This window comes from Chelonia mydas, chromosome 1, assembly GCF_015237465.2.
Source record: "Chelonia mydas isolate rCheMyd1 chromosome 1, rCheMyd1.pri.v2, whole genome shotgun sequence".
NCBI lineage: Eukaryota > Metazoa > Chordata > Testudines > Cheloniidae > Chelonia > Chelonia mydas.
Genome location: NC_057849.1, coordinates 2,578,205 through 2,866,562, shown reverse-complemented (window position 1 = coordinate 2,866,562; position 288,358 = coordinate 2,578,205). Strand labels below are relative to the sequence as shown.

The 288,358-nt window shown below is 45.6% G+C and overlaps 12 protein-coding genes and 1 pseudogene across 12 annotated transcripts; all 13 read right to left on the bottom strand.

The window, feature by feature from the left end:
- Positions 1 to 14,606: 14,606 nt before the first annotated feature.
- LOC102938446 (olfactory receptor 52E4) lies at positions 14,607 to 15,554 on the bottom strand. Its single transcript, XM_007053289.3, has one exon. It carries the CDS (start codon positions 15,552 to 15,554, stop codon positions 14,607 to 14,609), a length of 948 nt encoding a protein of 315 aa, XP_007053351.2.
- A 13,700-nt stretch (positions 15,555 to 29,254) lies between these two features.
- Positions 29,255 to 40,049, bottom strand: LOC102939330 (olfactory receptor 52R1). The gene is made up of 2 exons (XM_037889680.1): positions 39,072 to 40,049; positions 29,255 to 29,482 (listed from the first exon to the last, which is right to left on the bottom strand). The coding sequence occupies exons 1-2, from the start codon at positions 40,047 to 40,049 to the stop codon at positions 29,255 to 29,257; spliced, it is 1,206 nt and encodes a 401-aa protein (XP_037745608.1).
- Positions 40,050 to 58,189: 18,140 nt separating this feature from the next.
- LOC102939550 (olfactory receptor 52R1-like) lies at positions 58,190 to 59,140 on the bottom strand. Its single transcript, XM_043525381.1, is given in 1 exon segment — positions 58,190 to 59,140. A coding segment is annotated over 1 exon segment (951 nt).
- Positions 59,141 to 77,084: 17,944 nt separating this feature from the next.
- Positions 77,085 to 78,011, bottom strand: LOC102936702 (annotated as a pseudogene).
- Positions 78,012 to 103,630: 25,619 nt separating this feature from the next.
- On the bottom strand, positions 103,631 to 104,578 carry LOC102941689 (olfactory receptor 52R1). The gene has a single exon (XM_007053902.2). The coding sequence runs from the start codon at positions 104,576 to 104,578 to the stop codon at positions 103,631 to 103,633; it is 948 nt and encodes a 315-aa protein (XP_007053964.2).
- A 20,416-nt stretch (positions 104,579 to 124,994) lies between these two features.
- On the bottom strand, positions 124,995 to 125,942 carry LOC102942134 (olfactory receptor 52R1-like). Its single transcript, XM_027828677.2, has one exon. The coding sequence runs from the start codon at positions 125,940 to 125,942 to the stop codon at positions 124,995 to 124,997; it is 948 nt and encodes a 315-aa protein (XP_027684478.2).
- Positions 125,943 to 154,088: 28,146 nt separating this feature from the next.
- On the bottom strand, positions 154,089 to 155,150 carry LOC102946835 (olfactory receptor 52E4-like). The gene has a single exon (XM_037889586.2). It carries the CDS (start codon positions 155,085 to 155,087, stop codon positions 154,089 to 154,091), a length of 999 nt encoding a protein of 332 aa, XP_037745514.2. The 5' UTR covers positions 155,088 to 155,150.
- Positions 155,151 to 179,646: 24,496 nt separating this feature from the next.
- LOC119565151 (olfactory receptor 52E8-like) lies at positions 179,647 to 180,600 on the bottom strand. The gene has a single exon (XM_037889585.1). The coding sequence runs from the start codon at positions 180,592 to 180,594 to the stop codon at positions 179,647 to 179,649; it is 948 nt and encodes a 315-aa protein (XP_037745513.1). The 5' UTR covers positions 180,595 to 180,600.
- Positions 180,601 to 199,628: 19,028 nt separating this feature from the next.
- On the bottom strand, positions 199,629 to 200,576 carry LOC119565150 (olfactory receptor 52E4-like). Its single transcript, XM_037889584.1, has one exon. It carries the CDS (start codon positions 200,574 to 200,576, stop codon positions 199,629 to 199,631), a length of 948 nt encoding a protein of 315 aa, XP_037745512.1.
- Positions 200,577 to 218,189: 17,613 nt separating this feature from the next.
- LOC119565149 (olfactory receptor 52E4-like) lies at positions 218,190 to 219,143 on the bottom strand. Its single transcript, XM_037889583.1, has one exon. It carries the CDS (start codon positions 219,135 to 219,137, stop codon positions 218,190 to 218,192), a length of 948 nt encoding a protein of 315 aa, XP_037745511.1. The 5' UTR covers positions 219,138 to 219,143.
- Positions 219,144 to 235,920: 16,777 nt separating this feature from the next.
- On the bottom strand, positions 235,921 to 236,868 carry LOC119565148 (olfactory receptor 52E4-like). Its single transcript, XM_037889582.1, has one exon. It carries the CDS (start codon positions 236,866 to 236,868, stop codon positions 235,921 to 235,923), a length of 948 nt encoding a protein of 315 aa, XP_037745510.1.
- Positions 236,869 to 255,642: 18,774 nt separating this feature from the next.
- Positions 255,643 to 256,596, bottom strand: LOC119565147 (olfactory receptor 52E4-like). The gene has a single exon (XM_037889580.1). It carries the CDS (start codon positions 256,588 to 256,590, stop codon positions 255,643 to 255,645), a length of 948 nt encoding a protein of 315 aa, XP_037745508.1. The 5' UTR covers positions 256,591 to 256,596.
- A 19,592-nt stretch (positions 256,597 to 276,188) lies between these two features.
- Positions 276,189 to 277,136, bottom strand: LOC119565146 (olfactory receptor 52E2-like). Its single transcript, XM_037889579.1, has one exon. The coding sequence runs from the start codon at positions 277,134 to 277,136 to the stop codon at positions 276,189 to 276,191; it is 948 nt and encodes a 315-aa protein (XP_037745507.1).
- Positions 277,137 to 288,358: the final 11,222 nt, after the last annotated feature.

Here is a 288,358-nt window from a genome sequence, read left to right as displayed (position 1 = left end):
ATTCCATACCAAGTGGTTAAGTTGTTTTGAATAATAACCAATTCTCTGTAAACATTCAATAAACTTATAATATTTAAAAAAGCACGCAAAACCTGCAGGGGCAGCTTGTTGCAACTGGACACGTTGAAATCTTAACTCTGTCGAAGGAGAAGAGGCAGTTTTTTAGTGGTGACTCGAATGTGGGACCATACTGCAGTGGTCAGAACTCTCGGTGTTGCTGTAAATTATTATAGTGGCTGGTGTATTGTTAAGTATATTTATGTTACATTGCATATGAAGATAACCTATAAGTAATGGAATGGGTTACCTAGGGAGGTGGTGGAATCTCCTTCCTTAGAGGTTTTTAAGGTCAGGCTTGACAGAACCCTGGCTGGGATGATTTAGATGGGGATTGGTCCTGCTTTGAGCAGGAGGTTGGACTAGATGACCTCCTGAGGTCCCTTCCAACGTGATATTCTATGATCTCCATCCCCTTCTGCATGATGTACACCATAGCCGTGTTGGGAAACTTCAGCATCCTGTTCATTGTGAAGATGGAGACGAGCCTCCATGTGCCCATGTTCTATTTCCTCTGCATGCTGGCTGTCACCGACCTGGGCCTGTCCACATCCATCCTGCCCCAAAATCTGTCAATCTTCTGGTTCAGTTCAAGGGAGATAGATTTCAGTGCCTGCCTCATCCAGATGTACTTCATTCACTGCTTCTTAGAGATGGAGTCAGGGATCTTCGTGGCCATGGCTGTGGATCACTACGTGGCCATCTGCCATCCCCTGAGACATTCCACCATCCTGACTAACCCTGTGGTGGCCAAGATCAGCCTGGTTGTGGTTCTGCGCAGAAGCATATTTGTACTGCCATATCCCTTGCTGGCGAGTCAGTGGCCATATTGCAGAACCAACATAATCCCCCACATGTACTTTGAGTACATGGCTGTGATGAATCTGGCCTGCACCAACATCCACGTCAGTCGTTACTATGGTCTCTTTGTGCTATTGTCTGTGATTGGTGTCCTATGTCCAGATCCTCAGGGCCATCTTCAGCCTTTCCACAAAGGACACCCAGCTCAAGACTTTTGGGACCTGCAGCTCCCACCTCTGTGCCATCTTAGCCTTTTACATCCCAGCTCTCCTTTCCTCCCTCATGTACCAGTTTGGCCACACAGTGTCCTTGCATTTCCATATTCTCATTGCCGAAGTGCACCTCCAATGCTAAACCCCATCATCTACAGGGTTAGCACCAAACAGATTTGGGGCAGGCTGCTCCAGCCCTTTACTCATAAAGGCAACTAAAGTTGCACCTAAAGCTTCTTGCCTCCATGCCCCATCCCTTCCCCTGCCTATTGCCCTGGGCCAGCCCCTATTGGTCCCTCCTCTCCTCCCGCATCGGTCCCCTCTGGTCTGGTCTGGGACGAGCCCTTCTGCAGCCTGACAAGGAGCCTACTGTAAGTGTAGTGAGGATGCAGCACTGGGACTGACTGGCCAGTCAGGAACAGAGAAGGAAGCCAAGAAACAGTATAAAATCAGCTGAGGGTTGAGAGCAGGGTTGTGTGTGACAGGCAGGGGAGATTTGCATCATATAGCTTGTGGTCCCTAAAGTGTGACCATTGTGTAGCTTATTTCTGTAGCTTTCAGCTCCCTTTTATTCCTAATTGTCTTTTAATGCATGGAACGGATGTGCCCATGGTCACCCAGCAAACCCGTTGCGGAGCTGGGACTCGCCACTCCCAGCTCACAGGTCTTTGCTGATGGTATAGCTCTAATTAAATGACCAAGGCCAAATCCTCAGATAGTGTAAGTGGGTGCAGTCCCGCTGAAATCAGAAGAGATCTCCTCATTAGAGAAACCAATGGAGAGAGAGAGCACCAGGCCTCTGTGCTGCTGCATGGACCATATGAGCCAGGTCTGAGAGAAACTAAGCCCTTTCTGCTGCATCAGTTTCCCCATCTGTAAAAGGGGGATACCGACTGGGACTCATGAGCAACAGTGCGTGAAGCACTTATCGGTGTTGAGGTCTCAGTGATCCAATACAGCCAAGGATGCCGAATTCAGGACAGGTTTCAGAGTAACAGCCGTGTTAGTCTGTATTCGCAAAAAGAAAAGGAGGACTTGTGGCACCTTAGAGACTAACCAATTTATTTGAGCATGAGCTTTCGTGAGCTACAGCTCACTTCATCGGATGCATACTGTGGAAACTGCAGAAGACATTATATACACAGAGACCATGAAACAATACCTCCTCCCACCCCACTCTCCTGCTGGTAATAGCTTATCTAAAGTGATCACTCTCCTTACAATGTGTATGATAATCAAGTTGGGCCATTTCCAGCACAAATCCAGCACAAATTCAGGACAAAGTGCTGAGAAATCGGGCAGACTCACCCCTGGCTGGTGGTTGTGGACGAGAAGCTGGATATGAGTCAACAGTGTGCCCTTGTTGCCAAGAAGGCCAATGGCATTTTGGGATGTATATGTAGGGCATTGCCAGCAGATCGAGGGACGTGATCGTCCCCCTCTATTCGACATTGGTGAGGCCTCATCTGGAGTACTGTGTCCAGTTTTGGGCCCCACACTACAAGAAGGATGTGGATAAATTGGAAAATGTCCAGCGGAGGGCAACACAAATGATTAGGGGACTGGAACACATGAGTTATGAGGAGAGGCTGAGGGAACTGGGATTGTTTAGTCTGCAGAAGAGAAGAATGAGGGGGGATTTGATAGCTGCTTTCAACTACCTGAAGGGGGTTCCAAAGAGGATGGATCTAGACTGTTCTCAGTGGTAGCTGATGACAGAACAAAGAGTAATGGTCTCAAGTTGCAGTGGGGGAGGTTTAGGTTGGATATTAGGAAAACCTTTTTCACTAGGAGGGTGGTGAAACACTGGAATGCGTTACCTAGGGAGGTGGTGGAATCTCCTTCCTTAGATATGTTTAAGGTCAGGCTTGACAAATCCCTGGCTGGGATGATTTAGTCGGGGATCGGTCCTGCTTTGAGCAGGGGGTTGGACTAGATGACCTTCTGGGGTCCCTTCCAACCCTGATATTCTATGATTCTATGTTGTTCTATCATTAGACTATACCATGCCCGTAACAAACATAAACTTCTGTCTCACTGTGACATTGCACCCCATAATCTTTGATGGGAATATGCTTATGAATGTATATATGGCATAACTGGAATATGTTCTATGCTGCATATGCCATGTAACATAGCTCTGTAAAGGTTATGATCTACTGAATATATTCATCCTATTTGTATGCCTGTGTCTTTTTGTACTCGAAGTTCTGAATATTGGCTGTGTACTTGCTTGATTTTAAGTAGCCTTGGTAAAGCATTTGATCAGCTTCTTAAGAAAGGAATGTGCAAATTAAGTGGCCAATCAAGAAACAAACTAGATGACCTCCTGAAGTCCCTTCCAACCCTGATATTCTAGGATTCTAAGAATGGATCTTGGAAGACTCCAATCCACATAAGAAGTCTTCCTGGAGACATTCAAGATAGCGTGTGGGCTATGCTGCTGCCTGTAAAAACTTAGTCATGCATGGACATGTGACTTGCCTATGTGACTCCAGAACTCCATCTTGGAGCTGGACTTTGCATAGGAGAGGGTCTCCACCCACAAGAGAAAGTCTATTTAACCCCTTGGGAGACTCCTCCATTTTGTCTTCAGCTGACTCAAGAGATAGCCCCCACCCCCAAAGGATATCTGAAATAAACTGGAACAAAGGACAGTAATCACGGGGGGTGTGACTGATTGCTGGACCCAGACTAGAAGAGGGCTAGTCTGTAAAAGAGGCTTATTGGAACATCTCTGAGGGTGAGATTTTGTCTGTATTCAGCTTCTTACTTGTATTAGTTTTAGACTTGTGTGTTTTATTTTATTTTGCTTGGCAATTCACTTTGTTCTGTCTCTTACTACTTGGAACCACTTAAATCCTACTTTTTGTATTTAATAAAATCACTTTTTACTTATTAATTCACCCAGCGTATGTATTAATACCTGGGGTGGGGAGGCAAACAGCTGTGCATATCTCTCTATTCATTTTATAGAGGGTGAACAATTTATGAGATTACCCATTGATGGACCTATCCTCCATGAATTCATCTAGTTCTTTTTTAACCCTGTTATGGTCTTGGCATTCACAACATCCTCTGGCAAGGAGTTCCACAGGTTGACTGTACATTGTGTGAAGAAATACTTCCTTTTATTGGTTTTAAACCTGCTGCCAATTAATTTCATTTAGTAACCCCTAGATCTTGTTTCAGAGTAACGGCCGTGTTAGTCTGTATTCGTAAAAAGAAAAGGAGTACTTGTGGCACCTTAGAGACTAACCAGTTTATTTGAGCATGAGCTTTCGTGAGCTACAGCTCACTTCATCGGATGCATAGCATATCGTGGAAACTGCAGAAGACATTATATACACACAGAGACCTATAATGTCTTCTGCAGTTTCCACGATATGCTATGCATCCGATGAAGTGAGCTGTAGCTCACGAAAGCTCATGCTCAAATAAACTGGTTAGTCTCTAAGGTGCCACAAGTACTCCTAGATCTTGTGTTATGAGAAGTAGTAAACAGCACTTCTATATCTACTTTCTCTATACCAGTCATGACTGTATAGACCTCAATTATATCTCCCCTTAGCCATCTGTTTTCCAAGCTAAAATGTCCCAGTGTTATTAATCTCTCCTCATACGAAACCCATTCTATACCCCTAATAATTTTTGTTGCCATTTTCTGAAGCTTTTCCAATTCCAATATATCTTTTTTGAGATGGGGAGACCACATCTGCACACAGTATTCAAGATGTGGGCATACCCTGGATTTATATAGAGGCAATATGATATTTTTTTTCTTATTATCTATCCCTTTCTTAATTATTACCAGCATTCTGTTCACTTTTTTGACTGCTGCTGCACAGTGGGTGGGTGTTTTCAGAGAATGATCAACAATGATTCCAAGATCTTTTTCTTGAGTGGTAACAGCTAATTTAGACCTGTCAAGGTTCCTCCCCCACTCTGAACTCTAGGGTACAGATGTGGGGACCTGCATGAAAACCTCCTAAGCTTACTTTCACCAGCTTAAGTTAAAACTTCCCCAAGGTACAAATTAATTTTATCCTTTTTCCTGGATCTCCATTGCCACCACCAAACTGTAACTGGGTTTACTGGGAAATGTAGTTTGGACACGTCTTTCCCCCCAAAATCCTCCCAACCCTTGCACCCCACTTCCTGGGGAAGGTTTGGTAAAAATCCTCACCAATTTGCATAGGTGACCACAGACCCAAACCCTTGGATCTGAGAACAATGAAAAAGCATTCAGTTTTCTTACAAGAAGACTTTTAATAGAAGTAAAGAATTCACCTTTGTAAAATCAGGATGGTAGATACCTTACAGGGTAATCAGATTCAAAACATAGAGAATCCCTCTAGGCAAAACCTTAAGTTACAAAAAAGACACACAGACAGGGATAGTCAGTCTATTCAGCACAGTTCTTTTCTCAGCCATTTAAAGAAATCATAATCTAACACGTACCTAGCTAGATTACTTACTAAAGTTCTAAGACTCCATTCCTGGTCTATCCCCGGCAAAAGCAGCGTACAGACAGACACAGACCCTTTGTTTCTCTCCCTCCTCCCAGCTTTTGAAAGTACCTTGTCTCCTCATTGGTCATTTTGGTCAGGTGCCAGCGAGGTTACATTTAGCTTCTTAACCCTTTACAGGTGAGAGGAGTTTTCCTCTGGCCAGGAGGGATTTTAAAGGGGTTTACCCTTCCCTTTATATTTATGACAAGACCCCATCATTTTATATGTATAGTTGGGATTATGCTTTCCAATGTGAGTTTCTTTGCATTTATCAACGTTAAATTTCATCTGCCATTTTGTTGCCCAGTCACCCAGTTTTGAGAGATCCTTTTGTAGCTCTTCACAGTCAGCCTGGGTCTTGACTATCTCCAAATTTTGCCAGCTCACTGTTTACCCCTTTTTTCAGATCATTTATGAATATACTGAATAGAACTGGTCCCAGAACATACTTCAGGGGGACACCACTATTTACCTCTCTCCATTCTGAAAACTGACCATTTATACCTTCCCTTTGTTTCCTATCTTTTAACCAATTACCGATCCATGAGAGCACCTTCCCTCCTATCCTGTGGCAGCTCACTTTGCGTAAGAGCCTTTGTTGAGGGATCTTGTCAAAGGCTTTCTGAACTGGAAGATGTGAAAATTGATGAGGGATGTTAAAGACATCAAGAACAAAAATCCATGGTTGGCAAGGCTAAGAGTTAAAAAAGGAGGTTATCAAGTATATTAAAAACAAAAGAAATCCTAGAAAAGGTTTAGGCCAATTTCTACACCAAGAAAGGAAACTTGTTAAAGTTTTCTTCTGTATTCAGAAAGAAGCAGTATGAACATAAGAATGGTGATCCTGGGTTGGACCAAAGGTCCATCTAACCCAGTATCCTGTCTGCCGACAGTGGCCAATGCCAGGTGTTTCAGAGGGAATGAACAGAACAGGTCATCACCAAGTGATCCATCCTCTGTCATTCATTCCCAGCTTCTGGCAAAAATGAAAATATCACATGAGGTGATGAAATACTTTCCAGTCCATTAGCAGTCAAGAAGGGTGTTAAACAGCATCCACAGTAGAAGCTCAGATTTACAAATCAGAATTACAAACTGACACATAACCACACACCTCATTCAGAACAAGAAGTATTTAATTAGGAAGAAGCAGAGCAAAAAAAAATTTAAAAAAAAGAATAAAAAGGGAAATACTGTGTTAAACATAAACTATTAAAAATAAACAGAAAAAAAAGTTTGGACACGGTTAGGAAACAACCAAACACCTGCTATGGGATAGTCCAAAAAAAAAAAAAAGAAGAAGAAGAGGAAAGTTAGTCTAGGAATATAATAAATGCCAGTCAACAACATGGTTTATGGAAAACTGGTCTTGTGAAATTATCCCAATTGCATTATTTTATGGCAGTACATGTTTAGTTAATCAAGGGAACCACACAGATGCAATTATCTTTGACCGCTCTGAAGCATTTGATTTAGTAGGGGGAAACATTCACACTGAAAAATGAACACTCTACAATATCAGTAGAACACACATTAAATGGATGAAGAACTAGCTAACTGACAGATCTCAGAAAGCTGTGGTCAATTTACGATGGTCAGCAATATTGGTGTTTCTAGTGGGGTTCTGCTGGGATCAGTTCTAGGCCTGATGCTAGTGCATATTTTTGTGAATGATCTGGAAGCAAATAGAAAAAAAATCACTGCAGATAAAATGTGTGGATGTCCAAAGACTGGCAGAGTGGTTATAAGGAGGAGGCCAGGGAGGCATATCGATTGATCTGGAGGGTTTGGTGAGCTGGGCCCATGCCAACAAAATGTTTTAATACAGTCACATGTAAAGTGATCCTCTCGGAACAGGGAATGCAGGCCCGACCCACAGACTAGGGCACTGTATTATGGAACACAGAAACGGTCTGACGTAAATAGGATGAAAATCAATAAGAACAAATTTAAAGTATTCCACTTAGGAAGGAACAATCAGTTACACACATACACAGCAGGAAATGACTGCCTAGGAAGGAGTGCGGCGGAAAGAGATCTAGGGGTCATAGTGGACCACAAGCTAAATATGAGTCAATAATGTAACACTGTTGCAAATAAAGTAAACATAATTCTGAGATGTATTAGCAGAAGTGGTTGAAGCAATACATGAGAAGTAATACTTCCACTCTAGTCTGTGCTGATTAGGCTTCAGCTGGAGTATTTTGTCCAGTTCTGGAAACCACATTTCAGGAAAGATGTGGACAAATTGAAAAAAATCGAGAGAAGAGTAACAAAAATGATTAAAGGTCTAGAAAACGTGACCTATGAGGGAAGATTGAAAGAATTGGGTTTGCTTGTCAGGAAAAGAGAAGACTGAGAGGGGACATGATTAAAGTTTTCAAGTACCTAAAAGGCAGTTACAAGGAAGAGGGAGAAAAAATATTTTCCTTAAACTTTGAGGATAGAACAAGAACCAATGGGCTTAAATTGCAGCATGAAAGGTTTAGGTTGAATCTCCATCATTGGAGATTTTTAAGAGCAGGTTAGACAAACACCTGTCAGGGATGGTTTACCTGGTGCTTGGCCCTGCCATGAGTGCAGGGGACTGGATTTGATAACCTCTCGAGGTCCCTTTCAGTTCTATGATTCTATGATTGAGTGGTCACTGTGCAATGCTCCCAGTTCAATGCTGTGGCCAAAAGGCTGATGGGGGCCTTGGATGCATAAACAGGGGAGTGGTAAATTGGAGTAGGAGAACTATTTTACCTGTGCACATGTCATTGGTGAAACCAACTGCATGCTGTCCCAGGGTCCACATTTCAAAAAAAGGATGTTTAAAACTTAGAGAGGTGTAGGAAATAGCCAGAAAAATTATTGGAGGCTGGAGAAAATGTCAGACAATAAGGGAAATTTAAAGAGCTTCATCTATTTATCTTATCACAAAGATGATCAAGCCAGACTTTCATGGGGAGAAAACTATGGGTAATAGACTCTGTAATCTAGCAGAGAAAGTCAGAGCAAGGCCCATTGTATGGAATCTGAATCCCTAAAATTCCAGTTGAAAATAAGGGCCAAATATTTAGTAGTTAGGGTGATTAACTAGTGGAACAAACTGCAGTAATGGATTCTCCAACTCCCCGTGTCTGCACATCCAGACTGGATGATTTTCTGGAAGATCTGCTTGAGGACTTGTGTACACATAAAATGCCACAGCTGTGCTGCGGTATAGACACTAGTTACACTGATGGCAGGAGTTCTCTCATCAGCACTGGTAATCCAATTCCCCGAGATGTGGTACCTGCAAATGTACCCGAGCATCATATCGATGTTTGTTGCTGTCTGCGTTCTTCCAAGCCGCAAATGTAGCTAAGTGATAAGCATCCCGCAGCTGTTCCCTTAGTAGGGATAGATATTGCTGATGAGTTTCATAGCTATCTCCATCCTCTGATACAACAAAGCACAAGTCTATGGGTAATATTGGTTCTCGCCCAATCATCAAGAGATATGGGGTGACTCCCCTAGCATCGTTCTTTGTGGCGTTGTAGGCATGCACCAGAAATGCAACATGCTGGCTCCAGGTTACCTTCTGCTCTGGTCGCAAAGTCCCCAACATATCTAACAGGGTTCGACTGAACCTCTCTGGATGAGGGTCACCTTGTGGGTGATAAGGCGTTGTCCTAGACTTTTTAATTCCCGCTATCCTCAGCACCTCCTTCAGAAGATGACTCTCAAAGTCCCACCTCTGATCCGAGTGTATCCGGACTAGGAATCCATAAAGTGAGAAATATTTTTCCCACAATACTCGAGCCTCAGTGGTGACCCTCTGATCACTTGTGGAATATGCCTGCGGATACCACGTAAAATGGTCAGTCACTACTAGAATGTTCCCAACATTCCTCTTGTCTACTTCTAAAGACAAGAAACCAATGTATACCAGCTCCAAAGATTTGTTGCTGGTGATGTTCTTGAGATAGGCAGCCCTCGCGAGCAGAGTGTTCCTTTGAACACATTGAACGCAAGTCTCACATTTTCTGCGAACATCTTCAGCCATCTGGGGCCAATAGAACCAACTATGAATAAGTTCCAGGGTCCTCTCCACCCCTAGATGTCCAAAGTCATCATGCAGGGACCTCATGGCCAGGGCTCTGTACTCTTTTGGAAATGTTAGCTGTGCTCGTTGCTTTTGTAAAGGGTCGGTGGTCATTCGGTGTAGCACTCCTTGAATCAGTTTTAGTTTGGTTCATTCTCTCAATAGTAGTTTACCCTCCGGGTTAGGTGGGACAAGCACAGTTGGGCTTCGCCCTTCCCTTTTGGCAAGTAGTGTATCATGAATGTCAATATCTTGCAGCTGAGCTTCTTGCCAATCAGCCACATTGAGCTTGGGCAAGGGAGATTGGTCCAATACAATATAGTTCACTGAAGCAGAAGGCACACTTTCAGGGGGCAGGCCCAGAGCTTCTGCAACACATCCATGAAGGCTCTCACAGGCCTCTGGCTCTCGGCGACTCACACTGCAAATAGCTCTCATTCCATGCATGGGTATAATAGCAACTTCTGGTGACTGCAGACTCCTGGACAATGCATCTGCATCTACATTGCTTCTCCCTGATTGGTATTGGATGCTGAACTCATAGCTAGCCAAGGCGGCCACCCATCTCTGCCCTGTAGAGCTTAGCACTTGTTAACACATAAGTTAGTGGGTTGTTGTCTGTCCACACCTGGAACTGAGCACCATACAAGTAGTCTCAAAATTTCTCAGTGATGGCCCATTTTAAGGCCAAGAACTCCAGCTTATGGATGGGATAGCGAGTTTCACTATCAGACAGTCCTCGGCTGGCAAAGGCTACAGATTTACGTTTGCCTTCCACTTCCTGATACAGGACTGCTCCCAGACCCTCCAAACTGGCATCAGTATGCAGGATAAATGGTTTGCTAGGGTCAGCAAAGACTAGGACTGGAGCATGAGTTAGGCAAGTAATGATTTCTTGAAATTGCCTCTCACATTTCTCATCCCACCGTGGCCCAAACGGTTCAAAGGGGCGGAGTGTAAAGCAGTGCTCGACACTGGATCTCAAGTGACTATTATATTTCAGTCATTCTACCAACACATGCTTAGGCACCTGCCTATACAGCCAATGACTGGCCTTGGTCTGTGTGGCCTCCGCATGGATGAATACCCCTACCAAGGGTATGTCATGGTGCACCTGGAATTCCCAGAGGAGATGTTGAAAAGTCCCAGAGAGAGAATTGAACCTGGGACCCCACCAGGGAGGGGCTTAGTGTTGGAGGTGCAGTTTTCCATCACTGCTACTTGGTGCATCCTGCCAAGGAGGTTTGAGACCAGTTTAGTACATCCCTCTGGACTCCTGCTGCCTCCTAAGTGAGAAAGCAGTATCTCATTGACAATAGGCTCAAATAATGAAGAGATCCAGAAGGCTGAGTATGGAAGTCTGCCCACCATACACTGACAGGAGAAGATGCTCCATCGGTGCCTCTAAAGCAGTGGAAGAGGATAGCAATTGATAGAAATGAGAAGTTATGAAGTATCAAAAATGGATGAAGGTCACAAAAGACACCAGAGACAAATCCATGGCTATCAGGTTAAGGAAAATAAGAAGATTTTTAAGTATATTGGAAAGAAAGGAAATCCTGAGCTTAGTATATGCCTTTATTAGATGGAGATGGTTGTGACAGGTTGTCACCCAGGGTTAAGTCTGGGAGCCATTGGAATAGCAGTGCCCCCTAACACTTCAGCTGGGTTGGCCTTTCTCATGCTGCTCTGCTGATGATGCACAGCCAGCCTCTCCAGGGACTGTTAACACCCAACATAACAGCAGGTGGCACCACACACCCAAGCGAGTTACCGGAATGCTTTATCTAAGCCACTCGTCGATTTACAGTGGAGCACCAGCCAATTTCCCAGCTCCCCAGCCTTGCACCCCTGCTGCAGTAGAACCCCAGAATTAGACTATCTTGAACTGCACAGAGATCAGTACTGGGCAAGTTCATTAATCATAGAATCATAGAATATCAGGGTTGGAAGGGACCTCAGGAGGTCATCTAGTCCAACCCCCTGCTCAAAGCAGGACCAATCACCATCTAAATCATCCCAGCCAGGGCTTTGTCAATGCAGTTTGCTTCCCCCGCCCCCCTCGATGTGGGGAAGAGATGAAACAGCCTTTGTTTACCAAGCTGAGATTTTCCCAGACGCTTCACTCAAAAATCAGGTTAGGATAAATCATAAAACAAATTTATTAATGACAGAAAGATTGATTTTAAGTGATTATAAGTGACAGCAAACAGATCAAAGCATATTACTTAGGAAATAACCAAAAAAGCTAACTAAACCTCATTTACAAGATATATTGGTAATTCAAATCCCATCTCTCAACCTGACCGATGATACAAGCAGATCACCAAGCTTTCATAAACAGCCTAGAAATGCCTTTAGCCTGGAACCAGCACTTCCTCCAGTTTAATCTTTGTTCCCCCTTCATTTCCAGGTGTTCTCTTGAGTGGGGAGTGAAGACAAGTGGTGATGGTACTCCCCATCCTTTATAGTCTTTCGTATGGTGGGAAATCTTTCTTCCCAACTAAGTTCCCAGCCGAGTTTGTGGAAAAATACAGGTTCTGAAATGGAGTTCAGTGTCATGTGGTCTGGTCACATGACCTTGCATGCCATAGTGAGTCATCACAGCCATAACTCATACACTGGCTGAAACACTGTGTCCATTGTCTCTGCTGATGGGCCACTAGCACGATCTAGCCTCTTCACTGTTGTGCCCAGAAGGCTAGCTGTGGGTGTTTTCAACTTCACAACATCTTTCAGTAACACATACATAGCAAAACTTTATAACTTCACATACAATGATCATGTTCGAGATGGAAAGAAGGAACAGGAGGACCCAAAGGCGGATTGAGTAAACGGACTCCTTTATTGCAGTACTTGTTGTCCTCCACACAATCATCAAGTGAGCACCAGGTTAATCACAATACACTCTTTTATCTAAGTTAATATGTAAATACACACATTATGTAGTTGGGAAAAAGAAGGGAGAGGAGGGATACACACAAAAGGTATTCTTTAGAAAACTACATTTATTATGCAGCTGCAACACTTATCTATCCTTAACAAGCAAAAAGGGAGTGGAGACAGGTAGCAAACTTCACTTATCAAGCAAGGGATAGTGCTCGCCTGTGCCATACTCCCCTATTACTATATTAACGGTTACCCAGGTCTTTACTTAACCCTTACATAGCCCAACACTCCCCAACTCTCTTCAAAGAAGGGCCCAGGCACCCCTCTTTCCCTTACAGTGGCCAGCAGGGCACTCATGTTAGAGGCTCTTGCTCCAGTTAGCTTGATACATTGGTCCACCGGTCATGCTACGTGGAGACAGGAAAGTTGGGCCATTGGAATGGGTATGCTGCAGAATTTACATGTATGGTTTACGGGGAGAGGCTAGGGTGGCACATAACTATAAACATTCCATGAATACAACTAATAGAAATAATATCCCTGCAGTATAGGTAATTTGACTGAGAAGCGAGTGAGTGTTCATTAGGCCTGTTTGAAGGGGACAGGCTACATCAGTCCAGGTACAACCGGCAGGCAGCTTAGTTGCTGGTTAGAATGCGTTCATGCCTTGGAGGGCTTGGGCTTTTAAAACCTGCCTTTGGCGTTGGTTGACCTAGAGCTGCCGTAGCAACTGTGTTAAAAAGTCCCAGTTTATCCAGGTGGCTTACGGCATTGCCTTAGTCAAGTTAAATTTCTTTATAAGTTTATGGAATGTCCACCGAGAAATTGGCTATTGTCAAAACCAACTTAACCACTTGGTATGGAATCAGGCAGTAGGCACTCATTTGATTATTTAGAGGAAACATTTTTACAGACTCATTTGTGCACCAAAGTTCGGACAGCAAAGAGCTCCAAGCCCAAAACCATTGTAGGCACCCTGCTTGTTACAGGGCCCCAAAAGGGAGGAATGTTGGGGAGCTGAAAACAAAAGAAATTAGCCAGACAAAGGTCTCTGCCCTCAGGAATTTGTAGTTGAGGTTTAGGGCTCACAAACTATGACAGGTTTCAGAGTATCAGACGTGTGAGTCTGTATCTGCAAAAAGAACAGGAGAACTTGTGGCACCTTAGAGACTAACAAATTTATCTGAGCATAAGCTTTCATGAGCTACAGCTCACTTTGTTGGATGCATAGAATGGAACATATAGTAAGAAGATATTATATATAGATACACACACACACACACACACACACACACAGAACATGAAAAGGTGGAGTCAGAGGCTAATTAATTAAGATGAGCTGTTATCGGCAGGAAAAAAACTGGAGAAAAAAAAAACTTTTGTAGTAATAATCAAGATGGCCCTTTTAGACAGTTGACAAGAAGGTGTGAGGATACTTAACATGGGGAAATAGATTCAATATGTGTAATGACCCAGCCACTCCCAGTCTCTATTCAAACCCAAGGTTGATGCAAATCCAAGCTGTATGATTCGCAGCCTTACCTGCCTGACTCACAGCTCTGCTCCCAACCTTCAGCTATTTCTGTGTGGCTTCCTGGCTGCCCTCTCTGCTCCTGAGTGGCCTGTGGGCCCCAGACCTGCATCCTCACTGTACTCACTGCAAGCTCCTTGTCAGGCTGTAGCAGATCCTGTGCCAGCCCAGAGCAAAGGGAGCCCAGTTGGGGGGATGGAGGCAGAGCTGATCCAGTGACTGATGGAGGAAGGGAAACAGAGAAGTGAGCAGAAACTTGGGGAAATAGGTGTGGCAGGGGTAGGGGACTTGGGGAAAAAAGGTGGGGCAAGGGACAGCACCTTGAGGGAATAGTAAGAGAGGGAGCAGGACCCTCAGGGATCCAGTTATCAGAAATTAGAAAGGTGGAAAACCCTATGAGTTAATGAGTTGTACCAGGACCAATTCCCCCGCTGACATTGCACAGTCAGTGATTCAGCAAAGAGCACCAGCACCATGTCACCAGCCAGCTCTTCATGGACTCGGTCAGAGAGTCAGAGGATCAGGAGAAAACTTTAGGTCCCTTTATGAGTAAAGAGCCGGAGCAGCCTGCCCCGGATCTGTTTGGTCCTCACCCCATAGATGATGGGGTTTAGCATGGGGGTCATCAAGAGGTACATGTTGGTAATGAGAACATGGAAATGCAGGGGCACATTCTGATGAAACCGGTAAGTGAGAGAGAAGAAGAGACCTGGAGTGTAAAAGGCTAAGATGGCACAGAGGTGGGAGCCGCAGGTCCCAAAAGTCTTGAGCCGGGCGTCCTTTGTGGGGAGGCAGAAAATGGCCCTGAGCAGCAGGGTATAGGATATGAAAATAAAAATCACATCCAGACCAATGACACAGAATTGCACAAAGAGACCATAGTAACTACTGACACGGATGTCAGCACAGGCAAGATTCGCCACTGCTATGTGTGCGCAGTACGGCTGGGGGATGATGTTGGTTCTGCAATATGGCCACTGCCTCAACAGGACGGGATAGGGCAATATGAATATGGCACTGCGCAGCACTACGGTCAGGCCAATTTTGGCCACCATGGGGTGTGTCAGGATGGTGGAATGTCTCAGGGGATGGCAGATGGCCACGTAGCGATCAAGTGCCATGGCCACAAAGATCCCAGACTCCATCACTGAGAAGCAGTGAAGGAAGTACAGCTGAGTGAGGCAGGCACTGAAATCGATCTCCCGGGAATTGAACCAGAAGATGGTCAGCATTCTGGGCAGGATGGACGTGGACAGGACCAGGTCGGTGACAGCCAGCATGCAGAGGAAATAGTACATGGGCTGATGGAGGCTCAGTTCCATCTTCACGATGAACAGGATGGTAAAGTTCCCCAAGATGGCTATGGCATACATGGTGCAGAAGGGGATGGAGATCCAGACATGGGCTGCCTCCAGGCCAGGGATGCCCATCAGGATGAAGGTGGAGGGGTTGGTGAAGTCGGTTGTGTTGGAATCTGACATGGAGTAGAGAGGAAGTGTCGAAAACTGAGGCACGACAGTGTCTTCTGCATGTACCGTATGTTTCATTGAATTCCTGTATTTGCCCAGAGTCAAGGGAGATGGTCACAGTACAAATGCCTGGATGGAGAGACAATGATAATATGAGATACTACGTGCCCTACTGGAGGCTGTTCTCATGGGGGAAGCAGATTGGTTGTTCTTCCCACACTGAAAAATGACATGTTCATTATTCAGAGATATGAACTATGAACAAATTACCCTACTAATGCCAATTCCATATTTTATGTTGCTCCATGAGTCAATAATGTGTTGTGATGTGGGAAACATTAATAGGCACCAGCAGAAAAAAAAATTAGTGTGGCTATTGGTTATCCATTATTATCCCTTAATGCAATAAAAGCCAGGCTAGAAAGTGCGTGCTGTAGGGAGTTCCACATTCACCCGGTGGCTCAAAATCCGAGTGTAGACAAAAAACAAACCTTTGCCAAGAATGTGCCCAGGGACACATCCCAATGAGAATAGACCACAGGGAAAAGACCACAGTGTCATATAGTTCCATGGAAACACCTCCTCATTTGCAACAGTGGCCAAAACAAAGACAATCTTGGGATACATAAGGAATGGGATGGAGAATAACCTACTCTGAACATGCCTTCAGTTTTGGTCACCCAGTGTCCATAAAGGATACAGCTGACATAAAAGGGGTTTCTGAGACAGGCTATCAGAATAGGGTAGCCTGTCCTTTGTGGACAGACTGAAAAGTCGAGAACTGTTTACTTCAGAGAAGAGCCAAAGAAGGGAGATATGATAGAGGAGACATTATTAAAGAACAGAAATTATTACACTGAAATGGACAAAGAGAGAAAGTTCCCTACAGGTAATATCTAAAGACACTTTGTGCTTCAAAAGGGCTAAATCCAGAAAGCCAAGGCAAATTATCAGCAGACTTGATTGGGAGGAAAAATTGATACCGAAAAATGTGAATGAAAATTGGGAATTCTTTAAGAAGAGTTTAATAAATAGAAGGCAGAAATTGGGCAGGGGAAGTAATATATAACAAATGGAAAAAGGGAAAATAATACAAATGGGAAATGATGAAAATTACTGCGGGATGTTAAAAATATCATGGGAATATCGATGATTGTAGCACTTAAGGATCAGAAAAAGGAGGTTATTAAGTATATTATGAATGAAGGAGGTTATTAATCATAGAATCATAGAATATCAGGGTTGGAAGGGACCTCAGGAGGTCATCTAGTCCAACCCCCTGCTCAAAGCAGGACCAATCCCCAATCAATATATTAAGTATATTAGTTCCAAAAAAGTTTGGAATATAATGAATGTCAGTCAACAACATGACGGATGGAAAACTGGTCTTGTCAAATAAATCTGATTTCATCCCTGAATGAGAGTTCACATTTGGCTGATCAAGGGAGCCATGCAGATGCCATAGAATTGAGCCATTTGATTTTGTAGGGGAAAATAATGAACACTCTACAATATCAGAGGAGCTCAAGTTAAATGGACTAAAAGCTGGCTAACTGACAAATCTCACAAAGCAGATGTCAATGGGCCATTGTCAGTGAATGGAAGTGTTTCTAGTGGGGTTCTGCAGGGATAAGTTCTAGGCCTGATGCTATATAACATTTTAATCAGTGATCTGGAAGCAAATAGAAAATCACTTCAGATAAAATTGTGGATGACCCAAAGATTGGCAGAATGGTTACAATGAGGAGGCTAAAGCAGGAATACCAATTGGTCTTTAGCATTTGGTGAGCTGTGCCCATGCAAACAAAATGTTCTAATACGGTCACATGCAAAGTTAGCGTCTCATAACAAGGAATGTGGGCCTGACGCTCAGACTAGGGCACTATGTTATGGAATGCAGTGACCCGGAAAGAACTGGCGCTCCCAGTGTGAGGCTGTGGCCAAAAGGGCTGATGCGATCCTTGGATGCTCTCAAGGCTACATCTCCAGTCAGTCACTTTGACTGTCAAAGGCAGAGGGCTGAAAGGATTCTAAAAATTAATGTGTGTCACTCCAGGCTTGTATTAAACTCCCAAGGTTACAGTTTTTCTCTGACCTTGGGTTGGTAAACACTGCCACCAACCAAATGCAAACAAACAAAACAACAAAAAAAACCCACCTTGAACCCAGCAAGGAACTCTTGGGGGTACTCTCAAGCCCTTTCACTCCCTCTCTGGGGAAGATTTGAGAAACAAAACAAAGGAAATTAGCGGTGCTACCATCTAATCAAACAACATTCACAAACCTCTCAAGACACCAAATATCCAATCCTGTTTTTAAAAAGGGGAAATTTTATTAAAAACAAAAAGGAGAAAAATACAGCTGGAGCTTTGGGTTTTCCTAGATTTTAAAATTAAGCATCCAAAATAGCTTTCTTGGGGGTTCAGCGTAAAGGTTTCAAGCAAAGAAAAGCATCTGGGATTAGCACAGAGGTGATCCACAAGCTAAAATAAAATAAATAAATAAACCTAATCACAGCTATTTAAACATGCCCTGTCTAATAATTTCTTCCGGGTATGGAAGATAAAGTTTTATACCTGGTTCAAGCCTTACCCAGCATTCCTGCTGGCGTCTGTTCCCCTTTTTCCCCAGAGAAAGACAACACACAAACAAAAGGAAGTCCCCCCCCGGCGTTTTAAAAATTTCTAGCCCCCCAATTCTCTCTTTTGGTCAGGTGCCCACTCCTTTTCCTTTACCAGGGGAACTTGGTTAACCATTTACAGGTAAAGCAAGCAGAGAACTGCCACCAAGAGGGACTTTATAGCTAACTGGCTGGCTCAGTGTTCATAAAAGGAAGCCACCCCCCCACCCCCTTCATTTATCACAGATGTATAAACAGGGGGTTGGTTAGTTGGAGCAGTGGAAGGCTTTTACCTCTGCATGTGGCATTAGTTAAAACTGACTCTGTCCAAAAGGATGTTGAAAAATTGGAGAAGGTGCAGGAAAGAGCGACATAAATGATTGGAAGCTGCAGAAAATGCTGGAGAATGAGACATGCAAGGAGCTTCATCTATTCATCTTAAATAGTAATAACCGACTCTAATCTAGTGGAGAATGGCAGAGAAACACCCAATGGCTAAAAGCTGAAGCCAGACAAATTCCATTTGGAAAGAAGAGCCAATTTTTTTCACTCACGGTGATTAACCATTAACCATTAACCATTTGGACAAAATGCAAAGGGAAGTGGTGAATTCTACGAGTCCCCATGTCTCGTAGAATTCTGTCTAAGGAATTCATGTCTAAGGGAGTTTTGCCTTAGCAGGACCTGAGCAAAGTATGGGACACGGCCTAAGAATTTGGCCTTGTATTGTACATCTTCTAACACCTTTCATCCTGAAAGATCCCCTGTGCCACTGAAATGCAGCCACCTCAGGGCTGGGAGCAATCAGCTGGGGGAAGTGGAGGTGCACAAAAAAGAATAACATTTGGATCCACCACACTGGCCAGGGCCCTGGGATATTTAATGGCTGTACAGTGCGAAAAGGACAATAGACTTACTCTCTGTCCCATCACACCCATGTTGCACTCGGTTTGTTCAGTAGCTGAGCTCCTCAGCAAGGGATGGGTACCTGTGATTTCTGAGACAGAAGCATCTTCCCTGGGATCCTTCTAATGTAGTCATGGCCCACACCTCTCTCACTCCAGCATCTGCAGCAGCATCCCATGCCGAGAGCCAACACTGTGGTAAGAACTGTTTATAATATAGCTCTTTGCAATCCCACTGGGCTGAACTCCGCCTCTAGGGGAGAAGTGTCATCTGGATGTAAACAGGCTGGAGACTGGAGACACTCTAGCCAATGTCTCTATTTCCATGTCTGCGCTTCTGTGCTCTTTATCCAGGTTTAGGAGTAAACAGTAATTAAGGGACCTTCCCAAAGGGAGATGAGACCATTCAGGCTCTGTGCTCAGTGAGAGAGGAACTGGCTGCTCGTTTATTTGTTTATATTTTAAAATTATCATTGATTAGGAAGAAAACTCGGGATAATGAGTAGATCACTATGCCCTGTAAATGCCCAGGATGGCTGGCGCGACAGTAGACAGACAGACCTGGAGAAAGGTGACTGAGGGGAGAGATGAGCATTTTCTGCTGGCACACATGGCTCATACTGTGCAGAACCTCTCACTGAAGAGTCTTCAAAACACCTAGCAAATGAAAGTGACTCTGATCATATCCTCATTATACAGATAGGTAAACTGAGGCAAGGGGTGACATGACTTGGTGAAGGTCACACAGAGAACGACAAACTGACCCCAGGAGTCCTGATTTTCCTGCCTTAACCATGGACTCTCTGTCACACTATTGATAAAGAAAATAGATCAGGCATTTATATTGACTGTGTCTCACAACACATGAACAAGGGAAGATTCAATTCCATAGAAAGTCTGAACATAAAACACCGATAAAAGGAAACTGCTTACATAATCCATATTTTTCCTGTGCAGCTCCTTGCCACAGACATTATGGGAGCAAAGAGCTTAGCTGACTGCGATTCACAAATGGATTGGCCATTTGTAGGTGGTGCTGGTGGCACCAACTTTTGCCAAATTACACAATGAAGCTAGGAGAAAATATGTCTTGCCTATATTTAACAATTGTTAGAATTGTTCCAGTGAGGAGCCCTAGCACCTCCATGTTTTCCAGCAGATAAAACTCAGTTAACAGCCAGCATCCTAAAATGCAAGAGTAGGGGGTGACAGTATCTGTGCATTAACTCACAACTGCCTCCCAAAGGGAGATGAGAACTCTTGGGCTCTGTGCTGATTCAGAGAGGAATTGGCTGCCTTGAGTATTTGTGTACATTTAAAAATTATAGCTGATTAGTAAGAGAATTATGGATGATGCCTAGTTCTCTATACATTCTGAAACCCTTTAGATGCTAAGGATGGATGGGTAGGTTGTACACAGACAGGTCTGGAGACAGATGACTGAGAGGAGACATGAGCAGTTTCTGCAGGCACACGGGGCAGTCACCAGAGATCAGTAATCCTCATCAATAACTATTATCATACAGATAAACTGTGGCACAGGGAGAAGGTCACACAGAGAACAACAGAGAGCCAGGAGTCCTGACATCCCTGCCATAACCAGGGTCTCTCTGTCAGCAACTGAGTGCATGACAAGAGGGAAATGGACTCTCAGTCTAGCAGGGCCTGTTCGTTCTCTGGCTTTGACACACTTCCCTGGTGTTCAACCTGCAACTAGGTTACTTCTAAGCCCTCTGGGCCCCACTCACACTGTGAGGCTGTGACAAGCTGCAATCCTCTCCAGGTCATGCACTTACACAGACATACACAGACAGGGACACACTCAGCGCAGTTACATGAATGCTTTCAATAGCCAATTCTGAACCAAAAATTGAGAAGTTCCAGCTAGTTCCCTCACAGATTCCTAGCCTAATGTAAGCGGGGGAATAGTCCCACTCTTGTGGGGAACTTTCCTGGCTTCTGCACTACCCCGGTGAAGTGGGCTAGCGAAAGGATCTGAGTCCTCGCTCCCTCTTCCTTTACCCAGTGGCCTCCCTGCCCTTGAGGACTCCCCTTCCACTCTCCTTTCTGGCAGAGTCCTTGTAACCCCAACGAGGCTGGGCCCAGGATTCCTGGGGGGCTCGAGCCCCAACCCTGCTGTGGTCACCTAGGACAGGGGCTAGGGTGTCCCCACTCCGGTGTACTCTCTCTGCACTGGACACTTCTCTGACCCACTGACCATTACATACAAGTTAAAGCAAATGCAAGTTATTTAATCAACAATTAATGTTAAAAAGAATAAGGGGAAATGGGAAAGGTTAAAGGAAACACATCACCCCGCTCTGTGGCAGGGAACATCACAAACAGCGTCTCTGGAACGTCAGGGCCGTTCACAGTCTGCTCCTTGTGAGTCCCAGGCCCCTTCTCAGGCCCTGGCCGTGCTGCAGGGATGCTGCGGGTTGGACACTCGCTCTGGTGGTGGCCACACGCTCTCAGGCTCTAAGTGGTAGGACCCTTCTTCCCCGCCCTGTCGGGGTTATGATCCAAGCCTGGCCTGCAGAGCCTCTTGACAGAGGCGTCTCCCTGTGCTGGGCCCGCTGCCCAGGGTCCCCCGCGGTCTCCCCAGCTGTTCACCGTACCCGGCTCCGGACTGCTCCAGCCCCAGCTCCACCACTCGGTCTCAGCACTGCTCCTGCTGCCTCCAGCTCCCTGGGCTGCTTCTCTGGCCCCTCTGGCTCTGGTTACTGCAGCTCTGCTCCCAGGACAGGTCTGCTCTGCAGGCTGCTTCTGTGACTCTGCCCCCAGCACTGACCTGCTTCCTGGGCTGCTTTTCTGGCCCCTCTGGCTCCGGTTGCTGCAGCTCTGCTCCCAGGGCCAGTCTGCTCTCCCTGGTCTGGGCCTCTGGCTTTGGGGCTACAGCTCTGCTCCCAGGACAGGGTCTGCTCTCTCTGGGCTGCTTCTCTGGATCTGGCCCAGCTCTGCTCCCCAGCTTAGCTTGAGCCCCTGCCTTCTCCTTAGCCCTGCCCCACTCTGTCTGACCCAGGCAAATCCAGCTCACAGGGAGGACAGGACCTCCCTGGCCTCCTGACTCTCTGATTAGCCTGCCCGTCCTGTCATTCAGGCTGACCTGGAGCATTGGCCTCTCCCCATTGTTCCTGGGGGCTGTCAGTCTCAGGGTCCTGATTCCCCATTGACCCTTCCCCCTTTTTAGTACTGGGACCTAGCCAACCAAAACACCCCCACTGAATGTTAGTAAGGGGGCAACAGTCCCTTTTACACTAATACCCCAGAGCTGAACCCCAGAAACCTGATCAATGCCAGTTTATTACCAAGTCCCTCCCCCCCGCATCCCTCAATGTGAAGAGGACAATCCACCAGCCCCTGTTCCTGAGCAGAAAACCCTTATGAATTAGTTTTAGGAAAAATATAAAACTGATTTATTAAATAAATGCCTATGAGTAATAACAAATAGATCAAAGTTGGTTACCTAAAAATAAACAGAACCTCAATCTAAATTCTATGCAATAGACAGGATTTGCGTCTCACTCTCATAGTACAAACAGGTTTCAGAGTAACAGCCGTGTTAGTCTGTATTCGTAAAAAGAAAAGGAGTACCTGTGGCACCTTAGAGACTAACCAGTTTATTTGAGCATGAGCTTTCGTGAGCTACAGCTCACTTCATCGGATGCATAGCATATCGTGGAAACTGCAGAAGACCAGTACAAACAGTTCACCAATCTTCCATAGACAGGCTAGAAATCCCTTCAGCCAGGGAACAAAGCCCCCGCCCGGTCCTGGTTCCTTAGGTGTTTCCATGAGTTGAGCTGTGGGTGGAGTAAGGCCAAGTGATGATGTCACTTCCCCTTCTAACTAGTTCTACGATGGGGAAGGACCGTCATTTTTCCAAGCAAAAGGCCCCAGCACAGTTAGTGGGAAAGTACAGGCACAAGATGGAGTCCAGTGTCACGTGAGCTGGTCGCATGATCTTGTATGCTTCGATGATTCACAGCAGGGACAATTGCCCATATCTTGGGTATTATGGTCACAGGACTCTCCATCAGGTGGGGATAACCTTCTTCTAAGACTTCTCATATTCTTAACGGACCTTGAATGTTTCATCAACAATGTGCTGGCTAGACTGGATGCAAACTACATTCTTGGTGTTATCCAGGAGCAAACACATTTGAAATACAGGTATATGGTCAATATTCATAACTTTAGCTACAAAAATGATACATGCACACAAATAGGGTAAAGATATTCAGCAAATCGTAACTTTTCCATTGATACCTTATGTCAAGATTCCTTCCCCACTCTGAACTCTAAGTTACAGATGTGGGGACCTACATGAAAGACCCCCGTAAGCTTATTCTTACCAGCTGAGGTTAAAACTTCCCCAAGGCACAGCTTTCTTTCTTGCCTTGGGAACCAGCTTAGGTTAAAAACCTGATATGATGCCACCACCAAGCGATTGAAACAAAGAACAGGGAAAGAGCCTACTTGGAGACGTCTTCCCCCACAATATCCCCCCAAGCCCTGCACCCCCTGTCCTGGGGAAGGTTTGAGAATAATATCCTCACCAGCTGGTACAGGTGAACACAGACCCAAACCCTTGGATCTTAAGAACAATGAAAAATCAAATCAGGTTCTTAAAAGAAGAATGTTATTTAAACAAAAGGTAAAAGAATCACCTCTGTAAAAGCAGGATGGTAAATACCTTACAGGGTAATCAGATTCAAAACATAGAGAATCCCTCTAGGCTAAACCTCAAGTTACAAAAAGACACAAAACCAGGAATACACATTCCCTCCAGCACACTGAATTTCACAAGCCAAAAAAACAAAGAAAACTTAACATATTTTCTGGCTAGATTACTTACTAACTTTACAGGAGTTGGAGAGCTTGCATCCTTGATCTGTTCCTGGCAAAGGTATCACACAGACAGACAAAAGCCTTCTTCCCCCCTCCCCAGTTTTGAAAGTATCTTGTCCCCTCATTGGTCATTTTGGGACAGGCACCAGCGACCTTAGCTTCTTAACCCTTTACAGGTGAAAGGATTTTGCCTCTGGCCAGGAGGGATTTTATAGCACTGTATACAGAAAGGTGGTTACCCTTCCCTTTATATTTATGAAACCTTACATGACAAACTTTGTAGAAAGCACATAATAATCATATCACTATGGCAAATATGAGGTTGCCAGGGTCTTGCTTTGGAGTGCAGGGTATAACACCTCCCCTCCTAATTTACTGCAGGAGTCTTAATCACTGACTAAGGCAGAGACAGTGTGTAAAAAGCCATCTTTACGTTTTCATCAGACAACTCTCAAGTATTGCAATTGTAGTGTTATCCATATGTGTTCTTGCAGAGTTCTGTGCATAGTTTAACACTTTGCACATGAGCCTAGTGATCTCAAAAGTCAGGAAGTGTACCTTTTCTGGGTCAATAGAAAACCTTTTGTATATGTTTTTCCAAGTAGTGAAAACTCAATACAGATATTCATGAATGCCATGAGGAGGTGTGCCTCAGCTTCCCCTTGCACACAGCAGACCATGTTAATTATGGTTTCTCTGCTGTGACAAGCTTTGAGCCTTTGTACAGGAGTTTCCTTTGGTTGTGGGGTCGGAACTGCTCTCAACCACTCCCACCCTTGGAAGCATTCAGCTTCTCCCTGCTGCAGGGGAATCAAGGAGACTCTCATTCCTTCAGCAGTTCCTGTGATGTTACCCTTTCCCTCTAAGGTCCCAGCAGAACGTTCCTTCTTGCTGCAGGTGGACCTTTAACATGGAGCTACATGGAAGAAATCATTACCAATTAGTGTATCAAGAGGGTTAGTGTCTAGTACCCCCACCGATATTACAGCTTCCAAACCCTCAGTTTTTATGTGCACTTTAGTCAAAGGCACAAGGATTTTGTGACCTCCTAGTAATAAAAAACTCTGCCATCCGTCCTGGCGATGTGTCACCTTCTTGCACTATATGCTTTGTAACTACAGAAATGTAGGCCCCTGTATCTTCCCAGCCAATCTTTTCCCTGACATTAATGCTGACAGCCTTGATGTGCTTCATGCCTAGTTGTGCAGAGACTAATTTTACAAACCCTGTATGAGAAGTGACAGATGCCTGCAGGGTTTCTGTGCTCAGGGTCACAGCATTCGCATGAGCTACCTGCTGCCTGCTTCCTCCCAGAACAGGGCGTTTATTCTTCAGGTGATCAGTAAAATTTCAAATTTGGATTGAGGGTTAGAGGAAAAGGTTAAATTGGAACCCTGCTTCCCACCAGGTTTAAACCCCTCTGTCTGTGCTTTATACACAATAGATGCTTGTGTTTGCTCAAAATCATCAGCTAGAAAGAGGCCATCTCATCCACAGTTTTCACTTTTTTTCCCCACAGACATGGTTTTACCTCATTGTTAAATCTGTTTAAGAAATGCTCCTGAGCATCAAGGGCAAACATTTCTTCAAAGTGTGTAACACCTTTGCTCCTTACCAACTTGCCTATGAAATCTTTCATTTTGTTTGCAAATTCTATATTACCCCCTTAAGACTTCTTGTAGTGGATTAGCAGTGGTGTCTCCCTCTCTGAGTCAGTGGGAAACCACTTTGGCTTCAATACATGGTTGGGCATTGCCCACAGATAGGGAGATAATTAGGCAAGCCACAGCCTATGGCTCTAGATGGCACTCTAGTCAAAGTGGTAGTCAGTGTCTTTAGCTTGTAATCATGGCAAAGGAGCAAACAGGTATGGGTCCAAGCCCTTCATAAGGGCAGGGCAGCAATGAGTCTGTGGCTAGGGCCTGAGTTCAGGGCCAAGCAGCAAACAATTAGTTGCCCCAAATTCTTAGTCCGGGTGGGACACCAAATAATCTGTGTCTCAGGGCTAAGCAGCAAGACAGTCAGGCACCCTAGCTCCATTGGATGGTCAACAATAGTAGGTTCCTTGGCCTAGAGAGGGGGGATGACCACCCTTGAGGTGAGGTGGTGGGGGTATGGGGAAGCAGGCCCTCCCGACTCCACCACGTCCCAGCCGAGGACACTAAAAGAATTCTGCACTGGGTCAGCAGGGAATCCAGCCAAAATATGCTGATAGGGTCTCTGACCACAACATAGAATCGTAGAATATCAAAGTTGGAAGAGACTTCTGGAGGTCATCTAGTCCAACCCCCTGCTCAAAGCAGGACCAACACCCACTAAATCATCCCAGCCAGGGCTTTGTCAAGCCAGGCCTTAAAAACCTCTAAGGATGGAGATTCCACCACCTCCCTTGGTAACCCATTCCAGTGCTTCACCACCCTCCTACTGAAATAGTTTTTCCTGATATCCAACCTAGACCTCGCCCAGTTCAACTTGAGACCATTGCTCCTTGTTCTGTCATCAGCCACCACTGAGAACAGCCGAGCTCCATCCTCTTTGGAGCCCCCCTTCAGGTAGTTGAAGGCTGCTATCAAATCCCCCCTAATTCCCTCAGCCTCTCCTCATAAGTCATGTGCCCCAGCCCCCTAATCATTTTTGTTGCCTTCCCCTGGACTGTCTCCAATTTGTCCACATCCTTTCTGTGGTGGGGGGACCAAAACTGGAGGCAATACTCCAGATCTAGCCTCACCAGTGCCGAATAGAGGGGAATAATCACTTCCCTCGATCTGCTGGCAATGCTCCTACTAATGCAGCCCAAAATGCCATTGGCCTTCTTGGCAACGAGGGCACACTGCTGACTCATATCCAGCTTCTTGTCCACTGTAACCCCCAGGTCCTTTCCTGCAGAACTGCTGCTTAGCCATTCGGTCCCTAGTCTGTAGCGGTGCATGGGATTCTTCCATCCTTAGTGCAGGACTCCACACTTGTCCTTGTTGAACCTCATCAGATTTCTTTTGGCCCAATCCTCCAATTTGTCTAGGTCACTCTGGACCATGTCCCTACTCTCCAGCCAGTCTAGGGTTGACTGTCCCTGGGTCACTTCCTCCCCTCCTTTTGGTGGGTTCATGAATCTGTAGGGGATTCTCTAATTCATCCGGGTACTCCCAACTCCTTGTTGCCTCTGTCAGTTGGTGGCTCCCACAGCTCTGGCCAGTCCTCAGCTCAGTTAGGAACCGCTGCAGTCTCCCAGCTCAGGACTGAGCAGGAGGTGTCTGTCTCCTTCGGCAGTTGCAGCCCAACTGAGCCCCAGGACCCATCCTTTATACTTCTGGTTCCACTCTCTAACTTTTGGTGGGGTAGTGGGGGGTGAGCATGGCCTGGCCTGGGGTCCATATGACTCAGTGGGTGGCTAATCTGCCTCTCTATAGCCTCCCCAATGTCCAGTCTTCTGGGCTGGTATCTTGACACACGCTTCCAGGTGAGGCAGAAAATCTGTGATGGCAGTATCCACACGTGTCCTGTGTCGGACGGCAATGACATATTGCTGGAGCGTGAAATACCATCTCCTCAACCTAGCACTGGTATTTTTCATCCTATTGAGCCATTATAAATGTGCATGGTTGGTGACCAGTATGATTGGGAGCCCGAGAAGATAGCATCTGAAGCCTTCAATAGCCCATTTAATGGCCAGGATCTCCTTCTCTATAACTGAATAGTTACATAGATTCATAGACACTAAGGTCAGAAGGGACCATTATGATCATCTAGTCTGACCTCCTGCACAACGCAGGCCACAGAATTTCAGCCACCCACTCCTGCGAAAAACCTCTCACCGATGTCTGAGCTATTGAAGTCCTCAAATCATGGTTTAAAGACTTCAAGGAGCAGAGAATCCTCCAGCAAGTGACCCGTGCCCCATGCTATAGAGGAAGGAGAAAAACCTCCAGGGCATCTTCCAATCTGCCCTGGAGGAAAATTCCTTCCCGGCCCCAAATATGATGATCAGCTAAACCCAGAGCACACGGGCAAGATTCATCAGCCAGATACTACAGAAAATTCTAGGGGGGAGAGCTTCCAACTGATATAAAGGTTCAGAAACTCTTCCCCATCTCCAAAGTGTCCATTTGTACCAAGAACCCATGGTTGAAGTTGGGGCTGAAGAGTATGGGTTCCCAACACAGGCTCTTCTTGAGGGCTCAGAACATGTGATCACACTCCATTGACCAGTGTGCCTGGCATGGGCTGTCCTCGGTTCAGAATGCTGTGGGAGGTGCTGCACTGGATGCAGATTGGGCACAAAGCATCGGTAATACCCAACTAAGCCCAGAAACAGTTGTACTGTCACTTCATAGTAGGTGCTGGAGAGGCTCGCAGACCCTTGACCTTTCCCACCAGGGGACGCAGGAGGCCTCGCTGTGTTTGTCCCAGATACATAGTCTCCTTTCACCCAATCTGGCATTATTTTGGTTGGCAGCAAGCTCAGCATTCCATAGGGCCCAAAGGACAGCAGCCACCTGGTTTAAACAATCTTCCCAGAGATGGCTGTAGATCACTACATCATCTAAGTAGGCTGTAGCATGTATGGGGATTTAGAAGGCAGTCAAGTACCACCCAGAGGAGTATTTTGTAAGGGCCCTGTCAGCAGGTGAAGATCTTTGACTCCTCCGAGGGAAGAGGCAAGAGCACCCTGTCCCTGGGTTCAAACATGTGGGCCTGGGTCGCTCCTTGACTCCTTGAGTCACTTGCCAATTTTCTTTTGCAAGGGCTCCGGCCTGAGCCATGTGTCCCCTGCAACTGCATGACATACTGCTAGAGTCTCTGCATGGTTGACGGGGTGTGTTACCAAGGCTCTTTCATTAGATCCAACAGGCCATGGGGCTACCTGCCATACAAGAGCTCAAAGGGGGAGAATTTGGTGGATGATTGGGGCACTTTCCTGATAGCAAGAAATAGAGGTGGGATCAACTGGTCCCACTGGTGTAATTCTTGTGGCGGAAACTTTTATACCATGTCTCTTAGAGATTGGGAGCCCCCAATAAATCGTCTGGGCTGCCCCCATAAGGCCAAGAGGGTGTTCGACTGCTACGGGGGCCACCCAGCAACCACTGTTACCTGCTCAAAAGGTTACAAGAAATGCTTTGGAGTCATCAAGAGATCCCAACCCGGAAAAGCGTATCGGCAACGGGGATGTGGGGGTATTCACCAGGCCGCTGGGGGTTGGCCCGCTCAGTCCAGCCAGAAGTCCACAAGCTATTGGAGACAGTATTGCTGCTGCTCTCAGAGTTGTGCCCCCATGTCCTGCAGCAGTTGCAGTTGTGGGGGCCTCAGCTTCTGCACTAGTTGTTTTGTTGCTGAAGTTAAGACACCTGCTGATGTTGCTGGCTCTCGGCCAGATACTTAATGAGATTGTCCAGCTCCATCTCTCCCACTAGGGCCCTGGTATTCACACGGCAGCCCGTTAGCCGCATGCGACTCATCAGGGTAAGCTGCTGGCAGGCGGCTGGAGTCTGTTGACATGGAGCGTCAGCAGGCACGGCGTCCTGCAGCTCCCACTGGCTGTGGTTCACTGTTCCCCGCCAATGGGGCTACAGGGAGCAGCAACCAGCACATCCATGCAGCCCGCACTGCTCCCCACAGCCCAGTCGCTGCTTCTCACAGCTTCCATGCAATAGGTCCCATGGCCCACCACTGGCTTAGGCTGATGAGTCGCATGCAGCCCGCGGGCCTCCATGTGAATACCAGGGCACCAGGGATATCTTAAGTGTGGCATTCACAGGACCCCTTACTGCCAGGGTCGGGTCGCTGCCGGCATTATCCACCAAATATAGTGGATTAAAGTTAGTCCCTCCCCCTCTGCGTAAGTGGGAAGCCACTCCAGCTCATTACATTACTGGGCATCACCCACAGTTTGGGAAATAGCCAGACAACCCACAGCCTTTGGCTCTGGGCAGAAGTCTGGGCAGAGCAGAAATCAGTTAGGGTCTCTAGCCTCCAATCGGGGCAAACGGTTATGAGTCCAAGCCCTTTGTCAGGGCTCAGTAGCTGTCAGTTGTAAGCCCCAAGCCTTCAGTCTGGACAGGCAGTATAGGGTGTATGGCTTGGGCCTGTACTCAGGGTTGAGGAGCAAACAAACAGTTAGTAGCCCCAAGTCCTTAATCAGGAATGGTCAGCAAAAATTCTATGGGCCAGGCCTGTATTCGGGGCCAAAAAAACAAGAGAGTCGGGCATCCTAGTGCTGGCAGATGGCTGACAATCTCAGCCTCCTTGGCCTAGAGTGGGAGGAAGGTAGGGGTAGGAGGACGTGGGCCCTCCAGACTCCACTGCATCCCAGCCCAGGGACCTAATAGTGGAGGAGAAGTCCGCCCCCTGGTCAGCAGGGAATCCAGGCAAAATATGCTGACAGCGTCTCTGGCTGCAATACAACCAGTCTAGAGTTGGCTGCCATGGGCCACTTCTTCCCCTTCTGTCAGTGGGTTCCTGGATCTGTAGGCGGTCCTCTGGTTCATCTGGGTAGAAGGCCAGAGACAGTCCCAGCAAATTCTCGGTGTCTCTGTCAGTGGGTGGATCCCGCAGGTCAGGCCAGTCCTTAGCTCAGAGAGTGTAACCTGCAATATCCCAGATAGGGAGCTGGCAGGCAGTGTCTGTTTCCTTCGGCAGCTGCCGCCCAACTGAGCTTCAGAACCCATCATTTATACTTCCTGTTCTGCCCCTCTTACTGTGGGGGGGGGGGGCGAACATGGCCTGGCTCCATCAGCCATAGTTCACAGATGTGTCCCTCCCCCTCTGGCTCAGTGGGAAGACACTATGTTTCACTCTAAATATATCAGGGGTAATCTGAAATTGTTTCAAAACTATTTCTTTGAATGTACCATAATCTAAAGCACACTCAATTGGCATTTTATTGAATATATCCAGAGCTTTACCAGTTAAGTTTGCAACTAAAGGGGGGCATCTTCTGGTCATCAGGAATCTTATGAATATCACACAGACTCTCAAAGGCAGTGAAGTATTCAGCAATATCACCTGCCTCATTGTATGCAGGACACAGCTGCTCTTATTTGTGGATTTTGGGAGAGGTGGAAATCAGTGGAGTGGGAAGTTTCTGATTCTGCATTTCCAGATTTTCCAATTGGTGTTTCCTCTCTCCCTTTTTCTCCTTAATTTATTGTTGTTCTAGTTCCATAACCCTCCTGTGTTCAGCGTCCTCTCTGGCAGCCTCTGCCTGCTTTAGCTCCAAACTTCTCCTATTTTTCATTTTCTTTTTCTGCTGCCTGCAATCTGAACAGTTCCAATTTTACAGTTGTTTTACTGTTTTCACTCATCTTGCTGCTTTCCACCCCCCCCGACCCCCATCCCTTCCCCAAAATAAGCAAAGAGAAAATGGCAAACTGGTAACCTCTTTGACTGATCTCGAGGCAGCACACATTAAGTCTCACTTAAAATCTCTGCACCAGTGTATGAAGTGGAAATCTCACTCAGGGCAAGAAGCTGTGCATTTCACCCTGCATGTTGTGCCCCTGTGACAGTATTCCTGGGGTGCAAGCTGGTACTCGGGTACTGCTGAGCTCTCTGGCATACAAAGCATCCCCTCTCACACTGTGATAATGTGACATGCTGAAGACCCCTCCAGGTCCTGCACTCACACAGACATTCATAGGTAGGGACAAACTCAGCTGAGCTACCTGAGTGCTTTCTCTAACCACTCATGAATCCATAATAGAGAGGCTCCAGGCAATTCTCCCCAGCTCGCCAGCCTCAGACCCCGGAGATGTACTGTGTTGCTCTGGACAGAAGGATGACCAGGGTAAGTATATAACCCAGTCTTCCAGTCCCTCAATGTGGATAGAAGAATGTATTAGCCCTGTTCCTTAGGAGATTTCCCTTTACATTTCAAACAACATACCATTTTAAGTAAAAAATATAAGAGATTTATTAACTAGAGAAAGATGGATTTTAAGTGATTAGTATGACCTCAGGAAAATCCATTAGGTGGGAATAAACTTATTCCATAGTCCATTGTATTCATCCACCTTATTTTTTTCACTGAAAACTCTAAGTTTCCCACTAACAGCTCACATGGCATATTTTGTAGAAGCTTTGCTGCAATTATATAACAGTGGTGACTCTGAGGGAGCCAGGGGGTTGCTTTGGGCTACAGATTGTCACATCAATCGATGTACACAACGAGACAGCGGCAGCGGCACAGGAGCCGACATACAGAGCTGGAAACAGGGGCGTTTGAATGGGAGTTTGCGAGGGGAGTTTGGGGGGAAGACTAGGAGAACCAGGCAGAGGAACAGACAGGCTGGTGAAGGGAGTGGGTGGTGGTCTGGCAGTGTTGTGGTGCTCGCTGGGGGGTTTGTGTTGCTTTGGGTGGTGGTGTTTGGTGTGGTTTGTGTTTCCCGGGCTAACAGGACTTAGGTGGGAAGGCGATGACAGACACAGAGGCAGCAGTGGGCGTGACCCAAGCAGTGGAAGACACAATGAGGATGACTGGATGTGGAAGCTGTGGCATGTACATGATCCTGGAGTGGGGACCTGAAACGTGTTTCGTCTGCATGAAGTGCCGCCTGATAGAGCAGATGGAAGGAAAGATCCGAGGATTGGAGATGCAGGTGGAAAGTCTGGTTGAGTTTAGAAGGGGGTTCGAGCAGATGATGGAGCAAAGGCATGAGAAGGCTGAGAGGAAAAGCTCAGACTTGCAGGTGGAAGCAGGACCAGAGAACTCTGAGGGGAGACTGCTGGGTGAGGAAAGTGGACAGTGGAAGCGTGTGACTAAGAGAACCAGGCAGAGGAAAAGACAGGCCAGTGAAGGAGAAACAGAGCTCAGGAACAGGTTTGCGGAGTTGGAAAATGAAGAAGGGGCACAGCAGGTGGTCACTGAAGGTGAGAGGGCAAGGAAGAAGAGCAGCTAGTCCTATAGGAAGAGGGGAAGAGTCATTGGAGATAACAACACCAAATATGAGCCCAGGAGGATATGGGATGGGTAGCGGAGGATTGCAAGGGAAAATAGGAATTGAGAGGACTTGCAGCCAGAGGGAACAGGGGATAGACTGTAGAATTGCACCATCACCAGGAAAAGGCAGGTCTACATGATTGGGGACTCATTACTGAGAAGAATAGACAGGCCTGTAACCAGAGCTGATCCAGAGAACAGAAGGGTGTGCTGTCTGCCGGGTGCTAAGATATGGGATGTGAACCTGAGGCTGAAGAGGATCCTAAGGGGAGAGGGAAAGAATCCACTGATCATCCTTCCTGGGAACAAATGATGCGGCTAGATTCTCACTGGAATGTACCAAGGGAGACTATGCTAGGCTGGTGAAGATGCTTTAGGAAATTGAGGCTCAGGTGATCTTCATTAGGATTCTGCCTGTTCCTAGAGAAGGGCAACAAAGGTGTGACAAGATTATGATGCTCAACAGATGGCTCAGGCAGTGTTGCTATAAGGAGGGCTTTGGGATGTATGGCCACTGGGAGGCATTCATGGACAGAGGACTGTTCTCTCAGGATGGACTTCACCTGAGTAGGGAGGGAAATAGACTTCTAGGATGGAGGCCTGCACAACTGATTAAGAGAGCTTTAAACTAGGAATTTGGAGGAGATGGTTGGGAGATGTCGAGGTAATCCCCACGCCGGATTTTAACATTGAGAGGGAAGAAAATGAAGTAAGAAAGGATACAGCTGTGGGTAGGAGAATGGACATAAGGAGGAAGGGCAGTGTGGATACCAGTCTAATAGGTTATACTGGCTGTAGAATGACCGTGCCTAATTGGGTAAAGAATGTGAGTGAAGCCAAACAGCAAAAATTAAGATGTTTGTACACCAGTGCGAGGAGCCTAGGTAACAAAATAGAGGAACTAGAGCTACTGGTGCAGAAAGTGAAACCAGGTATTATAAGGATAATAGAAACATGGTGGAATAGTAATCATGACTGGAGTTGAGGTATTGAAGGGTATGTGCTGTTTAGGAAAGACAGAAATAAAGGCAAAGGTGGTGGAGTAGCATTGTCTATCAATGGGGAGGTAGACTGTAAAGAAATAAGAAGCGATGGAATGGATAAGACAGAGTCCGTCTGGGCAAAAACCACATTGGGGAAGAAAGCTACTAGAGCCGCCCCTGCGATAGTGCTTGGGGTCTGCTGTAGACCGCCGGGATACGATCTGGATATGGATAGAGACCTCTTTAAGTGTTTTAATGAAGTAAATACTAATGGGAATTGTGTGATCATGGGAGACTTTAACTTCCCAGGTACAGACTGGAGGACAAGTGCTAGTAATAATAATAGGGCTCAGATTTTCCTGGATACGGTAGCTGATGGATTCCTTCACCAAGTAGTTGCTGAATCGACTAGATGGGATGCCATTTTAGATTTGGTTTTGGTGAGTAGTGAGGACCTCATAGAAGAAATGCTTGTAGGGGACAACCTTGGTTCGAGCGATCATGAGCTAATTCAGTTCAAACTAAATGGAACGATAAACAAACATAGATCTGTGACTAGGGTTTTTGATTTCAAAGGGGCTAACTTTAAAAAATTAAGGAAATTAGTTCGGAAAGTGGATTGGACTGAAGAACTTGTGGATCTAAAGGCAGAGGAGGCCTGGAATTACTTCAAGTCAAAGTTGCAGAAGCTATCGGAAGCCTGCATCCCAAGAAAGGGGAAAAAATTCATAGGCAGGCATTGTAGACCAAGGTGGATGAGCAAGCATCTCAGAGAGGTGATGAAGAAAAAGCAGAAAGCCTAGAAGGAGTGGAAGATGGGAGGGATCAGCAAGGAAAGCTACCTTATTGAGGTCAGAACATGTAGGGATAAAGTGAAAAAGGCTAAAAGCCATGTAGAGTTGGACTTGCAAAGGGAAGAAAACAAGGAAAGAAGTGGGACCGCTAAACACTGAGGATGGAGTGGAGGTTAAGGATAATCTAGGCATGGCCCAATATCTAAACAAATACAAGGCACTGGTGAGACCTCTTCTGGAATACTGTGTGCAGTTCTGGTCTCCCATGTTTAAGAAGGATGAATTCAAACTGGAACGGGTACAGAGAAGGGCTACTATGATGATCCGAGGAATTGAAAACCTGTCTTATGAAAGGAGACTCAAAGAGCTTGGCTTGTTTTGCCTAACTAAAGGAAGGTTGAGGAGAGATACGATTGCTCTGTATAAATATATCAGAGGGATAAATACCGGAGAGGGACAGGAATTATTTAAGCTCAGTACCAATGTGGACACAAGAACAAATGGATATAAACTGGCCATCAGGAAGTTTAGTCTTGAAATTAGACAAAGGTTTCTAACCTTCGGAGGAGTGAAGCTCTGGAACAGCCTTCCAAGGGGAGCTGTGGGGGCAAAAGACATATCTGGCTTCAAGACTAAGCTTGATAAGTTTATGGAGGTGATGATATGATGGGATAGCCTAATTTTGGCAATTAATTGATCTTTGACTATTAGCGGTAAATATGTGGTAAATATGACCAATGACCTGTGATGGGATGTTAGATGGGGTGGGATCTGAGTTACTACAGAGAATTCTTTCCTGGGTGTCTGGCTGGTGAATCTTGCCCATATGCTCAGGGTTTGGCTGACCGCCATATTTGGGTCAAGAAGGAGTTTTCCTCCAGGACAGATTGGCAGAGTCCCTGGGTTTTTTTCGCCTTCCTCTGCAGCGTGGGGCATGGGTCACTTGCTGGAGGACTCTCTGCACCTTGAAGTCTTTAAACCATGATTTGAGGACTTCAGTAGCTCAGACATAGGTTAGGGGTTTGTTACAGGAACAGAGTGGGTGGGCGGGATTCTGTGGCCTATGTTGTGCAGGAGGTCAGATGAGATGATCATAATGCTTCGTTCTCACCTTAAAGTCTATGATTCTATCTCTCTGAGACCTAATGTTGTATTTTTATATCAGACAAACATCCATGTCCTGAAAAAGACTCGGTGCTGGTCTGTACCACAGGGGAAAAGCAAGCCAAGGTACAGAGCAAAGGAAAATGAAATAGTGTTTTCCCCATTACCCATCAAACATGCAATATGTGACCCCTGAAAATGTCCCTCTGTAATGGGTTGTGGACTCACCACCATGACACCTCCTGCTGGCCATTCTGGGAATTAGCACCTGAGGAAGGTGCACTGTTGGAAGGAGCTATCTCGCCCGCCAACACTTCCTCCCTCTCTGTCACTCTTGGATGTGTGTCACTCCGTGGACCATTGCATATGTTTCTGGGCATGGTCCTCCAGCTGTGCCCTGCTCCGCTGTTTCCCCCCTTCCAGGGGTGACCCACCAGTCTTCAGACCCACTATCTGTCAGTGGGAAACTACAGTCTTAGGTTTATCCACATTCTGCAGTGGCCAGCTGCAGTCCCTAGTGGCCACTCCCCTCAGTGGCAGGTGGAGGCAAGGGGGAGACCCGGGCCATCCCACTACTCCTGGTCCTGACCCAGGAACCCTCGAGGCGGAAAAACATGTCTCCTTCAACCACCATCACCCATTTCCCTGGGCCACTTCTCCGTAGCCCTAGCACCTTTTCTGCCCCTCTTTCAAGGCTTCAGTCTGTCAACCAGTCAGGATGGAGCTCCCTCTTGCTCTCCTGACCCTGCCTAGCATGGGTCTGTCTGAGGTGCTCCTCTTGGCACCCAGTCCTTCTCCCTTGCGCTCCAGGGAGCGACTGCCTCTGCTCTGTAGAGCAGCCCTTCATATATGGTCCTCCCTAGCCCTGATTGGCTGCCCTAACAACCTTCCCCTGTTACCTGGGGTTCTTTCAACCCAAAGCTCTTGGTAACTTTTACTCTTTGTGAGGTGGTGTCAGGAAATAAATCAGGGGAGACACGGCCGTCCAATCAATAGATAGCTGGCACAAACAGGACAACACAAGAGTGCTTTCACTTAAAGCTAAACTTTATTTAGTCTCAAGAACTTACACACATCCGCAACAAGTTAGTAAAACACCCCCAATCCTCGATAATTGCCGAAGCTGAGTGTGGCTCTCGAGTGTCACAGTGACAGGATTCTGGTGGCCAAACTTCCATCTCCCGTTGGGGAACACAAGATGCATCCAGAGGGAGAGTCCCACTACCTCAAACTTTCCCCTCCTTATTTATAGATTAGTAATACAATGATGTCACTTAAAGAAAACTTGTTAAGCAAGCAGTTTCAACAGTCAAACAGGAGGTTTCCTTCTGATTATTGATTAACCATGTGTGTTTTTTTCCCCAGAGTTTGCAGCCTTGGACAGACACATTCTCGAGGGCACATCCTGTTCTTTTAAAATGCATGTATCACCAACTTCAACAAAATTCTTATCAGGAAGAATGTGGGGTCAAGCTGCCCTTTCTGTGGTACCCTAAGCCCCCTCCCCTCCTGCCTTTGTTCAGTTTTATGGCCTGCTCACTTGGCTGCTTTTAGCAATAAGCCATAGTGGTTTCAGGCACTTTACTGGTTTACCAAAATCTCACCATACAACCCCCTCTGGTTGACTGAAAAAGCCCTCTTCTGATTGTCTGGGTTCTGTACAGCCTCCCTGTCATAAATACAAAGGGAAGGGTGACCACCTTTCTTTATACAGTGCTATAAAATCCCTCCTGGCCAGAGGCAAAATCCTTTTACCTGTAAAGGGTTAAGAAGCTCAGGTAACCTGGCTGGCACCTGACCCAAAATGACCAATGAGGGATCAAGATACTTTCAAATCTGGAGGGGGGAACAGACTTTTGTCTGCCTGTGGGATACCTTTGCTGGGAACAGATCGAGGATGCAAGCCCTCCAACTCCTGTAAAGTTAGTAAGTAATCTAGCGAGAAAATGCGTTAGGTTTTCTTTGTTTTGGCTTGTGAAATTCGCTGTGCTGGAGGGAATGTGTATTCCTGTTTTTGTGTCTTTTTGAAACTTAAGGTTTTGCCTACAGGGATTCTCTATATTTTGAATCTGACAACCTGTAAGATTATCTTCCATTCTGATCTTACAGAGTTGTTCTCTTATCTTTTTTTGTTCTTCTAATAAAGTTCTGTTTTTTAAGAATCTGATTGTGGTTTTAGGGTCTTAAAAATCCAAGGCTGGTCTGTGCTCATCTTGTGTATTGTTAAGCCTCCCCAGGAAAGGTGGTGTCAGGGCTTGAGGGGATATTTTAGGGAAATAGGAACTCCAGGTGGTCCTTTCCCTGTTCTTTGTCTAATTCACTTGGTGGTGGCACCATTTTACCTAATCCAAGGGCAAAGACTTTGTTCCTTGGGGAAGTTTTAACCTAAGATGGTAGAAATAAGCTTAGGGGGTCTTTCATGTGGGTCCCCACATATGTACCCTAGAGTTCAGAGTGAGGAAGGAACCCTGACACTCCCTAAGGCTGTTTTCACCCTTCTTCTAACCGTGTGGGGCAGCCACCTCACCACACCCTCTCATTTTCATTGTTCCTTGTTTCCTGCTGCCATGAAATACATGCTCACAAAGACTGTGGAAGGCAACAGGGCAGCAGCTGCTGCTATATAAGTGCTCACATCTTTCAAGCAGCCGCCAAGCAGCAATCCCTCCAGACAGGTCCATACTGAGCTGGTTGCAATTTGTAGCTTCAGGCTGCTTGATGGCAATGGCCAATGACTTACTTTTACCTGGATTCATAACCACACTAATGCACACTGCTTCTTGCCCAGTGGGAGGTGTATATGTGGGGCAGTTCATTTATAAAGGAAAGGCAGAAATGAACCTAAATGCATGGAATGAAGGGAAGGTTTGTGATTTTCTCTTTTCTGAGAGGAAGGTGTATTCCTGTTTTTTCTTTTTGTAACTTTAAAGTTTGGCTGAGAGGAAAATCCTCTGTGTTTTTGAATCTGATTGCCCTGTTACATTATCCCGCATTCTAATTTTACATAGGTGTTTCTTTTACTTTTCTTTTTAATAAAGTTCTGTTTTCTTTAAAAATCTGATTGGGGTTTTTTAGTGTCCTAAAAAACCCAAGGTTGGTCTGTGCTCATCTTGTTTATTCTCAAGCCTCCCCAGGAAAGGGGGTGTAGGGCTTGGGGGATATTAGGGAGGAGTAGGGACTCCAAGTGGTCCTTTCCCTGAGTTTTGTCTAATCACTTGGTGGTGGCAGCATTACCAATTCCAAGGCACAAGGGAGAAGTTGTGCCTTGGGGAGTTTATAACCTAAGCTGGTAGAAATAAGCTTAGGGGGTCTTTCATGCATGTCCCCACATCTGTACCCTAGAGTTCAGAGTGTGGAGAGAACCCTGACTGGTCCTGTTTTGAGTGAAGAGCCGGAGCAGCCTGTCCCGGATCTGTTTGGTCCTCACCCCATAGATGATGGGGTTTAGCATGGGGGGCATCAAGAGGTACACATTGGCAATGAGAACATGGAAATGCAGGGGCACATGCTGGTAAAACCGGTAAGTGAGAGAGAAGAAGAGACCTGGGATGTAAAAGACTAAGGTGGCACAGAGGTGGGAGATGCAGGTCCCAAAAGTCTTGAGACGGGCATCCTTTGTGGGCAGGCTGAAGATGGCCCTGAGGAGCAGGATATAGGATATGACAATAAAAATCACATCCAGACCCATCACACAGAATTGCACAAAGAGGCCATAGTAACTACTGACTTGGGTGTCGGCGCAGGCCAGCTTCGCCACGGCCATGTGGGCGCAGTACGGCTGGGGGATGATGCTGGTTCTGCAATATGGCCACTGCCTCAACAGGAAGGGATAGGGCAGTATGAATATGTCACTGCGCAGCACGACGATCAGGCCAATCTTGGTCACCCTGGGGTTTGTCAGGATGGTGGAATGTCTCAGGGGATGGCAGATGGCCACGTAACGATCCAGAGCCATGGCCACGAAGATCCCAGACTCCATCACTGAGAAGCAGTGAAGAAAGTACAGCTGAGTAAGGCAGGCACTGAAACTGATCTCCCTGGAATTGAACCAGAAGTTTGACAGCATTTTGGGCAGGATGGACGTGGACAGGACCAGGTCACTGACGGCTAGCATGCAGAGGAAATAGTACATGGGCCTATGGAGGCTCGGCTCCGTCTTCACAATGAACAGGATGGTGAAGTTCCCCAGGATGGCTATTACATACATGGCACAGAAGGGGATGGAGATCCAGACATGGGCTGCCTCCAGGCCAGGGATGCCCATTAGGATGAAGGTGGAGGGGTTGGTGAAGTCGGTTGTGTTGGAATCTGACATGGAGTAGAGAGGAAGTGTCGAACACTGAGGCACGACAGTGTCTCCTGCATGTACCGTATGTTTCACTGAATTCCTGTATTTGCCCAGAGTCAAGGGAGATGGTCACAGTACAAATGCCTGGATGGAGAGACAATGTTAATATGAGACACTACATGCACTACTGGAGGCTGTTCTCATGGGGGAAGCAGATTGGTCGCTCTTCCCACACTGAAAAATGATATTTTCATTATTTAGAGATATGAATTATGAACAAATGACCCTACTTATGCCAATTCCATATTTTATGTTGCTCCATGAGTCAATAATGTGTTGTGATGTGGGAAACATTAATAGGCACCAGCAGGAAGTAAATGTGTGTGGCTATTGGTTATCCATTATTGTTCCTTAATGCAATGAAAGCCAGGCTAGAAAGCGCATGCTGTAGGGAGTTCCACATTCACCCGGTGGCTCGAAATCTGAGTGTAGACAAAAAGCAAACCTTTGTTAAGGCATGTCCCCGGGGACGCTTCCCAACTAGAATAGACCTCAGGGAAAAGACCACAGTGTCAGTTAGAGCTGTTCCATGGCTGCACCTCCTCATTTGCAACAGTGGCCAAAACAAAGACTATCTTGGGATACATAAGGAATGGGATGGAGAATAACCTGCTCTGGACACGCCCTCAGTTTTTGTCACCCAGTGTCCATAAAGGATATAGCTGATATAAAAGGGGTCCTTTGTGGACAGACTGAAAAGTCGAGAACTGTTTACTTTAGAGAAGAGCCAAAGAAGGGAGATATGATAGAGGAGAGGATAATAAAGAATTGAAATTATTACACTGAAATGGACAAAGAGAGAAAGTTCCATTCTGGTACTATCTATCGACACTTTGTGCTTCAAAAGGGCTAATTCCAGGAAGCCAAGGCAAATTATCAGCAGAATTGATTGGGAGGACAAATTTAGTCAGGAAAATATGAATGAAAATTGGGAGCTCTTTAAGAAGAGTTTATTACATAGACAGCAGAAATTGGGCTGGGGGGATTAATATATAACAAGTGGGAAAAGGGAAAATAGAGAAGAAATAATACTAATTGGAGGTTATGTAAATTAATCAGGGATGTTAAAAATATCATGGAAATATCAATGAGTGGTGGAGCTAACGATCAGAAAAAGGAGGTTATTAACTATATTATGAATGAAAGAAATCCCAGAAAATGTTTAGGAATATTCTTGCAGGAGAATATTAATCCTAGAAAAAGTTTAGGCCAATTCCGAGAGAGAGGAAGGAAACTTGTTTATGTTGGAGAGAAGGGAGATGTGTTCAAGAAATAGATTTGTTCTGCATTTGGAAAGAACCTCACAATAGGAGATGAAATACTTTCCAGTCCATTAGCATCAACTGTCAAACACCAGATTTATGAACTGACCTATCAATCACACATCTCATTCTGAACCAGAACTCCGCAGTCAGGCAGCAAAGGCAGCAAAAAGAAAGAAAGAAAGAAACAAAGAAAGAAAGTCCTCTGTTAAATGTAAATAATAAAAAATTAAGTCATGTTGAAAAAAAAGCTTTGATAAGGTAAGGAAATAATGGAAAATCTGATAATCCGATTAGTTCAAAAAAAGGTTGGAATATAATTAATGCCAATCAACAACATAGTGTATGGAAAACTGGTCTTGACAAATAAATCTGATTTCATCCCTTAATGAGCAGTCACATTTGGCTGATCAAGGGAGTCATGCAGATGAAATAGACTTTGATTTCACCGAGGCATTTGATTTTGTAGGGGAAAACACTCTACAATACCAGTGGAGCACACGTTAAATGGACTAAAAGCTGGCTAACTGACAGATCTCACAAAGCAGATGTCAATGGACCATTGTCAGTGAATGGGGCTGTTTAATCAAACAACATGCACAAACCTCTCAGGACACCAAATATCCAATCCTGTTCTTAAAAAAGGGAAATTTTATTAAAAACCAAAAAGGAAAAAATGCATCTGGAACTTCGGGTTTTGCTAGATTTTAAAAGAAACTATTACAAAAATTAAGCACCCAAAATAGCTTTCTTGGGGGTTCAGCTTAAAGGTTTCAAGCAAAGAAAAGCATCTGGGGTTAGCACAGAGGTGATCCACAAGCTAAAATAAAATAAATAAATAAACCTAATCACAGCTATTTAAACATGCCCTGTCCAATAATTTCTTATAGATATGGAAGATAAATTTTTATACCTGGTTCAAGCCTTACACAGCATTCCTGCTGGCATCTGTTCCCCTTTTTCCCGGAGAAAAACAACACACAAACAACGGGAAGTTCCCCCCATTAGGATATAGATATTCAGGCCTGTCTGCAAAGGCCTAGACTTTAAGAATTTAGGTATATGCTTATCACTTAGCTAGTTATAGAAAGAAAAGAATCAAAAGAAAGAAAGAATCAAAATCACTGTCTGCCGGTGTAAGGGCCTTCTCTCACTGTGACAGTCTGAGGCCCTGTGCTTAGGCTAAGGCCTTTGGCTAAGCAGCAGAGGCAGCGATAAGCTGGGAAGTATATGGTCACCTCCTCACATTGCCTTATTTCAGTATGACTAGTTTGCCATCTGGGGCTGTTAGAAAGGTGATCTGATCTATCACCTCCAGAGAAAGGGAAGAGCCTAGAGGATGTAAAAGGAAGTTTAGTTTGATAGTTTTCTGTTAGTTAAGAACTCACTTATCAGTAGACACAGCTGGGAAACGCTTATGTCTTTATAGATGTAGTTGTGAAATCCTCACTTCTGAATTGTTTTGTCATTAGAGTTCCCACTTTGTTATTCTTTATTTGCATGGTCTCTGTCTGGTTCTGTGATTGTTTCTGTCTGCTGTAAAATTAATTTTGCTGGGTGTAAACTAATTAAGGTGCTGGGATATAATTGGTTAGCTAATCATGTTACAATATGTCAGGATTGGTTAGTTAAATTTCAGTAAAATGATAGGTTATGGTATAGCTAAGCAGAACTCGAGTTTTACTGTATAGTTTGCAGTCAATCAGGAAGTGGGGGGGGGATGGGAACAGGGAATGGGGCTGGGGAAATTGGAATCATGTTTTGCTAAGGGGGGGAATAGGAAAAGGGACACAGGTAAGGCTCTGTGGTGTCAGAGCTGGGAAGGGGGACACTAAGGAAGGAAACTGGAATTATGCTTGCTGGAAGTTCACCCCAATAAATATCAAAATGTTTGCATCTTTGGACTTCGGGTATTGTTGCTTTCTGTTCATGCGAGAAGGTCCAGGGAAGTGAGTGGGTGAAGGAATAAGTGCTCTAACACCCCCCCATTTTAAAAAGTTCTAGCTCTCCTATTCTCTCTTTTGGTCAGGTGCCCGCTCCTTTTCCTTTACCAGGGGAAATTTGTTAACCCTTTACAGGTAAAGCAAGCAGAGAACAGCCACCAAGAGGGACTTTATAGCTAATTGGCTGGCTCAGTGTTCATAAAAGGAAACTACCACCCTTCATTTATCACAGATGCATAAACAGAGGGTTGGTGAGTTGGAGCAGTGGAAGGATTTTACCCACTGTGAGAGCATGCCAGGATGCCTGGGTTCTGCTGGGAGGGAAATGGGGTCTATGGGACGGACAGGGAACGAGGACACCTGGGTTGTGCTGGGAGGGAAGTGGGGTATGTGGGAGGGGCAAGGAGCCAGTCTCTCAAAACTGAGTGACTGGGCAACCAAATGGCAGATGAAATTTAATGTTGATAAATGCAATATAATGCACATTGGAAAGCATATTCCCAACTATACAATTAAAATGATGGTGTCTAAATTAGCTGTTACCACTCACGAAAGAGATGTTGGAGTCATTGTGGATAGTTCTCTGAAAAGATCCACTCAATGTGCAGCGGCAGCCAAAAAAGTGAACAGAATGCTGGGATTAATTAAGAAAGGGATAGATAATAAGACAGAAAATATCATTTTGCCTTTATATAAATCCATGGTATGCCCACCCCTTGAATGCTGTGTGCAGATGTGGTCACCCCATTTCAAGATATATTGGAATTGGAAAAGGTTCAGAAAAGGGCAATAAAAATGATTAGGGGTATGGAACGGCTTCCGTATGAGCAAAAGATTAATAAAACTGGGATTTTCAGATTGGAAAAGAGATGAGTAAGGGGAGATATAATTGAGGTCTATAAAATCATGACTGGTGTAGAGAAAGTAGATAAGGAAGTGTTGTTTACTCCTTCTCATAACACAAGAACTAGGGGTCACCAAATGAAATGAATAGGCAGCAGGTTTAAAACAAATAAAAGGAAGCATTTCTTCAAACAATGCACAGTCAACGTGGGGAACTCCTTCCCAGAGGATGTTGTGAAGGCCAAGACTATAACAGAGTTCCAAAAAGAACTAGAAAAATACACAGAGGTTAGGTCCATCAATGGCTATTAGCCAGGATGGGCAGGGATGGTGCCCCTAGCATCTGTTTGCCAGAAGCTGGGAACAAGAGACAGGGAATGGATCACTTGGTGATTCCCTGTTCTGTTCATTACCTCTGGGGCACCTCGCCCTGGCCACTGTAAGAAGACAGGATACTGGGCGATATGGGCCTGTCGTTTGACCCAGTATGGCCATTCTTATGTTCTTATGTAAACAACCAGAGCCCTGAAATGGCAGAGGAGGAAATTACAGTCTCTGTGCATTAACACACACCTGGCTCTTGAGGTCTTTATGCAACTTACTCCAAGAGGAGTTTTGCCTAAGCAGAACTTGAGCAAAGTATGGGCCATGGCCTAAGAATTTGGCCTTGTATTGTACATCTTCTAACAGCTTTCATCCTGAAAGATCCCCTGTGCCACTGAAATGCAGCCACCTCAGGGCTGGGAGCAATCAGCTGGGGGAAGTGGAGGTGCACAAAAAAGAATAACATTTGGATCCACCACACTGGCCAGGGCCCTGGGATATTTAATGGCTGTACAGTGCGAAAAGGACAATAGACTTACTCTCTATCCCATCACACCCATGTTGCACTAGGTTTGTTCAGTAGCTGAGCTCCTCAGCAAGGGATAGGTACCTGTGATTTCTGAGACAGAAGCATCTTCCCTGGGATCCTTCTAATGTAGTCATGGCCCACACCTCTCTCACTCCAGCATCTGCAGCAGCATCCCACACCGAGAGCCAACTGTGTGATATGAACTGTTTATAATATAGCTCTTTGCAATCCCATTGGGCTGAACTCAGCCTCTAGAGGAGACGTGTCATCTGGATGTAAACAGGCTGGAGACTGGAGACACTCTAGCCAATGTCTCTATTTCCATTTCTGTGCTTCTGGGCTCTTTATCCACGTTTAGGAGTAAACAGTAATTAAGGGACCTTCCCAAAGGGAGATGAGACCATTCAGGCTCTGTGCTGAGTGAGAGAGGAACTGGCTGCTACGTTTATTTGTTTCTATTTTAAAATTATCATTGATTAGGAAGAAAACTCGGGATAATGAGTAGATCTCTATACCCTGTAAATGCCCAGGATGGCTGGCGTGACAGTAGACAGACAGACCTGGAGAAAGGTGACTGAGGGGAGACATGAGCATTTTCTGCAGGCACATAGGTCTGTCACTAAGGGATCAGAAATCAATAATTCTCATCAGTAACTATCATCATCAGTAACAGTCAGACAGTCCCTTTCCTATTCAAATCTCCAGCACATCGTTCCAATAGCAGGTGTCAGGATTTCTCTGGGGCATGGAAACTTTCCATGGGGTTGGTGCATGAACTCAGCCTTGCATTCCATCCTTGGTGTTTTATGGACTAACAGCAGCAGCATAAAGAAAGAGCATAGGCAATATCTCCCTGTCAGGGAGGCAGGTGGCCACGTCCCCTCTGTCTGACCATTGCCATTGCAGGAGAGAAGGGTTCATTGGAGTTGAATGCCCTGGTGCAGACAAGAGACAAAGGGAGGTGTCAAGGTTCCTTCCCCACTCTGAACACTAGGGTACAGATGTGGGGACCTGCATGAAAACCTCCTAAGCTTACTTTCACCAGCTTAGGTTCCTCAAGGTACAAATTAATTTTATCCTTTGCCCCTGGATCCACTGCCACCACCAAACTTTAACTGGGTTTAATGGGAAACATAGTTTGGACACATCTTTCCCCCCAAAATCCTCCCAACCCTTACACCCCACTTCCTGGGGATGGTTTGGTAAAAATCCTCACCAATTTGCATAGGTGACCACAGACCCAAACCCTTGGATCTTAGAACAATGAAAAAACATTCAGTTTTCTTACAAGAAGACTTTTAATAGAAGTAAAGGAATCATCTCTGTAAAATCAGGATGGTAGATACCTTACAGGGTAATTCGATTCAAAACATAGAGAATCCCTCTAGGCAAAACCTTAAGTTACAAAAAAGACACACAGACAGGAATAGTCATTCTATTCAGCACAGTTCTTTTCTCAGCCATTTAAAGAAATCATAATCTAACACATACCTAGCTAGATTACTTATTAAAAGTTCTAAGACTCCATTCCTGTTCTATCCCCGGCAAAAGCAGCATACAGACAGACACACAGACCCTTTGTTTCTCTCCCTCCTGCCAGCTTTTGAAAGTATCTTGTCTCCTCATTGGTCATTTTGGTCAGGTGCCAGCGAGGTTACCTTCAGCTTCTTAATCCTTTACAGGTGAGAGGATTTTTCCTCTGGCCAGGAGGGATTTTAAAGGGGTTTATCCTTCCCTTTATATTTATGACAGGAGGTTTTGCTGTTCATGGATCTGTGCAAAGGAAATTGTGTCCGTCAAGGTTCCTTCCCCACTCTGCACTCTAGGGTACACATGTGGGGACCTGCATGAAAGACCCCCTAAGCTTATTCTTACCAGCTTAGGTTAAAAGCTACCACCACTAAAGTGTTATCCAAAGAACAGGGGAAGTGCCCACTTGGAAACATCTCTCCTCCAAAATATCCCTCCAAGTCATACACCCCGTTTCCTGGGGAAGGCTTGATAAAAATCCTCACCAATTTGCATAGGTGAACACAGAACCAAACCCTTGGATCTTAAGAACAATGAAAAATCAATCAGGTTCTTAAAAGAAGAATTTTAATTAAAGAAAAAGTAAAAGAATCACCTCTGTAAAATCAGGATGGTAAATACCTTACAGGGTAATCAGATTCAAACACAGAGAATCCTTCTAGGAAAAACCTTAAGTTACAAAAAGACACAAAAATCAGGAATATACATTCCATTCAGTACAACTTATTTTATCAGCCATTTAAACAAAAGGAAATTAACACATTTCTAGTTAGATTACTTACTAACTTTTTACAGGAGTTCTGAAGAGCATTCCTGATCTGTTCCCAGCAAAAGATCACACAGACAGACAGACCCCTTGTTCCCCCTGCCCCTCCAGCTTTGAAAGTATCTTGTCCCTTCATTGGTCATTTTGGTCAGGTGCCAGTGAGGTTATCTTAGCTTCTTAACCATTTACAGGTGAAAAGCTTTTTCCTCTGGCCAGGAAGGATTTAAAGGTGTTTACCCTTCCGTTTATATTTATGACAGAGGAGGGTGACATTGACGAGGGAATTTAGTCAGCTGCAAACCAGCTGAGTGACAAACAGCAGAGAGGCTACAGAGGGAGTTTACCTGAGATCTGTCCGGGGAGGAGGTACGCTAAGGGCTGCATTAGGGAGGCTGTGTTGGTGAGTATCTGAGTGTCTGTTGTGGGGACAGTTTGACAGTTTGACCCTATGTTTGATTGGTTGTTTGAAAAGTGTGAATTGGGAGTGCTTTGTTTCAGGTGAGCCTTGAGTGGGCCTGACTGTTATAAAAAGCCAGTCAGCTGCAAACCAGCTGAGTGGCAAACAGTATAGAGGCTAACAGAGAGAGTTTGCCTTGGGACAGCTGACTGAGGCTTCCATCTTGCTGGCTTCTCTGAGTAGTTACTACAACTTCTGAGGAAGCTCGTAGAAGGAAGGTAATATGGATGTGGAGTGTTCAGCTGTTGTGACTTGCACTGGATGTGCCATGTTTGTCTTTCTTCCACAGGACAGAAGCGACTTTGTCTGTTCAAAGTGCAAGCTGGTCTCCATATTGGAAGAGAAGGTTCAAGATCTGGAGAAACAAGTATCAACCCTGCGTTGCATAAGAGAAACTGAAGATTTCCTGGACAGACGTCAGGATATGTTTCTATGGGCACAACGTTCTGAAGATTCAGAGCAGGCTGCGCAGCGGGGACAGGAGGACGGTGATGAAATTTGGCAGCATGTGATCCCCAGAAGAAGAAGGGGAGCGTCCATGTACCAGCAACGCAGATACAGGTAAGTAACCATTTTCATGTTCTTTCCACAGGTACTAATGCGGAGAGTGGACTAGATGATACATCTGAGGGAAGGGAACAGAAGGAGACTCCGCCGATTGGAAGGCATGAGATGCACTGCCCTAGGGATGGGGGGTCCATGACCACTTCTCCCAAGAGAAGGAGGCGAGTGGAGGTTCTCGAGGACTGTCTCCTCAGGGGGACTGAGTCATCTATCTGCCGCCCCGACCAGGAAAACCGAGACATCTGCTGCTTGCTAGGAGCTAGGATTCACGATGTGACGGAGAGACTGCCGAGATTCATCAAGCCCTCGGATCGCTACCCTTTTCTGCTTCTCCACGTGGGCACCAATGACACTGCCAAGAATGACCTTGAGCAGATCACTGCAGACTACGTGGCTCCGGGAAGAAGGAAAAGGAGTTTGAGGTGCAAGTGGTGTTCTCGTCCGTCCTCCTCGTAGTTGGGTGATTGCATTAGGTTAGAATAGATCTCTGAAATGCAAGCCTGCATTGTTAGAGATAGAAGAGTAGATGTTTGCTGAGGTCTTGTGATGCGAGTGAACAATTCTTGACTGTTACTATAGCTTTGATTCAAAGATCAACAAAGGAATATTAACATTTGTGATAACACTTGAGTGAAATAGTATTGTTGTCTATGTTTCTTTGACGGTTTTGGTAACCTGTATATGAACTGTTTAATGGATAAATTACCCTATGATAATTGTCATGATGTTTGGGAGACAAAGTTAAGCCTATTGTTCTCTCAGGCCAAGAGGCTGCTGGAAATGTATAGAGACCCTGAGATACGATCCTTATTCATCTCAGATCTGCTTAGGGTTTCAAAAGGGGGAAACCCTAAGCCATAAGATTTGAGACCTCCAGTCTTTGGCTGGAGTCACCCTGAAAATGGACATTGGACTATAACCAACACCAACTAAATCATCCCAGCCAAGGCTTTGTCAAGCCAGGCCTTAAAAACCTCTAAGGGTGGAGATTCCACCACCTCCCTAGGGAACCCATTCCAGTACTTCACCACCCTCCTACTGAAATAGTGTTTCCTAATATCCAACCTACACCTCCCCTACTGCAACTTGAGACCATTGCTCTTTCTTCTGTCATCTGCCACCACTGAGAACAGCCGAGCTCCATCCTCTTTGGAACCCCCCTTTCAGGTAGTTGAAGGCAGCTATCAAAATTTATCATCATATGTTTGACGTGTGTCTGGATGGAGGCCTGAGGCTGGATCATTTTAAGGGAACTGTGTTGTTTGGACTCCTGAGTAACCAGTGAGGTAATAAAGAAGCTGTTTTGTTCTGGCTGGGTAAATCTAAGTATTGGATTATCCACCAGCGTTTGGGGTTTGTCTACCCCGTTCTGTTTGCAGTTCACCCTAATTGAGTGGCCTCAGCTGGCTCCCAAAGTCACTGTTGTCAGTTTTCTCCCCATGAAAATCTCCACTTAACATCTATTTGATCAGATAAATACATGAAGCTCTTTAAAACTTTCTCGCTATCTGGAATTTTGTCCAGCCTTGAATAATTTTTTATGGCTACCACTCCCCTGTTTATGCAGCCCAGGATCACATCAGCCCTTTTGGCCATAGCATCACACTGGAACCGCATGGTTGTCCACAGTGGCCCCCTAAATCCTTTTCAGAGTCCCTGCATTCCATAATCAAGTTTTCTGTGTTAGAATATAGATATTTAGGTTAAAAGAGATCTGGGAGAGGGCTGCCCTGGGGAGCCAATAATAATAGCAGGCCTGGAGAGGGCTGTGGCTGGGAAAAGGAGTGAAAGCACCTGAGTAGCTGACCACAGCTGCGGCCAGCTCAACCAGGGCCCAGCTGGCCCTTATAAGAGGGGCCAGGAGGTAGAGGAGTCTCACTCTAGCCCTAGAGTGGGAAGGGCTGGCTGTCCAGGAGCAAGGTATCAGAGCTGGAGCAATGCTGGGGAATAGGGCAAGGGAGCTGGGGAGCCCCAGCCTGGTAAACCCCCAGGCTGCAGGCCTTGATAAAGGCCCAGAAAGGCACTGGGGCTGCAGAGGGGCAGCCTGGGAATAGGCGGCAGCAGCAGCAGCTGGTCCTAACCCCTTGTCAATGATGAGTGGCCATTACAGACTGTAGTCTTCCCCAGTGAGCAGGGATTAGATGATGACTGATAGTAGCCACTGGGTCAAGGTGGGTTTAGAGGATTGGGGGTTCCCCTGGGAGGGGAGACCCAGAGTGTGGGGGTACTGCTGGGGCAGAACCCCAGCATAAAGTGCACTGGGGTCCAGAAGGGGCATGGGGACAGCGGCAGGCAAGACACTGGCCTGCAGATGGTGCTCTGTACTCTGGAAAAGAGCTAATTCCCAGGATGACCAGCAGGAGGCGCTGTGCAGGTGAGTCCTTGCCTCGCTACAGGCCTTCTCTCACAATGATAGTCTGGGGCCTTGTTCTTTGGCTAAGCAGTAGGGGCAGCCATAAGCTGGGAAACGTGTAGGCACATCCACACATTCCAAACAAGTTACACTAAAACTAGGTAATACCAGCCTGTTAAGAAGGCAATGCAATCTAACACCTTAAGGAAAAGAAAAGATCCCAGAATGCTTAAATAAAACTTAGTTTGATTGCTTTCTGTCTGGCAAGATCTCACTTATCAATCGATGTGCTTGGGAAACCCTCATTTCTTTATTGTTTTATCTTTATGGACCCACTTTTCTATTGTTAATCTGTATGGTCTCTGTCTGGATCTTTAATTCATTCTGAATAATGACAGGTTTCAGAGTAGCAGCCGTGTTAGTCTGTATCCACAAAAAGAACAGGAGGACTTGTGGCACCTTAGCGACTAACCAATTTATTTGAGCATAAGCTTTTGTGAGCTACAGCTCACTTCATCGTATTTTATAATTAATTTTGCCAGGTGTAAATCAATTAAGGTGGTGGGATATAATTGTTAGATATTATGTCCCAATACGTTGGGATTGGTTAGTAAAATTTCAGTAACAGAAACAAAAAAAGAGTTAAAATCAGAAGATGCTACAAAGCCCTGGAATGCTTCCACTCCTCTTGCACGGCGGCAAGCAGTCCAGAGACAACCAGCACAGGAATAGAATAAAACACTGGAAACCGCTGTAAGGAACCTATAAAAAATATATGTGACATCCCCTCTTACATATATTTGTGATCAACAGCAGGCTTCGGGTAGCTACCCTGTGCCTGAAGAGTGGGGACAGAAGTGGAAAAAGGTGGCCCTAGTAAAACTAAAAGATGGAACTGGGTCCACTGCAGTGCAACCACCCTCGTATGATAAAAGCCAGGTTCTGGTAAAACCTAAACTGGGACCTAGACTGGTGCCTGTCAGAACGGAACAAAGAAGAGCAGAGAGAGGAAAAAATAGCAAATAATACTTTCAATGGATTGGGAAACCCAATGAAGGAAACAATGGAACAGTTCACAGAGCACACTAGAAGATAGGGACTGCAACTCAATGGCAGGGGAGTGAATAAAAAATAATTTCAAAGTGAAAAATCTAGCTTATCCCATAGAACAGATGCATTAACACACGGAGTTGCCCAAAAATAGTTAAGTGCAGAAAAAAGGGCACTCCCGCCATCCATTTGACATGCACACAACAGCAACAGGTACTGGTGGAACTAATTCAGGTTTTACAAGAGCAGGTAACAACCCCCACTCTCCTTTCAAAGCCAGGATAAAAACTGGGGATGTGGCTTCCCAACTGCTTTGACCCATGGAACCGCACTCCACGTTCAGCTAAAAATATAACCTTTTTTTCTCAAATATTTTTACATAGAGGTAGGTTTTCCTTTAGATCCTTTCTCAGTTTGCTCAACTTGCTGTTGCTGTCTGTACCTTAAGAGTTAATCTCCCTTGGCTCAGGTCTCACTACCTTCCTAGGTTGCTCTTCACCTCCCCCTCCCCGCCTTTTCCCGCCTGTCCTCACTTCGACTCCCTCTCTGTGTTACAAGGTACAGATTTTACAGACACGTCCAAAAGATAAAGCAATTGAAAACCGAACAAAACAAGAAACAAAGAGAAAACAAGGTAAAACCTTTACTTTAAATAAATCCAGTAAATTACTTATTTTAACCCTTCAGGAATGCAACAGCTGGAATTATTCCTAACTTTCTTGAAGATATGGTTGCCAAGCAACAGAAATGCACACTCTACTTTTAATCCTAACCAAGAACTAATATTTGGAACATGGGCTTTTCTTATTTCCATGTAGCAGAGTTTTAAAATAAAGTTGAATATACAGTAATGCAGAACTCCTCATTACTAAATTTATACAACAAATTTGGCTAATAATATGATTTTGATCAGTTTTATTAAGTTTTAAATAGAGTAATAATGTGTTTAAATGTTGACCCCTTTTTATTTTTTATTTTTGTTTGCTGTATTTTGTACAGTTATAAATAGAATTCTGGCACCCTTTGTTTTTAATTGTAAGCTGTCCTGTATGTCATGTGTGTTGTATGTTGTGTGACACATGACTACTTTTTATTATTATTTTTTATTTTATTCCAACAAAATTAAAATGTGTACCCTTTGAAAAAATATATATGTGGTACCACACTATTGGAGTATCATGGTTGGGATATAATGATAGCATTCCATTTTTTGTGTGTGTCTGCAGTTAGGGTTATTGGCGATGTAGTGGCATCTTAAACATGTGTGTTCCTGGATAACACTACTCAAATGGATAAGGCCGGATAGCTGTGTTGGTTGCCCATCGAGAAAGCTTAGTTCTCATGATGGGCCATAGAAGAAAGATACCTCTGTAAGAAAGCATGTAAGGACATATGATGTGCTCATGTGACCCTGGACTCTCTCTTGGGCCAGTAATTTACCAGGCACCTGGGCTGTGGGCTTTGTTTGGGACAGTAAAATTCCATGCACAGAGCAGAGGATATGAAATGACCCTTGAGATATCCCCACCTTGTCTTCATTTCCTGCTTAGTTTATCTAGTCTGGATTTTTATCAAGGAAGCTCTCATAGAAGAGACCTCAGGAGGACTGATGATCCTTAGCTGTTTGGATGACTCCCGAGAAACTTTTGCAAGCTAAAAGTTTATTCCATCACTGCTATGATCCTGATCTATAAACACTGAAAAGTCACTTGGATGTATCTGATATATTAACTATAAAAACATAACAAAGGCCATATTGGGTCAGATCAAAGGTCCATATAGCCCAGTATCCTGTCTTCTGACAATGGCCGGTGCCAGGTGCCCCAGAGGGAATGAACACAACAGGTAATCATCAAGTGATCCATCCCCTGTTGCCCATTCCCAGCTTCTGACAAACAGAGGCTAAGGACACCATCCCTGCCCAGCCTGGCTGATAGCCATTGATGGATCTATCCTCCATGAATTGCTCTAGTTCTTTTTTTGAACCTTGTTATGGGCTTGACCTTCACAACATCCTCTGGCAAGGAGTTCCACAGGTTGACTGCATTTTGTGAAGAAATACCTCCTTTTATTTGTTTTAAACCTGCTTCCTATTAATTTCATTAGGTGACCCCTAGTTCTTGTGTTTATGAGAAGTAGTAAACAACACTTCCCTTTCTACTTTCTCTACACCAGTCATGTTTGTATAGACTTCAATCATATCTCCCCTTAGCAGTCTCTTTTCCAAGCTGAAAAGTCACAATTTTATTAATCTCTCCTCATATGGAAGCCATTCCATACCCCTAATTATTTTTGTTTCCCTTTTCTGAACCTCTTCCAATTCCAATATATCTTTTTTGAGGTGGGGTGACCACATCTGCCCACAGTATTCAAGATGTGGTCGTACCATAGATTTATACAGAGGCAGTATGATATTTTCTGTGCTATTATCTATCACTTTCTTAATTACTCTTAGCAGTATGCTTGGCTCTTAACTATCTTTAATCATTTTGTATCATCTGCAAATTTTGCTACCTCACTGTTTACAGCTTTTTCCAGATAATTTATGAATATGTTGAATAGGACTGGTCCCAGGCCTCTGGACACCACTATTTACCTCTCTCCATTCTGAAAACTTACCATTTATACCTATCCTTTGTTTCTTATCTTTTAACCGGTTACCAATCCATGAGAGCACCTTCCTCTTATCCCATGACTGCTTACTTTGCTTAAGAGCCTTTGGTGAGGAACCTTGTCAAAGGCTTTCTGAAAATCTAAGTACACTATAACCACTGGATCACCTTTGTCCAAATGCTTGTTGACCCCCTCAAAGAACTTTAGTAGATTGGTGAGGAACGATTTCCCTCTACTAAAACCATGTTGACTCTTCTTCAACAAATTATGTTCATCTGTATATCTGACAATATTATTCTTTATTATAGTTTGCGCTGTACTGAAGTCAGGCTTACAGGCCTGTAATTGCCCGGATCACCTATGGAGACCTTTTTAAAAATTGACATCACATTAGCTATCCTCCAATCATTTGGTACTGAAGCTGACTTAAATGATAGGTTACAGACTATAGTTAGTAGTTCTGCAATTTCACATTTGAGTTCCTTCAGAACTCTTCGGTGAATCCCATCTGGTCCTGGTGACTTATTGCTGTTTAATTTATAAATTTGTTCCAAAACTTCCTCTGATACATCAATCTGGGACAGTTCTTCAGATCTGTCACCTAAAAAGAATGGCTCAGGTTTGGGAATCTCCCTCACATCCTCAGCTGTGAAGACCAATGCAAAGAATTAATTTAGTTTCTCCGCAATGGCCTTATCTTTGAGCACTCTTTTAGCAACTCGATTGTCTAGTGGCCCCACTGGTTGTTTAGCAGGCTTCCTGCTTCTGATGTACTTAAAAAAAATTTACAATTAGTTTTTGAGTCTTTGGCTAACTGTTCCTCATATTCTTTTTTGGCCTTCCTAATTGTATTTTTACACTTCATTTGCCATTTAAATCTGTTCTTCTTTTCTTTTATTATTAAACCTTTAGTTTTTAGTTACTAATGGATTGGTAGCAGCGTGATCTTTGGGTAAGATCTGAGTTATATATTGGCCTGGTTATGTGGCTGAGCTCTTGAGATGAGAAGGATCCTATATGTGGCAAAATTTGTCTCCACTGACCACTCATCCTGGAGTCCAGTGTCTGGATGGTGATCCGGGGCTGTGATGCCTAATGAGATTGCACTTTTTTTGCTTCCAGTTGAGCCGTGTGGTGACACAGAAGTTGAAGTTTGTTACTGGCTTGGTACAATCTAATGGGGGTAAGTCTGCTCTATTTCTCAGCAATTTGTCATGAATTTGTCATCCTCAGCTGTGTTCCACTAAAGCACGATGACACCTGGATACCACTGACAAGTTCTTCATGAACTATTGCTCACTACTCCCAACAGATATCCCCCTTTAAAAGATCAGGAAACTGAGGCAGCAGGAAGGGTTTAGTCTCTCTCAGACCTGGCTTGTACAGTCCATGCAGGAGCAAAGAGACCTGGCGCTGTGGCTCCATTTGTTTCTCTATTTCAGGGGACTTTCCCTGATCTCATTAGGACTGCACCCACTTATACCTGCTGAGGATTTGGCCCAAGCCTTTTAACTAGAGATATAGTGTCAGCAGAGACCAGTATACTGGGAGTGAAGAGTCCCAGCTCTGCCATGGATTCATAGGGTGACCTTGGGCACAGCCCCTCCATGCATTAAATGGAGATTATTTTTTATTGTGTTTAAGGCCTTTTAGTAGCAGCACATTAATCAGGGCCTACAAGTCACACCTTGCACTGATTTCATTCCTCGAAGAACATTCTTGAGCCTCTATCACTGTGTACACTTCTAGGCAGGGTTTGGTCCCTGGCGAACAAGAAAGACAAGTCTGAATACAGAGCTATGTGGCAGTACTTCGTAACTGTTTCTTTAATAAATTCCTCCTGTTTAAGGAGGACTGCAACTCCACTGATTACAGCACATAAATAACCTCACTGCATCTAATACAACTGAAAGGAGCAATGGCAGTTCATAGCTATAGCAATGGTGCTGGCTGGGCCAAGACTTCCAGTACCCATTCTCACCTCTGCTGTTGACTCATTGCATTGCCCTAGGTAAATCACTTTACTGCTGCTTCTCTCAGTCCCTCCATGACATAGGGATAATGCTGCCTAGTAGCCTAGGTAAAGAGCTTCTAGATGTAGTGACAAAAAGCATCATGCAGAGCGTATGTTAGACTCAGCTTCACTGTTCAGCCTCAGCCCCTGGGCAACAGGTGCCCTGTAGTTCCAGCTAAGGTGCCATGTATGTGTGTAAATAGCCGACAAACAGCACACCTTCTGTTAATCTCCCTCCCTGTGAGCTACCTAAGCTACCCCAGACTCGGCCCAGCATCCAGCCTTCCCAGCTAACACCGGGGCTTGTCCTTCCACCTTTGTGGAAGAGGAAGAGCAGGGAGATGGGCCTCAGTAGACATTGTGGATAGTTTTCTGAAAATATCAATTCAATGTGCAGCGGCAGTCAAAAAAGTGAACAGAATGTTGGGAATCATTAGGAACAGAACAGATAAAACAGAAAATATCATATTTATATAAATCCATGGTATGCCTGTATATTGAGTACTGCATGCAGATGTGGTTGCGCCATCACAAAAAATATACTTTGGATTTGGAATATGTACAGAGAAGGGAAACAGAAATGATTATGAGCATGGAACACAGTCCATATGAGGAAAGATTAAAAAGACTGGGACTTTTCAGCTTGGAAAAGAGGTGGGATGTGTGAGGTGTCTATAGAATCATGAATGGTGTAGAAAAATTGAATATGGAAATGTTATTTACTCCTTCACATAACACAAGAACTAGGGGTCACCCAACTAATTTAATAGGCAGCAGATTTAAAAGAAACAAAAGGAAGTATTTCTTCACAGTCAACCAGTGGAACTATTTGCCAGGAGATGTTGTGAAGGCCAAAACAATAACCAGGTTCCAGTAGGAACTAGAAAAAATCATGGAGAATAGGTCCATCAATGGCTATTAGCCAGGATGGGCAGGGATGGTGTCCCTTCTCTTTGTTAGAAGCTGGGAGTGGGAGACAGGGGATGGATCACTTGATGATTGCCCTGTTCTGTTCATTCCCTCTGAAGCATGTGGCATTGTCCAGTGTCAGAAGATAGGATACTGGGCTAGTTGGACCATTGGTCTTACCCAGTAGGGCCATTCTGAGGTTCTTATATAGATCCCAGATGTATCTGCTCCCTGATGTAACCTAGTATACCCCACTTGCCTGCCAGAGCTGAGAAAAAAACCGTAAGTCTTGACACCATATTACTCTCCACAGATTTAGTAACAAAGTTTGAATATACATTTAAATTTTAACCTAACCAGGATCCCTTAAGTGACTTGTCACAAAGCGTCAAACATATTAGTATTGGAATTGAGTGAGTCTAATATTTTTTTCGTTAATATATAAATTAGGTATAGTGCCCCTTCACCTAATTGCTAAGTTATTAGCCAAAAATACTAGAGTTTTTCAAGAGCCTCGATGGCCCCTGGAATCACTCTTAATGTTGCAATCCCTATCAAAATCTGAAATGTTTCCCTTGCTGCTGGGGGTGAGGGAAGGGAGGTGAAAATTATCAAGACTGTTACGGGAGAGTGGAAGATAGGAGCAAGCAACAGGAGCAGGGCATTTGGTGGAAGAGGGAGAGCAGGGATAGAGCCTTGGGAGAAGAGGTGGGTCAAGGGGTTGGGTTTTGGGGATCCAGTTATAAGTAATTAGAAAGGTGGCAACCCAGTGAGTTTCACACAGACTGATTCCCCAGTTTCTCATGTTTATACTGCAAAGTAAGATCAGGAAAGGTTTCAATGTCTCTCAGACTATGCAATAAGTGATTCAGGAAAGAGGGCTCAACACCAAGTCACCAGCCAGCTTTGCACAGAGCTCAGTCTGAAAGCCAGAGCACCAGGAGAAAACTTTAGGCCCATTGATGAGTAAAGAGCCGGAGCAGACTGTCCTGGATCTGTTTGGTCCTCACCCCATAGATGATGGGGTTCAGCATGGGAGGCACCAGGAGATACACATTGGCCATGAGAACATGGAAATGCAGGACCACATTCTGGCCAAACCGGTGGGTGAGGAAGGAGAAGAGAGATGGGGTGTAAGAGGCTGAAATGACACAAAGGTGGGAGCTGCATGTCCGAAAAGTCTTGAGCCGGGCGTCCTTTGTGGGGAGGCTGAAGATGGCCCTGAGAATCTGAATATAGGACACAGTGATAAAAAACAAATCCAGACTAGCCACATTGAATGGCACAAAGAGGCCCTAGTAACTACTGATGCAGATGTCAGCACAGGTCAGTTTCACCACAGCCATGTGCTCGCAGTACGAGTGGGCGATGAAGTTGGTTCTGCAATATGGCCACTGCCTCGCCAGGAAGGGTTTGGGGATTATTAGTATTCCCCCACGCAGCACCACAGCTATGCTGATCTTGGCCATGATACGGTTTGTCAGGGTGGAGGAATGTCTCAGGGGATCACAGATGGCCATGTAGCGATCAAATGCCATGGCCACAAAGATCCCAGACTCCACCACTGTAAAGCAGTGAATGAAGTACATCTGGGTGAGACAGGCACTGAAATTTATCTCCCTGGAATTGAACCAGAAGATGCTCAGCATTTTAGGCAGGGTGGATGTGGACAGGACCAGGTCGGTGACAGCCAACATGCAGAGGAAATAGTACATGGGCCCATGGAGGCTAGGCTCCATCTTCACAATGTACAGGATGGTGAAGTTCCCCAAGATGGCTATGGCATACATGGTGCAGAAGGGGATGGAGATCCAGACATGGGCCGCCTCCAAGCCAGGTATGCCCATCAGGATGAAAGTGGAGGGGTTGGTGAAGTCACTTGTATTGTTTGAATCTGACATGGAGTATGGGAGAATTGTCCAACTCTGAGGCAGAAAGTTGTCTCATGAATGCACCACATGTTGCCCTGAGATCCTGTATGTGCACAGATTCTAGTGTGCTGGTCGCATTATCAATGCCTGGATGGAAAGACAATGTTAATATGAGACACTGCATGAGCTACTGGTAGCTGTTCCCATGGGTGAAGCCAATTGCTTGCTCTTCATACACCGAAAAGTGAAATTTTCATTATTCAGATAAACAAACCATGAACAACGGACACTACTAATGCCAATTCCACATTTGATGGTGCTTCATGCATCAATAGTTCCTACATATCATGGTGTGGAAAACCTTTAAAGGCACCAGCAGGAAACACAAGTGTGGATACTGGTTATCCCTTATTATTCCTTAATACAATCAAACCCAGACCAGAGAGTCCATGCTCTCGCGAGTTCTCCATTCTCCCAGTTGCTCAAAATCTGACAGTAGGAAATAATGAAAGCTTTGCCAGGACATGTGCCAGGGGGAAATATCCCAAATAGAACATACCTTAGGGAAAAGAGCTGGGCATAATTGATAGCAGCTACATGGAAACACCTGCTCATTCACAGAAGTGGTCAAAGCAAAGGCAATGTTTGGTTGCTTAAGTAATGGGATGGAGAATAACCTACTCTGGATATGCGCTAAGTTTGGCTAACCAGTCTCTATAAAGGATATAGTAGACAGAAAGGGGGTTTTTGAGACAGTCTGTGAGAATGGGGGAAGCTGCCATATGCACATAGACTGAAGAGTCTGGGTCTATTTAGTGTAGAGAAGAGACAATGAAGTGGGTATATGATAGAGGAGAACAAAATAACAGAATGGAACTGATTACATTCAAATGGAGAAATAGAGACCAGTTCCCAACCAGTGATATCTTATAGACACTTATTGCTTCAAAGGGGCTAATTCCCCAAAGCTGAGGCAAATTATCAGCAAAATGATTGGGAGGAAAAATTAGTAGTTATTTAAGCAGAGTTTGTATAATAGATAAAAAACTCAATTCCAGAGTCAAGAAAGTGGATCATTTTGCTAAAAACCCAATTGTGTGGCCAACAGAAGGCAGCCATTAGATGGGGAAAAGCATATATAAGAAAGAGGAAAAAAGGAGAAACATATAACAAGTAATATAAATCAGAAGATATGAAAACTGAAAAGGAAAGTTGAACACGTCTGGGAAAAATCCATGTTTCGCAGGCCTAGGGATCACAAAAAGGAGGTTAGTAAGTGTATTAAGAACAAAAGAAATCCTAGAAAAGTTTTAGGCCAATTCCAAGAGGGAGAAAGGAAACTTGTTAACATTGCAGGAAAAGGAGATATGTTTGTGATGGGTTCGGCCACAGAGGGACCCTTGGGACTGTCACCTTTCGTGCTGAGACTACCTCTGAGGCTGTAAGTGGTTTCAAGTATAGAGTGCAACATCACAATCATGCCACGTCATATCGAGTGCAACATCACAGTGTTCAAGAGAGAGTTTTGTTCTGCGTTTAGAAAGAAGCAGTATGATGTACTCATCTCTGATTAGGATGAAATATCTTCCAGTCCATTAGCTGTCAAGGAGGATGTTAAACAGCATCTGCAGTAGAATCTTAGAGTGACAAACACCAGGGTTAGGAGCTCACCGATCAACCACACCTGTCATTCAGAGCCAGCAATAGTCAATCAGGTGGCAGCAGAGCCAAAAGAAACACTAAAACAAAACAAAATGAAAACTGGAAAAGTCAAATACAGGACATGAGTCTGTTAAACGTAAAAGATTAAAAAATCAAGGGAAAGTTTAAAAAAAGATTTGACATGGATAAGAAACAATGGAAAAGCTGGTATGGGATTAGTTTAAAAAAGTCTATGAATATAACTAATGCCAGTCAACAATAGGGTGTATGGAAACCAGGTCTTTTCAAATAAAACCAATTTCAATGTTTAATGAGAGTACGTTTGGCTGACCTGGGAACTGAGCAGATGCAATAGATTTCGATTTCTCTGAGACATTCAATTTAGTAGGGGAAAATATTCAAATAAAAAATAAACACTGTACAATATCAGTAGAGCACACATAAAAACGGACTAAAAATTGGCTAACTGGCAGATCTCAGAAAGCAGCTTTCAATGGGCCATTGTGAGCAAGTGGGGCTGTTCCTAGTGGGGTTCTGAAGAGATGAGTTCTAGGCCAGATGCTATTCAATATTTTAATAAATGATCTGGAAGCAAATAGAAAATTACTTCAGATAAAATTTATGACCGACCCAAAGATTGGCACAGTGGTTACAATAAGGAGGCCAGGGCAGGTATACCAATTGATTTGGAGAATTTGGTGATCTGGGCCCAGCCAAACAAAATGTTTAAATATATTAAAATGCAAATTTATCATCTAGGAACAGGGAATACAGGCCCAACTCACAGACTAGATCACTGCATTATGTAACACAGGGACCCTTAAAAGGATTTACGGGTCATTGTGGACAACCAACTCATCGTGAGCTCCCAGTTTGAAGCTGTGGCCAAAGGGGCTGATGTGACCTTGGATGCATGAACAGGAGAGTGGCACTGGTGTAACCAACCGCATCCAGTTCTGGGGCCCACACTTCAGAAAGGATTTTGAAAAATTGGAGAGAGTGGAGAAAGGAGCCATAAAAAATATTTGAGACTGACGAAAGAGACTTCAAAAATTTCATTTATCAAAAAAGATGATAAAGGGGAAACTTTCATTGGGAAAAGACTGATAATGGACTCTGTACTCTAGTGGAGAAAGGACGAGCAAGACAGAATGGCTGGAAGCTGAAGCCAGAGAAATTCCAGATGGAAATAAGGGCCAAATGTTTAGCACTAGGGGTTGTTATCCATTGGAACAAACTGCGAAGGGAAGTGGTTCTCCATCTCCTCATGGCTGCAGATTCAGAATGGATGTTTTTCTGGAAGAGCTGCTTGAGGGCTTGTCTGCACATAAAACACTACAGCAGAGCTGCCGTAGTGCTTCAGTGTAGACACTCCTTTCACCAATGGCAGGGGTTCTCCCATCAGCGTAGGTAATCCACCTCACTGAGAAGTGGTAGGTAGGTCGATGGAAGAATTCTTCTCTCAGCCTCATTCTGTCTACATCAGGGTTAAATTGATATAGCTATATCTCACAGGGGCGTTGGTTTTTTGCTCTGGCACAAAAAGAAAATGCAATTTTAGGTTGCATTAACAGCAGCAGAGCATGCAACTCATGGGAGGTAATATTGTTCCTCTACTGGGAGCTGGTTAGGCTTCAGCTGCAGTACTGTGTCCAGTTTGGGTCACCAGCATATAGGAAGTCTGTAGAGAACCTGGAAAGGATCCAGAAGCTAGAGACAAAATGATCCATGGGATGGAATAAAAGCCATACAAGCAAAGGCTGAAGGAACTGTGTATGTACAATTTGGAAACAAGGAGATTGAGCGGGGACATGAGATCAGTCTTGAAATACTTGAAGGGCTGCCATAAAACCTATGGAGAAAAGTTGTTCTCTCCTGCCACATAGCGCAGGACAAGAGGCAATGGGTTCAAACTCCAGCAGAACTGAGTTAGATGAAATCTCAGGGTTTCAGGAATTGCCAAACTGTAAGAACAGGAGGACAGTGGAACAGACACCTCGATCCTTCACTGGAGGTTTTCCAAAGGAGGCTGGATAATCATCAGTTTGAATGGTTTATGTGCAACAAATCCTGCATCTTACAGGTGTTAGAATACCTGCCCTTTGTTGTCCCTTCTCAACCTCTGGCTCTACCTTTCTATAATGTGAAATCTGAGTGTAAACCAAGCCTTTGTCTAACACAAGTTGAGGAGCTCAATACAGGGGTAAGTGTGTGAAATTTAATGGCCTGTGTTATACACAAGGTCAGACTGGATGATCTAATGGTCCCTTCTGGCCTTAAACTCTATGAATCCATTGAGAAAGAAAGTAGATCAGACAATTATATTTGTCTCTCACAACACATGAACAAGGGAACCTTCAATTACATTTAATACTGATAAAAGAAAATTGTTTACATAAACCATATTTGGTCTGTGGAACTCCTTGCCATGGCCATTAATGGAAAATCTTAGCTGAATGGGATTCACAAATAGACTGGCCATTATAGGTGGTGCTGATGGCACCACCTTTAGTTAAGGCTGTCTGAAAATGTCAATTAGAAGACCTCATATTCAGATGCTTGTAATAACTTTGCCAAACTTTAAGAGTTTGGACTGTAAATTCCCATGCTGGGTGTCTGCTATGGGCTGAACTGTTTTCCATCATAACAGTTCGGCTGACTTCTTGAATGAAGCTGGGAGATAAGATGTCTTGCCCATGATGAAAGATTCTTATAGTTTTTATAATTTTTATGATTCCAGTAAGAAGCCCTAGTACGTCCCTGCGTTCCATCAGATAAAGGTCAGGTAACAGCCCTCCCACCCCCGTGTTAACAGCTAGAGCTCTGAATTGCAAGAGGAGGAGGTGACAGTGTCTGTGCATTAGCACACAGCTGGCTCCTGAGTTCTTTACTCAGTTCTTACTCCAAGGGGAGTTTGAACTCAGTGGAGCCTGAGGAAAGTATGGGCCATGGCCTCAGAATGTGGCCTTGTATTGTACATCTACTAACAACTTTCACACTGAAGCAGCCACTGTGCCATTGAAATGCAGCTCCCTTGAGGCTGGAGGCCATCAGCTAGGATGGGTGGGGATACACAGAAAAGAGGAATACTTTGGCTAATCATACCGGAACAAGCTCATCCCCTGTGGCAAGGGCCCTAAGATGTTTAAAGGCTGGGCAGAGCGGAAAGGACAACAGACTTACTTTCTGTCCCAGCACATCCACGGTACACTGTGTTTATCAAGCAGGTGAGCTCCTCAGCAAGAGATGGGTACCTGTGAATTCTGGGATGGAAGTGCCTTCCCTGGTAATCCCCTCAGACAGCCGTGTCCCAAACCTCTCTCAGCCCAGCATCTTTGGCAACTTCCCATGCTGAGAGCCAACACAGGGGTGTGTACCATACGGTTCTGTGCAGCAGCAGAGGTTTCTTCAGCCTATAGTGGATAATCGAGCATCTGGATGCAAACAGGCTGGAAACAAGTGTGTCTGTGCTTCTGTTCTATTTATGCAGCTTTAGGAGTAAATAGTAATTAAGGGACCTTCCCAAAGGGAGATGAGAACTCTTGGGCTCTGTGCTGAGCCAGAGAGAAATTGGCTGTTCTCTGTATTTGTGTATATTTAAAACATTATAGTACATTAGGAAGAAAATTAGGGATAATGCCTAAATCTCCACAGGGCCTGATAACCTGTAAATGCTCAGGAGGGTTGGGTAGATAGTAGTCAGACAGTTCTGGAGAGAGATGACTGAGGGGAGACATGAGCACTTTCTGCAGGCACCTGGGGCTTTTGCTAAGGGATCAGAAATCAATAATTCTCATCAGTAACTGTCATCTTACTTTGCAGCAGCTTTCAATGAAGGAGTTTCAAAACACCCAGCGAAGGAAAGTCACTATGAACATATCCTCATAATACAGATAGGTGAACTGAGACACAGGGATATGTGAATTAGGCAAGGTAGTGCAGAGAATGCAGACAGACTCCAGGAGTCCTGACTTCCCTGCTGTAACCACCGTCTCTCTGTCAGTAACTTAGCGCATGACAAGAAGGAAATGGACTCACAGTCTAGTAGGGCCTGTTCCTTGGGTGGGTGTAATGGATTTTCCCAAGTGCACAACCTGGAACTTGGGTACCATGGATTCCTCTGGCACACCAATATGGACCCCGTCTCACACTTTAAGTCTGTGGGAAGCTGAAATCTTCTCCAGGTCACACACTTACACAGCTGTACACAAAGAGTGAGACAACCAGCTGCAGTTACACGAATGCTTTCAGTAGCCACTGATGGACCAACAATACAGAGGCTGCAGCCACTTCCCCAACAGCTTCCCAGCCTAGGACCTCAGAGCTCTATGGTCTTGCTCTGGTCAGAAGCCTGACTGGAGTTAGATTATTACTGAGTCCCTCCCTCCCTCCATGTGGAGAGGAGTACGCACCAGCTCCTGCTCAAGAGCATAATTCCCTTTTCCATTTCAAAGAACACACTGTTATAGGTAGAAAAAAAAAAGAAAATAGATTAATTAAGTATGGAAAGATAGATATTAGGTGATTATAATGAAGAGTGTACAGATTAGGGTTGTTGATTAATTGCAGTTATCTCACGTGATTAAGTGAACAAATTAACCATTATTAATCGGATTTTTAATCGCATTGTTAAACAATAGAATTTATTAAATGTTTCTGAATGTTTTTCTACATTTGCAACACAGAATACAAAGTGTACAGTGCTCACTTTATGTTATTAATTTTTGATTTAAAATATTTGCACTGTAAAAATGATAAACAAGAGAAACAGTATTTTTCAACTCAACTCATGCAAGTATTATAATGTACTCTCTCTATTAAAAGTATGAAAGTACAACTTACATATATATGTTTTTGTTACATAACTGCAGTCAAAAACAGAACAATTTAAAACTTTGGAGCATCCAAGTCCACTCAGTCCTACTTCTTGTTCAACCAATCACTAAGACAAACAAGTTTGTTTACATTTTGGGGGGATAATGTTGCCTGCTTCTTATTTCCAATGTCATCTGAAAGTGAGGGCTTTTGTAGCTGCCATTGCAAGGTATTTACGCACCAGATATGCTAACCATTCATGCTTCTGCCACCATTCCCAAGGACATGCTTCCGTACTGATGATGCTCGTTAAAAAAAATACTGTTATTTAAATTTGTGACTCATCTCATTGCGGGAGAATTGTATGTCTCCTGCTCCATAGTTTTGCCTGAATTCTGTCATATATTTCATGTTAATGGCAGTCTCTGATGATGAACCAGCATGTATTGATCATTTTAACAACACAAGGAAGAGGGAAAAGGGGGAATGTTGGGCCACCCGATAACTTAATCACAAACTTGATTTAGGCTTGTTTATCTCAGGGAATTTCAGTGTTGGGGCTTGTACAAAAGCCTGTTTTAAATCACAGAAAGCTTTTTCCTGTTCAGACCGCCATGCCCTTTCTACTTTCTTTTTCAATAAATGCCACAAGGGTTTAGTTATAATGGTGAAATTCCAGATGTGTTACCTTAAATAGTTAAACCCTGCTAACATTACCCTCAATGCATGGGAGCCCTCTGGTCTGGGTAAAGTCAGCAATTATTTCATTTTTTGTTGATCTACCCGAACTTCTTGTTCCCTTAGGGTTACCCACAAGTAATTCACCCTCTGTTGCACTAATTGGTCTTTCTGTCTATTAGTGTTAAAACCCATTTCCTGGATAAGTCTAAGCACCCTTTTAGTCCTCTCAGTTACCTCCTCCTCAAAGTCTCCCCCAACTAATATGTCATCTACATGTAACTCTGAGGCACTGAGACCACTAGATGGAGAGTGAAGTCTGGCTACTCTATGGCCTGAGTTAAGAGCCAGCTGGTGTTTAGTTCATGCAGTAGAGGCTCAAAGGTTCCAGGTTCAATCCCACTCGCTGATGACCCTGGCCGTTGGTGTTATATATATATATATATTAGGTGACATTCTCCCACTAGTTCTAGACTTGATTTTCACAAACAAGAAGGCACTGGTTGAGGATTTAAAAGTGGAAGGCAGCTTGGGGGAAAGTGATCATGAAATGATAGAGTTCATGATTCTAAGGAATGGCAGGAGCGAAAACATCAAAATAAAGACAAAGGATTTCAAGAAGGCAGAAGTCTGGCAAGAGACCACCCTGGCTTCACCAGGAGATCTTGAATGACCTAAAAATTAAAAAAAAAAGAGTCCTACAACAAGTGGAAACAAGGTCAAATTAAAAAGGAGAAGTATAAACAAATAATACATGTATATAGGGGCAAAATTAGAAAGGCCAAGGCACAAAATGAGATCAAACTAGCTAGAGACAAAAAGGGTAACAAGAAAACATTCTACAAATACATTAGAAGCAAGAAGAAGACCATGGACAGGGTAGGACCGTTACTAAATGAAGAGGGGAAAACAATAACAGAAAATGTGGAAATGGCAGAAGTGCTTAATGACTTCTTTGTTTTGGTTTTCACCAAGAAGGTTGTCATAAAGAATGCAGTGAAAATGGGATAGGTTCAGATGCTAAAATAGGGAAAGAACAAGTTAAAAGCTACTTTGACAAGTTAGATGTCTTCAAGTCACCAGGGCCTGATGAAATATCCTAGAAAACTCAACGAACTGAATGAGGAGATAGCTGAGCCATTCGCTATTATCTTTGAAAATGGAAGATAAGGGAGATTCTGGCAGACTGGAAAAGAGCACATATCGTGCCTCTCTATAAAAATGGAAACAAAGGCAACCCAGGCAACAACAGACCAGTCAGCTTAACTTTTGTGTTTTATTTTGCTTGGTAATTCAATTTGCTCTGTTTGTTATTACTTGGAACCACTTATATCCTATTTTTTGTATTTAATAAAATCACTTTTTACTTATTAATTAACCCAGAGTATACATTAATACCTGGGGGTGGAGGAGGCAAACAACTGTGCATATCTCTCTATCATTGTTATAGAGGGCGAACAATTTATGAGTTTATCCTGTATAAGCTTTATACAGTGTAAAACGGATTCATTTGGGGTTTGGATCCCACTGGGAGCTGGGCATCTGAGTGATGGAGACAGGAACACTTCTTAAGATGTTTTCAGTTAAGCCTGCAGCTATTAGGGGACATGGTTCAGACCTGGATCTCTGTTTGCAGCAGACAAGCATGTCTGGCTCAAACAAGGCAAGATTCTGGAGTTCCAAGATGGCAGGGAAAACAGGCTCAGAGGTAGTCTCAACACATCAGATGGCAGTCCCAAGCGGGGTTCTGCGATCCAATCCGTCAAAGCCTCAACTGGAGTATTGTGTCCAATTCTGGGCACCACATTTCAGGAAAGATGTGGACAAATTGGAGAGAGTCCAGAGAAGAGCAACAAGGATGATTAGAGGTCTGGAAAAAATGACCTATGAGGGAAGATTAAAAAAAAAAGGGTTTGTTTTGTCTGGAAAAGATAAGCCACAGAGGGCACATGATAACAATTTTCAAATACCTAAAAGTTTGTTACAAGGAGGATGGAGAAAATTTGTTCTTCTTAACGTCTGAGGATAGGGCAAGAAGCAATTGGGCTTAAATTGCAGCAAGGGCAGTTTAGGTTGGAAATTAGGAAAAACTTCTTGACGCTCAGGATGGTTAGCACTGGAATAAATTGCCTAGGGAGGTTGTGGAATCTCCTTCATTGGGGATTTTTAAGAGCAGGTTGGACACACACCTTTCAGAGATGGTCTATAATACTTAGTCCTGCCTTGAATGCAGGGTACTGGTCTGGATGACACCTCGAGTTCCCTTCCAGTTCTATGAGTCTGATTCTACTTTTGTCCCTTAAAGATAAACGCAAAGCTGGCCCAAGAATCTGGATGCAATGGGATAGCAAAACAATAATTTACCAAATCTATGACAGGGAATCATTTAGGGGCCCCCTGTATTCTTGCCATCACTTGAGTCAAATCTGCTGCTATTGGTGCCAGGGCGGGGGTAGCTTTATGAATTTGTCTAAAATCCACTGTGAATCTCCAATCTCCTGAAGCTTTAGTATGGGCCAAATCAGGCTATTGTATGCAGAATTCCTCTTTTGAATCACCCCCGTTCATAGAATCATAGAATACCAGAGTTGGAAGAGACCTCAGGAGGTCATCTCGTCCAACCCCCTGCTCAAAGCAGGACCAATCCCCAATTTTTGCCCCAGATCCCTAAATGCCCCCCTCAAGGATTGAACTCACAATCCTGGGTTTAGTAGGCCAATGCTCAAACCACTGAACTATCCCTCCTCTCCCACAGCTGCATGCAGAATTCAATAAGTGGGCATAATGTATATAGCGCCAAGATGATATTTTCAGTCTTATTATCTATTCCGTTCCTAATGATTCCCAACATTCTGTTCGCTTTTTTTGACTGCCGCTGCACACTGAATGGATGTTTTCAAGGACTATTCACAATAACTTCTGAGGCCCCACTCCCTGCTCCTCCTCTTTACGACTGCAAAAGGATAAGTCCCTGCATTAGCTGGGAAGACAGGATGCCGGGCAGAGGCCAGGGAGGCTTCGGTAGCTCACAGGGAGGGAGATAAACAGCACACCTGCCATTAGCCAGGTATTTACATGTGTACACAGCACCTTAGCTGGAACTAGAGGGCACACGTTGCCCAGGGCGTGAAGCTGAACATTGGAGCTGCGTCTAACGTACGCTCTGCATGATGCTTTCTGTAGCAGCACACTAGAATTAATAAATAATCATCTCCATTAAATACATGGAGAGGCTGTGCCCCCTATCATCCTTCTAATCTGTGGCCGAGCTGGGACTCTTTGCTCCCAGCTCCCTGGTCTCTGCTGATGTTAGTTAAATGGCTTGGGTGAAATCCTCAGTTGGTGTAAGTGACTGCAGCCCCACTGAAATCAGGGGAGATCCCCTCACTAGAGAAACCAATGCAGAGAAAGCACCAGGCCTCTGTGCTGCTGCATGGACCATACGAGCCAGGGCTGAGAGCGACTAAGCCGTTCCTGCTGCATTAGTTTTCCTATCTGTAAAAGGGGGATACCTCCTGGGAGTAGTGAGCAATAGTGTGTGAAGAACTTGTCAGTGTGTCATTGTCCTTTAGTGGGACACAGCTGTGGATGCCAAATTCTGGACATAGGGCTGAGAAATGGGGCAGACTCACCCCAGGCTGATGGTTGTTCTATCATTAGATTATACCAAGCCAGTAACAAACATAAACTTCTGTCTCACCACACTGGTTAACTGGAAGCAAAAAATTGCGGTCTCCTGAGGCATCCCAGCCCCTGGATCACCACCCGGACACTGAACTTGATTATGAGGGTCAGGGAAAACCAGTTTCATTCCTTCTGATCTCAAGACCTCAGCCACATAGCCAGGTTAATATAAAACTCAGAACTTACCCAAGGATCATGCTGCTGCCAACCTGTTAGTAACTAAAAACTCAAGGTGTAATAATAAAAGAAAAGAAGAAGAGTTATAAATGGTTAACAGATCAGATACATCTAAGTGGTTTTTCAGAGCAGTGATGGAATAAACTGCTGGCTTTCAAAAGTCTCTCTGGAGTCACCCAAACAGTTTGGGGGTCATCAGTCCTTGCTCAGAAGACTAGATGACCTCCTGAGGTCTCTTCCAACCCTGATCTTCCATGATTCTATGAGACCTCCCTTGTTAGAAATCCAGTGCAGAGAAATGAAGACAGGATGGGGATGTCTCAGGGGTCCTTTTATATCCTCTTTTCTGTGCATGGAATTTTACTGCCCCAAACAAAGACAACTGTCTCTGTTTGTGGAAAGTTACTGGCCCAAGAGGGAGTCCAGGGTCACAAGAGCATACCACATGTGCTCACATGTTTCGATGCCTCACATGGGCAGCCATTGCCTGTATTTTTGATGAGTGTGTTTCTTCTATGGCCCATTGTGACAGCTAAGTGTCCTTGAAGTGCCCTCAACACACAGAGGTCTGGCCTTAGTGTAAATTCTACCTGAGCGGTGTTATCCACAAATAAAACACTCGTATACAATTTTAAGTGTATATAGATCAAGATCATATCAGTGATGGAATAAACTGCTAGTTTGCAAAAGTTTCTCTGGTGTCATCCAAACAGCTTGGGGGTCATCAGTCCTCCTGAGGTCTCTTCCAACCATAATCTTCTATGATTCTTTGATTCTATGAGTGCTTCCTTGATAGAAATCCAGATCAGAGAAATGAAGCAGGAAATGAAGACAAGGTGGGGATATCTCAGGAGTCATTTCATAGCTTCTGCCCTGTGCATGGAATTTTACTGTCCCAAACAAAGCCCACAGCCCAGATGCCTGGAAAATTATGGGCCCAAGTGGGAGTCCAGGGTCACATGAGCATATCACATGTCCTTACATGCTCTGATGACTCACAAGGGAAGCCACTGATCCTATTCTTACAGAGATGTGTTTCTTCTATGGTCCATTGTGAGAGCTAAGTTTTCTTGATGGTCCTTTGACACAGCTATCTGACCTTATCCATCTGAGGAGTGTTACCCAGGAACACAACACATGTGTAAGATACCAGTACATCACCAATAATCATAACTTCAGACACAAAGTTGATACATGTATATAAACAGGATAATCATAGTTAAGAAATCGTAACTTTCCCACTGACACCTGATAGCACACACTTTGTACAATATTTGTAGCAATTGTACAACAGTGGTAGCAACATTGATAAAAATGGTCATTGTTCAATCACACAGCATCACACCCTGTTCTCGTCCCACGACAGTGCTACAGCTGCCAGCCACCTAAGGAAGGGGCATTGCCTGGGTTCGAGCAGGGCAAGCAGCTGGGACGCTAGAGCCACTGGAGGACGGGAAGAGCAGATAAAAACCTCTTTTGCCACAGGGACCCTGTTCCTTGTACAAAGAATCATAGAATCATAGAATATCAGGGTTGGAAGGGACCTCAGGAGGTCATCTAGTCCAACCCCCTGCTCAAAGCAGGACTGATCCCCGACTAAATCATCCCAGCCAGGGCTTTGTCAAGCCTGACCTTAAAAACTTCCAAGGAAGGAGGAAAGAGTTATTTAATAGTGAGAGGTGGATGTTAATTAACTTGGCTGTTTCCTCCAAGCATTGCCAGCCAGCCCCCTTGGCTTTGAACAACCTTAACTTGTGTTTGACTAAAATATCTGCCAGAAAGGTGTCCAGGGTTAGACCCACAAAGGCACTCAGGTAAATACTAAATTTAGGCGTCACTGCATTTCTCAAACACCGGCTCATCTGCTGCCGGACCCTGTAGGTGCCTAAGGTTCTGCCAGTAGCCGGCACAAAGCAACCTGGGGGCTGACACTGCTCCACAGCTAACGAGCTGCTCAGAGTCTTCACTCAGGCCTCAGTTCTGTTGGGTTCTCCAATGATCTCCCCAGCAGGCCCGATCAGCTAGGGATTCTCAGACCACGCCTCCTGGATGGGGCCTTGCATGTCGGGAACATGTGTATGAACATATGCACACATGTGTGTGTGTCCATTTGTGTGTGAGTATATGCAGTTGGGTCCATGTGTGTGTGTGCATGTCCATCCCTATGTGTGTGTGTGTGCACGTGGGTCAGTGTGTGGTTGTCCGTGTGTGTGTGTGTGTTGATGAGTGATGGGATGAATGGGCCCCAGATACTGTGTCAAATGGTCAGTTGATCCAGTGTGTGAGGCTGAGGACTGACAAGCAGAAAGGACGGGTGACACTCGTTGAACAAGGAACATTTTCAGGGGGTCACATATTACACATGTGATAGGTAGTGAGGTAAACACTTTCCTTTTCCTTTGCTCAGTACCTCTGTTTGCTTTTCTCCTGTGGTGCAGACTAGAATTGCAGTCTTTTTCAGGACATGGATGTATTGCCTTTGGTAAAAATACAAAATTAGATCTGAGAGAGCTCTAGTTCTACAGATATAATGCTGTGAAACTCTGTACCTCAAAGCAACACTCTGAGAACTCCATATTCATCACTGTTATATAATAGCAACAAAGCTGGTACAAAATATGTCATGTGAGGTGTCAATGGAAAAGTTATGGTTCGCTGAATATGATTATCCTATTTGTATGCATGTCTCATTTTTGTATCTGAAGTTATGAGAATACTGACTATGTATCTGTATTTCAAACGTGTTTTCTCCTGTGGTAACTCCCACACGGGTGTTTACAACCAGTTTAGCCAGCAAATTGTGAATGGATTATTCAAGTTAACACAATGGGCCATGGAAGATGCTTATCCCCACCTGGTGGACATTTCTGGCGATGTTCTAACCAGAATATGTGTAAAGGCCCCTGCTATGACTCATTGAAGCAATCAAGGGCATGTGACCAACTCATGTCACAGTGGACTCCATCTTGTGCCCGTACTTTTTCCACTAAATGTCCTGGGGGCTTTGTCTGGGACAATGAAGTTCCCTCCACATGGCAGAAGATGTAACCGTGAGAAGTGACATCACCAGTTGTCCTCACTCCCGTCCCCCCACCACTGAACACCTGAAAACATGACTAGAAGAAGAAAATTTTGACTGGGGAGGTGGTCCCAGGCTGGAAAGGACAATTCCTGGTATGTGTATGTTTCAAGGCTGATTCCCCCCTCTGGCGCTTCAAGTGCAGAAGGTGGGGGACCCCAAGGGTTCTAAAAATTAATACTGGCCACTCCAGGCTGGTATTAAACTCCAAAGATTGCAGATCCCCCAGGCCTTGGGTTGGTAAATGCTGCCACCATCCCTTTGAGAGCCCAGAAAGGTGCACTTGGGAATTCCTTCCTGTGGGGTACCCCCAACTCTTTTAGTTAGACGCGATCAGGTTTATTTCCTTATTTTGGCCTTATGGATTTCTCTGTGCTAAACACACAGGTGTTTTTGTCAGCTTTCAGCTGGACCCCAGGATAGCTACTCTTGGGGTTTAATCCTTTCAGTGGCTCTTTTAATATCTAGCAACAGCCTGATTTCCCAGATGTATTTCCTTTCCCTGTTTTTTTTTTCTTTTTTTTAATAAATTTACATTTTTTAAGAACATGACTGGAATCCTGCATCGTAGGAAGTAAGAGATCTGGGCATATATTTTCAGATAGCTGGTGAAAACAGCTGATTTCTTTTTCTTCCCTTTATTTCTCTATTGAGGGAATTTCCCCTGATTTCAATGGGGCTGCACCAACTTACACCAGCTGAGGATTTGGCTCAAGTCATTGAACTGGAGATAAAGAATCAGCAGGGACCAGTGAGCTGGTAGCAAAGAGTCCCAGCTCTGCCATGGATTCACGGGGTGACCTTCTCACTGGGTGACCAGAGTCACTTCCTCCCTCTGAACCACAACCTCTACAGGCATTAAATGAAGAGTATTATTTATTATTTCTAGTGTGCTGCTGCCAAAAGGCCCTAATCAGGGCTGTGGAATCACACACTGCATTGATTTGATACCCTGCAGCACATCCTTGGGCTCTATGCATTATTTAGAATTCCAGCCAGAGTGTGGTCCCTGGTAAACAAGCAAGACAAGGCTGAAGACTGAGCTGTGTGGAAACCTGTTTTTGTGGATGTCGTTTTCAACTGTTTCTTTAATAAAATCTTCTTATTTAAGAAGGACGGCAACTCCACTGATCATGCCACACAAATAGACTCACTGTGTCTAACACAACTCAGAGGAGTGTTAGTATATAAATCTGTTTGAATTTTGGGTGTGACCTGTTGACACTCTTATATCTCATATTAATATGTGTAAACAAAGACAAAGACACCATGTGCTACAGCTGCCCTGTCAAGGTTCCTTCCCCACGCTGAACTCTAAGGTACAGATGTGGAGATCTGCATGAAAACCTCCCTAAGCTTATTCTTACCAGCTTAGGTTAAAAACTTCCTCAGGGTACAAACTTTGCTTTGTCCTTGAACCCTATGCTGCCACCACCAAGCTTGTTAAACAAAGAACAGGGAAAGAGCCCACTTGGAGATGTCTTCCCCCCAAGCCCTACACCCCCTTTGCTGGGGAAGGCTTGATAAAAATCCTCACCAATTTGCATAGGTGAACACCAACCCAAACCCTTGGATCTTAAGAACAATGAAAAAGAAATCAGGATCTTAAAAGAGCAATTTTAATTGAAGAAAAAGTAAAAGAATCACCTCTGTAAAACCAGGATGGTAAATACCTTACAGGGTAATTAGATTCAAAACATAGAGAATCCCTCTAGGCAAAACCTTAAGTTACAAAAAAGACACACAGACAGGGATTGTCATTCTATTCAGCACAGTTCTTTTCTCAGCCATTTAAAGAAATCATAATCTAACACATACCTAGCTAGATTACTTACTAAAAGTTCTAAGACTCCATTCCTGTTCTGTTCCTGGCAAAAGCAGCATACAGACAGACCCACACCCTTTGTTTTTCTCCCTCCTCCCAGCTTTTGAAAGTATCTTGTCTCCTCATTGGTCATTTTGGTCAGGTGCCAGCGAGGTTATCTTCGCTTCTTAACCCTTTACAGGTGAAAGGGTTTTGCCTCTGGCCAGGAGGGATTTTATAGTTCTGTATACAGAAAAGTGGTTACCCTTCCCTTTGTATTTATGACATGCCCACAAGCAGAGGGGGTGAAAAGAGTTAAGCGATGGCACTAAAGGGTTACAGGGTAGGGTGGAATGGAATATATGAGCACACACTGGAATGCTGCCTGGCTCTTCTTTCAAGGCAAGGTCAAGCAACCAGTTGGGAGGGGCAAGGGAATATGGGAGGGAAGGTATAAAACAATAAAAGGCCAAAGAAATGCCTGTCCTTGACCGCAGAACAACCTCACTCCTCATCCCTCCCATGAGATACAAAAGAGGTGGGATGACAACACTAGACTCACAACCCTCCAAAAGGCAACATGACAATAAGTTGCACGGGGCTGGACAGAGGGCGTGCATTGCTTGTATATTTGGGGCCTGCTGAGGAAGAGGAGGAGGAGATGGGAAATGGGATTAGGGAATGGGCAATAGGGACACAGACCAGGCTTTGCATGATCAGAGCTGAGAAGGGGAGCATGCGGTAAACAGTCCAAGGCATCAGAGCTGGGAGCAGAACCCTGGGAAACAGACTCTGCCGGCGTGTAGAGCTCTGGATATGTTTGCTTGGAACTAACCCCAATAAACATCGCATTGCCTGCACTTCAGGATCCTGCTTTCTGTCTGCGTGACGAGAACCTGTGGGGGAGGGGAGTGAATGGAAATCCCTTTAGCAAAGAGCAATGGCAGTTCATGGCCACAGCAATGGTGCTGGGGTTTCAGGACTCCTGGTTCCTATTCTCAGCTCTGTCACCAACTCATTGTGTGGCCTGGGGTAAATCAATTTATTGTTGCGTGTTTCAGTCCACCCATGACACGGGGAGGACGCTGCTAGCAGACAAGCTAAAGAATTGTGAGATGAAGTGATAAAAAGCAACACGAGAAGCACATGTTTGACTCAGCTTCACTGTTCAGCTTCAGCCCCTGGGCAATGGGGGCCCCTGTAGTTCCAGATAAGATGCTGCGTACGTGTGTAAATAGCTGGCTAATGGCAGGTGTGCTGTTTATCTCCTCCCTATGAGCTACCAAAGTCACCCCGGACTCTGCCCAGCATCCTGCCTTCCCAGCTAACGCAGTGGCTTATCCTTCTGCCTCTCTCAGCTGTTCTCCTAGCTTCAAAGCTGATCCCTTGCCCTTCCCCTGTGGCCTGGCTCAGGGCAAAGGGCTCCCAGACCATCCCCATTGCAGGCTACAGGGGATGCTACAGGCCCCCAGTCAGGAGGAACAAAAGGGAACTGAAAGTTAAAGAAATAAGCCAAACAAGCTTCCCCCTTCCTTCAGGACTTTGTAGCTGAACTTTAGAGCCCACAAACTGTATGATGCACAATCTCACCTGCCTGCTTCATAACTCTATTCCCAAACCTCACCTGCTTTTATATGGCTTCCTGGTTTCCCTCTCTGCTCCTGATTGCCCTGTCACCACATCCTTGCTGCACACACTGCAGGCTCCTCCTAAGGCTGGAGCAGCCCCTGTCCAAAGCTGGAGCAGAAGGAGCTCCACTAGGGTGTGTGTGGGGGAGAGAGGTGGAGATGATCCAGGCAGTGAGAGAGGGATGAGAGGAGGAAGCAATAGTGGTGGGACCTTGGGGAAGAGTCAAGAGAGAAGGCAGGGCCTCCACGGTCCAGTTACCAGCAATTAGAAAGGTGGTAACCCTCTGAGTTAAGGAGCTGTACACAGACTGATTCCCCAGTTTGTCACACTGACACAGCACAGTAAGACTGTCTCATAAGTGACTCAGGAAAGAGGGCTCAGCACCATGTTACCAGCCAGCTGTGCAGGGAGCTTGATCTGAAAGCCAGAGCACCAGAAGAAAACTTTTAAGTCCTTTTATGAGTAAAAAGCCGAATCAGCCTGCCCCGGATCTGTTTGGTCCTCACCCCATAGATGATGGGGTTTAGCATGGGGGGCACCAGGAGGTACACGTTGGCAGTGAGAATGCGGAAATGAAGGGGAACATTCTGAGCAAATCAGTGTGTGAGAAAGGAGAAGAGACATGGGATATGAAAGGCTAAGATGACACAGAGGTGTGAGCCGCAAGTCCCAAAGATCTTGAGCCGGGCATCCTTTTTGGGGAGGCTGAAGATGGCCCTTAGGATCTGAATATATGACCCAACAATTAAAAATATATCCAGACTGGTCACAGAGAGTGCCACAAAGAAGCTGTAGTAACTACTGATGCGGATGTCAGCACAGGCCAGCTTCACCACAGCCATGTGCTCGCAGTACGTATGGGGAACGATGTTGGTTCTGCAATATGGCCATTGCCTTGCCAGCAAGGGATAGGGCAGTATGAGCAAGCCACCGCGCAGCATGAAAGCCAGGCCAATCTTGGCCACCATGGGGTGTGTCAGGATAGTGGAATGTCTCAGGGGATCACAGATGGCCACGTAGCGATCAAAAGCCGTGGCCACAAGGATCCCAGACTCCATCACTGAGAAGGAATGAATGAAGTACATCTGGGTGAGGCAGGCACTGAAATCAATCTCCCTGGAATTGAACCAGTAGATACCCAGTGTTTTGGGTAAGGTGGACGTGGACATGACCAGGTCACTAACAGCCAGCATGCAGAGGAAATAGTACATAGGCCCATGGAGGCTTGGCTCCCTCTTCACAATGAACAGGATGGTGAAGTTCCCCAAGACGGCTATGGCGTACATGGTGCAGAAGGGGATAGAGATCCAGACATGGACCATTTCAATGCCAGGAATGCCCATCAGGATGAGGCTGGAGGGGTTGGTGAAGTGGGTTGTGTTGGAATCTGACATGGAGGAGGGGAGAAGGTGTCCAACTCTGAGAGAGAATGGTGTCTCCTACACGTGCGGTAGAATGGTATCTCCTCTCCTGACTTCTTCTATATGCCCAGGGTTTACGGTGATGGCCAAAGTACAAATGCCTGGATGGAGAGACAATATAAATATGATACTACATGCACTTCTGGCGGATGTTATCGTGGGTGAAGCAGATTGGTCACTCTTTATGCATTGAAAAATGACATTTTCATTCATTCAAAAAAATGAATTATGAACAACCGAGACTACTAATGCCAATTCCATATCTGATGCTGCTCCATGCATCAATAATTGCTACATATTGTGGTCTGGGAAACTTTCATAGTCACCATCAGAAAACACAAATGTAGATACTGTTTATTCATCATTGTTCCAATGAAAACAAAGCTAGAGAATCCATGCTGTAGGGAGTTTCCCATTCACCTGGTTGCTCAAAATCTGAGAGTGGAAAAAAAAAAAACCTTTTTCCAAGACATGTGCTGGGGGAAACATCCCAACTAGAACACACATCAGGGAAAAGACCTGGCCGTCATTTGAAAGCAGTTATACAGAAACACCTGCTCATTCACAGCAGTGCCCAAAAGAAAGACAATGTTCAGATGCCTAAGGAATGGGATGCAGAATACCTGCTCTGGACATGCACTCAGTTTTGGGCACTCAGTCTCTATAAATGATGTAGCAGATAGAAAGGGGATTTCTGAGACAGGCTGTGAGAATGGGGAAGGTTGTCATTAATGGACAGACCAAAAAGTCTGGGACTGTTTAGTTTAGAGATGAGACAAAGAAGGAGGCATATGATATAGGAGAACAAAATAAAAGAATGGAACTGATTACATTCAAATGGACAAAACGAAAATATTTCCCACCAGTAATATCTATAGAGACTGAATGCTGCAAAAGGGCTAATTCCTGAATGCTGAAGCAAATTGTCAGGAAAACTGGGAGGAAAAATTTAGAAAGAAAAAAGGGAATGAAACTTGGGAGTTCTTTAAGATGAGTTTAGTAGATAGCTAAATGTCCATGATTCCACAGTCAAGAATGTGGACAACTTTGGCTAAAAACTGGGTTCATTTGCAAAGGGAAGGCTGCAATTAGAGGCAAGGGGGAGCAGGAAAGCAATATATAATACATGAGGGAAAGGGTAAATAGCCACCAACACAAATTGGAAGTTATGAAAATTGATAAGGGACGTTAAACACATCAGGGAAAAATCCATGCTTGTTAGGGCTAAGGATCACAAAAATGAGGTTATTAAGAAGATAAAGAACTAAAGAAATTCTATAAAAGGATCATACCAATTTCTAAAGGGAAAAGTCAACTTGTTTATGATGGAGAAAAGGTAAAAATGTTCAAGAAATAGTTTTTGTGGGGGGCTGCTTTGGTCAGGTATGAGCCCTATCTGGTAAACTGTCAAGAGTAAATGCTGGCTGGCAAGCCACTAGCAGAAGGTGCATAACAGGAAGCCCTGTAATCACAGCTTGATAAAAGACTAAATGCTCAAGTCTGCCTGGTAAGGGCCGGCAGACGCAAGCACGGAAAGTCCTGTGATGCATGCACACCTGCACAAGATCAAATCCAAGTGCTCAAAAACTATCCCCATAAGGCAAACTGGTCAGGACAGGAATAAACAATCAACAGGCACAAAGAATTTGGCAGCGTAATTAAAGAACATTTATTGGGCCAAGACCGAGATTGGTTCTGCCCACCTGGGTAGAGGGAGGGCTAATGCTTACAATAAAGGGGTAACACAAGTAAACATCTAGGCTGACTCCTCAGGGTTAGGGAGGCGGGGGAATGGGTAGTACAGTTTGCAAGGTTCTAGCAACTCTGATTCAATAAACAGTGGTACCGTGACTGAAAAGTCCAGCCTCTGAGTGGATCCTTCCCTTTTTTCTCAACTCTACTCCCAACAGCTTTGTTCTTTTCTGGAAAGAAGCAGTATGCGGTACTCACATCACCTGAAGTGCTGAAATTCGTTCCAGTCAATCAGCAGTCAACGAGGGTGTTAAACAGTATCTATAGTACAACCTTATAGTTATGAACACCAGAAATACTTACTGACGGATCAAAAACATATCTCATTTTGAACCAGAAGTACAAAATCAGGCAGCAGCAGAATGAGAAAAAAAATACAGGAGAGTACTGAGTTAAAAGTATAGTATTAAAATAATAAAGGGAAAGTTAAAATAAATGACAAGATTAAGGAACAATGGAAAAGCTGGATTATTTGAAAGAAAAGCCTAGGAATATAATTAATACTAGCCAAAAATGGCGTTTATGGAAAACCGGTCTTGTCAAATCAACCCCATTTCATCCTTTAATGTGAGTACACATATGGTTGATCAAGGGAACCATGGAGATGCAATAGACTTTGATTTCTGAAGATATTTGTTTAGTAGTGGGAAACAGTCTGATAAAAAATAAACACTGTAAAATATCAATAAAGTACATGTAAAATGGACAAAAAACTGGTTAACTGATAGATCTCAGAAAGCAGTTGTCAATGGGCCATTGTCAGCAAAAGGAGATATATCCACTGAGGTTCTACATAAATCAGTTTTAGGCCAGATGCTATTCAATATTGTAATCAATGACCTGGGAGCAAAAAAGAAAATCATTGCAGATAAAATTTGTGATTACCCAAAGATCGGCAGAGTGGTTACAAGGAGGAGGCCAATGTAGGATTAACGATTTATCTGAAGTGTTTGTACAGCTGGGCCCATACATACAATATGTTTTAAGACAGTCAAATGAAAAGTTATCCTCTAAAAAAAGGGAATGCAGGTCCAACCCAAAGACATGGGCACTGCATTATGGAACACAGGGACCCTGAAAAGGATTTTGGGGTCACCGTGGACATCATGAGATCCCAGCACGATGCTGTGGCAAAAAGGGCTGATGCAATATTTGGATGCCTTATCAACCTGGTTGCCTCCTTTGATGAGATAACTGCGTACAATAATAGCAAAAGCGGTGCACATGATATACCTTGACTTTATCAAAGCTTTGGATATGTTCTCCAGTGCTTCACCACCCTCCTAGTGAATAATGACTTATGCGGAGATGCTGAGGGAACTGGGATTGTTTAGTCTGCAGAAGAGAAGAATGAGGGAGGATTTGATAGCAGCCTTCAACTACCTGAAGGAGGTTCCAAAGAGAATGGAGCTCGGCTGTTCTCAGTGGTGGCAGATGACAGAACAAGGAGCAATAGTCTCAAAGTGCAGTGGGGGAGGCCTAGGTTAGATATTAGGAAACACTGTTTCACTAGAAGGGTGGTGAAGTACTGGAATGGGTTATCTTGACAAAGCCCAGCTTGACAAAGCCCTGTCTGGGATGATTTAGTTGGCATTGGTCCTGCTTTGAGCAGGGTTTGGACTAGATGACCTCTTGTGATCTCTTCCAATCTTTATCTTCTATGATTCTATGATTATTGGAGCAAAGTGCATAGCTGAATGGGATTCACAAATGGATTGGGTATTTGAGGTGGCAGCACCACGAGATAAGGCTGTCTGACACCTGCAATTAGAAGATCGGATTTTCAGTTGCTTATAAGTTTGCTAGACTTTAATGGTTTGGACTGAAATTTGCCACGCTGGGTGTCTACTTCCAGCTGCATAGGGTTGTTTTTTTTAAAAAAGCTTCAGGCATAACAGTTTAGCCAACTTCTCGAATAAATCTAGGAGAGAAAATGTCTTACTTGTGTTGAATAATTTTTATAATTGTTTCAGTTAGGATTCCTAGTACCTCCATGCTTTCCAGCAGGTAAAACCAGGTAACACCCTCCTCCTCTACCGCCTCTCCACCTCCATTAACAGACAGAACCCTGAGATGCAAGAAGAGGAGGTGACATTATTTGTACATGTACTAACACTTTTAAACGTGAAGGGTCCCCTGTACTACTGAAATGCAGCCATCTGGGGGCTGGAGGCCATCAGCTGGGTCAGGCGGGGGTGCACAGAAAGGAATGACATTTTGGCCAGTGATACTGGAGCAAACTCACACCTTCTGGCAAGTCCCTGGGATGTTTAATGGCTGTGAAGAGCAGAAAGGGCCCCAGACTTACACTCTATCCTATGATGCCCGCGTTGCATGGTGTTTGTTGAGCAGGTGAACTCCTCAGCAGGAGATGGGTACCTGCGAATTCTGAGAGGGAAGCGTCTTCTCTGGGAATCCCCCTCCGGTTGCTGTGTCCCACACCTCTCTCATTCCAGCATCTGTGGCAGCATCTTGCACAGCGAGTCAACACAGGAGTGTTCACGGTTTATAATATAGCTCTATGCAATCCCAGTGGGATTCTCGTGGATACACGAGATTCTGAGAGAAACTGGAGACCAGCCTGTCTGCATTTCTGGAATCTTTTATCCTGCTTTAGACGTAAACATTAATTAAAGGACTTTCCCAAAGGGAGATGAGAACTCTGGGTCACAGAGGAATTGGCTCTTTGCATTTGTTTGTATATTTAAAAATGATAGTTGATTATTAAGAAAACTAGGGATAATGTCTAGCTCTTTATTGGATCTTGCACCTTATAAATGCCCAGCATGGATGTGTGGATAGTAGACAGAGATATCTGGAGAAGGATGAGGGGAGACATGAATACTTCCTGCAGGCACATGGGGCAATCACTACAGTATCAGAGGTGAGTAATTCTCATCAGTAACTGTCACGGAGTGTGGGGGAGTCAGGGCCCTTCACCCAACTTCCTGCGATTCACCATGACTCTCAGCCAGCCCGTAAAACAGAAGAGGGATGAGGAGCCTAGACCGGTTCTGGGCCTCTTTATTTCCCCCACCCTTGTCTCCCCAGCCAGCTCCAAAATGAAACTCCCTCCAGCCTCGCCTCTGGACTTTGTCTCTTTCCCAGGACAGGAGGCCACCTAATCTCTTTGTTCCATAACACCTTCAGTTGGCACCTTGCAGGGGAGGGGCCAAGGCCATTAACTGCCAGGGGACAGGGTGTCGGCAATTTTCTGTGCAGACGGCATCACACTAGCCCTCTAGGGCTCTGCAACAATCACACACCCCTATCTCACCACCTAGATACTTAAGAAATGCATAGGGGAAACTGAGGCACTCACACAGTAGTCAGAGAAAACATTAAGAACATTCCCACTTAGTCACAGTAACTATCACAATACTTTACATCACCTTTCATTGAAGGATCTTGAAAACACCTAGCAAAGAAAAGTCATTATATAGATAGGAAAACTAAAACAAAGGGAAACATGACTTGGCTGAGGTCAGGAGAGAATGACAGAGAGAACCCAGGTGTCCTGTTCTCCCTTCCATAACCACTGACTTTCCATCAATAACTGAGTGCATGACAAGAAGGAAATAGACTCGCAGTCTAGCCGGGCCTGTTCACTGGGTGTGTGTGATGGACTTCCCTGGGGTGGAACCTGGAACTGGGGTACTGCTAAACCCTCTGGCATAGCAACCTGGGCCCCCTCTCACACGTGAGGCTGTGACAAGCTGTAAACATCTGCAGGTCTTGCATTTACACAGCCATACACAGACAGGGACACACCCAGCTGCAGGTACATGAATGCTTTCACTAGCAACTCATGACCCAACAATAGAGAGTCTGAAGCCAGTTCCCTCAAGCTCCCAGCTGAGGACCCCAGAGCTGTATAGTCTTGACCTGGTCAGAAGCCTCATGGGTGTAAGTTTATTGCCCACTCTCCATCTTCCTCAGTGTGGAGAGGACAATTCACCAGCCCTGGTTCATGAGCAGATTTCCCTTTTGCATTTCAAACACACTGGTATAGGTAATAATAATAATAATAAGTAATAATAAAAACTATGGCAATATGGATTTTAAGTGATTATAAGTAATAGAGAACAGATGAAATTGGCTACCTATGAAATAAATAAAATTGCAATCTAAGTTTGATACACTAGACAGAATTTGAATCAAGAAGTGTCTCACCCTGATGGGACAAACAGTCCACCCGTCTTTCATACACAGGCTAGAAATCCCTTCAGCCTGGGACCACAGCCCCAGTTCAGTCCTTTGTTCCAATGGTGTTTCCAGGTGCTGAGTTCTCGGGGAATGCAGCAAGGTGATGATGTTGATTTTCCGTGTTATAACTTCTGCCTTGTGGAGGGAACTTCATTTTCCAAAACAAAGCCCCCAGCACACTTAGTGAATAAGGTCAGGCACAAGAGGGAGTCCAGCGTCCCATGAGCTGGTCACATACCCTTGCATGCTCTGATAAGTCATATCAGGGGCTATTCCCATATCCTGACTAGAACAGTCAAAGGAAAATCCATCAGGTGTGTACAGGCTTCTTCAACTGCTTATTTTGTTTCTTAATGGGGCAATACTTCGAATGGTTCATCCACAATGTGCTGGCTAGAGTGGATGTAAAGTATCTTGTGGCAGTTACCAAAGGAGCAGACACATTTGAAATACAGAGCCAGAGTCAATATACATAACGTCAGATTCAAAAATGGTACATGCATAGAGATGGGGTTAGCATGTTCAGCAAATGCTAACTTTTCCACTGACACTTCACATGACAGATTTTGGACAAGATTTGTTGCAATTTAAAACACAGGTAAATCTGGGGTGCCAGGGTGTTGCTTTGGGCTACAGCATATCACAGCAATATATCAATAAAATGAGAGCTCTGTGAGATCTAATTTTGTATTTTTATATAAAACATAAATCCATGTCCTGGAAAAGAGTGCATTCTGGTCTCTACTACAAAAGAAAAACAAGCCAAAGTATAGATAAATGGAAAACAGAAGAATGATTTCAATGCTACCCATCACAGGTGCAATAAGTGACCTTTTTAAAATGTCCGTCTCATATTCGTTGTTCAGCAAGTGTCACCTGAGCTTCTTGTTTGTCAGACCTTAGCCTCACACACATTACTGGAACACCAGGCCTTTTGAAACAGAATCTTCAGAGCCATTCATCCCGTAGGTCACCATCTCCATCTTCATGGCAAATCCCCAAAGAGGATAGCCTCCTTGCAAACCAAGCACTATCTGGATCTATCTCTAGGAAGGTGCTTAAGGAGCTCTGGTTATATAGTTGAGCAGTGATCACTGGCCATGTAGCGGCATTCCATGTAGTATAATAGAATCACAGAATATTAGGGTTGGAAGAGACCTCAGGAGGTCATCCAGTCCAATCCCCTGCTCAAAGCAGGACCAACACCAAGAAACCATCCCAGGCAAGGCTTTGTCAAGATGGGCCTTAAAAACCTCTAAGGATGGAGATTCCACCATCTCCTTAGGTAATCCATTCCAGTGCTTCACCACCCTCGTAGTGAAACATTGTTTCCTAATATCCAACCTAGACCTTCAGCAATGCAACTTGAGACCATTGCTCCTTGTTCTGTCATCTGCTACCACTGAGAACAGCTGAGCTCCATCCTCTTTGGAACCCCCCTTCAGGTACTTGAAAGCAGCTACCAAATCCCCCCTCACTCTTCTCTTCTGCAGACTAAATAACCCCAGTTTCCTCAGCCTCTCCTCATAAGACATGTGTCCCAGCCCCCTAATAATTTCTGTTGCCCTCCGATGGACTCTCTCCAATTTGTCCACATCCTTTCTGTACTGGGGAGATGAAAACTGAACACAATACTCCAGGTGTGGCCTCACCAGTGCTGAATAAAGGGGAATAATCACTTCCTTCGATCTGCTGGCAATTCTCCTACTAATACAGCCCAATATCCCATTGGTCTTCTTGGCAAAAAAGGCACACTGTTGACTCATATCCAACTTCTCGTCCACTGTAATCCCCAGGTCCTTTCCTGCAGAACTGCTGCTTAACAAGTCGGTCCCCAGCCTGTAGTGGTGCATGGGATACTTCCATCCTATGTTCAGGACTCTGCACTTGTCCTAGTTGAACCTCATTAGATTTCTTTTGGTCCAGTCCTTCAAGAATCCCCTAGTTCTTGTGTTATGAGGAGTAAATAGCATTCCCTTATCTACTTTCTCTACACCAGTCATGATTTTATAGACCTCAATTATATCCCCCCTTAGTCATCTCTTTTCCAAACTGAAAAACCCCAGTCTTTTTAATCTCTCCTCATACAGGGAACAGCACAGCTCATGGAAAAGTTCAGGTACAAGATGGACTCAAGGGTCACATGAACTGGTCACATGCCCTTGCATGTGTCAATGAATCATAGCAGGAGCCATTACCCTATTCTGACTTAAATGTCCACAGGAAAGTTCATTAAGTGGCGATAAGCTTCTTCCATGACCCATTGTGTTCACTGTGTTCATGTAATATGGAGGTTCCAGGGTATTGTTTTGGGATACAGAGTATCATAGTAATATATCTATAGAAATAGAGCTCTGTAAGATCTAAATTTTTATTTTTGTATAAGACATACATCTATGTATGACTACATTCTGGTCTGTACCACAGGAGAAAAGCAAGTTGAGGTAGAGAGCAAAGGAAAATGAGAAAGTGTTTCCCTGTTACCCATCACACATATAATTCATGACCCCCTGAAAATGTCCCTCACTTTCCTTGTTCAGCAAATGTCACCGGCACTTCTGTTTTTCAGACCTTAGCCTCACACACATTACTGGATCAACAGACCTTTTCCCTCAGTATCTGGGGAGCCATTAATCCCGTCAGTTACCATCAAGATCTTTATGGCAAACCCCAAAGGAAAGTAGTGTTCTTGCAAACCGAGCATCCTTGCAAACCGAGCATTGCCTGGATCAATCTCTGGGAAAGTGCTGAAGGTCATTGGGTTTTCTATTCGGCTTATGTCCATCCCTGGCAATCTTGCAATGCCACCCGAATCTTTTGGTGTCCAAATGATCGATGACTGTATCGTGGCATTCTGTGGTATGTTCACTTCAGAGTTTGCTGGTCTTTCACTATTGCAATGTGTCCGTAGCAAGAAAACTGCTAAAACTGACACAGCTAATAGGGTTGGTTTCTGGGCTCAGCTTCGAATATCCTTACTCCACATCTTGTGGTACCCCATGATATGAATCAGATGTTGGAGACCACAAACATAGAAAATGTCATCCCCGTGTTCCTCAGCCTTCATCAGCCCCCTCATATAGTTCCAGATTCCTGCCTCTGAGTAGAATGCATGTGAGCAAAGAGTACCGGAATAGTGCAAAGATATAAGGATCTAGTCAGATAGTTCATACAATCGATCATGAGCTAATAGGTGTGACACAGGGTTAGAAAGGGTTATGCAACTAGCAGGGTAATTTCCCCATATTCAGCCTTTAAAGACATCAGAGAAGTACATAAATGGTAATTAGGGCTATTCCTTTTAAATATCTGGCATAGCCATTGTAATTGGACTAGTGTTTTGAAATGCAAACATATATTGTTAGAGAATTGGAAGTTATGTGTTTACTTATATCTTATTAGATGTTAACCATGTAAACAGATGGTTCCTGTTTATTGCTGTATCTTTTTATTCAAAGATCAAAAGGAAATATTAACATTTAAATGAAACTTGGGTAAAATAATTTCATTGTCTCTACATCTCTTTGAAGCTTCTAGTAAACTGCTATGAACCACTTAATGGATAATTAATTTATGCTGATGAATGGAATTAGTTCTCTGTGTATATATAGGAAACATGCAATTCTACTTCAAAGCAACTATTCTTCACTATAATAGCCTGCGGCACTGGTCTTTAAAAGAACGTTTGGGCCCTGATCCTGTCATCTCATAGAATATCAGGGTTGGAAGGGACCTCAGGAGGTCATCTAATCCAACCCCCTGCTCAAAGCAGGACCAATCCCCAACTAAATCATCCCAGCCAGGGCTTTCTCAAGCCTGACCTTAAAAACTTCTAAGGAAGGTGTCACGGAGTGTGGGGGAGTCCAGGCCCTGCACCCCTCTTCCTGGGATTCACTGAGACTCTCAGCCAGTCAGTAAAACAGAAGGTTTATTGGACAACAGGAACACAGTCCAAAACAGAGCTTGTGGGTACACCCAGGACCCCTCAGTCAAGTCCTTCTGGGGGAGCAGGGAGCTTAGACCCCAGCCCTGGGGTTCCCTGTGTTCCTCCACCCAGCCCCAAACTGAAACTAAACCCACCGAGCAGGTTCCCTGCTGCAGCCTCCGTCCACATTCCTGGGCAGAGGTGTTACCTCCCCCTCCCCCTCCTGGCTCAGGTGACAGGCTCTCAGGTCTCCCCTCCCCAGGGCACATTCCCAGGGCAACACTCCCCCCTCCCTGCTGTGTCACATCGTCACAGAAGGAGATTCCACCACCTCCCGAAGGAACGCATTCCAGTGCTTCACCACCCTTCTAATGAAAAAGTTTTTCCTAATATCCAACCTAAAACACCCCCACTGCAACTTGAGACCATTACTCCTTGTTCTGTCATCAGCTACCACTGAGAACAGTCTAGAGCCATCCTCTTTGGAACCCCCTTTCAGGTAGTTGAAAGCAGCTATCAAATCCCCCCTCATTCTTCTCTTCTGCAGACTAAACAATCCCAGTTCCCTCAGCCTCTCCTCAGAAGTCATGTGTTCCAGTTCCCTAATCATTTGTGTTGTCCTCCGCTAGACGCTTTCCAATTTTTTCACTTCCTTCTTGGAGTGTGGGACCCAAAACTGGACACAGTACTCCAGATGAGGCCTCACCAATATCGAATGGAGGGGAACCATCATGTCCCTTGATTTGGTGGCAATGCCCCTACTTATATATCCCAAAATGCCATTGGCCTTCTTGGCAACAAGGGCACACTGTTGACTCGTATCCAGCTTCTCATCCACTGTAACCCCTAGGTCTTTTTCTTCAGAGCTGCTGCCGAGCCAGTCGGTCCCTAGTCTGTAGCTGTGCATGGGATTCTTCCATCCTAAGTGCAGGACTCTGCACTTGTCCTTGTTGAACCTCATCAGATTTCTTTTGGCCCAATCCTCTAATTTGTCTACGTCCCCCTGTCTCCTATCCCTACCCTCCAGCATATCTACCACTCCTCCCAGTGTAGTGTCATCTGCAAACTTGCTGAGAGTGCAATCCACACCATCCTCCAGATCATTAATGAAGATATTGAACAAAACCGGCCCCAGGACCGACCCTTGGGGCACTCCACTTGACACCGGCTGCCAACTAGACATGGAGCCATTGATCACTACCCATTGAGCCCGACAATCTAGCCAGCTTTCTATCCACCTTATAGTCCATTCATCCAGACCATACTTCTTTAACTTGCTGGCAAGAATACTGTGGGAGACCGTGTCAAAAGCAAAAAGATTTGCTAAAATCAAGGAATAACAGATCCACTGCTTTCCTCTCATCCATAGAGCCAGTTATAGAACCATAGAACCATAGAAGATTAGGACTGGAAGAGACCTCAGGAAGTCATCTAGTCCAACCCCCTGCTCAAAGCAGGACCAAGACCAACTAAATCATCCCATCCAGGGCTTTGTCAAGCCTGACCTTAAAAACCTCAAAGGAAGGAGATTCCACCACCTCCCTAGGTAACACATTCCAGTGCTTCACCACCCTCCTCGTGAAAAAGTTTTTCCTAACATCCAACCTAAACCTCCCCCACTGCAACTTGAGACACTTACTCCTTGTTCTATCATCTGCTACCACTGAGAACAGTCTAGATCCATCCTCTTTGGAACCCCCTTTCAGGTAGTTGAAAGCAGCTATCAAATCCCCACTCATTTTTCTCTTCCTCAGACTAAACAATCCCAGTTCCCTCAGCCGCTCCTCAAAAGTCATGTGTTCCCGTTCCCTAATCATTTTTGTTGCCCTCCGCTGGATGCTTTCCGATTTTTCCACATCCTTCTTGTAGTGTGGGACCCAAAACTGGACACAGGACTCCAGATGAGGCCTCACTAATGTCGAATAGAGGGGAACAATCACATCCCTCGGTCTGCTGGCAATTCCCCTACTTATACATCCCAAAATGCAATTGGCCTTCTTGGCAACAACGGCACACTGTTGACTCATATCCATCTTCTCGTCCACTGTAACCCCTAGGTCCTTTTCTATAGAACAGCTGCCTAGCCATTCGGTCCCTAGTCTGTAGCAGTGCATGGGATTCTTCCATCCTAAGTGCAGGACTCTGCACTTGTCCTTGTTGAACCCCATCAGATTTCTCGTCATAGAAGGCAATTAGATTAGTCAGGCATGACTTGCCCTTGGTGAATCCATGCTGACTGTTCCTGATCACTTTCCTCTCCTCTAAGTGTTTCAGAATTGATTCCTTGAGGACCTGCTCCATGATTTTTCCAGAGACTGAGGTGAGGCCGACTGACCTGTATTTCCCCAGATCCTCCTTCTTCCCTTTTTTAAAGATGGGCACTATCTCGTCATAGAAGGCAATTAGATTAGTCAGGCATGACTTGCCCTTGGTGAATCCATGCTGACTGTTCCTGATCACTTTCCTCTCCTCTAAGTGCTTCAGAATTGATTCCTTGAGGACCTGCTCCATGATTTTTCCAGAGACTGAGGTGAGGCTGACTGGCCTGTAGTTCCCAGGATCCTCCTTCTTCCCTTTTTTAAAGATTGGCACTACATTAGCCTTTTTCCAGTCTTCCGGGACTTCCCCCGATCGCCATGAGTTTTCAAAGATAATGGCCAATAGCTCTGCAATCACATCCGCCAACTCCTATAGCACTCTCGGATGCAGCGCATCCAGCCCCATGGACTTGTGCTCGTCCAGCTTTTCTAAATAGTCCCGCAGCACTTCTTTCTCCACAGAGGGCTGGTCACCTCCTCCCCATGCTGTGCTGCCCAGTGCAGTAGTCTGGGAGCTGACCTTGTTCCTGAAGACAGAGACAAAAAAAGCATTGAGTACATTAGCTTTTTCCACATCCTCTGTCACTAGGTTGCCTCCCTCATTCAGTAAGGGGCCCACACTTTCCTTGACTTTCTTCTTGTTGCTAACATACCCGAAGAAACCCTTCTTGTTACTCTTAACATCTCTTGCTAGCTGCAACTCCAGGTATGATTTGGCCTTCCTGATTTCACTCCTGCATGCCCGAGCAACATTTTTATACTCCTCCCTGGTCATTTGTCCAAGCTTCCACTTCTTGTAAGCTTCTATTTTGTGTTTAAGATCGGCAAGGATTTCACTGTTAAGCCAAGCTGGTCGCCTGCCATATTTACTATTCTTTCTACACATCGGGATGGTTTGTCCCTGTAACCTCAATCAGGATACTTTAAAATACAGCCAGCTCTCCTGGACTCCTTTCCCCCCTCATGTTATTTGCCCAGGGGATCCTGCCCATCAGTTCCCTGAGGGAGTCAAAGTCTGCTTTTCTGAAGTCCAGGGTCTGTATTCTGCTGCTCTCCTTTCTTCCTTGTGTCAGGATCCTGAACTCGACCATCTCATGGTCACTGCCTCCCAGGTTCCTATCCACTTTTGCTTCCCCTCCTAATTCTTCCTGGTTTGTGAGCAGCAGGTCAAGAAGAGCTCTGCCCCTGATTGGTTCCTCCAGCACTTGCACCAGGGAATTGTCCCCTACGCTTTCCAAAAACTTCCTGGATTGTCTGTGCACCGTTGTATTGCTCTCCCCGCAGATATCAGGGTGATTGAAGTCTCCCATGAGAATCAGGGCCTGCGATCTAGTAACTTTCGTGAGTTGCCGGAAGAAAGCCTCGTCCACCTTATCCTCCTTGTCCGGTGGTCTATAGCAAACTCCCACCACGACATCACCCTTGTTGCTCACACTTCTAAACTTAATCAAGAAACTCTCAGATTTTTCTGCAGTTTCATACTGGAGCTCTGAGCAGTCATACTGCTCCTTTACATACAGTGCAACTCCCCCACCTTTTCTGCCCTGCCTGTTCTTCCTGAATAGTTTATATCCATCCATGACAGTGCTCCAGTCATGTGAGTTATCCCACCAAGTCTTTGTTATTCCAATCACATCCTAATTCCTTGACTGTGCCAGGACTTCCAGTTCTCCCTGCTTGTTTCCCAGGCTTCTTGCATTTGTGTATAGGCACTTGAGATAACTCACTGATCATCCCTCTTTCTCAGTATGAGGAAGGAGCCCTGCCCTCTCACACGCTCCTGCTCATGCTTCCTCCCGGTATCCCACTTCCCCACTTACCTCAGGGCTTTGGTCTCCTTCCCCCGGTGAACCTCGTTTAAAGCCCTCCTCAGTAGGTTAGCCAGCCTGCTTGCAAAGATGCTATTCCCTCTCTTCCTTAGGTGGAGCCCATCTCTGCCTAGCACTCCTCCTTCTTGGAACACCATCCCATGGTCAAAGAATCCAAAGCCTTCTCTCAAACTCCACCTGCATAGGCTTTTGTTGACTTCCATGATTCGACGGTCTCTACCCTGGCCTTTTCCTTCCACGGGGAGGATGGACAAGAAGACTGCTTGCGCCTCAAACTCTTTTATCCTTCTTCCCAGAGCCATGTAATCTGCAGTGATCTGCTCAAGATCATTCTTGGCAGTAACACTGGTGCCCACGTGGAGAAGCAGGAAGTGGTAGTTATCCGAGGGCTTGATGAGTCTCGGCAGTCTCTCCATCACATCGTGAATCTTAGCTCCTGGCGAGCAGCAGACTTCTCGGTTTTCCCGGTCGGGGCGGCAGATAGATGACTCAGTTCCCCTGAGGAGAGAGTCCCTGACCACCACCCGCCTCCTTCTCTTGGGATCGGTGGTCGTGGAACCCCCAACCCTATGAGAGTGCATCTCATGCCTTCCAATCAGCGGAGACTCCTTCTGTTCCCTTCCCTCAGATGTATCATCTCGTCCACTCTCCGCATTTGCTGCAGGCTAGCGGGTCTGGCTCACACCAGGCAGGGCTCTGGACTCCCAAGCTGCCAGGGCAGGAAAGCATTGGCAGAAATAGTCTTGGCACATCAGTTGGCAACCCCCAGGGGGTTTCTGTGATCCAACCCATCACAGTGGTTTCCTGACTTTTATCTGCTGGAAAGATGGAGCTGCTAGGGCTCCGCACTGGAGCTTTTATAAGAATTTTTCAACATGGGCAAGACATATTTTCTCACAGCTACATTTGAGAAGTCGGCTGAACTGTTACGCCTGAAACTTTCAAATCCTATTGAGCCAGAAGCAGACACCCAGCATAGGAAATTTCAGTCCAAACACTTAAAATTTTGACAAACTATAAGCAACTGAAAATGAAATATCCTAATTGAAAGTTTCAGACGGTCTTACCTAAAGGTGGTGCAACCAGCACCACCTACAATGGCCAATTCATTTGTGAATCCCATGCAGCTAAGCACTTTGCTCCAATAATGTCTGTGTCAAGGAGTTCCACAGGCCAAATATGTATTATGTAAACAATTTTCTTTTATCAGTATTGTATGTTCAGGCTTTCAGTGTAACTGAATATTCTCTTGTTTGTCTGTTATGAGACACAGTCAATATAAATGCTTGTTCTACTTTCGTTATTGATATATTCATAGAGTCTCAGGCTAGAAAAGACCATTAGATCATCCAGTCTGAATTCCTGGAAAATGCAGGCCATTTAATTTCATACAGTTACCCCTGTATTGAAATCCATAATGTGTGTTTGACTAAAGCCTGGTCTACACAATGATATTATGGCATACAGTCATAGACCCACAGGATGAGTAGGGACCGCAAGAGTCAGCTAGCCTAATCTCCTGTCAAGATGCAGAATTTGTTGCATCTAAACCATCCCAGTTAGATGACTATCCAGCCTCCTTTGGAAAACCCACACTGAAGGAACTTCCATGACCTACCGGGTGTCTGTTCCACTGTCCTCCTATTCTTTCAGTTATGAAGTTTCTCCTGAGATTTCACCAAAATCTGCTGTGCTATGTTGAAACCCCTGTCTTTTTTATAAGGTAAATAGATGAAGCTCTTTCAGTCTCTCTCCCGCTGTCAGGCATTTTGTCCAGTCTCCAATCATTTTTGTGGCTCTTTTCTACAACCTCTCCAATTTTCCAACATCATTTTTTAAATGTGGACCCGAGAACTGGATGCAGTTGGTGCCATCAGTGCCATGTGCAGAGGTAAAATCCTTTCCATGCTCCAACTCACCATTCCCCTGATTATGTGTCCAAGGCTCACATCAGCCCTTTTGGCCACAGAATTGAATTGGAAGCTCATGAGCTGGTTGTCCATTAAAACCCTTAAATCTTTTTTAGGGTCCCTGACTTCCATAATACTATGCTCTAGTCTGTTTCACTCTATAAAAATATTTTATTTGCATGGGCCCAGCTCACCAAATGCTCCAGATCAGTCTGTATGCCTGCCCTGGCGTCCTCATTGTAACCACTCTGCCAGTCTTTGAGTCATCTGTAAAATTTATCTGTCATGATTTCCTATTTGCTTCCAGATTCTTGATGAAAATATTGAATATCATTGCGCCTAGAACTGATCCCTGGAGAACGCCGCTAAACACAGCTTCACTCACTGATGATGGCCCATTGACAAATGTTTTCTGAGATCTGTCAGTTAGTCCAGCTTTTAGTCCATTTACCGTATACACTACGGATATTGTATATTGTGCATTTTTAACTGAATGTTCTCCCCTACTAAATCAAATGCTTCAGTGAAATCAACATCTGTTTTCCATAAACATGTTGTTGACTGGCATTAATTATATTCCTCATCTTTTTTGGAACTAATCCCTTAGCAGTTTTACCATTGTTTACTAACATTGTCAAATCTGTTTTTTTAAACTTTCCCTATATTTTTAATACTTTACATTCAACACACAACTGTCCTGGTTTTGGTTTTGCTGCCTGATTGCATACTACTAGTTCTGAATGAGACGTGTGGTGCATCAGTCAGTTCTATTGGTCACTTTGCATGTCCATAACTCTAAGGTTCGACTGTAAATACTGTTGATCACCTTTCTTGACAGCTAATGGACTGGAAAGTGTTTCATCACCTCAGGTGATATGAGTACCTCATACTGCTTCTTTCCGAATGCAGAACAAAATGATTTCATGAACACATCTACCTTTTCTGCCACATTAGCAAGTTTCCTTTCTCCCTCTCATTGTCCTATACCTTTTTATGGATTTCTTTTGTTCTTAATATATTTAATAACCTCCTTAATGTTATCCTGAGCCTTGCCAAGCATGGATTTTTCCCTGATGCCTTTAACATTCCTTATGAATTTTCATAACTTCCAATTTGTATTCCTTGCCATCTATTTCCCCATTTTTCTCATGTATTATATGTTGCTTTCCCTCCTTAATTGCTGTGTCACTTTGCCACTGAACCAGGTTTTTAGCCAAAGTTGTCCATTTTCTTGATTGTGGAATAGTGGCTTTTTGACAATCTCATAATCTCTTCTTAAAGAACTCCCATGTTTCATTCCCTTTTTTGTGTTTAAATTTTTCCTCCTGATCAGTTTTTTCCTGATAATTTGCCTCAGCTTTGGTGAATTAGCTCTTTTGATGCATTAAGAATCTACAGATGTTGCTGATTCGGAACTTTTTCTTTGACAATTGAATGCAATCAGTTCCATACTTTATTTTGTTCTCCTCTGTTACATGCCCTCTTCTTTGTCTCTTCTCTAAACAAAGCAGGCCCAGACTTTTCAGCTTGTCAGTTTATGGCAACTGCCCCCATTCTCACAGCCTTTCTCAGAAACTATCTTTATATCTGAATTATAGACACTGGTTGACCCCTATTGACCCTGTATCCAGAACAGGTTATTCTCCATACTATTGTTTAGGCATCCTTACATCATCGTTGCTTTGGCCACTGCTGAGATGAGTTCGAGTTGGGAGCTTCCCCCTGGAACATGTTTCTGCAAAGGTTTAGATTGTTTCCACTCTCGGCAACCGGGTGAATGGGGAACCGGGTTTTCAGCAACTCTTTGAATGGGGAACTCCCTACAACATGTGTTAGGATATAGATATTCAGGCTTGTTTGTAAAGGCCTAGACTCTAAGAATGTAGGTATATGTTTATCATTTAGCTAGTAATAGAGGTATACAAGAAAGAATCTGTGTAAGGGCCTTCTCTCACTGTGACAGTCTGAGGCCCTGTTCTTCGGCTAAGGCCTTTGGCTAAGCAGCAGAGGCAGCCATAAGTTGGGAAGTGACCGGTTACCTCCTCACATTCCAAACTAGTCAATCTAGGGCTGTTAGGAAGGGGATCCGATCTATCACCTCCAGAGAAAGGGAAGAGCCTAGAAGATGTAAAAGGAAATTTAGGTTGATAGTTTTCTGTCTGCTAAGAACTCACTTTTCAATAGATACAGCTGGGAAACCCTTATGTCTTTCTAGATGTTGTTGTGAAATCCTCACTTCTGTCTTGTTTTGTCATTAGAGTTCCCACTTTGCTATTGTTTATTTGCATGGTCTCTGTCTGGTTCTGTGATTGTTTCTGTCTGCTGTATAATTAATTTTGCTGGGTGTAAACTAATTAAGGTGGTGGGATATAAGTGGTTAGCTAATCATGTTACAATATGTTAGGATTGGTTAGTTAAATTTCAGTAGAATGATTGGTTAAGGGATAGCTAAGAATATTACTATATAAATTAGGGGCAAACAGGAAGTAAGTTGGGATTTGAAAATAAGGAAAAAGGAACTTGGATTTAAGCTTGCTGGAAGTTCACCCCAATAAATATCAAATTGTTTGCACCTTCGGACTTTGGGTATTGTTGCTCTCTGTTCATGCGAGAAGGACCAGGGAAGTGGGAGAGTGAAGGAATAAGCTCTCTAACAACATGTTTCAGAGTAGCAGCCATGTTACTCTGTATTCACAAAAAGAGAAGGAGTACAACATGGATTCTCTAGCCTAGGTTTCATTGCATTAAAGAACAATGATGGATAATAAGTATCTACACTCATGTTCCTTGCTGGTACCTATTAAGGTTTTCCACACCATGATGTCTATGAATTATTGAAGCATGGAACACAATAAAATATGGAATTCGCTTTAGTGGTATGAATTATTCATAATTTGTTACTCTGAATAATGAAAATGTCATTTATCAGTGTGTGAAGAGTGACCAGTCTGCTTTACCCATGAGAACAGCCCCCAGTAGTGCATGCAGTGTCTCATATTAACATTGTCTGTTCATCCAGGCATTTATATTGAGACCATCCCTGGGCACATACAGGAAGTCGGGGAATATATGGTACATACAGGAGACACGATTCTGCCTCAGAGTTGGACACCTTCTCCCCTACTCCATGTCAGATTCCAACACAACCAACTTCACCAACCCCTCCCCCTTCGTCCTGCTGGGCATTCCTGGCCTGGAAGTCAGCCCATGTCTGGATCTTCATCCCATTTTCCACCATGTACGCCATAGGCGTCTTGGGGAACTTCACCAACCTGTTCATTGTCAGAAGGAAGCTGAGCCTCCACGGGCCTGTCACTGACCTGGTCCTGTTTAGGTCCATCCTTCCCAAAGTGTTGTGTTCTGTGTGTGGTGGCCAAGATGGGCCTGGCTGTGGTGCGGCATGACAGTGTGGTTGTATGGCCCTATCCCTTCCTGGTGAGGCAGTGGCCCTATTGTTGAACAAACATTATCCCTCACTCGTACTGTGAGCATTCTGTTTGATCAGTCTGGATGTGTTTTTATTGCTGTGTCCTATATCCACATCTGCAGGGCCATCTTCAGCCTCCCCAGAAAGGATGCCCTGCTCAAGACTTTTGGGACCTGCAGCTCCCACCTCTGTGTGATTTGATCCTCTTACATCCCAGCTCTCTTCAGCTTCCTCATGCACAGGTTTGGCCACAATGTGGTTCTGCATTTCAAATTTTCATTGCCAACGGCTACCTTCTGTTGGCCCGCATGCTGAACCCCATCCTCTATGAGGTGAGGACCCATCAAATCCGGGACAGGCTGCCCCTGCTCTTTACTCATAAAGGGACCTAAAGTTTTCTCCTGGTGCTTCAGATTTCAGAGTGAGTTCTTTGGCAAGTTGGTTGGTGATAGGGTGCTGGGCTCTCTTCCCTGAGTCACTTTCCAGAAAGTAAGAAACATCTCTTTCCTGACCTCATTGTGCTGTGTCAGCATGACAAGCTGAGGAACCGGTCTATGTACAATATAATGGGTTACCACCTTTCCTCTTCCTGCTAACTGGACCTCCAAAATCCTGCCCCTTGCCCCAACTTTTCTGCCAAGACTCCACCCATTTTGCCTCTTCTCCCCCAAAGGCCTGCCCTTGTCGTTTGCTCCTCTCTTTGCTTCCCTGTCCCTTGCTGGATTATTTTGACATCCCTCCCCTGACCCCAAGCTGCAAGAGGGACATTTCAGTTTTTGATAGGGGTGGCAACTTTAACTGTGAGTCCAGCGACTACTTTGACTTTTGAAAACTCAAGTTTTTTGACAGAAAGACTGTATCTAATTCCTAAATAAAGAAAGTATATTAATTAATAATGAACCCCCCCCCCCCAACTCTAGTACTAACATGTCCTGAAATTCTGTGGCAAGTCACCTGAAGGACACTGGTTAGGTATAAAATTTTCATGTATATCCTTAACTCCATGGAGAGAGGGACCCTCTCAGGACTCTCGGATTCTATATCAGCTAAGGAAGGAGAGTGGGTGCCAGTCGGGGGAGGGGCAGATAAATCTTGGGACTACATAAGAATATCAGAATACCCATAATGGGTCAGATCAATGGCCCATCTAGCCCAGTATCCTGTTTGCCGAGGGTGCCCTGTACCATGTGCCTCAGAGGGAATGAACAGAACATGGAAATCATCAAGTGATTCATGTCGCCCACACCCAGATTCTGGCAAACAAATGCTAAGGACACCATCCCTGCCCATCGTGGCTAACAGCCATTGATTGACCTATCAATAGAATATAGGTGTTCCATACCCCTAGTCATTTCTGGTGCCTTTCTCTGTACCTTTTCCAATTCCAAGCTTTCTATTTTAAGATGGGGAGGCCAGATATGCACACACTAATCAATGCGTGGACGTACCAGACTTAATGACTCCAAACATTCTGTTAGCTTTTTTGTTTGCCATTGCATATTGATGAGATATTTTAACCCTACTAATGCACGTCTAATTGCATGAACTGTCTCTATCCTTAGGTCTTTGTCTTCTTCTGTTCTCTTTGCTCACACACCTGTTGATCAGAGGCAGGAGTTTGGGGTGGAGGCATCTGTCTATAAATAGGTTTGTTTTGAAGATTATCAGCCCTAACAAGATCTCAGCTGGACAGAAGAAAGGACTAACTGCATTCTAGATTAAACCAGTTTCTTCCAGCTTCTCTGCTAAGAAGTGGGCATGGAGGAAATGGAACCTCCCCAGAAGAGGTATCAGATAGAGGAAGTGTTGTTCAGCCCTTCAAAACCAGAGAGACTGGATGAGTCAGGAGAAGCTGGGGCAGGGGAGGGGCTCAAGGGTGCCAATGAGGAATCTTGGGTTGCAGGGCTATGGCTGCAGAAGAGAGACAGACTCCAGATGCAGGAGAATTCATGAGTTGCAGGAAGGACAAATTATCCTCCAGGGATGTGTGGACAAAGAAATGGCTATAGGAAAACATAAGTCCAACTATGCATATAACATTATGGGGTCTAAATTAGCTGTTAACACTCAGAAAGGAGAGCTTGGCATCATTATGGATAGTTCTCTGAAAACATCTACTCAATGTACAGCAGGGAATCAGTTAGAAAGGGAAAGATAATAGACTGAAAATAACATATTGCCTCTATCTATATCCATGGTATGCCCATACCTAAACTGCTGCGTGCAGATCTGGGCCTCCCATCTCAAAAAGATATATTGGAATTTTAAAAAATTATGGAAAAGGGCAACAAGAATGATAAGGGATATGGAACGGCCTCCATATGAGGAGAGATTAATAAGAATGGGTCTTTTCAACTTGGGAAAGAGACAACTAAGGGGGGGGGATATGAAAGAGGTCTATGAAATCATGAATGGTGTGGAGAAAGTAAAAAAGGAAATGCTATTTACTCCTTCTCATTACACAAAAAGTACGGGTCACCCAATGAAATTAATTGGCAGTGGTTTAAAACACACAAAAAGAAGTATTTCTTCACACAACACACAGTCAACCTGTGAAGCTCTTTGCTACAGGATGTTGTGAAAGACAAGAGTATTACAGCTTTCAAAATAACTAGATGAATTAATGGAGGATAGGTCCATCAATGGCTATTAGCCGGGATGGGCAGGGATGTTGTCACTACCCTCTGTTTACTGGAAGCTGGGAAAGAGTGATGGAGAATGGATCACTTAATAATTTATCTGTTCTGTTCATTTCCTCTGAAGCATCTGAAATTGGCCACAGCTGGAAGACAGGATACTGGGCTAGATGAACCTTTGGTCTAACCCAACATGTCCATTCTTAAGTTCACTGAAGAAAGAAATGGTGTGCAGATGTTGTGTTGTGTTTACCTGGATCTGGGTATCTCTTCTGCTTCCTAAGGTAGATGAGTTGTTTTAGCAACCTGTGAATGGGGTTCCAGGGGGTCCCACTCTGAGATTGCTCAATTAGGGCAAACTGCAAAGAAAGGGGATGACAATCTTCAAAATGGGTGGTTATTCTAATACTTGGACTAACCAAGTCAGTATCAAAAAAACTTTTGCAATGCTTTACTGCTTACACAGAAGCCAAAACACAATTCCCTTAAAGCAACCCAGCCTTGGGCTTCCACCCAGACAGACAAGTCAAGTACGGCGATGATTACTGAGAACCTTGTTCATCATATAATAAAGATCTACCAATACCAAAGGATTGTACATATCACCTCCCAGGTAAATGAATATTTTAGATATTACCCAAATATTCACTTAGAGCCAATTCTTATTAACTAAACTGAGATTTATTAAACAAGAGAGAATGTTGGTTAAAAGATAATTATACACAGACACTTGATTAGAATTTCAAAGTCAGTTTCATAGTCGAAATGGCTGGATTCAGAGTTCAACAGAGTTCTTTCAGAATTATCGAGAGATTATAGTCCAATGTTGAAATATTCATTATCAGGGTGATCCAGGGTATATCAGGAAACCAGAATCTTGTGACTCAGGCTTCCCCTGATGATGCTTAATCAGATCTGAGATTAAAAGTATCAGGTTCTAAGAACCCTTTTCACAGTTTCGGGGCAGCACAGCAGTCCTTGGGTGAACAATAGGCTTTTGAAGTAACTTTCTCTTTCCTAAACATCACCTGTGATTAACTACCCAGATTAACATCAGGTTATTATTCATTAAGCAGTTAAAGAGAGTTCCCCAGAAACTTTAAAGAGATGTATAGAAAATGATATAATTGCACCCATGTTCCATTTAATAATATTTCCTTTTCATCTCTAAATTAACCAAATACAGCTCTAGACAGGAATCCTTTGCGCACACTGTTAACATCTAACCCACTGGCTTTTCTCACCCTCCAAAGGAGGTACTAGGTCCCGCCACTTGGTATCAGGGCATCTGAGGAAGTGAAGCATGTGGAGCAGGAGCATGTACAGTTGTTCCCTTGGTGGAATTCAGAAATGAACAGGCTGCAGGGCTTGCAGACCTCACAGGTTATTCAAGGGAGGCGTTCAGGGAACTTATGGGACAGGAGCCCAATCAAGAATTGCCGAGGTCCTGGGGTGAGGAGTGGATGGGGAGCACCCTCTTGTTGGACCCTTTCAAGGAAAATCCGAGCAGTAGGCAATAAGGTGACCCCCACCTCCTGGTGTATGCACAGGGAGGTCTGAAGCGAGAAGAGCCCCACATGAGCTCCGAGATGAAAGAGGCCATCATGGCCACTGAGTGGTGGGCCAAGAACTGGGATGGCGAAATGCTGGAGGAGTGGGCCCGTGGAAGATGGAAACAAAATACATACATGGGGTCCAACCAAGAGTAGCAAAACCGATCTACCTCCACCAGGACATAGGTAAAAGTGGAATTGTCATCCGGGTGTTGGCTGCGATAGACATCCACCAGGGAGTGATGATTAAAGATCTCATTGAGGATGCCTGCAGTGGCCTGGCTGCTCTTGATCCCTGAGCGATTCTGGTCCTCAAAGATGGTATTAAAATCCCCACTCAGGACCAGGCACTAGTGAGAATCCAAGGTGCCGAGGAAGGCAGATGCCTGTTGACAGAAACACGCCCACTCCGCGTCTGCATTTGTGGGTAGACATTCAACAAATTCAATGTCAGACCCTCCACACAGGCCTGGACATCCAGCAGGCTACCTGGGTCGACCTCAGCAACTCCCAGCATCTGAGGGTGAATGTCAAGGGAGAAGAGGGTGGCCACCCAAGACAAATGAGCACTGAAGTGTCTAACATACACCATGTCCCCCCATTCCAGCCACTTACTAGTCTCGGCGGCTGGATCCTTGTTGGTTTCCTGCAGGCAAACCACAGAGTTCCCTATGTCACAAACGAAGGAGAGCACCTGGCAACAGGAGAGACCCACCCTAGAGCTTCTGGTGTTCAAGTTGAAAAGATGGTTGGCTTCATTCTCAGGGCTGAGGAGGACCCTTGCAGGCAGGAGGTTCCGCAACCGGCCTTGCAACAATTGCTGAACAACCTGAAAGGGTTGTCACAGCAGTTGCGGGCCCACTGGTAGACCAGGATGTCCTGCCTCTCTGTTCTCTTCCACTTCTCCAAGACAGCCCTTGTGGCCCAGAAGACAAGATGGATGTCTCCCCAACACTAGAGAGGAAGCTTCACCTTACCCTTGAAACCAAAGGTGTCCACCAGAAAACGGTCAAGCTCATCCCGCAGCACAGTTGGGGAAGGGGTAGTGGACCCATGATGATCCTCTGGCTGGGCCCCTGTTATGACCCTTTGGCCCACGGAGATGGGCAAAGAAGGAGCAGACAACCAGTGTGGTGATTATAGTGGTGGCATTTTGCAACCAGTCTCTCCAGAAAGGGAAAGGGAGGTGGAGGGAAGGGAGCAGCCCCTAAAGGGTCAGAGAGGGAAGAGAAACCACTCCCTGAGGTTCGTCCAAGGACAGGGGAAATGAGGAAGCAGTGGTGCGGAAGATGGGCGGACAAAAATGAGTAGGGCTTCTTTCCCCCTCTCCCCTCCCCTGCTCCACACGAATCACATGATAATTAACATGTTTTGTTCATTCCCTGGCACTGGGCACTGTCAGAAGCCAGGCTACTGGGCTACATGGACCATTGTTTTTTTTTCCCTTTGTGGGCATTCTGATCTTACTTAGACCCCAGATGTATCTGCCTCCTCCTGTAACACACTGTACCCCATTTCCCTCCCAGAGCTGAGATAGATCACAGGAGTCCTGACGGGGTCTCTCTCTCCTCAGAGTTAGTAACAAAGTAAGAATAAACTTTAAAATTTTAACACTAACCAGTGCCCCTTAAGTGACTGTCCATAAGATGTGAGAACATCTTGGTTTTAGAGATGACTGTGTCACAGCTGACAAGGGGAAGGGAAGACATGAGCACGTGACAGGGGCAGGGCCTTGGGGAGAAGACACACAGCAGGGTCCAGGCTTGAGAGAGGAGATGGGGTAAGATTGCAATTTCAGGGATCCAGCTACCAGCAATTAGAAAGGTGGCAACCCAGTGTAGTGTACACGACTGATTCCCCAGTTCATCACATTGATGCAGCACAGTAAGGACAGGAAACGGTTTAATCTCACTTTGACTGTCCAGTAAGTGATTCAAGGAAGAGGGCCCAGCACCATCCACCAGCCAGCTCTGCACAGAGCTCAGTCTGAGAGCCAGAGCAAAAGGAAAAAACATTTAGTTCTCTTTATGAGTAAAGAGCCGGACCAACCTGCCCCAGATCTGTTTGGTCCTCACCCCATAAATGATGGGGTGTAGCATGGGGGGCACCAGCAGGTACATATTGGCAAAGAGAACAAGGAAGTGGTGGGGCACATTATGGCCAAACCTCTGCATGAAAGAGGAGAATAAATCTGGGATGTACAAAGCTAAGATGGCACAAAGATGAGAGATGCAGGTCCTAAAAGTTTTGAGCTGAGCATCCTTTGTGGGGAGACGGAAGATGGCCCAGAGGATCTGAATATAGGACACAGCTATAAAAAACACATCCATTCCTATCATAGAGAAAAGATTAAAAAGTCCATAGTAACTATTGATGTGGATGTCAGCACAGGCCATGTTCACCACAGCTATATGCCGACAATAGGTGTGGGGGATGATGTTTGTTCTGCAATATGGCAACCGCCTCACCAGGAAGGGGTAGGGTAATGCAAGTATGCAACTGCGAAGCACCATGGCCAGGCCTATCTTGACCACAACAGAGTTTGTCAGGGTTGAGGAATGTCTCAGAGGATGGCAGATGGCCACGTAACGATCCAAAGCCATGGCCATGAGGATTCCAGACTCCATCCCTGAGAAGGAGTGAACGAAGTACATCTGGGTAAGGCAGGCACTGAAACTGATCTCCCTGGAATTGAACCAGAAGATGCTCAGCATTTTGGGCATTGTGGATGTGGACGTGAGAATGTCGGTGACAGCCAGCATGCAGACGAAATAGAACATGGGCGTGTGGAGGCTGGGCTCCCTCTTCACGATGAACAGGATGGTGAAGTTCCCCAACACGGCTATGGCGTACATAACACAGAAGGGAATGGAGATCCAGATATGGGCTTCCTCTAGGCCAGGAATACCAAGTAGGATGAAGGTGGAGGGGATAGGGAAGTCAGATGTGTTGGAATCTGACATGGAGTAGGGGAGAACTTTTTCAACTCTGAGGCGGAAGGGTGCCTCCTGCATGTAACATACGTTCCCCTGACTTTCTGTGTGTTCCCAGGGTCTTGGGTGAGGGTCACAGTAGAAATGCCTGAATGGAGAGATAACATTAATATGAGACATTACATGCACTAGTGGAGACTGTTCTCATGGAAGAAGGAGACTGCTCACTCTTCACACACTGAAAAATTACATTTTCATCATAAACAGGAAATAACTATGAACAATGAGCTTACTAAATACAATTCCACATTTTGTGGTGTTTTCTGCGTTAATAATTCCTACACTTTGTGGTGGGGGATCCTTAAGAGGCACCAGAAGAAGACACAAATGTGGATACTGGTTATCCATCATTGTTCCTTAACGCAATGAGAGCCAGGATAGAGAGTCCATACTGTAGGGAGTTCCCCATTCATCCAGTTGTTCAACATCTGAGAGTGGAAAAAAACAAACTTTTCGGAAGACGTGTGCTGGCAGAAACATCCCAACTAGAACAAACATCAGGAAAAAGACCTTGGCACCATTGGTAGCAGCTCAAGAGAAACACCTGCTCATTCGCAGCAGTGGACAAAACAAAAGCAGCGTTCAGATCACTAAGATATGGGATGGAGAATAACATGTTCTGGCTATGTGCTCAGCTTTGGTCACCTAGTCTCTATTAAGGATATAGCATATCTAAAAGAGATTTCCAAGACAGGCTCTGAGAATGGGAGAGGTTGCCATATGGAAACATATACAAAAGTCTGGGCCTCTTTAGATTATACAAAAGACAAAGAAGAGAGCATATGATATAGGAGAGGAAAATAAAAAATAAAACTGATTTACATTGAAATGGACAGTTCCCAACCAGTACTATTGATAGACACTTATTGCTCAAAGAGGACTAATTCCCCAAAGCTGAGGAAACTTGTCAGCAAAACTGCTTGGGACGAAAAATGTAGACAAAAAATATGAATGAAAATTGGTGGTTCTTTGATAAGATTTTATTAGAGAGCAGCGTAATCATGATTCCACAGTCAACAAAGTGAACAACTTTGGGTAAAAACCTGGTTCAATGGTAAAGTGAAGGCAGGGGGCGGGGAGAAGCAATATGTAACTAAGAATAGAAATCGGAAGTTGTCTAAATTGATTAGGGACATTAAGACATCATGGAAAACTTCATGTCTGGCAGGGTTATGGATCACAAAAAAGAGGTTATTAAGTATATTAACAACAGGAGAAATCCTAGAAAAGTTTTATGTCAATTCCTGTGTTAAATGCAAAGTATTAAAAAATAAAGTAAAAGGGTTTTTTGCTAAAAAATTGACAAGGTAAAGAAACAATGGAATAGCTGGTATGGGATTAGTTAAAAAAAAAATCTAGAAATGTAAGTAATGCCAGGACCAACAGGGTTTATGCAAAACAGGTCTTGTTAAATAACCCTGATTTCATTCTTTTATTTGATTGATCAAAAGGAACCACGCAGATGTAACAAACCTTGATTTCTCAAAGGCATTTGATTGAGTAGGGGAAAATTCTGAGATAAAAAAATTAACACGCTACCATATCAGTAGAGAACATGTAAAATGGACTGAAAACTGGCTAACTGATGGATCTCAAACAGCTGTTGTCAATAGGCCTTCATCAGTAAATGCTGCTGTTTGTAGTGGGGTTCTGCAGGCAACCCAGTTCTAGGCCTGATGATATTCAATATTTTAATCAATTATCTGAAAGAAAATAGAAAATCACTGCAAATAAAATTTGCGATGACCCAAAGATTGGCAGAGCAGTTACAAGAGGTGGCCAGGGCAGGCATACCAAGTAATATGGCACATTTGGAAAGTTGGGCCCATGCAAACAAAACGTTGTATTACAATCAAATGCAAAATGATCCTCTTGGAACAGGGAGTGCAGGCCCGACCCACAGACAACAGCACTGTATTAGGGAATGCAAGGACCTTGAAAAGGGTCATTGTTGACAACCAACTAATCGTGAGCGCCCAGTGAGATGCTGTAGCATTAAGGGATGATGGGGTCCTTGGATGCATAAACAGAGGGGTGGTGAGTTGGAGCAGGGGAAGGATTTTACCTCTGAATATGGGATTGGAGAAACAAACTGCATCCAGTTCTGGGGTCCACATTTGAAATAAAGATGTTGAAAACTTGGAGAGGGGGCAGAAAAGAGCCATAATAAATATTGGAGGATAGAAAAAAAGCCTGATTGTTAGACTTGAGGGTGTATATCTCTTTAACGTACCAAAAACGTGATCAAGCAGAGACTTTCATGGGGAGAAAAACATGGCTAGTAATAGGCTCTGTAATCTACCAGAGAAAGGCTGATCAAGACTGAAGGGCTCAAAATTAGGGCCAAATTCCAGCTCTAAATTAGGGCCAAAATTTTAGCACTGAGGGTGATTAACCACTGGGACATACTGAGAAGGGAAGTGCTGGATTCTCCAATACTCCATGTTGGCAGATCCAGACTGATTGCTTTTCTGGAAGATCTCCTTCAATGGTTGTTTACACTTAAAATGCTACAGCAGTGCTGCCATAGTGCTTCAATATAGACACTACTTACAGAGATGGAAGGGGTTCTCCCCTGAGCATAGGTAATCCCCGAGAGGTGGTAGCTAGGTGGATGGAAGAATTCATCTCATGCTGTCTACACCAGGGCACAGATGATCCAACAAGCTCTTGGAATGTATTGGAGACAATTCTTTGTTCCAGAAGCTGGAGAAAGTTACTAGGAGAGAGGCTGTTCTAGACTTGATTTTGACAAACAAGGAGGAACTGGTTGAGAATTTGAAAGTGGAAGGAAACCTGAGGGAAAGTGATCATGAATGATGAGTTCACGATTCTAAGGAAATATAGGAAGGAAAACAGCAAAATAAAGACAATGGATTTGAAGAAGGCAGACTTTAGCAAACTCAGGGAGTTGGTAGGAAAAATCTCATGGGAAGCAAGGCCAGCAGTTTTTCAGAGAGACGTTATTAAGGGCACAAGATGGAACTATCCCTCTGCGTAGGAAAGAAAGGAAGTCTGTCAAGAGACGACAATGGCTTAACCAGGAGATCTTGAATGATCTAAAAAACAGAAAAGGAGCCTACAAAACATGGAAACAAGGTCAAATGACAAAGGAGGAATATAAATTAATAACACATGTATGTAGGGGCAAAATTAGAAAGGCCAAGGCACAAAACGAGATCAAACTATCTAGAGACATAAAGGATAATAAGAAAACATTCTGAAAATGCATTAGAAGCAAGAGGAAGACCAAAGACAGGGTAGGTCTGTTACTAAATTAAGAGGGAAAAATTATAATACAAAAATTGTGATAATGGCAGAGGTGCTTGTCGGGGTTCCTTCCCCCCTCTGAACTCTAGGGTACAGATGTGGGGACCCGCATGAAAGACCCCCTAAGCTTATTTTTACCAGCTTAGGTTAAAAACTTTCCCAAGGCACAAACTTTGGTTTGTCTTTGAACAGTATTCTGCCACCACCAGTGATTTAGACAATGAACAGGGAAAACATCACTTGGAGTTCCTATTTCCCCAAAATATCCACCCAAGCCCTTACACCCCATTTCCTGGGGAGGCTTGAGAATAAACAAGATGAGCACAGACCAGACTTGGATTTTTAACACCCAAAAAACCCAATCAGATTCTTAAAAAACAGAACTTTATTAGAAGAACAAAAAAAGATTAGAGAACAACTCTGTAAGATCAGAATGGAAGATGATCTTACAGGCAGTCAGATTCAAACCATAGAGAATCCCTCTAGGCAAAACCTTAAGTTACAAAAAGACACTAAAACCGGAATATACATTCCCTCCAGCACAGTGAATTTCACAAGCCAAAACAAAGAAAACCTAATGCATTTTCTCGCTAGATTACTTACTAACTTTACAGGAGTTGGAGGGCTTGCATCCTTGATCTGTTCCCGGCAAAGGTATCACACAGACAGACAAAAGCCCTTTCCCCCCACCTTCAGATTTGAAAGTATTTTGTCCCTTCATTGGTCATTTTGGGTCAGGTGCCAGCCAGGTTACCTGAGCTTCTTAACCCTTTACAGGTAAAAGGACTTTGCATCTGGCCAGGAGGGATTTTATAGCACTGTATACAGAAGGGTGGTTACCCTTCCTTTTAGATTTATGACAGTGCTTAATGAATTCTTTGTTTCTGCTTTAACCAAAAAGGTTGGTGTTTGGACACTTAACCTAGAAAATGCCAGTGAAAACGGGGTAGGTTCAGATGTTAAAATAGGGAAAGAACAAGTTAAAAGTTTCTTGGACAAGTTAGATGTCTTCAAGTCTTAAGGTCCTGACGAAATGCATCCTTCAATAAACTGAAGGAACTGACTGAGGAGATATTTAAGCCATTAGCTATTATCTTTGAAAAGTCATGGAAGACTGGGAAAGAGCACATATGCCTATCTATAAAAAGGGGAAAAAGGGCAACCCAGGTAATTACAGACTAATCCGCTTCACTTCTGTATCAGGTAAGATAATGTAGCAAATAATTAAGGAATCAATTTGTAAATGTCTAGAAGATAATAAGGTGATAAGTGATAGTCAGCATGGATTTGTCAAGTACAAATCATGTCAAACCATCCTGATAGCTTTCTTTGACAGGGTAACAAGCCTTGTGGATGAGAGGAAGCAGTAGATGTGGTATTTTTACACATTGGTGAGGCTTTTGATACAGTCTCGCATGACCTTCTCATTAAGAAACTAGGGAAATACAACCTAGATGGAGCTACTATAAGGTGGGTGAATAACTGATTGGAAAATGCTCCCAGAGAGTAGTTATAAATGGTTCACAGTGATGCTGGAAGGGCATAACTGGTGGGGTACCACAGGGATCAGTTCTGGGTCCGGTTCTTTCCATTATCTTCACGAAAAATTTAGATCATGGCATAGAGAGTACACTTATTAAGTTTGCAGATGATACCAAGTTAGGATGGGTTGCAAGTCCTTTGGAGAATACAATAAAAATTCAAAATGATCTGGAAAAATTGGAGAAAAGGATGATTAAGGGTCTTGAAAACATGATTTATGAGGGAAGACTGAAAGAACTAGTTTTGTTTAGTCTGAAAAAGAGAAGACAGAGAGGGGACATGATAACAGTTTTGAAATAACTAAAAGGTTGTTATAAGGAAGGAGAAAAAATATTCTCTTTAACCCCTGATGATAGGTCAAGAAGCAATGGAATTAAATTGCAGCAAGGGCAGTTTGGGTTGGACATTAGGAAAAACTTCCTAACTATCAGGGTGGTTAAGCACTGGAATAAATTTCCTAGGGAGGTTGTGGAATCTCCATCGTTGGAGAATTTAAAAAAAAAACGAGTACTTGTGGCACCTTAGAGACTAACCAATTTATTTGAGCATAAGCTTTTGTGAGCTACAGCTCACTGCATCCGATGAAGTGAGCTGTAGCTCACGAAAGCTTATGCTCAAATAAATTGGTTAGTCTCTAAGGTGCCACAAGTACTCCTTTTCTTTTTGTGAATACAGACTAACACGGCTGTTACTCTGAAACCGGAGAATTTTAAGAGCAGGTTAGACAAATACCTGTGTAGGGATTTTATAGATGGTTCTTGTCCTGCCAGTTGTATGATTTTATTATTCTATGATTCTATGATATAGCTACATCGCTCTGGGGTGTGGATTTTTTTGCTGTTTAAAAATAGGCAAATACAATGTTAGGTTATGTTAGCAGAAGTATAACATGCAAATCACATTCCTCGTGATGGTATTCCTTGGTGCGTGTTAGGTCTCAGTTGGAGAAATGTGTCCAATTTTGCTCACTAATAGGTAGAAGGGATTTAGAGAAACTGGAAAGGATCCATAGGCAAGTGATAAATGTTATGTAAGGGATGCAAAGGAAGCTGTATGTGCAAGCTGAAGGCACCAGTATGTTTATTTGGGAAAAGGAGACTAATGGGTGACATGATTGTGGTCTTCAAATACTTGAAACACTTCCATAAAAAGATGGAGAAAAGTTATTCTGTCTCACCAGAGAGGGGCAGGAGAAAAGGCAATGGATTCAAATTCCAGAATAGCAGATTTAAAAAAAAATTCAGGAAAATCTTCCTAACTTTAAGTACAGGAGGCCAATGGAACAGACTCCCAGGGAAGTCATAGAAGGTCCTTCTGAGGAGGTTTTCCAAAGATGTGTGAATAGCTGTCATCTTAGATGACTAAGACAAAACAAATCCTGGATCTTGTCAGGGGGTTAGACTAGCTGTCCTTTGCGTTCCCTTATAACTCTGGTCCTATAATTCTGTGATGTAAAATCCTAATGTAGACCAGGCCTTAGTCACACACAAGATTTTGGCTCAATACAGAGGTAACTGAGTTGTAATTAATGGGCCTGTGTTTTACAAGAGGTCAAACTGGAGGATCAAATGGTCCCTTCAACTTAAACCCTATGGATCTATTGATAAAGAAATTATATGAGGCATTTATATTTAATTGAAGAATGGAACATTTAGTTAAATTGAAAGTCTGAGCATATAACACTGAGAAAAGAAAATTGCCACCATAATTCATATTTGGCCTGTAGAACTACTTGCTACTGACATTATTGGAGGGAAAAGCATAGAAGAATGGGATTGACAAATGGATTGGCCATTGTAGGTGTGGCAGGTGGCATCAAGTTTGCCAAATTTTAGGTGTTTGGACTGAAATTTCAAATGCTGGGTGTCTACTTTGAGCAGAATTGTTTTTTGAAAGTTTCAGGCATAACAGTTCAAACAACTTCTCGAACGAAGCTCGGAGAAAGTATGTGTTACCCATGTTGAAAAATTCTCATTATTGTTCTTTTGAGCAACCGTAGAGCCTCCAAGCATTTCAGCAGCTAAAGGTCAGGTAACAGCCCCTATCCCCCACCCCATTAACAGACAGAGCGCTGAAATGCAAGAGGAGGGGGTGACCGTGTGTGTGCATTAACGCACAGCTGGCTCCTGACGTTTTACTCGGTTCTTGCTCCAAGGGGAGTTTTGCCTCACTGGGTCCTGAGCACAGCACGGGTCGTGGTCTCAGAATTTGGCCTTGTATTGCACATCTAATAACATCTTCCATCCTGAAGGATTCACTGTGCCACTGAAATGCACCACCTTGGTGCTGGAGGCCATCAGGTGGGATGAGCAGGGATGCACAGAAATCAGTGACATTTTGGCCAGTGATTCTTTAGAGAGCTCCGGAGTAACAGCCGTGTTAGTCTGTATTTGCAAAAAGAAAAGGAGGACTTGTGGCACCTTAGAGACTAACCAATTTATTTGAGCATGAGCTTTCGTGAGCTACAGCTCACTTCATCGGATGCATACTGTGGAAGCTGCAGAAGACATTATATACACAGACACCATGAAACAATACCTCCTCCCACCCCACTCTCCTGCTGGGAATAGTTTATCTAAAGTGATCATCAAGTTGGGCCATTTCCAGCACAAATCCAGGTTTTCTCACCCTCCGCCCCCCCACAGACAAACTCACTCTCCTGCTGGTAATAGCCCATCCAAAGTGACCACTCTCCTTACAACCTGCATGAAAATCAAAGTGGGCCATTTCCAGCACAAATCCAGGTTTTCTCACTCCCCCACCCCATACACACACAAACTCACTCTCCTGCTGGTAATAGCTCATCCGAAGTGACCACTCCCCCTACAATGTGCATGATAATCAAGTTGGGCCATTTCCAGCACAAATCCAGGTTTTCTCACCCCTCCCCCCCCCACACACAAACTCACTCTCCTGCTGGCAATAGCTCATCCAAACTGACCACTCTCCCCACACTGTGCATGACAATCAAGGTGGGCCACTTCCAGCATAAATCCAAGTTTAACCAGAACGTCGGGGGGGGGGGGGGTAGGAAAAAACAAGGGGAAATAGGCTACCTTGCATAATGACTTAGCCACTCCCAGTCTCTATTTAAGCCTAAATTAATAGTATCCAATTTGCAAATGAATTCCAATTCAGCAGTTTCTCGCTGGACTCTGGATTTGAAGTTTTTTTGTTGTAAGATAGCGACCTTCATGTCTGTGATTGCGTGACCAGAGAGATTGAAGTGTTCTCCGACTGGTTTATGAATGTAATAATTCTTGACATCTGATTTGTGTCCATTTATTCTTTTATGTAGAGACTGTCCAGTTTGACCAATGTACATGGCAGAGGGGCATTGCTGGCACATGATGGCATCTATCACATTGGTGGATGTGCAGGTGAACGAGCCTCTGATAGTGTGGCTGATGTGATTAGGCCCTGTGATGGTGTCCCCTGAATAGATATGTGGGCACAGTTGGCAACGGGCTTTGTTGCAAGGATAGGTTCCTGGGTTAGTGGTTCTGTTGTGTGGTATGTGGTTGTTGGTGAGTATTCGCTTCAGGTTGGGGGGTTGTCTGTAGGCAAGGACTGGCCTGTCTCCCAAGATTTGTGAGAGGATTTCTGCAGGAAAGGGCCCACCTTGATTATCATACACATTGTGAAGACAGTGGTCACTTTGGATGGGCTATTACCCGCAAGAGAGTGAGTTTGTCTGTGGGGGGCGGAGGGTGGGAAAACCTGGATTTGTGCTGGAAATGGCCCAACTTGATGATCACTTTAGATAAGCTATTACCAGCAGGAGAGTGGGGTGGGAGGAGGTATTGTTTCATGGTGTCTGTGTATATAATAATGTCTTCTGCAATTTCCACAGTATGCATCCGATGAAGTGAGCTGTAGCTCACGAAAGCTCATGCTCAAATAAATTGGTTAGTCTCTAAGGTGCCACAAGTCCTCCTTTTCTTTTAGGGAGCTCATCACTTACGGCAAGGGCTCTGGGATGTGTCATGGTTGTGCAGAGGAGAAAGGACCACAGACTTACTCTCTAACCCTCCACACCCACATTGCACAGGGTTTGTCGATCAGGTGAGCTCCTCAGCAAGAGATGGGTACCTGTGAATTCTGAGATGGAAGTGTCCTCCTTAGGAATCCCCTCAGGTATCTGTGACCAACAGCTCTCTCAACCCAGCATCTGCAGCAGCATCCCACGCCGAAAGCCGACACAGAGGCGTGCACAGTTTATAATGTAGCTCTGTGTAATCCCAATGGGGTTCGCTCAGCCTCTAGAGGAGAAGGGAGAATCTGAATGTAAACAGGCTGCAGACAAGCATGTCTATGCTTCTGCGCTAATTATCCAGCTTTAGAAGTAAGTAGTAACTAGGGGAAATTCCCAAAGGGATTTGAGAACTCCTGGGCTCTGGGCTCAGGGAAAGAGGGATTGGCTGTTTTGTGTATATTTATAAAATATAGTTGATGAGAAAGAAAATAGTGGGTAATGCCTAGATGTCCATAGGCTCTGGTATCTTGTAAATGCCCACGATGGGTGGGTAGATAGGAGACAGTCAGATCTGGAGAAAGATGACTGAGGGGAGACATGAGCACTTTCTGCAGACATATGCGGCTGTCGCTATGGGATCAGAGATCAGTAAATCTCCTCACTATATTCATAATGTGCAGAACCCTTCATTGAAGGATCTTCAAAACAGTTAGCAAAGGAAAGACATTATCCCCAGTATACAGATAGGTAAACTGAGGCACGGGGAGATATGAGCTGGCCAAGGTCACACACAGAATGAGACACGATGACAGACAGAACGCAGGAGTCCTGACTTCCCAGCTGTAATCACAGTCTCTCTGTCACACCAAGAGGGAAATGGACCCCCGCTCTTTTAGAGATTGTTTGTGGTGTGGGATGCAGAGGGAAGGCTGGAAGAGAGAGCCTGAGCCATTGCCACCCTCTCAAGGTGAAGCTGAGGTTTTCAGAACTAACTGGACATTGTGAGCTCCCCGCTTCTGTGAGGTGGGAACTCCGAGACTCCACTTCCACTCCCACTGAGAAACCTGCCAACACATCACAGTAACATGGGTCGCTTCAGGGGAACAGACTTAGGCTGTTCAATGCATCCGATGAAGTGAGCTGTAGCTCACGAAAGCTTATGCTCAAATAAATCGGTTAGTCTCTAAGGTGCCACAAATCCGCCTGTTCTTTTTGCGAATATAGACTAACATGGCTGCTACTCTGAAACCAGACTTAGGCTATGTCCACACTTGCAGATGTAACGATCTGGGAGTTAACCACCCCTCAGAGGGCGCTGCAGGGATCGCTCTGCCGTGCGTTCACACTGTCAGCGGCCAGCGCAATGGCACGGCCAGAGTTCCGGCACTTGCAGGGCATTCGGAGTGGTGCACTCTGGGCAGCTCCCGCAGAGCACCCTTTCCCCTTCAGCCGGCAAGGTTTGTGGGAAGGGTGTGGGGGGTCGCGGGGCAAACTGGCTTCTGGCCCAATGCCCCGTCGTGCTTCGGTTTGCACTGTTAGGATATAGATATTCAGGCCTGTCTGTAAAGGCCTGTACTTTAAGAATTTAGGGGTATTCTTATTACTTGGCTAGTTAGAGGTATAAAAGAAAGAATCAAAATCACTGTCTGCCGGTGTAAGGGCCTTCTCTTACTGTGACAGTCTGAGGCCCTGTGCTTAGGCTAAGGCCTTTGGCTAAGCAGCAGAGGCAGCCGTAAGCTAGGAAGCGACTGGTCACCTCCTCACATTCCAAACTAGTCACATTGAAATAAGGTGCTATTGGGCTGTCAGGCACTATCAGGACAGGACTGTATTCCTATCACCTCCAGAGAAAGGGAAGTGCCTAGAAAATGTAAAAGGAAACTTAGTTTGATAGCATCCTGTCTGGCAAGAACTCGCTTATCAATAGCTGGGATGTGAAATCCTCACTTCTGTATTGTTTTGTCATTATAGTTCCCACTTTGCTATTGTTTGTCTGTATAATCTCTGTCTGGTTCTGTGATTGTTTCTGTCTGCTGTATAATTAATTTTGCTGGGTGTAATCTAATTATTGTGGTGGGATCTAATTGGTTAGCTAATCATGTTACAATATGTTAGGATTGGTTAGTTAAATTTCAGTAGAATGATTGGTTAAGGTATAGCTAAGAATATTACTATATAAATTAGGGGCAAACAGGAAGTAAGTTGGGATTCGAAAATAAGGAAAAAGGAACTTATATTTAAGCTTGCTGGAAGTTCATCCCAATAAACATCGAATTGTTTGCACCTTCGGACTTCGGGTATTGTTGCTCTCTGTTCATGCAAGAAGTACCAGGGAAGTGGGAGAGTGAAGGAATAAGCTCTCTAACACGCACCTCAGACCTCCTTTCCCTTCCATCCACATTTGGCACCATCTTTCAACAGTTTTTGTACTGCACGGTCTGTCCACTGTTATGGTCTGCGGGAACGGATCCTGAACTGTTCATGAATATGCTGATGGCTCTCAAGAACACGTCACAAATGCCAGACCAGCTACTCCTTAAATGGCAAAGTGAGGATGAGGAGTCCACCAAGAAGATGTTGACAGGCATAGTCGAGAAAACTCGAGCTTGCTTGTGGCATTCACAGATGTGCTGACCACAGTGGAAAGCTGTTTTGGAGAAACAAGCACTGATGATATGGATGATGTGGATGTGGATGATATGATCCACCACCACCCCACCTGGGGCTCCCTGCAGGCATTTGTACTGAGACCATCCCTGGGCACATACAGGAAGTCAGGGGAATGTATGGTACATGCAGGAGACACCGTTCTGCCTTAGAGTTGGACACCTTCTCCCCTACTCCATGTCAGATTCCAACACAACCCACTTCACCAACCCCTCCACCTTCATCCTGCTGGGCATACCTGGCCTGGAGACAGTCCATGTCTGGATCTCTAGCCCCTTCTGGGCCATGTATGCCATAGCTGTCTTGGGGAACCTGACCATCCTGTCCATTGTCAGGAGGAAGCCGAGACTCCATGGGCCCATGTACTATTTCCTCTGCGTGCTGCCTGTCACCAACCTGGTCCTGTTTACATCCATGCTTCTCAAAATGTTGATCATCTTCTGTGTGTGGTGGCCAAGATGGGCCTGGCTGTGGTGCGGCATGACAGTGTGGTTGTATGGCCCTATCCCTTCCTGGTGAGGCAGTGGCCCTATTGTTGAACAAACATTATCCCTCACTCGTACTGTGAGCATTCTGTTTGATCAGTATGGATGTGTTTTTTATTGCTGTGTCCTATATCCACATCTGCAGGGCCATCTTCGGCCTCCCCAGAAAGGGTGCCCTGCTCAAGACTTCTGGGACCTGCAGCTCCCACCTCTGTGTGATTTGATGCTCTTACATTCCAGTTCTCTTCAGCTTCCCCATGCACGGGTTTGGCCATAATGTGGTTCTGCATTTCAAATTCTCATTGCCAACGGCTACCTTCTGTTGGCCCGCATGCTGAACACCATCCTCTATGAGGGGAGGACCCATCAAATCCGGGACAGGCCGCCCCTGCTCTTTACTCATAAAGGGACCTAAAGTTTTCTCCTGGTGCTTCAGATCTCAGAGTGAGTTCTTTGACAAGTTGGTTGGTGATAGGGTGCTGGGCTCTCTTCCCTGAGTCACTTTCCAGATAGTCAGAAAGCCTTTAAATTCTTTCCTGACCTCATTGTGCTGTGTCAGCATGACAAGTTGAGGAACCGGTCTATGTACAATATAATGGGTTACCACCTTTCCTCTTCCTGCTAACTGGACCTCCAAAATCCTGCCCCTTGCCCCAACTTTTCTGCCAAGACTCCACCCATTTTGCCTTTTCTCCCCCAAAGGCCTGCCCTTGTCGTTTGCTCCTCTCTTTGCTTCCCTGTCCCTTGCTGGATTATTTTGACATCCCTCCCCTGACCCCAAGCTGCAAGAGGGACATTTCAGTTTTTGATAGGGGTGGCAACTTTAACTATGACTCCAGAGGCTACTTAGACTTTTGAAAACTCAAGTTTTTTGGCAGAAGGACTGTATCTAATCTAATGTGTTAGTCTGTATTCACAAAAAGAAAAGGAGTATTTGTGGCATCTTAGAGACTAACCAATTTATTTGAGCATAAGCTTTCGTGAGCTACAGCTCACTTTATCAGATACTCCTAGTTATTTCTGTTGCTTTTCTCTGAAACTTTTCCAATTCCAACTATCTTTTTTGAGATGGGGTTCACCAGATATCCAGACAATAATCAATATGTGCATCTACCAGGGGTCTATATAGAGGCAATATGATATTTTCTGTTTTATTATCTATCTTTTCTTAACAATTCCAAATATTCGGTTAGCTTTTGTTTGCCATCGCACATTGAAGACATACTTTAACCCTACTAATGCACTTGTAATTTCATGCACTTTCTGTATCCTTAGGTTTTTGTCTTCTCCTGTTCTCTTTGCTCACACACCTTGTGCTTGGAGGCAGGAGTTTGGGGTGGAGGCATCTGTCTATAAATAGGTTTGTCTTGAAGATTATCAGCCCTAACAAAATCTCAGATGGACAGAAGAAGGAAGAAACTACATTCTAGATTAAACCAGTTTCTTCCAGGTTCCCTGCTCAGAATTGGGCATGGAAGAAATGGAACCTCCCCAGAAGAGGTATCAGAGAGAAGTGTTGTTCAGCCTTTCAAAACCAGAGAGACTGGTTGAGTCAGGAGAAGCTGGGCAGGAGAGAGACACAAGGGTGGCAGAGAGGAATCTTGGGTTGCAGGGCTATGGCTGCAGAAAAGAGAGAGACTCCAGATGCAGGAGAAGGCATGAGTTGCAGGAGGGACAAATTATGCTCCAGGGATGTGTGGACAAAGAAATGGCTATCAGAAAAATAAGTCCAACTATGCATATAAAATTATGGGGTCTAAATTAGCTGTTAGCAATCAAAAAAGGGAGCTTAGCATCATTATGGATAGTTCTCTAAAAACATCCACTCAATGTGCAGCAGGGAATCAGTTAGAAAGGGAAAGACAGTAAGACTGAAAATATCTTATTTCCTCTATCTATATCCATGGTATGCCCATACCTAAACTGCTGCATGCAGATCCGGGCGTCCAATATCAAAAAGATATACTGGAATTAAAAATGTATGAAAAAGGGGAACACGAATGATTAGGGATATGGAACAGCTTCCATATGAGGAGAGAATCACAAGAATGGGATTTTTCAACTTGGGAAAGAGACGACTGGGGGGGATATGAGAGAGGTCTATAAGATCATGAATGGTGTGGAGAACCTAAATAAGGAACTGTTATCTACTCTTTCTTATAACACAGAAACTACGGGTCACCCAACGAAATTAATTGGCAGTGGTTTAAAACACACGAAAAGAAATATTTCTTCACACAACACACAATCAACCTGTGAAGCTCTTTGCTACAGGATGTTGTGAAAGACAAGAGTATTACAGCTTTCAAAATAACTAGATGAATTCATGGAGGATAGGTCCATCAATGGCTATTAGCCGGGATGGGCAGGGATGTTGTCACTACCCTCTGTTTACTGGAAGCTGGGAAAGAGTGATGGAGAATGGATCACTTAATAATTTATCTGTTCTGTTCATTTCCTCTGAAGCATCTGAAATTGGCCACAGCTGGAAGACAGGATACTGGGCTAGATGAACCTTTGGTCTAACCCAACATGTCTGTACTTAAGTTCACTGAAGAAAGAAATGGTGTGCAGATGTTGTGTGGTGTTTACCTGGATCTGGGTATCTCTTCTGCTGCCTAAGGTAGATGAGTTGTTTTAGCAACCTGTGAATGGGGTTCCAGGGGGTCCCACTCTGAGATTGCTCAGTTAGGGCAAACTGCAAAGAAAGGGGATGACAATCCTCAAAATGGGTGGTTATTCTAATACTTGGACTAACCAAGTCAGTATCAAAAAAACTTTTGCAATGTTTTACTGCTTACACAGAAGCCAAAACACAATTCCCTTAAAGCAACCCAGCCTTGGGCTTCCAGCCAGATAGACAACTCAAGTACGACGATGATTACTGAGAACCTTGTTCATCATATAATAAAGTTCTACAAATCCCAAATCACCTCCCAGGTGAATAAATATTTCAGATATAACCCAAATACTCACTTAGAGCCAATTCTTATTAACTAAACTAAGATTTATTTAAAAAGGCTCAGTGTTGGTTAAAAGATTATACACAGGGACATGAGTTTTTAAGTCATTTTCATAGTAGAGATGGCTGGCTTCAGAGTTCCACAGAGTTCTTTCAGAATTAATCAAGAGATCACAGTCCAATGTTGAAATATTCATTCACAGGACAGTTCAGGGTGTAACAGGTGTGAGGGAAAATTAACAGGACATAAAACTCAGGTCAAGGCCCTGACTTTGGTCAAGCTTGCCTGCAGGCCATAAACTGAGATTCTGCTTGTTTATGTGCGTCAAGGGGTAGGAGAAGTCACAGTGGGAAGTCCCCAAAACAGAACAATGGTTTTCTGTGCATAAGGGGAATGAAGAGGCAGGATGGAAAAGTCCCCAGACAGAACAAATTTGCAATAGTCAAGCTTCTGAAATATATAACCGCAACAGTTGTGTTAGAAAGGTGGCTGACCACAAAAGAACAGACAGTGAGTAACAGGAGGGGCCTACAGGGGGAAGACGCTTGTTTTTGCTTTTGACCAGTATTGATTTTGCAATGTATTCCAAAGAAGGTAATTAAAAGGAAGTATGTGTAATTTGTCTGTGCTTTTAAACTTTATAAGCTGGTTAAAGTTTAAGGAGGGCAGAGCAGCTTGCTACCTTGCATGGGGCTATGCTGACTCTCCTTGCATATATGCTCGCATAAATAAGCCTCAGGTGATTCTGATTTCAAACACAAGTGGTTAATTTTCCATCACACAGGAGACCAGAATCTTGGGACTCAGGCTTCCCCTGATGATACTTAAGTAAATCTGAGATAAAAAGGATCAGGTGCCAAGAGCCCTTTATACACTTCATAGGCAGCACAGCAGTCCTTGGGTGGAGAATAGGCTTTTGAAGTAACCTTCTCTTTCCTAAACATCACTGGTATTTAACTACCTGGATTAACATAAGGTTACTATCCATTAAGAAGTTAAAGAGAGTTTCACCAGAAACTTTACAGAGACATATAGAAATGATATTGTTGCACCCAAGTTCCATCTAATAATATTTCCTTTTCATCTCTAAATTAACCGAATACAGCTTTACACAGGAATTGTTTGGTTACCCTGTTAATCTCTGACAAGCTGCCGGTAAACATAGACTGCTAAAGTTACTAACTTCTTCCAGTTCTTTAATAATACAGGTCTACATTTCAAAGCTCTAGCCTATTTAAGATGGAATGGCCCTAATTACCATTTACATACTTTTCTAACTTCTTTCTAAAGGGTGAATCTGTGTCAATTGCTTGCAAGTTGCTTAACTCTTTCTGGTCATGTGTCACACAAGCCATTTTGAAAGGCCTGGGGCTGTTTGGTTTAGAGGTCATGTGACCCAAAAAGGAGAAACTGGCAACAGAGCCTGCCCAAGGGGGAGCTCTGGGAAGGGTGGGCTGAAGCAATTGGAGAGTCTGGGGGAGCCGAGCCAAAGCTAGCCTCAGGGCCTTGGGGCTTGCCGTGCAGGTTTCTGCTCCCTGAGGGAGGCAAGAGAATGGAAGCTGCACTGCAAGAGTGGGCCTGGAAACCCAGAACCAGAGGCAGGTCCTGAACAGTGCTGTGACTCAAAATCACATGGGTCTTGTTTGTGAGACCCAAACATGCTCGGCTGGTGAGCCACGTGCCACAAGATTTTTTTCCCCCCAAATGTGGCTCCTCTGCCTTCTGTGTTTCCCCAAGTGCTCTCGTTCCAGACCTGATCCATCCGGGCTTCCCTGAAGGAATGTTTCTGGAACACACAGTGCCTGTTTGGGGTCAGGGAGAGAGTTTGTGTCTCCCTTGGAAAGTGCTCCCCAGAACGGCGGAGACCGGGAGTCCCGGTTCTAGTGGGTTTCATCCCATCTCTCTCTCTCTCCTTTGTAACTCACCCACATACACATGTGCCTCCCTCTCTTTGTTAGTTCTAAGTCCCTGACCATTACCAACTAGCAGCCTGCAGCTGTGGTAGCCTACTTGCTTGCCTATATATCTTTTCTTATGGCTTTGATTATTTGTTTTATTAATAAGATAGCTGATTTATAATAGAGTATATTTAACCTGTAACACAAGGGACCTGCAGGCCGCATCCTGTATGTTGAGCTAAATCAGTGAGCATATATGACAAGGTGTGGTGAAAAGTGCAGCCAGAGCCTCATGATGAAGTTGTTTCAGAGTAACAGCCGTGTTAGTCTGTATTCTCAAAAAGAAAAGGAGGACTTGTGGCACCTTAGAGACTAACCAATTTATTTGAGCATGAGCTTTCGTGAGCTACAGTTCACTTCATCGGATGCATACTGTGGAAGCTGCAAAAGACATTATATACACAGAGACCATGAAAGAATACCGCCTCCCACCCCACTCTCCTGCTGGTAATAGCTTATCTAAAGTGATCATCAAGTTGGGCCATTTCCAGCACAAATCCAGGTTTTCTCACCCTCCCCCCCACAAACTCACTCTCCTGCTGGTAGTAGCCCATCCAAAGTGACCACTCTCTTCACAATGTGTATGATAATCAAGGTGGGCCATTTCCTGCACAAATCCAGGTTCTCTCACCCCCTCACCCCCCTCCAAAAACCACACACACAAACTCACTCTCCTGCTGGTAATAGCCTACCCAAAGTGACCACTCTCCTTACAACGTGCATGAAAATCAAGGTGGGACATTTCCAGCACAAATACAGGTTTTCTCACCCCCCCCTTTCCCAAAAAAACACATACACACAAACTCACTCTCCTGCTGGTAATAGCTTATCCAAAGTGACCACTCTCCCTACAATGTGCATGATAATCAAGGTAGGCCATTTCCAGCACAAATCCAGGTTTTCTCACCCCCCCACCCCCATACACACACAAACTCACTCTCCTGCTGGTAATAGCTCATCCAAAGTATCCACTCTCCCTATAATGTGTGGTGGAGTTGGAATAGGGGCTGCAACTTTGCACATTCGAGATAAACATGCATCAGTGTCTGCCTCATGCCGCAAAATGGGCAGGCATCTGGAATGGGGGAGAACTGTGCCACATACATGCCTGTGCTCATGGCTCCATGAAGGAGCCACCAACTGATATTTCCATGGGACCAGGATGGAGTATTTTCTGGAACATAAGGCTTTCTCACCCTCCGAAGATAGTACTAGGTCCCTCCACTTGGTATCAGAGCAACTGAGGAAGTGAAGCGTGTGGAGCATGAGCATGTAAAGTTGTTCCCTTGGTGGAATTCAGAAAAGAACCAGCTGCAGGGCATGCAGCCCACCTTGGTTATGAAAGGGAGGGGTTCAGGGGGACTTATGGGACAGGAGCCCAATCAAGAATTCCAGAGGTCCTGGGGTGAGGGGTAGATGGGGAGCACCCTCTTGTAGGACCCATTCAAGGAAAAACCAAACAGTAGGCAATAAGGTGGCCCCCACCTCCTGGAGTATGCACAGGGAAGTCTGAAGCGAGAAGAGCCCCACATGAGCTCCGAGATGAAAGAGGCCATCATGGCCACTGAGTGGTGGGCCGAGAACTGGGATGGCGAAATGCTGGAGGAGTGGGCCCGTGGAAGATGGAAACAAAATACAGACATGGGGTCCAACCAAGAGTAGCAAAACCGATCTACCTCCACCAGGACATAGGTAAAAGTGGAATTGTCATCCGGGTGTTGGCTGCGATAGACGTCCACCAGGGAGTGATGACTGAAGATCTCTCTGAGGATGCCTGCAGCAGCCTGACTGCTCTTGGTCCCTGAGCGATTCTGGTTCTCAAAATGATATTAAAATCCACACCCAGGACTAGGCACTAGTGAGGATCCAAGGTGCCGAGGACGGCAGACTCCTGTTGATAGAAACACACACACTTTGGGTCTGCATTTTGGGGGTAGACATTGGACAGATTCAATGTCTGCCCCTCCACACAGACCTGGAGGTGCAGCAGGCAACCTGGGACGACCTAGGCAACTCCCAGCATCTGAGGATGAAGGTCAGGGGAGAACAGGATGGTAAACAAAGCTGAATGAAAGCTGAGGTGTCTAAAATATACCTGCCCCACACTCCAGCCACCTACTAGTCTCGGCGGCTGGATACTTGTGGGTTTCCTGCAGGCAAACCACAAAATACCCAACGTCACAAAAGAAGGAGACAACCTGGCAACTGTAGAGACCCACCCTAGAGCCTCTGGAGTTCAATGTTGAAAAGATTGTTGGCTTCATTCTGAGGGCTGATCAGGATCCTCGTGGGCAGGAGGATCCCCAGCTGGAGTTGCAACAATCACTGACCAACCTGAAAGGCTTGTCACAGAAGTTGTGGGCCCACTGGTAGACCAGGATGTCCTACCTCCCGGTTCCCCTCCACTCCTCTAGAACAGTCCTCGTGGCCCAGAGGATGAGATGGATGTCTCCCCAACGCTGGTGAGGGAGCTTCACCTTACCCTTGAAATGACAAATGTCCACTAGCTCATCCCGCAGCACAGTTTGGGAAGGGGTAGTGGACCCATGATGATCCTCTGGCTGGGCGCCTGTTATGGAGATGGGCAAAGAGGGAGAAGACCACTGGTGCGGCGATTGTACTGGTGGCACCGTGCAACCCGTCTCTTTCTCCAGAAAGGGAAAGGGAGGTGGAGGAAAGAGAGCAGCCCATAAAGGGTCAGGGAAGGGAGACAAAAAAACTGCCCCCTGAGGTTCGTCCAAGGGCAGGGGAAATGAGTCAACGCATGAGCGGCAGCAGTATGGAAGATGGGGGGATAAACATGAGTAAGGCTTCTCTCCCCTGCTCCTCTCCTCCTGCTGCACAATAATCATGAAACATGAGGATTGCCATGTTCTGTTTATTCCCTCTGAAACACCTGGCATTGGGCACTGTCAGAAACCAGGCTATGGGGCTACACGGAACATTGGTTTTACCCAGTATGGCCATTCTGATCTTATTTAGACCCCAGATGTATCTGCCTCCTGCTGTAAAACACTGTACCCCATTCCCTTCCCAGAGCTGAGACATATTGCAGGAGTCCTGACGGGGTCTCTCTCTCCACAGACTTAGTAACAAAGTAAGAATAAACATTAAAATGTTAACACAAACCAGTCCTCCTTAAGGGACTGGCCATAAGATGTGAGAACAGATTGGTTTTAGAGATGACTGGGTCACAGGTGAGAAGGGGAGGGGAAGACAGGAGCAAGTGATGGGGCAGGGTCTTGGGGAGAAGACACACAGCAGGGTCCAGGCTTGAGAGAGGAGATGGGGCAAGATTGCAATTTCAGGGATCCAGCTACCAGCAATTAGAAAGGTGGCAACCCAGTGTAGTGTACACGACTGATTCCCCAGTTCATCACATTGACACAGCACAGTAAGGACAGGAAAGGGTTTAATGTCTCTCTGTCTCTCCAGTGAGTGTTTCAGGGAAGTGGCCCCAGCACCATGCACTAGCCAGCTCTACACAGAGCTCAATCTGAGAGCCAGAGCACAAGGAGAAAATATTTAGGTCTTTCTACGTGTAAATAGCTGGAGCAGCCTGCCCCGGATCTGTTTGGTCCTCAATCCGTAAATGATGGGGTGCAGCACGGGGGGAACCAGCAGGTACACACTGGCAATGAGAACGCGCAAATCCAATGGCACATTGTGGCCAAACCTCTGTGTGAGAGAGGAGAATAAATCTGGGATGTACAAAGCTAAGATGGCACAAAGGTGAGAGATGCAGGTCCCAAAAGTTTTGAACTGAGCATCCTTTGTGGGGAGGCGGAAGATGGCCCGGAGGATCTGAGTATAGGACACAGCTATAAAAAACACATCCATTCCTATCTCAGATAAAAAGTTAAACAGGCCATAGTAACTACTGATGCGGATGTCAGCACAGGCCAGCTTCACCACAGCTATGTGCCCACAATAGGAGTGGGGGATGATGTTGGTTCTGCAATATGGCCACCGCCTCGCCAGGAAGGGATAGGGTAATGTGAGTATGACACTGCGCAGCACCACGGCCAGGCATATTTTGGCCACAACAGAGTTTGTCAGGATGGTGGAATGTCTCAGGGAATGGCAGATGGCCACGTAGCGATCAAAAGCCATGGCCACAAGGATTCCAGACTCCATCGTTGAGAAGGAATGAATGAAGTACATCTGGGTGAGGCAGGCACTGAAACTGATCTCCCTGGAATTGAACCAGAAGATGCTCAGCATTTTGGGCAGGGTGGATGTGGACATGACCAGGTCAGTGACGGCCAGCATGCACAGGAAATAGAACATGGGCCCATGGAGGCTGGGCTCCCTCTTCACGATAAACAGGATGGTGAAGTTCCCTAATACGGCTGTGGTGTACATAGCACAGAAGGGAATGGAGATCCAGATATAGGCTGCCTCTAGGCCAGGAATGCCAAGAAGGATGAAGGTGGAGGGGTTGGTGAAGTCAGTTGTGTTGGAATCTGACATGGAGTAGGGGAGAAGGTGTCCAACTCTGAGGCATGAGTGTCTCCTGCATGCACTGTATGATACCCTGACTTTCTGTGCGTTCGTAGGGTCTTGGGTGATGCTCGCAGTAGAAAAGCCTGAATGGAGAGACAACATTAATGTGAGACACTACATGCACAAGTGGAGACTGTTCTCATGGGAGAAGGAGAGTGATCACTCTTCATGCACTGAAAAATTACATTTTCATTATTCAGAGACAATAACTATGAATAGTGAGCATACTAAATCCAATTCCATATTTTGTGGTGCTCTCTGCATTAATAATTCCGACACTTTTTGGTGGGGGAACCTTAGGAGGCACCAGCAGGAGACAAGTGTGGATACTGGTTATCCATCATTGTTCCTTAATGGAATGAGAGCGAAGATAGGGAGTCCATACCGTAGGGAGTTCACCATTCATCCAGTTCCTAGAAATCTGAGAGTGGAAAAAAACAAACTTTTGGGAAGATATGTTCTGGGAGAAACATCCCAACTAGAACATACCTCAGGGAAAAGACCTGGGCACCATTGATAACAGCTCAAGAGAAACACCTGCTCATTCGCTGCAGTGGATAAAACAAAAGCAATGTTCAGATCACTAAGATATGAGATGGAGAATAACATGTTCTGGATATGTGTTCAGTTTTGGTCACCAAGTCTCTACTATGGATACAGTATATCTAAAAGGGATTTCCAAGACAGGCTCTGAGAATGGTGGAGGCTGCCATATACAAACACATAGAAAAGTCTGGGACTCTTTAGTTTACACAAGAGACAAAGAAGAGATCATATGATATAGGAGAGGGAACAAAAATGAAACTTATTTACATTCAAATGGACAGTTCCCAACCAGTATTATCTATAGATCTATATCTATTTAGATCTATAGATATAGATATAGATATAGATATAGATCTATATCTATTTAGTGCTCGAAGAGGACTAATTCCCAAAGCTGAGAAAACTTATCAGCAAAACTGATTGGGAGGAAAAATATAAACAAAAAAAAATATGAATGAAAATTGGTAGTTCTTTTATAACAGTTTATTAGATAATGGAAAAATTATGATTCCACAGTCAACAAAGTGAACAACTCTGGGTTAAAAAAAAACAGTTCTGTGGTAAAGTGAAAGCACCAATTGGAGGGGTCGAAGTGATATGTAACAAAGAGGAAAAAGGGAAAATAGATGGCCAAGAATAGAAATCGGAAGTTCTGAAAATTGATAAGGGACATTAAAACATCAGGGAAAACTCCATGTTGGGCAGGGCTGTGGATCACAAAAAAAGAGTTTATTCAGAATGTTAGCAACAAGAGAAATCCTAGAAAAGTTTTATGGCAATTTTTGTGTAAAAGGTAAAGTATTAAAAATAAAGGGAAAGGGTTTTTTTTTATAAAAAAGAATTGACAAGGTTAAGAAATGATGGAAAAGCTGGTCTGGGATTAGTTCAAAAAAAAGGTTGAGACATGTTAGGAATAACAGTTACCAACAGGGTTGCTGCAAACCAGGTCTTGTCAAATAAACCTGATTTCATCCTTTTATGAGAGTACACATTGGTTGATCAAGGGTACAGATTTGGTTGATATAAGAGAACCACGCAGATGCAACAATTCTTGATTTCTCGGAGGCATTTGATTTAGTGGGGGAAAATATTGAGTTGAAAAACTTAACTCCCTACAATATCAGTAGAGAACATGTAAAATGGACTGAAAACTGGCTAAGTGATGGATCTCAGACAGCTGTCGTCAATAGGCCTTCATCAGTAAATGCAGGTGTTTGTAGTGGGGTTCTGTAGGCAACCCAGTTCCAAGCCCGATGCTATTTAATATTTTAATCAATGATCTGGAAGGAAATAGAAAATCACTGCAGATGAAATATGCAATGATGCAAAGATTTGCAGAGTGGATACAAGAGGTGGCAAGGCAGGCATACCGAGTGATATGGAGCATTTGGTAAGAGGGGCCCATGCAAACAAAATGTTTTAATACAGTCAAATGCAAAATGATTCTCTCAGAACAGGGAATGCTGGTCTGACCCACAGACGACAGCACTGTATTATGGAACACAAGGACCCTGAAAGGATTTAGGGGTCATTGTGGACAATCAACTCAAACCAACTCATTGTGAGTGCCCAGTGCGATGCTCTAGCATTAAGGGACGATGGCGTCCTCGGATACATAAACAGGGGAGTGGTGAGTTGGAGCAGGGGAAGGATTTTACCTCTGCACATGGGATTGGTGAAACAACTGCATCCAGTTCTTGGGTCCACATTTGAAAAAAATATGTTGAAAACTTCAAGAGGGGGCAGAAAAGAGCCATAAAATAATTGGAGGGTAGAGAAAAAGCCAGACTACTAGACTTGAAGGTGTATATCTCTTTAATTTATCAAAAAGATGATCAAGTGGAGACTTTCATGGGGACAAAAACATAGGTAGTAATGGACTCTAATCTACCAGAGAAAAGCTGATCAAGACCAACGGGCTGGAAGCTGAAGCCAGGCAAATTCCAGCTCGAAATCAGGGCCAAATAGTTAGCACTGCTGGCGATTAACCACTGGGACACACTGAAAAGGGAAGTGTTGGATTCTCCAATTCCCCATGTTGGCAGATCCAGACTGATTGCTTTTCTGGAAGATCTCCTTCAATGGTTGTTTACACTTAAAATGCTACAGCAGTGCTGCCATAGTGCTTCAATATAGACACTACTTACAGAGATGGAAGGGGCTCTCCCCTGAGCATAGGTAATCCCCGAGAGGTGGTAGCTAGGTGGATGGACGAATTCATCTCATGCTGTCTACACCAGAGCACAGATTATCCAGCTAGTTCTTGGAATGTATTGGAGGCATTTATTTATTCCAGAAGCTGGAGAAAGCTACTAGGAGAGAGGCTGTTCTAGACTTGTTTTTGACAAACAAGGAGGAACTGGTTGAGAAATTGAAAGTGGAAGGCAGCTTGGGGGAAAGTGATCATGAAATGAGAGAGTTCACGATTCTAAGGAATGGTAGGAGGGAAAACAGCAAAATAAAGACAATGGATTTGAAGAAGGCAGACTTCAGCAAACTCAGGGAGTTTGTAAGAAAAATCTGATGGGAAGCAAGGCTAAGGGGAAAAAACAATAGACGACAGCTGGCAGTTTTTTAGAGACATTATTAAGGGCACAAAAGCAAACTATCCCTCTGTGTAAGAAAGACAGGAAGTCTGTCAAGAGATGGCAATGGCTTAACCAGGAGATCTTGAATGATCTAAAAAACAAAAAAAGATCTACAAAAAGTGGAAACAAGGTCAAATTACAAAGGAGGAATATAAACAAATAACACATATGTAGGGGCAAAATTAGAAAGGCCAAGACACACAACAAGACCAAACTAACTAGAGACATAAAGGGTAACAAGAAAACATTCTACAAATACATTAGAAGCAAGCAGGAGACTAAGGACAGAGTAGGTCTGTTACTAAATGAAGAGGGGAAAAAATAACAAAAAATGTGGAAATGGCAGAGGTGCTTAATGACTTCTTTGTTTCGGTTTTCACCAAAAATGTTGGTGGTATTTGGACACCTAACACAAGAATGCCACTGAAAATGGGGTAGGTTCTAATACTAAAATAGGGAAAGAACAAGTTAAAAGTTACTTGGATAAGTTATATATCTTCAAGTCACCAGGGTGTGATGAAAAGCATCCTAGAATACTCTGAAGGAACTGACGGAGGAGATATCTGAGCCATTAGCTATTATATTTGAAAATTCATGGACATGGGAGATTCCGGAAGACTGGAAGTACAGGAGGCCAATGTAATAGACTCCCAGGGAAGTCATGGAAGCTCCTTCTGTGGAGGTTTTCCAAAGACCTGTGAATAGCCATCAGTCTTAGATGACTAAGACAAAACAAATCCTGCATCATGTCAGGAGGATATACTAGCTCTCCTTTTTGTTCCCTTATAACTCGATGGCGCTATCAATCTATGATGTAAAATCCTAGTGTCGACCAGGTCTTAGTCACACATAAGTCTTTTGGCTCAATACAGAGGTAACTGAGTGAAATTTAATGGGCCGGTGTTTTACAGGAGGTCAGACTGGATGATCAAATGGTCCCTTCTGACCTTAAACCCTATGGATCTATTGATAAAGAAAGTAGATGAGGCATTTATATTTAATGTGTCTATAACATGAACGGAACATATAGTTAAACTGAAAGACAGGAAGACAGGAAGTATCTGAACATATAACAGTGAGAAAAGGTAATTGCTAATATAATTCATATTTGGCCTGTAGAACTCCTTGCTACCAACATTATTGAAGCCAAAAGCATCAAAGAATGTTATTCACAAATGGATTGGCCATAGTAGATGGTACTGGTGGCATCAAATGTAGTCAAGACTGTCTGACACCTTCCATTAGAAGAGCTCATTTTCAGTTGCTTATAAAAAGAAAAGGAGTACTTGTGGCACCTTAGAGACTAACCAATTTATTTGATCATAAGCTTTCGTGAGCTACAGCTCACTTCACTGCATCCGATGAAGTGAGCTGTAGCTCACGAAAGCTTATGCTCAAAGAAATTGGTTAGTCTCTAAGGTGCCACAAGTACTCCTTTTCTTTTTGCGAATACAGACTAACATGGCTGTTACTCTGAAACCTGTCAGTTGCTTATAAGTTTGCCAAATTTTTGATGTTTGGACTTAAATTTCCCTTTCTGGGTGTCTGCTTCGACCTGAATTGTTTTTTTGAAAGTTTCAGGCATAACAGTTCAAACAACTTCTCGAATGAAGCTCGGAGAAAGTATGTGTTACCCATGTTGAAAAAATTCTCATTATTGTTCTTTTGAGCAACCGTAGAATCTCCAAACTTTCCAGCAGCTAAAGGTCAGGTAACAGCCCCTATCCCCCTGCCCCATTAACAGACAAAGCGCTGAAATGCAAGAGGAGGGAGTGACCGTGTCTGTGCATTAACACACAGCTGACTCCTGACGTTTTACTCAGTTCTTGCTCCAAGAGGAGTTTTGCCTCACTGGGTCCTGAGCACAGCACGGGTCGTGGTCTCAGAATTTGGCCTTGTATTGCACATCTAATAACATCTTCCTTCCTGAAGGATTCACTGTGCCACTGAAATGCACCACCTTGGTGCTGGAGACCATTAGGCGGGATGAGCAGGGATACACAGAAATAAGTGAGATTTTGGCTAGTGAATCTTTAGCAAACTCATCACTTATGGTAAGGGCTCTGGGATGTGTCATTGTTGTGCAGAGTGGAAGGGACCACAGATCTATTCTCTATCCCTCCATACCCACGTTGCACACAGTTTGTCAATCAGGTGAGCTTCTCAGCAAGAGATGGGTACCTGTGAATTCTGAGATGGAAGTGTCCTCCCTAGGAATCCCCCTCAGGTATCCGTGACCATCAGCTCTCTCAACCCAGCATCTTCAGCAACATCCCACGCCGAGAGCTGACATGGGGTGTGCACATTTTATAATGTAGCTCTGTGTAATCCCAGGGGGGTTCGCTCAGCCTCAAGAGGAGAAGGGAGCATCTGAACGTAAACAGGCTGCAGACAAGCATGTCTCTGCTTCTGTGCTAATTATCCAGCTTTAGAAGTAAACACTAATTAAGGAACCTTCCCAAAGGGAGATGAGAAAACCTGGGCTCTGGGCTGAGTCAGAGAGGAATTGGCTGAGTTTTATATTCGTATATATTTATAAAATATAGTTGATTAGAAAGAAAATAAGGGATAATACCTAGATGTCCATAGGCTCTGGTGACCCCATAAATGCCCAGGATAGATGGGTAGATAGGAGACTGACAGATCTGTAGAAAGATGACTGAGGGGAGACATGAGCATTTTTTGCAGACATATGGGGCTGTCACTATGGGATCAGAGATCAATAAATCTCCTGTCTATCATCACAATATGCAGCACCCTTCATTGAAGGATCTTCAAAACAGCTACCAAAGGAACGTCATTATGAAAATATCCCCAGTATACGCATAGGTAAACTGAGGCACAGGGACACAGAATGAGAGACATGATTGCAGACAGAACCCAGAAAACCTGACTTCCCAGCTGTAACCACAGTCTCTCCGTCACACCAAGAGGGAAATGGACTCCCGCTCTTTCAGGGATTGTTCGTTGGGTGGGATGCAGAGGAAAGGCTGGAAGAGGGAGCCTGAGCCATTGCCATCCTCTCAAGGTGAATCTGAGGTTTTCAGAACTAGGTGGACTGTGTGAGCTCCTGCTCCTGTGAGGTGGGAGCTCCAGGACTCCACTTCCGCTCCCACTGAGAAACCTGCCAACGCATCACGGTCACTGGGGTCACTTCAGGGGAACAGACTTAGGCTATGTCCACACTTGCAGATGTAAATACACGGGAGTTAACCCCCCCTCAGAGGGCGCTGCAGGGATCGCTCTGCCGTGTGTTCACACTGTCAGCGGCCAGCGCAATGGCACGGCCAGACTTCCGGCACTTGCAGCAGCATTCGGAGTGGTGCACTCTGGGCAGCTCCCGCAGAGCAGCCCTTCCCCTTCAGCCGCCAAGCTTTGTGGGAAGGGCGCGGGGGGTCGTGGGGCAAACTGGCTCCTGTCCCAATGCCCCATCGTGCATCGGTTCGCACCCCAGCCGTCCTTTCCCTTCCATCTGCATTTGGCGCCATCTTTCAACAGTTTTTGTAGTGCACGGTCTGTCCACCTTTTCGGTCTGCGGGAACGGATCCCGAACGGTTGATAAATATGCTGATGGCTCTCACTAGCACGTCACAAATGGCAGCCCAACTGCTCCTTAACCAGCAAAGTGAGAGTGAGGAGTCCGACGAAGCTGTTGACGTGCCTAGTAGAGACAACACGAGATTGCTTGTGGCACTCACGGACGTGCTGACCACAGTAGAAAGCTGTCTGGGGGCTCAGGAAACAAGCCCTGAGTGGTGGGATGATATCGTCATGCAAGTCTGGGGTGATGAGCAATAGCTGCAGAACTTTCGTAGGAGAAAAGGCACTTGCATGGGACTGTGTGAGGAGCTCGCCCCACCCTGGGGCTCAAGGACCTGAGAAGGAGAGCTGCCCGGATGATGGAGAAGCGCATGGCGATTGCATTGTGGAAGCTGGCTATTCCAGACAGCTGCCTACTGTTGGCTAACAAAGTTGATCGTTGGACTCGTGTTGATACAAGTTTTCAGGGCCATTAATCACATCCTTGTCAGAAAAAAACATGACTCTGGGCAACATTTGTGACACTGTGGATGGCTTTGCCCAGATTGGTTTCCCTAACTGCGGAGAGGGGATAGATGGCACGCATATTCCAATTCTGACACCAGACCACCGAGTCTCCGAGTACATTAATAGGAAGGGGTATTTCTTGATGGTTCTCCAAGAGCTTGTGGATCACAATGGGTGTTTCACGGACATTAACGCAGGCTGGTCCAGAAAGGTGCACGAAGGATGAATCTTTTGGAACACAGGCCTGTTCAAGAAGCTGCAAGCCGAGACCTTTTTTCCTGGATAAGAAGATCACCCTAGGGAAAGCTGAAATGCCCACTTTGATCCTGATAGACCCCATCTACCCCTTGATGCCGTGGGTCATGAAGCCATACATGGGAAGCCTTGACAGCAGAAAGGAGCAGCTAAACAACAGGTTGAGCTGGTGCAGAATGACTGTTGAGTGTGCTTTTGGCTGTTTTAAAAGCCCGCTGGTGAAGTCTGTATGGGAAGCTGCATAATATTTGTGAAGGAAAGGGTGAAAGCTTCATTCAGGCATAGACCACTGAGGCTCAGCGCCTGGAGGCTGAATTTGAACTGCCAGAGACCAGGGCTATTAGAGGGGCCCAGCGCAGGGCCATGAGGATCAGAGATGCCTTGAGGTAGCAATTTGTTGCTGAAAGCAAGTAATGTTTGGTGCCATGCATGTGAGTGCAGTGGTCCCAGTGCTATAAGGCATCTGTGATTGCTCCATATGATGCACTGTCGAGCCGTGCCTGCTGCTTTTCTGGGCTATGCTTGCTTTCACTTAATGCAATAAAGAATGCTTACAAACCAAAAAACATGCATTTATTAATATTAAAAAAAAGTTAGCTAGATAAGTTGCAATGGGGGAGATTTAGGTTGGATATTAGGAAAAACTTTTCCACTAGGAGGGTGGTGAAACACTGGAATGCTTTACCTAGGGAGATGGTAGAATCCCCTTCCTTAGAGGTTTTTAAGGTCAGGCTTGACAAAGCCCTGGCTGGGATGATTTAGTTGGGATTGGTCCTGCTCTGGGCAGGGGGTTGGACCAGATGGCCTCCAGAGGTCCCTTCCAACTCTGTTATTCTATGATTCTATGATGATTCTATGATATACATGGGATGACACATCTGCGAAGTGGGGGGGAAGAGTGGAGGGATGTGGTGGGGGGGGGTCCGGAATCATTACAGATTTGTGTATATACAGGTGTCATATGCAGCCCTGCTGTCTGGAGTGCCATGCAACACTTCATCCGAGCTGAACTGCCTGTGGGTGGAGGTTGAATGAAGTGGGTAATGGTTGGAGTCTGCAGGGCTGGACGGTGAAGGTGGAGATGTTGGAGGCAGCTGGTGGTGATATGAACCAGGATGGTGGCCAGACTCTGTTGGAGGTGACATAGGGGCACAGGGGAAAGGCTTTTGGGACAAGAACTGCAAGGGCGAGGAGGCGGGGGCGGAGCTGCTCCGTATACAGTGTTAGGTGCGCCTGAATCGAGTCTGGTTGGTGCTCCACAGGTTCTTGCCAGCCAGCTGCGCTCTCTTGGTGCATACCCTCCTTTCGCTCTTCCCTCACTCATGCATTTTTTTTGCTATTCAGCAAGCGACTGCCGCAGAACTTCATGCAGAAGGTCCTCTGCTTTTCTGAGGCCACTTCCATTAAGCCAGCGAAAATGAGGAGGACTGTGATCCTGAGGTTGTATGTGTGAAGCCAAAACATTTTACAGATGCACCATTGTTAACATTAGACAGAGGAATGATACAGCTTATCGCAAAGACAAGCACAATTCACAAACCTAGCACAAACACAAACTGCCTATCCCAAAGGTGAGACCCACTAAAATATTGGGCTTTTAGTCTGATCAGGGCTCATGGAGGCATAGAGACTGAAACCAATGGGATAAACTCAAACCCTGCAAAAATGGCCAGATCCCTCAAATTGACCTGGTGTTACCCAAGACAGGGGAATAGAAAATATGGGTAACAAGCCACCACTCTTAAGAAGGTCCCAGAGAACTACAAGGGGTGTAATGTTAAACTTGAGATGATTCCATTATTGGTTCTAAGTTGTGTTTTAATGAATATTATCATGTTTAGTATAAAGAAGTGGACATGGGATGTTAAATGTTCTATTAATTTTTAATGTTTTTGTATATAATGTAATGCTGGTAAATCTCTCTATTATGCACAGTTGCCTCTATTCTTTACTGAACCTAAACAGACTAGAAACACAAATAAGGTGCCTTTGCATGTTCTGATTGTTAGGATATAGATATTCAGGCCTGTCTGTAAAGGCCTGTACTTTAAGAATTTAGGGGTATTCTTATCACTTGGCTAGTTCTAGAGGTATAAAAGAAAGAATCAAAATCACTGTCTGCTGGTGTAAGGGCCTTTTCTTACTGTGACAGTCTGAGGCCCTGTGCTTAGGCTAAGGCCTTTGGCTAAGCAGCAGAGGCAGCCATAAGCTAGGAAGCGACAGGTCACATCCTCACATTCCAAACTAGTCACATTGAAAGAAGGTGCTATTGGGCTGTTAGGATACAATCCTGTCCTGATAGTGCCTATTGCCTCCAGAGAAAGGGAAGTGCCTAGAAAATGTAAAAGGAAACTTAGTTTGATAGCATCCTGTCTGGCAAGAACTCACTTATCAATACTGGGATGTGAAATCCTCACTTCTGTATTGTTTTGTCATTATAGTTCCCACTTTGCTATTGTTTGTCTGTATAATCTCTGTCTGGTTCTGTGATTGTTCCTGTCTGCTGTATAATTAATTTTGCTGGGTGTAAACTAATTAAGGTGGCGGGATATAATTGGTTAGCTAATCATGTTACAATATGTTAGGATTGGTTAGTTAAATTTCAGGAAAATGATTGGTTAAGGTATAGCTGAGCAGAACTCAAGTTTTACTATATAATCTGTAGTCAATGAGGAAGTGAGGGGGCGTGGTCGTGGGTGGGAAGGGGTGGGTGTGGGGGGGGGAGATGGGAACAGGGAATGGGGGTAAAGAAATTGGAACCATGTTTTGCTAAAAGGGGAAATGGGAACAGGGAATGGGGCTGGGAAAATTGTAATCATGTTTGGCTAAGGGTAGGAATGGGAACAGGGACACAGGAGTAAGGCTCTGTGGTGTCAGAGCTGGGAAGGGGGACACTAAGGAAGGAAACTGGAATCATGCTTGCTGGAAGTTCACCCCAATAAACATCGAATTGTTTGCACCTTTGGACTTCGGGTATTGTTGCTCTCTGTTCATGCGAGAAGGACCAGGGAAGTAAATGGGTGAAGGAATAAGCCCCCTAACACTGATCTTTCTTGTTATCAGCAGGTTTAAAACAAATAAAAGGAAGTATTTCTTCACACAACACAGTCAACTGTGGAACTCCTTGCCAGAGGATGTTTTGAAGGCCAGTCCTATAACAGGGTTCAAAAAAGAATTAGATTTCTCAAGGTGAGGCAGACCTCTGGGTAAATGGAGTGAGAGCAAGGACTCATATCCTTTTGCTAGCCAAATTCACCGGGGTGGTGCAAAAGCCAGGGAAGTTCCAAAAAGAGTGGGACAGTTGACCTACTTACATCTGTTAGGAATTCTTGAAAGGATTCACTTTACTTTTTTCTTCTAAGGTGAAACTTTTACACTTTGAATATTTTGCTCTTTTGCTGTACTCAAGGCTCTTCAAATTTCTGCAAAAAAGTCTGTAATAACCTGTCAGTCAGAGGGAGCAGGTTATGTCTACACCAGAGACCTTACAGAGGCACAGGTGTACCGCTGAAGATGCACCGCTGTAAGGTCTCCCGCATGGCTGCTCTAGGCCTATGGGAGAGACCTCTCCTACCAAGTTTCAGAGTAACAGCCATGTTCATTCATCCAATGAAGTGAGCTGTAGCTCACGAAAGCTTATGCTCAAATAAATTGGTTAGTCTCTAAGGTGCCACAAGTACTCCTTTTCTTTTTGTTCTCCTACCAACATCATCAAACCACCCCCAACAAGTGTTTCCCACTCACGTAACGCTTTTGTTGTTTTTTTTCCACACCCTGGACCAACAAAAGTTTTGACAAAAGTGGTAGTGTAGACAAAGCCTGAGTTGCATGTTAGTAAAGATGACCACTGCCTCAAGTCCTGCAATGTTGAAGATTTCAATTTCTACTGGTCTCCTCTCCCCCCAAGCCCAGCTGCTTGAATAGATTTATCTCAAAACTCTGTCTGAATCCCTTCCCTGAAGCCAGTGCACTACCTGAGAGTTTCAACTCCTTGAGGTTTTCCAGTTGTTCCATCTCTCTGATGGCTTCTTTGTTATCCCTGTTATCCCTGCCCTCTCCTCTGATCTTCTCTCTTGTACTCTGGGTTGATAATTCATCAGAAGGAGGTTTCAGAGTAGCAGCCATGCAAAAAGAACAAGCGTACCTGTGGCACCTTAGGGACTAACAAATTTATTATAGCATAAGCTTTTGTGGACTACAGCCCACTTCATAGGATGCATAGAATGGAGCATATACTAAGAAGAAGGTGGAAGTTGTCATACAAACTGTAAGAGGCTAATTAATTAAGATGAGCTATTATCATCAGGAGAAAAAAAACATTAGTGATAATCAAGATGGCCCATTTAGACAGCTGACAAGAAGGTGTAAGGATATTTAACATGGGGAAATAGATCAACATCCCATAGTTGAAGAATTCAAAGCCCTATCTCCAACACCACCTGCGTAACCACGCATTTACATCCACAATTCAATGCTCCCTACAAGCGAGTATTTCTTCTATGATCCGTTGTGAGAGCTAAGTGTCCTTGATGGTCAATCAACACATAGCTATGTGGCCCTATCTACCAGAGAGGTGTTACCCAGGAACACAACACATGGGTTTGATAAAAGTCCATGGACAATATTCAATATTACACTCAGAAAGATTATATATAAATTAGGACAGAAAATATATTGCTTCTGTATAAATCCATGCTTTGCCCACATCTTGAATATTGCATGTAGATGTGGTTGCCCCATCTCAAAAAAGAGATATTGGAATTGGAGAAGCTTCAGAAAAGGGCAACAAAAATGATGAGGGGTATGGAACGGCTTCCGTATGAGGAGAGATTAATAAGACTGGGACTTTTCAGCTTGGAAAAGAGACAGCTGAGGGGAGATATGATTGAAGTGTATTAAATCATGCCTGGCACTGACGAAGAAGACTGAGCTCTGTGACAAGCTGGCTGGTGACAGGGTGCTGGGCCATCTTCCCTGAATCATTTACCAGAGTCAGAAAGACTTTAAACTCTTTCCTGAACTCACTGTGTTGTGTCAGCATGACAAGCTGGGGAACTGGTCTATGTACAATATAATGGGCTGTTACCTTTCTAATTGCTGCTAACTGGACCCCTGAAAACCCACCCCTTGCCTCACCTCTTCCCCCAGGACTCCACCCCGTTTTGCCTCTTCTCCCCCACAGACCTGTCCCTTTTGCTTGCTCCTTTCTTCAGCTTTCCTGTCACTTGCTGGATTATTTCCACATCCCTCCGCTCACCCCAAGCTGCAAGAGAGACATTTCGGTTTTTGATAGCGGTGACAACTGTACCAGTGAGACAAGGGGATACTTAGACTATAGAAAAAACTCAAGTTTTTTGGCAGAAGCACCATATCTAATTCCTACATAAGAGAAAGAAAATTAATTAAAGATGAGACCCCCTCAGCTCTAATACTAGCATGTCCTGAAATCCAGTGACAAGTCACTTAAAGGACACGGGTTAGGTATAAAATGTTAATGTATATTCTTACTTTGTTACTGAAGAGTTAAAATCCATTGCTGATGTAATAACCTAGTTTATGGATTTGTGTACAGGCACAAAGTCCAGAGTTTGATCAAGAGGTAGAGGCCTAGCAATAGCTAAGAGAAAGCAGAATAACCAAAGGTAACCTTGCTTTTGCTAAGATATGCCTGGTCAGCAAAACGCCAGATGTTGGGGGCAATAATTGTGTCTTATTCAAAGTTGCAAAAAGAACAAAGAAGCCCTGTTTCTGTTGTGTTAGTTTCTTCTGTAGGGAGATGTTCTTCCCACACATCCAACCTTGAGTTTATGAAAGATTGGAACATGTCAGTATATGATGTGGCCTCCTTCCACCTCCCTTTCCCAGGAACCAATGCCTGCCTTAAAACACAAAGAAGAAACTTGAAAGACAATCTTTATTGCCATATACTTTCACTGTTTCTTTGCTTTTACCCCTAGATATGTATCTGTTGGACAGTCAAAGGAGCTACTTCATTCCTATGGACCCCAAATTGAATCCAACATATATTCTATACTAATACATTTATTAAAGTACTAATTAAATGCTAAATGTTAATTTGTTAACTTGAGACCATGGGCGGAGACATTATGTAACCTTTTGACCATTGGCTACTGTGCTATCATGTCTTGCAGCTAGACCTATCCAGGAGTTTGGGACTGCCTATCCCTTCACTTTCCCTGCCCATGGAAAATCCATATTCCATTGTAATCTCTGAGCCTAATAAGTGAAGTGACACTCCGTCAGCACTGTACGTAATAAACTCCTATGCTTGACCTCTACACGGTGTGGATTTATGTCCTTCAGTTACTATCTTCATAGAGAGAGGGACCCTGTCAGGATTCCTGGGTTCTATCTCAGCTCTGGAAGGGGAGTGTGTTCCAGTGGGGAGCAGATAAAACTTGGGATTACATAAGAACATTGGAATGCCCATATTGGCTAAGGCCAATGGTCCATCTAGCTCAGTATTCTGTTTGTCGAGAATGGCCAATACAATGTGCCTCAGAGGAAATGAGCAGAACATGGAAATCATCAAGTGATTCATGTTGTCCACCCAGAATCTGACAAACAAATGCTGGGGACACCATCCCTGCCATCCTGGCTAATTGCCATTGATTGACCAATGCTCCATAAACATATCTAGCTCTTATTGGAGCCCTGATACAGTTCATAGATACTAAGGTCAGAAGGGGCCATTATGATTGTCTAGTCCGACCTCCTGCACAACGCAAGCCACAGAATCTCACCCACCCACTCCTGCTCCTCTCACCTGTGTCTGAGCTATTGAAGTCCTTGAATCGTGGTTTAAAGACTTCAAGGAGCAGAGAATATTCCAGCAAGTGACCCATGCCCCATGCTACAGAGGAAGGCGAAAAATCTCCAGGGCCTCTTCCAATCTGCCCTGGAGGAAAATTCCTTCCTGACCCCAAATATGGCGATCAGCTAAATCCTGAGCACATGGGCAAGATTCACCAGCCAGATACTACAGAAAATTCTTTCCTGGGTAACTCAGATCCCACCCCATCTAACATCCCATCACAGGCCATTGGGCCTATTTAATTGATATTAAAATATTCATAGTAATTACCAAAATCATGTTATCCCATCATAGCATCTCCTCCATAAACTTATTGAGTTTAATCTTGAAGCCAGATAGATCTTTTGGCCCCACTGCTTCCCTTGGAAGGCTGTTCCAAAACTTCACTCCTCTGATGGTTAGAAACCTTCGTCTAATTTCAAGTCTAAACTTCCTGGTGGCCAGTTTATATCCATTTGTTCTTGTGTCCACATTGGTACTGAGCTTAAATAATTCCTCTCCCTCTCTGGTATTTATCCCTCTGATATATTTATAGAGAGCAACCATATTTCCCCTCAACCTTCTTTTAGTTAGGCTAAACAAGCCAAGCTCCTTGAGTCTCCTTTCATAAGACAAGTTTTCCATTCCTCAGATCATCCTAGTAGCCCTTCTCTGTACCTGTTCCAGTTTGAATTCATCCTTCTTAAACATGGGAGACCAGAACTGCACACAGTATTCCAGGTGAGGTCTCACCAGGGCCTTGTATAACGGTACTAAATAGTCTTGGCCTTCACAACATCCTCTGGCCCAGAGTTGCACAGGTTGACTGAAGAAATATTTTTTTTTGTTTCAAAACTGCTGCCTATTGATTTCATTGGGTGATCCCCAGTTCTTCTGTTATGTGAAGAATTAAACAACATTTCCTTATTCATTTTTTTCTACACCATGCATGATTTTACAGACCTCCTATCCCACCTTCGTCATCACTTTTCAAAGCTGAAAAGTCAGAGTTTTTAATCTCTCCTCATATGGAAGGTGTTCCATACCCCTAATTATTTGTTGCCTTTCTATGTGTCTTTTCCAATTCCAATCCATCTTTTTTGAGGTGGGGCAACCAGATCTGCACATAGTAATCAATACATGGATGTACCAGGGGTTTATAAAGAGGCATATGATATTTTTTTGTTTTATTATCTATCCTTTCTTAATGATTCCAAACATTCTTAGATTTTTTGCTTGCCATTGCACATTGATGAGATATTTTAACCCTATTCACGCACGTGTGATTGTATGAACTGTCTGTATCTTTTGTTTTCTCCTGTACTCTTTATTCATATACCTTGTGCTCAGAGGCAGGAGTCTGGAGAGGAGGCATCTGTCTATAAATCAGCTGGTCTTTAAAGACTATCAGCCCTAACAAGATCTCAGGCAGACAGAAGACACTGCATTCTAGATGAAACCAGTTTCTTCCAGGTTCTCTGCTGAGGGTTGGGCATAGAAGTAATGGAACGTCCCCAGAAGAGGGATCAGTGAGAGGAAGCGTTGTTCAGCCATTCAAAACCAGAGAGACTGGATGAGTCAGGAGAAGCTGGGGCAGGAGAGAGGCACAAGGGTGGCAAAGGGGACTCTTGGGTGGCAGGGCTATAGCTGTAGAAGAGAGACAGATTCCAGATGCAGGAGAAGCCAGGAGTTGCAGGAGGGACAAAGTATGCTCCAGGACGTGTGTACAAATTAATGGTTATTGGGAAACAATCCCAACTATGCATATAAAACAATGGTGTCTAAATTAGCTTTTGCCACTCAAGAAAGGCAGCTTGGCGTCATTACGGATAGTTCTCTGAAAACATCTATACAATGTGCACCAGGGAATCAGAAAGGGAAAGATAATAAGACTGAAAATATCATATTGCCTCTCTATATATCCTTGGTATGCCCACACCTAAACTGCTGCATGCAGATCTGGTCATCCCATCTCAAAGAGATATATAGGAATTGAAAGAGTTATGGAAAAGGGGAACAAGAATGATTATGGGTATGGAACAGCTTCCACAGGAGGAGAGATTAATTAGAATATGTATTTTCAACTTGGGAAAGACGACTAAGGAAGGGGATATGTTGAAGTTGTGGAGGAGTTGGAATAGGGTCTGCAATCTTGCACATTCTAGATAGGTGTATGCCAGTGCCTGCCTCATACTGCAAAATGGGCAGGCATCTGGAATGGGGGTGAACTGTGCCATGTACATCCCTGTGCTCATGGTCCATGAAGGAGCCATGAACCGATATTCCTGGTGGGCATGGGACCACGGTGGAGTACTTTCTGGCCCACCAGAGTTTCTCACCCATCAAAGGTGGTACTATGTCCCACCACTTGGTATCAGGACATCTGAGGAAGAAGTGTGTGGAGCATGAGCATGTAAAGTTCTTCCCTTGGAGGAATTCAGAAATGAACCGGCTCCAAGATGTGCAGCCCGCTTGGGTTGTGAAAGTGAAGGGGTCGGGGGGGGGGACTCATGGAACAGGAGCCCAATCAAGAATTCCAGATGTCCTGGGGTGAGGGGTCAAGGGGGAGCACCCTCTTGTAGCACCCATTCAAGGAAAACCTAGCAGTAGGCAATAAGGTGGCCCCCACCTTCTGGAGTATGTGCAGGGGAATCTGAAGGAAGAAGAGCCCCAGGTGAGCTTTGAGATGAAAGATGCCATCATGGTCACCAAAATGGTGGGCCAAGAACTGGGACAGCCAAATGCTGTAGGAGTGGGCCCGGGCAAGATGGAAACAAAATACATACATGCAGTCCAACCAGGAGTGGTGCAACTGATAGACCTCCACCTGGGTATAGGTAAGGGAGGAATTGTCATCCAAGTGTTGGTTGTGCTAGACACCCACCAGGGAATGATGGCTGACCATCTCTCTGAGGATGTCTGCAGCAGCCTGGCTGCTCTCGATCCCTGAGCAGTTCTGTTTCTCAAAGATGGTATTAAAATACCCACCCAGGACCAGGGACAAGTGAGGATCCAAGGTACCGAGGACGGCAGACTCCTGTTGATAGAAACACAGCCACTCCGGGTCTGCATTTGGGGGGTAGACCATGAACAAATTCAATGTCAGCCCCTCCACACAGGCCTGGAGGTGCAGCAGAGACCTGGGACGGCCTCAGCAACTCCCAGCATCTCAGGCTGTAGGTCAGGGGAGAACAGGGTGGCCACCCCAGCCGAATGAGCACTGAGGTGTCTAAAATATACCCGGCCCCCTCACTCCATCTGCCAACTAGTCTCAGTGGCTGGATCCATGTGGGTTTACTTCAGGCAAACCCTAAAGTACCTTATGGCACAAAGGAAGGAGAGCACCTGCCAACTAGACGTGGAGCCATGGATCACTACCCGTTGAGCCCGACAATCTAGCCAGCTTTCTATCCACCTTATAGTCCATACACCAGAGGCTTTAGGCTTGGTCACCACAGTCTAAAGCCTCTGGTGTATGGACTATAATGTGAATAGAAAGCTGGCTAGATTGTCGGGCTCAACGGGTAGTGATCAATGGCTCCATGTCTCGTTGGCAGCCGGTATCAAGTGGAGTGCCCCAGGGGTCGGTCCTGGGGCCAGTTTTTCTCAATACCTTCATAAATGATCTGGAGGATGGTGTGGATTGCACCCTCAGCAAGTTTGCAGATGACACTAAACTGGGAGAAGTGGTAGATACACTGGAGGGTAGGGATAGGACCTAGACAAATTGGAGGATTGGGCCAAAAGAAATCTGATGTGGTTCAACAAGGACAAGTGCAGAGTCCTGCACTTAGGACGGAAGAATTCAATGCACCTCTACAGACTAGGGACCGAATGGCTAGTCAGCAGTTCGGCAGCAGTTCTGCAGAAAAGGACCTAGGGGTTACAGTGGATGAGAAGCTGGATATGAGTCAACAATGTGCCCTTGTTGCCAAGAAGGCCAATGGCATTTTGGGATGTATAAGTAGGGGCATTGCCAGCAGATCGAGGGACGTGATCGTTCCTCTCTATTCGACATTGGTGAGGCCTCATCTGGAGTACTGTGTCCAGTTTTGGGTCCCACACTACAAGAAGGATGTGGAAAAATTGTAAAGAGTCCAGCGGAGGGCAACAAAAATGATTAGGGGACTGGAACACATGACTTATGAGGAGAAGCTGAGGGAACTGGGATAGTTTAGTCTTCAGAAGAGAAGAATGAGGGGGGATTTGATAGCTGCTTTCAACTATCTGAAAGGGGGTTCCAAAGAGGATGGCTCTAGACTGTTCTCAGTGGTAGCAGATGACAGAACAAGGAGTAATGGTCTCAAGTTGCACTGGGGGAGATTTAGGTTGGATATTAGGAAAAACTTTTTCACTAGGTGGGTGGTGAAACATTGGAATGTGTTACCTAGGGAGGTGGTGGAATCTCCTTCCCTGGAAGTTTTTAAGGTCAGGCTTGACAAAGCCCTGGCTGGGATGATTTAGTTGGGGAGTGGTCCTGCTTTGAGCAGGGGGTTGGACTAGATGACCTCCTGAGGTCCCTTCCAACCCTGATATTCTATGATTCTATGATTCAATGTTGAAAAGGTGGTTGGCTTCATTCTGTGGGCTGAGGAGGATCCCCAGCCAGCCTTACAACAAATGCTGACGAACCTGAAAGGCTTGTGTCAAGGTTCCTTCCCCACTCTGAACTCTAGGGTACAGATGTGGGGACCTGCATGAAAACCTCCTAAACTTACTTTTACCAGCTTAGGTTAAAACTTCCCCAAGGTACAAACTATTTTACCCTTTGCCCTTGGAATTTCCACTGCCACCACCAAACTTTATCTAGGTTCCTGAAAAAACGTCGTTTGGACATGTCTTTCCCTCCCAGATCCTCCCAACCCTTGCACCCCACTTTCTGGGGAAGGTTTGGTAAAAATCCTCACCAATTTGCATAGGTGACCACAGACCCAAACCCTTGGATCTTAGAACAATGAAAAAGCATTCAGTTTTCTTACAAGAAGACTTTTAATAGAAGTAAAAAGAGAATCACCTATGTAAAATCAGGATGGTGGATACCTTACAGGGTCATTAGATTCAAAACACAGAGAATCCCTGTCAAGGTTCCTCCCCGAACTCTGAACTCTAGGGTACAGATGTGGGGACCTGCATGAAAAACCTCCTAAGCTTATCTTTACCAGCTTAGGTCAAAACTTCCCCAAGGTACAAAATATTCCACCCTTTGTCCTTGGATTGGCCGCTACCACCACCAAACTAATACTGGTTACTGGGGAAGAGCTGTTTGGAAACATCTTTCCCCAAAAAATACTTCCCAAAACCTTGCACCCCACTTCCTGGACAAGGTTTGGTAAAAAGCCTCACCAATTTGCCTAGGTGACTACAGACCCAGACCCTTGGATCTTAAGAACAATGAACAATCCTCCCAACACTTGCACCCTCCTTTCCTGGAAAATGTTGGATAACAAGCCTCACCAATTTTCATAGGTGACCACAGACCCAAACCCTTGGATCTGAGAACAATGAAAAAGCATTCAGTTTTCTTACAAAAAGACTTTTAATAAAAATAGAAGTAAATAGAAATAAAGAAATCCCCCCTGTAAAATCAGGATGGTAGATACCTTACATGGGAATTAGATTCAAAACATAGAGAACCCCTCTAGGCAAAACCTTAAGTTACAAAAAAGATACACAGACAGAAATAATTATTCTATTCAGCACGATTCTTTTTCTCAGCCATTTAAAGAAATCATAATCTAACACGTACCTAGCTAGATTACTTACTAAAAGTTCTAAGACTCCATTCCTGGTCTATCCCTGGCAAAGACAGAATATAGACAGACACACAGACCCTTTGTTTCTCTCCCTCCTCCCAGCTTTTGAAAGTATCTTGTCTCCTCATTGGTCATTTTGGTCAGGTGCCAGCGAGGTTACCTTTAGCTTCTTAACCCTTTACAGGTGAGAGGAGATTTCCTCTGGCCAGGAGGGATTTTAAAGGGGTTTACCCTTCCCTTTATATTTATGACACGCCCCCCAAATCTCAGCTAGGGTGAAACACTGGCTGGGATTTCTTCCTGGAGCTCTAGGAAAAACAGAGTTAATAAGACACATGCATCTCTAAATATACTACCAAGTACATAAAGACTAACAATATTTTCTACATCTCAAGGACGATTTTAACTAGTTGATTCTGGGAAACTTTCACGGGAGAGTGCATCAGCCACTTTGTGAGAAGCTCCTGAGATGTGTTGGATGTCGAAATCAAAATCTTGGAGAGCTAAACTCCACCAAAGAAGTTTTTTGTTAGTTTCTTTGACGGTGTGAAGCCACTTCAGTGCAGCATGGTCGGTTTGCAGGTGGAAACGCCGTCCCCAAACATATGGGCGTAGCTTTTTCAGAGCGTAGACAATGGCGTAACATTCTTTTTCACTGACTGACCAGTTGCTTTCCCTATCAGACAGTTTTTTGCTGAGAAACACGACAGGGTGGAATTCTTGATCAGGTCCTTTCTGCATTAAAACTGCTCCCACACCACGCTCGGACGCATCTGTGGTTACTAGGAACGGTTTGTCAAAGTCTGGGGCCCTTAGTACAGGGTCAGACATGAGTGTCTCTTTAAGCTTGTTAAAGGCCTTCTGACACTTTTCGGTCCACTGAATGGCATTTGGCTGTTTCTTTTTGAAAAGGTCTGTCAGTGGGGTGGCGATTTGGCTGTATTGCGGTACAAATCGTCTGTAATAACCGGCCAAGCCTAAGAAGGATTGAACCTGTTTCTTTTACTTTGGGACAGGCCACTTTTGGATAGCATCCACTATGGCCTGTAGGGGGCTGATAGTTCCTTGACCCACCTGGTGTCCAAGGTAAGTCACTCTGTTTAGGCCTATTTGATACTTCTTTGCCTTAACAGTTAGTCCTGCCTCCCTTATGCGCTCAAGGACTTTTTGTAGATGTTCCAGGTGGTCTGCCCAGGAATCCGAAAATATGGCCACATCGTCAAGGTAGGCGACTGCATATTCTCCTAATCCTGCTAGGAGACCATCTACAAGTCTTTGGAAGGTGGCGGGTGCATTTCGCAGCCCAAAAGGGAGTACATTAAATTCATACAGCCCGAGATGTATGGTGAAGGCTGACCTTTCCTTGGCAGATTCATCCAGCGGTACCTGCCAGTACCCCTTGGTTAAGTCCAAGGTAGAGATGAACTGGGCCCGTCCCAGTTTCTCTAATAGTTCATCTGTGCGTGGCTTTGGATAGTTGTCTGGGCGAGTTACAGCATTTAGCTTACGGTAGTCCACGCAAAAACATATTTCCCCATCTGGTTTGGGAACTAGAACCACTGGAGATGCCCATGCACTTTCAGAGGGGCGGATTACACCCATCTGTAAAATATCTTGGATCTCCCGTTCTATAGCAGTTTTAGCTTGAGGAGACACCCGGTAAGGTTGGACCCTAATTGGGTGAGCATTACCTGTGTCAATGGAGTGGTATGCCCGTTCAGTCAGCCCTGGGGTGGCTGAGAACGTAGGCGTGTAGCTAGTGCACAGCTCCTTGATCTGCTGTTGCTGCATACGCCCAAGGGTCATGGAGAGGTTCACCTCTTCCACACCATCAGCACTTTTCCCTTCGTAGTAGACACCTTCAGGCCACTCAGCGTCGTCTCCTCCCTGGGCTGTAAACTGACAAACCTTTAATTCTCTGGAATAAAAGGGCTTTAGAGAATTAATATGGTACACCTTAGGCTTTCGGTTGGAGGTGGGGAATGCTATGAGATAATTAACAGCTCCCAGGTGCTCCTGGACCGTGAATGGCCCTTCCCACGATGCTTCCATTTTATGGGCCTGGAGCGCCTTTAAGACCATGACCTGGTCCCCTACATTGAAGGAACGCTCTCTGGCATGTTTATCATACCTGGCTTTTTGCTCTTTTTGAGTATCCTGTAAGTTTTCTTTAGCAAGGGCTAAAGAGGTTCGGAGGGTGTTTTGTAGGTTGGTTACAAAGTCCAGAATGTTAGTTCCTGGAGAAGGTGTAAATCCCTCCCATTGCTGCTTCACCAACTGCAATGGCCCCTTAACCTCAAAGCCATATACAAGTTCAAATGGGGAAAACCCTAAACTGGGGTGTGGTACAACTCTGTAGGCAAAGAGCAACTGCTGCAACACTAGGTCCCAATCATTGGAGTGCTCATTTACGAATTTACGTATCATGGCCCCCAAAGCTCCATTAAACTTCTCCACCATGCCATTTGTTTGATGGTGGTAAGGAGTGGCAACCAAGTGATTTACCCCATGAGCTTCCCAAAGGTTTTTCATAGTTCCTGCCAGGAAATTAGTTCCTGCATCTGTGAGGATGTCGGAGGGCTAACCTACCTTGGCAAAAATGTCTGCTAGTGCCTGGCACACACTTTTAGCCCTGGTGTTGCTTAGAGCTACTGCTTCCAGCCATCGGGTGGCAAAATCCATGAAAGTCAGTATGTACTGCTTTCCTCTGGGTGTCTTTTTCAGAAAAGGACCCAGAATATCCACAGCTACTCGCTGAAATGGAACTTCAATGATGGGGAGTGGCTGGAGAGGGGCTTTGACCTGGTCTTGGGGCTTTCCCACTCTTTGGCACACCTCACAAGACTGGACATAGGTAGAAACATCCTTGCCCATTCCCTCCCAGTGGAATGACCCCCCCAAACGGTCTTTGGTCCTGTTCACCCCAACATGGCCACTAGGATGATCGTGGGCCAAGCTCAAGAGCTTGACCCGGTATTTAGTTGGAACTACCAACTGTCTCTGAGGATGCCAGTCTTCCTGGTGTCCACCAGAAAGAGTTTCCTTGTATAAAAGTCCTCTTTCTACAACAAACCTGCATCGATTAGAAGAGCTGAGAGGCGGTGGGTTGCTCCGTGCCGCCGTCCAAGCTCTCTGGAGGCTTTCATCTGCTTCCTGTTCGGTCTGGAACTGTTCCCTTGATGCTGGAGACATCAGTTCCTCATTGGATTGTGGACCTAGGCTTGGTCCCTCTGGAAGCAATATAGGGGATGGAGCTGTTTCTGTTGACTGTGAACCGCTCTCCGTTGGTGCACAATGTTGGGATTCAGGCTCCGGCTGAGCCTCTTGTGTCGGGTTATCGGCTGCTGCCGGTTCAGGGTCGGTGGGGCCCTCTGGTGTTGAGGTTGCAAGTACTGGATTCAGTGCTGACAATGGGTCTGGTGTTGGTTGTTCGGCTGGTTCCGGTTCTGGGACTGGTTCAGTCTGGGTCTCTGGGACTGGATCCACTACTGCTGTTGCAGACATTGGCCTGGGGTCCGGGTCCATCACCTCTGACCGGGTCCTGATAGAAGTTTCCGGAACAGAGCTAGGCCTCACGGCTTGTTTAGCCTGGCTGCGGGTGACCTTTCCCACCCTCTTGGCCTGCTTCACATGATTGGCCAAGTCTTCCCCCAACAGCATGGGGATGGGATAATCATCATAGACTGCAAAAGTCCACATTCCTGACGAGCCCTTGTACTGGACAGGCAACTTGGCTGTAGGCAAATCGAAAGATTTGGACTTGAAGGGTTGAATCGTCACTTGGATCTCTGGGTTGATTAAATTGGGGTCCACTAAGGAAGCATGGATAGCTGACACTTGTGCTCCGGTGTCCCTCCACGCGGTGACCTTCTTCCCGCCCACACTCACAGTTTCCCTCCGCTCCAAGGGTATCTGGGAGGTATCTGGGCCTGTGGACCTCTGGTGTGATTCCGGTGCAATGAACTGTAATCTGCTGGGGTTCTTGGGGCAGTTGGACTTTACATGCCCCAGCTCGTTACATTTAAAACATCGTCCAGCTGACGGGTCACTGGGGCGGCCCCCGGTAATAGGGTGGGGTCTGGGGTTGTCCCTTCTGGTCTCCGCTCCAACTGCGACCAGTTTTCTTCTTCTCTGCCACCTCCACCCATCTGGCTCCAATCTCTCCTGCCTTGATTACAGTTTTGGGCTTCCCATCTAGGATGTATCTTTCTATTTCCTCAGGAACACCCTCTAAGAATTGTTCCATTTGCATTAGGAAGGGGACATCTACTGGAGATTCAACACTTGCTCCTGATATCCAGGCATCCCAATGTTTCACAATGTGTTAGGTATGTCGGGTAAATGACACGTCTGGTTTCCACCTTAGGGCTCTGAACCTCCGACGAGAATGCTCGGGTGTTATCCCCATTCTGACTCTCGCCTTGGATTTAAACAGTTCATACTCGTTCATGTGTTCTCTAGGCATTTCAGCCACCACCTCAGCTAAGGGTCCACTGAGCTGCGGCCTCAGTTCTACCATGTATTGGTCGGTAGAGATGCTGTACCGGTGGCAGGCCCTTTCGAAGTTTTCTAAGAAGGCCTCAGTATCATCACCTGCCTTGTAGGTGGGGAACTGTCTGGGATGGGAAGTGGTACCTGGAGAAGGATTGCTAGGGTTTGTTGGTATATTCTGCTGAGCCTTCATCTTCTCCACCTCCTCCACATGCTTCCTCTCTTTTTCCTTCTCCTCCTCCACATGCTTCCTTGCCTCCATTTCCCTCTTGTGGGCAGCCTCCTGCACCTCCTTCTCCAGCCGCATGAGTTCTATCTGTCTTTCATGTTCCCTTTGTTTTTCCTCAGCCGGAAATTTGGCTAATTCCAGCTGTAGTCGAGCCGCGGATTTTGTCATTCTAACCTCTCTGTTTTTAACTAACTTTACACCCGAGGTTTAGAAATAAACAACCAAAACTTGGCTGTAAAATTTTGCTGTGCTGGAATAGGATACCTATTCTCTGATAGTGATTGTCAGCCTACAGAAAAAGACAATTCCCTTGTCTCTGCTCTGGGCCCAAATCAAAGCAAAAAACCTCCAACTACTTGGAAACCTGCTTACCCAGCCCAAAGAAAAAGCAAATGGGTAGAACACCCCCCCCCATTTACTTTTAGGGAAAAAAAAAACTCTGGGTTGGAAGACTGTGAATTTCCCTGCAGGAGTTAAGTACCCTGCCTCCAGGCAAAGAAAACCTGCAATTCACAAAGATAATCCCCTTTTGTCTCTGCTTGGCCACAAAGCAGAGAAAAAACAAGCTGCTTTCAGTTTCAGCTGCTTTCTGGACTTCCTTTCCAAAGGAAAAAAAAATTCCTTTTTAAAATCTGTATTTCTAGTTCAAAAAATCTCAACTGGATCTCAAAATGATTTCAGGTTAATCCCACTTCTGCCACCATGTCAAGGTTCCTCCCCCACTCTGTACTCTAGGGTACAGATGTGGGGACCTGCATGAAAAACCTCCTAAGCTTATCTTTACCAGATTAGGTCAAAACTTCCCCAAGGTACAAAATATTCCACCCTTTGTCCTTGGATTGGCCGCTACCACCACCAAACAAATACTGGTTACTGGGGAAGTGCTGTTTGGAAAAGTCTTTCCCCCCAAAATACTTCCCAAAACCTTTCACCCCACTTCCTGGACAAGGTTTGGTAAAAAAGCCTCACCAATTTGCCTAGGTGACTACAGACCCAGACCCTTGGATCTTAAGAACAATGAACAATCCTCCCAACACTTGCACCCCCCTTTCCTGGAAAATGTTGGATAACAAGCCTCACCAATTTGCATAGGTGACCACAGACCCAAACCCTTGGATCTGAGAACAATGAAAAAGCATTCAGTTTTCTTACAAAAAGACTTTTAATAAAAATAGAAGTAAATAGAGATAAAGAAATCCCCCCTGTAAAATCAGGATGGTAGATACCTTACAGGGGAATTAGATTCAAAACATAGAGAACCACTCTAGGCAAAAACTTAAGTTACAAAAAAGATACACAGACAGAAATAGTTATTTTATTCAGCACAATTCTTTTCTCAGCCATTTAAAGAAATCATAATCTAACACGTACCTAGCTAGATTACTTACTAAAAGTTCTAAGACTCCATTCCTGGTCTATCCCTGGCAAAGACAGAATATAGACAGACACACAGACCCTTTGTTTCTCTCCCTCCTCCCAGCTTTTGAAAGTATCTTGTCTCCTCATTGGTCATTTTGGTCAGGTGCCAGCGAGGTTACCTTTAGCTTCTTAACCCTTTACAGGTGAGAGGAGATTTCCTCTGGCCAGGAGGGATTTTAAAGGGGTTTACCCTTCCCTTTATATTTATGACAATCCCTCTAGGCAAAACCTTAAATTACAAAAAAGACACACAGACAGGAATATTCATTCTATTCAGCACAGCTATTTTCTCAGCCATTTAAAGAAATCATAATCTAACACATACCTAGTTAGATTACTTACTAAGTTCTCAGGCTCCATTCCTGTTCTGTCCCCGGCAAAAGCATCACACAGACAGACCCAGACCCTTTGTTTCTCTCCCTCCTCCCAGCTTTTGAAAGTATCTTGTCTCCTCATTGGTCATTTTGGTCAGGTTCCAGCGAGATTACCTTTAGCTTCTTAACCCTTTACAGGTGAGAGGATTTTATTTCTGGCCAGGAGGGATTTTAAAGGCATTTACCCTTCCCTTTATATTTATGACAGCTTGTCACAGAAGTTGTGGGCCCACAAGTAGATCAGGATGTCCTGCCTCCCTGTTCCCTTCCACTCCTCCAAAACAGCCCTCATTGCTAAGAAGACTAAATGGAAGTCTCCCCAACCCTGGACAGGGAGCTTCACCTTACCCTTGAAACGGCAGCTGTCCACCAGAAAACGGTCAAGCTCATCCCGCAGCACAGTGGGAGACAGGGTATTGGACCCATGATGATCCTCTGGCTGGGTTTCTGTTACGACCCTGTGTCCCATGGAGATGGGCAAGGAGGGAAAAGACCACTGGTGCGGGGACTGTACCGGTGGCACTGAGCAGCCTGTCTATCTCCGGAAAGGGTAAGGGAGGTGGAGGGAAGAGAGCAATCCCTAAAGAGTCAGGGAGGGGAAACAACAACAAAAAAACTCACGTGCCCTGAGGTTCGTTCAAGGACAGCAGAAATGAGACAACCCCTGGGAGGCAGGGGTATGGAACAGGGAGATGACAAATGAGTAGGACATTGTCTCTGCTCCCCAGCAGCTCCTGTCTCTGCTCTGTGCCTGCAGCTACAGCTTGGGACACGCTGAGCTGAGGGCTTCTTCTCCTGCTCCAGCTGGGGTGGCCTGGACACTTACCCTGCCCCGGAAGCTCCTACTGGGGCTGGAGGCTTGAACTCCTGCCAGCTGAAGCTGAGGCAGGCTGGGCTTGGGGCTTCTGCCAAGCTGCTACATATCAATCACACAAGGATTGCCATGTTCTGTTCATTCTCTCTGAAGCACCTGGCACTGGGCACTGTCAGAAACCAGGCTACTGGGCTTCATGTATCATTGGTTTTACTCAGTGTGGCCATTCTGATCTTATTTAGACCCCAGATGTATCTGTCTCCTGCTGTAACACACTATACCACATTCCCCTCCCAGAGCTGACATAGAGAGACCCCATCAGGACTCCTGGGATCTCTCTCCACAGAGTTTGTAACAAAGTAAGAATAAACATTAAAATTTTAACACTAACCAGTGTCCCTTAAGGGACTGGCCATAAGATGAGAGAACAGATTGATTTTAGAGATGAGTGGGTCACAGGTGAGAAGGGGAGGGGAAGACAGGAGCAAGTGACGGGGCAAGGCCTTGGGGAGAAGACACACAGCAGTGTCAAGGCTTGACAGAAGAGTTGGGGCATGATTGCCATTTCAGGGATACAGCTACCAGCAATTAGAAAGGTGGCAACCCAGTGTAGTGTACATGACTGACTCCCCAGTTTATCACATTGATACAGCACACTGAGGACAGGAAAGGGTTTAAAATTTGTCTGTCCAGTAAGTGATTCAGGGAAGAGGCCCCAGCACCATGCACTAGCCAGCTCTACACAGAGCGCAATCTGAGAGCCAGAGCACAAGGAGAAAATATTTAGGTCTCTCTATGTGTAAATAGTTGGAGCAGCCTGCCCCGGATCTGTTTGGTCCTCAATCCGTAAATGATGGGGTGCAGCACGGGGGGCACCAGCAGGTACACGCTGGTAATGAGAATGAGGGAATGCAGTGGAACATTGTGGACAAACCGGTGCGTGAGAGAGGAGAAGAAATCTGGGATGTACAAAGCTAAGATGGCACAAAGATGAGAGATGCAGGTCCCAAAAGTTTTGAGCCGGGCATCTTTTGTGGGGAGGCGGAAGATGGCCCGGAGGATCTGAGTATAGGACACGGCAATAAAAAATACATCCATTCCGATCACAGAGAAAAGATCAAACAGGCCATAGTAACTACTGATGCGGATGTCAGCACAGGCCAGCTTCACCATGGCTATATGCACACAATAGGAGTGGGGGATGATATTGGTTCTGCAATATGGCCACCGCCTTGCCAGGAAGGGATAGGGTAATGCGAGTATGCCATTGCGCAGCACCACGGCCATGCCTATCTTGGCCACAACAGAGTTTGTCAGGGTCGTGGAATATCTCAGAGGATGGCAGATGGCCACGTAGCGATCAAAAGCCATGGCCACAAGGATTCCAGATTCCATCTCTGAGAAGCAGTGAATGAAGTACATCTGGGTGAGGCAGGCACTGAAATCTATCTCCCTGGAATTGAACCAGAAGATGCTCAGCATTTTGGGCAGGGTGGATGTGGACATGACCAGGTCAGTGACGGCCAGCATGCAGAGGAAATAGAACATGGGCCCATGGAGGCTCGGCTCCCTCTTCACGATGAACAGGATGGTGAAGTTCCCCAACACAGCTGTGGCGTACATGGCACAGAAGGGGATGGAGATCCAGACATGGGCTGCCTCCAGGCCAGGAATGCCCAGCAGGATGAAGGTGGAGGGGTTGGTGAAGTCAGTTGTGTTGGAATCTGACATGGAGTAGGGGAGAAGGTGTCCAACTCTGTGGCATAAGGGTGTCTCCTGCATGTACTGTATGTTCCCCTGACTTTCTGTGTGTTCCTAGGGTCGCAGTAGAGGGTCGCAGTAGAAATGCCTGAATGGAGAGACAACATCAATGTGAGACACTACATGCACAAGTGGAGACTGTTCTCATGGGAGAAGGAGACTGATCACTCTTCACGCACTCAAAAATTACATTATCATTATTCAGAGACAATAACTATGAACAATGACCCTACTAAATCCAATTCCATATTTTGTGGTGCTCCCTGCATTAATAATTCCTACACTTTGTGTTGGGGGAACCTTAAGAGGCACCAGCAGGAGACAAGTGTGAATACTGGTTATCCATCATTGTTCCTTAATGCAATGAGAGACAGGCTAGGGAGTCCATACTATAGGGAGTTCTCCATTCATCCAGTTGCTCAAAATCTGAGAGTGAAAAAAACACCAAACCTTTGCCAAGACATGTGCTGGGAGAAATATCCCAATTAGAACATGCCTCGGGGATAAGACCTGAGTGCCATAGATAGCAGCTCAAGAGAAACAACTGCTCATTCACAGCAGTGGACAAAACAAAAGCAATGTTCCGATCACTAAGATATGGGATGTCTGGATATGTGTTCAGTTTTTGTCACCCAGTCTCTATTATGGATATAGCATAACTAAAAGGGATTTCCCAGACAGGCTCTGAGAATGGTGGAGGCTGCCATATACAAACACATAGAAATGTCTGGGACTCTCTAGTTTACACAAGAGAGGAAAGGGAAGGCTGAAAGGATTAGGATTGTTTAGTTTGAAAAAGAGAAGACTGAGCGGGGACATGATAACAGTTTTGAAATACCTAAAAGGTTGTTGCAAGGAGGGAGAAAAATTATTCTCCTTAACCTCTGATGATAGGTCAAGAAGCAATGGACTTAAATTGCAGCAAGGGCGGTTTAGGCTGAACATTAGGAAAACCTTCCTAACTGTCAGGGTGGTTAGGCAATGGAATAAATTGCCTAGCAAGGTTGTGGAATCTCCATCACTGGAGAATTTTAAGAGCAGGTTAGACAAACACCTGTCAGGGATGTTATAGATATTGCTGGTCCTGCCAGTTGTATGATTCTATAATACAGCTACATTGCTCTGGGGTGTGGATTTTTTTGTTTTTTAAAAATAGGCAAATGCAATTTTGATTATATTAGCAGAAGTATAACATGCAAATCATTGGCCGCGATAGTATTCCTCTGCTCAGTGTGGGTTAGGTCTCAACTGGAGTAATGTGTCCAATTTGTCTCAATAATATAGTGAAAGGATGTAGAGAAACTGGAAAGGATCCATAGGCAAGTAACAAATTGTATGCAAGTGATGGAATGCAAACTGTGTGAGCAAGCCAAAGGCACCAGTATATTTATTTGGAAACAGTAGATTAATTGGGGACATGATAGTGGTCTTCAAATACTTGAAAGGCGGCCATAAAAAGGTGGAGAAAAGTTATTCTCTCTTACCATAGAGGAGCAGGACAAGAGGCAATGGGTTCAAATTTCAGCATAGCAGATTTAAATTAAATTTCAGGGGAATCTTCCTAACTTTAAGTACAAGAGGCCAATTGAACAGACTCCCAGGGAAGTCATTGAAGCTCCTTCTGTGGAGGTTTTCTAAAGACATGTGAATAGCCATCAGTCTTAGATGACTAATACAAACCAAATCCTGCATCTTGTCAGGGGGTTAGACTAGCTGTACTTTGTGTTCCCTTATAAATCTATGGCTCTTTCATTTTATCATGTAAAATCATAGAAGATTAGGGTTGGAAGGGACCTCAGGAGGTCATCTAGTCCAACCCCCTGCTCAAAGCAGGACCAATCCCCAACTAAATTATCACAGCCAGGGCTTTGTCAACCTTGATCTTAAAAATCTCAAAGGAAAGAGATTCTACCACCTCCCTAGGTAACATAGACTAGGCCTTAGTCACACACAAGTCTTTTGGCTCAATGCAGAGGTAACTGAATGAAATTTAACGAGCCTGTGTTTTACAGGAGGAGATCAGACTGGATGATCAAATGGTCCCCTCTGTTCTTAAACATTATGGATCTATTGATAAGGAAAGTAAATCAGGCATTTATATTTAATGTGTGTGTAAACGTGTGGACTAACCGCTGCAGCGCCTCCTGCTGGTCTTCATCAGGAATTAGCTCACCAGGCTCCGGAGCACCCTCTGCAGGCCAGTGATCCACCTTATCACTGGACCCGTATCCCTTCCGGACCCGGTGCCCCTTGGATGGCTGCCCCTGGCAGTACACCCACTGTCTCTCAGGGTCCCCCCTACCCAGGGGAACCCGCAGCCCCTATCCCCGCCTCACCTCAGTGTAAGGCTACTGCACGTCACCACCTAGCCCCTTATATCAGGGGCAGACTGCAGTGTAAAAGCCACTCATCACTGGCAAGGAAGGGTGTGGACCTGCTGCCTCGGCCTACCCGTGGGCTGCCCCCTTTGCAACCCCAGTACCTGCCTAGCCTTCTACTAGGCCACAGCCTGGGATTTTCCAGGCCAGAGTTCCCCAGATCCCTAGGCCTTTACCTAGCCCTGCTTCAACCTCGGTACTCTCTGCTCCCTGCAGCCAGGTCCTTCCCTCTCCAAAGGTGAGAGAGAGTCAGCTCCTGGCTCACTGCCTACTTATAAGGCCAGCTGAGCCCTAGCTGGGGCATGACCCCAGCTGAGCCTACTTCCCTACTCAGTGTGGGCTGTTTGCCCCAGCCACAGCCCCCTCCTGGGCTGTTCTAAGCCCCTCAGGACAGGAGCAGGTGTCTACCCCACTACAGTGTGTCATAACATGAACAAGGGAACATTTAGTTAAATTGAAAGTCTGAACATATAACACTGAGAAAAGAAAATTTCTAACATAATCCATATTTGGCCTGTAGAACTCCTTGCTACCAACATTACTGGACCAAAAAGCATAGAAGGATGGGATTGACAAATGGATTAGCCGTTGTAGGTGGTGCTGGTGGCATCACCTATAGCTAAGTCTGTGTGCCACCTTCCATTAGAAAACCTCATTTTCAGTTGCTTATAAGTTCGCTAAATTTTAGGTGTTTGGACTGAAATTTCCCATGCTGGGTGTCTGCTTCGAGCAGAATTGTTTTTTGAAAGTTTCAGGCATAACAGTTCAGCTGACTTCTTGAATGAAGCTCGGAGAAAGTATGTGTTACCCATGTTGAAAAATTCTCATTACTGTTCTAGTGAGGAGCGCTAGCACCTCCAAGCTTTCCAGCAGACCCCTGCTACGCAACCCCCAGCTCCGTGTGCAGGTGGCGGAGTCCCGCTCGGTGCCCCAGAGGTTGGTCCTGGCAGAAGTCATGAGAGTCGGAGACCTCCTGGACTACGACCGGGGAGACTGGCTGGATCCCCTGACGCTCACTCGGCGCATGGGGCTCTCCAGACCTCGTACCCCCCGGCTCGTACTTCAGGAGGTGAAGGCCGTTTTGACGCCCGCTGCTCAGGCTTATCTTAACCGAGCCCTGCGTGAGGGCGCACCCCGCCCACCCTCTACCCCAGGCCCGCCGGACCTTTCAAATGGGCCCCTACCCCATAGATCCTAACAAACCCCTCACCCTTTCACTGCGAGCCAGCTGCATGAACTGCAGCCGGTCAGCTTCCAAACCGCGCCAAGGAAACATCTATACACACTCACGCTTCACACCCTTCACGCCCTCACCCTGGTGTCTCGCCCCGATACAAAGTGGCGGGACCTCCTGCCACCTTTGGAGGGTGAGCAGCCCCGGTGGGCCAGCCTGTATTCCACCTTGGTCCCGAGGCCCGTCAAGGACATTAGTTGGCGGCTCCTTCACGGAGCTGTGAGCACGGGCATGTTTTTGGCATGGTTCACCCCCATCCCGGATACTTGCCCTTTTTGCAACGTGAGGGAAACCCTGGCACACGTATATCTAGAGTGTGCCAGGCTGCAACCCCTTTTCTGGCTCCTCATGAATATTCTATTACGCTTTTGGCTGCACTTTTCCCCTCACCTTTTTATTTACACACTCCCTGTCCGTGGCCCCACAACGTCGCGGGATCTCCTGGTTAACCTCCTCCTAGCCCTAGCTAAAACAGCCATCTATAAAACCAGAGAGGGGAGGTTGGCCAGTGAAGCGTCCTGCGACTGTAGGGCCGTTTTCCGATCCTCAGTACATTCACGTATCCGGGCGGAGTTCCTCTGGGCGGCGTCCACCGGCTCCCTTGATGCCTTCGAGGAGCGGTTGGCACTGTCTGAGGTTCTCTGCTCGGTAACCCCATCCAGTTCCCTCCATCTGACCCTTTGATTGAGGGGAAGAGCGAGAGACCCAAGCCGTTGCCGCTGTGGATACCATCATCACTGTCACCTAGGAGGGGTCCTATCACACGTGGGTGTACGTCCCCCACACCCCCAAACCGCCCACCCCGCAACCATACCCATCTTGTCAGGCACTCTCAGGAGAGGAATAATAGGTGACACTGGGCGTGGCACTAGGTAACTCGAGGGGGTGGAAGACCATGAGTGTCGAGGAAGCCCCCCCACTCTGGGCCACCAGGTAACTCAGGAGGGTGGAAGACCACGAGTGTCGAGGAAGCCCTCCCGCTCTGGGCCCAGGCTAGCCTGAACACTTCTCCCTCCTGAAGGCTGCTGTGTTATACCTTGTGTTTGCTTTTGTTTTGTTGCATAGTTTTGCTTTATCCTTTTTGGTGATTCTTTGTAAGTGTTACACAAATAAAATTCTTTTCTGCTTCAAAAAAAAAAAGTGTCATGCAAATAAAATTCTTTTTTGCTTAAAAAAAAACAAAACAAAACAGACAGAGTCCTGAAATGCAAGCGGAGAGGGTGACCCTGTCTGTGTAGTAGCACACAGCTGGCTCCGGACGTCTGTTCTCAGTACTTGCTCTAAAGGGAGTTTTGCCTCACTGGGGAATGAGTATGGGCCATGGTCTCAGAGTTTAGCCTTGTATTGCACATCTACTAACATCTTTCATCCTGAAGGATTCACTGTGCCACTGAAATGCACCACCTCGAGGCGGTAGTCCATCAGGCGGGATGAACAGGGGTGCACAGAAAAGAGTGACATTTTGTCCAGTGATTCTTTGGCAAACTCATCACTTATGGCAAGGGCCCTGGGATGTGTCATGGTTGTGCGGAGTGGAAAGGACCACAGACGTACTTTCTATCCCTCCATACTCACATTGCACTGGGTTTGTCGAGCAGGTGAGCTCCTCAGCAAGAGATGGGTGCCCGTGAATGCTGAGATGGAAGTGTCTTCCCTGCAAATCCCTCTCAGGTGGCCGTGTCCTACAAATCTCTCACTCCATCTTCTGCAGCAGCATCCCACGCTCAGAGCTGACACAGGGGTGTGCACCGTTTATAATATAGCTCTGTGTAATCCCAGTGGGATTCATTCAGCCTCTAGAGGAGAAGAGAGCATCTGAATGTAAACAGGCTGGAGAAAAGCATGTCTCCGCTTCTGTGGTAATTATCCAGCTTTAGGAGTAAACAGTAATGAAGGAACCTTCCCAAAGGGAGATGAGAACTCCTGGGCTCTGTGCTGAGTCAGAGAGGAATTGGCTGTTTGTGTATTTGTGTATATTTATAAAATATTACCAGCAGGAGATTGAGTTTGTGTGTGTATGGGGGTGGGGGGGTGAGAAAACCTGGATTTGTGCTGGAAATGGCCCACCTTGATTATCATGCACATTGTAGGGAGAGTGGTCACTTTGGATAAGCTATTACCAGCAGGAGAGTGAGTTTGTGTGTGTGTGTGTTTTTTGGAAAAGGCGGGGGGGGGGGGGGTGAGAAAACCTGTATTTGTGCTGGAAATGGCCCACCTTGATTTTCATACACATTGTAAAGAGAGTGGTCAGTTTGGATGGGCTATTACCAGCAGGAGAGTGAGTTTGTGGGGGGCGGGGGGGGGGGGGGGCGGAGGGTGAGAAAACCTGGATTTGTGCTGGAAATGGCCCAACTTGATGATCACTTTAGATAAGCTATTACCAGCAGGAGAGTGGGGTGGGAGGAGGTATTGTTTCATGGTCTCTGTGTATATAATGTCTTCTGCAGTTTCCACAGTATGCATCCGATGAAGTGAGCTGTAGCTCATGAAAGCTCATGCTCAAATAAATTGGTTAGTCTCTAAGGTGCCACAAGTCCTCCTTTTCTTTTTGCGAATACAGACTAACACGGCTGTTACTCTGAAACCTGTCTTTATAAAATATAGTTGATGAGAAAGAAAATAAGGGATAATGGCTAGATGTCCCTCAGCTCTGGTACCCTGTAAATGCCAAGGATGGATGGGTAGATAGTAGACAGACAGATCTGGAGAAAGATGACAGAGGGGAGACATGAGCACTTTCTATGGACATATGGGACTGTCGCTATGTGATCAGAGATCAATAAATCTCCTCACTATCATCATACTGTGCCGCACCTGTCATTGAAGGTTCTTCAAAACAGTTAGCAAAGGAAAGTCGTTATAAAAACATCCCCAGTATACACATAGGTAAACTGAGGCACGAGGCGATATGAGCAGCCCAAGGTCACACAGAGAATGAGAGACACGATGACGGACAGAATCCAGGAGTCCTGACTTCCCTGCTGTAACCACAGTCTCTCCATCACACCAACAGGGAAATGGACTCCTGCTCTTTCAGGGACTGTTCTTTGGGTGGTGTCATAAATATAAAGGGAAGGGTAAACGCCTTTAAAATCCCTCCTGGTCAGAGGAAAAATCCTCTCACTTGTAAACCGTTAAGAAGCTAAAGGTAACCTTGCTGGCACCTGACCAAAATGACCAATGAGGAGACAAGATACTTTCAAAAGCCGGGACGAGGGAGAAACAAAGGGTCTGGGTCTGTCTGTGTGATGCTTTTGCCGGGGACAGAACAGGAATGGAGTCTTAGAACATAGTAAGCAATCTAGCTAAGTATGTGTTAGATTCTGATTTCTTTAAATGGCTGAGAAAATAGCTGTGCTGAATAGAATGAATATTTCTGTCTGTGTGTCTTTTTTGTAACTTAAGGTTTTGCCTAGAGGCATTCTCTATGTTTTGAATCTAATTACCCTATAAGGTATTCACCATCCTGATTTTACAGAGGTGATTTTTTTTTTTTACTTCTATTAAAAGTCTTCTTGTAAGGAAAGTGAATGCTTTTTCATTGTTCTAAGATCCAAGGGTTTGTGTCTGTGGTCACCTATGCAAATTGGTGAGGATTTTTACCAAACCTTCCCCAGGAAGTGAGGTGCAAGGGTTGGGATGATTTTGCTGGGAAAGACATGTCCAAACTACGTTTTCTCAGGAACCCAGATAAAGTTTGGTGGTGGCAGTGGAAGTCCAAGGGTAAAATAGTTTGTACCTTGAGGAAGTTTTAACCTAAGCTGGTAAAAGTAAGTTTAGGAGATTTTCATGCAGGTCCCCACATCTGTACCCTAGAGTTCAGAGTGGGGAAGGAAACTTGACAGGTGGAATGCAGAGGAAAGGCTGGAAGAGGGAATCTGAGCGATTGCCATCCTGTCAAGGTGAATTTGAGGTTTTCAGAACTAGCTGGATTTTGTGAGATCCCTGCTTCTCTGAGGTGGGAACTCCGGGACTCCACTTCCGCTCCCACTGAGAAACCTGCCAACGCATCACGGTCACTGGGGTCGCTTCAGGGGAACAGACTTAGGCTATGTCCACACTTGCAGATGTAAAGATCTGGGAGTTAACCCCCCCTCAGAGGGCACTGCAGGGATCGCTCTGCCGTGTGTTCACACTGTCAGCTGCCAGCGCAATGGCACGGCCAGACTTCCGGCACTTGCAGGACATTTGGAGTGGTGCACTCTGGGCAGCTCCCACAGAGCACCCCTTCCCCTTCAGCTGCCAAGCTTTGTGGGAAGGGGTCGCGGGGTTGCGGGGCAACTGTCCCAGTGCCTCATCATTCATCGGTTCGCATCCCAGCCGTCCTTTCCCTTCCATCCGCATTTGGCGCCATCTTTCAACAGTTTTTGTACTGCACGGTCTGTCCACCTTTTCGGTCTGCGGGAACAGATCCCGAACTGTTGATAAATATGCTGATGGCTCTCACTAGCACATCACAAATGGCAGCCCAGCTGTTCCTTAACCAGCAAAGTGAGACTGAGGAGTCCGACAAAGATGTTGACACACCTAGTAGAGACAACATGAGATTACTTGTGGCATTCACGGACGTGCTGACCATAATGAAAAGCCATTTTGGAGGCTCAGGAAACAAGCATGGGGTGGTGGGATCATAATATCATAGAATATCAGGTTTGGAAGGGACCTCAGGAGGTCATCTACTCAAACCCCCTGCTCAAAGGAGGACCACTCCCCAACTAAATCATCCCAGCCAGGGCTTTGTCAAGCCTGACCTTAAAAACCTCTAAGGAAGGAGATTCCACCACCTCCCTAAGTAACCCATTACAGTGCTTCACCACCCTCCTCGTGAAAAAGTTTTCCTAATATCCAACCTAAACCTCCCCCACTGCAACTTGAGACCATTACTCCTTGTTCTGTCATCTGCTACCACTGAGAACAATCTAGATCCATCCTCTATGGAACCTCCTTTCAGGTAGTTGAAAGCAGCTATCAAATCCCCCCTCATTCTTCTCTTCCGTAGACTAAACAATCCCAGTTCCCTCAGCCTCTCCTCAGAAGTCATGTGTTCCAGTCCCCTAATCATTTTTGTTGCCCTCCGCTGGATGCTTTCCAATTTTTTCCACATCCTTCTTGCAGTGTGGGGCCCAAAACTGGACACAGTACTCCAGATGAGGCCTCACCAATCACGTCCCTCAATTTGCAGGTAATGCTCCTACTTATACATCCCAAAATGCCATTGGCCTTCTTGGCAACAAGGGCACACTGTTGACTCATATTCAGCTTCTCGTCCAGTGTAACCCCTAAGTCCTTGTCTGCAGAACTGCTGCCTAGCCATTCGGTCCCTAGTCTGTAGCGGTGCATGGGATTCTTGCGTCCTAAGTGCAGGACTCTGCACTTGTCCTTGTTGAACCTCATCAGATTTCTTTTGGCCCAATCCTCTAATTTGTCTCAGACCCTTTGTATCCTATCCCTACCCTCCAGCATATCTACCCCTCCTCCCAGTTTAGTGCCATCTGCAAACTTGCTGAGGGTGCAGCATTCCACGCCATACTCCAGAACGTTAATGAAGATCATATCATCATGCAAGTCTGGGATGATGAGAAGTGGCTGCAGAACTTTCGTAGGAGAAAAGGCACTTGCATGGGACTGTGTGATGAGCTCGCCCCCACCGTGTGGCACAAGGACCTGAGAAGGAGAGCTGCCCGGATGATGGAGAAGCGCATGGAGATCGCACTGTGGAAGCTGGCTATTCCAGACATCTGCCTTTTGTTCGCTAAGCAATTTGGAGTGGGCAAGTTGATTGTTGGACTCGTGTTGATGCAAGCTTTCAGGACCATTAATCACATCCTTCTCAGAAAAAAAAAAAAACATGACTCTGGACAACACATGTGACACTGTGGATGGCTTTGCCCAGATTGGTTTCCCTAACTGCGGAGAGGGGATAGATGGCACGCATATTCCAATTCTGACACCAGACCACCGAGTCTCCGAGTACATTAATAGGAAGGGGTATTTCTTGATGGTTCTCCAAGAGCTTGTGGATCACAATGGGTGTTTCACGGACATTAACACAGGCTGGTCCGGAAAGGTGCACGAAGGATGAATCTTTCGGAACACAGGCCTGTTCAGGAAGCTGCAAGCCAAGACCTTTTTTCCCCGGATACGAAGATCACCCTAGGGAAAGCTGAAATGTCCATTGTGATCCTGATAGACCCCATCTACCCCTTGATGCCGTGGGTCATGAAGCCATACATGGGAAGCATTGACAGCAGAAAGGAGCAGCTAAACAACAGGTTGAGCTGGTGCAGAATGACTGTTGAGTGTGCTTTTGGCTGTTTTAAAAGCCCGCTGGTGAAGTCTGTATGGGAAGCTGCATAATATTTGTGAAGGGAACGGTGAAAGCTTCACTCAGGCATAGACCACTGAGGCTCAGTGCCTGGAGGCTGAATTTGAACTGCCAGAGACCAGAGCTATTAGAGGGGCCCAGCGCAGGGCCATGAGGATGAGAGATGCCTTGAGGTAGCAATTTGTTGCTGAAAGCAAGTAATGTTTGGTGCCATGCATGTGAGTGCAGTGGTCCCAGTGCTATTAGACGCCTGGGATTGCTCCATATGATGCACTGTCGAGCCGTGCCTGTTGCTTTTCTGGGCTATGCTTGCTTTCACTTAGTGCAATAAAGAATGCTTACAAACCAAAAAACATGCATTTATTAATATTAAAAAAAAAGTTAGCGAGACAGACATGGGATGACACATCTGCGAAGGGGGGGGAGAAGAGTGGAGGGATGTGGTGGTGGGGGGTCCAGTATCATTCTAGATTTGTGTATATACAGGTGTCATATGCAGCCCTGCTGTCTGGAGTGCCATGCAACACTTCATCCGAGCTGAACTGCCTGTGGGTGGAGGTTGAGTGAGGTGGGTAATGGCTGGAGTCTGCAGGGCTGGACGGCGAAGGTGGAGGTGCTGGGGCAGCTGGTGGCGATACAAAACAGGACAGTGGCCAAGCAGTGTTGGAGGTGACATAGGGCAGGGGTGGCTCACCTGTGGCTCTGTACCCACGTGCGGCTCTTCAACGAGCTGCATATTAACTTCTGTCTAGGCACCGACTCCGGGCCTGGAGCTGCAGGCTCCCGCTTTCCAGGGTGCCAGAGGGTGCTCACTGCTCAACCCCTGGCTCTTCCGCATGCCCTGCCCCCACTCCACCCCTTCCCGCCCCCTCCCCTGAGCCTGCTATGCCCTTGCTCTTCCCCCTTTCCCCCAGAGCCTCCTGCATGCCACAAAACAGCTGATTGGGCGGTGGAGGAGCTGATCAGCAGGGCTGCCAGTGGCAGGAGGCGCTGGGAGCGAGGGGCATATTACTGTGGCTCTTTGGCAATGCACATTGGTAAATTCTGGCTCCTTCTCAGGCTCAGGTTGGCCACCCCTGACATAGGGGCACAAGGGAAAGAGTTTTGGGACAAGGACTGCACGGGGGGTGCAGGCGTGGAGCTGCTCCATATACAGCATTGGAAGCACCTGAATCAAGTCTGCTTGGCGCTCCCTAATGTTTAAGATCCGCTCCATGGTTTCTTGTCAGCAATCTGTGCTCTCCTGGCATGTACCCTCCTTTCACTGTCCCATCACTTGTGCATTTTTTTGATTTTCAGCAAGGGATTGCTGCATAAAATCATACAGAACGACCTCTTTGCTTTTCTGAGGCCAGTTCTGTTCTGCCAGCAAAAATGAGGAGGACTGTGATCCTGAGCTTGCATTTGTGAAGCCAAAATGCAACATTTTACAGAAGCATCACTGTTAACACTAGACAAAGCAATGATACAGCTGATCACAAAGACAAGCACAATTCACATACCTAGCACAAACACAAACTGCCTGTCCCAAGGTGAGACCAACTAAAACTTTGGACTTTTAATCTGATCAGGGCTTATGGAGGCATAGAGCAACATGTCCAGAGAAGACTGAAACCAATGGGACAAACTCAAACCCTACCAAAAATGACCTAGTGTTACCTAGGGACAGAGGAATTGAAAATATGTGTAACAACCCACCACTCTCACCACTCAACCCAACACTCTTAAGAAGGTCCCGGAGAACTACTAGGGGTGTACTGTTAAAATTGAGATGAATCTGTTATTGGTTCTAAGTTGTGTTTTAATGAATATTATCATGTTTAGTATAAAGAAGTGGACATAGTATTTTGAATATGTTAAATGTTCTTTTCTTGTTATTGTTTTTTTTATATAATATAATGCTGGTAAATCTCTCTATTATGCATAGTTGTCTCTATTCTTTACTGAACCTCAACAGACTAGAAACGCAAATAAGGTGCCTTTGCATGTTCTGATCTTTTTTCTTGTTATCAGCAGGTTTAAAACAAATAAAAGGAAGTATATCTTCAAACAACACAGTCAACTGTGGAACTCCTTGCCAGAGGATGTTTTGAAGGCCAGTCCTATAACAGGATTCAAAAAAGAATTAGATTCCTCGAGGTGAGGCAGGCCTCTGGGTAAATGGAGTGAGAGCAAGGACTCATATCCTTTTGCTAGCCAAATCCACCGGGGTGGTGCATAAGCCAGGAAAGTTCAAAAAGAGTGGGACAGTTGACCTACTTACATCTGTTAGGAATTCTTGAAAGGACTCACTTTACTTTTTTCTTCAAAGGTGAAACTTTTACACTTTGAATATTTTGCTCTTTTGCTGTACTCAAGGCTCTTCAAATTTCTGCAAAAAAGTGTGTAATGGCCTGTCAGTCAGAGGGAGCAGGTAATGTCTACACCAGAGACCTTACAGCAGCAGAGCTGTACCGCTGAAGATGCACCGCTGTAAGGTCTCCCGCATGGCCGCTCTAGGCCTATGGGAGAGACCTCTCCTACCAACATCACTACACCACCCCCACCAAGGATTTCCTGGTCACGTAGCATGCACCACACTGGCGCTTTTGTTGTCTTTTTTCACACCCCTGACTGACAAAAGGTTTATTGACGAAAGTGTTAGTGTAGACAAAGCCTGAATTGCATGCTAGTAAAGAAGCCTGCTGCCTCAAGTCCTGCAATGTTTAAGAAGATTTCAATTTCTACTGGCCTTCTGTCTCACCAAGCCCAGCTTTGAATAGATCTATCTCAAAATTCTGTCTGGATCCATTTCTCGGAGACCAATGCACTACCTGAGAGTTTCAACTAATTGGGGTTTTCCAGTTGTTCCATCTCTCTGCTGGCTTCTTTGTTCCTTCACCACAGCCCTGTTATCTCTGCCCTCTCCTCTGGTCTCGCATCTGGTACCATAGGTTGGGAATTCATAAGAAGGAGGCACAGTGTCCACTCTAAGAAGGGAGGCATGATTAGAACAAAAGCAGAGTTACAAAAGCAAATGGAGAGCCACGTGCTCCCAGCTGTGTGTCTGGTGCAGCTGCACTCAATGGCCCATTTTCTTTAGCCCCAGTTTAGTTCCCCTGAATGCGTTCTGCTCTTAAAGGCCCCGGACATACTTCTAACAGGAAAGGCAGGGCTGTACATTTCAGACCCACACAGCAGTCTATGAGCAGTTCTTAGAGCTGTTACTCTCCCATCACCCCACCTGCCCCCTTCCTGGTTTGTTGCACACAGTAGCTGTCAAGGTTCCTCCCCCACTCTGAACTCTAGGGTACAGATGTGGGGACCTGCATGAAAAACCTCCTAAGCTTATCTTTACCAGCTTAGGTCAAAACTTCCCCAAGGTACAAAATATTCCACCCTTTGTCCTTGGATTGGCCGCTACCACCACCAAACTAATACTGGTTACTGGGGAAGAGCTGTTTGGACACGTCTTTCCCCCCAAAATACTTCCCAAAACCTTGTACCCCACTTCCTGGACAAGGTTTGGTAAAAAGCCTCACCAATTTGCCTAGGTGACTACAGACCCAGACCCTTGGATCTTAAAAACAATGAACAATCCTCCCAACACTTGCACGCCCCCTTTCCTGGGAAATGTTGGATAAAAAGCCTCACCAATTTGCATAGGTGACCACAGACCCAAACCCTTGGATCTGAGAACAATGAAAAAGCATTCAGTTTTCTTACAAGAAGACTTTTAATAGAAATAGAAGTAAATAGAAATAAAGAAATCCCCCCTGTAAAATCAGTATGGTAGATACCTTACAGGGGAATTAGATTCCAAACATAGAGAACCCCTCTAGGCAAAACCTTAAGTTACAAAAAAGATACACAGACAGAAATAGTTATTCTATTCAGCACAATTCTTTTCTCAGCCATTTAAAGAAATCATAATCTAACACGTACCTAGCTAGATTACTTACTAAAAGTTCTAAGACTCCATTCCTGGTCTATCCCCGGCAAAGACAGAATATAGACAGACACACAGACCCTTTGTTTCTCTCCCTCCTGCCAGCTTTTGAAAGTATCTTGTCTCCTCATTGGTCATTTTGGTCAGGTGCCAGGGAGGTTACCTTTAGCTTCTTAACCCTTTACAGGTGAGAGGAGCTTTCCCCTGGCCAGGAGAGATTTCAAAGGGGTTTACCCTTCCCTTTATATTTATGACAGTAGCTCTGTCTTCTCTTAATCTTATTTATAGGCTCCTTGGGGCAGGAGTTGTATCTCCTTCTGCATTTGCAAAAAGGCCAGCATGAGGGGCCCTGAACTGGAGCGGGGCAACAATACAAATAATGATCATAAATAATAAACACAATAATCCAGCCAAATCAGAGCCTGCCCCCGCCCCTTTACCTTTAGCTACAGATGAAGGTCAAACCATGCTGGTCAGCTACAGAGTGTTAGTAACTTGAATACAGCTGGGGACAGCACCCTGGTTCAGCCTGGATAGGAGAATTCATTCAGTCTCATTCCTGTGCTTAAAAGCCCAGGTACCCCGCACCAGAGAAATAACCATGATGAACCTGATGAGCAGGCAGAGACTTCAGCTGTGGGAATCCAAGTGCCCTCCAGCTGGGGCTTTCCTGGAAAGTGCAACTCAGTCTGGAAACTTAAATTTCAATTCCACCTAGGAGACACTGGGAGGAAATGAACCAAGAGGGAGAGAAAAAATCCATTGCAAACACTAATCCAGTCTCTATCCTGCCTACAGGACACCCCTTGTTCTAGGGCAGCTTTGGGAGGAGGGTGAAGCCTCTGTCCCCAGGACACGGCCCCAGGACATGCCCCCAGCTGCACTCTATCCATAGGAACATTCTGTTGGTGTTGCTTTTACTTAGCGCTCGAGAGGGGAGGGCTCCTGCCTCATACTGAGAAAGAGGGATGATCAGCGAGTTATCTCAAGTGCCTATACACAAATGCAAGAAGCCTGGGAAACAAGCAGGGAGAACTGGAAGTCCTGGCACAGTCAAGGAATTAGGATGTGATTGGAATAACAGAGACTTTGTGGGATAACTCACATGACTGGAGTACTGTCACGGAGGGATATAAACTGTTCAGGAAGGACAGGCAGGGCAGAAAAGGTGGGGGAGTTGCACTGGATGTAAGGGAGCAGTATGACTGTTCAGAGCTCAAGTATGAAACTGCAGAAAAACCTGAATGTCTCTGGATTCAGTTTAGAAGTGTGAGCAACAAGGGTGATGTCATGGTGAGAGTCTGCTATAGACCACCGGACCAGGGGGAAAAGGTGGACGAGGCTTTCTTCCGCCAACTCATGGAAGTTATTAGATCACAGGCCCTGGTTCTCATGGGAGACTTCAATCACCCTGATATCTGCTGGGAGAGCAATACAGCAGTGCACAGACAATCCAGGAAGTTTTTGGAAACGGTAGGGGACAATTTCCTGGTGCAAGTGCTGGAGGAACCAACTAGGGGCGGAGCTCTTCTTGACCTGCTGCTCACAAACCGGGAAGAATAGTAGGGGAAGCAAAAGTGGATGGGAACCTGGGAGGCAGTGACCATGAGATGGTCGAGTTCAGGATCCTGACACAAGGAAGAAAGGAAAGCAGCAGAATATGGACCCTGGACTTCAGAAAAGCAGACTTTGACTCCCTCAGGGATCAGGATCCCCTGGGAGAATAACATGAGGGGGAAAGGAGTCCAGGAGAGCTGGCTGTATTTTAAAGAATCCTTATTGAGGTTACAGGCACAAACCATCCCGATGTGTAGAAGAATAGTAAATATGGCAGGTGACCAGCTTGGCTTAACAGTAAAATCCTTGCAGATCTTAAACACAAAAAAGAAGTTTACAAGAAGTGGAAGATTGGAAAAATACCAGGGATGAGTATAAAAATATTGCTCGGTCATGCAGGAGTGAAATCAGGAAGGCCAAATCACACTTGGAGTTGCAGCTAGCAAGAGATGTTAAGAGTAACAAGAAGGATTTCTTCAGGTATGTTAGCAACAAGAAGAAAGTCAAGGAATGTGTGGGCCCCTTACTGAATGAGGGAGGCAACCTAGTGACAAAGGATGTGGAAAAAAGTAATGTACTCAATGCTTTTTTTGCCTCTGTCTTCACGAACAAGGTCAGCTCCCAGGCTACTGCACTGGGCAGCACAGCATGGGGAGTAGATGACCAGCCCTCTGTGGAGAAAGAAGTGGTTCGGGACTATTTAGAAAAGCTGGACGAGCACAAGTCCATAAGGCAGGATGTGCTGCATCCGACAGTGCTGAAGGAGTTGTCGGATGTGATTGCAGAGCCATTGGCCATTATCTTTGAAAACTCATGGCGATCTGGGGAAGTCCCGGATGACTGGAAAAAGGCTAATGTAGTGCCCATCTTTAAAAAAGGGAAGAAGGAGAATCCTGGGAACTACAGGCCAGTCAGCCTCACCTCAGTCCCCGGAAAAATCATGGAGCAGGTCCTCAAGGAATCCATTCTGAAGCACTTAGAGGAGAGGAAAGTGATCAGGAACAGTCAGCATGGATTCACCAAGGGCAAGTCATACCTGACTAATCTAATTGCCTTCTATGATGAGATAACTGGCTCTGTGGATGAAGGGAAAGCAGTGGACATGTTATTCCTTGACTTTAGCAAAGCTTTTGACAGGGTCTCCCACAGTATTCTTGCCAGCAAGTTAAAGAAGTATGGGCTGGATGAAGGGACTATAAGGTGGATAGAAAGTTGGCTAGATTGTGAGGCTCAACGGGTAGTGATCAATGGCTCCATGTCTAGTTGGCAGCCGGTATCAAGTGGAAAGGAGTACTTGTGGCACCTTAGAGACTAACCAATTTATGAAGTGAGCTGTAGCTCACGAAAGCTTATGCTCAAAGAAATTGGTTAGTCTCTAAGGTGCCACAAGTACTCCTTTTCTTTTTGCGAATACAGACTAACACAGCTGTTACTCTGAAACCTGGTATCAAGTGGAGTGCCCAAGGGTCGGTCCTGGGGCCGGTTTTGTTCAATATCTTCATAAATGATCTGGAGGATGGTGTGGATTGCACCCTCAGCAAGTTTGCAGATGACACTAAACTGGGAGGAGAGGTAGATACTTTGGAGGGTAGGGATAGGATACAGAGGGCCCTAGACAAATTAGAGGATTGGGCCAAAAGAAATCTGATGAGGTTCAACAATGACAAGTGCAGAGTCCTGCACTTAGGATGGAAGAATCCAACGCACCACTACAGACTAGGGACCGAATGGCTCGGCAGCAGTTCTGCAGAATAGGACTTAGGGGTTACAGTGGACGAGAAGCTGGATATGAGTCAGCAGTGTGCCTTTGTTGCCAAGAAGGCCAATGGCATTTTGGGATGTATAAGTAGGGGCATAGCCAGCAGATCGAGGGACGTGATCGTTCTCCTCTATTCGTCATTGGTGAGGCCTCATCTGGAGTACTGTGTCCAGTTTTGGGCCCCACACTACAAGAAGGATGTGGAAAAATTGGAAAGAGTCCAGCGGAGGGCAACAAAAATGATTAGGGGACTGGAACACATGAGTTATGAGGAGAGGCTGAGGGAACTGGGATTGTTTAGTCTGCGGAAGAGAAGAATGAGGGAGGATTTGATAGCTGCTTTGAACTACCTGAAAGCGGGTTCCAAAGAGTGTGAATCTAGACTGTTCTCAGTGGTAGCAGATGACAGAACAAGGAGCAATGGTCTCAAGTTGCAGTGGGGGAGGTTTAGGTTGGATATTAGGAAAAATGTTTTCACTAGGAGGGTGGTGAAACATTGTAATGGGTTACCTAGGGAGGTGGTGGAATCTCCTTCCTTAGAGGTTTTTAAGGTCAGGCTTGACAAAGCCCTGGCTGGGATGATTTAGTTGGGGAGTGGTCCTGCTTTGAGCAGGGGGTTGGACTAGATGACCTCCTGAGGTCCCTTTCAACCCTGATATTCTGTGATTCTATGAGTCTGTTCCCCCAAATCAACCGCAGTGACTGTGATCTGTTGGCAGCTTTCTGAGAGGGAGTGGAAGTGGAGTCCCAGGGTTCACACTTCCCAGGAGTGGGGAGCTCACAATCTGCAGCTAGTTCTGAAAACCTCAGATTCAACTTAAGAGGATGCTGAAGGATCAGTATCCTTCCAGTGTTTCCTCTTAATCCCATCCAACGAACAGCCTCTGCCAGAATGGGAAGCCATTTCCTCCTTCATGTGAAAGAGAAACTATGATTATGACAGGGAAGTCAGGACTCCGGGGTGTGGTGAGATGTTGACAGATGTTTGGCTGCGTGTTCCGTCTGTGTGCCACCTCAGCCCTGTGCAGACAGCTAGCATGGCAGAATTTAAGCGGACTGCCCAGTGACCATAAGATCCATTAATTGACAAAGGCACCAGGCCAGGTTTATTGTTAACGAAGCACGGTAATGGTATCTCGCAGACTCTCTGTGAGGATGGTAAGACGTGTATGCCCTTGAAAATGGATGCAGCTCAGTCAGTTGTGGAACTTCTCACTAACACAGGAACTCAGTGTAAGGAAGCCTTCCCAGAGATAGCAAGGAGAGAATGGAGAATGCTTGGCCAATGGGGGTGGAGCCCTCACATCACATGCATTGACTTTCCAGCAAGTTGAAAGAAAGTATAAAAGAGGGTGAGTGACATCATCACTTGTCTTCACTTCCGAACAACTCAATACCTGAAAGAGTCTCTCGAAGACAAAGGACTTGAAACAAGGGATGGGAACCTAGGCTGCAAAGCAGACGCAGTCTGCATCTCATGAATCTATAAGCCTGCTTGTGTCATTATTAAGTGTGAGATATTGCTGATCCAAATCCTATCTAGTTTGTACAAGTCTTAAATTGTGACTTTGTTTGATTTCCTAGGTAACATGCTTTGATCTGTTTGTTATAATTTATAATCACTTAAAACCTATTCTTTTGCAGTTAATAAATCTGGCCTATGCTTTATCTTAACCAGTGTGTTTTTGAGTGAAGTGTTTGTGTATCTTAGCTCTATAAAGAAAGAAGGTTGCATATGTTCCCCCAATTGAGGGGGGAGCAGATTTTTTAAGGAGCTTTAATCCTTCCAGATTGCTATGCAAGGCAAGTTGGTATAATTCAGGGTTTACACTCCAGTAGGGGTGCAAGGCTGTGGAGCTGGGAAATTGACTGGGGCCTCAATTGCTGGTCCATGAGTGGCTTAGGTAAAGCACTCTGGTAACTCAGTAGGGTGTGTCGCATCATCTACTCTTGTGTTGGATGATAACGGGCCTGGAAGGTAAGCTGTGTGTCACTAGCAAAGCAGGGGGAGAGGCCAACAGAGCTAACTATTTAAGGGATACAGTAGTTCCAACAGCTTCCAGGCTTCACCACAGGGATACATCCCGACACAATCTCCACCTCCTAGCCCCACACCAGCTGGGCTCCCTCTGCTACGGGCTGGGAAGTCCGCTGTTGCAGCCTGAAAAGAAGGCTGCCCGTATGTAGGAGGCAGCCCTAGTAAATGACCCAATGCCTCCCTCCGCCCTGCAGTAACTGTATACTGCTGGATCCCAGGGCAATAAATACTTCAGATCTTACCCAAATGTACGTTCACAGCCAATTCTTGTTAACTAAACTAAGATTTATTTAAAGAGAGAGTGTACCGGTAAAAGATCACTAAACATACAGACATGAATAGAAATCTTAGGTCAGTTTAATGGTAGAGATGGTGAGCTTTACGCAAGTTGTGGCTTGAGCTTCCCCTGATAAAGCCTAAGCATATTTGAGATGACAGGATCAGTGGCAGGAGTGGGGGTGGGGCCAGGAACAGGATTAGGAGCAGGGGCAGAAGTTTGACTGGGAAGCCCAGCAGCAAAGCCAAAGGGATGCGACACCTCTTGACTGGGTCCAGGGGCTGAGGGGACGGTAACAGGAGGGGAGACCTCAATGACTCTGGGCCCAGAGACCACATGGAACTCTACAACCAAGGTGTGGGACATGATGGCATCTGTGATGGGGCCCTGAACTGGGAGGGAAGACGGCCACCCCTCCTCTGAAGGGGGCGCACCCATGGGCTCGCGGCGCAGCTCCTTGGCACAGGTCATCACCACAAGGGTCTTGGTGGCAGATGGATGAATTCATGTGTGCCCCAAGTTTGAGAGAAGGGGTAGCAGCCCGGGGTAGGGGATAGAGAAGAGGAGGGGATGGTGTGACCAAGCCACCACCCAGATTGAGACCCCACCCACAGTTTGTCCCATCATTTGGGAAAGGGGCAAGAGATAACACCGGTGGAAGGGGGAATGGAGGGAGTTGGGGAAGTTGAAAGGCCAATCTGTCCTCCTGGCTAGGATGGGTGCATGGGAGTGGGGCACCCCCCTCCCCCAATGACAGGGGATGTGGGGAGGCTGACCGAGGCAGGGAAATGGGGCACTATGGAAAAGGGACACAAGTGTTTAGGGACGGGCATGAGTGCATAAGCAAGGGGTCCAAGAGATGGGGGGAGCAATGGAAGGTAAGGGAAAAAGAGGGGCAAACTGGAAACCTGTGGGAGCAGGGCAGGAAAACCATAGGGACAAGCTCTGGAAGATGGGGTGGGGCAGACAAACTATCCAACCCAGGAGAGCTATGGTGTGGGAGGCAAGTTTACAACACTCCAGGGCCAGCCAGGGAAGGATCCAGGAATGGTTGTGGGGTCCTTGCTTCTCTCCAGAGGGCAGGCCAGCAGGGTGCCCCAAGCAGCAGCAGCAGCATCCAGCCAGCAGGGCAGCCAAATAAAACTGGCCGGTTGCAATAGTGAGGTGGAGGGGGCTCCCTCCGAGCCAGAGGGGGAAAGACAATGGCTAATCCCCGACAAGGAATCTTAAGAGGGGTGCTGATGTGAGTAATGTGGAATCTGAACACAAAATGAAAGATTTGATGGCGAAGCGGGCAAGGGGCAAATGTGTTACAAGCTCTGAAGGAATGTTGGACCTTGTGGCTCAGGAGCGTTTCTTAACCATATGTAAAGATGATGTGAAACAGTGTCGAGGGGAGAAAAAGTTGAAAACTTTGGATGTGATGTGTATCGGAGCAGTCACCCTGCTCCGGCTCAGCCAGGGTTAAAAGCCAGCCCTTGGCGAGGGCTGGGGCTGAGGAGCCAATCAGAAAAGGCTGAGTGGCAGCCAATGAGGGCCAGGCTGGGCCCTATAAAAAGGCTGCAGGGCCAGAAGGCAGGAGTCTCTCTCCAGCCTTAGGAGGGAGAAGGGACTTAGCTTGGCAACTCCCCAGGCTGAGGCCTTGGATAAAGCCCCAAGCAGGTACTGGGGCTGCAGAGGTGTAGTGTGGGGATAGGCAGAGGCAGCTGGTCCAACCCCCTTGCCAATCATGAGTGGCCTTTACGCACTGCAGTTAGCCCCAGTGAGTGGGGGCTGGATGACAACTGGCAGTGGCCACTGAGGCAAGGTGGGTGTAGAGGGTTCAGGTTTCCCCTGGGAGCGGAGACCCAATGTGTGGGGGTACTGCAGTGGGCAGAACCCCAGGGTAAGGGGCACCAGGGTCCGGGAGGGACATGGGGGCCTGAGGCAGGTGAGACGCTGGCCAGCAGGAGGAGCTCCAAAGCTGGAGTTGAGCTAATTCCCTGGACAACCAGCAGGAGGCGCTGCGCCGGTGAGTCTTCACTTCGTTAAAGGATGGCTTCTCTCTCTGATGATTTTGAGCAAACAGAGGCATCTAGTCTGGAATAAACTACAGACACAGGGGTTTAAACATGGTGGGAAAGAGGGTTCCATTTTACCTCATTCCTCTCATTCACAACCCAAATCTCCTGTAAAAACAGATGAGTCCAGAAGGTGCAACCATTATTATTCCTCTGATCACCTGAGGAATAAACACCCTGTGCTGGGAGGAAGCAGGTAGTCCTTGGGAATGCTTTCACCTGAGCACAGAAGTCCCTCGGGTGCCTGTCATTATCACACTGGGTTTGTGAAATTAGCCTCTGAACAACTAGACATGAAGCACATCAAGGCTGTTCGACATCAACGGCAGGGAACAACTTGGTGGGGAAGATACAGGGACAGAAATTTCTGTAGGTAGCAGGGGAATAGTGCAAGAAGGTGACACGCTGCCAGAACAGATTTCTGAGCTTTTATTAGTAGGAGGATACACAATCCTTATGCCTTTGGCTACAGTGCACATAGAAAATGATAGTTCTGAAGCTGTATTATCAGTGAGGGTAGCAGACCATAACCCTACTGATATGCTAATTGGCAACGATTTCTTCTGTGTTGCTCAGGCTGCGAAAGCGTCCGCCCTCAGAAAGAAAGAGTGTTCCGCTGGGACCCTAACGGAAAAGCAAAAATTGCTAGGAACTGCTGAAGGAATGAAAGAGAGTCTCCTTGGTTCCTCTGCACCAAAAGTACAGGCACAAGATGGAGTCCTGTGTCACATGAGCTGATCACATGCCTCTGCATGTTTCAGTGAGTCACAGGAGGGACCATAAACTATATTCTAGCCAGAATGTCCCCAGGTAAGTCCATCAGGTGGGGATAAGTTTCTTCCATGGCACATGGTGTTCATTGTTGGGCCATCCACTTGAATAGTCCCTTCACATTGTGCTGGACACTCTGGACGTAAACTGCCTTGTGGGATTTACCACAGGAGCAAACACATAGTCAATATTCGTAACTGCAAATAAAAAAACGAGACGTGCATACAAATAAGAAAACCATATTCAGCAAACTGTAGCTTTTATATTGACACCTCACATGACTTATTGTTACAAGATTTGTTGCAAATATATAACAATGGTGATATTTAATGAGGAAATGTTATTTCCTCCTTGACATAACACAAGAACTAAGCGTCATCCAATCAAAGGAATAGGCAGCAGGTTTAAAACAAACAAAAGGAAGTATTTCTTCACAGTCAAGCTGTGGAACTATCTGCCATAGGATGCTGTGAAGGCCCAAACTATGACCCGGTTCCAGTAAGAACTAGAGAAGTCCATCAAGGGCTATTGCCCAGGATGGGCAGGATTGTTGTCCCGAGCCGCTGTTTGCCACAAGCTGGTTGTGGGTGACAGAGCATGAATCACATGGGGATTGCCATGTTCTGTTCATTCCCTCTGAAGCACCTGGCACTGGGCACTGTTGGAAGACAGACTTCTGGGCTACATGGACCATTGGTTTTACCCAGTGTGGCCATTCTGATCTTCTCCTTTAGACCCCAGATGTATCTGCCCCCTGCTGTAACCCACTACACCCCACTCCCCTCCCAGAGCTGAGATACATCCCAGGAGTCCTGACGGGGTCTCTCTCTCCACAGAGGTAGAAGCAAAGTAAGAATAAACATTAAAATTTTAACACTAACCAGTGTCCCTTAAGTGACTTCCCACAAGATGTGAGAACATGTTACTATTAGAGGTGACTAGGTCCACTATTTATTTATTTATTTTCCAGATATATATTGTCACAAATATAAAGGGAAAAGTAAACCCCTTTAAAATCCCTCCTGGCCAGAGGAAAAACCCTTTCACCTGTAAAGGGTTAAGAAGCTAGGATAACCTCGCTGGCACCAGAGGAAAATGACCAATGAGGAGACCAGATACTTTCAAAAGCTGGGGGGAGGGAGAAACAAAGGGTCTGGGTCTGTCTGGGTGATGCTTTTGCTGGGGACAGAACAGGAATGGAGTCTTTGAACTTGGTAAGTAATCTAGCCAGATCTGCGTTAGATTCTGATTTCTTTAAATGGCTGAGAAAATAAGCTGTGCTGAATGGAATGGATATTCTTGTTTTTGTGTCTTTTTGTAACTTAAGGTTTTGCCTAGAGGGATTCTCTATGTTTTGAATGTAATTACCCTGTAAGGTATTTACTGTCCTGATTTTACAGAGGTGATTCTTTTTTCCTTTTTCTTCTATTAACATTCTTCTTGTAAGAAACTGAATGCTTTTTCATTGTTCTTAAAATCCAAGGGTTTGGGTCTGTATTCACCTACACAAATTGGTGAGGATTTTTATCAAACCTTTCCCAGGAAGGGGGGTGCAAGGTTTTGGTGAGGATTTCTGGGGGAAAGACGTTTACAAACAACTCTTTCCCAGTAACCGGTTAAACGTTTGGTGGTGGCAGCGAAAGTCCAAGGGCAAAGGGTAAAATAGTTTGTACCTTGGGGAAGTTTTAACCTAAGCTGGTAAAAGTAAGCTTTGGAGGTTTTCATGCAGGTCCCTACATCTGTACCCTAGAGTTCAGAGTGGGGAAGGAACCTTGATATATATATATATATAGGAGGTGGAAAATGTTCCAGCAACTGGGAAGGTGAGGGGAAGAGAGGAGCAAGTGAGAGGGGTAGGGCATTGGGGAGAAGACACACAGCACAGGTGGAGCCTTGAGAGAACAGATGGGGCAAGATTGTCGTTTCAGGAGTCCAACTACCAGCAGTTGGAAAGGTGGCAACCCACTGAATTGCACATAGACTGATTCCCCAGTTTATCATGCTGACACAGCACAGTAAGGACAGGAAAGGGTTTAATATCTCTTGACTGTCCAGAGTAGCAGCTGTGTTAGTCTGTATCCGCAAAAAGAAAAGGAGGACTTGTGGCACCTTAAAGACTAATACATTTATTTGAGCATAAGCATTCATGAGCTACAGCTCACTTCATCGGATGCATTCAATAAATGATTCAGGGAAGAGGGCCCAGCACCATGCACCAGCCAGCTCTGCACGGACCTCAGTCTGAGAAAACATTTAGGTCCCTTTAGGAGTAAAGAGTCGGAGCAGCCTGCCCCGGATTTGTTTGGTCCTCACCCCGTAGATGATGGGGTGGAGCAAGGGGGGCACCAGGAGGTACATATTGGCAATGAGAACAAGGAAGTGCAGTGGCACATTATGGCCAAACCGGTGCGTGAGAGAGGAGAAGAAATCTGGCGTATAGAAAGCTAAGATGGCACAAAGGTGAGAAATGCAGGTCCCAAAAGTTTTGAGCCGGACATCCTTTGTGGGGAGGAGGAAGATGGCCCGGAGGATCTGAGTATAGGACACAGTGATGAAAAACACGTCCATTCCAATCTCAGAGAAAAGATCAAACAGGCCGTAGTAACTACTGATGCGGATGTCAGCACAGGCCAGGTTCACCACAGCTATGTGCTCACAATAGGTGTGGGGGATGATTTTGGTTCTGCAATATGGCCACCTCCTCGCCAGGAGGGGGTAGGGTAATGCGAGTATTCCACTGCGCAGCAGCACGGCCAGACCAATCTTGGCCACAACAGAGTTTGTCAGGATGCTGGAATGTCTCAGGGGATGGCAGATGGCCATGTAGCGATCAAAAGCCATGGCCACGAGGATTCCAGATTCCATTGCTGAGAAGCAGAGAAGAACGTACATCTGGGTAAGGCAGGCACTGAAACTGATCTCCCTGGTATTGAACCAGAAGATACTCAGCATTTTGGGCAGGGTGGATGTGGACATGACCAGGTCAGTGATGGCCAGCATGCAGAGGAAATAGTACATGGGCTCATGGAGGCTTTGCTCCATCTTCACAATGAACAGGATGGTGAAGTTCCCCAAGACAGCTATGGTATACATGGTGCAGAAGGGGATGGAGATCCAGATGTGGGCTGCCTCCAAGCCAGGAATGCCAAGCAGGATGAAGGTGGAGGGGTTGTTGAAATTGGTTGTGTTGGAATCTGACATGGAAAGGGGGAGAAGGTGTCCAACTCTGAGGCGGAACGCTGTTTCCTGCATGTACCGTATGTTCCCCTGACTTTCTGTGTGTGCCCAGGGTGCCTGGATGGAGAGAGAATGTTAATCTGAGATATTACATGCACTACTGGAGGCAGTTCTCATGGGTGAAGCAGATTGTTCGCTCTTCACTCACTGAAAAATGACATTTGAATTATTCAGAGAAAACAACTATGAACAATGACCATATTAAAGCCAATTCCAAATTTTATGGGGCTCCCTGTGTTAATAATTCCTACACTTAGTGGTGGGGGAACCTTAAGAGGCACCAGCAGGAAACACAAGTGTGGATACTGGTTATCCATCATTATTCCTTAATGCAATGAGAACCAGCATAGGGACTCCATGCTGTAGGAGTTCCCCATGCATCAAGTGGCTTGATATGTGAGAGTGGAAAAAAACAAACTTTTGTAAGACATGTGCTAGAAGAAACATCCCAATTCGAACATACCTCAGGGAAAAGACCTGGGCGCCATTGACGGCAGCTCAAGAGAAACACCTCCTGATTCAGAGCAGTGGACAAAACAAAAGCAATCTTCAGATCACTAAGATTTGGGATGGAGAATACCATGTTCTGGATATGTGCTCAGTTTTGGTCACCCAGTCTCCATGCAGGATATAGCATATCTAAAAGGGATTTCCAAGACAGGCTCTGAGAATGGGGGAGGCTGCCATATGCAAACAGATAGAAAAGTCATGGCTACGCCCCCTGATACTTGACACCATGCAGAAAAGTCTGGGACTCTTTCGTTTACAGAAGAGACAAAGAAGGGAACATATCAGAGAGGAGAGGAAAATAAAAAATGATACTGATTTTCGTTCCAATGGACAAACAGAGAACAGTTCCCAACCAGTACTATCTAGAGACACTGAGTGCTCCAAGAGGACTAATTCCCCAAAGCTGAAGAAAATTGTCAGCAAAATTGATTGGAGGAAAAATTATACAGAAAAATATGAATGAAAATTGGTCCTTCTTTTGCGGAAAAAGTCAGGATTCCACAGTAAACAAAATGAACAACTTTGGGTAAAAATCCACTTCAGTGGCAAAGGGAAGGCAGCAATTAGGGGGAAAAGAATATGTAGCAAAGGGGGAAAAGGGAAACCAGAGAGCCAAGAATACAAATGGAAAGTTATGAAAATTGATAAGGGAAGTTAAAGATGTCAGGGAAAACTCCACATTTGTCAGGGCTAAGGATAACAAAAAAGGAGGTTATTAAGTATGTTAACAACAAGAGAAATCACAGAAAAATGTTATGGCAATTCCTGTGTTAAATGTCAAGTATTAAAAAATAAAGGGAAAGTGCTTTTTATAAAAGATTTGACAAGGTTAAAAAACAATGGAAAAGCTGGTCTGGGATTAGTTGTTTTTTGTTTTTTTTTTTAAAGTGTAGATATGTAATTAATGCCAGTCAACAACAGGGTTTATACAAAACAGATCTTGTCAAATAAACCTGATTTCACCCTTTTTGGAGAGTACACATTTGTGGATCAAGGGAACCATGCAGAGGCAATGGACCTTGATTTCTCAGAGGCATTTGATTCAGTGGGGGAAAATATATTGAGTTAAAAAATTAACACCCTACAATATCAGTAGAGAACATGCAAAATGGACTGAAAACTGGCTAAGTGACGGATCTCAGAAAGGTGTTGTTGATAGGCCCTCATCAGTGAACGGGGCTGTTTGTAGTCAGGTTCTTCAGGGATCGGTTCTATGCCTGAGGCTATTCAATATTTTCATGAATGATCTGGAAGGAAATAGAAAATCACTGCAGATAAAATTTTCGGATGACCCAAAGATTGGCAGAGTGGTTGCAATGAGGTGGCCAGGGCAGGCATACCGATTGATTTGGAGCACTTGGAATGTGGGGCCCATGCAAACAAAATGTTTTAATAAGTCAAATGCAGAATCCTTGGAAAAGGGAATGCAGGCCTGACCTGCAGACGACAGCACTGTATTATGGAATGCAAGGACCCGGAAAAGGATTTAGGGGACATTGTGGACAGCCAACTCATCTTGAGAGCCCAGTGAGATGCTGTAGCATAAAGGGATGATGGGGTCCTCGGATACATAAACAGGGGAGAGGTGAGTTGGAGCAGGGGAAGGATTTTACCTCTGCAGATGTATAGACTTTGAAGATGTATATCTCTATAGCTTATCAAAAAGATGATCAGGCGGAAACTTTCATGGGGAGAAATCCATGCCTAGTAATGGCTCTGTAATCTACCAGAGAAAGGCTGATCAAGACCGAAGGGCTGGAAGCTGAAGCCAGGCAAATTCTAGCTATAAATTAGGGCCACATATTTAGCAGTGAGGGTGATTAATCATTGAGACACACTGAGAATGGAAGTAGTGGATTCTCCAAGTCCCCATGTTGGCAGATCGAGACTGGATGCTTTTCTGGAAGATCTGCTTCAAGGGTCTACACCAGGGTTAGGATGATATAGCTACATGTCTCTGGGGTGTGGATTTTTTTGCTGTTTAAAAAAAGGCAAATGCAATGTTAGTTTATATGAGCAGAGGTATAACATGCCAGTCACAGTACGTGATCGTATTCCTCTACTCGGTGGGGGTTAGGTCTCAATAGTAATGTGTCCAATTTTGCTCACCAATGTATAGAAAGGATGTAGTCAAACTGGAAAGGATCCATAAGCAAGAGACAAAGGTTATGCACAGGATGGAATGCAAGCCGTAGGAACCGGTATGTTTATTTGGAAAAGTGGAGATTAATGGGGGACAAGATAGTGAACTTCAAATACTTGAAAGGCTGCCATAAAAAGGTGGAGGAAAGTTATTCTGTCTTGCATTGAGAGAGGCAGGACAAAAGGCAATGGGTTGAAACTCCAGCATAGCAGATTTAAATTAAATTTCAGGAAAATCTTCCTAACTTGAAGTACAGGAGGCTAATGGAACAGACACCCAGGGAAGTCATGGAATCTCCGTCTGTGGAGGTTTTCCAAAGACGTGTGAATAGCCATCAGTCTTAGATGATTAAGACAAAACAAATTTTGCATCTTGTCAGGGGGTTAGACTAGCTGTCCTTTGCCTTCCCTTATAACTCTATGGCTCTATCATTCTATAATGCAAAATCCTAGTGTAGATCAGGCCTTCGTCACACACAAGCCTTTCGGCTCAATACAGAGGTAACTGAGTTGTAATTAATGGGCCTGTGCTTTACAGGAGGTCAGACTGGATGATCACATGGTCTCTTCTGACCTTAAACCCTATGGATCTATTGATAAAGAAAGTAGATCAGGCATTTATATTCAATGTGTCTCCTAACATGAACAAGGGAGCATTTAGTTAAATTGGAAGTCTGAACATATAACAACGAGAAAAGAAATTGCTAACATAATCCATTTTTGACCTGTAGAACTCCTTGCTACCGAAATTATTGGAATGAACAGCTTAGCTGAAAGGGATTCACAAATGGATTGGCCATTTATAGATTAATAGATTCATAGATATTTAGGTCAGAAGGGACCATTATGATCATCTAGTCTGACCTCCTCCACAACACAGGCCACAGAATTTCACCCACCACTCCTGCAAAAAATCTCTCACCTATGTCTGAGCTATTGAAGTCCTTGAATCGTGGTTTAAAGACTTCAAGGAGCAGAGAATCCTCCAGCAAGTGACCCATGCCCCATGCTACAGAGGAAGGCGAAAAACCTCCAGGGCCTCTTCCAATCTGCCCTGGAGGAAAATTCCTTCCTGACCGCAAATATGGCGATCAGCTAAATCCTGAGCATATGGGCAAGATTCATCAGCCAGATACTCCAGAAAATTCTTTCCTGTCTAACTCAGATCCCACCCCATCTAATATCCCATCACAGGCCATTGGGCCTATTTACCATGAATATTTAATTACCAAAACCATGTTATCCCATCATACCATCTCCTCCATAAACTTATCGAGTTTAATCTTGAAGCCAGATAGATCTTTTGCCCCCACTGCTTCCCTTGGAAGGCTATTCCAAAACTTCACTCCTCTGATGGTTAGAAACCTTCAGTCTAATTTCTAGTCTAAATTTCCTGGTGGGCAGTTTATATCCATTTGTTCTTGTGTCCACATTGGTACTGAGCTTAAATAATTCCTGTCCCTCTCCGGTATTTATCCCTCTGATATATTTATACAGAGCAATCATATCTCTCCTCAACCTTCCTTTAGTTAGGCTAAAAAAGCCAAGCTCTTTGAGTCTCCTTTCATAAGAGAAGTTTTCCATTCCTCAGATCATCCTAGTAGCCCTTCTCTGTACCTGTTCCAGTTTGAATTCATCCTTCTTAAACATGGGAGACCAGAACCGCACACAGTATTCCAGGTGAGGTCTCACCAGGGCCTTGTATAACTGGTAGCTAAAACCTCCTTATCCTCACTGGAAATACTTCTCCTGATGCATCCCAATGACCGCATTAGCTTTTTTCACAGCCATATCATATTGTCGGTGGAGTTGCTGTCATCACCTGTAGTTAAGACTTCTGATGCTTGAATAAAAGACCCCATTTTCAGTTGCTTATGAATTTGCCAAATTTTAGGTGTTTGGACTGAAATTTCCCATGCCGGGTGGCTGCTTTGTGCAGAATTGTTTTTTGAAAGTTTCAGGAATAACAGTTCAGCCGACTTCTCGAATGAAACTTGGAGAAAGTATGTGTTTCCCACGTTGAAAAATTCTTATTATTGTTCTAATGAGGAGCGCTAGCACCTCCAAGCTTTCCAGCAGCTAAAAGTCAGGTAAGAGCCCCTGTCCCCCTGCCCCATTAACAGCCAGAGCCCTGAAATGCAAGAGGAGAGGGTGACCGTGTCTGTGCGTTAACACACAGCTGGCCCCTGATGTCTCTACTCAGTTCTTCCTCCAAGGGGAGTTTTGCCTCACTGGGGCCTGAGCAAAGTACAGGCCACTGATTCAGAATTTGGTCTTCTATTGTACATCTACTAACACCTTTCATTCTGAAGGATCCCCTCTGCCACTGAAATGCAGCCACCTCAGGGCGGTAGTCCATCAGGCAGGACGACCAGGGGTGCCCAGAAAAGAGTGACATTTTGGCCAGTGATTCTTTAGCAAACTCATCACCTATGGGAAGGGCCCTGGAATGTGTCATGGTTGTGCAGAGCGGAAAGGACCCCAGACGTACTCTCTGTCCCATCACGTCCACGTTGCTCGGTGTTTGTCGAGCAGGTGATCTCCTCAGCAAGAAATGGGTACCTGTGAATTCTGAGACGGAAGCGTCTTCCCTGGGAATCCCCCTCAGGTAGCCGTGTCCCAAACCTCTCTCACCCCAGCATCTGCAGCAACATGCCACACCGAGAGCCGATCCAAGGGTGTGCACCATTTATAATATAGCTCCGTGCAATTCCAGTGGGGTTCGCTCAGCCTCGAGGGGAGAAGAGAGCATCTGAATGTAAACAGGCTGCAGAGAAGCATGTCTCTTCTTCTGTGCTAATTATTCAGCTTTAGGAGTAAACATTCATTAAGGGACTGTCCCAAAGGGAGATGAGAGCTCCGGGGATCTGTGCTGAGTGAGAGAAGAATTGGCTGTTTGTGTATTTGTGTATATTTATAAAATACAGTTGATTTGAAAGAAAATAAGGGATAATTGCCTAGATGGATAGATAGATAGATAGGAGACAGACAGATCTGGAATAAGGTGATCGAGGGGAGACATGAGCATTTTCTGCTGTTGCTATGGGCTCAGAGATCAGTAAATCTCATGTGCAGAGGTAAACTCCTTCCCCTGCTCCAACTCACCAGCTCCCCTGCTCTATGCATCCAAGCCCTTTCGGCCACAGCATCGCACTGGGAGCTCAGGATGAGTTGGTTATCCACAGAGATCACTTAGTGCTTTTCAGGGTCTCTGCGTTCCATAACACAGTGCCCTGGTCTGTGGGTCGGGCCTGCATTCCCTGTTCCAAGAGGATCACTTTGCATTTGTCTTTATTAAAACATATTGTTTGCATGGGCCCAGCTCACCAAATGTTCCAGATCAAATGTTATGCCTGCCCCGGCTGCCTCATTGCAACCACTCTGCCAGCCTTTGGGACATTTGCTTCTTTTATCTGCAGTGATTTCCTCTTTCCTTCCAGATCCTTGATTAAAATACTGAACAGCATCTGTCCTAGACATGAGCCCTGCAGAACCCCACTAGAAACAGCCCCATTCACCGACAATGGCCATTGACAGCGGGTTTCCGATATCCGCCAGCCAGTTTTCAGTCCATTTTACGTGCGCTCCACTGATATTGTAGCGCGTTCCTTTTATTATCGGAATGTTTCCCCTGCTAAATCAAGTGCCTCAGAGAAATCAATTTTACTGCATCTGTGCAGTTCCCTTGATCAACCAAACCTGTATTCTCTTTAAACAATGACATTGGGGGTTTTTTGACAACACCTGTTTTCCATAAACCAAGTTGTTGACTGCTATTAATTATATTCCTGGACTTTTTCAAAACTAATCCCAGACCACTCTTTCCATTGTTTCCTAGCCTTGTCAAATCTTTTTTTTTAAAACTTTCCCTTTGTAAAACAACCTTTACATTTCACACAGTACTGCCCTGTACTTGCCTTTTCTTTTTTGTTTGCTCTGCTGCTGCCTGACTGGCACACTTCTGCTTCCCCGTGAGCTGCGTGGTCATTGTTCAGTTCATACCTCTGGTGTTCACAACTCTAATTTTCTACTATCGATGCTCCTTAACACCCTCCTAGATAGCTAACGGCCTGGAACGCATTTCATTGTGTCAGGTGATACGAGTGTCATACTGCTTCTTTCCGAAGGCAGGAAAAAATGGAACATATTTACCTTTTCTGCAACATTAACAAGTTTCCTTTCTCTGTCTAGTAATTGGCCTAAAACTTTTCAAGGATTTCTTTGGATGTTAATATACTTAGTAACCTCCTTTTTCATTTCCTTAGACATGCTCAACATGGATTTGTCCCTGAAGTCTTTAAAGTCCCTTATCAGTTTTAATAAATTCCAATTTGTATTACTTACCGTCCATTTTCCCTTTCACCCCAAATGTAATATATCGCTTTCCGCTGCAATTGCTACCTTCCCTTCACTACTGAACTGGGTTTTTAGTCAAAGTTGTCCACCTCCTTGACTGTGGACTCCTGGCTTTTTAGCTGTCTAATAAACTCCTCTTAAATAACTCCCAGTTTTCATTCCCATTTTTCTTTCTGAATTTCCTGCCATTAGTTTAGCTGAGAATTTTCCACAGCTTTGGGCAATTACCCTTTTTGAAGCACTAAATATCTATTGATATTACTGGTTGGGAACTGTTCTCTGTTTGTGCATGTGAATGTAATCCGTTCCATTCTTTATTTTACTCTCCTCTATCATATGCCCCCTTCTTTGTCTTTTCTCTTAACTCAACACTTTTCAGTCTGTCCCCATGTGGCAGCGTTCCCCATTCCCATAGCCTGTTTCAGAAATCCCCTTTCTATCTGCTCAATGCTTTATAGAGATTGGCTGCCCAAAACTGAGCACATATCCAGAGCAGGTTATTCTCCAGCCTATTCCGTAGGCATCCAAACATTGTCCCTGTCTGGCTAGTGCTGCAAATGAGCAGGTGTTTCCATGGAGCTGCTATCAGTGAGGCTTTTTCCCTGACGTGTGTCCTAGTTGGGATGTTTCCCCTGGCACATGACTTGGCAAAGGTTTCGTTTTTTACCACTCTCATATTTTGCGCAGCCGGGTAATGGGGAACTCCATACAGCATGGACACTTTTGCCTGGGTTTCTTCGTGTTAAGGAAGAATGAGGGATAAACTGCACCCATACACATTTTTCCTGCTGGTGCCCATGAAGGTTTCCCACACCATGACTTGTAGGAATCAATTGACCAATGGAGCACCATGAAATATGGAATTGGCATTAATAGGGTCAGTTGTTCATAATTTACTTCTCTGAATCATGTAAATCTCATTTTTCAGTGTGTGAAGAATGAACGATCTGCTTCACCCATGACAACAGCCTCCAGTAGTGCATGTAGTGTCTCATATTTACATTCTCTCTCCATCCAGGCATTTGTATTGCGACCATCACCCTAGACTCTGGGCACATACAAGAAATCAGGGGAACGTACAGTACATATAAGACACACCACTCTACTTCAGAGTTGGACACCTTCTCCCCTACTCCATGTCAGATTCCAACACAACCAACTTCACCAGCCCCTCCACCTTCCTCCTGCTGGGCATTCCTGAGGGGTTAAGAAGCTCTAATAACCTATTTGGCACCTGACCTGAAGGACCACTGAGGAAAGTAGACACTTTCAGATCTGGCGGGTGGGGTGGGGGAGGATTTGTTTGTGGCTCTCTTGCTTTGTTCCCTCTCCAGATGGAGGGAGAGACCAAGCAGGTACAACATCTCCTGAAAACATACCTGGAATGATCCATCTAAAATTATAGAAATTGTAGGTAAGGCAAGGAAATGTGTTAGGTTATCTTTTGTTTTGGCTTGTGAATTTTCCTATGCTACAAAGGTAGTTTTATTCCTGTTTTTCTAACTGTGAAGCTGAGGCAGAGGGGAATCCTCTGTGTTTCAAATCTTTTTATTACCTTCCGTCCTGATTTTGCAGGTGTGATTCTTTTACTTTTTGGTTTCCAAAGAAAGTTCTTCTTTTAAGAACCTGATTGATTTTCAGTGTCCTGAGGACAAAGGGTCTGGTCTGTGCTCACATTGCTAACCAATTGGTTGGTATATTATTCTCAAGCCTCCCCTGGAAATGGGGGTGAAGAAGCTTGGGGGGATATTTTGGGGGGATAAGGATTCCAAGTGACCCATCCCTGAATTTTTGTATAAATCACTTATTGGTGTTAGGAATACCGTCCAACGTCTAGAAAAGGAATTTGTGCCTTGGGGAAGTTTTTAACCTAAGCTGGTAGAATATAAGGTTAGGAGGCCCTTCATGCAGGTCCCCACATCTGTACTCCAGAGTTCAGAGTGTGTGGAGGGGAACCCTGACAGTCTAGCCAGCCAGCCCCCTTGACTTTGAACCACCTTAAATTGTGTTTGATGAAAGCATCTTCCAGAAATTCTTCCAGGTCTAGATCCACAAAGGAATTCATGTAAATACTGAATTTAGGCTCCACGGCCATTTTCAAACCCCGGCTCATCTGCTGTCCAACCGTGTAGGAGCCTAAGATTCCACCAGTAACCTGCACAAAGTAACCTGAATGATGACGCTGCTTCACAGCTAACGAGCTGCTCAGAGTCTTTGCTCAGGCCTCAATTCTGGTGGGTTTCTGCAACGAGATGTTCCTCTCACCCATCTGCCCCGCAAACCCGCTCTGTTAGAGGTTCTCTGACCATTCCTCCTGGATGGGGCTTTGCAGGTCATGAATGTATGTGTGCATGTCTCTGTGTGTGTGTGTGTGTACACATGGGTCCATGTGTGTCCATGTACGTCCATGCGTGTGTGTGTGTGTGCATGTGGATCCATGTTTTTGGGTGTGCGCTCATGGATCCATGTGTGTGCGTGTGTGCGCATGGCGGACCATGTACATGTGTTTTCATTTGCGTCTGTTTGTCTGCATCCCCAGAAAGTAGGGAGGAGGGGTTTTGATTCATTAGGAACTGGGGAAAGGGGGAAGGCTATACAGGAAGGCTGGGCTCTACCAAAATGAAAATGGAACCAGATTGCTGGCACTTGAAATTAAGAGGGTCATAGAGCAGTTTTTAAACTAAGTGATGCAGGAAACCTGAGAGGTGCAGAGGAGCATGTGTTTCAGACAGAGACATCCCTGAGGGGAGGATCTATTAATGGAGATTCTCTAGGTCCTAGTGAGGAGGAGAGGAAGGAAGATGGTAAAATACAGGTAGGATCTGATGAGAAAGAGTCAAAGGAAAAAGAGTCCCATTCAATTACATACTGTAAGGGCAGACAGCTAAAAAGTGACAATTTTTACAGTGCTTATCCATGTCAGCAGGGTCTGAAGGAATGCTTCCCTGACAGCTAGCTGGGAGGAGGAAGAGACCCTGGGTGTGTTTATGTAAATGCAGTTTGCTCCTGCTTTGCTTAGATTTGCTAGCTAGTCAGCAGATGGAGAGGGTGTTTTGCTCATTGTAATCAACTTAGCTGATATTGGTTCACAAATTATGTTAGTACTGAATTCAGGGATAGTGAAATATGGTAACCAATGGGTAACTGTTGTGGGAACACAGAAAAGCAGGACTGTGCTTAATCTGTTCCAAAGCAAGGGTGTTCATGGTTAGCAGAAAGGACTTTTTAAGCAAGGGGGCTCCACTGTTAGAGCTCTGTGAGAGTAAGAAGCTTAGGGGCAGGCATTCTGGTCAGAAAATTGCAGGGTCTCCCCAGGGGCATTACCTAGACTGGTTTGACTTGTTTTCTCAACTGTTCAAAGAATAGAGCTAAATAGGCTCTGAGTATTGCCTCTCAGAGGGGCCTCGGGGGTGGTGTGTAAATTTCCAAGGTTACTGGGTAGAGGCTCAAGTCGGTTCTGTGTTGGATAGAGGGAAAGGAACACCTAGATATTGAACCCGGCCGTGGTTGCTGCTGGCTCCACCTGGCAGAAGGGTTATATATACAAATGCTAGAAATCTAAATAATAAGACGGTTCAACTAGGGTGCCTTACATTAAAGGAGGATATCGATATAATCGGCATGACAAAAACTTGGTGGAATGAGGATGATCAGTGGTACACGGTGATACCAGGGTACAAAATATATTGGAAGGACAGAAGAGGTCATGCTGGTGGAGATGTGGCATTATATGTGAAAGAAAGAATAGAATCTAATGAAGTACAATTTGGAAATTAACCAAACTGGACCACAGAATCTCTCTGGCTAGTAATTTGATACTCGAATAATAAGAATATAGCAGTAGGGATATATCACCGACCACTTGGCCAGGATGGTGATAGTGACTGTGAAATGCTCAGGGAGATTAGAGAGGCTGTTAAAATAATTTAAAAAAAAAAACACAAAACCCTTAATAATAATGGGGGATTTCAACTATCCCCATATTGACTGGGTACAAGTCACCTGAGGATGGGATGCAGAAATAAAGTTTCTTGACACCTCAAATGACTGCTTCTTGGAGCAGCTAATCAGGGAACCCACAATGGGAGAGTCAATTACTGAATTAGTCCTATGTGGAGCACAGGATCTGGTCCAAGAGGTGAATATAGCTGAAGCACTTGGTAATAAGGACCATAATCTAATTCAATTTAACATCCCTGTGGTGGGGAAAACACCACAGCAGCCAAACACTGTACTATTTAATTTCACAAAGGGGAATGACACTAAAATGAAGAAGTTAGATAAAAAAGAAATTGAAAAGAACAGGACGAAAAGTGAAATCCTGCAAGCTGCATGGAAACTACTTAATAGAGTGTAGGCTCCTTTTACTAGACTGGCCTCTGAACTTTATTGGGAGTGTACCAGCTGGGAAGATCCTGTCTGATGCCTTGGGGAAAGAGTGACACTCTCCCTCTTCCAGGAATCTTAGAATCACAGGAAGTGCAGAGGGAGCACGTGGTGGGCTCCCTTTTCAGAAGAGGAGTGAGATTGCTTGTGTGGAGCTCTGTCCACACGCGGAGCTGCTGCTAGGAAGCCAAGAGAGGCTGCTAAGAGCCCGCTGGGGATCTGATCGAGCGGGGAGCCTCAGAGGCTGTTGGTGGCTTCCCTGGAGCCAGGGCAGAGACTGTCGCTGTGCCTGGAGCCGAATGAGGTGGGCCTGCAGTGGAGGAACTGTGAGTAACCCCCACCCTTGTTGGGAAAGCGCAGGCAAGGGAAGGGGCACCGCAGAGAGACTGAGTCTGAGGAGAGGCAGCTTGATCTTCCCACCAAATTAGGACACAGAGCGGCTGACATTTGGTGGGGCCAGCTCCAATCGTCAGAGGGGTTAAGCAGCTTGTTGCCATGGCTGGACTGATACACAGACCCAACAGAGCGCTGTTTCAAGGTGCAGATCTCCAAGGACGCCCATGCAAGCAAATATCTAGGACTCTGCAATCCAGAGTATACACTCCAGGGTGGGGTACATGGAGGCAGTGTAAATGCCATTTAAGTAAGTTTCATGTATCACTATAGCCCATGTTTGTTAATTGATTTTATTCAACTGATTTTATTCATAAACTCCTGGCAAATGAAGTTTAAGGGTATAATTAGGAAGGTTAAAAAAAGAATTTGAAGAACAGCTAGCCAAAGACTCAGAAAGTAATAGCAAAAAAAGTTGCGAGGAGAAGGGACTTCTAGGATGAACCATCCTGGGCACTCTAAGAAGAATTCTGTGCTGAGTAAAGTACTTGCTCAGAAGGAGAAACAGAGTCATCCTCTGGGCCAGGCAGGACAGATTGGAAATGTTAAAGTAGGCTGAAGACAGTTTTTCCTCCTTGGAGAGGGAAGATCCTTGATGAACGCTGCTGGGTACCAGGAAACACCAATGGATCTCGAGCCCTTCTAGACCATATATCTGGAGCAAGCCAAACTAATAGCCTCCAGCCAGCCAATTTACTGACTAATGCCATCAAAGGAAGAGTGCTGGTGAGTCTTCTAATCTCACGTGTGAAGTCTGTGGGGTTGCATTCTCAGAATAGAACTGCAGAGGTACACTGGGATAAGGAAGTGGTTCCTTGGGTGAAGGTAACATTTGAAGAGAATGGAAATGAGCTGTGGGTGACAAGGAGGGAGAAGTGAGTACAAGTTACTTTTCCTCTAAAGATGTGGCGGGAGACTGCCTCTTCCAGTTCAAGCCTCGCTCCAAGGGCTGGTTCCTGCATAGGGGGCTAACTGAGGGTGCTTCCAGAAAAGCGTCAAGGAGTCTTTTCTAAGGATGAGGTGATCAATTTCAATGACTGTGTCAAAGGTGTCCGTGACAGACCAAAGAGAGCCATTGAAGTTGCTCTCAGTAAAACTAAAGATGCAGCCCAAAGTAGGAAAAGGACTTGTGATCGCAAGTCCAGTGGAGCTCTCATAAGCTGTGGTAAGCAGGTAGCAGTTTGAAACCATAGATGCTGGGTCATAATAAAATACAAGGGAAGTGGGAGTCAAACGCCCACATTGTGGTCACTCACAATAATCCTGCCCTGCCAGTTTACACTATCCAGCCTGAATGTGGAGGTCCTGAGAGAGTGGTCCATGGGGACCAGCTAAAACATTGGACTTTTAGTCCAGCCAGGGCACACAGGAGTCGCAGAGCATCATGTCCGGAGGAGACTGAAACCAATGGGGCAAATGCAAACCCTGATGAAAATAGACTGATCCCTCAAATTGACCTGGTGTTACCTGGGCACAAGGAAACAGAAAATATGGGTAATGAACCACCAGTCTTAAGAAAGTCCCAGAGAACTACTAAGGGTGTCCTGATCATTAAACTTAGAGATGATCATGTGATTGGTTCTATGTAGTCTTTAGTGAATATTATGTATAGTATCAAGAATTGGACAGGTGGTTTTAAGTATGATAAATGTACTTTTATTCATTGCAAATGTATTTTTTTAATATATAAATGTTGATAATATGGGTCCCAAATATGCTGGTGTGAAGATTCTGGCTGTGGCAGAATTATAGTAAGGAGGGATGTAAATTACTGGCCGCTCACTAAAATTCAGTGAGGATTTTTGATTGGCCCTTTCCTAGTCCCAAAAGGAAGGGGAAGGGTCCAAACCAGCCCCCAGAGTCAGTGAGGAGAGGCCAACATTACCTGTCAGCCTGATTGACAGGGCAGGCAGACCAGGGAGGAAGTCTGGAGGTCAGGAGGTTCCCGTCGTCTGTGTGAGCTGGGCCTGCCTGGGACAGAGCGGGGTTGAGCTAAGGAGACAGCAGGGGCCTGGGCAGAGCTGAGCAGAGACAGGCCGGCCAGAACCAGAACCAGAGAAGTAGCCCAGGGAGTTGAGCTGGGAGCAGAGCTGCAGCAGCCCGAAGCAGAGGGGCCAGAGAAGCAGCCCAGGGAGCTGGAGGCCGAGCAGCAGCAGTGCTGGGGCTGGGGCTGGGGCTGGGGCTGGGTGCAGTGTACAGTTGGAGAGAGCAAGGAAGACCCTGGGCAGAGGGACCAGCGCAGGGAAATACTCCTCCTCAAGAGGCCTTGCAGGCCAGAATTGGAGGGGAATCGTAAATCTGTTGGGTGAGGATGATGCTGTGGAGAGGGGCCCTACCACCTAAAGCCTGAGACATATGGCCACTGACAGAGCAAGTGTCTGACCCACAGCACCCCTGCAGCACAGCCAGGGCCTGGGCAAGAGGCCTGGGACATGGGAGGGACAGACTGTGAACTGCCCTGACACTCTAGAGATGGCTGGTTTTGGTGTTCCTGTAGAAGAGGGGGTTCTATGTTTTTCTTTATCCTTTCCATATTTCCTATTTTTGTTTGGGTTTTTTTTCGGTTGGTGTTCATTTTTGAAAATATGGTTGGCTTCATTGTGAGGGCTGAGAATGATCCTTGCAGGCAGGAGGATCTCCAGCCGGCCTTGCACCAATCCCTGAAACGCAGGGGGAAGTCACAGAAGTTGCGAGCCCACCAGTAGACCAGGATGTTCTGCCTCCCGGTTACCCTCCACTCCTTCAAAACAGCCCTTATGGCCCAGACGATGAGATGGAAGTCTCCCAGTGCTGGAGAGGAAGCTTCACCTTATGCTTGAAACCACAGGCGTCCACCAGAAAATGATGTAGCTCATCCCTCAGCACAGTGGGGGACAGGGTTGCGGACCCATGATCATCATCTCGCTGGGCCCCTGTTACGACCCTGTGGCCCATGGAGATGGGCAAAGAGGGGGCAGACCACTGGTGCGGCGATTGTACCTGTGGCTCTGTGCAACCCGTCTCTGTGCCCGGAAAGGGATAGAGAGGTGGAGGGAAGAGAGCAGCTCCCAAAGAGTCAGGGAGAGGAGACAAAAAAAACGCCCCCTGAGGTTAATCCAAGGACAGGGGAAATGACACAACCCCTGAGTGGCAGCAGTATAGAAGATGAAGGGAAAGAAATGAGGGATGTGACAGGGGCAGGAGTGGGGCTGGGGCCAGGAACGGGATTAGGAGCAGGGGCAGAAGTTTGGCTAGGAAGCCCAGCAGCAAAGCCAAAGGGATGCAACACCTCTTGACTGGGTCCAGGGGCTGAGGGGATGGTGACAGGAGGGGAGAACGCAATGACTCTGGGCCCAGAGACCACATGGAACTCTACAACCAAGGTGTGGGACATGATGGCATCTGTGATGGGGCCCTGAACTGGGAGGAAAGACGGCCACCCCTCCTCTGAAGGGGGCGCAGCCATGGACACGCGGCGCAGCTGCTTGGCACAGGTCATCACCACAAGGGTCTTGGCAGCAGATGGATGAATTCATGTGTGCCCCAAGTTTCAAAGATGAAAACTGTGGATGTGATGTGTATCGGAGCAGTCACCCTGCTCTGGCTCAGCCAAGGTTAAAGCCAGCCCTTGGCGAGGGCTGGGGCTGAGGAGCCAATCAGAAAAGGCTGAGAGGCAGCCAATGAGGGCCAGGCTGGGCCCTATAAAAAGGCTGCAGAGCCAGAAGGCAGGAGTCTCTCTCCAGCCTTGGAGGGGGAAGGGCCTAGCTTGGCAACTCCCCAGGCTGAGGCCTTGGATAAAGGCCCAAGCAGATACTGGGGCTGCAGAGGTGTAGTGCGGGGAAAGGCAGAGGCAGCTGGTCCAACCCCCTTGCCAATCATAAGTGGGCTTTAGGGACTGCAGTTAGCCCCAGTGAGTGGGGGCTAGATGAAAACTGGCAGTAGCCACTGAGGGAAGGTGGGTGTAGAGGGTTCAGGTTTACCCTGGGAGTGGAGAGCCAATGTGCGGAGGTACTGCAGTGGGGTCCGGGAGGGACATGGCGGCCAAGGCAGGTGAGACACTGGCCAGCAGGGGGAGCTCCGAAGCTGGAGTTGAGCTAATTCCCTGGACAACGAACAGGAGGTGCCACGTTACAGGATGGCTTCTCTCTCTGATGATTTTGAGCAAACAGAGGCATCTAGTCTGAATAAACTACAGACACAGGGGTTTAAACATGGTGGGAAAGAGGGTTCCATTTTACCTCATTCCTCTCATTCACAACCCAAATCTCCTGTAAAAACAAATGAGTCCAGAAGTGCGACCATTATAATTCCTCTGATCACCTGAGGAATAAACGCCCTGTGCTGGGAGGAAGCAGGTAGTCCTTGGGAATGCTTTCACCTGAGCACAGAAGTCCCTCGGGTGCCTGTCACTTATCATACTGGGTTTGTGAAATTAGCCTCTGAACAACTAGACATGAAGGACATCAAGGCTGTCAGCATCAACGGCAGGGAACAACTTGTGGGGGAAGATACAGGGACAGAAATTTCTGTAGGTAGCAGGGGTATAGTACAAGAAGGTGACACGCTGCCAGAACAGGTTTCTGAGCTTTTATTAGTAGGAGGTTACACAATCCTTATGCCTTTGGCTAAAGTGCACATAGAAACTGATAGTTTTGAAGCTGTATTTCAGTGAGGGTAGCAGACCATAACCCTATTGATATGCTAATTGGCAACAATTTCTTCTGTGTAGCTCAGGCTGCGAAAGTGTCCTCCCGCAGAAAGAAAGACTGTTCCGCTGGGGCCCTAACGGAAAAGCAAAAATTGCCAGGAACTGCTGAAGGAATGAAAGAGAGTCTCTTTGGTTCCTCTGCACGAAAACTACAGGCACAAGATGGAGTCCTGTGTCACATGAGCTGATCACATGCCTCTGCATGTTTCAGTGAGTCATAGCAGGGAGCATAAACTATATTCCAGCCAGAATGTCCCCAGGTAAGTCCATCAGGTGTGGATAAGTTTCTTCCATGGCACATGGTGTTCATTGTTGGGCCATCCACTTGAATAGTCCCTTCACATTGTGCTGGACACTCTGGACGTAAACTGCCTTGTGGGATTTACCACAGGAGCAAACACATAGTCAATATTCGTAACTGCAAATAAAAAAACGAGACGTGCATACAAATAAGAAAATCATATTCAGCAAACTGTAGCTTTTATATTGACACCTCACATGACTTATTGTTACAAGATTTGTTGCAAATATATAACAATGGTGATATTTAATGAGGAAATGTTATTTCCTCCTTGACATAACACAAGAACTAAGCGTCATCCAATCAAAGGAATAGGCAGCAGGTTTAAAACAAACAAAAGGAAGTATTTCTTCACAGTCAAGCTGTGGAACTATCTGCCATAGGATGTTGTGAAGGCCCAAACTATGACCCTGGTTCCAGTAAGAACTAGAGAAGTCCATCAAGGGCTATTGCCCAGGATGGGCAGGATTGTTGTCCCGAGCCGCTGTTTGCCACAAGCTGGTTGTGGGTGACAGAGCATGAATCACATGGGGATTGCCATGTTCTGTTCATTCCCTCTGAAGCACCTGGCGCTGGGCACTGTTGGAAGACAGACTTCTGGGCTACATGGACCATTGGTTTTACCCAGTGTGGCCATTCTGATCTTCTCCTTTAGACCCCAGATGTATCTGCCCCCTACTGTAACCCACTACACCCCACTCCCCTCCCAGAGCTGAGATACATTCCCAGGAGTCCTGACGGAGATCTCTCTCTCCACAGAGGTAGAAGCAAAGTAAGAATAAACATTAAAATTTTAACACTAACCAGTGTCCCTTAAGTGACTTCCCACAAGATGTGAGAACATGTTACTATTAGAGGTGACTAGGTCCACTATTTATTTATTTATTTTCCAGATATATATTGTCACAAATATAAAGGGAAGGGTAAACCCCTTTAAAATCCCTCCTGGCCAGAGGAAAAACCCTTTCACCTGTAAAGGGTTAAGAAGCTAGGATAACCTCGCTGGCACCAGAGCAAAATGACCAATGAGGAGACCAGATACTTTCAAAAGCTGGTGGGAGGGAGAAACAAAGGGTCTGGGTCTGCCTGTGTGATGCTTTTGCCGGGGACAGAACAGGAATGGAGTCTTTGAACTTGGTAAGTAATCTAACTAGATCTGCGCTAGTTTCTGATTTCTTTAAATGGCTGAGAAAATAAGCTGTGCTGAATGGAATGGAAATTCCTGTTTTTGTGTCTTTTTGTAACTTAAGGTTTTGCCTAGAGGGATTTTCTATGTTTTGAATCTAATTACCCTGGAAGATATTTACTGTCCTGATTTTACAGAGTTGATTCTTTTTCCTTTTTCTTCTATTAACATTCTTCTTGTAAGAAACTGAATGCATTTTCATTGTTCTTAAAATCCAAGAGGTTTGGGTCTGTGGTCACCTATGCAAATTGGTGAGGATTTTTATCAAACCTTCCCCAGCAAGGGGGGTGCATGGTTTTGCTGAGGATTTTGGCAGGAAAGACATTTCCAAACAACTCTTTCCCAGTAACCGGTTAAACGTTTGGTGGTGGCAGCGAAAGTCCAAGGGCAAAGGGTAAAATAGTTTGTACCTTGGGGAAGTTTTAACCTAAGCTGGTAAAAGTAAGCTTTGGAGGTTTTCATTCAGGTCCCTACATCTGTACCCTAGAGTTCAGAGTGGGGAAGGAACCTTGACATATATATATATATATATATATATATATATATATATATATATATATATATATATATATATATAGGAGGTGGAAAATGTTCCAGCAACTGGCAAGGGGAGGGGAAGAGAGGAGCAAGTGAGAGGGGTAGGGCATTGGAGAGAAGACACACAGCAGGGGTGGAGCCTTGACAGAACAGATGGGGCAAGATTGTCATTTCAGGAGTCCAACCACCAGCAACTGGAAAGGTGGCAACCCAGTGAATTGCACATAGACTGATTCCCCAGTTTATCATGCTGACACAGCACAGTAAGGACAGGAAAGGGTTTAATGTCTCTTGACTTCCAGAGTAGCAGCCGTGTTAGTCTGTATCCGCAAAAAGAAAAGGAGGACTTGTGGCACTTTAGAGACTAACAAATTTATTTGAGCATAAACATTCGTGAGCTACAGCTCACTTCATCGGATGCATTCAATAAATGATTCAGGGAAGAGGGCCCAGCACCGTGCACCAGCCAGCTCTGCACGGACCTCAGTCTGAGAAAACATTTAGGTCCCTTTAGGAGTAAAGAGTCGGAGCAGCTTCTCCCGGATTTGTTTGGTCCTCACCCCGTAGATGATGGGGTGGAGCAAGGGGGGCACCAGGAGGTACACATTGGCAATGAGAACCAGGAGGTGCAGTGGCACATTATGGCCAAACCGCTGCGTGAGGGAGGAGAAGAAACCTGGCATGTAGAAAGCTAAGATGGCACAAAGGTGAGAGATGCAGGTCCCAAAAGTTTTGAGCCGGACATCCTTTGTGGGGAGGCGGAAGATGGCCCGGAGGATCTGAGTATAGGACACAGTGATGAAAAACACGTCCATTCCAATCTCAGAGAAAAGATCAAACAGGCCGTAGTAACTACTGATGCGAATGTCAGCACAGGCCAGGTTCACCACAGCTATGTGCTCACAATAGGTGTGAGGGATGATGTTGGTTCTGCAATATGGCCACCGTCTCGCCAGGAGGGGGTAGGGTAATGCGAATATTCCACTACGCAGCAGCACGGCCAGTCCGATCTTGGCCACAACAGAGTTTGTCAGGATGCTGGAATGTCTCAGAGGATGGCAGATGGCCACATAGCGATCCAAAGCCATGGCCACGAGGATTCCAGACTCCATTGCTGAGAAGCAGAGAAGGACGTACATCTGGGTGAGGCAGGCACTGAAACTAATCTCCCTGGTATTGAACCAGAAGATATTCAGCATTTTGGGCAGGGTGGATGTGGACATGACCAGGTCAGTGATGGCCAGCATGCAGAGGAAATAGTACATGGGCCCATGGAGGCTTTGCTCCATCTTTACAATGAACAGGATGGTGAAGTTCCCCAAGACAGCTATGGTGTACATTGTGCAGAAGGGGATGGAGATCCAGATGTGGGCTGCCTCCAAGCCAGGAATGCCAAGCAGGATGAAGGTGGAGGGGTTGGTGAAGTTGGTTGTGTTGGAATCTGACATGGAATAGGGGAGAAGGTGTCCAACTCTGAGGCGGAACGCTGTTTCCTGCATGTACCGTATGTTCCCCTGACTTTCTGTGTGTGCCCAGGATGCCTGGATGGAGAGAGAATGTTAATCTGAGATATTACACGCACTACTGGAGGCAGTTCTCATGGGTGAAGCAGATTGTTCGCTCTTCACTCACTGAAAAATGACATTTGAATTGTTCAGAGAAAACAACTATGAACAATGACCATATTAAAGCCAATTCCACATTTAATGGGGCTCCCTGTGTTAATAATTCCTACACTTAGTGGTGGGGGAACCTTAAGAGGCACCAGCAGGAAACACAAGTGTGGATACTGGTTATCCATCATTATTCCTTAATGCAATGAGAGCCAGCTTAGGGACTCCATGCTGTAGGAGTTCCCCATTCATCAAGTTGCTTGATATGTGAGAGTGGAAAAAAAACAAACTTTTGTAAGACATGTGCTAGAAGAAACATCCCAATTCGAACATACCTCAGGGAAAAGACCTGGGCGCCATTGACAGCAGCTCAAGAGAAACACCTGCTGACAGGCTCTGAGAATGGGGGAGGCTGCCATATGCAAACAGATCGAAAAGTCATGGCTACGCCCCCTGATACCTGACACCATGCAGAAAAGTCTGGGACTCTTTCGTTTACAGAAGAGACAAAGAAGGGAACATATGAGAGAGGAGAGGAAAATAAAAAATGATACTGATTTATGTTCCAATGGACAAAGAGAGAACAGTTCCCAACCAGTACTATCTAGAGACACTGAGTGCTCCAAGAGGACTAATTCCCCAAAGCTGAAGAAAACTGTCAGCAAAATTGATTGGAGGAAAAATTATACAGAAAAATATGAATGAAAATTGGTCGTTCTTTCGCGGAAAAAGTCATGATTCCACAGTAAACAAAATGAACAACTTTGGGTAAAAATCCACTTCAGTGGCAAAGGGAAGGCAGAAATTAGGGGGGAAAAGAATATATAACAAAGGGGGAAAAGGGAATCCAGAGAGCCAAGAATACAAATGGAAAGACGTCAGGGAAAACTCCACATTTGGCAGGGCTGAGGATAACAAAAAAGGAGGTTCTTACGTATGTTAACAACAAGAGAAATCACAGAAAAATGTTATGGCAATTCCTGTGTTAAATGTCAAGTATTAAAAAATAAAGGGAAAGTGCTTTTTATAAAAGATTTGACAAGGTTAAAAAACAATGGAAAAGCTGGTCTGGGATTAGTTGTTTTTTGTTTTTTTTTTAAAGTGTAGATATGTAATTAATGCCAGTCAACAACAGGGTTTATACAAAACAGATCTTGTCAAATAAACCTGATTTCACCCTTTTTGGAGAGTACACATTTGTGGATCAAGGGAACACATGTGGTGGATCAAAGGAACCATGCAGAGGCAATGGACCTTCTTTTCTCAGAGGCATTTGATTTAGTGGAGGAAAATATTGAGGTAAAAAAATTAACACCCTACAATATCAGTAGAGAACATGCAAAATGGACTGAAAACTGGCTAAGTGACGGATCTCGGAAAGCTGTTGTTGATAGGCCTTCGTCAGTGAACGGGGCTGTTTGTAGTCAGGTTCTGCAGGGATCAGTTCTATGCCTGAGGCTACTCAATACTTTCATGAATGATCTGGAAGGAAATAGAAGATCACTGCAGATAAAATTTTCAGATGACCCAAAGATTGGCAGAGTGGTTGCAATGAGGTGGCCAGGGCAGGCATACCGATTGATTTGGAGCACTTGGAATGTGGGGCCCATGCAAACAAAATGTTTTAATAAGTCAAATGCAGAATCCTTGGAACAGGGAATGCAGGCCTGACCCACAGACGACAGCACTGTATTATGGAATGCAAGGACCCGGAAACGGATTTAGGGGACATTGTGGACAGCCAACTCATCTTGAGAGCCCAGTGAGATGCTGTAGCATAAAGGGATGATGGGGTCCTCGGATACATAAACAGGGGAGAAGTGAGTTGGAGCAGGGGAAGGATTTTACCTCTGCAGATGTATAGACTTTGAAGATGTATATCTCTATAGCTTATCAAAAAGATGATCAGGCGGAAACTTTCATGGGGAGAAATCCATGCCTAGTAATGGCTCTGTAATCTACCAGAGAAAGGCTGATCAAGACCGAAGGGCTGGAAGCTGAAGCAAGGCAAATTCTAGCTATAAACTAGGGCCACATATTTAGCAATGAGGGTGATTAATCACTGAGACACACTGAGAAGGGAAGTAGTGGATTCTCCAAGTCTCCATGTTGGCAGATCGAGACTGGATGCTTTTCTGGAAGATCTGCTTCAATGGTCTACACCAGGGTTAGGATGATATAGCTACATGTCTCTGGGGTGTGGATTTTTTTTGCTGTTTCAAAAAAGGCAAATGCAATGTTAGGTTATATGAGCAGAGGTATAACATGGCAGTCACAGTACGTGATCGTATTCCTCTACTCGGTGGGGGTTAGGTCTCAATAGTAATGTGTCCAATTTTGCTCAGTAATGTATAGAAAGGATGTAGACAAACTGGAAAGGATCCATAGGCAAGAGACAAAGGTTATGCACAGGATGGAATGCAAGCCGTAGGAACCGGTATGTTTATTTGGAAAAGTGGAGATTAATGGGGGACAAGATAGTGAACTTCAAATACTTGAAAGGCTGCCATAAAAAGGTGGAGGAAAGTTATTTTGTCTTACATTGAGAGAGGCAGGACAAAAGGCAATGGGTTGAAACTCCAGCATAGCAGATTTAAATTAAATTTCAGGAAAATCTTTCTAACTTGAAGTACAGGAGGCCAATGGAACAGACACCCAGGGAAGTCATGGAATCTCCGTCTGTGGAGGTTTTCCAAAGACGTGTGAATAGCCATCAGTCTTAGATGACTAAGACAAAACAAATCTTGCATCTTGTCAGGGGGTTAGACTAGCTGTCCTTTGCCTTCCCTTATAACTCTATGGCTCTATCATTCTATAATGCAAAATCCTAGTGTAGATCAGGCCTTCGTCACACACAAGCCTTTCGGCTCAATACAGAGGTAACTGAGTTGTAATTAATGGGCCTGTGCTTTACAGGAGGTCAGACTGGATGATCACATGGTCTCTTCTGACCTTAAACCCTATGGATCTATTGATAAAGAAAGTAGATCAGGCATTTATATTCAATGTGTCTCCTAACATGAACAAGGGAGCATTTAGTTAAATTGGAAGTCTGAACATATAACAACGAGAAAAGAAATTGCTAACATAATCCATTTTTGACCTGTAAAACTCCTTGCTACCGAAATTATTGGAGTGAACAGCTTAGCTGAAAGGGATTCACAAATCGATTGGCTATTCATAGATTCATAGATATTTGGTCAGAAGGGACCATTATGATCACCTAGTCTGACCTCCTGCACAACGCAGGCCACAGAATTTCACCCGCCACTCCTGCAAGAAACCTCTCACCTATGTCTGAGCTATTGAAGTCCTCAAATCGTGGTTTAAAGACTTCAAGGAGCAGAGAATCCTCCAGCAAGTGACCCATGCCCCATGCTACAGAGGAAGGCGAAAAACCTCCAGGGCCTCTTCCAATCTGCCCTGGAGGAAAATTCCTTCCCGAACCCAGATATGGCGATCAGCTAAATCCTGAGCATATGGGCAAGATTCATCAGCCAGATACTCCAGAAAATTCTTTCCTGTCTAACTCAGATCCCACCCCATCTAATATCCCATCACAGGCCATTGGGCCTATTTACCATGAATATTTAATTACCAAAACCATGTTATCCCATCATACCATCTCCTCCATAAACTTATCGAGTTTAATCTTGAAGCCAGATAGATCTTTTGCCCCCACTGCTTCCCTTGGAAGGCTATTCCAAAACTTCACTCCTCTGATGGTTAGAAACCTTCGTCTAATTTCTAGTCTAAATTTCCTGGTGGGCAGTTTATATCCATTTGCTCTTGTGTCCACATTGGTACTGAGCTTAAATAATTTCTCTCCCTCTCCGGTATTTATCCCTCTGATATTTTTATAGAGAGCAACCATATTTCCCCTCAACCTTCTTTTAGTTAGGTTAAAAACAAGCCAAGCTCCTTGAGTCTCCTTTCATAAGAAAAGTTTTCCATTCCTCGGATCATCCTAGTAGCCCTTCTCTGTACCTGTTCCAGTTTGAATTCATCCTTCTTAAACATGGGAGACCAGAACTGCACACAGTATTCCAGGTGAGGTCTCACCAGGGCCTTGTATAATGGAGCTAAAACCTCCTTATCCTCACTGGAAATACTTCTCCTGATGCATCCCATGACCGCATTAGCTTTTTTCACAGCCATATCACATTGTCGGTGGAGTTGCTGTCATCACCTGTAGTTAAGGCTGTCTGACACTTGAATAAAAGACCCCATTTTCAGTTGCTTATGAATTTGCCAAATTTTAGGTGTTTGGACTGAAATTTCCCATGCTGGGTGGCTGCTTTGAGCAGAATTGTGTTTTGAAAGTTTCAGGAATAACAGTTCAGCCGACTTCTCGAATGAAACTTGGAGAAAGTATGTGTTTCCCACGTTGAAAAATTCTTACTATTGTTCTAGTGAGGAGCGCTAGCACCTCCAAGCTTTCCAGCAGCTAAAAGTCAGGTAAGAGCCCCTGTCCCCCTGCCCCATTAACAGCCAGAGCCCTGAAATACAAGAGGGGAGGGTGACCGTGTCTGTGCCTTAACACACAGCTTGCCCCTGATGTCTCTACTCAGTTCTTCCTCCAAGGGGAGTTTTGCCTCACTGGGGCCTGAGCAAAGTACTGGCCACTGATTCAGAATTTGGTCTTCTATTGTACATCTACTTACACCTTTCTTTCTGAAGGATCCCCTCTGCCACTGAAATGCAGCCACCTCGGGGCGGTAGTCCTTCAGGCAGGATGACCAGGGGTGCCCAGAAAAGAGTGACATTTTGGCCAGTGATTCTTTAGCAAACTCATCACCTATGGGAAGGGCCGTGGGATGTGTCATGGTTGTGCAGAGCGGAAAGGACCCCAGACGTCCACTCTGTACCATCACGTCCACGTTGCTCGGTGTTTGTCGAGCAGGTGATCTCCTCAGCAAGAAATGGGTACCTGTGAATTCTGAGATGGAAGCGTCTTCCCTGGGAATCCCCCTCAGGTAGCCGTGTCCCAAACCTCTCTCACCCCAGCATCTGCAGCAACATGCCACACCGAGAGCCGATCCAAGGGTGTGCAGCATTTATAATATAGCTCTGTGCAATTCCAGTGGGGTTCGCTCAGCCTCGAGGGGAGAAGAGAGCATCTGAATGTAAACAGGCTGCAGAGAAGCATGTCTCTTCTTCTGTGCTAATTATTCAGCTTTAGGAGTAAACATTCATTAAGGGACTGTCCCAAAGGGAGATGAGAGCTCCGGGGATCTGTGCTGAGTGAGAGAAGAATTGGCTGTTTGTGTATTTGTGTATATTTATAAAATACAGTTGATTTGAAAGAAAATAAGGGATAATTGCCTAGATGGATGGATAGATAGATAGATAGATAGATAGATAGATAGATAGATAGGAGACAGACAGATCTGGAAAAAGGTGACCGAGGGGAGACGTGAGCATTTTCTGCTGTTGCTATGGGCTCAGAGATCAGTAAATCTCATGTGCAGAGGTAAACTCCTTCCCCTGCTCCAACTCACCACTCCCCTGTCTATGCATCCAAGCCCTTTCGGCCACAGCATCGCACTGGGAGCTCAGGATGACTTGGTTATCCACAGAGATCACTTAGTGCTTTTCAGGGTCTCTGCGTTCCATAATACAGCGCCCTGGTCTGTGGGTCGGGCCTGCATTCCCTGTTCCAAGAGGATCACTTTGCATTTGTCTTTATTAAAACATATTGTTTGCATGGGCCCAGCTCACCAAATGTTCCAGATCAAATGTTATGCCTGCCCCAGCCGCCTCATTGCAACCACTCTGCCAGCCTTTGGGACATTTGCTTCTTTTATCTGCAGTGATTTCCTCTTTCCTTCCAGATCCTTGACTGAAATACTGAACAGCATCTGGCCTAGACATGAGCCCTTCAGAACCCCACTAGAAACAGCCCCATTCACTGACAATGGCCATTGACAGCTGGTTTCCGATATCCGCCAGCCAGTTTTTAGTCCATTTTACGTGCGCTCCACTGATATTGTAGCGCGTTCCTTTTATTATCGGAATGTTTCCCCTGCTAAATCAAGTGCCTCAGAGAAATCAATTTTACTGCATCTGTGCAGTTCCCTTGATCAACCAAACCTGTATTCTCTTTAAACAATGACATTGGGGGTTTTTTGACAACACCTGTTTTCCATAAACCAAGTTGTTGACTGCTATTAATTATATTCCTGGACTTTTTCAAAACTAATCCCAGACCACTGTTTCCATTGTTTCCTAGCCTTGTCAAATCTTTTTTTTAAAACTTTCCCTTTGTAAAACAACCTTTACATTTCACACAGTACTGCCTTTTCTTTTTTGTTTGCTCTGCTGCTGCCTGATTGTACACTTCTGCTTCCCCGTGAGCTGCGTGGTCATTGTTCAGTTCATACCTCTGGTGTTCACAACTCTAATTTTCTACTATCGATGCTCCTTAACACCCTCCTAGATAGCTAATGGCCTGGAACGCATTTCATTGTGTCAGGTGATACGAGTGTCATACTGCTTCTTTCCAAATGCAGGAAAAAAATGGAACATATTTACCTTTTCTGCAACATTAACAAGTTTCCTTTCTCTGTCTAGTAATTGGCCTAAAACTTTTCAAGGATTTCTTTGGATGTTAATATACTTAGTAACCTCCTTTTTCATTTCCTTAGGCATGCTAAACATGGATTTTTCCCTGAAGTCTTTAAAGTCCCTTATCAGTTTTAATAAATTCCAATTTGTATTACTTACTGTCCATTTTCCCTTTCACCCCAAATGTAATATATCGCTTTCCGCCGCAATTGCTACCTTCCCTTCACTACGGAACTAGGTTTTTAGTCAAAGTTGTCCACCTCTTTGACTGTGGACTCCTGGCGTTTTAGCTGTCTAATAAACTCCTCTTAAATAACTCCCAGTTTTCATTCCCATTTTTCTTTCTGAATTTCCTGCCATTAGTTTTGCTGAGAATTTTCCTCAGGTTTGGGCAAATACCCTTGTTGAAGCACTAAATATCTATCGATATTACTGGTTGGGAACTGTTCTCTGTTTGTGCATGTGAATGTAATCCGTTCCATTCTTTATTTTTCTCTCCTCTATCATATGCCCCCTTCTTTGTCTTTTCTCTTAACTCAACACTTTTCAGTCTGTCCGCATGTGGCAGCGTTCCCCATTCCCATAGCCTGTTTCAGAAATCCCCTTTCTATCTGCTAAATGCTTTATAGAGATTGGGTGCCCACAACTGAGCACATATCCAGAGCAGGTTATTCTCCAGCCTATTGCGTAGGCATCCAAACATTGTCGCTGTCCGGCTAGTGCTGCAAATGAGCAGGTGTTTCCGTGGAGCTGCAATCAGTGAGGATTTTTCCCTGGTTTGTGTCCTAGTTGGGATGTTTCCCCTGGCACATGACTTGGCAAAGGTTTCGTTTTTTACCACTCTCATATTTTGCGCAGCCGGGGGTAATGGGGAACTCCATACAGCATGGACACTTTTGCCTGGGTTTCATTGTGTTAAGGAAGAATGAGGGATAAACTGCACCCGTACACATTTTTCCTGCTGGTGCCCATGAAGGTTTCCCACACCATGACTTGTAGGAATCATTGACCAATGGATCACCATTAAATATGGAATTGGCATTAATAGGGTCAGTTGTTCATAATTTACTTCTCTGAATCATGTAAATCTCATTTTTCAGTGTGTGAAGAATGAACGATCTGCTTCACCCATGACAACAGCCTCCAGTAGTCCATGTAGTGTCTCATATTTACATTCTCTCTCCATCCAGGCATTTGTATTGCGACCATCACCCTAGACTCTGGGCACATACAAGAAATCAGGGGAACGTACAGTACATATAAGACACACCACTCTACTTCAGAGTTGGACACCTTCTCCCCTACTCCATGTCAGATTCCAACACAACCGACTTCACCAACCCCTCCACCTTCCTCCTGCTGGGCATTCCTGAGGGGTTAAGAAGCTCTAATAACCTATTTGGCACCTGACCTGAAGGACCATTGAGGAAAGTAGATACTTTCAAATCCGGCGGGTGGGGCGGGGGAAGATTTGTTTGTGGCTCTCTTGCTTTGTTCCCTCTCCAGATGGAGGGAGAGACCAAGCAGGTACAACATCTCCTGAAAACATACCTGGAATGATCCATCTAAAATTATAGAAATTGTAAGTAAGGCAAGGAAATGTGTTAGGTTATCTTTGGTTTTGGCTTGTGAATTTTCCTATGCTACAAAGATAGTTTTATTCCTGTTTTTCTAACTGTGAAGCTGAGCCAGAGGGGAATCCTCTGTGTTTGAAATCTTTTTATTACCCTGTAAAGTTACCTTCCATCCTGATTTTGCAGGTGTGATTCCTTTACTTTTTGGTTTCCAAAGAAAGTTCTTCTTTTAAGAACCTGATTGATTTTCAGTGTCCTGAGGACAAAGGGCCTGGTCTGTGCTCACACTGCTAACCAATTGGTTGGTATATTATTCTCAAGCCTCCCCTGGAAATGGGGGTGAAGAAGCTTGGGGGGATATTTTGGGGGGATAAGGATTCCAAGTGACCCATCCCTGAATTTTTGTATAAATCATTTATTGGTGGTAGGAATACCGTCCAAGGACTAGGAAAGGAATTTGTGCCTTGGGGAAGTTTTTAACCTAAGCTGGTAGAATATAAGGTTAGGAGGCCCTTCATGCAGGTCCCCACATCTGTACCCCAGAGTTCAGAGTGTGTGGAGGGGAACCCTGACAGTGTAGCCAGCCAGCCCCCTTGACTTAGAACAACCTTAAATTGTGTTTGATGAAAGCATCTTCCAGAAATTCTTCCAGGTCTAGATCCACAAAGGAATTCATGTAAATACTGAATTTAGGCTCCACGGCCATTTTCAAACCCCGGCTCATCTGCTGTCCAGCCGTGTAGGAGCCTAAGATTCCACCAGTAGCCTGCACAAAGTAACCTGAAAGCTGACACTGCTTCACAGCTAACGAGCTGCTCAGAGTCTTTGCTCAGGCCTCAATTCTGGTGGGTTTCTCCAACGAGATGTTCCTCTCACCCATCTGCCCCGCAAATCCGCTCTGTTAGGGGTTCTCTGACCATGCCTCCTGGATGGGGCCTTGCAGCTCATGAATACATGTGTGCATGTCTCTGTGTGTGTGTGTACACATGGGTCCATGTGTGTCCATGTACGTCCATGTGTGTGTGTGCGCGCGTGCATGTGTGTGTGTATGTGCATGTGGATCCATGTTTGTGGGTGTGCGCTCATGGTCTGTGATACTTCTTACTACAGACCCAGGCCACAGAATACTATTAATATTATTAGAATAGGTTTATTTCTGGAGGTTCCCAAGGCATGCCACTGAGTGTGTACAGGACTAGCAAGGTGCAAGCACTGCCAAATTCAAGTACCTTTAGGAGTAAAGGGATTTCAGCACTGGAATGTTTAAGATCGCCTTTAATGTCAACAACATCAGGCACCCAGGCAGACAGGTGAGTGTTGCCCACTGCCAAGTAACCCAGGGAGGAAGGGGGGAATTACAAGAGGCTCGACTTAAATGTATACCCCAATCTAAAATAACATTGTAAGGGAACCAAAAAGTGTCACCGTAGCTGAACAACAAAGTAAAAGAAGCAGCGAGAGGAATTATTTAAGCTCAGTACCAATGTGGACACAAGAACAAATGGATATAAACTGGCCACCAGGAAATTTAGACTAGAAATTAGACAAAGGTTTCTAACCATCAGAGGAGTGAAGTTTTGGAATAGCCTTCCAAGGGAAGCAGTGGGGGCAAAAGATCTATCTGGCTTTAAGATTAAACTCGATAAGTTTATGGAGGAGATCGTATGATGGATAACATGGTTTTGGTAATTTAATATTCATGGTAAATAGGCCCAATGGCCTGTGATGGGATATTAGATGGGGTGGGATCTGAGTTAGCCAGGAAAGAATTTTCTGTAGTATCTGGCTGATGAATCTTGCCCATATGCTCAGGGTTCAGCTGATTGCCATATTTGGGGTCAGGAAGGAATTTTCCTCCAGGGCAAATTGGAAGAGGCCCTGGAGGTTTTTCACCTTCCTCTGTAGCATGGGGCACTGGTCACTTGCTGGAGGATACTCTGCTCCTTGAAGTCTTTAAACTACGACTTGAGGACTTCAATAGCACAGATATAGGTGAGAGGTTTATCGCAGGAGTGGTGGGTGAAATTCTGTGGCCTGTGTTGTGCAGGAGGTCAGACTAGATGATCATAATTGTCCCTTCTGACCTAAATATCTATGTATCTATGAGAGGCAAAAAGGCTTCATTTAAATAGTGGAATTTAAATCCTATTGAGGAAAATCGAAAGGAGCATAAACTCTGGCAAATGAAGTTTAAGAGTATAATTTGGAAGGTTAAAAAAAGAATTTGAAGAACAGTTAGCCAAAGACTCAGAAAGTAATAGCAAAAAAAGTTGCAAGGAGAAGGAACTACTAGGATGAACCATCATGTGCACTCTAAAAAGAATTCTGTGCTGAGTAAAGTACTTCCTCAGAAGGAGAAACAGAGTCATCCTCTGGGCCAGGCAGGACAGATTGGAAATGTTAAAGTAGGCTGAAGACAGTTATTCCTTCTTGGAGAGGGAAGATCCTTGAAGAACACTGCTGGGTACCAGGAAACACCAATGGATCTCGAGCCCTTCTAGACCATACATCTGGAGCAAGCCAAACTAGGCTCCAGCCAGCCAATTTACTGACTAATGCCATCAAAGGAAGAGTGCTGGTGAGTCTTCTGATCTCACGTGTGAAGTCTGTGGGGTTGCATTCTCAGAATAGAACTGCAGAGGTACACTGGGATGAGGAAGAGGTTCCTTGGGTGAAGGTAACATTTGAAGAGAATGGAAATGAGCTGTGGGTGACAAGGAGGGAGAAGTGAGTACAAGTTACTTTTCCTCTAAAGATGTGGCGGGAGACTGCCTGTTCCAGTTCAAGCCTCACTCCAAGGGCTGGTTCCTGCACAGGGGGCTAACTGAGGGTGCTGCCAGAAAAGCGTCAAGGAGTCTTTTCTAAGGATGAGGTGATCAATTTCAATGACTGTGTCAAAGGTGTCCATTACAGCCCAAAAAGAGCCACTGAAGTTGCTCTCAGTAAAACTAAAGATGCAGCCCAAAGTAGGAAAAGGACTTATGATCGCAAGTCCAGTGGGGCTCTCATAAGCTGTGGTAAGCAGGTACCAGTTTGTAAGCATAGATGCTGGGTCATAATAAAATACAAGGGAAGTGGGAGTCAAACGCCCACATTGTGGTCACTCACAATAATCCTGCACTGCCAGTTTACACTATCCAGCCTGAATGTGGAGGTCCTGAGAGAGTGGTCCATGGGGACCAGCTAAAACATTGGACTTTTAGTCCAGCCAGGGCTCACAGGAGTCACAGAGCATCATGTCCGGAGGAGACTGAAACCAATGGGGCAAATGCAAACCCTGATGAAAATAGACTGATCCCTCAAATTGACCTGGTGTTACCTGGGGACAAGGGAACATAAAATATGGGTAATGAACCACCAGTCTTAAGAAAGTCCCAGAGAACTACTAAGGGTGTCCTGATTATTAAACTTAGAGATGATCATGTTATTGGTTCTATGTAGTCTTTAGTGAATATAATGTATAGTATCAAGAATTGGACAGGGGGTTTTAAGTATGATAAATGTTCTTTTATTCATTGCAAATGTATTTTTTTAATCTATAAATGTGGATAATATGGGGCCAGATATGCTGGTGTGAATGTTCTGGTTGTGGCAGAATTATAGTAAGGAGGGATGTAAATTCCTGGTCACTCACTAAAATTCAGTGAGGATTTTTGGTTGGCCCTTTCCTAGTCCCAAAAGGAACGGGAAGGGTCCAAACCAGTCCCCAGAGTCAGTGAGGAGAGGCCAACATTACCTGTCAGCCTGATTGACAAGGTAGGCAGACCAGGGAGGAAGTCTGGAGGTCACGAGGTTCCCGTCGTCTGTGTGAGCTGGGCCTGCCTGGGACAGAGCAGGGTTGAGCTAAGGAGACAGCAGGGGCCTGGGCAGAGCTGAGAGCAGAGACAGGCCGGCCAGAACCAGAACCAGAGAAGTAGCCCAGGGAGTTGAGCTGGGAGCAGAGCTGCAGCAGCCCGAAGCAGAGAGGCCAGAGAAGCATCCCAGGGAGCTGGAGGCCGAGCAGCAGCAGCGCTGGGGCAGGGGCTGGGGCTGGGGCTGGGGCTGGGTGCAGTGTACAGTTGGAGAGAGCAAGGAAGACCCTGGGCAGAGGGACAAGCGCAGGGAAATACCCCTAGTCAAGAGGCCTTGCAGGCCAGAATTGGAGGGGAATCGTAACTCTGTTGGGTGAGGATGATGCTGTGGAGAGGGGCCCTACCACCTAAAGCCTGAGACATATGGCCACTGACAGAGCAAGTGTCTGACCCACAGCACCCCTGCAGCACAGCCAGGGCCTGGGCAAGAGGCCTGGGACATGGGAGGGACAGACTGTGAACTGCCCTGACACTCTAGAGACGGCTGGTTTTGGTGTTCCTGTAGAAGAGGGGGTTCTATGTTTTTCTTTATCCTTTCCATATATCCTTTTTTTTTTCTTTTGGTTGGTGTTCATTTTTGAAAATATGTTTGGCTTCATTGTGAGGGCTGAGAATGATCCTCGCAGGCAGGAGGATCCCCAGCCGGCCTTGCACCAATCCCTGAAACGCAGGGGGAAGTCACAGAAGTTGCGAGCCCACCAGTAGACCAGGATGTTCTGCCTCCCGGTTACCCTCCACTCCTCCAAAACAGCCCTCATGGCCCAGACGATGAGATAGAAGTCTCCCAGTGCTGGAGAGGGAGCTTCACCTTATGCTTGAAACCACAGGTGTCCACCAGAAAATGGTGTAGCTCATCCCTCAGCACAGTCGGGGACAGGGTTGCGGACCCATGATCATCATCTCGCTGGGCCTCTGTTACGACCCTGTGGCCCATGGAGGTTGGCAAAGAGGGGGCAGACCACTGGTGCGGCGATTGTACCTGTGGCTCTGTTCAACCCGTCTCTGTGCCCGGAAAGGGATAGAGAGGTGGAGGGAAGAGAGCAGCTCCCAAAGAGTCAGGGAGGGGAGACAAAAAAAACGCCCCCTGAGGTTAGTCCAAGGACAGGGGAAATAACACAACCCCTGGGTGGCAGCAGTATAGAAGATGAAGGGAAAGAAATGAGGGATGTGACAGGGGCAGGAGTGGGGCTGGGGCCAGGAACGGGATTAGGAGCAGGGGCAGAAGTTTGACTGGGAAGCCCAGCAGCAAAGCCAAAGGGATGTGACACCTCTTGACTGGGTCCAGTGGCTGAGGGGATGGCGACAGGAGGGGAGACCGCAATGACTCTGGGCCCAGAGACCACATGGAACTCTACAACCAAGGTGTGGGACATGATGGCATCCGTGATGGGGCCCTGAACTGGGAGGGAAGACGGCCACCCCTCCTCTGAAGGGGGTGCAGCTATGGGCGCGCAGCGCAGCTGCTTGGCACAGGTCATCACCACAAGGGTCTTGGCGGCAGATGGATGAATTCATGTCTGCCCCAAGTTTGAGAGCAGGGACAGCAGCCCGGGGTAGGGGATAGAGAAGAGGAGGGGATGGTGTGACCACGCCACTGCCCAGATTGAGACCCCACCCACAGTTTCTCCCATCATTTGGGAAAGGGGCAAGAGATAACACCGGTGGTAAGGGGGAATGGAGGGAGTTGGGGAAGGGGAAAGGCCAACCTGTCCTCCTGGCTAGGATGGGTGCATGGGAGTGGGGCACCCCCCTCCCCCAATGACAGGGGATGTGGGGAGGCTGACCGAGGCAGGGAAATGGGGCACTATGGAAAAGGGACACAAGTGTTTAGGGAGGGGCCATGGGTGCATGAAGCAAGGGGTCCAAGAGATGGGGGGAGCAATGGAAGGTAAGGAAAAAAGAGGGGCAAACTGGAAACCTGTGGGAGCAGGGCAGAAAAAACCATAGGGACAAGCTCTGGAAGATGGGGTGGGGCAGACAAACTATCCAACCCAGGAGAGCTATGGTGTGGGAGGCAAGCTTACAACACTCCAGGGCCAGCCAGGGAAGGACCCAGGAATGGTTGTGGGGTCCTTGCTTCTCTCCAGAGGGCAGGCCAGCAGGGCGCCCCAAGCAGCAGCAGCAGCATCCAGCCAGCAGGGCAGCCAAATAAAACTGGCCGGTTGCAATAGTGAGGTGGAGGGGGCTCCTTCCGAGCCAGAGGGGGAAGGACAATGGCTAATCCCCGACAAGGAATCTTAAGAGGGGTGCTGATGTGAGTAATGTGGAATCTGAACACAAAATGAAAGATTTGATGGCGAAGCGGGCAAGGGGCAAATGTGTTCCAAGCTCTGAAGGAATGTTGGACCTTGTGGCTCAGGAGCGTTTCTTAACCATATGTAAAGATGATGTGAAACAGTGTCGAGGGGAGAAAAAGTTGAAAACTGTGGATGTGATGTGTATCGGAGCAGTCACCCTGCTCCGGCTCAGCCAGGGTTAAAAGCCAGCCCTTGGCGAGGGCTGGGGCTGAGGAGCCAATCAGAAAAGGCTGAGTGGCAGCCAATGAGGGCCAGGCTGGGCCCTATAAAAAGGCTGCAGAGCCAGAAGGCAGGAGTCTCTCTCCAGCCTTGGAGGGAGAAGGGCCTAGCTTGGCAACTCCCCAGGCTGAGGCCTTGGATAAAGCCCCAAGCAGGTACTGGGGCTGCAGAGGTGTAGTGTGGGGATAGGCAGAGGCAGCTGGTCCAACCCCCTTGCCAATCATGAGTGGCCTTTACGCACTGCAGTTAGCCCCAGTGAGTGGGGGCTGGATGACAACTGGCAGTAGCCACTGAGGGAAGGTGGGTGTAGAGGGTTCAGGTTTCCCCTGGGAGCGAAGACCCAATGTGTGGGGGTACTGCAGTGGGCAGAACCCCAGGGTATGGGGCACCAGGGTCCGGGAGGGACATGGGGGCCTGAGGCAGGTGAGACGCTGGCCAGCAGGAGGAGCTCCAAAGCTGGAGTTGAGCTAATTCCCTGGACAACCAGCAGGAGGCGCCACGCCGGTGAGTCTTCACTTCGTTACAGGATGGCTTCTCTCTCTGATGATTTTGAGCAAACAGAGGCATCTAGTCTGAATAAACTACAGACACAGGGGTTTAAACATGGTGGGAAATAGGGTTCCATTTTACCTCATTCCTCTCATTCACAACCCAAATCTCCTGTGAAAAGAGATGAGTCCAGAAGGTGCAACCATTATTATTCCTCTGATCACCTGAGGAATAAACACCCTGTGCTGGGAGGAAGCAGGTAGTCCTTGGGAATGCTTTCACCTGAGCACAGAAGTCCCTCGGGTGCCTGTCACTTATCACACTGGGTTTGTGAAATTAGCCTCTGAACATCTAGGCATGAAGCACATCAAGGCTGTCGACATCAAAGGCAGGGAACAACTTGGGTGGGAAGTTACAGGGACAGAAATTTCTGTGGGTAGCAGGGGAATAGTGCAAGAAGGTGACACGCTGCCAGAACAGATTTCTGAGCTTTTATTAGTAGGAGGATACACAATCCTTATGCCTTTGGCTAAAGTGCACATAGAAACTGATAGTTCTGAAGCTGTATTATCAGTGAGGGTAGCAGACCATAACCCTATTGATATGCTAATTGGCAACGATTTCTTCTGTGTAGCTCAGGCTGCGAAAGTGTCTGCCCTCAGAAAGAAAGAGTGTTCCGCTGGGGCCCTAACGGAAAAGCAAACATTGCTAGGAACGGCTGAAGGAATGAAAGAGAGTCTCCTTGGTTCCTCTGCACCAAAAGTACAGGCACAAGATGGAGTTCTGTGTCACATGAGCTGATCACATGCCTCTGCATGTTTCAGTGAGTCATAGCAGGGACCATAAATTATATTCCAGCCAGAATGTCCCCAGGTAAGTCCATCAGGTGGGGATAAGTTTCTTCCATGGCACATGCTGTTCATTGTTGGGCCATCCACTTGAATAGTCCCTTCACATTGTGCTGGATACACTGGATGTAAACTGCCTTGTGGGATTTACCACAGGAGCAAACACATAGTCAATATTCGTAAATGCAAATAAAAATACGAGATGTGCATACAGATAAGAAAATCATATTCAGCAAACTGTAGCTTTATATTGACACCTCACATGACCTATTGTTACAAGATTTGTTGCAAATATATAACAGATGTATCTCCCCCTGCTGTAACCCACTACACCCCACTCCCCTCCCAGAGCTGAGATACATCCCAGGAGTCCTGACGGGGTCTCTCCCTCCACAGAGGTAGAAGCAAAGTAAGAATAAACATTAAAATTTTAACACTAACCAATGTCCCTTAGGTGACTTCCCACAAGATGTGAGAACATGTCACTTTTAGCGGTGACTAGGTCCACTATTTATTTATTTTCCAGATATATATTGTCATAAATATAAAGGGAAAAGTAAACACATTTAAAATCCCTCCTGGCCAGAGGAATAACCCTTTCACCTCTAAAGGGTTAAGAAGCTAGGATAACCTCGCTGGCACCAGAGGAAAATGACCAATGAGGAGACCAGATACTTTCAAAAGCTGGGGGGAGCGAGAAACAAAGGGTCTGGGTCCGTCTGTGTAATGCTTTTGCCGGGAACAGAACAGGAATGGAGTCTTAGAACTTGGTAAGTAATCTAGCTAGATCTGTGTTAGATTCTGATTTCTTTAAATGGCTGAGAAAATAAGCTGTGCTGAATGGAATGTCTTTTTGTAACTTAAGGTTTTGCCTAGAGGGATTCTCTATGTTTTGAATGTAATTACCCTGTTAGGTATTGACCATCCTGATTTTACAGAGGTGATACTTTTTCCAAACAACCCTTTCCCAGTAACCGGTTAAACATTTGGTTGTGGCAGCGAAAGTCCAAGGGTAAAGGGTAAAATAGTTTGTACCTTGGGGAAGTTTTAACCTAAGCTGGTAAAAGTAAGCTTAGGAGGTTTTCATGCACGTTCCTACATCTGCACCCTAGAGTTCAGAGTGGGGAAGGAACCTTGACATATGAGGTAGAAAATGTTCAAGCAACTGGCAACGGGAGGGGAAGACGGGAGCAAGTTACAGGGGTAGGGCCTTGGGGAGAAAACACACAGCACGGGTGGAGCCTTGACAGAACAGATGGGGCAAGATTGCCATTTCAGGAGTCCAACTACCAGCAGTTGGAAAGGTGGCAACCCAGTGAATTGCACATAGACTGATTCCCCAGTTTATCATGCTGACACAGCACAGTAAGGACAGGAAAGGGTTTAATGTCTCTTGACTGTCCAGAGTAGCAGCCGTGTTAGTCTGTATCTGCAAAAAGAAAAGGAGGACTTGTGGCACTTTAGAGACAAACAAATTTATTTGAGCATAAGCATTCGTGAGCTACAGCTCACTTCATCGGATGCATTCAATAAATGATTCAGGGAAGAGGGCCCAGCACCATGCACCAGCCAGCTCTGCACGGACCTCAGTCTGAGAAAACATTTAGGTCCCTTTAGGAGTAAAGAGTCGGAGCAGCCTGCCCCGGATTTGTTTGGTCCTCACCCCGTAGATGATGGGGTGGAGCAAGGGGGGCACCAGGAGGTACACATTGGCAATGAGAACAAGGAAGTGCAGTGGCACATTATGGCCAAACCGGTGCGTGAGAGAGGAGAAGAAATCTGGCGTATACAAAGCTAAGATGGCACAAAGGTGAGAGATGCAGGTCCCAAAAGTTTTGAGCTGGGCATCCTTTGTGGGGAGGCGGAAGATGGCCCGGAGGATCTGAGTATAGGACACAGTGATGAAAAACACGTCCATTCCAATCTCAGAGAAAAGATCAAACAGGCCGTAGTAACTACTGATGCGGATGTCAGCACAGGCCAGGTTCACCACAGCTATGTGCTCACAATAGGTGTGGGGGATGACGTTGGTTCTGCAATATGGCCACCCCCTCGCCAGGAAGGGGTAGGGTAATGAGAGTATTCCACTGCGCAGCAGCACGGCCAGACCGATCTTGGCCACAACAGAGTTTGTCAGGATGCTGGAATGTCTCAGGGGATGGCAGATGGCCACATAGCGATCCAAAGCCATGGCCACGAGGATTCCAGATTCCATTGCTGAGAAGCAGTGAAGGACGTACATCTGGGTGAGGCAGGCACTGAAACTGATCTCCCTGGTATTGAACCAGAAGATGCTCAGCATTTTGGGCAGGGTGGATGTGGACATGACCAGGTCAGTGATGGCCAGCATGCAGAGGAAATAGTACATGGGCCCATGGAGGCTTTGCTCCATCTTTACAATGAACAGGATGGTGAAGTTCCCCAAGACAGCTATGGTGTACATTGTGCAGAAGGGGATGGAGATCCAGATGTGGGCTGCCTCCAAGCCAGGAATGCCAAGCAGGATGAAGGTGGAGGGGTTGTAGAAATTGGTTGTGTTGGAATCTGACATGGAATAGGGGAGAAGGTGTCCAACTCTGAGGCGGAAGGCTGTTTCCTGCATGTACCGAACGTTCCGCTGACTTTCTGTGTGTGCCCAGGATGCCTGGATGGAGAGAGAATGTTAATCTGAGATATTACACGCACTACTGGAGGCAGTTCTCATAGCTGAAGCAGATTGTTCGATCTTCACTCACTGAAAAATGACATTTGAATTATTCAGAGAAAACAACTATGAACAATGACCATATTAAAGTCAATTCCAAATTTTATGGGGCTCCCTGTGTTAATAAGTCTGACACTTAGTGGTGGGGGAACCTTAAGAGGCACCAGCAGGAAACACAAGTGTGGATACTGGTTATCCATCATTATTCCTTAATGCAATGAGAACCAGCATAGGGACTCCATGCTGTAGGAGTTCCCCATGCATCAAGTGGCTTGATATGTGAGAGTGGAAAAAACCAAACTTTTGTAAGACATATGCCAGGAGAAACATACCAATTAGAACATACATCAGGGAAAAGACCTGGGCGCCATTGACAGCAGCTCAAGAGAAACACCTCCTGATTCAGAGCAGTGGACAAAACAAAAGCAATCTTCAGATCACTAAGATATGGGATGGAGAATACCATGTTCTGGATATGTGCTCAGTTTTGGTCACCCAGTCTCCATGCAGGATATAGCATATCTAAAAGGGATTTCCAAGACAGGCTCTGAGAATGGGGGAGGCTGCCATATGCAAACAGACAGAAAAGTCACAGCTACGCCCCCTGATACCTGACACCAGGCAGAAAAGTCTGGGACTCTTTCGTTTACAGAAGAGACAAAGAAGGGAACATATGAGAGAGGAGAGGAAAATAAAAAATGATACTGATTTATGTTCCAATGGACAAAGAGAGAACAGTTCCCAACCAGTACTATCTAGAGACACTGAGTGCTCCAAGAGGACTAATTCCCCGAAGCTGAAGAAAACTGTCAGCAAAATTGATTGGAGGAAAAATTATACAGAAAAATATGAATGAAAATTGGTCGTTCTTTTGCGGAAAAAGTCATGATTCCACAGTCAACAAAGTGAACAACTTTGGGTAAAAATCCAGTTCAGTGGCAAAGGGAAGGCAGAAATTAGGGGGGAAAAGAATATATAACAAAGGGGGAAAAGGGAAACCAGAGAGCCAAGAATACAAATGGAAAGTTATGAAAATTGATAAGGGACATTAAAGACGTCAGGGAAAACTCCACATTTGGCAGTGCTAAAGATAACAAAAAAGGAGGTTATTAAGTATGTTAACAACAAGAGAAATCACAGAAAAATGTTATGGCAATTCCTGTGTTAAATGTCAAGTATTAAAAAATAAAGGGAAAGTGCTTTTTATAGAAGATTTGACAAGGTTAAAAAACAATGGAAAAGCTGGTCTGGGATTAGTTGTTTTTTTTTTTTTTTTAAAGTGTAGATATGTAATTAATGCCAGTCAACAACAGGGTTTATACAAAACAGATCTTGTCAAATAAACCTGATTTCACCCTTTTTGGAGAGTACACATGTGGTGGATCAAGGGAACCATGCAGAGGCAGTGGACCTTGATTTCTCAGAGGCATTTGATTTAGTGGAGGAAAATATTGAGTTAAAAAAATTAACACCCTACAATATCAGTAGAGAACATGCAAAATGGACTGAAAACTGGCTAAGTAAAGGATCTCAGAAAGGTGTTGTTGATAGGCCCTCATCAGTGAACGGGGCTGTTTGTAGTCAGGTTCTGCAGGGATCGGTTCTATGCCTGAGGCTATTCAATACTTTCATGAATGATCAGGAAGGAAATAGAAGATCACTGCAGATAAAATTTTTGGATGACCCAAAGATTGGCAGAGTGGTTGCAATGAGGTGGCCAGGGCAGGCATACCGATTGATTTGGAGCACTTGGAATGTGGGGCCCATGCAAACAAAATGTTTTAATAAGTCAAATGCAGAATCCTTGGAACAGGGAATGCAGGCCCGACCCACAGACGACAGCACTGTATTATGGAATGCAAGGACCCGGAAAAGGATTTAGGGGACATTGTGGACAGCCAACTCATCTTGAGAGCCCAGTGAGATGCTGTAGCATAAAGGGATGATGGGGTCCTCGGATACATAAACAGGGGAGAGGTGAGTTGGAGCAGGGGAAGGATTTTACCTCTGCAGATGTATAGACTTTGAAGATGTATATCTCTATAGCTTATCAAAAAGATGATCAGACGGAAACTTTCATGGGGAGAAATCCATGCCTAGTAATAGCTCTGTAATCTACCAGAAAAAGGCTGACCAAGACCGAAGGGCTGGAAGCTGAAGCCAGGCAAATTCTAGCTATAAACTAGGACCACATATTTAGCAATGAGGGTGATTAACCATTGAGACACACTGAGAAGGGAAGTAGTGGATTCTCCAAGTCCCCATGTTGGCAGATCGAGACTGGATGCTTTTCTGCTTCAAGGGTCTACACCAGGGTTAGGATGATATAGCTACATCTCTCTGGGGTGTGGATTTTTTTGCTGTTTCAAAAAAGGCAAATGCAATGTTAGGTTATATGAGCAGAGGTATAACATGCCAGTCACAGTACGTGATCGTATTCCCCTACTCGGTGGGGGTTAGGTCTCAATAGTAATGTGTCCAATTTTGCTCAGTAATGTATAGAAAGGATGTAGTCAAACTGGAAAGGATCCATAGGCAAGAGACAAAGGTTATGCACAGGATGGAATGCAAGCCGTAGGAACCGGTATGTTTATTTGGAAAAGTGGAGATTAATGGGGGACAAGATAGTGAACTTCAAATACTTGAAAGGCTGCCATAAAAAGGTGGAGGAAAGTTATTTTGTCTTACATTGAGAGAGGCAGGACAAAAGGCAATGGGTTGAAACTCCAGCATAGCAGATTTAAATTAAATTTCAGGAAAATCTTCCTAACTTGAAGTACAGGAGGCCAATGGAACAGACACCGAGGGAAGTCATGGAATCTCCGTCTGTGGAGGTTTTCCAAAGACGTGTGAATAGCCATCAGTCTTAGATGACTAAGACAAAACAAATCTTGCATCTTGTCAGGGGGTTAGACTAGCTGTCCTTTGCCTTCCCTTATAACTCTATGGCTCTATCATTCTATAATGCAAAATCCTAGTGTAGATCAGGCCTTCGTCACACACAAGCCTTTCGGCTCAATACAGAGGTAACTGAGTTGTAAGTAATGGGCCTGTGCTTTACAGGAGGTCAGACTGGATGATCATATGGTCCCTTCTGACCTTAAACCCTACGGATCTATTGATAAAGAAACTAGATCAGGCATTTATGTTTAATGTGTCTCCTAACATGAACAAGGGAGCATTTAGTTAAATAGAAATTCTGAACATCTTAAAAAGAGAAAAGAAATTGCTAACATAATCCATATTTGGCCTATAGAACTCCTTGCTACCGAAATTATTGGAGTGAACAGCTTAGCTGAAAGGGAGTCACAAATCGATTGGCTATTCATAGATTCATAGATATTTGGTCAGAAGGGACCATTATGATCACCTAGTCTGACCTCCTGCACAACGCAGGCCACAGAATTTCACCCGCCACTCCTGCAAGAAACCTCTCACCTATGTCTGAGCTATTGAAGTCCTCAAATCGTGGTTTAAAGACTTCAAGGAGCAGAGAATCCTCCAGCAAGTGACCCATGCCCCATGCTACAGAGGAAGGCGAAAAACCTCCAGGGCCTCTTCCAATCTGCCCTGGAGGAAAATTCCTTCCCGAACCCAGATATGGCGATCAGCTAAATCCTGAGCATATGGGCAAGATTCATCAGCCAGATACTCCAGAAAATTCTTTCCTGTCTAACTCAGATCCCACCCCATCTAATATCCCATCACAGGCAATTGGGCCTATTTACGATGAATATTTAATAACCAAAACCATGTTATCCCATCGTACCATCTCCTCCATAAACTTATCGAGTTTAATCTTAAAGCCAGATAGATCTTTTGCCCCCACTGCTTCCCTTGGAAGGCTGTTCCAAAACTTCACTCCTCTGATGGTTAGAAACCTTCATCTAATTTCTAGTCTAAATTTCCTGGTGGGCAGTTTGTATCCATTTGTTCTTGTGTCCACATTGGTACTGAGCTTAAATAATTCCTGTCCCTCTCCGGTATTTATCCCTCTGATATATTTATAGAGAGCAATCATATCTCCCCTCAACCTTCTTTTAATTAGGCTAAACAAGCCAAGCTCTTTGAGTCTCCTTTCATAAGACAAGTTTTCCATTCCTCGGATCAACCTAGTAGCCCTTCTCTGTACCTGTTCCAGTTTGAATTCATCCTTCTTGAACATGGGAGACCAGAACTGCATACAGTATTCCTGGTGAGGTCTCACCAGGGCCTTGTATAACGGTACTAAAACCTCCTTATCCCTACTGGAAATACCTCTCCTGATGCATCCCAAGACCGCATTAGCTTTTTTCACAGCCATATCACATTGTCGGTGGAGTTGCTGTCATCACCTGTAGTTAAGGCTGTCTGATGCTTGAATAAAAGACCCCATTTTCAGTTGCTTATGAATTTGCCAAATTTTAGGTGTTTGGACTGAAATTTCCCATGCCGGGTGGCTGCTTTGAGCAGAATTGTTTTTTTAAAGTTTCAGGAATAACAGTTTAGCCCACTTCTTGAATGAAACTTGGAGAAAGTATGTGTTTCCCACGTTGACAAATCCTTATTATTGTTCTAGTGAGGAGCGCTAGCACCTCCAAGCTTTCCAGCAGCTAAAAGTCAGGTATCAGCCCCTGTCCCTCTGTCCCATTAACAGCCAGAGCCCTGAAATGCAAGAGGAGAGGGTGACCGTGTCTGTGCGTTAACACACAGCTGGCCCCTGATGTCTCTACTCAGTTCTTACTCCAAGGGGAGTTTTACCTCACTGGGGCCTGAGCAAAGTACAGGCCACTGATTCAGAATTTGGTCTTCTATTGTACATCTACTAACACCTTTCATTCTGAAGGATCCCCTCTGCCACTGAAATGCAGCCACCTCGGGGAGGTAGTCCATCAGGCAGGACGACCAGGGGTGCCCAGAAAAGAGTGACATTTTGGCCAGTGATTCTTTCGCAAACTCATCACCTATGGGAAGGGCCCTAGGATGTGTCATGGTTGTGCAGAGCGGAAAGGACCCCAGACGTACTCTCTATCCCATCACATCCACGTTGCTCAGTGTTTGTCGAGCAGGTGATCTTCTCAGCAAGAAATGGGTACCTGTGAATTCTGAGATGGAAGCGTCTTCCCTGGGAATCCCCCTCAGGTAGCCGTGTCCCAAACCTCTCTCACCCTAGCATCTGCAGCAACATGCCACAACGAGAGCCCATCCAAGGGTGTGCACCGTTTATAATATAGCTCTGTGCAATCCCAGTGGGGTTCGCTCAGCCTCGAGGGGAGAAGAGAGCATCTGAAAGTAAACAGGCTGCAAAGAAGCATGTCTCTTCTTCTGTGCTAATTATTCAGCTTTAGGAGTAAACATTCATTAAGGGACTGTCCCAAAGGGAGATGAGAGCTCCTGGGCTCTGTGCTGAGTGAGAGAAGAATTGGCTGTTTGTGTATTTGTGTATATTTATAAAATAAAGTTGATTTGAAAGAAAATAAGGGATAATTGCCTTGATGGATGGATACATAGATAGGAGACAGACAGATCTGGAAAAAGGTGACCCAGGGGAGACATGAGAATTTTCTGCTGTTGCTATGGGCTCAGAGATCAGTAAATCTCATGTGCAGAGGTAAACTCCTTCCCCTGCTCCAACTCACCAGTCCCCTCTCTATGCATCCAAGCCCTTTTGGCCACAGCATCGCACTGGGAGCTCAGGATGACTTGGTTATCCACAGAGATCACTTAGTGCTTTTCAGGGTCTCTGCGTTCCATAATACAGCGCCCTGGTCTGTGGGTCGGGCCTGCATTCCCTGTTCCCAGAGGATCACTTTGCATTTGTCTTTATTAAAACATATTGTTTGCATGGGCCCAGCTCACCAAATGTTCCAGATCAAATGTTATGCCTGCCCCGGCCGCCTCATTGCAACCACTCTGCCAGCCTTTGGGACATTTGCTTCTTTTATCTGCAGTGATTTCCTCTTTCCTTTATCTTTATCTGCAGTGATTTCCTCTTTCCTTCCAGATCCTTGATTAAAATACTGAACAGCATCTGTCCTAGACATGAGCCCTGCAGAACCCCACTAGAAACAGCCCCATTCACTGACAATGGCCATTGACAGCTGGTTTCCGTTATCCGCCAGCCAGTTTTCAGTTCATTTTACGTGTGCTCCACTGATATTGAAGCGTTTTCCTTTTATTATCGGAATGTTTCCCCTGCTAAATCAAGTGCCTCAGAGAAGCAATTTTACTGCATCTGTGCAGTTCCCTTGATCAACCAAACCTGTATTCTCTTTAAACAATGACATTGCGGTTTTTTTGACAACACCTGTTTTTCATAAACCAAGTTGTTGACTGCTATTATTGTTTGTTTGCTGTGCTGCTGCCTCATTGCACACTTCTGCTTCCGAGTGAGATGCGTAGTCAGTGTTCAGTTCATACCTCTGGTTTCCAAAGAAAGTTCTTCTTTTAAGAACCTGATTGATTTTCAGTGTCCTGAGGACAAAGGGTCTGGTCTATGCTCACATTGCTAACCAATTGGTTGGTATATTACTCTCAAGCCTCCCCAGGAAATGGGGGTGAAGAGGCTTGGGGGGACATTTTGGTGGGATAAGGATTCCAAGTGAGCCATCCCTGAATTTTTGTATAACTCACTTATTGGTGTAGGAATACCGTCCAAGGACTAGGAAAGGAATCTGTGCCTTGGGGAAGTTTTTAACCTAAGCTGGTAGAATATAAGCTTAGGAGGTCTTTCATGCAGGTCCCCACATCTGTACCCCAGAGTTCAGAGTGTGTGGAGGGGAACCCTGACAGTGTAGCCAACCAGCCCCCTTGACTTTGAACCACCTTAAATTGTGTTTGATGAAAGCATCTTCCAGAAATTCTTCCAGGTCTAGATCCACAAAGGAATTCATGTAAATACTGAATTTAGGCTCCACGGCCATTTTCAAACCCCAGCTCATCTGCTGTCCAACCGTGTAGGAGCCTAAGATTCCACCAGTAGCCTGCACAAAGTAACCTGAAAGCTGACGCTGCTTCACAGCTAACGAGCTGCTCAGAGTCTTTGCTCAGGCTTCAATTCTGGTGGGTTTCTCCAACGAGACGTTCCTCCCACCTATCTGCCCCACAAACCTGCTCTGTTAGGGGTTCTCTGACCATGCCTCCTGGATGGGGCTTTGCAGGTCATGAATGTATGTGTGTATGTCTCTGTGTATGTGTGTACACATTGTTCCATGTGTGTCCATGTACGTCCATGCGTGTGTGTGTGTGTGCATGTGGATCCATGTTTGTGGGTGTGCGCTCATGGATCCATGTGTGTGCGTGTGTGCGCATGTCAGACCATGTACATGTGTTTTCCTTTGTGTCTGTTTGTCTGCATCCCCAGAAAGTAGGGAGGAGGGGGTTTGATTCATTAGGAACTGGGGAAAGGGGGAAGGCTATACAGGAAGGCTGGGCTCTACCAAAATCAAATGGAACCAGATTGCTGGCACTTCAAATTAAGAAGGTCATAGAGCAGTTTTTAAACTAAGTGATGCAGGAAACCTGAGAGGTGCAGAGGAGCATGTGTTTCAGACAGAGACATCCCTGAGGGGAGGATCTATTAATGGAGATTCTCTAGGTCCTCGTGAGGAGGAGAGGAAGGAAGATGGTAAAATACAGGTAGGATCTGATGACAAAGAGTCAAAGGAAAAAGAGTCCCATTCAATTACATACTGTAAGGGCAGACAGCTAAAAAGTGACAATTTTTACAGTGCTTATCCATGTCAGCAGGGTCTGAAGGAATGCTTCCCTGAGAGCTAGCTGGGAGGAGGAAGAGACCCTGGGTGTGTTTATGTAAATGCAGTTTGCTCCTGCTTTGCTTAGATTTGCTAGCTAGTCAGCAGATGGAGAGGGTGTTTTGCTCATTGTAATCAACTTAGCTGATATTGGTTCACAAATTATGTTAGTACTGAATTCAGGGATAGTGAAATATGGTAACCAATGGGTAACTGTTGTGGGAACACAGAAAAGCAGGACTGTGCTTAATCTGTTCCAAAGCAAGGGTGTTCATGGTTAGCAGAAAGGACTTTTTAAGCAAGGGGGCTCCACTGTTAGAGCTCTGTGAGAGTAAGAAGCTTAGGGGCAGGCGTTCTGGTCAGAAAATTGCCAGGTCTCCCCAGGGGCATTACCTAGACTGGTTTGACTTGTTTTCTCAACTGTTCAAAGAATAGAGCTAAACAGGCTCTGAGTATTGCCTCTCAGAGGGGCCTCGGGGGTGGTGTGTAAATTTCCAAGGTTACTGGGTAGAGGCTCAAGTCGGTTCTGTGTTGGATAGAGGGAAAGGAACACCTAGATATTGAACCCGGCCGTGGTTGCTGCTGGCTCCACCTGGCAGAAGGGTTATATATACAAACGCTAGAAATCTAAATAATAAGACGGTTCAACTAGGGTGCCTTACGTTCAAGGAGGATATCGATATAATCGGCATGACAAAAACTTGGTGGAATGAGGATGATCAGTGGTACACGGTGATACCAGGGTACAAAATATATTGGAAGGACAGAAGAGGTCATGCTGGTGGAGATGTGGCATTATATGTGAAAGAAAGGATAGAATCTAATGCAGTACAATTTGGAAATTAACCAAACTGGACCACAGAATCTCTGTGGCTAGTAACTTGATACTCGAATAATAAGAATATAGCAGTAGGGATATATCACCGACCACTTGGCCAGGATGGTGATAGTGACTGTGAAATGCTCAGGGAGATTTGAGAGGCTGTTAAAATAATTTAAAAAAAAAAACACAAAACCCTTAATAATAATGGGGGATTTCAACTACCCCCATATTGACTGGGCACAAGTCACCTGAGGATGGGATGCAGAAATAAAGTTTCTTGACACCTCAAGTGACTGCTTCTTGGAGCAGCTAATCAGGGAACCCACAACGGGAGAGTCAATTACTGAATTAGTCCTATGTGGAGCACAGGATCTGGTCCAAGAGGTGAATATAGCTGAAGCACTTGGTAATAAGGACCATAATCTAATTCAATTTAACATCCCTGTGGTGGGGAAAACACCACAGCAGCCAAACACTGTACTATTTATTTTCACAAAGGGGAATGACACTAAAATGAAGAAGTTAGATAAAAAAGAAATTGAAAAGAACAGGACGAAAAGTGAAATCCTGCAAGCTGCATGGAAACTACTTAATAGAGTGTAGGCTCCTTTTACTAGACTGGCCTCTGAACTTTATTGGGAGTGTACCAGCTGGGAAGATCCTGTCTGATGCCTTGGGGAAAGAGTGACACTCTCCCTCTTCCAGGAATCTTAGAATCACAGGAAGTGCAGAGGGAGCACGTGGTGGGCTCCCTTTTCAGAAGAGGAGTGAGATTGCTTGTGTGGAGCTCTGTCCACACGCAGAGCTGCTGCTAGGAAGCCAAGAGAGGCTGCTAAGAGCCCGCTGTGGATCTGATCGAGCGGGGAGCCTCAGAGGCTGTTGGTGGCTTCCCTGGAGCCAGGGCAGAGACTGTCGCTGTGCCTGGAGCCGAATGAGGTGGGCCTGCAGTGGAGGAACTGTGAGTAACCCCCACCCTTGTTGGGAAAGCGCAGGCAAGGGAAGGGGCACCGCAGAGAGACTGAGTCTGAGGAGAGGCAGCTTGATCTTCCCACCAAATTAGGACGCAGAGCGGCTAACATTTGGTGGGGCCAGCTCCAATCGTCAGAGGGGTTAAGCAGCTTGTTGCCATGGCTGAACTGATACACAGATCCAACAGAGCGCTGTCTCCAGCTGCAGATCTCCAAGGACGCCCATGCAAGCAAATATCTAGGACTCTGCAATCCAGAGTATACACTCCAGGGTGGGGTACATGGAGGCAGTGTAAATGCCATTTAAGTAAGTTTCATGTATCACTATAGCCCATGTTTGTTAATTGATTTTATTCAACTGATTTTATTCATAAACTCCTGGCAAATGAAGTTTAAGGGTATAATTAGGAAGGTTAAAAAAAGAATTTGAAGAACAGCTAGCCAAAGACTCAGAAAGTAATAGCAAAAAAAGTTGCGAGGAGAAGGGACTTCTAGGATGAACCATCCTGGGCACTCTAAGAAGAATTCTGTGCTGAGTAAAGTACTTGCTCAGAAGGAGAAACAGAGTCATCCTCTGGGCCAGGCAGGACAGATTGGAAATGTTAAAGTAGGCTGAAGACAGTTATTCCTCCTTGGAGAGGGAAGATCCTTGATGAACGCTGCTGGGTACCAGGAAACACCAATGGATCTCGAGCCCTTCTAGACCATATATCTGGAGCAAGCCAAACTAATAGGCTCCAGCCAGCCAATTTACTGACTAATGCCATCAAAGGAAGAGTGCTGGTGAGTCTTCTAATCTCACGTGTGAAGTCTGTGGGGTTGCATTCTCAGAATAGAACTGCAGAGGTACACTGGGATGAGGAAGAGGTTCCTTGGGTGAAGGTAACATTTGAAGAGAATGGAAATGAGCTGTGGGTGACAAGGAGGGAGAAGTGAGTACAAGTTACTTTTCCTCTAAAGATGTGGCGGGAGACTGCCTCTTCCAGTTCAAGCCTCGCTCCAAGGGCTGGTTCCTGCACAGGGGGCTAACTGAGGGTGCTTCCAGAAAAGCGTCAAGGAGTCTTTTCTAAGGATGAGGTGATCAATTTCAATGACTGTGTCAAAGGTGTCCGTGACAGCCCAAAGAGAGCCATTGAAGTTGCTCTCAGTAAAACTAAAGATGCAGCCCAAAGTAGGAAAAGGACTTGTGATCGCAAGTCCAGTGGGGCTCTCATAAGCTGCGGTAAGCAGGTAGCAGTTTGAAACCATAGATGCTGGGTCATAATAAAATACAAGGGAAGTGGGAGTCAAATGCCCACATTGTGGTCACTCACAATAATCCTGCCCTGCCAGTTTACACTATCCAGCCTGAATGTGGAGGTCCTGAGAGAGTGGTCCATGGGGACCAGCTAAAACATTGGACTTTTAGTCCAGCCAGGGCACACAGGAGTTGCAGAGCATCATGTCCGGAGGAGACTGAAACCAATGGGGCAAATGCAAACCCTGATGAAAATAGACTGATCCCTCAAATTGACCTGGTGTTACCTGGGGACAAGGAAACAGAAAATATGGGTAATGAACCACCAGTCTTAAGAAAGTCCCAGAGAACTACTAAGGGTGTCCTGATCATTAAACTTAGAGATGATCATGTTATTGGTTCTATGTAGTCTTTAGTGAATATTATCTATAGTATAAAGAATTGGACAGGGGATGTTAAGTATGATAAATGTACTTTTATTCATTGCAAATGTATTTTTTTAATATATAAATGTTGATAATATGGGGCCCAAATATGCTGGTGTGAAGACTCTGGCTGTGGCAGAATTATAGTAAGGAGGGATGTAAATTACTGGCCGCTCACTAAAATTCAGTGAGGATTTTTGATTGGCCCTTTCCTAAAGGAAGGGGAAGGGTCCAAACCAGCCCCCAGAGTCAGTGAGGAGAGGCCAACATTAACTGTCAGCCTGATTGACAGGGCAGGCAGACCAGCGAGGAAGTCTGGAGGTCAGGAGGTTCCCATCCTCTGTGTGAACTGGGCCTGACTGGGCAGAGCTGAGCAGAGACAGGCCGGCCAGAACCAGAACCAGAGAAGTAGCCCAGGGCGTTGAGCTAGGAGCAGAGCTGCAGCAGCCCGAAGCAGAGGGGCCAGAGAAGCAGCCCAGGGAGCTGGAGGCCGAGAAGCAGCAGCAGCGCTGGGGCTGGGGCTGGGGCTGGGGCTGGGTGCAGTGTACAGTTGGGGAGAGCAAGGAAGACCCTGGGCAGAGGGACCAGCACAGGGAAATACCCCTCCTCAAGAGGCCTTGCAGGCCAGAATTGGAGGGGAATTGTAAATCTGTTGGGTGAGGATGGTGCTGTGGAGAGGGGCCCTACCACCTAAAGCCTGAGACATATGGCCACTGACAGAGCAAGTGTCTGACCCACAGCACCCTTGCAGCACAGCCAGGGCCTGGGCAAGGGGCCTGGGACATGGGAGGGACAGACTGTGAACTGCCCTGACACTCCAGAGACGGCTGGTTTTGGTGTTCCTGTAGAAGAGGGGGTTCTATGTTTTTCTTTATCCTTTCCATATTTCCTATTTTTGTTTGGGTTTTTTTCGCTTGGTGTTCATTTTTAAAAATATGGTTGGCTTCATTGTGAGGGCTGAGAATGATCCTTGCAGGCAGGAGGATCCCCAGCCGGCCTTGCACCAATCCCTGAAACGCAGGGGGAAGTCACAGAAGTTGCGAGCCCACCAGTAGACCAGGATGTTCTGCCTCCTGGTTACCCTCCACTCCTTCAAAACAGCCCTCATGGCCCAGACGATGAGATAGAAGTCTCCCAGTGCTGGAGAGGGAGCTTCACCTTATGCTTGAAACCACAGGTGTCCACCAGAAAATGGTGTAGCTCATCCCTCAGCACAGTGGGGGACAGGGTTGCGGACCCATGATCATCATCTCGCTGGGCCCCTGTTACGACCTTGTGGCCCATGGAGATGGGCAAAGAGGGGGCAGACCACTGGTGCGGCGATTGTACCTGTGGCTCTGTGCAACCCGTCTCTGTGCCCGGAAAGGGATAGAGAGGTGGAGGGAAGAGAGCAGCTCCCAAAGAGTCAGGGAGAGGAGACAAAAAAAATGCCCCCTGAGGTTAGTCCAAGGACAGGGGAAATGACACAACCCCTGAGTGGCAGCAGTATAGAAGATGAAGGGAAAGAAATGAGGGATGAGACAGGGGCAGGAGTGGGGCTGGGGCCAGGAACGGGATTTGGAGCAGGGGCAGAAGTTTGACTAGGAAGCCCAGCAGCAAAGCCAAAGGGATGCAACACCTCTTGACTGGGTCCAGGGGCTGAGGGGATGGTGACAGGACGGGAGACCGCAATGACTCTGGGCCCAGAGACCACATGGAACTCTACAACCAAGGTGTGGGACATGATGGCATCTGTGATGGGGCCCTGAACTGGGAGGAAAGACGGCCACCCCTCCTCTGAAGGGGGCACAGCCATGGGCACGCGGCGCAGCTGCTTGGCACAGGTCATCACCACAAGGGTCTTGGCAGCAGATGGATGAATTCATGTGTGCCCCAAGTTTCAAAGATGAAAACTGTGGATGCGATGTGTATCGGAGCAGTCACCCTGCTCTGGCTCAGCCAAGGTTAAAAGCCAGCCATTGGCGAGGGCTGGGGCTGAGGAGCCAATCAGAAAAGGCTGAGAGGCAGCCAATGAGGGCCAGACTGGGCCCTATAAAAAGGCTGCAGAGCCAGAAGGCAGGAGTCTCTCTCCAGCCTTGGAGGGGGAAGGGCCTAGCTTGGCAACTCCCCAGGCTGAGGCCTTGGATAAAGGCCCAAGCAGATACTGGGGCTGCAGAGGTGTAGTGCGGGGAAAGGCAGAGGCAGCTGGTCCAACCCCCTTGCCAATCATAAGTGGGCTTTAGGGACTGCAGTTAGCCCCAGTGAGTGGGGGCTAGATGAAAACTGGCAGTAGCCACTGAGGCCAGGTGGGTGTAGAGGGTTCAAGTATCCCCTGGGAGTGGAGAGCCAATGTGCGGAGGTACTGCAGTGGGGTCCGGGAGGGACATGGGGGCCGAGGCAGGTGAGATACTGGCCAGCAGGGGGAGCTCCGAAGCTGGAGTTGAGCTAATTCCCTGGACAACCAACAGGAGGTGCCACGTTACAGGATGGTGGGAAAGAGGGTTCATTTTACCTCATTCCTCTCATTCACATTACCTCATTCCTCTCATTCACAACCCAAATCTCCTGTAAAAACAAATGAGTCCAGAAGATGCAACCATTATAATTCCTCTGATCACCTGAGGAATAAACGCCCTGTGCTGGGAGGAAGCAGGTAGTCCTTGGGAATGCTTTCACCTGAGCACAGAAGTCCCTCGGGTGCCTGTCACTTATCATGCTGGGTTTGTGAAATTAGCCTCTGAACAACTAGACATGAAGCACATCAAGGCTGTCGGCATCTACGGCAGGGAACAACTTGGGTGGGAAGTTACAGGGACAGAAATTTCTGTGGGTAGCAGGGGTATAGTGCAAGAAGGTGACACGCTGCCAGAACAGATTTCTGAGCTTTTATTAGTAGGAGGATACACAATCCTTATGCCTTTGGCAAAAGTGCACATAGAAACTGATAGTTCTGAAGCTGTATTATCAGTGAGGGTAGCAGACCATAACCCTATTGATATGCTAATTGGCAACGATTTCTTCTGTGTAGCTCAGGCTGCGAAAGTGTCCGCCCGCAGAAAGAAAGAGTGTTCCACTGGGACCCTAACGGAAAAGCAAAAATTGCTAGGAACGGCTGAAGGAATGAAAGAGAGTCTCCTTGGTTCCTCTGCACCAAAAGTACAGGCACAAGATGGAGTCCTGTGTCACATGAGCTGATCACATGCCTCTGCATGTTTCAGTGAGTCATAGAAGGGACCATAAATTATATTCTAGCCAGAATGTCCCCAGGTAAGTCCATCAGGTGTGGATAAGTTTCTTCCATGGCACATGCTGTTCATTGTTGGGCCATCCACTTGAATAGTCCCTTCACATTGTGCTGGACACTCTGGATGTAAACTGCCTTGTGGGATTTACCACAGGAGCAAACACATAGTCAATATTCGTAACTGCAAATAAAAAAACGAGACGTGCATACAAATAAGAAAATCATATTCAGCAAACTGTAGCTTTTATATTGACACCTCACATGACCTATTGTTACAAGATTTGTTGCAAGTATATAAGAATGGTGATATTTAATGAGGAAATGTTATTTCCTCCTTGACATAACACAAGAACTAAGCGTCATCCAATCAAAGGAATAGGCAGCAGGTTTAAAACAAACAAAAGTCTTCACAGTCAAGCTGTGGAACTATCTGCCATAGGATGTTGTGAAGGCCCAAACTATGACCTGGTTCCAGTAAGAACTAGAGAAGTCCATCAAGGGCTATTGCCTAGGATGGGCAGGGTTTTTGTCCCTAGCAGCTGTTTGCTACAAGCTGGTTGTGGGTGACAGAGCATGAATCACATGGGGATTGCCATGTTCTGTTCATTCCCTCTGAAGCACCTGGTGCTGGGCACTGTTGGAAGACAGACTTCTGGGCTACATGGACCATTGGTTTTACCCAGTGTGGCCATTCTGATCTTCTCCTTTAGACCCCAGATGTATCTGCCCCCTGCTGTAACCCACTACACCCCACTCCCCTCCGAGCTGAGATACATCCCAGGAGTCCTGATGGGGTCTCTCTCTCCACAGAGGTAGAAGCAAAGTAAGAATAAACATTAAAATTTTAACGCTAACCAGTGTCCCTTAAGTGACTTCCCACAAGATGTGAGAACATGTTACTATTAGAGGTGACTAGGTCCACTATTTATTTATTTATTTTCCAAATATATATTGTCACAAATATAAAGGGAAGGGTAAACCCCTTTAAAATCCCTCCTGGCCAGAGGAAAAACCCTTTCACCTGTAAAGGGTTAAGAAGCTAGGATAACCTCGCTGGCACCAGAGCAAAATGACCAATGAGGAGACCAGATACTTTCAAAAGCTGGAGGGAGGGAGAAACAAAGGGTCTGGGTCTGTCTGTGTGATGCTTTTGCCGGGGACAGAACAGAAATGGAGTCGTAGAACTTGGTAAGTAATCTAGCCAGATCTGCGTTAGATTCTGATTTCTTTAAATGGCTGAGAAAATAAGCTGTGCTGAATGGAATGGATATTCCTGTTTTTGTGTTTTTTTGTAACTTAAGGTTTTGCCTAGAAGGATTCTCTATGTTGTGAATGTAATTACCCTGTAAGGTATTTACTGTCCTGATTTTACAGAGGTGATTCTTTTTCCTTTTTCTTCTATTAACATTCTTCTTGTAAGAAACTGAATGCTTTTTCATTGTTCTTAAAATCCAAGAGTTTGGGTCTGTGGTCACCTACGCAAATTGGTGAGGATTTTTATCAAACCTTCCCCAGCAAGGGGGGTGCCTGGTTTTGCTGAGGATTTTGGCAGGAAAGACATTTCCAAACAACTCTTTCCCAGTAACCGGTTAAATGTTTGGTGGTGGCAGTGAAAGTCCAAGGGCAAAGGGTAAAATAGTTTGTACCTTGGGGAAGTTTTAACCTAAGCTGGTAAAAGTAAGCTTTGGAGGTTTTCATGCAGGTCCCTACATCTGTACCCTAGAGTTCAGAGTGGGGAAGGAACCTTGATATATATATATAGGAGGTGGAAAATGTTCCAGCAACTGGGAAGGGGAGAGGAAGAGAGGAGCAAGTGACAGGCGTAGGGCATTGGGGAGAAGACACACAGCAGGGGTGGAGCCTTGAGAGAACAGATGGGGCAAGATTGTCATTTCAGGAGTCCAACTACCAGCAATTGGAAAGGTGGCAACCCAGTGAATTGCACATAGACTGATTCCCCAGTTTATCATGCTGACACAGCACAGTAAGGACAGGAAAGGGTTTAATGTCTCTTGACTTCCAGAGTAGCAGCCGTGTTAGTCTGTATCTGCAAAAAGAAAAGGAGTACTTGTGGCACCTTAGAGACTAACAAATTTATTTGAGCATAAGCATTTGTGAGCTACAGATCACTTCATCGGATGCATTCAATAAATGATTCAGGTAAGAGGGCCCAGCACCATGCACCAGCCAGCTCTGCACGGACCTCAGTCTGAGAAAACATTTAGGTCCCTTTAGGAGTAAAGAGTCGGAGCAGCTTGTCCCGGATTTGTTTGGTCCTCACCCCGTAGATGATGGGGTGGAGCAAGGGGGGCACCAGGAGCTCCACATTGGCAATGAGAACAAGGAGGTGCAGTGGCACATTATGGCCAAACCGGTGCGTGAGAGAGGAGAAGAAACCTGGCATGTAGAAAGCTAAGATGGCACAAAGGTGAGAGATGCAGGTCCCAAAAGTTTTGAGCCGGGCATCCTTTGTGGGGAGGCGGAAGATGGCCCGGAGGATCTGAGTATAGGACACAGTGATGAAAAACACGTCCATTCCAATCTCAGAGAAAAGATCAAACAGGCCGTAGTAACTACTGATGCGGATGTCAGCACAGGCCAGGTTCACCACAGTTATGTGCCCACAATAGGTGTGGGGGATGATGTTGGTTCTGCAATATGGCCACCCCCTCGCCAGCAAGGGGTAGGGTAATGCAAATATTCCACTACGCAGCAGCACGGCCAGGCCAATCTTGGCCACAACAGAGTTTGTCAGGATGCTGGAATGTCTCAGAGGATGGCAGATGGCCACATAGCGATCAAAAGCCATGGCCACGAGGATTCCAGACTCCATTGCTGAGAAGCAGAGAAGGACGTACATCTGGGTAAGGCAGGCATTGAAACTGATCTCCCTGGTATTGAACCAGAAGATATTCAGCATTTTGGGCAGGGTGGATGTGGACATGACCAGGTCAGTGATGGCCAGCATGCAGAGGAAATAATACATGGGCCCATGGAGGCTTTGCTCCATCTTTACAATGAACAGGATGGTGAAGTTCCCCAAGACAGCTATGGTGTACATTGTGCAGAAGGGGATGGAGATCCAGATGTGGGCTGCCTCCAAGCCAGGAATGCCAAGCAGGATGAAGGTGGAGGGGTTGTTGAAGTTGGATGTGTTGGAATCTGACATGGAAAGGGGGAGAAGGTGTCCAACTCTGAGGAGGAACGCTATTTCCTGCATGTACCGTACGTTCCCCTGACTTTCTGTGTGTGCCCAGGATGCCTGGATGGAGAGAGAATGTTAATCTGAGATATTACATGCACTACTGGAGGCAGTTCTCATGGGTGAAGCAGATTGTTCGCTCTTCACTCACTGAAAAATGACATTTGAATTATTCAGAGAAAACAACTATGAACAATGACCATATTAAAGTCAATTCCAAATTGTATGGGGCTCCCTGTGTTAATAAGTCTGACACTTAGTGGTGGGGAAACCTTAAGAGGCACCAGCAGGAAACACAAGTGTGGATACTGGCTATCCATCATTATTCCTTAATGCAATGAGAGGCAGCATAGGGACTCCATGCTGTAGGAGTTCCCCATTCATCAAGTGGCTTGATATGTGAGAGTGGAAAAAAAACAAACTTTTGTAAGACATATGCCAGGAGAAACATACCAATTAGAACATACATCAGGGAAAAGACCTGGGCGCCATTGACAGCAGCTCAAGAGAAACACCTCCTGATTCAGAGCAGTGGACAAAACAAAAGCAATCTTCAGATCACTAAGATATGGGATGGAGAATACCATGTTCTGGATATGTGCTCAGTTTTGGTCACCCAGTCTCCATGCAGGATATAGCATATCTAAAAGGGATTTCCAAGACAGGCTCTGAGAATGGGGGAGGCTGCCATATGCAAACAGACAGAAAAGTCACAGCTACGCCCCCTGATACCTGACACCATGCAGAAAAGTCTGGGACTCTTTCGTTTACAGAAGAGACAAAGAAGGGAACATATGAGAGAGGAGAGGAAAATAAAAAATGATACTGATTTATGTTCCAATGGACAAAGAGAGAACAGTTCCCAACCAGTACTATCTAGAGACACTGAGTGCTCCAAGAGGACTAGTTCCCCAAAGCTGAAGAAAATTGTCAGCAAAATTGATTGGAGGAAAAAATTATACAGAAAAATATGAATGAAAATTGGTCGTTCTTTTGCGGAAAAAGTCATGATTCCACAGTTAACAAAGTGAACAACTTTGGGTAAAAATCCAGTTCAGTGGCAAAGGGAAGGCAGCAATTAGGGGGAAAAGAATATGTAGCAAAGGGGGAAAAGGGAAACCAGAGAGCCAAGAATACAAATGGAAAGTTATGAAAATTGATAAGGGACATTAAAGACATCAGGGAAAACTCCACGTTTGGCAGGGCTAAGGATAACAAAAAAGGAGGTTATTAAGTATGTTAACAACAAGAGAAATCACAGAAAAATGTTATGGCAATTCCTGTGTTAAATGTCAAGTATTAAAAAATAAAGGGAAAGTGTTTTTTATAGAAGATTTGACAAGGTTAAAAAACAATGGAAAAGCTGGTCTGGGATTAGTTTTTTTTTTAAAAAAAAGTCTAGATATGTAATTAATGCCAGTCAACAACAGGGTTTATACAAAACAGATCTTGTCAAATAAACCTGATTTCACCCTTTTTGAAGAGTACACATTTCTGGATCAAGGGAACACATGTGGTGGATCAAGGGAACCATGCAGAGGCAATGGACCTTGATTTCTCAGAGGCATTTGATTTAGTGGGGGAAAATATATTGAGTTAAAAAATTAACACTCTACAATATCAGTAGAGAACATGCAAAATGGACTGAAAACTGGTTAAGTGACGTATCTCGGAAAGCTGTTGTTGATAGGCCTTCGTCAGTGAACGGGGCTGTTTGTAGTCAAGTTCTGCAGGGATCGGTTCTATGCCTGAGGGTATTCAATACTTTCATGAATGATCTGGAAGGAAATAGAAGATCACTGCAGATAAAATTTTCGGATGACCCAAAGATTGGCAGAGTGGTTGCAATGAGGTGGCCAGGGCAGGCATACCGATTGATTTGGAGCACTTGGAATGTGGGGCCCATGCAAACAAAATGTTTTAATAAGTCAAATGCAGAATCCTTGGAACAGGGAATGCAGGCCCGACCCACAGACGACAGCACTGTATTATGGAATGCAAGGACCCGGAAAAGGATTTAAGGGACATTGTGGACAGCAATCTCATCTTGAGAGCCCAGTGAGATGCTGTAGCATAAAGGGATGATGGGGTCCTCGGATACATAAACAGGGGAGAAGTGAGTTGGAGCAGGGGAAGGATTTTACCTCTGCAGATGTATAGACTTTGAAGATGTATATCTCTATAGCTTATCAAAAAGATGATCAGGCGGAAACTTTCATGGGGAGAAATCCATGCCTAGTAATGGCTCTGTAATCTACCAGAGAAAGGCTAATCAAGACTGAAGGGCTGGAAGCTGAAGCCAGGCAAATTCTAGCTATAAATTAGGGCCACATATTTAGCAATGAGGGTGATTAATCATTGAGACACACTGAGAAGGGAAGTAGTGGATTCTCCAAGTCCCCATGTTGGCAGATCGAGACTGGATGCTTTTCTGGAAGATCTGCTTCAATGGTCTACACCAGGGTTAGGATGATATAGCTACTCTCTGGGGTGTGGATTTTTTTTGCTGCTTCAAAAAAGGCAAATGCAATGTTAGGTTATATGAGCAGAGGTATAACATGGCAGTCACAGTATGTGATCGTATTCCTCTACTCGGTGGGGGTTAGGTCTCAATAGTAATGTGTCCAGTTTTGCTCACCAATGTATAGAAAGGAGGTAGACAAACTGGAAAGGATCCATAGGCAAGAGACAAAGGTTATGCACAGGATGGAATGCAAGCCGTAGGAACCGGTATGTTTATTTGGAAAAGTGGAGATTAATGGGGGACAAGATAGTGAACTTCAAATACTTGAAAGGCTGCCATAAAAAGGTGGAGGAAAGTTATTCTGTCTTACATTGAGAGAGGCAGGACAAAAGGCAATGGGTTGAAACTCCAGCATAGCAGATTTAAATTAAATTTCAGGAAAATCTTCCTAACTTGAAGTACAGGAGGCCAATGGAACAGACACCCAGGGAAGTCATGGAATCTCCTTCTGTGGAGGTTTTCCAGAGACGTGTGAATAGCCATCAGTCTTAGATGACTAAGACAAAACAAATCTTGCATCTTGTCAGGGGGTTAGACTAGCTGTCCTTTGCCTTCCCTTATAACTCTATGGCTCTATCATTCTATAATGCAAAATCCTAGTGTAGATCAGGCCTTCGTCACACACAAGCCTTTCGGCTCAATACAGAGGTAACTGAGTTGTAATTAATGGGCCTGTGCTTTACAGGAGGTCAGACTGGATGATCACATGGTCTCTTCTGACCTTAAACCCTATGGATCTATTGATAAAGAAAGTAGATCAGGCATTTATATTTAATGTGTCTCCTAACATGAACAAGGGAGCATTTAGTTAAATTGGAAGTCTGAACATATAACAACGAGAAAAGAAATTGCTAACATAATCCATTTTTGGCCTGTAGAACTCCTTGCTACCGAAATTATTGGAATGAACAGCTTAGCTGAAAGGGATTCACAAATGGATTGGCCATTTATAGATTAATAGATTCATAGATATTTAGGTCAGAAGGGACCATTATGATCATCTAGTCTGACCTCCTCCACAACACAGGCCACAGAATTTCACCCACCACTCCTGCAAAAAATCTCTCACCTATGTCTGAGCTATTGAAGTCCTTGAATCGTGGTTTAAAGACTTCAAGGAGCAGAGAATCCTCCAGCAAGTGACCCATGCCCCATGCTACAGAGGAAGGCGAAAAACCTCCAGGGCCTCTTCCAATCTGCCCTGGAGGAAAATTCCTTCCTGACCGCAAATATGGCGATCAGCTAAATCCTGAGCATATGGGCAAGATTCATCAGCCAGATACTCCAGAAAATTCTTTCCTGTCTAACTCAGATCCCACCCCATCTAATATCCCATCACAGGCCATTGGGCCTATTTACCATGAATATTTAATTACCAAAACCATGTTATCCCATCATACCATCTCCTCCATAAACTTATCGAGTTTAATCTTGAAGCCAGATAGATCTTTTGCCCCCACTGCTTCCCTTGGAAGGCTATTCCAAAACTTCACTCCTCTGATGGTTAGAAACCTTCGTCTAATTTCTAGTCTAAATTTCCTGGTGGGCAGTTTATATCCATTTGCTCTTGTGTCCACATTGGTACTGAGCTTAAATAATTTCTCTCCCTCTCCGGTATTTATCCCTCTGATATATTTATAGCGAGCAATCATATCTCCCCTCAACCTTCTTTTAATTAGGCTAAACAAGCCAAGCTCTTTGAGTCTCCTTTCATAAGACAAGGTTTCCATTCCTCAGATCATCCTAGTAGCCCTTCTCTGTACCTGTTCCAGTTTGAATTCATCCTTCTTAAACATGGGAGACCAGAACTGCACACAGTATTCCAGGTGAGGTCTCACCAGGGCCTTGTATAATGGAGCTAAAACCTCCTTATCCTCACTGGAAATACTTCTCCTGATGCATCCCATGACCGCATTAGCTTTTTTCACAGCCATATCACATTGTCGGTGGAGTTGCTGTCATCACCTGTAGTTAAGGCTGTCTGACACTTGAATAAAAGACCCCATTTTCAGTTGCTTATGAATTTGCCAAATTTTAGGTGTTTGGACTGAAATTTCCCATGCTGGGTGGCTGCTTTGAGCAGAATTGTGTTTTGAAAGTTTCAGGAATAACAGTTCAGCCGACTTCTCGAATGAAACTTGGAGAAAGTATGTGTTTCCCACGTTGAAAAATTCTTACTATTGTTCTAGTGAGGAGCGCTAGCACCTCCAAGCTTTCCAGCAGCTAAAAGTCAGGTAAGAGCCCCTGTCCCCCTGCCCCATTAACAGCCAGAGCCCTGAAATACAAGAGGGGAGGGTGACCGTGTCTGTGCCTTAACACACAGCTTGCCCCTGATGTCTCTACTCAGTTCTTCCTCCAAGGGGAGTTTTGCCTCACTGGGGCCTGAGCAAAGTACTGGCCACTGATTCAGAATTTGGTCTTCTATTGTACATCTACTTACACCTTTCTTTCTGAAGGATCCCCTCTGCCACTGAAATGCAGCCACCTCGGGGCGGTAGTCCTTCAGGCAGGATGACCAGGGGTGCCCAGAAAAGAGTGACATTTTGGCCAGTGATTCTTTAGCAAACTCATCACCTATGGGAAGGGCCCTGGGATGTGTCATGGTTGTGCAGAGCGGAAAGGACCCCAGACGTCCACTCTGTCCCATCACGTCCACGTTGCTCGGTGTTTGTCGAGCAGGTGATCTCCTCAGCAAGAAATGGGTACCTGTGAATTCTGAGATGGAAGCGTCTTCCCTGGGAATCCCCCTCAGGTAGCCGTGTCCCAAACCTCTCTCACCCCAGCATCTGCAGCAACATGCCACACCGAGAGCCCATCCAAGGGTGTGCACCATTTATAATATAGCTCCGTGCAATTCCAGTGGGGTTCGCTCAGCCTCGAGGGGAGAAGAGAGCATCTGAATGTAAACAGGCTGCAGAGAAGCATGTCTCTTCTTCTGTGCTAATTATTCAGCTTTAGGAGTAAACATTCATTAAGGGACTGTCCCAAAGGGAGATGAGAGCTCCGGGGATCTGTGCTGAGTGAGAGAAGAATTGGCTGTTTGTGTATTTGTGTATATTTATAAAATACAGTTGATTTGAAAGAAAATAAGGGATAATTGCCTAGATGGATAGATAGATAGATAGGAGACAGACAGATCTGGAATAAGGTGATCGAGGGGAGACATGAGCATTTTCTGCTGTTGCTATGGGCTCAGAGATCAGGAAATCTCATGTGCAGAGGTAAACTCCTTCCCCTGCTCCAACTCACCAGTCCCCTCTCTATGCATCCAAGCCCTTTTGGCCACAGCATCGCACTGGGAGCTCAGGATGAGTTGGTTATCCACAGTGATCACCTAGTGCTTTTCAGGGTCTCTGCGTTCCATAACACAGTGCCCTGGTCTGTGGGTCGGGCCTGCATTCCCTGTTCCAAGAGGATCACTTTGCATTTGTCTTTATTAAAACATATTGTTTGCATGGGCCCAGCTCACCAAATGTTCCAGATCAAATGTTATGCCTGCCCCAGCCGCCTCATTGCAACCACTCTGCCAGCCTTTGGGACATTTGCTTCTTTTATCTGCAGTGATTTCCTCTTTCCTTCCAGATCCTTGATTAAAATACTGAACAGCATCTGGCCTAGACATGAGCCCTTCAGAACCCCACTAGAAACAGCCCCATTCACCGACAATGGCCATTGACAGCGGGTTTCCGATATCCGCCAGCCAGTTTTCAGTCCATTTTACGTGCGCTCCACTGATATTGTAGCGCGTTCCTTTTATTATCGGAATGTTTCCCCTGCTAAATCAAGTGTCTCAGAGAAATCAATTTTACTGCATCTGTGCAGTTCCCTTGATCAACCAAACCTGTATTCTCTTTAAACAATGACATTGGGGGTTTTTTGACAACACCTGTTTTCCATAAACCAAGTTGTTGACTGCTATTAATTATATTCCTGGACTTTTTCAAAACTAATCCCAGACCACTCTTTCCATTGTTTCCTAGCCTTGTCAAATCTTTTTTTTAAAACTTTCCCTTTGTAAAACAACCTTTACATTTCACACAGTACTGCCCTGTACTTGCCTTTTCTTTTTTGTTTGCTCTGCTGCTGCCTGATGGCACACTTCTGCTTCCCCGTGAGCTGCGTGGTCATTGTTCAGTTCATACCTCTGGTGTTCACAACTCTAATTTTCTACTATCGATGCTCCTTAACACCCTCCTAGATAGCTAACGGCCTGGAACGCATTTCATTGTGTCAGGTGATACGAGTGTCATACTGCTTCTTTCCGAAGGCAGGAAAAAATGGAACATATTTACCTTTTCTGCAACATTAACAAGTTTCCTTTCTCTGTCTAGTAATTGGCCTAAAACTTTTCAAGGATTTCTTTGGATGTTAATATACTTAGTAACCTCCTTTTTCATTTCCTTAGACATGCTCAACATGGATTTGTCCCTGAAGTCTTTAAAGTCCCTTATCAGTTTTAATAAATTCCAATTTGTATTACTTACCGTCCATTTTCCCTTTCACCCCAAATGTAATATATCGCTTTCCGCTGCAATTGCTACCTTCCCTTCACTACTGAACTGGGTTTTTAGTCAAAGTTGTCCACCTCCTTGACTGTGGACTCCTGGCTTTTTAGCTGTCTAATAAACTCCTCTTAAATAACTCCCAGTTTTCATTCCCATTTTTCTTTCTGAATTTCCTGCCATTAGTTTAGCTGAGAATTTTCCACAGCTTTGGGCAATTACCCTTGTTGAAGCACTAAATATCTATCGATATTACTGGTTGGGAACTGTTCTCTGTTTGTGCATGTGAATGTAATCCGTTCCATTCTTTATTTTACTCTCCTCTATCATATGCCCCCTTCTTTGTCTTTTCTCTTAACTCAACACTTTTCAGTCTGTCTGCATGTGGCAGCGTTCCCCATTCCCATAGCCTGTTTCAGAAATCCCCTTTCTATCTGCTCAATGCTTTATAGAGATTGGCTGCCCAAAACTGAGCACATATCCAGAGCAGGTTATTCTCCAGCCTATTCCGTAGGCATCCAAACATTGTCCCTGTCTGGCTAGTGCTGCAAATGAGCAGGTGTTTCCATGGAGCTGCTATCAGTGAGGCTTTTTCCCTGACGTGTGTCCTAGTTGGGATGTTTCCCCTGGCACATGACTTGGCAAAGGTTTCGTTTTTTACCACTCTCATATTTTGCGCAGCCGGGTAATGGGGAACTCCATACAGCATGGACACTTTTGCCTGGGTTTCTTCGTGTTAAGGAAGAATGAGGGATAAACTGCACCCGTACACATTTTTCCTGCTGGTGCCCGTGAAGGTTTCCCACACCATGACTTGTAGGAATCATTGACCAATGGAGCACCATGAAATATGGAATTGGCATTAATAGGGTCAGTTGTTCATAATTTACTTCTCTGAATCATGTAAATCTCATTTTTCAGTGTGTGAAGAATGAACGATCTGCTTCACCCATGACAACAGCCTCCAGTAGTGCATGTAGTGTCTCATATTTACATTCTCTCTCCATCCAGGCATTTGTATTGCGACCATCACCCTAGACTCTGGGCACATACAAGAAATCAGGGGAACGTACAGTACATATAAGACACACCACTCTACTTCAGAGTTGGACACCTTCTCCCCTACTCCATGTCAGATTCCAACACAACCGACTTCACCAACCCCTCCACCTTCCTCCTCCTGGGCATTCCTGAGGGGTTAAGAAGCTCTAATAACCTATTTGGCACCTGACCTGAAGGACCACTGAGGAAAGTAGACACTTTCAGATCTGGCGGGTGGGGTGGGGGAGGATTTGTTTGTGGCTCTCTTGCTTTGTTCCCTCTCCAGATGGAGGGAGAGACCAAGCAGGTACAACATCTCCTGAAAACATACCTGGAATGATCCATCTAAAATTATAGAAATTGTAGGTAAGGCAAGGAAATGTGTTAGGTTATCTTTTGTTTTGGCTTGTGAATTTTCCTATGCTACAAAGGTAGTTTTATTCCTGTTTTTCTAACTGTGAAGCTGAGGCAGAGGGGAATCCTCTGTGTTTCAAATCTTTTTATTACCTTCCGTCCTGATTTTGCAGGTGTGATTCTTTTACTTTTTGGTTTCCAAAGAAAGTTCTTCTTTTAAGAACCTGATTGATTTTCAGTGTCCTGAGGACAAAGGGTCTGGTCTGTGCTCACATTGCTAACCAATTGGTTGGTATATTATTCTCAAGCCTCCCCTGGAAATGGGGGTGAAGAAGCTTGGGGGGACATTTTGGGGGGATAAGGATTCCAAGTGACCCATCCCTGAATTTTTGTATAAATCACTTATTGGTGTAGGGATACCGTCCAAGGGCTAGGAAAGGAATCTGTGCCTTGGGGAAGTTTTTAACCTAAGCTGGTAGAATATAAGGTTAGGAGGCCCTTCATGCAGGTCCCCACATCTGTACTCCAGAGTTCAGAGTGTGTGGAGGGGAACCCTGACAGTCTAGCCAGCCAGCCCCCTTGACTTTGAACCACCTTAAATTGTGTTTGATGAAAGCATCTTCCAGAAATTCTTCCAGGTCTAGATCCACAAAGGAATTCATGTAAATACTGAATTTAGGCTCCACGGCCATTTTCAAACCCCGGCTCATCTGCTGTCCAACCGTGTAGGAGCCTAAGATTCCACCAGTAACCTGCACAAAGTAACCTGAATGATGACGCTGCTTCACAGCTAACGAGCTGCTCAGAGTCTTTGCTCAGGCCTCAATTCTGGTGGGTTTCTGCAACGAGATGTTCCTCTCACCCATCTGCCCCGCAAACCCGCTCTGTTAGAGGTTCTCTGACCATTCCTCCTGGATGGGGCTTTGCAGGTCATGAATGTATGTGTGCATGTCTCTGTGTGTGTGTGTGTGTACACATGGGTCCATGTGTGTCCATGTACGTCCATGCGTGTGTGTGTGTGTGCATGTGGATCCATGTTTGTGGGTGTGCGCTCATGGATCCATGTGTGTGCGTGTGTGCGCATGGCGGACCATGTACATGTGTTTTCATTTGCGTCTGTTTGTCTGCATCCCCAGAAAGTAGGGAGGAGGGGTTTTGATTCATTAGGAACTGGGGAAAGGGGGAAGGCTATACAGGAAGGCTGGGCTCTACCAAAATGAAAATGGAACCAGATTGCTGGCACTTGAAATTAAGAGGGTCATAGAGCAGTTTTTAAACTAAGTGATGCAGGAAACCTGAGAGGTGCAGAGGAGCATGTGTTTCAGACAGAGACATCCCTGAGGGGAGGATCTATTAATGGAGATTCTCTAGGTCCTAGTGAGGAGGAGAGGAAGGAAGATGGTAAAATACAGGTAGGATCTGATGACAAAGAGTCCCATTCAATTACATACTGTAAGGGCAGACAGCTAAAAAGTGACATTTTTTACAGTGCTTATCCATGTCAGCAGGGTCTGAAGGAATGCTTCCCTGACAGCTAGCTGGGAGGAGGAAGAGACCCTGGGTGTGTTTATGTAAATGCAGTTTGCTCCTGCTTTGCTTAGATTTGCTAGCTAGTCAGCAGATGGAGAGGGTGTTTTGCTCATTGTAATCAACTTAGCTGATATTGGTTCACAAATTATGTTAGTACTGAATTCAGGGATAGTGAAATATGGTAACCAATGGGTAATTGTTGTGGGAACACAGAAAAGCAGGACTGTGCTTAATCTGTTCCAAAGCGAGGGTGTTCATGGTTAGCAGAAAGGACTTTTTAAGCAGAGGGGCTCCACTGTTAGAGCTCTGTGAGAGTAAGAAGCTTAGGGGCAGGTATTCTGGTCAGAAAATTGCCAGGTCTCCCCAGGGGCATTACCTAGACTGGTTTGACAAAAAATAGAGCTAAATAGGCCCTGAGTATTGCCTCTCAGAGGGGCCTCGGGGGTGGTGTGTAAATTTCCAAGGTTACTGGGTAGAGGCTCAAGTCGGTTCTGTGTTGGATAGAGGGAAAGGAACACCTAGATATTGAACCCGGCCGTGGTTGCTGCTGGCTCCACCTGGCAGAAGGGTTATATATACAAACGCTAGAAATCTAAATAATAAGACGGTTCAACTAGGGTGCCTTACGTTCAAGGAGGATATCGATATAATCGGCATGACAAAAACTTGGTGGAATGAGGATGATCAGTGGTACACGGTGATACCAGGGTACAAAATATATTGGAAGGACAGAAGAGGTCATGCTGGTGGAGATGTGGCATTATATGTGAAAGAAAGGATAGAATCTAATGCAGTACAATTTGGAAATTAACCAAACTGGACCACAGAATCTCTCTGGCTAGTAACTTGATACTCGAATAATAAGAATATAGCAGTAGGGATATATCACCGACCACTTGGCCAGGATGGTGATAGTGACTGTGAAATGCTCAGGGAGATTAGAGAGGCTGTTAAAATAATTAAAAAAAAAAACACAAAACCCTTAATAATAATGGGGGATTTCAACTATCCCCATATTGACTGGGTACAAGTCACCTGAGGATGGGATGCAGAAATAAAGTTTCTTGACACCTCAAATGACTGCTTCTTGGAGCAGCTAATCAGGGAACCCACAATGGGAGAGTCAATTACTGAATTAGTCCTATGTGGAGCACAGGATCTGGTCCAAGAGGTGAATATAGCTGAAGCACTTGGTAATAAGGACCATAATCTAATTCAATTTAACATCCCTGTGGTGGGGAAAAGACCACAGCAGCCAAACACTGTACCATTTAATTTCACAAAGGGGAATGACACTAAAATGAAGAAGTTAGATAAAAAAGAAATTGAAAAGAACAGGACGAAAAGTGAAATCCTGCAAGCTGCATGGAAACTACTTAATAGAGTGTAGGCTCCTTTTACTAGACTGGCCTCTGAACTTTATTGGGAGTGTACCAGCTGGGAAGATCCTGTCTGATGCCTTGGGGAAAGAGTGACACTCTCCCTCTTCCAGGAATCTTAGAATCACAGGAAGTGCAGAGGGAGCACGTGGTGGGCTCCCTTTTCAGAAGAGGAGTGAGATTGCTTGTGTGGAGCTCTGTCCACACACGGAGCTGCTGCTAGGAAGCCAAGAGAGGCTGCTAAGAGCCCGCTGGGGATCTGATCGAGCGGGGAGCCTCAGAGGCTGTTGGTGGCTTCCCTGGAGCCAGGGCAGAGACTGTCGCTGTGCCTGGAGCCGAATGAGGTGGGCCTGCAGTGGAGGAACTGTGAGTAACCCCCACCCTTGTTGGGAAAGCGCAGGCAAGGGAAGGGGCACCGCAGAGAGGCTGAGTCTGAGGAGAGGCAGCTTGATCTTCCCACCAAATTAGGACACAGAGCGGCTGACATTTGGTGGGGCCAGCTCCAATCGTCAGAGGGGTTAAGCAGCTTGTTGCCATGGCTGGACTGATACACAGATCCAACAGAGTGCTGTCTCCAGCTGCAGATCTCCAAGGACGCCCATGCAAGCAAATATCTAGGACTCTGCAATCCAGAGTATACACTCCAGGGTGGGGTACATGGAGGCAGTGTAAATGCCATTTAAGTAAGTTTCATGTATCACTATAGCCCATGTTTGTTAATTGATTTTATTCAACTGATTTTATTCATAAACTCCTGGCAAATGAAGTTTAAGGGTATAATTAGGAAGGTTAAAAAAAGAATTTGAAGAACAGCTAGCCAAAGACTCAGAAAGTAATAGCAAAAAAAGTTGCGAGGAGAAGGGACTTCTAGGATGAACCATCCTGGGCACTCTAAGAAGAATTCTGTGCTGAGTAAAGTACTTGCTCAGAAGGAGAAACAGAGTCATCCTCTGGGCCAGGCAGGACAGATTGGAAATGTTAAAGTAGGCTGAAGACAGTTATTCCTCCTTGGAGAGGGAAGATCCTTGATGAACGCTGCTGGGTACCAGGAAACACCAATGGATCTCGAGCCCTTCTAGACCATATATCTGGAGCAAGCCAAACTAATAGGCTCCAGCCAGCCAATTTACTGACTAATGCCATCAAAGGAAGAGTGCTGGTGAGTCTTCTAATCTCACGTGTGAAGTCTGTGGGGTTGCATTCTCAGAATAGAACTGCAGAGGTACACTGGGATGAGGAAGAGGTTCCTTGGGCGAAGGTAACATATGAAGAGAATGGAAATGAGCTGTGGGTGAGAAGGAGGGAGAAGTGAGTACAAGTTACTTTTCTTCTAAAGAAGTGGCGGGAGACTGCCTCTTCCAGTTCAAGCCTCGCTCCAAGGGCTGGTTCCTGCACAGGGGGCTAACTGAGGGTGCTTCCAGAAAAGCATCAAGGAGTCTTTTCTAAGGATGAGGTGATCAATTTCAATGACTGTGTCAAAGGTGTCCGTGACAGCCCAAAGAGAGCCATTGAAGTTGCTCTCAGTAAAACGAAAGATGCAGCCCAAAGTAGGAAAAGGACTTGTGATCGCAAGTCCAGTGGGGCTCTCATAAGCTGTGGTAAGCAGGTAGCAGTTTGAAAACATAGATGCTGGGTCATAATAAAATACAAGGGAAGTGGGAGTCAAACGCCCACATTGTGGTCACTCACAATAATCCTGCACTGCCAGTTTACACTATCCAGCCTGAATGTGGAGGTCCTGAGAGAGTGGTCCATGGGGACCAGCTAAAACATTGGACTTTTAGTCCAGCCAGGGCTCACAGGAGTCTCAGAGCATCATGTCCGGAGGAGACTGAAACCAATGGGGCAAATGCAAACCCTGATGAAAATAGACTGATCCCTCAAATTGACCTGGTGTTACCTGGGGACAAGGAAACAGAAAATATGGGTAATGAACCACCAGTCTTAAGAAAGTCCCAGAGAACTACTAAGGGTGTCCTGATCATTAAACTTAGAGATGATTATGTTATTGGTTCTATGTTGTCTTTAGTGAATATTATCTATAGTATCAAGAATTGGACAGGGGGTTTTAAGTATGATAAATGTACTTTTATTCATTGCAAATGTATTTTTTTAATCTATAAATGTTGATAATATGGGGCCCAAATATGCTGGTGTGAAGATTCTGGCTGTGGCAGAATTATAGTAAGGAGGGATGTAAATTACTGGCCGCTCACTAAAATTCAGTGAGGATTTTTGATTGGCCCTTTCCTAGTCCCAAAAGGAAGGGGAAGGGTCCAAACCAGCCCCCAGAGTCAGTGAGGAGAGGCCAACATTAGCTGTCAGCCTGATTGACAGGGCAGGCAGACCAGGGAGGAAGTCTGGAGGTCAGGAGGTTCCCATCCTCTGTGTGAGCTGGGCCTGCCTGGGACAGAGCGGGGTTGAGCTAAGGAGACAGCAGGGGCCTGGGCAGAGCTGAGCAGAGACAGGCCGGCCAGAACCAGAACCAGAGAAGTAGCCCAGGGAGTTGAGCTGGGCGCAGAGCTGCAGCAGCCTGAAGCAGAGGGGCCAGAGAAGCAGCCCAGGGAGCTGGAGGCCGAGCAGCAGCAGCTCTGGGGTAGGGGCTGGGGCTGGGGCTGGGTGCAGTGTACAGTTGGAGAGAGCAAGGAAGACCCTGGGCAGAGGGACCAGCACAGGGAAATACCCCTAGTCAAGAGGCCCTGCAGGCCAGAATTGGAGGGGAATCGTAAATCTGTTGGGTGAGGATGATGCTGTGGAGAGGGGCCCTACCACCTAAAGCCTGAGACATATGGCCACTGACAGAGCAAGTGTCTGACCCACAGCACCCCTGCAGCACAGCCAGGGCCTGGGCAAGAGGCCTGGGACATGGGAGTGACAGACTGTGAACTGCCCTGACACTGTAGAGATGGCTGGTTTTGGTGTTCCTGTAGAAGAGGGGGTTCTATGTTTTTCTTTATCCTTTCCATATTTCCTATTTTTGTTTGTTTTTTTTTCGGTTGGTGTTCATTTTTGAAAATATGGTTGGCTTCATTGTGAGGGCTGAGAATGATCCTTGCAGTCAGGAGGATCTCCAGCCGGCCTTGCACCAATCCCTGAAACGCAGGGGGAAGTCACAGAAGTTGCGAGCCCACCAGTAGACCAGGATGTTCTGCCTCCCGGTTACCCTCCACTCCTTCAAAACAGCGCTTATGGCCCAGACGATGAGATGGAAGTCTCCCAGTGCTGGAGAGGGAGCTTCACCTTATGCTTGAAACCACAGGTGTCCACCAGAAAATGGTGTAGCTCATCCCTCAGCACAGTGGGGGACAGGGTTGCGGACCCATGATCATCATCTCGCTGGGCCCCTGTTACGACCCTGTGGCCCATGGAGATGGGCAAAGAGGGGGCAGACCACTTTTGCGGCGATTGTACCTGTGGCTCTGTGCAACCCGTCTCTGTGCCCGGAAAGGGATAGAGAGGTGGAGGGAAGAGAGCAGCTCCCAAAGAGTCAGGGAGAGGAGACAAAAAAAACGCCCCCTGAGGTTAGTCCAAGGACAGGGGAAATGACACAACCCCTGGGTGGCAGCAGTATAGAAGATGAAGGGAAAGAAATGAGGGATGTGACAGGGGCAGGAGTGGGGCTGGGGCCAGGAACGGGATTAGGAGCAGGGGCAGAAGTTTGGCTAGGAAGCCCAGCAGCAAAGCCAAAGGGATGCAACACCTCTTGACTGGATCCAGGGGCTGAGGGGATGGTGACAGGACGGGAGACCTCAATGACTCTGGGCCCAGAGACCACATGGAACTCTACAACCAAGGTGTGGGACATGATGGCATCTGTGATGGGGCCCTGAACTGGGAGGAAAGACGGCCACCCCTCCTCTGAAGGGGGCGCAGCCATGGGCACACAGCGCAGCTGCTTGGCACAGGTCATCACCACAAGGGTCTTGGCAGCAGATGGATGAATTCATGTGTGCCCCAAGTTTCAAAGATGAAAACTGTGGATGTGATGTGTATCGGAGCAGTCACCCTGCTCTGGCTCAGCCAAGGTTAAAAGCCAGCCATTGGCGAGGGCTGGGGCTGAGGAGCCAATCAGAAAAGGCTGAGAGGCAGCCAATGAGGGCCAGGCTGGGCCCTATAAAAAGGCTGCAGAGCCAGAAGGCAGGAGTCTCTCTCCAGCCTTGGAGGGAGACGGGCCTAGCTTGGCAACTCCCCAGGCTGAGGCCTTGGATAAAGGCCCAAGCAGATACTGGGGCTGCAGAAGTGTAGTGCGGGGAAAGGCAGAGGCAGCTGGTCCAACCCCCTTGCCAATCATAAGTGGGCTTTAGGGACTGCAGTTAGCCCCAGTGAGTGGGGGCTAGATGAAAACTGGCAGTAGCCACTGAGGGAAGGTGGGTGTAGAGGGTTCAAGTTTCCCCTGGGAGTGGAGAGCCAATGTGCGGAGGTACTGCAGTGGGGTCCGGGAGGGACATTGGGGCTGAGGCAGGTGAGATACTGGCCAGCAGGGGGAGCTCCGAAGCTGGAGTTGAGCTAATTCCCTGGACAACCAACAGGAGGTGCCACGTTACAGGATGGCTTCTCTCTCTGATGATTTTGAGCAAACAGAGGCATCTAGTCTGAATAAACTACAGACACAGGGGTTTAAACATGGTGGGAAAGAGGGTTCCATTTTACCTCATTCCTCTCATTCACAACCCAAATCTCCTGTAAAAACAAATGAGTCCAGAAGTGCGACCATTATAATTCCTCTGATCACCTGAGGAATAAACGTCCTGTGCTGGGAGGAAGCAGGTAGTCCTTGGGAATGCTTTCACCTGAGCACAGAAGTCCCTCGGGTGCCTGTCACTTATCATACTGGGTTTGTGAAATTAGCCTCTGAACAACTAGACATGAAGGACATCAAGGCTGTCAGCATCAATGGCAGGGAACAACTTGTGGGGGAAGATACAGGGACAGAAATTTCTGTAGGTAGCAGGGGTATAGTGCAAGAAGGTGACACGCTGCCAGAACAGATTTCTGAGCTTTTATTAGTAGGAGGATACACAATCCTTATGCCTTTGGCTAAAGTGCACATAGAAACTGATAGTTTTGAAGCTGTATTTCAGTGAGGGTAGCAGACCATAACCCTATTGATATGCTAATTGGCAACAATTTCTTCTGTGTAGCTCAGGCTGCGAAAGTGTCCGCCCGCAGAAAGAAAGAGTGTTCCGCTGGGGCCCTAACGGAAAAGCAAAAATTGCCAGGAACTGCTGAAGGAATGAAAGAGAGTCTCCTTGGTTCCTCTGCACCAAAAGTACAGGCACAAGATGGAGTCCTGTGTCACATGAGCTGATCACATGCCTCTGCATGTTTCAGTGAGTCATAGCAGGGAGCATAAACTATATTCCAGCCAGAATGTCCCCAGGTAAGTCGATCAGGTGTGGATAAGTTTCTTCCATGGCACATGGTGTTCTGTTGGGCCATCCGCTTGAATAGTCCATTCACATTGTGCTGGATACACTGGATGTAAACTGCCTTGTGGGATTTACCACAGGAGCAAACACATAGTCAATATTCCTAACTGCAAATAAAAAAACGAGACGTGCATACAAATAAGAAAATCATATTCAGCAAACTGTAGCTTTTATATTGACACCTCACATGACCTATTGTTACAAGATTTGTTGCAAATATATAAGAATGGTGATATTTAATGAGGAAATGTTATTTCCTCCTTGACATAACACAAGAACTAAGCGTCATCCAATCAAAGGAATAGGCAGCAGGTTTAAAACAAACAAAAGGAAGTATTTCTTCACAGTCAAGCTGTGGAACTATCTGCCATAGGATGCTGTGAAGGCCCAAACTATGACCTGGTTCCAGTTAGAACTAGATAAGTCCATCAAGGGCTATTGCCCAGGATGGGCAGGGTTTTTGTCCCTAGCAGCTGTTTGCCTCAAGCTGGTAGTGGGTGACAGAGCATGAATCACATGGGGATTGCCATGTTCTGTTCATTCCCTCTGAAGCACCTGGTGCTGGGCACTGTTGGAAGACAGACTTCTGGGCTACATGGACCATTGGTTTTACCCAGTGTGGCCATTCTGATCTTCTCCTTTAGACCCCAGATGTATCTGCCCCCTACTGTAACCCACTACACCCCACTCTCCTCCCAGAGCTGAGATACATCCCAGGAGTCCTGACGAGATCTCTCTCTCCACAGAGGTAGTAGCAAAGTAAGAATAAACATTAAAATTTTAACGCTAACCAGTGTCCCTTAAGTGACTTCCCACAAGATGTGAGAACATGTTACTTATTAGAGGTGACTAGGTCCACTATTTATTTATTTATTTTCCAAATATATATTGTCACAAATATAAAGGGAAGGGTAAACCCCTTTAAAATCCCTCCTGGCCAGAGGAATAACCCTTTCACCTGTAAAGGGTTAAGAAGCTAGGATAACCTCGCTGGCACCAGAGGAAAATGACCAATGAGGAGACCAGATATTTTCAAAAGCTGGGGGGAGGGAGAAACAAAGGGTCTGGGTCTGTCTGTGTGATGCTTTTGCCAGGGACAGAACAGGAATGGAGTCTTAGAACTTGGTAAGTAATCTAGCCAGATTTGCGTTAGATTCTGATTTCTCCTATTAACATTCTTCTTGTAAGAAACTGAATGCTTTTTCATTGTTCTTAAAATCGAAGGGTTTGGGTCTGTGGTCACCTACGCAAATTGGTGAGGATTTTTATCAAACCTTCCCCAGGAAGCGGAGTGCAAGGTTTTGGTGAGGATTTTGGGGGGAAAGACATTTCCAAACAACTCTTTCCCAGTAACCGGTTAAACGTTTGGTGGTGGCAGCGAAAGTCCAAGGTCAAAGGGTAAAATAGTTTGTACCTTGGGGAAGTTTTAACCTAAGCTGGTAAAAGTAAGCTTTGGAGGTTTTCATTCAGGTCCCTAGATCTGTAACCTAGAGTTCAGAGTGGGGAAGGAACCTTGACATATGAGGTAGAAAATGTTCGAGCAACTGGCAACGGGAGGGGAAGACGGGAGCAAGTTACAGGGGTAGGGCCTTGGGGAGAAAACACACAGCAAGGGTGGAGCCTTGAGAGAACAGATGGGGCAAGACTGCCATTTCAGGAGTCCAACTACCAGCAATTGGAAAGGTGGCAACCCAGTGAATTGCACATAGACTGAGTCCCCAGTTTATCATGCTGACACAGCACAGTAAGGACAGGAAAGGGTTTAATGTCTCTTGACTGTCCAGAGTAGCAGCCGTGTTAGTCTGTATCTGCAAAAAGAAAAGGAGGACTTGTGGCACTTTAGAGACAAACAAATTTATTTGAGCATAAGCATTCGTGAGCTACAGCTCACTTCATCGGATGCATTCAATAAATGATTCAGGGAAGAGGGCCCAGCACCGTGCACCAGCCAGCTCTGCACGGACCTCAGTCTGAGAAAACATTTAGGTCCCTTTAGGAGTAAAGAGTCGGAGCAGCCTGCCCCGGATTTGTTTGGTCCTCACCCCGTAGATGATGGGGTGGAGCAAGGGGGGCACCAGGAGGTACACATTGGCAATGAGAACAAGGAAGTGCAGTGGCACATTATGGCCAAACCGGTGCGTGAGAGAGGAGAAGAAATCTGGCGTATAGAAAGCTAAGATGGCACAAAGGTGAGAGATGCAGGTCCCAAAAGTTTTGAGTCGGGCATCCTTTGTGGGGAGGCGGAAGATGGCCCAGAGGATCTGAGTATAGGACACAGTGATGAAAAACACGTCCATTCCAATCTCAGAGAAAAGATCAAACAGGCCGTAGTAACTACTGATGCGGATGTCAGCACAGGCCAGGTTCACCACAGCTATGTGCTCACAATAGGTGTGGGGGATGATGTTGGTTCTGCAATATGGCCACCCCCTCGCCAGGAAGGGGTAGGGTAATGAGAGTATTCCACTGCGCAGCAGCACGGCCAGACCGATCTTGGCCACAACAGAGTTTGTCAGGATGGTGGAATGTCTCAGGGGATGGCAGATGGCCACATAGCGATCAAAAGCCATGGCCACGAGGATTCCAGATTCCATTGCTGAGAAGCAGTGAAGGACGTACATCTGGGTGAGGCAGGCACTGAAACTGATCTCCCTGGTATTGAACCAGAAGATACTCAGCATTTTGGGCAGGGTGGATGTGGACATGACCAGGTCAGTGATGGCCAGCATGCAGAGGAAATAGTACATGGGCCCATGGAGGCTTTGCTCCATCTTTACAATGAACAGGATGGTGAAGTTCCCCAAGACAGCTATGGTGTACATTGTGCAGAAGGGGATGGAGATCCAGATGTGGGCTGCCTCCAAGCCAGGAATGCCAAGCAGGATGAAGGTGGAGGGGTTGTAGAAATTGGTTGTGTTGGAATCTGACATGGAATAGGGGAGAAGATGTCCAACTCTGAGGCGGAAGGCTGTTTCCTGCATGTACCGAACGTTCCCCTGACTTTCTGTGTGTGCCCAGGATGCCTGGATGGAGAGAGAATGTTAATCTGAGATATTACACGCACTACTGGAGACAGTTCTCATGGGTGAAGCAGATTGTTCGCTCTTCACTCACTGAAAAATGACATTTGAATTATTCAGAGAAAACAACTATGAACAATGACCATATTAAAGTCAATTCCAAATTTTATGGGGCTCCCTGTGTTAATAAGTCTGACACTTAGTGGTGGGGGAACCTTAAGAGGCACCAGCAGGAAACACAAGTGTGGATACTGGTTATCCATCATTATTCCTTAATGCAATGAGAACCAGCATAGGGACTCCATGCTGTAGGAGTTCCCCATTCATCAAGTGGCTTGATATGTTAGAGTGGAAAAAAACAAACTTTTGTAAGACATATGCCAGGAGAAACATCGCAATTAGAACATACATCAGGGAAAAGACCTGGGCGCCATTGACAGCAGCTCAAGAGAAACACCTCCTGATTCAGAGCAGTGGACAAAACAAAAGCAATCTTCAGATCACTAAGATATGGGATGGAGAATACCATGTTCTGGATATGTGCTCAGTTTTGGTCACCCAGTCTCCATGCAGGATATAGCATATCTAAAAGGGATTTCCAAGACAGGCTCTGAGAATGGGGGAGGCTGCCATATGCAAACAGACAGAAAAGTCACAGCTACGCCCCCTGATACCTGACACCAGGCAGAAAAGTCTGAGACTCTTTCGTTTACAGAAGAGACAAAGAAGGGAACATATGAGAGAGGAGAGGAAAATAAAAAATGATACTGATTTATGTTCCAATGGACAAAGAGAGAACAGTTCCCAACCAGTACTATCTAGAGACACTGAGTGCTCCAAGAGGACTAATTCCCCAAAGCTGAAGAAAACTGTCAGCAAAATTGATTGGAGGAAAAATTATACAGAAAAATATGAATGAAAATTGGTCGTTCTTTTGCAGAAAAAGTCATGATTCCACAGTAAACAAAATGAACAACTTTGGGTAAAAATCCACTTCAGTGGCAACGGGAAGGCAGCAATTAGGGGGAAAAGAATATGTAGCAAAGGGGGAAAAGGGAAACCAGAGAGCCAAGAATACAAATGGAAAGTTATGAAAATTGATAAGGGACGTTAAAGATTTCAGGGAAAACTCCACATTTGGCAGGGCTAAGGATAAGAAAAAAGGAGGTTATTAAGTATGTTAACAACAAGAGAAATCACAGAAAAATGTTATGGCAATTCCTGTGTTAAATGTCAAGTATTAAAAAATAAAGGGAAAGTGTTTTTTATAAAAGATTTGACAAGGTTAAAAAACAATGGAAAAGCTGGTCTGGGATTAGTTGTTTTTTGTTTTTTTTTGAACGGGGCTGTTTGTAGTCTGGTTCTGCAGGGATCGGTTCTATGCCTGAGGCTATTCAATACTTTCATGAATGATCTGGAAGGAAATAGAAGATCACCACAGATAAAATTTTTGGATGACCCAAAGATTGGCAGAGTGGTTGCAATGAGGTGGCCAGGGCAGGCATATCAATTGATTTGGAGCACTTGGAATGTGGGGCCCATGCAAACAAAATGTTTTAATAAGTCAAATGCAGAATCCTTGGAACAGGGAATGCAGGCCCGACCCACAGACGACAGCACTGTATTATGGAATGCAAGGACCCAGAAAAGGATTTAGGGGACATTGTGGACAGCCAACTCATCTTGAGAGCCCAGTGAGATGCTGTAGCATAAAGGGATGATGGGGTCCTCGGATACATAAACAGGGGAGAGGTGAGTTGGAGCAGGGGAAGGATTTTACCTCTGCAGATGTATAGACTTTGAAGATGTATATCTCTATAGCTTATCAAAAAGATGATCAGGTGGAAACTTTCATGGGGAGAAATCCATGCCTAGTAATGGCTCTGTAATCTACCAGAGAAAGGCTGACCAAGACCGAAGGGCTGGAAGCTGAAGCCAGGCAAATTCTGGCTATAAATTAGGACCACATATTTAGCACTGAGGGTGATTAACCGCTGAGACACACTGAGAAGGGAAGTAGTGGATTCTCCAAGTCCCCATGTTGGCAGATCGAGACTGGATGCTTTTCGGGAAGATCTGCTTCAAGGGTCTACACCAGGGTTAGGATGATATAGCTACATGTCTCTGGGGTGTAGATTTTTTTGCTGTTTCAAAAAAGGCAAATGCAATGTTAGGTTATATGAGCAGAGGTATAACATGGCAGTCACAGTATGTGATCGTATTCCTCTACTCGGTGGGGGTTAGGTCTCAATAGTAATGTGTCCAATTTTGCTCACCAATGTATAGAAAGGATGTAGACAAACTGGAAAGGATCCATAGGCAAGAGACAAAGGTTATGCACAGGATGGAATGCAAGCCGTAGGAACCGGTATGTTTATTTGGAAAAGTGGAGATTAATGGGGGACAAGATAGTGAACTTCAAATACTTGAAAGGCTGCCATAAAAAGGTGGAGGAAAGTTATTTTGTCTTACATTGAGAGAGGCAGGACAAAAGGCAATGGGTTGAAACTCCAGCATAGCAGATTTAAATTAAATTTCAGGAAAATCTTCCTAACTTGAAGTACAGGAGGCCAATGGAACAGACACCCAGGGAAGTCATGGAATCTCCTTCTGTGGAGGTTTTCCAAAGACGTGTGAATAGCCATCAGTCTTAGATGACTAAGACAAAACAAATCTTGCATCTTGTCAGGGGGTTAGACTAGCTGTCCTTTGTCTTCCCTTATAACTCTATGGCTCTATCATTCTATAATGCAAAATCCTAGTGTAGATCAGGCCTTCGTCACACACAAGCCTTTCGGCTCAATACAGAGGTAACTGAGTTGTAATTAATGGGCCTATGCTTTACAGGAGGTCAGACTGGATGATCACATGGTCTCTTGTGACCTTAAACCCTATGGATCTATTGATAAAGAAAGTAGATCAGGCATTTATGTTTAATGTGTCTCATAACATGAACAAGGGAGCATTTAGTTAAATTGGAAGTCTGAACATACAAGAACGAGAAAAGAAATTGCTAACATAATCCATGTTTGGCCTGTAGAACTCCTTGCTACCGACATTATTGGAGTGAACAGCTTAGCTGAAAGGGATTCACAAATGGATTGGCCATTTATAGATTCATAGATTTATAGATATTTAGGTCAGAAGGGACCATTATGATCATCTAGTCTGACCTCCTGCACAACACAGGCCACAGAATTTCACCCACCACTCCTGCAAAAAACCTCTCACCTATGTCTGAGCTATTGAAGTCCTCAAATCATGGTTTAAAGACTTCAAGGAGCAGTGAATCCTCCAGCAAGTGACCTATGCCCCATGCTACAGAGGAAGGCGAAAAACCTCCAGGGCCTCTTCCAATCTGCCCTGGAGGAAAATTCCTTCCTGACCCCAAATATGGCGATCAGCTAAATCCTGAGCATATGGGCAAGATTCATCAGCCAGATACTCCAGAAAATTCTTTCCTGTCTAACTCAGATCCCACCCCATCTAATATCCCATCACAGGCCATTGGGCCTATTTACCATGAATATTTAATTACCAAAACCATGTTATCCCATCATACCATCTCCTCCATAAACTTATCGAGTTTAAGCTTAAAGCCAGATAGATCTTTTGCCCCCACTGCTTCCCTTGGAAGGCTGTTCCAAAACTTCACTCCTCTGATGGTTAGAAACCTTCGTCTAATTTCTAGTCTAAATTTCCTGGTGGCCAGTTTATATCCATTTGTTCTTGTGTCCACATTGGTACTGAGCTTAAATAATTCCTCTCCCTCTCCGGTATTTATCTCTCTGATATATTTATAGAGAGCAACCATATTTCCCCTCAACCTTCTTTTAGTTAGGCTAAACAAGCCAAGCTCCTTGAGTCTCCTTTCATAAGACAAGTTTTCCATTCCTCAGATCATCCTAGTAGCCCTTCTCTGTACCTGTTCCAGTTTGAATTCATCCTTTTTAAACATGGGAGACCAGAACTGCACACATTATTCCAGGTGAGGTCTCACCAGGGCCTTGTATAACGGTACTAAAACCTCCTTATCCCTACTGGAAATACCTCTCCTGGTGCATCCCAAGACCGCATTAGCTTTTTTCACAGCCATATCACATTGTCGGTGGAGTTGCTGTCATCACCTGTAGTTAAGGCTGTCTGATGCTTGAATAAAAGACCCCATTTTCAGTTGCTTATGAATTTGCCAAATTTTAGGTGTTTGGACTGAAATTTCCCATGCCGGGTGGCTGCTTTGAGCAGAATTATTTTTTGAAGGTTTCAGGAATAACAGTTCAGCCGACTTCTCGAATGAAACTTGGAGAAAGTATGTGTTTCCCACGTTGACAAATTCTTATTATTGTTCTAGTGAGGAGCGCTAGCACCTCCAAGATTTCCAGCAGCTAAAAGTCAGGTAAGAGCCCCTGTCCCCCTGCCCCATTGACAGCCAGAGCCCTGAAATGCAAGAGGAGAGGGTGACCGTGTCTGTGCGTTAACACACAGCTGGCCCCTGATGTCTCTACTCAGTTCTTCCTCCAAGGGGAGTTTTGCCTCACTGGGAGCTGAGCAAAGTACAGGCCACTGATTCAGAATTTGGTCTTCTATTGTACATCTACTAACACCTGTCATTCTGAAGGATCCCCTCTGCCACTGAAATGCAGCCACCTCAGGGCGGTAGTCCATCAGGCAGGACGACCAGGGTGCCCAGAAAAGAGTTACATTTTGGCCAGTGATTCTTTAGCAAACTCATCACCTATGGGAAGGTCCCTGGAATGTGTCATGGTTGTGCAGAGCAGAAAGGACCCGAGACGTACCATCTATCCCATCATGTCCACGTTGCTCGGTGTTTGTCGAGCAGGTGATCTCCTCAGCAAGAAATGGGTACCTGTGAATTCTGAGACGGAAGCGTCTTCCCTGGGAATCCCCCTCAGGTAGCCGTGTCCCAAACCTCTCTCACCCCAGCATCTGCAGCAACATGCCACACCGAGAGCCCATCCAAGGGTGTGCACCGTTTATAATATAGCTCTGTGCAATCCCAGTGGGGTTCGCTCAGCCTCGAGGGGAGAAGAGAGCATCTGAAAGTAAACAGGCTGCAAAGAAGCATGTCCCTTCTTCTGTGCTAATTATTCAGCTTTAGGAGAAAACATTCATTAAGGGACTGTCCCAAAGGGAGATGAGAGCTCCTGGGCTCTGTGCTGAGTGAGAGAAGAATTGGCTGTTTGTGTATTTGTGTATATTTATAAAATATAGTTGATTTGAAAGAAAATAAGGGATAATTGCCTTGATGGATGGATACATAGATAGGAGACAGACAGATCTGGAAAAAGGTGACCGAGGGGAGACATGAGCATTTTCTGCTGTTGCTATGGGCTCAGAGATCAGTAAATCTCATGTGCAGAGGTAAACTCCTTCCCCTACTCCAACTCACCACTCCCCTGTCTATGCATCCAAGCCCTTTCGGCCACAGCATCGCACTGGGAGCTCAGGATGAGTTGGTTATCCACAGTGATCACCTAGTGCTTTTCAGGGTCTCTGCGTTCCATAATACAGTGCCCTGGTCTGTGGGTCGGGCCTGCATTCCCTGTTCCAAGAGGATCACTTTGCATTTGTCTTTATTAAAACATATTGTTTGCATGGGCCCAGCTCACCAAATGTTCCAGATCAAATGTTATGCCTGCCCCGGCCGCCTCATTGCAACCACTCTGCCAGCCTTTGGGACATTTGCTTCTTTTATCTGCAGTGATTTCCTCTTTCCTTCCAGATCCTTGATTAAAATACTGAACAGCATCTGGCCTAGACATGAGCCCTGCAGAACCCCACTAGAAACAGCCCCATTCACTGACAATGGCCATTGACAGCTGGTTTCCGTTATCCGCCAGCCAGTTTTCAGTCCATTTTACGTGCGCTCCACTGATATTGTAGAGCGTTCCTTTTATTATCGGAATGTTTCCCCTGCTAAATCAAGTGCCTCAGAGAAAGCAATTTTACTGCATCTGTGCAGTTCCCTTGATCAACCAAACCTGTATTCTCTTTAAACAATGACATTGGGGGTTTTTTGACAACACCTGTTTTCCATAAACCAAGTTGTTGACTGCTATTAATTATATTCCTGGACTTTTTCAAAACTAATCCCAGACCACTGTTTCCATTGTTTCCTAACCTTGTCAAATCTTTTTTTTAAAAACTTTCCCTTTGTAAAACAACCTTTACATTTCACACAGTACTGCCCTGTACTTGCCTTTTCTTTTTGGTTTGCTCTGCTGCTGCCTGACTGCACACTTCTGCTTCCCCGTGAGCTGCGTGGTCACTGTTCAGTTCATACCTCTGGTGTTCACAACTCTAATTTTCTACTATCGATGCTCCTTAACACCCTCCCAGATAGCTAACGGCCTGGAACGCATTTCATTGTGTCAGGTGATACGAGTGTCATACTGCTTCTTTCCGAATGCAGGAAAAAATGGAACATATTTACCTTTTCTGCAACATTAACAAGTTTCCTTTCTCTGTCTAGTAATTGGCCTAAATCTTTTCAAGGATTTCTTTGGATGTTAATATACTTAGTAACCTCCTTTTTCATTTCTTTAGACATGCTCAACATGGATTTGTCCCTGAAGTCTTTAAAGTCCCTTATCAGTTTTAATAAATTCCAATTTGTATTACTTCCTGTCCATTTTCCCTTTCACCCCAAGTGTAATATATCGCTTTCCGCTGCAATTGCTACCTTCCCTTCACTACTGAACTGGGTTTTTAGTCAAAGTTGTCCACCTCCTTGACTGTGGACTCCTGGCATTTTAGCTGTCTAATAAACTCCTCTTAAATAACTCCCAGTTTTCATTCCCATTTTTCTTTCTGAATTTCCTGCCATTAGTTTAGCTGAGAATTTTCCTCAGCTTTGGGCAATTACCCTTGTTGAAGCACTAAATATCTATCGATATTACTGGTTGGGAACTGTTCTCTGTTTGTGCATGTGAATGTAATCCGTTCCATTCTTTATTTTTCTCTCCTCTATCATATGCCTCCTTCTTTGTCTTTTCTCTTAACTCAACACTTTTCAGTCTGTCCCCATGTGGCAGCGTTCCCCATTCCCATAGCCTGTTTCAGAAATCCCCTTTCTATCTGCTCAATGCTTTATAGAGATTGGGTGCCCACAACTGAGCACATATCTAGAGCAGGTTATTCTCCAGCCTATTCCGTAGGCATCCAAACATTGTCGCTGTCTGGCTAGTGCTGCAAATAAGCAGGTGTTTCCGCGGAGCTGCAATCAGTGAGGCTTTTTCCCTGACGTGTGTCCTAGTTGGGATGTTTCCCCCGGCACATGACTTGGCAAAGGTTTCGTTTTTTACCACTCTCATATTTTGCGCAACTGGGTAATGGGGAACTCCATACAGCATGGACGCTTTTGCCTGGGTTTCTTCGTGTTAAGGAAGAATGAGGGATAAACTGCACCCATACACATTTTTCCTGCTGGTGCCCATGAAGGTTTCCCGCACCATGACTTGTAGGAATCGTTGACCAATGGAGCACCATGAAATATGGAATTGGCATTAATAGGGTCAGTTGTTCATAATTTACTTCTCTGAATCATGTAAATCTCATTTTTCAGTGTGTGAAGAATGAACGATCTGCTTCACCCATGAGAACAGGCTCCAGTAGTCCATGTAGTGTCTCATATTTACATTCTCTCTCCATCCAGGCATTTGTATTGCGACCATCACCCTAGACTCTGGGCACATACAAGAAATCAGGGGAACGTACAGTACATATAAGACACACCACTCTACTTCAGAGTTGGACACCTTCTCCCCTACTCCATGTCAGATTCCAACACAACCGACTTCACCAACCCCTCCACCTTCCTCCTCCTGGGCATTCCTGAGGGGTTAAGAAGCTCTAATAACCTATTTGGCACCTGACCTGAAGGACCATTGAGGAAAGTAGATATTTTCAAATCTGGCGGGTGGGGCGGGGGAGGATTTGTTTGTGGCTCTCTTGCTTTGTTCCCTCTCCAGATGGAGGGAGAGACCAAGCAGGTACAACATCTCCTGAAAACATACCTGGAATGATCCATCTAAAATTATAGAAATTGTAAGTTAGGCAAGAAAATGTGTTAGGTTATCTTTTGTTTTGGCTTGTGAATTTTCCTATGCTACAAAGGTAATTTTATTCCTGTTTTTCTAACTGTGAAGCTGAGCCAGAGGGGAATCCTCTGTGTTTCACATCTTTTTATTACCCTGTAAAGTTACATTTCATCCTGATTTTGCAGGTGTGATTCTTTTACTTTTTGGTTTCCAAAGAAAGTTCTTCTTTTAAGAACCTGATTGATTTTCAGTGTCCTGAGGACAAAGGGTCTGGTCTGTGCTCACATTGCTAACCAATTGGTTGGTATATTACTCTCAAGCCTCCCCAGGAAATGAGGGTGAAGAGGCTTGGGGGGACATTTTGGGGGGATAAGGATTCCAAGTGACCCATCCCTGAATTTTTGTATAAATCACTTATTGGTGTAGGAATACTGTCCAAGGACTAGGAAAGGAATCTGTGCCTTGGGGAAGTTTTTAACCTAAGCTGGTAGAATATAAGCTTAGGAGGTCTTTCATGCAGGTCCCCACATCTGTACCCCAGAGTTCAGAGTGTGTGGAGGGGAACCCTGACAGTGTAGCCAGCCAGCCCCCTTGACTTTGAACGACCTTAAATTGTGTTTGATGAAAGCATCTTCCAGAAATTCTTCCAGGTCTAGATCCACAAAGGAATTCATGTAAATACTGAATTTAGGCTCCACGGCCATTTTCAAACCCCGGCTCATCTGCTGTCCAACCGTGTAGGAGCCTAAGATTCCACCAGTAGCCTGCACAAAGTAACCTGAAAGCTGACGCTGCTTCACAGCTAACGAGCTGCTCAGAGTCTTTGCTCAGGCTTCAATTCTGGTGGGTTTCTCCAACGAGACGTTCCTCCCACCTATCTGCCTCACAAACCTGCTCTGTCAGGGGTTCTCTGACCATGCCTCCTGGATGGGGCTTTGCAGGTCATGAATGTATGTGTGCATGTCTCTGTGTATGTGTGTACACATTGTTCCATGTGTGTCCATGTACATCCATGCATATGTGTGTGTGTGTGTGTGTGTGCATGTGGATCCATGTTTGTGGGTGTGCGCTCATGGATCCATGTGTGTGCGCATGTCGGACCATGTACATGTGTTTTCATTTGCGTCTGTTTGTCTGCATCCCCAGAAAGTAGGGAGGAGGGGTTTTGATTCATTAGGAACTGGGGAAAGGGGGAAGGCTATACAGGAAGGCTGGGCTCTACCAAAATGAAAATGGAACCAGATTGCTGGCACTTGAAATTAAGAGGGTCATAGAGCAGTTTTTAAACTAAGTGATGCAGGAAACCTGAGAGGTGCAGAGGAGCATGTGTTTCAGACAGAGACATCCCTGAGGGGAGGATCTATTAATGGAGATTCTCTAGGTCCTAGTGAGGAGGAGAGGAAGGAAGATGGTAAAATACAGGTAGGATCTGATGACAAAGAGTCCCATTCAATTACATACTGTAAGGGCAGACAGCTAAAAAGTGACATTTTTTACAGTGCTTATCCATGTCAGCAGGGTCTGAAGGAATGCTTCCCTGACAGCTAGCTGGGAGGAGGAAGAGACCCTGGGTGTGTTTATGTAAATGCAGTTTGCTCCTGCTTTGCTTAGATTTGCTAGCTAGTCAGCAGATGGAGAGGGTGTTTTGCTCATTGTAATCAACTTAGCTGATATTGGTTCACAAATTATGTTAGTACTGAATTCAGGGATAGTGAAATATGGTAACCAATGGGTAATTGTTGTGGGAACACAGAAAAGCAGGACTGTGCTTAATCTGTTCCAAAGCGAGGGTGTTCATGGTTAGCAGAAAGGACTTTTTAAGCAGAGGGGCTCCACTGTTAGAGCTCTGTGAGAGTAAGAAGCTTAGGGGCAGGCATTCTGGTCAGAAAATTGCAGGGTCTCCCCAGGGGCATTACCTAGACTGGTTTGACTTGTTTTCTCAACTGTTCAAAGAATAGAGCTAAATAGGCTCTGAGTATTGCCTCTCAGAGGGGCCTCAGAGTGGTGTGTAAATTTCCAAGGTTACTGGGTAGAGGCTCAAGTCGGTTCTGTGTTGGATAGAGGGAAAGGAACACCTAGATATTGAACCCGGCCGTGGTTGCTGCTGGCTCCACCTGGCAGAAGGGTTATATATACAAATGCTAGAAATCTAAATAATAAGACGGTTCAACTCGGGTGCCTTACATTCAAGGAGGATATCGATAGAATCGGCATGACAAAAACTTGGTGGAATGAGGATGATCAGTGGTACACGGTGATACCAGGGTACAAAATATATTGGAAGGACAGAAGAGGTCATGCTGGTGGAGATGTGGCATTATATGTGAAAGAAAGGATAGAATCTAATGCAGTACAATTTGGAAATTAACCAAACTGGACCACAGAATCTCTCTGGCTAGTAATTTGATACTCGAATAATAAGAATATAGCAGTAGGGATATATCACCGACCACTTCGCCAGGATGGTGATAGTGACTGTGAAATGCTCAGGGAGATTTGAGAGGCTGTTAAAATAATTTTTAAAAAAAACCACAAAACCCTTAATAATAATGGGGGATTTCAACTATCCCCATATTGACTGGGCACAAGTCACCTGAGGATGGGATGCAGAAATAAAGTATCTTGACACCTCAAATGACTGCTTCTTGGAGCAGCTAATCAGGGAACCCACAACGGGAGAGTCAATTACTGAATTAGTCCTATGTGGAGCACAGGATCTGGTCCAAGAGGTGAATATAGCTGAAGCACTTGGTAATAAGGACCATAATCTAATTCAATTTAACATCCCTGTGGTGGGGAAAACACCACAGCAGCCAAACACTGTACTATTTAATTTCACAAAGAGGAATGACACTAAAATGAAGAAGTTAGATAAAAAAGAAATTGAAAAGAACAGGACAAAAAGTGAAATCCTGCAAGCTGCATGGAAACTACTTAATAGAGTGTAGGCTCCTTTTACTAGACTGGCCTCTGAACTTTATTGGGAGTGTACCAGCTGGGAAGATCCTGTCTGATGCCTTGGGGAAAGAGTGACACTCTCCCTCTTCCAGGAATCTTAGAATCACAGGAAGTGCAGAGGGAGCACGTGGTGGGCTCCCTTTTTAGAAGAAGAGGGAGATTGCTTGTGTGGAGCTCTGTCCATACGTGGAGCTGCTGCTAGGAAGCCAAGAGAGGCTGCTAAGAGCCCGCTGGGGATCTGATCGAGCGGGGAGCCTCAGAGGCTGCTGGTGGCTTCCCTGGAGCCAGGGCAGAGACTGTCGCTGTGCCTGGAGCCGAATGAGGCGGGCCTGCAGTGGAGGAACTGTGAGTAACCCCCACCCTTGTTGGGAAAGCGCGGGCAAGGGAAGGGGCACCGCAGAGAGGCTGAGTCTGAGGTGAGGCAGCTTGATCTTCCCACCAAATTAGGACACAGAGCGGCTAACATTTGGTGGGGCCAGCTCCAATCGTCAGAGGGGTTAAGCAGCTTGTTGCCATGGCTGGACTGATACACAGATCCAACAGAGCGCTGTTTCAAGGTGCAGATCTCCAAGGACGCCCATGCAAGCAAATATCTAGGACTCTGCAATCCAGAGTATACACTCCAGGGTGGGGTACATGGAGGCAGTGTAAATGCCATTTAAGTAAGTTTCATGTATCACTATATCCCATGTTTGTTAATTGATTTTATTCAACTGATTTTATTCATAAACTCCTGGCAAATGAAGTTTAAGGGTATAATTAGGAAGGTTAAAAAAAGAATTTGAAGAACAGCTAGCCAAAGACTCAGAAAGTAATAGCAAAAAAAGTTGCGAGGAGAAGGGACTTCTAGGATGAACCATCCTGGGCACTCTAAGAAGAATTCTGTGCTGAGTAAAGTACTTGCTCAGAAGGAGAAACAGAGTCATCCTCTGGGCCAGGCAGGACAGATTGGAAATGTTAAAGTAGGCTGAAGACAGTTATTCCTCCTTGGAGAGGGAAGATCCTTGATGAACGCTGCTGGGTACCAGGAAACACCAATGGATCTCGAGCCCTTCTAGACCATATATCTGGAGCAAGCCAAACTAATAGGCTCCAGCCAGCCAATTTACTGACTAATGCCATCAAAGGAAGAGTGCTGGTGAGTCTTCTAATCTCACGTGTGAAGTCTGTGGGGTTGCATTCTCAGAATAGAACTGCAGAGGTACACTGGGATGAGGAAGAGGTTCCTTGGGTGAAGGTAACATTTGAAGAGAATGGAAATGAGCTGTGGGTGACAAGGAGGGAGAAGTGAGTACAAGTTACTTTTCCTCTAAAGATGTGGCGGGAGACTGCCTGTTCCAGTTCAAGCCTCACTCCAAGGGCTGGTTCCTGCACAGGGAGCTAACTTAGGGTGCTGCCAGAAAAGCGTCAAGGAGTCTTTTCTAAGGATGAGGTGATCAATTTCAATGACTGTGTCAAAGGTGTCCGTGACAGACCAAAGAGAGCCATTGAAGTTGCTCTCAGTAAAACTAAAAATGCAGCCCAAAGTAGGAAAAGGACTTGTGATCGCAAGTCCAGTGGGGCTCTCATAAGCTGTGGTAAGCAGGTACCAGTTTGAAACCATAGATGCTGGGTCATAATAAAATACAAGGGAAGTGGGAGTCAAATGCCCACATTGTGGTCACTCACAATAATCCTGCACTGCCAGTTTACACTATCCAGCCTGAATGTGGAGGTCCTGAGAGAGTGGTCCATGGGGACCAGCTAAAACATTGGACCTTTAGTCCAGCCAGGGCTCACAGGAGACGCAGAGCATCATGTCCGGAGGAGACTGAAACCAATGGGGCAAATGCAAACCCTGATGAAAATAGACTGATCCCTCAAATTGACCTGGTGTTACCTGGGGACAAGGGAACAGAAAATATGGGTAATGAACCACCAGTCTTAAGAAAGTCCCAGAGAACTACTAAGGGTGTCCTGATCATTTAACTTAGAGATGATCATGTGATTGGTTCTATGTAGTCTTTAGTGAATATTATGTATAGTATCAAGAATTGGACAGGGGGTTTTAAGTATGATAAATGTTCTTTTATTCATTGCAAATGTATTTTTTTAATATATAAATGTTGATAATATGGGGCCCAGATATGCTGGTGTGAACGTTCTGGCTGTGGCAGAATTATAGTAAGGAGGGATGTAAATTACTGGCCGCTCACTAAAATTCAGTGAGGATTTTTGGTTGGCCCTTTCCTAGTCCCAAAAGGAAGGGGAAGGGTCCAAACCAGTCCCCAGAGTCAGTGAGGAGAGGCCAACATTAGCTGTCAGCCTGATTGACAGGGCAGGCAGACCAGGGAGGAAGTCTGGAGGTCACGAGGTTCCCGTCGTCTGTGTGAGCTGGGCCTGCCTGGGACAGAGCGGGGTTGAGCTAAGGAGACAGCAGGGGCCTGGGCAGAGCTGAGCAGAGACAGGCCGGCCAGAACCAGAACCAGAACCAGAGAAGTAGCCCAGGGAGTTGAGCTGGGCGCAGAGCTGCAGCAGCCCGAAGCAGAGGGGCCAGAGAAGCAGCCCAGGGAGCTGGAGGCCGAGCAGCAGCAGCGCTGGGGCTGGGGCTGGGGCTGGGTGCAGTGTACAGTTGGAGAGAGCAAGGAAGACCCTGGGCAGAGGGACCAGCGCAGGGAAATACCCCTAGTCAAGAGGCCTTGCAGGCCAGAATTGGAGGGGAATCGTAACTCTGTTGGGTGAGGATGATGCTGTGGAGAGGGGCCCTACCACCTAAAGCCTGAGACATATGGCCACTGACAGAGCAAGTGTCTGACCCACAGCACCTCTGCAGCACAGCCAGGGCCTGGGCAAGAGGCCTGGGACATGGGAGGGACAGACTGTGAACTGCCCTGACGCTCCAGAGACGGCTGGTTTTGGTGTTCCTGTAGAAGAAGAAGGGGTTCTATGTTTTTCTTTATCCTTTCCATATTTCCTTTTTTTTTTTTCAGTTGGTGTTCATTTTTGAAAATATGGTTGGCTTCATTGTGAGGGCTGAGAATGATCCTTGCAGGCAGGAGGATCCCCAGCCGGCCTTGCACCAATCCCTGAAACGCAGGGGGAAGTCACAGAAGTTGCGAGTCCACCCGTAGACCAGGATGTTCTGCCTCCCGGTTATCCTCCACTCCTCCAAAACAGCCCTCATGGCCCAGACAATGAGATAGAAGTCTCCCCAGTGCTGGAGAGGGAGCTTCACCTTATGCTTGAAACCACAGGTGTCCACCAGAAAATGGTGAAGCTCATCCCACAGCACAGTGGGGGACAGGGTTGCGGACCCATGATCATCATCTCGCTGGGCCCCTGTTACCACCCTGTGGCCCATGGAGATGGGCAAAGAGGGGGCAGACCACTGGTGCGGCGATTGTACCTGTGGCTCTGTGCAACCCGTCTCTGTGCCCGGAAAGGGATAGGGAGGGAAGAAAGCAGCTCCCAAAGAGTCAGGGAAGGGAGACAAAAAAAACGCCCCCTGAGGTTAGTCCAAGGACAGGGGAAATGACACAACCCCTGGGTGGCAGCAGTATAGAAGATGAAGGGAAAGAAATGAGGAATGTGACAGGGGCAGGAGTGGGGCTGGGGCCAGGAACGGGATTAGGAGCAGGGGCAGAAGTTTGACTGGGAAGCCCAGCAGCAAAGCCAAAGGGATGCGACACCTCTTGACTGGGTCCAGGGGCTGAGGGGATGGTAACAGGAGGGGAGACCTCAATGACTCTGGGCCCAGAGACCACATGGAACTCTACAACCAAGGTGTGAGACATGATGGCATCTGTGATGGGGCCCTGAACTGGGAGGGAAGACGGCCACCCCTCCTCTGAAGGGGGCGCACCCATGGGCTCGCGGCACAGCTGCTTGGCACAGGTCATCACCACAAGGGTCTTGGCGGCAGATGGATGAATTCATGTCTGCCCCAAGTTTGAGAGCAGGGACAGCAGCCCGGGGTAGGGGATAGAGAAGAGGAGGGGATGGTGTGACCAAGCCACCGCCCAGGTTGAGACCTCACTCACAGTTTCTCCCATCATTTGGGAAAGGGGCAAGATGTAACACCAGTGGTAAGGGGGAATGGAGGGAGTTGGGGAAGGGGAAAGGCCAACCTGTCCTCCTGGCTAGGACGGGTGCAGGGCAGTGGGGCACCCCCTCCCCCACCAATGACAGGGGATGTGGGGAGGCTGACCGAGGCAGGGAAGTGGGGCACTATGGAAAAGGGACACAAGTGTTTAGGGAGGGGCCATGGGTGCATGAAGCAAGGGGTCCAAGCAATGGGGGGAGCAATGGAAGGTAAGGGAAAAAGAGGGGCAAATTAAAAATTTGTGGGAGCAGGGCAGAAAAACCATAGGGAAAAGCTCTGGAAGATGGGGTGGGGCAGACAAACTATCCAACCCAGGAGAGCTATGGTGTGGGAGGCAAGCTTACAACACTCCAGGGCCAGCCAGGGAAGGACCCAGGAATGGTTGTGGGGTCCTTGCTTCTCTCCAGAGGGCAGGCCAGCAGGGTGCCCCAAGCAGCAGCAGCAGCATCCAGCCAGCAGGGCAGCCAAATAAAACTGGCCGGTTGCAATAGTGAGGTGGAGGGGGCTCCCTCCGAGCCAGAGGGGGAAGGACAATGGCTAATCCCCGACAAGGAATCTTAAGAGGGGTGCTGGTGTGAGTAATGTGGAATCTGAACACAAAATGAAAGATTTGATGGCAAAGCGGGCAAGGGGCAAATGTGTTACAAGCTCTGAAGGAATGTTGGACCTTGTGGCTCAGGAGCGTTTCTTAACCATATGTAAAGATGATGTGAAACAGTGTCGAGGGGAGAGAAAGATGAAAACTGTGGATGTGATGTGTATCGGAGCAGTCACCCTGCTCCGGCTCAGCCAGGGTTAAAAGCCAGCCCTTGGCGAGGGCTGGGGCTGAGGAGCCAATCAGAAAAGGCTGAGTGGCAGCCAATGAGGGCCAGGCTGGGCCCTATAAAAAGGCTGCAGGGCCGGAAGGCAGGAGTCTCTCTCCAGCCTTGGAGGGAGACGGGCCTAGCTTGGCAACTCCCCACGCTGAGGCCTTGGATAAAGCCCCAAGCAGGTACTGGGGCTGCAGAGGTGTAGTGCGGGGATAGGAAGAGGCAGCTGGTCCAACCCCCTTGCCAATCATGAGTGGCCTTTACGCACTGCAGTTTGTCCCAGTGAATGGGTGCTGGATGACAACTGGCATCTGAGGCCAGGTGGGTGTAGAGGGTTCAGGTTTCCCCTGGGAGCGGAGACCCAATGAGTGGGGGTATTGCAGTGGGCAGAACCCCAGGGTAAGGGGCACCAGGGTCCGGGAGGGACATGGGGGCCTGAGGCAGGTGAGATGCTGGCCAGCAGGAGGATCTCCGAAGCTAGAGTTGAGCTAATTCCCTGGACAACCGGCAGGAGGCGCCGCGCCGGTGAGTCTTCATTTCGTTACAGGATGGCTTCTCTCTCTGATGATTTTGAGCAAACAGAGGCATCTAGTCTGAATAAACTACAGACACAGGGGTTTAAACATGGTGGGAAAGAGGGTTCCATTTTACCTCATTCCTCTCATTCACAACCCAAATCTCCTGTAAAAACAGATGAGTCCAGAAGGTGCAACCATTATTATTCTTCTGATCACCTGAGGAATAAACACCCTGTGCTGGGAGGAAGCAGGTAGTCCTTGGGAATGCTTTCACCTGAGCACAGAAGTCCCTCGGATGCCTGTCACTTATAACACTGGGTTTGTGAAATTAGCCTCTGAACATCTAGGCATGAAGCACATCAAGGCTGTCGGCATCAACGGCAGGGAACAACTTGGGTGCGAAGACACAGGGACAGAAATTTCTGTAGGTAGCAGGGGTATAGTGCAAGAAGGTGACACGCTGCCAGAACAGATTTCTGAGCTTTTATTATCAGTAGGATACACAATCCTTATGCCTTTGGCTACAGTGCACATAGAAACTGGTAGTTTTGAAGCTGTATTATCAGTGAGGGTAGCAGACCATAAGCCTACTGATATGCTAATTGGCAACGATTTCTTCTGTGTAGCTCAGGCTGCGAAAGTGTCCTCCCGCAGAAAGAAAGAGTGTTCCGCTGGGACCCTAACGGAAAAGCAAAAATTGTCAGGAACGGCTGAAGGAATGAAAGAGAGTCTCCTTGGTTCCTCTGCACCAAAAGTACAGGCACAAGATGGAGTCCTGTGTCACATGAGCTGATCACATGCCTCTGCATGTTTCAGTGAGTCACAGGAGGGACCATAAATTGTATTCTAGCCAGAATGTCCCCAGGTAAGTCCATCAGGTGGGGATAAGTTTCTTCCATGGCACATGGTGTTCATTGTTGGGCCATCCACTTGAATAGTCCATTCACATTGTGCTGGACACTCTGGACGTAAACTGCCTTGTGGGATTTACCACAGGAGCAAACACATAGTCAATATTCGTAACTGCAAATAAAAATACGAGACGTGCATACAAATAAGAAAATCATATTCAGCAAACTGTAGCTTTTATATTGACACCTCACATGACCTATTGTTACAAGATTTGTTGCAAATATATAAGAATGGTGATATTTAATGAGGAAATGTTATTTCCTCCTTGACATAACACAAGAACTAAGCGTCATCCAATCAAAGGAATAGGCAGCAGGTTTAAAACAAACAAAAGGAAGTAGTTCTCACAGCTTGAGCTGTGAGAAATATCTGCCATAGGATGTTGTGAAGGCCCAAACTATGACCTGGTTCCAGTAAGAACTAGAGAAGTCCATCAAGGGCTATTGCCTAGGATGGGCAGGGTTTTTGTCCCTAGCCGCTGTTTGCCACAAGCTGGTTGTGGGTGACAGAGCATGAATCACATGGGGATTGCCATGTTCTGTTCATTCCCTCTGAAGCACCTGGCGCTGGGCACTGTTGGAAGACAGACTTCTGGGCTACATGGACCATTGGTTTTACCCAGTGTGGCCATTCTGATCTTCTCCTTTAGACCCCAGATGTATCTGCCCCCTGCTGTAACCCACTACACCCCACTCCCCTCCCAGAGCTGAGATACATCCCAGGAGTCCTGATGGGGTCTCTCTCTCCACAGAGGTAGAAGCAAAGTAAGAATAAACATTAAAATTTTAACGCTAACCAGTGTCCCTTAAGTGACTTCCCACAAGATGTGAGAACATGTTACTATTAGAGGTGAATAGGTCCACTATTTATTTATTTATTTATTTTCCAGATATATATTGTCACAAATATAAAGGGAAGGGTAAACCCCTTTAAAATCCCTCCTGGCCAGAGGATAAACCCTCTCACCTGTAAAGGGTTAAGAAGCTAGGATAACCTCGCTGGCACCAGAGGAAAATGACCAATGAGGAGACCAGATACTTTCAAAAGCTGGGGGGAGGGAGAAACAAAGGGTCTGGGTCTGTCTGGGTGATGCTTTTGCCGGGGACAGAACAGGAATGGAGTCGTAGAACTTGGTAAGTAATCTAGCCAGATCTGCGTTTGATTCTGATTTCTTTAAATGGCTGAGAAAATAAGCTTTGCTGAATGGAATGGATATTCCTGTTTTTGTGTCTTTTTGTAACTTAAGGTTTTGCCTAGAGGGATTCCCTATGTTTTGAATGTAATTACCCTGTAAGGTATTTACTGTCCTGATTTTACAGAGGTGATTCTTTTTCCTTTTTCTTCTATTAACATTCTTCTTGTAAGAAACTGAATGCTTTTTCATTGTTCTTAAAATCGAAGGGTTTGGGTCTGTGGTCACCTACACAAATTGGTGAGGATTTTTATCAAACCTTCCCCAGGAAGCGGAGTGCAAGGTTTTGGTGAGGATTTTTTGGGGAAAGACATTTCCAAACAACTCTTTCCCAGTAACCGGTTAAACGTTTGGTGGTGGCAGCGAAAGTCCAAGGGCAAAGGGTAAAATAGTTTGTACCTTGGGGAAGTTTTAACCTAAGCTGGTAAAAGTAAGCTTTGGAGGTTTTCATTCAGGTCCCTACATCTGTACCCTAGAGTTCAGAGTGGGGAAGGAACCTTGACATATATATATATAATGAGGTGGAAAATGTTCCAGCAACTGGCAAGGGGAGGGGAAGAGAGGACCAAGTGAGAGGGGTAGGGCATTGGAGAGAAGACACACAGCAGGGGTGGAGCCTTGACAGAACAGATGGGGCAAGATTGTCATTTCAGGAGTCCAACCACCAGCAACTGGAAAGGTGGCAACCCAGTGAATTGCACATAGACTGATTCCCCAGTTTATCATGCTGACACAGCAAAGTGAGGACAGGAAAGGGTTTAATGTCTCTTGACTGTCCAGAGTAGCAGCTGTGTTAGTCTATATCTGCAAAAAGAAAAGGAGGACTTGTGGCACCTTAGAGACGAACAAATTTATTTGAGCATAAGCATTTGTGAGCTACAGCTCACTTCATCGGATGCATTCAATAAATGATTCAGGGAAGAGGGCCCAGCACCGTGCACCAGCCAGCTCTGCACGGACCTCAGTCTGAGAAAACATTTAGGTCCCTTTAGGAGTAAAGAGCCAGAGCAGCCTGCCCCGGATTTGTTTGGTCCTCACCCCATAGATGATGGGGTGGAGCAAGGGGGGCACCAGGAGCTCCACATTGGCAATGAGAACAAGGAAGTGCAGTGGCACATTATGGCCAAACCGGTGCGTGAGAGAGGAGAAGAAACCTGGCATGTAGAAAGCTAAGATGGCACAAAGGTGAGAGATGCAGGTTCCAAATGTTTTGAGCTGAGCATCCTTTGTGGGGAGGCGGAAGATGGCCCGGAGGATCTGAGTATAGGACACAGTGATGAAAAACACGTCCATTCCAATCTCAGAGAAAAGATCAAACAGGCCGTAGTAACTACTGATGCGGATGTCAGCACAGGCCAGGTTCACCACAGCTATGTGCTCACAATAGGTGTGAGGGATGATGTTGGTTCTGCAATATGGCCAACGCCTCGCCAGGAGGGGGTAGGGTAATGCGAATATTCCACTGCGGAGCAGCGCGGCCAGTCCGATCTTGGCCACAACAGAGTTTGTCAGGATGCTGGAATGTCTCAGGGGATGGCAGATGGCCACATAGCGATCAAAAGCCATGGCCACGAGGATTCCAGACTCCATTGCTGAGAAGCAGAGAAGGACGTACATCTGGGTGAGGCAGGCACTGAAACTGATCTCCCTGGTATTGAACCAGAAGATATTCAGCATTTTGGGCAGTGTGGATGTGGACATGACCAGGTCAGTGATGGCCAGCATGCAGAGGAAATAGTACATGGGCCCATGGAGGCTTTGCTCCGTCTTTACAATGAACAGGATGGTGAAGTTCCCCAAGACAGCTATGGTGTACATTGTGCAGAAGGGGATGGAGATCCAGATGTGGGCTGCCTCCAAGCCAGGAATGCCAAGCAGGATGAAGGTGGAGGGGTTGGTGAAGTTGGTTGTGTTGGAATCTGACATGTAATAGGGGAGAAGGTGTCCAACTCTGAGGCGGAAGGCTGTTTCCTGCATGTACCGTACGTTCCCCTGACTTTCTGTGTGTGCCCAGGATGCCTGGATGGAGAGAGAATGTTAATCTGAGATATTACATGCACTACTGGAGGCAGTTCTCATGGGTGAAGCAGATTGTTCTCTCTTCACTCACTGAAAAATGACATTTGAATTATTCAGAGAAAACAACTATGAACAATGACCATATTAAAGTCAATTCCACATTTAATGGGGCTCCCTGTGTTAATAAGTCTGACACTTAGTGGTGGGGGAACCTTAGGAGGCACCAGCAGGAAACACAAGTGTGGATACTGGTTATCCATCATTATTCCTTAATGCAATGAGAGCCAGCTTAGGGACTCCATGCTGTAGGAGTTCCCCATTCATCAAGTTGCTTGGTATGTGAGAGTGGAAAAAAACAAACTTTTGTAAGACATATGCCAGGAGAAACATCCCAATTAGAACATACCTCAGGGAAAAGACCTGGGCGCCATTGACAGCAGCTCAAGAGAAACACCTGCTGACAGGCTCTGAGAATGGGGGAGGCTGCCATATGATCAAAAAGTCATGGCTACGCCCCCTGATACCTGACACCATGCAGAAGAGTCTGGGACTCTTTCGTTTACAGAAGAGACAAAGAAGGTAACAAATGAGAGAGGAGAGGAAAAAAAAATGATACTGATTTACGTTCCAATGGACAAAGAGAGAACAGTTCCCAACCAGTACTATCTAGAGACACTGAGTGCTCCAAGAGGACTAATTCCCCGAAGCTGAAGAAAACTGTCAGCAAAATTGACTGGAGGAAAAAATTATACAGAAAAATATGAATGACAATTGGTCATTCTTTTGCGGAAAAAATCATGATTCCACAGTCAACAAAGTGAACAACTTTGGGTAAAAATCCAGTTCAGTGGCAAAGGGAAGGCAGCAATTAGGGGAAAAAGAAAATTGATCAATTATGAAAATTGATAAGGGACGTTAAAGACATCAGGGAAAACTCCAAGTTTGGCAGGGCTAAGGATAACAAAAAAGGAGATTATTAAGTATGTTAACAACAAGAGAAAAATGCTATGGCAAGCACAGAAAAATGTTATGGCAATTCCTGTGTTAAATGTCAAGTATTATAAAATAAAGGGAAAGTGTTTTCTATAAAAGATTTGACAAGGTTAAGAAACAATGGAAAAGCTGGTCTGGGATTAGTTTGTTTTTTTTAAAAAAAGTCTAGATATGTAATACCAGTCAACAACAGGGTTTATACAAAACAGATCTTGTCAAATAAACCTGATTTCATCATTTTTGGAGAGTACACATTTGTGGATCAAGGGAACACATGTGGTGGATAAAGGGAACCATGCAGAGGCAATGGACCTTGATTTCTCAGAGGCATTTGATTTAGGGGGGAAAATATTGAGTTAAAAAAATTAACACCCTACAATATCAGTAGAGAACATGCAAAATGGACAGAAAACTGGCTAAGTGACGGATCTCAGAAAGCTGTTGTTAATAGCCCTTCGTCAGTGAACGGGGCTGTTTGTAGTCAGGTTCTGCGGGGATTGGTTCTATGCCTGAGGCTATTCAATACTTTCATGAATGATCTGGAAGGAAATAGAAGATCACTGCAGATAAAATTTTCGGATGACCCAAAGATTGGCAGAGTGGTTGCAATGAGGTGGCCAGGGCAGGCATACCGATTGATTTGGAGCACTTGGAATGTGGGGCCCATGCAAACAAAATGTTTTAATAAGTCAAATGCAGAATCCTTGGAACAGGGAATGCAGGCCCGACCCACAGACGACAGCACTGTATTATGGAATGCAAGGACCCGGAAAAGGATTTAGGGGACATTGTGGACAGCCAACTCATCTTGAGAACCCAGTGAGATGCTGTAGCATAAAGGGATGATGGGGTCCTCGGATACATAAACAGGGGAGAGGTGAGTTGGAGCAGGGGAAGGATTTTACCTCTGCAGATGTATAGACTTTGAAGATGTATATCTCTACAGCTTATCAAAAAGATGATCAGACGGAAACTTTCATGGGGAGAAATCCATGCGTAGTAATGGCTCTGTAATCTACCAGAGAAAGGCTGATCGAGACCGAAGGGCTAGAAGCTGAAGCCAGGCAAATTCTAGCTATAAAATACGGCCACATATTTAGCAATGAGGGTGATTAACCATTGAGACACACTGAGAAGGGAAGTAGTGGATTCTCCAAGTCCCCATGTTGGCAGATCGAGACTGGATGCTTTTCTGGAAGATCTGCTTCAAGGGTCTACACCAGGGTTAGGATGATATAGCTACATCTCTCTGGGGTGTAGATTTTTTTGCTGTTTCAAAATAGGCAAATGCAATGTTAGGTTATATGAGCAGAGGTATAACATGGCAGTCTCAGTACGTGACTCCCACCTATGTCTGAGCTATTGAAGTCCTCAAATCATGGTTTAAAGACTTCAAGGAGCAGAGAATCCTCCAGCAAGTGACCCATGCCCCATGCTACAGAGGAAGGCGAAAAACCTCCAGGGCCTCTTCCAATCTGCCCTGGAGGAAAATTCCTTCCCGACCCCAGATACGGCGATCAGCTAAACCCTGAGCATATGGGCAAGATTCATCAGCCAGATACTACAGAAAATTCTTTCCTGGGTAACTCAGATCCCACCCCATCTAATATCCCATCACAGGCCGTTGGGTCTATTTACCATGAATATTTAATTACCAAAACCATAAAGAAAAGGAGTACTTGTGTCACGTTAGAGACTAACCAGTTTATTTAAGCGTAAGCTTTCGTGAGCTACAGCTCACTTCATCAGATGCATCCAATGAAGTGAGCTGTAGCTCACGAAAGCTTATGCTGAAATAAATTGGTTAGTCTCTAAGGTGCCACAAGTACTCCTTTTCTTTTTGCGAATACAGACTAACATGGCTAACATCTGAAGGATCCCCTCTGCCACTGAAATGCAGCCACCTCAGGGCGGTAGTCCATCAGGCAGGATGACCAGGGGTGCCCAGAAAAGAGTTACATTTTGGCCAGTGATTCTTTAGCAGACTCATCACCTATGGGAAGGGCCCTGGGATGTGTCATGGTTGTGCAGAGCGGAAAGGACCCCAGACGTCCTCTCTATCCCATCATGTCCAAGTTGCTCGGTGTTTGTCGAGCAGGTGATCTCCTCAGCAAGAAATGGGTACCTGTGAATTCTGAGACGGAAGCATCTTCCCTGGGAATCCCCCTCAGGTAGCCGTGTCCCAAACCTCTCTCACCCCAGCATCTGCAGCAACATGCCACACCGAGAGCCCATCCAAGGGTGTGCACCGTTTATAATATAGCTCTGTGCAATCCCAGTGGGGTTCGCTCAGCCTCGAGGGGAGAAGAGAGCATCTGAAAGTAAACAGGCTGCAAAGAAGCATGTCCCTTCTTCTGTGCTAATTATTCAGCTTTAGGAGAAAACATTCATTAAGGGACTGTCCCAAAGGGAGATGAGAGCTCCTGGGCTCTGTGCTGAGTGAGAGAAGAATTGGCTGTTTGTGTATTCATGTCTATTTATAAAATATAGTTGATTTGAAAGAAAATAAGGGATAATTGCCTTGATGGATGGATAGATAGATAGATAGGAGACAGACAGATCTGGAAAAAGGTGATCGAGGGGAGACATGAGCATTTTCTGCTGTTGGTATGGGCTCAGAGATCAGTAAATCTCATGTGCAGAGGTAAACTCCTTCCCCTACTCCAACTCACCACTCCCCTGTGTATGCATCCAAGCCCTTTTGGCCACAGCATCGCACTGGGAGCTCAGGATGAGTTGGTTATCCACAGTGATCACTTAGTGCTTTTTAGGGTCTCTGCGTTCCATAATACAGTGCCCTGGTCTGTGGGTCGGGCCTGCATTCCCTGTTCCAAGAGGATCACTTTGCATTTGTCTTTATTAAAACATGTTGTTTGCATGGGCCCAGCTCACCAAATGTTCCAGATCAAATCATAGAATCATAGAATATCAGGGTTGGAAGGGACCTCAGAAGGTCATCTAGTCCAACCCCCTGCTCGAAGCAGGACCAATTCCCAGTTAAATCATCCCAGCCAGGGCTTTGTCAAGCCTGACCTTAAAAACCTCTAAGGAAGGAGATTCTACCACCTCCCTAGGTAACGCATTCCAGTGTTTCACCACCCTCTTAGTGAAAAAGCTTTTCCTAATATCCAATCTAAACCTCCCCCATTGCAACTTGAGACCATTACTCCTCGTTCTGTCGTCTGCTACCATTGAGAACAGTCTAGAGCCATCCTCTTTGGAACCCCCTTTCAGGTAGTTTTAAGCAGCTATCAAATCCCCCCTCATTCTTCTCTTCTGCAGACTAAACAATCCCAGCTCCCTCAGCCTCTCCTCATAAGTCATGTGCTCTAGACCCCTAATCATTTTTGTTGCCCTTCGCTGGACTCTCTCCAATTTATCCACATCCTTCTTGTAGTGTGGGGCCCAAAACTGGACACAGTACTCCAGATGAGGCCTCACCAGTGTCGAATAGAGGGGAACGATCACGTCCCTCGATCTGCTTGCTATGCCCCTACTTATACATCCCAAAATGCCATTGGCCTTCTTGGCAACAAGGGCACACTGCTGACTCATATCCAGCTTCTCGTCCACTGTCACCCCTAGGTCCTTTTCCACAGAACTGCTGCCTAGCCATTCGGTCCCTAGTCTGTAGCGGTGCATTGGATTCTTCCATCCTAAGTGCAGGACCCTGCACTTATCCTTATTGAACCTCATCAGATTTCTTTTGGCCCAATCCTCCAATTTGTCTAGGTCCTTCTGTATCCTATCCCTACCTGCCACCGTATCTACCACTCCTCCTAGTTTAGTATCATCCGCAAATTTGCTGAGAGTGCAATCCACACCATCCTCCAGATCATTTATGAAGATATTGAACAAAACCGGCCCCAGGACCGACCCCTGGGGCACTCCACTTGACACCGGCTGCCAACTATGTTATGCCTGCCCCAGCCGCCTCATTGCAACCACTCTGCCAGCCTTTGGGACATTTGCTTCTTTTATCTGCAGTGATTTCCTCTTTCCTTCCAGATCCTTGATTAAAATACTGAACAGCATCTGGCCTAGACATGAGCCCTGCAGAACCCCACTAGAAACAGCCCCATTCACTGACAATGGCCATTGACAGCGGGTTTCCGTTATCCGCCAGCCAGTTTTCAGTCCATTTTACGTGTGCTCCACTGATATTGAAGCGTTTTCCTTTTATTATCGGAATGTTTCCCCTGCTAAATCAAGTGCCTCAGAGAAATCAATTTTACTGCATCTGTGCAGTTCCCTTGATCAACCAAACCTGTATTCTCTTTAAACAATGACATTGGGGGTTTTTTGACAACACCTGTTTTCCATAAACCAAGTTGTTGACTGCTATTAATTATATTCCTGGACTTTTTCAAAACTAATCCCAGACCACTCTTTCCATTGTTTCCTAACCTTGTCAAATCTTTTTTTTAAAACTTTCCCTTTGTAAAACAACCTTTACATTTCACACAGTACTGCCCTGTACTTGCCTTTTCTTTTTTGTTTGCTCTGCTGCTGCCTGATTGCACACTTCTGCTTCCCCGTGAGCTGCGTGGTCACTGTTCAGTTCATACCTCTGGTGTTCACAACTCTAATTTTCTACTATCGATGCTCCTTAACACCCTCCCAGATAGCTAACGGCCTGGAACGCATTTCATTGTGTCAGGTGATACGAGTGTCATACTGCTTCTTTCCGAATGCAGGGAAAAAATGGAACATATTTACCTTTTCTGCAACATTAACAAGTTTCCTTTCTCTGTCTAGTAATTGGCCTAAATCTTTTCAAGGATTTCTTCGGATGTTAATATACTTAGTAACCTCCTTTTTCATTTCCTTAGACATGCTCACCATGGATTTGTCCCTGAAGTCTTTAAAGTCCCTTATCAGTTTTAATAAATTCCAATTTGTATTCCTTCCTGTCCATTTTCCCTTTCACCCCAAATGTAATATATCGCTTTCTGCTGCAATTGCTACCTTCCCTTCACTACGGAAGTGGGTTTTTAGTCAAAGTTGTCCACCTCCTTGACTGTGGACTCCTGGCTTTTTAGCTGTCTAGTAAACTCCTCTTAAATAACTCCCAGTTTTCATTCCCATTTTTCTTTCTGAATTTCCTGCCATTAGTTTAGCTGAGAATTTTCCTCAGCTTTGGGCAATTACCCTTTTTGAAGCACTAAATATCTATCGATATTACTGGTTGGGAACTGTTCTCTGTTTGTGCATGTGAATGTAATCCGTTCCATTCTTTATTTTTCTCTCCTCTATCATATGCCTCCTTCTTTGTCTTTTCTCTTAACTCAACACTTTTCAGTCTGTCCGCATGTGGCAGCGTTTCCCATTCCCATAGCCTGTTTCAGAAATCCCCTTTCTATCTGCTCAATGCTTTATAGAGATTGGGTGCCCACAACTGAGCACATATCCAGAGCAGGTTATTCTCCAGCCTATTGCGTAGGCATCCAAACATTGTCACTGTCTGGTGAGTGCTGCAAATGAGCAGGTGTTTCCGTGGAGCTGCAATGAGTGAGGCTTTTTCCCTGGTGTGTGTCCTAGTTGGGATGTTTCCCCTGGCACATGACTTGGCAAAGGTTTCGTTTTTTACCACTCTCATATTTTGAGCAGCCGGGTAATGGGGAACTCCATACAGCATGGACACTTTTGCCTGGGTTTCTTCGTGTTAAGGAAGAATGAGGGATAAACTGCACCCATACACATTTTTCCTGCTGGTGCCCATGAAGGTTTCCCGCACCATGACTTGTAGGAATCGTTGACCAATGGAGCACCATGAAATATGGAATTGGCATTAATAGGGTCAGTTGTTCATAATTTACTTCTCTGAATCATGTAAATCTCATTTTTCAGTGTGTGAAGAATGAACGATCTGCTTCACCCATGAGAACAGACTCCAGTAGTGCATGTAGTGTCTCATATTTACATTCTCTCTCCATCCAGGCATTTGTATTGCGACCATCACCCTAGACTCTGGGCACATACAAGAAATCAGGGGAACATACAGTACATATAAGACACACCACTCTACTTCAGAGTTGGACACCTTCTCCCCTACTCCATGTCAGATTCCAACACAACCGACTTCACCAACCCCTCCACCTTCCTCCTCCTGGGCATTCCTGAGGGGTTAAGAAGCTCTAATAACCTATTTGGCACCTGACCTGAAGGACCATTGAGGAAAGTAGATATTTTCAAATCTGGCGGGTGGGGCGGGGGAGGATTTGTTTGTGGCTCTCTTGCTTTGTTCCCTCTCCAGATGGAGGGAGAGACCAAGCAGGTACAACATCTCCTGAAAACATACCTGGAATGATCCATCTAAAATTATAGAAATTGTAAGTTAGGCAAGAAAATGTGTTAGGTTATCTTTTGTTTTGGCTTGTGAATTTTCCTATGCTACAAAGGTAATTTTATTCCTGTTTTTCTAACTGTGAAGCTGAGCCAGAGGGGAATCTTCTGTGTTTCAAATCTTTTTATTACCCTGTAAAGTTACCTTTCATCCTGATTTTGCAGGTGTATTTCTTTTACTTTTTGGTTTCCAAAGAAAGTTCTTCTTTTAAGAACCTGATTGATTTTCAGTGTCCTGAGGACAAAGGGTCTGGTCTGTGCTCACATTGCTAACCAATTGGTTGGTATATTACTCTCAAGCCTCCCCAGGAAATGGGGGTGAAGAGGCTTGGGGGGACATTTTGGGGGGATAAGGATTCCAAGTGACCCATCCCTGAATTTTTGTATAAATCACTTATTGGTGTAGGGATACCGTCCAAGGGCTAGGAAAGGAATCTGTGCCTTGGGGAAGTTTTTAACCTAAGCTGGTAGAATATAAGCTTAGGAGGTCTTTCATGCAGGTCCCCACATCTGTACCCCAGAGTTCAGAGTGTGTGGAGGGGAACCCTGACAGTGTAGCCAGCCAGCCCCCTTGACTTTGAACGACCCTTAAATTGTGTTCGATGAAAGCATCTTCCAGAAATTCTTCCAGGTCTAGATCCACAAAGGAATTCATGTAAATACTGAATTTAGGCTCCACGGCCATTTTCAAACCCCGGCTCATCTGCTGTCCAACCATGTAGGAGCCTAAGATTCCACCAGTAGCCTGCACAAAGTAACCTGAAAGCTGACGCTGCTTCCACAGCGAACGAGCTGCTCAGAGTCTTTGCTCAGGCCTCAATTCTGGTGGGTTTCTCCAACGAGATGTTCCTCTCACCCATCTGCCCCGCAAATCCGCTCTGTTAGGGGTTCTCTGACCATGCCTCCTGGATGGGGCCTTGCAGCTCATGAATGTATGTGTGTATGTCTCTGTGTGTGTGTGTACACATGGGTCCATGTGTGTCCATGTACTGTCCATGCGTGTGTGTGCGCGCGCGCGCATGTGTGTGTGTATGTGCATGTGGATCCATGTTTGTGGGTGTGCGCTCATGGTCTGTGATACTTCTTACTACAGACCCAGGCCACAGAATACTATTAATATTATTAGAATAGGTTTATTTCTGGAGGTTCCCAAGGCATGCCACTGAGTGTGTACAGGACTAGCAAGGTGCAAGCACTGCCAAATTCAAGTACCTTTAGGAGTAAAGGGATTTCAGCACTGGAATGTTTAAGATTGCCTTTAATGTCAACAACATCAGGCACCCAGGCAGACAGGTGAGTGTTGCCCGCTCCCAAGTAACCCAGGGAGGAAGGGGGGAATTACAAGAGGCTTGACTTAAATGTATACCCCAATCTAAAATAACATTGTAAGAGAACGAAAAAGTGTCACCGTAGCTGAACAACAAAGTAAAAGAAGCAGTGAGAGGAATTATTTAAGCTCAGTACCAATGTGGACACAAGAACAAATGGATATAAACTGGCCACCAGGAAATTTAGACTAGAAATTAGACAAAGGTTTCTAACCATCAGAGGAGTGAAGTTTTGGAATAGCCTTCCAAGGGAAGCAGTGGGGGCAAAAGATCTATCTGGCTTTAAGATTAAACTCGATGAGTTTATGGAGGAGATTGTATGATGGATAACATGGTTTTGGTAACTAAATATTCATGGTAAATAGGCCCAATGGCCTGTGATGGGATATTAGATGGGGTGGGATCTGAGTTAGACAGGAAAGAGTTTTCTGTAGTATCTGGCTGATGAATCTTGCCCATATGCTCAGGGTTCAGCTGATCGCCATATTTGGGGTCAGGAAGGAATTTTCCTCCAGGGCAGATTGGAAGAGGCCCTGGAGGTTTTTCACCTTCCTCTGTAGCATGGGGCACTGGTCACTTGCTGGAGGATACTCTGCTCCTTGAAGTCTTTAAACTACGACTTGAGGACTTCAATAGCACAGATATAGGTGAGAGGTTTATCGCAGGAGTGGTGGGTGAAATTCTGTGGCCTGCGTCGTGCAGGAGGTCAGACTAGATGATCATAATGTTCCCTTCTGACCTAAATATCTATGTATCTATGAGAGGCAAAAAGGCTTCATTTAAATAGTGGAATTTAAATCCTATTGAGGAAAATCGAAAGGAGCATAAACTCTGGCAAATGAAGTTTAAGAGTATGGGGCAAAGATATGCTGGTGTGAACGTTCTGGCTGTGGCAGAATTATAGTAAGGAGGGATGTAAATTACTGGCCACTCACTTAAATTCAGTGAGGATTTTTGGTTGGCCCTTTCCTAGTCCCAAAAGGAACGGGAAGGGTCCAAACCAGTCCCCAGAGTCAGTGAGGAGAGGCCAACATTACCTGTCAGCCTGATTGACAGGGCAGGCAGACCAGGGAGGAAGTCTGGAGGTCACGAGGTTCCCGTCGTCTGTGTGAGCTGGGCCTGCCTGGGACAGAGCGGGGTTGAGCTAAGGAGACAGCAGGGGCCTGGGCAGAGCTGAGCAGAGACAGGCCGGCCAGAACCAGAACCAGAACCAGAGAAGTAGCCCAGGGAGTTGAGCTGGGCGCAGAGCTGCAGCAGCCCGAAGCAGAGGGGCCAGAGAAGCAGCCCAGGGAGCTGGAGGCCGAGCAGCAGCAGCGCTGGGGCTGGGGCTGGGGCTGGGTGCAGTGTACAGTTGGAGAGAGCAAGGAAGACCCTGGGCAGAGGGACCAGCGCAGGGAAATACCCCTAGTCAAGAGGCCTTGCAGGCCAGAATTGGAGGGGAATCGTAACTCTGTTGGGTGAGGATGATGCTGTGGAGAGGGGCCCTACCACCTAAAGCCTGAGACATATGGCCACTGACAGAGCAAGTGTCCTGACCCACAGCACCCTCTGCAGCACAGCCAGGGCCTGGGCAAGAGGCCTGGGACATGGGAGGGACAGACTGTGAACTGCCCTGACGCTCCAGAGACGGCTGGTTTTGGTGTTCCTGTAGAAGAAGAAGGGGTTCTATGTTTTTCTTTATCCTTTCCATATTTCCTCTTTTTTTTTTTCAGTTGGTGTTCATTTTTGAAAATATGGTTGGCTTCATTGTGAGGGCTGAGAATGATCCTTGCAGGCAGGAGGATCCCCAGCCGGCCTTGCACCAATCCCTGAAAGGCAGGGGGAAGTCACAGAAGTTGCGAGTCCACCCGTAGACCAGGATGTTCTGCCTCCCGGTTATCCTCCACTCCTCCAAAACAGCCCTCATGGCCCAGACAATGAGATAGAAGTCTCCCCAGTGCTGGAGAGGGAGCTTCACCTTATGCTTGAAACCACAGGTGTCCACCAGAAAATGGTGAAGCTCATCCCGCAGCACAGTGGGGGACAGGGTTGCGGACCCATGATCATCATCTCGCTGGGCCCCTGTTACCACCCTGTGGCCCATGGAGATGGGCAAAGAGGGGGCAGACCACTGGTGCGGCGATTGTACCTGTGGCTCTGTGCAACCCGTCTCTGTGCCCGGAAAGGGATAGGGAGGGAAGAAAGCAGCTCCCAAAGCGTCAGGGAAGGGAGACAAAAAAAAACGCCCCCTGAGGTTAGTCCAAGGACAGGGGAAATGACACAACCCCTGAGTGGCAGCAGTATAGAAGATGAAAGGAAAGAAATGAGGAATGTGACAGGGGCAGGAGTGAGGCTGGGGCCAGGAACGGGATTAGGAGCAGGGGCAGAAGTTTGACTGGGAAGCCCAGCAGCAAAGCCAAAGGGATGTGACACCTCTTGACTGGGTCCAGGGTCTGAGGGGATGGTAACAGGAGGGGAGACCTC

What these genes read in the sequence shown, in the direction of transcription:
- LOC119565147 (XM_037889580.1), bottom strand. Translation starts at nt 256,590, where the DNA reads ATGTCAGATTCCAACACAACCAATTTCTACAACCCCTCCACCTTCATC.
- LOC102939330 (XM_037889680.1), bottom strand. Translation starts at nt 40,049, where the DNA reads ATGTCAGATTCCAACACAACCGACTTCACCAACCCCTCCACCTTCATC. An exon ending in TCCACACTCTGAACTCTAGG is followed by an intron (nt 29,483 to 39,071) that starts GTACAGATGTGG and finishes TGCTCCCTGTAG; the next exon opens with CCCCATTGGCGGGGAACAGT.
- LOC102938446 (XM_007053289.3), bottom strand. Translation starts at nt 15,554, where the DNA reads ATGTCAGATTCCAACACAACCGACTTCACCAACCCCTCCACCTTCATC.
- LOC119565146 (XM_037889579.1), bottom strand. Translation starts at nt 277,136, where the DNA reads ATGTCAGATTCCAACACAACCAACTTCACCAACCCCTCCACCTTCATC.
- LOC102941689 (XM_007053902.2), bottom strand. Translation starts at nt 104,578, where the DNA reads ATGTCAGATTCCAACACATCTGACTTCCCTATCCCCTCCACCTTCATC.
- LOC119565150 (XM_037889584.1), bottom strand. Translation starts at nt 200,576, where the DNA reads ATGTCAGATTCCAACACAACCAACTTCACCAACCCCTCCACCTTCATC.
- LOC119565148 (XM_037889582.1), bottom strand. Translation starts at nt 236,868, where the DNA reads ATGTCAGATTCCAACACATCCAACTTCAACAACCCCTCCACCTTCATC.
- LOC119565149 (XM_037889583.1), bottom strand. Translation starts at nt 219,137, where the DNA reads ATGTCAGATTCCAACACAACCAATTTCTACAACCCCTCCACCTTCATC.
- LOC102942134 (XM_027828677.2), bottom strand. Translation starts at nt 125,942, where the DNA reads ATGTCAGATTCCAACACAACTGACTTCACCAACCCCTCCACCTTCATC.
- LOC119565151 (XM_037889585.1), bottom strand. Translation starts at nt 180,594, where the DNA reads ATGTCAGATTCCAACACAACCAATTTCAACAACCCCTCCACCTTCATC.
- LOC102946835 (XM_037889586.2), bottom strand. Translation starts at nt 155,087, where the DNA reads ATGCAGGAGACACCCTTATGCCACAGAGTTGGACACCTTCTCCCCTAC.